The 288358-nt window shown below is 37.3% G+C and overlaps 1 protein-coding gene and 1 long non-coding RNA gene across 2 annotated transcripts; one reads left to right on the top strand and one right to left on the bottom strand.

The window, feature by feature from the left end:
- The first annotated feature begins 21484 nt into the window (after positions 1–21484).
- LOC110341203 lies at positions 21485–24298 on the top strand. The gene is made up of 2 exons (XR_002383085.1): positions 21485–21593; positions 22967–24298. It is a non-coding gene; the product is annotated as an uncharacterized LOC110341203 (long non-coding RNA).
- Positions 24299–62053: 37755 nt separating this feature from the next.
- Gabrb2 (gamma-aminobutyric acid type A receptor subunit beta2) lies at positions 62054–283106 on the bottom strand. The gene is made up of 10 exons (XM_005071932.4): positions 282857–283106; positions 281481–281706; positions 281269–281360; positions 280243–280310; positions 200312–200532; positions 160231–160313; positions 101871–102008; positions 99872–100024; positions 96029–96273; positions 62054–67907 (listed from the first exon to the last, which is right to left on the bottom strand). Exons 2-10 carry the CDS (start codon positions 281555–281557, stop codon positions 67560–67562), a joined length of 1425 nt encoding a protein of 474 aa, XP_005071989.1. The 5' UTR covers positions 281558–281706; positions 282857–283106; the 3' UTR covers positions 62054–67559.
- Positions 283107–288358: the final 5252 nt, after the last annotated feature.

The following is a 288358-nucleotide window of genomic DNA, read 5'->3' as shown; positions in this document are numbered from 1 at the left end:
TATACAGAATTATCTATCCAAACATAGGGAAGAAATTTACTGATATTGATCTTGAAGAGGAGGATAGACAAATCAATTTACTGTTGGGTGTACTAGCAATAATTGTATATATTCAAAGTTTCAAGCATTAGTTATCTTCTACTTAGCTAGAAAAATGTGATAGTGGATGCACTCATTGAAAGAGACTAATGTAAATGCTAGGGAGATGACTCCGTGAGTAATGTGTTTGCCCATGAGCATGACTACATGAGTTAGCATCTTTTTCTCATACATGTAAAAAGTCAGGCATGATAACACTTGTCTATAACTCAAGCAATGATACTGGGGAGTGGCACAAACAGGTGGGTTCCCAGGACTCCCTGATCAGCCAGTCTAGCAAAAAAAAAATTACAAACAAACAAAAAAACCAAAAACTAACAATGTCTAGGTTCAGAAAAAAAATCCTTTCTCAAGAAAAAAAAAAAGGACCTCATTGTTCATCACTCTTCCCTCACTCCTCCCCCTCTATAACTGTTTTCCAGGTATTCAGTTCAGTGTTTAGCTGTGGGTGTCTGCCTCTGCTTCCATCAGCCACTGAGTGAAGGCTCTAGGATGGCATATAAGGTGGTTGTCAATGTCATTATTGGAGAAGCGTATTTAAGGCAGCCTCTCCACTATTGCTTAGTTAGTCAGTTGGTATCATCCTTATAGATCTCTGGAAATCTCACTAGTGCCAGCTTTCTCCTCAAACCTATGATGACTCCCTCTATTATGGTATCTCTCATCCTGCTCTCTATTCTTCCCCCGACTCAAACTTCCAGCTCCCAAATGTCCTCTTCTCCCCTCTTCTTCTCCCTCTCTCTTTTCTCCCTGCTCCCGCTCCCCTTCCCCCATGCTCTCAACCTTCTCAGGAGATCCTGTCCCATTCTTCTTCTTCCGGGTACTATGCATATCTCACTTATGGTCCTCCCTGTTTCTCAGACTCTCTGTCAGTGGAATTGTAGACTGACAGAGAAATCCAATATGAGTGAGTACATACCATGTTTGTCTTTTTGTGGCTATGTTACCTCACTCAGGATTGTTTCTTCTAGTGTCAATTTGCAAATTTCAGGATTCCATTTTTATTCCTGTGGAGTAGTACTCCGTTGTGTAGATGTACCACATTTTCTTTATGCACTCTTCAGTTGAGGGGCATCTAGGTTGCTTCCAGGTTCTGGCTATTACAAATAATGCTGCTGTGAACATAGTGGAACAGAGTCCTTATTGTATGAACACACATCTTTTGGGTATATGGTTAAGAGTAGAATTGCTTGATCTTGTGGTAGAATGATTCCCATTTTCCTGAGGAATCTCCATACTGATTTTCAAAGTGGCTGTATGAGTTGGCAGTCCCACCAGCAGTGGAGGAGTGTTCCCCTTTCTCCACATCTTCTCCAACATAAACTCTCATTGGTGTTTTAAGGGGTCATGACCAGGTTGGTGAATCCCACAGAAACATCTGACCTGAACAAGGGGAGCTCATGGACCCCAGACTGATGGCTGAGAAGCCAACATGGGAGTTATCCAGACCCGCTAAATTTGGTTGTCAGTGAGGGGCCTTGGCAATTTATGGGGCCTCAGGTAATAGATCAGTATTTATCCCTGACATGCGAATGGACTTTGGGAGCTCATTCCACATGGAGGGATGCTTTCTCAGCCTGGACACATGGGGGAGGGAGGGTCTAGGCCCTGCCCTGGATGACATGACAGACTTTGGAGATCCCCATGGAGGGTATCACCCTCCCTGAGGAGCAGAGTGGGATTGGCTGAGGGGTTAGGGATTTGGTCAGTGGGGGGGAGGGGAGCTCAGCTTGACATGTCAAGCAAGCTTGTTTCTAATTTAAATAAAAAAAAAAAGAAAGTGGAAAAAAAGAAAAAAGCTAACAGGTGATAAAGGAATATACTTTATGTTGACCTTTGACCTTCACACACACACACACACACACACACACACACGCACACATGCACACACACACACCTGTATATATATATCCATATTTGTATACACATACATATGTTACATGTACACATAAAGACACACACAAAGATTAATACATGTGAAATCTGTAGATTCTGCTCTTTCTGTAGCTCCTCTAAACAGGTAGGCAGGTCTTTGTGCCACCTGTCTCTATCTCTGTTTCTCCCTTTCTTTATCCTCTTTCCCTTCCCTTTCCCTACTCTCCTCCCTTCCCCGACTCTCTTCCCTTCCCCCAATAAAATTTCCCACATTAAAAAAAAAGAAATCTACAGATTCACAAGAAACCAGACTCTCTCACTCCAGAAATAACTTGTAGAGCCAAAGCTCTCATTGCTGGTAGGTACTGAAGATTGCTAGGATACTAACCACTACTTAGAATGATGATCACCAAGGGGCAATAAACAATGATATTATTTTTGCCATATGTCTTGACCTTGGAGTGATTAAGTAACCCAACTATTTTATGAGTAATTACAGATAACAATCACAAAAGTAATGGTATAATTAGGATAGCTACCATTTTATAACCCCAAATAAAACGGTTGGCTTGAATAAAAAGTCCTCAAATAGTGAAAACTATTAAGTAAAAGATTAATGATATACTTACAATGAAAAAACTTTCAGTCCTCACTTTATCTACCTATAATTGCAGATAATTAATACTGCTAACATGGATATATATATACTGCATATCTTGCAATAGAGGAATATATGCCATGGTAGATTCCTAAACATTGAAATTCTTCCTTTATTAAGACTTGAGAGCTGTAATCTAGTTTACAGAACACACAGTTGTGAAATATAAATTCAAGAACAATATAAGGATACCACCTGGCAAATTCAGAATGCAGGAGCACACATTATCTGGAGTTATTTTAAGCAAAACATAGCATTAAAAAGACAGGAGATAAGGAATACAACTATTTTTTTTCTGAAAGACACAGTCTGAATGCCTCCATTTGAAAAGACTAAGTGGGGAGGGAAGCCATGTTTCTAGTTAAACACAAATTTGGATCTGGATTTGAAATTAGACAACATTAAGAAACGTGTGCTGACTTCATGTGACACAGCATTGTGGTTATACAAAGTCATTTTTGAGATATATATTCAAATATCTTACAGTTAAGTAATACTACATCTGAAATTTTCAACAAAATATTCCAGAAAGACTCAAATAGTTACATTAAACTAGGAAATAAAATATTGCTGGTTGTATAATGGGAGAATTGGTAGATGGGGACAGTTTTAACATCCTATTTGGGATACAATTAGTAATTTTTATAACAATACCTACAAAACAACCAGTCTAACATCTAGTGTAATTTACAAGCATGCCATACTAGAAAAGACAGACTTAAAGTCAGTCTTTAATACAGTATTAAGAAAGCCATTAATTCCTCATACACTGCTCCCCAAACAATACAAACATACATTAATCTAGATCTCTATGCTCCCCTTTGAATGACATTTGTCACTAGCATCTTTACCATGTAATGGTGGTTCAGGGGAAGAATAAATCAAATTTGCCCCATGGCAAGCAGTTTGAAACTTGACATTTGGTGATGAAAAATAGCCAGAGTCAGAATGTGTGTGCTAAAAGGCTTTTGATATTTTTCCCAAAACAAACTCAGTGTATGCAAGCAAATTGAAAGTGAATTATTCAATAAGCTAAAATGTACAAGTGAAAACCAGTGAGTGCATGCTTTCATATATGGAATAGTAGAACACATGTAATGTCCTTGAGGGGCAAACATCCTTTATCTTACAAAGTAGATGAGTCTACTTTGATCATATTGGTTTTTTTGTTTTTTTGAATAATGGAAGATTATTTCCCTGTGCCCCAAACTGTGTTTTGTGACAGACAGAATACATGAAGTCAGTTCAGGCTATGGACTTAGAAATCAAGCTTGATCAATTAAATACTAAATCTATAAAGCATGTATAATAATATATGCTCCATTGTTTCGTGGAGACTAGTAAATAATTACAGAGTACATTTACTACAATGCTTAACTCATCATCTTTCCATGACAGGGAACACATCTCTGCTTAAGATGTCTGTCAAAGTCAAAACATTCATTTGATTTTGCATACTTGAAACACATTCTTCCCTTCTCTGCCTACATGTTTTTATTTTACTTTAGGAGTCTTCTTACCATTTATTCTTTGTGCTCAGATGTGTTCTCCCATTATAGAAAAATACACAAGTTACAGGACTGACCAATCTTTCATTATTTTGGCTACAGCAAGGTTTCCCAGACTCTGCACTATTGAATTTGGGGCTGACTAATTCTTTGTGGTGGGAGACTGACCTGTGAATTATAGAATGATGAGTTTTATCCTGTCCTCTGCCCCACTAGATGCCAGTAGTACACACAAGTTGGGACATTTCCAAATGGGCAAAACTATACCTTGTTGACACATATTGGACAACAATGATAGGTGTAAGGACTTAAAATCTGACTCAGGTTGTTCCAATTACTGGAATTATGGGGTAGGAGATATGAAATTTCATTGACTTTGCCGAGGTAGACAGTTGTAAGGTTAGAATTACAATGGATTTCTTGTCACCAGTTGACAAGGCTATTCCTGAAACTGAAGGTTATTGTCAGTAGATAAAGAGAGAAAACTAGTAGTCATAGTGATCTTGTATGAAGGCCTGCAGTATTCCTGCAGTATTTAGTATCATCAACTAGTATCATAGGCTCCCTTCAACTTCCAACTGTCTTTGAACTGGATTTGAAAATTTTGCAAGATGTAAACTTGTATTGAACTTGAAAAACATTGGAATTGTTGGGCTGAAGCGGAAATTCCATCAGTAGTCTGTAAAACAATTTAGGATCAGGAATTCTTAACATTTTCATGACAAAGGTCCTTCTCAAATTTTAGAAAACTATAGATGCTTTCTCTGAAAACATGCAGATAATAACACTGCTTTTATAATTGATTTCAAGATAGTCAAGGACAGCTCCTTGGAACCCTAAAGATTCAGGTCCCACACATGGTACCTAAAATAAGACCACCTGAACTTACTTATATTAATCATCTTACTTTTCAATCACTGTCTTAAAAATTAGGTTGTGAGAACACAGCTATTGCAAAATGTGTTAGGCAGTCTGATACACTTTCAAATGTTTTAGATAATAGACAAGCATGCAAGAATAGTTTCTCATACTATATTTTAATATTTATTATATTCTGGGAAGTTGTAACAAAGCTACTCTCTGGGAAGTAATGGTATTTTGAGATTATGTTCCTAACATTGTATATGATTAATAAGCATAAGGAAATTCAATTCAAACTAATTGCTTTGCATCCTAAAACCCAGGTCTACATATACAACATGGAAATGAGCTTTAAATGTGACAGTTACCACTGACTAAGTCTGCAAATGGATTATAATCACCAATGTGAAGCTTTTTCAAGTCTCTATTTCAAGGCTTCTTGGTGTTAAACAGTTCATCAGGAAGGGAAAAACCTGCTTCTGCAACATAGCAGTGACCAAAGGATATTTTAAACCCTTATTTCTACTTTATGAATACATTCACAGAATAAAGAATGGGGAGAGAAATATTTATGAGTGTTTACATCTTCTTTTGGGTAAATATTTTGCTGTCCTTGTGACATTGAACAATTAATATTGCCTTCTTACTGCTGATTTCAATTAAAAAATTAAATAAAGTTTTTTTCAGGAAATTTAAATTTTGATCCCTGTATATCCTGCTTAAGTGGAATTTTGAGATTCCAGCATCATAGTTTTATAAGCCATTTTACACACCAGAAAGGAGCTGAGGGTTACTTTTTCATAAGTAGAATTATTGTCCTAATTTTCAAGATGTTTAATTAAAACTAGGTGATGGGGAAGTCCTGTGTATATGTCAATAAAGCACTGTTGGCCAATAGGGAAGCAAGATAGGTGGGACTAGGAGTCAAGGAGTATTCTGGGTAAGAGAAACACAGGGAGTCAGGTCTGGACCCATTTCTCCGGTAAGAGAAATACTTAGATTAACATTTATGGATTAAATACTTAAATCAGAGATAATCAGTAAGAAACCAAGCAAACGGCCAACAGCTTCATAATTAATATAGAGTGCTGTGAGTTATTTGGGGACTGCAACTGTGGCAGGGCCCATGTGACTGGCGGGGATACACCAAAGCAGCTGGCGGAGAAAAAGACTATACTCTACACTTAGGAGTTGTGTACGTCAGATAATCTTAGTCCCATTGAACAATCAAGGAATTTCTGAACTGGATATTATTGGAGGCAACATAATCTCTAACTTTGAAAAATATTACATGCAAGTAAAAATCGCATGAAAACTGACACATAAACCAAAGGAATCAAATAGAGACACCAGCAGTGAGTTCCATTCATATACCAATCAGCATTTTGACAAAGTTGCCATGAATAGCAGAGAAAAGACAGTATCTTCTGAAATATTGCTGACAAGATTTAAAATGTGAATTTAATAGGATTAAGCAATATCCTGCCCTTTCACTATACAGGAAAATCAACTCATAGTGAATCAACTCTTCAAAATGAAATTGTTGCTGTTCCTCCATTGCTTGGGGGTGAAGGCTCCTGTTTTAAAGATTCTGCATTATTCACTATAATCACTGTTGGGAATCAATCCAGGTGTTCATCAGTGAATAAATGGATGAGGAAAGTGTGGTACATTCACAATGGAATGCTATTTAGCCATAAAGAGCAAAACACTGCCATTTGCACTACCACAGATGGAACTAGAGGTAATTATGACTAGTAAAAATAATACATGCAAAAAGAAATACCATATTATACTTAATATTTGGAAACTACTAGGTCAGTTTTAGAGAATGTTGGTAAACAGGGTGAGAGAGAAAGGAGTAGATAGCGCTTATTGGAAAAACACCAAAACACAGAGTTGAATTTCTTCTCACTTTTCTTCACACAGCAGGGTAACTATTGATTAAAAATTTATGATGCAGTTCAAAATGAATATACAAATGTGACATTTCCAACATGGAAAAGAGATTAATGTTTGAGGTAACAGACTCACCCATTTCCCTGACTTGATTGTTACACAAACATACATACATTGAACTGCCATGGTATGCCCAATAAATATATAGATTATGCCTAAATAAAAACTCCATTAGAATAAAACTGGACATTACTTAAGAGTGACATCTTTCCAGTTTATGGGAATAATGAATTGAACATAAGAGTGGTTCTTTTCAGTGATCTCATCAACCCAGCCTTTCTAAATACCTCTGACAAGCTGTATGATTGAAGGTGGGGAACTGAATGGCTGGGGCGGGGAGGGCCAACTCTGACAACAGAGATCATCATGAAGTCTCTGAGTACAGCTTGCTTTCCTGATGTGAACAAGATCAACTTATACAAAAGACTTTTCATTCATAAGTGAAAAACAAAGATTTGCACTCTCTTGTCTGGAGGATATTTTCATTGCTCTAGTATCATGAGCATACCCAGAAAGAGAAACTCATTTCTCCTATAGTTTGCAAAATATCACTGCCCAGTGGAGTTCCTAAATCCCATACTGCAAGACTGCAAATGACTGCCTGGATAGTTTTAGTCAGTTAAGCTCCAATGATTATGTCTTTTCATAAACAGCTATTGCCCTTTTGTTATCAGTTAGGGACATCATAATTTCTATGGTTCCAATTTTCTATAGAAGAGAAACACCTTATGAATGTCATCATCCCTCTGCTTCAGATTTGGGGAACAATTTTATAATGCTTCTAGGGATACAGCGTTCACTGCGGGAGATACCTGGTGAAATGATATGAGTCAAGGTTTGCGTGTTGTTAAATCCTATCTCCTCCAATTCTACTTATTTATACTTGTCTGGATTTATTGTAATAAATTTCAATAATTGAAAAAAAACCACTCTACTTCTCTGATGTATGAGACAAATACCTTTGACTATTATGATTCTTCTTCAAGTTAGCACTTAAAGAACCCAGGTGCACTCTGTGTCTCAACCATTTTCAAAGAAAGCTTGATAATAAGTTTCCTACATAATACCCAACAAATACCCAACACAATCTCTTTGTAATGAGAAAACAGGTTTTGACTCACAGTTTTGGAGATTTCAGTCCACAGCTGATTGGCTCTACTGCTTTCTGTCTGTAGTAGCACACAAAGGTGTGAACTCATGGAAGACTCCAAGAGTCTGCCTCATAGCTAGAAAGCAAAATAGTGAGGAAAGAGACAGGGATCCCACAATCCCTTAAGGTGTATGCCTCCAATAACATAGAGAGTCCTCAAGTAAGCCCTGACTTTTAAAGTTGTCACCCCCTTCTAGCACAGAGACTCTGGAAAGCAAGACTAAATTAACACATGAACCCAAAATTTGAGGTCCAGGTAAAATCAAAACCACTGCAGATGCCGTTAAAGTCGGAGGAAGAAACAGAGCAGGTACCATGTAAAATGAAAACCCTTGCAGATGCCCGTAAACTAGGAGGAAAAATCAGAGCCGGTCCAGGGATTTGCTGAGTCAAGTTGAAGGCACAACACCACTCCTCTCTGAGACTTTCACTGGAGCTTGGTAATAGGCAGCAGAAAGGGAAAGCTGAGAAATTTACTATGAGTAAATTTTTTGAGTGAAGTTTCCAGAAGGAAGGGGGAAGGAGGAGGAGGAGGAAGAGGAGGTGGAAGAGGAGGAGGAGGAGGAGGAAGGCAATGATGATGACAAAGACAATGAGGACAAAATGGATTGAGTAACAAAGTAGCAAAGTAGTCAGGTTCTTCCACACTGCGTGACCTAAGAAATATGTCATCTCTGTCATGTTTTCTTCTTGTATAATGATTAAAGCACCTGTTCTTGCTGGATGTCTTGGGAAAACTTACCAGCTTGCTGATCATATAGCATTGATAACTATTATAACCAACAATATTTCAGTACATTTCCTCTCTAGTAAGAAAGGTTTTTATTAACCATCCCACCTCTGCTCAACGGGAAGTTGCTATGCTCAATTCAAAGCATGTAGTTAGAATGAATGATTCTTCTACCCCAGCCCTAACTGGTTTTAAAAAACTCAGGGTATCTCAACACAGTAAAATAACAAGGGACATTGGAAATTACATATGCTTAAATCAAATACAACGGAGAAGATCAGCAAAGAATACCATGTTAAGAATGAAGATGGCTGTGAGCCTAGCCTTTAACGGCTGAGCCATCTCTAGGCAAAATGAAATTTTTAAACAAATACAGTTGTTTGCATAATGTTTTCATGCAGTGATTTTTGTTAAAGGGGACCAGCTTTTTTTTTTTAAGGTAGTATCTCACTACACTGCTCTAGTGGGCCTGGAATTTGATATATAGAAAAAAATCAGACTGGCCTCAAACTCACAGAGATCTTTCTATCTCTGCCTCTTTCCCAGGTCCTAGAATTACCATGCCCAGCCAGGAGTTCAGCTTTTTTAAGCTTTTAAGGGAAAAAAAAGAATATATGACAAGTCCAGTTGTGACTATCTTTACCTCTAGTTTTGTGTGTCTTGTTCAGATTCCTCAATTACAACAGGCTTTCCCACAGCCTCTTGGATCCAGTAGTGGACAATTTTGATATCATGGCATGCATCCTAATCATGGCTTCAAGCCTTTAACTGAAGATAAGTCATTTCCCCTCTTAAAAATTATTCAGTTAAAAAATATAATGCAAGGCATTCATGCAACCATGAATGCAATTTCAAATTTTCAAATAGTTATATTAGCTAAAGTCACCCATCAAGTTTATAGGTTTACTTAAAATATGTAATACATGTATATGTATGTATACATATAATGTGGTGTGTGTCTAAAACAATAATAACTGTAGCAGAAGAGGAGAAGAGGTCAGGAATTTAAAAGAGAGTGAGGGTCACAAGGGAGGAGTTTGTGGGGGGCAGAAGTGAAATAAATACAGTGTTCATATGTGCAAACACACAAATTCTAAACTAAAAATGTTAAATAAAATGAAACAATGCAAATAGTGAATATGATCAGTGTGTATGATATACATATATGAAAATGTCATAATGCAAGTTCTTTGTTCAACTTACATGTGTTAATAAAATTGTTATGAAAAAAAGAATGAAGATGGCATGGATAGTTTTGTGGGAATTTTCTTTTTTTTTAATTTTAATTTTAAATAGCTTGTTTTACATGTCAATCCCAGTTCCCTCTCCCTCCCCTCCTCCCGCACCCCCCATCCCCCTCCAGCCTCTGACCCTATTGCCAATTCCTTCCACATAGGGGATATCTAGAGTCTGTCATTTCACTCAGGGTAGGGTCCAGGCACTCCTCTAAGAGTCCAGGCTAACAGAGCTTCCCTTTTTGTGCAATGGACACACGATGTCTGTTTGTATTCCAGGGATAAACACGGATCCACTGCTCAGGGCCCCATAGGTTGCCCAGGCCTCCTCACTGACACTCACATTCGGGGGGTCCAGATCAGTCCCATGCTGGCCTCCCCGCTGTCGGTCTGGGGTCCAAGCGCTCTCCCCCTGTTCAGATCAGCTGTCTCTGCTGGTTTTACCAGCCCATTCTTTGCCAATTTGCTCATCGCTCCTCTCTCTGTGTCACTGGGTTCCTTGGGTTCAGTTCAGTGTTTAATTGTGAGTGTTTACCTCTGCTTCCATCAGTCACTGGATGAGGGCTCCCGGATGGTTATAGACATCAAGTTCATTATCAGGAATGGGCATTCGAGATGGTCTCTCCACTATTGCTTAGCTTGCCAATTGATGTCATCCCTTTAGATCACTAGAGGTCACACTGGTGCCTGAGCTGTCTTCTAACCTATGATTCCCTCTTCCCCCTATACTGCCCCCCCACTCAACCTTCCTGTTCCCCCATGACCTACTCTCTCTTCCTCTTCTCCCCCTCTCTTCTTCCCAGCTTCCACTCCCCTACCCCTCACCTTGTTCCCCATCTGTTCAGAGGATCTTGCCTCATTCCTCTTCTCTTGGGTACTATGCATATCTTTTAGGTTCTTTCCTGTTTCCCAGACTCTCTATCAGTGGAAGTGCAGACTGGCACTATCCTGATCCATGTCTAAAATCCATAAATGAGTGAGTATATTTTCTTTTACCTGACAATAGGCATTGTGAAGTTATTGCTTAGAGAAAATGATAGTTTTCCCCAGATTTTCTTCTTTCTCTTTTTGCATGTAATTGTTTAAATTATAATACTGCATATTTATTTTTTTGGAATTTCACAAATCCACTCCAATGCCCCATCTCCAAATTCTGGAAGATGCTGGCTCGAGCATCCCCTTCTCAATTTCATGTATGTGTGCAGACACTTTGCATACTGCCAGTCTCTGAAGGTTCATATACACATCAGTCTTGCTGGGTCTGAGAGACCCATTTCCTTCCTGCTATTCAGTATTTTTGACTCTTACAATATTTCCACCTCTTCTTCTTCATAGCTCTCTGAGACCTGGAGGGTTGAGTTTGATGAAGGCACCCCAGTTTTAAATGGTTTTATTTATTAATTGTTTTATTTATTTGATCGTATCTCTTTTTTACTTACCATAGCTAAGAGTTTTCTACTTTGTGTATTTTGCCAAAAAACTGGCATTTTGTTTCAATAAACTCTGCATTGATCTTTGATTCCCATTTTTGTTTATTTCCACTGTGTTCTTTATTATTTCTTTGTTCTAATTTGGACTCTGGTTTGTTCTTAGTTTTGTATTTCCTTGAGGTATAATTACAGACTGACAAGATTGTATGAAGGAGCTGTTGCTCTGAGCAAGCATCATTTACAATTAACTTCCCTCTGGTACTACTTTTGATGTCTCTTCCACTGGTTTGAGTGTGCTGTGCTTATATAATCATTTGGTTCAAAGATGCTAAAAAAGTTTCCTTCTTGATTTCCTCTTTGATCCGATTGCCAAAAGCAAATCATTTACTATCCATATATTGATATAGTTTCCTTTTTAATTTTTTTGAAAATAGATTGTTCTCTCCTACAATCCGTCTGACCAAAGTTCTCCTGCCTTTTTGTTACCATTCATTTCTCATTGAATTGCATGTTGTTCAGAAAAGATACTTTAAACTTTTAAACTATTTCACTTTTTCAGAAAGGTTGTGGGACTTTTGCTTTATCACATGATATGCTCCTGAGAGTACCCCATGTGTTGAAGAGAAAAATAATCATCTGGTGACAGTTGGATGGGATTTTCTGTAACGTCTGCTAGGTCCACAGGGTCAAGGGTAAAAATTTAACACTTCTATGTGTGATTTCTGTGTGAATGTCCAAATAATGGGTCTCTTGCTGAAAGTGGGGTTAAAGTTCACAAGCATTACTACTGGAAGCTATTTCTCCCTTCAAGTCCATTATCATTTGCTTTACATATTTGAGTGTTCCACTGTTGTGTACATACATATTGAACATGTTTATTTCCTCTTACTTCACTAACTCTCAATCATTTGTAATTATATTCTCTGTGATTTTTACTGTTTTCAATAAAAATCCAATTAAATGATTCACATGAAGTTTGGATTGTTGTTAGAGAAAGCAGTACCTTGGCCATCTAAGCTGTCCCTGGGTTCACATCTACAAGAATCTATATCATCTCAGGGATACAATAGGGGCCAAGCTTCTCTGACACCCATACAGGTCAAGAGACTACTCTACTGAAGTGTGGGTTTCTGTTTGGGCTCAGTTATTCTAGAACTTCACCCATAGGCGTTGGCAAGGAGACAGCTTCCCTGTCATAATTTAAGGATTATTTTTGGAGAGTTTCTTCTGAGCACCAAAGCTGACTCTTAGTTTAAGAATTTCATCTCATTGTATCAGGAATCTGGAGAATCTCAGAAAAACAACAGGTACCCTCCCCCCTCTCATGATACAGATTAGGGAGGTTGAAACTCATCTGCTCTGCTAGCCCAGAGGTCGCCATCTGAGGCCAAGGTTGCTCTAGACTGGCTTAAGAGACCTGGCTTTCAAATGGACCTTCTGTTTTGAAAGTGTGCTGGGTCACAGCAGGATGATCTACAGGTTAGACTCTGAGACAAAGCCTGTTGTCAACATTTATATCACCCTTCTAAATAGATTGAATTGTCTTCCAGTCCTGTCCTCAGAAACTTAGTGAATTGTTGCTTTTGGGAGAGAAGACTGATCCAATTCAACTCCAGCAATCCAGGCTCAGTGGCAGAATCTTGGGTCACTGGAATTACTGAGTTTCCCAATGATCAGAATCTTACTTGGTGTCTATTCTAAGACAACTGATATTGCTCAAGAAGTCTAATAGTAAGATCTTGAAAGACATACACAATGAATTTGGATAATCTAACTGCAACTTAAAAAACTGGTCAAAAGGGCTAGTGGCAAATACCCCTAATGCCAGAACTTGGAACTCTGAGGCAGAAGGCTAGAAAATTTGAATCCAGCTTCAGTTATATAGTGAGTTCTAGGTCACTATGGAGTATATGACAAGAACATCTCAAAACAAAGATTTTTTAAAAGGAATATATGCTAAGTTCAAATAACCAAAAATTGAACAGTCTTGAATGTGCAGAAGCATATTGGTGAACTTACCCCTAAAAGTTCAATGGGATCAGGTGGTACTGTACATTATATCTTCAATTTTTCACCCACACCTTTCTCTTTTCCCTCTAGTGAACTCTGAATACTTGCCTGTTAGATGTGCTTGAACAGTTTTTTTTTTCTGCCACATTTATTTTTTTGATATTTCCCTAAGCATATCCTTAGGATTTTCTTTCTCCCTTAGTCATCTACTGTTCATGCCTATGGTATTAAATTAAATGACTTGAAAATTTCTAGGCCTTTAAGAGTTAATGCCTGTTGTTTTCATGGGCCCTATTTTATCTAGCAATTAGATTTATTATACAGTTTCCCTTTATCATTTATTATCTTATATTCCTTAAATTTGGAGAAGTAAGCTTGTCATTGTACCCTCCTAATATTATTTAAAAGGCTATGCACACAGTGCATATTCAATAGTTTTTGTCAGTAAGTGAATAACAAATGAATATTATCTTTTGTACAGTAGCCTAAGTAGGTAGTCTCTGTTTTGTTGTCTTGCTAAAAGTAAGGTATGCACCAGAACTAGTTTGGCTCATTTCAAACCAACCCTGAACTCTTTGGAGATCTGTGTAAAGGTGACAGATGCATTAGTTTAAAACAACAAGGATTATCTAAAATAGTTTGATGATTATCCCACTCAAATTGTAATTTCTGTCCTATCCTTTGCCTAGAATAGTATTTTTATCATTCCATATGATATATGTCTCATTTTCCAAAAGCTATTCCTTATCCTAGTTATGCAGAGTCTAAATAAATTGTGTTTATAAAAATATACTCTAATCTGCAGAGGAGTGCTGCTGTGTAGATGGAAAAGCCTACCTTCTTATCTCCAATCACTATGGGAAGGTTTGCATCTGAAAAACAACAGTTTTCAAATTGAATTATGCTTCATTTTGTATTTCTAACCAGTGATTAAAACAGCATTTGGGCCAGCAGGTTTCCACCAACAGAGCACTTACATACAAGATGCTGCCTTGCCTTTCTAGCTACAGAATCCTTCACAGATATGAAAGGTTAATCACCATTGCTTTAATGATTTGTTATGGATTTAAATGTTCCATTTGTTTCAATTGTATGATTTTATGCAAAAAAGGTTCTCATTAACCAACCAAAGAAAGTTCAGTTCCCCTACCAAATAATGCTTACAAAAGTCCTAAGACAAAGGAGGGAGCAAAAAACCAAAAACAAAACCAGAGAAAAATATACTTTGGAGAAAGCTCCAATAGGAAGTTCACCATGGTGAAGATCAACTTCCATACTGGGTGAAAAGAACTATGTTGTAACCAGTGGTTTATATCTTCAAAACAAGACCATCTATGCCATAGTGTCTATTGTAGAGCTTTGAGATACAGAAAAATGAAAGTCCCATTTTAATCTTAGTATATACAGTCACGAAAACTCATAGGCAGGACTATAATTGAAGTCCCTTAAGTGTTTATCATGTGTCTTTTCCCATTTATAATGCACACATGACTTAGAGTCATGAGTTTTGAGGACTGTGTATATGACTGGATGGGAGGCAATGCAAGTCTGTGAATGCTGCTGTGTACATTTGAAGGCCAGAAGACCAACTCCAGTGTCACTTGTTCCTTTCTACTTGTTGGTTGCAAATGCCCCATCTCTACATCCCATCTTGCTCTTGGAATTAGAGTTATAGAGACCCACTCCTGACTTGGCTTTACATGGGCCCCGGGAATCTGAACTCTGAGGAGCTGAACACCACACTGAGACAAGTTCGTTACCCCAGAGCAATCTCCACACCCCTCCTTTTCATTTTAATTGGAATACTCCATGAAAGAATAGACCGTTGAAAAGTGGAAAACTTGAAAGCTCACTTGTTTTCAATATTTGGAAGCAAGAGTTAAGGATTTGAGGCATCTTCCTTTTCCTTTGAACTTTACACTAAGAATTGCCACTGGCAGTGTGTATAAAACTTATTTAAATGGTCTGGGTTCTATCTTCCACATACTTGTACAAATTGTAGTGATTTATGGTATAAGGCCCATATAGAATCTACATGAAAATGTAGATTTTTAAGTTTCCCTTATCTTTTATATTCAAATGATATGCCAGATTTTGAAGGTTCCCCCATGAAAGGCCTCACCCTCCCTGGGGAGCAGAAAGGGAATGGAATAGGGGAATGGTGGGGGGCAAGGAGAAGGAACTGGGATTGACATGTAAAACAAGCTTGTTTCTAATTTAAATTTTAAAAAAGGAAAAAAATAAAAGATACTTCTCAGTAAAAACAATGTGATATAAAGGTTTAATTCTGGGGTTACATGCGTTTTCATACATCATTCACCAGAAACCATTGTGTCCTAAGTTAACTGTAGAGCTTAAAATAATTTGCTTATGGATTTTAAAAAATTGCAGATTAACTGAAAACAGTGCTTGAGCCTGGAAGACAAACACTTCCCTTAGTTATTTAATCAATACATAATTAGAAAGTATTTCATTTTCTATGTAACTTGAAGCTTGCTTTCTGCTTACCTGCTGGCTTTTGTCTGATAATGTAGAGAAACAAATACTAATTCTGTCAGTCCACACTGATGTCCCTTCTTGCCAAGAACAATAGGCACTACCCAGCCCATGAGCCACATACTTGGACAGAGGAATTCCTGATTTCAGCTTTATGTTTCACTTTCCGATAGGTCTCTCTTTGCTTCCTTACAGGTCTCAGCTCATTTTTTCATTTTCCCACATTTTAAGGAAAATCTTATTTTTCAGGGTTTTCAGGTAAACTATAGTATTAAAAACCTCAAGCTAGTACAAACATTCATCAAAAAATTATTATATAACTTAAAAAGTCTCATAAATTTCCAGAAAGGGGGACTTGTTCAAACCACACAGAGTATACATAGCAACTCATAAGGAATCCCATGTATATCCTGAGATGTCTGTTCTACCCCTATCTGAAGAAATCTAAAAATACCCTGTACCAGCCAGGCCCCAGGCCTCATTATTCTGTCTATTGGTGCCTGTGTCATCCTTCTCTTCTGTTTGACTCCTATGCTTTTTCATAGTTTATCTTGGTAGACTGGCTTGCTGTTCTTCGTCTTATAATTTCTTGGCCTTTCTCTCCCTAACTCAAGAAAAGTAAAAGGTGGCCAGAATTATGAAATATCAATTCCAGATCCCTAAGGAAAGAGTTGGAATTAGCCTACTTAAATTCATCATCTGCGCCGTACGTCTTTCTATGTGAGGGGATTATGTCACACAAATATAACACCAACACCTTCCTTCTTCTTTCCTCTTACTGCCAGGGTATAGAGCAAAGTTTTCTTAGAGTGCTTGCATTTTAATTTAGTTCTTCATTTCAAAAAGATCATTTCAAATCCATACTTTTTCCCTTAAAAGATTTTTTCCATTTTTATTACCTCAAGGAGAATGCAAAAAGGATAATTCTTGCCAAGCAATGCCAAGTCTATTCATATTTCAAAAGCAAATGAAGACACCATAGCTAAGCCCTTGGAGGCATTCTGTACAGGTAGGAAGACGATACCCAAGAAATGAATCAATTTCATACAACAATTCCACACAGCCTTATAGAACTGCTGAGAAGAGCCTGCTTTGCTCTTGCTTGTTGAAATACGTGGGTTGTTGCTGTGGACAAGGCCAAGGGCAAATTTCAGTCAATGGCAGGCAACCAGCACCCCTGCCCCAACACACACATGCATGCTCACATTGCAGATTCATTCCTAAAGTGGGACTTTGTTTTGAGAAGCAGCCAACCTGTCCTTAATACTCTATATATTTATGTTAGTAATGTCTGAGGCTCTGTTAGTGCTACACCCCATACTCTGACTGATACCATAGGGATGGGAAGTTGTGGACCATAGCTTAGCAGAAAAGAGCATTAACTAAGCAGTTCATTAAGATACAGGAGGTGAATGTAAGATGCATCAGGATGGTTTGTAAGAACATTTTCTAGGAGACTTTCTGAAGAGTGTCAGGTTGAATAGGAAAAGCAATGGAAATAAAAGCAACTGAAAAGAGGAAATATATTCATAAAACAAGTACTTCTCTGTCATGATTTGTACTATACATGGGATACAGTGGCAAATAATTCACTGAGTCTATGTGGTTTGGTATAATGAGACAGCCCAAGAAAAATGAACACACCCACTAAACTTTCCAGGAAAAAAAAGAATCAGGAAGAAAACCTTGTTAAGGGAACTTAGACATACTTAAGGAGGTAAAGGTTGAGTCAGGAAAGACTCAGAAGTCCAGTGTGGGTGGAGGAAGAGCTTTGGGGAACATAATACAAGAGGATGGAGGCAGTGGGTAGCATGTGGTCATGCAGAGCCCCACAGATCAGACTAAAGTTTTGGTTTAGACCTAAGTGCAATTGGGCTTCACTGAAGGAACACAGGAAAGTGTGATGCTTGACTTGCTTTCAAAGATCATACTGGCTAATGTAGAGGGCATATTGGTTTGGTGCCAGATAATTAGAAGTTTAGATCTTGGGACTGGAAGGGGTGAGGTGGAGGTAAACTGCATCGTGTAACACATATGCATGAGTCACACTCAGCAACAATGCTCAGGGTACTTGTTCTCTATTTGTTTCCCAAAAGGAGCCAACTGTAGTCAATTTTGTCGGTCTACCAAACCAAATCATTGAAACACGTGGTACATTAGAGAAAAGCAGACGTCTGGAAGCAATATTTTTAATGACACATCTCAGGAAATTACTAACATGTCATTCATCTAGATTTTATTGTGGGGGAAAGAATTTGTAAAGGGAACTTTACTTTTCCTATTCATGCCAAGACACTGTACTGTGATTATGATTCATTTCATAAGATAAACGTTTCCAGAAACCAGTATCACACTTGGCACTCAACATTATTCTGATTACACATTATCTTGAATACCTTCAGCACAATATTCCAGCCTTTACTTCTTTTTTATTTTCTAACTTGTTCTTGAGGAAGCAAGAGATGTTGCCAACAGAGAAATGTTCCTTAAAAATGAAATTTTAAGCATTATATTCTTTATGATTTATAATGTTAATGGGTTGAGCTCAGTGCAAGAATTTTCAAAAGAAGTTGAGTCTCACACTTACGAATACATTTAAACAGAACCCAAAATACTTGGGGGCATGAAGATCAAGCAGATGCATATGACAAATGTGACCTAAAAATAATACCTTCCAATTACTCTTCCATGATGTAGGGTCAGGACACTAGACTTAAACATCTGTCTCTATGATGGGTCTCAAGAAACTGCAAATTTTTTGTTCATACATGGTTATTTCCACTTGCAGAGTCTCACTTCATTATGATGCTCATTGTATTTATTCTGTTTAAACCAAAGTGGTTTTATAAACTGAGAATTAAATAAAGTAATCTTGGAGCTATTATAAGGTATGCTTTGCCAAAGAAGATTTCTGAGGGTATTAAGTTTCTGTTTGTTTAAAGATGCTTCTAGATGAGGTTTAATTTCTTTGTTTTCCAAAGGAGGAAAGTAAATACTTTAAGTTTTGAATTCAGGGAGTAGTAAGTGCATTCTCAGTCTTTTTCTATTTTTTAATAGCCATGTAGCACACCAAGTAGAAAATGAGTAGATTTTGATAACAGACAGCAGATTTTGATAACAGACAGTAGATTTTGATAATACTATGCTGACAACTGCTGTCGAGCCTCAGGTAATCTATGAGAGTTGCCAAACTCTCTGTGATGTCATCCCTTAACATGCAGATAGAGAACTCAATTTACATGTTAGTGATGATTTATGAACAATGATTGGCACACTGTAGTCATTTATAATAGGAGATGTTAGTATAATTAATTATCATTGCCTAATTCTAACATACCAATCCCTTCCATTTCCATTTCTTCTGTTGTTCTCTCTTAGCCTCACATTGCCCAGGCTGCTTATCCCTGCTTATGGCCTCATTCTGGCTCTGGCCAAGAGGAAGCCTTCAGGTTTTACATTAGAGTTAGGAACAGAAGTGAGAAAATCTGCTTTAGACTGGCTTCCTCCTGAAGCCAGGAAGTCACTGGCTTGTGACTTCGCTTTGTGATTACCACACAGAAAGTCTAAGAAAGATCTCCCATTGGATGTAGCTGCATGTTCTTTCTGTTCTGTGTGTTTAAGGACTTGATGTTAGGGGCTGATTCTTTGGGAGTTTGAGACTATAGAAAGATAGTGTCAGTAGTAAAAACAACTGTCAAATATCACTCCCTACAGCTTATTCTTTATCCTGCCCCTGCCCCAATATACACTCCCTTAGCATCAGAAATACATTAGCAACAACCAACATAGGGCCAGGCTGGGCTTGAACGAAGCGCATGAGAATCTGTTTATGATTCTTTGTTACAGAGTTTTCAACTTCTTGAGAATCTGTCTGTGACTTTTTGTTACAGAGTTTTCAACTTCTAAATGATCTTCGCATGTAGAATTTAAATCAGCTCTGTTTTTTCCCCTGATTTAAACACAGTTAATACCCAATTTCCTGCACTAGTGGAGAGAATAATTTACAGCTGATGCTAGAATTCATTGTATACTGGGTGTTAGTTTTCTCAAGTTTTTCATTTCTAATTATGTTTGGTTGAGGCAGCATTGCAGAAGGCAGTGTGGGATATCCCAGGCGTTAGGTCTGACTTATCATTTTGCCCACAAATGTCTATGGCATTTGACCTTGAAAAGACAATTCATTTCTCTAGGACCCTGAGCTTTCATTTTCCTCTCTCTGGGAATAGTCATAAATATTTAGAGAAATCTACCCTGTAGGACACAATTCATATTGATTTGAGTGTCCTCGGCATGAACCACAGGGCCTGGTCTCACTAGAGGTGTTTGCTTTATGTTTATTAAAATATTTACCTTGGACACAGACTACTCATACAATGCAAATTAAGAAAACTCATTGCTAGATTTCATTTTCTCTGCCGCCCTCACCATTCCCCCTTCACCTCCCCACCCCCAGCCAAACAAAAAACTTCTTTTAATTAATATTATTAGTGGATAACAACAGTTAAAACAACTTGTTACCTCAGGCCTAGGACTGTGAATGTCTCTTCCGTCCTGTTTTGCTTTCTACACACCTTTTCAGCTCCATTTGAAGTGGAAGTGGGGAAACAGACTTCAGTAGGGTTTAAATTATTCGGCTCACCTGGATAATGTCCATGGAAGAAAAACAACTCTCACCTGGGAACACACGTTTACCCCATCTTCCAACATGCAATAGTTCTGTGAAGCTGTGTTGTAGTAACAGAACAGAGAGAGTCAGGCACCAAGGCACCTTTCAAGCATGTTGGTGGAAACATCATGCTGGTGGGTGACAGCAGAAGAACCAACTTCTTTCTCAGGCATCAGAAGCCATCTGACAACATTCTTAGCTTTTGGGTTGGGAAAAATTAGGCAGTGTGTTTGTTTTTTCTCAAGAGACTTCCCCAATAGTCGCAAAGGTCTTAGGTCACACACAGAAGAACAATAGCTATTCAAGGGTCCAAGGCAGCCCAAGATTACTTGTACTTAGGCCTGGATCCTACAGTATTATCTCTCTACAACCCCAAACTTCCAATCACCCATTATATTGTGCTCAGCACAGCTGTTGTCTTTTTCCAAGTAACTTTAGGTCACAATACCCACTTTTGAGGGAATGTACTGACATTGTGCTCAGTTTTTCAAACTTTCCCTGATTGCTGGGTCTTGGTCACATTATCATTAATAAGACATGGAAGATAATACAAAAATAGTTGAGTGCTTACCCCTTTGTTCCCTGACCTGCCCCGGGCTCTTTAAACCAAAAAAATATCTTCAGCAGAGAGTACTTGAGATAAGGACTGTACGGTTTCCAGGCTCAGCCACCTGAGGTGGGTAAAGCTATTTAAAAATGATACTCACCTGAGATAAACAACTTTCACCTGACAGAAGGAAAGAAGGAAGGTACAAGCAGCCAGAAAGAAGTGATTCCAAACCTGGTAGGAGAAAGCCTATGGTGTAATGGGCTGACATACAACTCGAAGAATGCAGACGATATTCACCATATTCTGTGACCTTGAATCAGCACTTGAACCCCTCCAAACTTCGTTTTTCTCATTTAAGCATGAAAGGTAATAGCATGCCCTTGCCTGTCTGATCCTTGGTGGGAGTGAGATGTTACAGTGGAAACATTTAGCTTGATCCTGGGTGCTCAGGAAGTGCTCAATAAGTGTTAGCATGTCCTCAGATGGCAGGGTGGGACATGTTGCTATGTGTGTACTAGCAGCTTCTCTTAGACACATACACGGGCACTCACCTGCCCTGCTTTGTCTTGGACTCTTCTAAGAATCCATTAATTCTCTCTGCTTTCTTGATAATGTTGCAACTCATTACAAATATTGCCTTTCAGGTTTACTTCACTGCTATGTGGCAGTTGGTGACAATCAATTAAATTAGATGATAGTCATGTGTTGTAGTAACTACAGTCAATGCTAAGAAAATGAATGCTGCACATTGTAGCCTGAGCAGAAGTTCACACTCCTCCACTTCATTCCCACTTCCCATCTTCCATTAGTTGTCCTAATTCTCCACCTGATCCTTCTGCATGGCAGCCTCCTTTTGTCCTGTCCATTTCGCCTTAAGGGATTTGACTTTGACTTGATTCTGAGTCTAAGCATGTAACACAGAAACACTGATATTCAGTTTCTGGATGTCTGTAAAAGAGGAAAGGAGACACACAGCATATTGGAGGAATCAAGAAGAAGGACATGTACTCAAATGTCAAACCTCTAAGTTAAAGATAGCTGAAGAAACGCAGTGCCTGTGTTCAAGCAATGCATTTACTCCTGTAGCATTAACTACAATTTCTAAACATGTCTTGGGTCCTGCCATCGAAAGCAGCTCCATCCCTGTGTCTTCTGTTGTGTGGATCCTCTGAGAACTGCAATGTATCTGTTCTGTTGTTCCCGATTTCTGCTCCTTCTGTTCTCGCTTCCTCTGGTCATTGCCTCTTCCAGAAAACGCCATTCTAGCTGCCTCATTGAATTTATAAACTGGACATATTTCCATGCTGATAATCGTAACTAAGGCTGGGTTATAGTATTTGACCAACGTTTACTGAAAATGTAAGGATAGCATACAGGAGTGTAAATGCAATAATGTGAAGCTTCGAACTTTTTATCTAGGTGTCACATTTCACTACTCCTGGGGTCTAGGTCTACTCAAGTCATTTGTGGTTAAGGGATTCTTCTGCTCTGACCAGTCACAAATTTGCTGTTATATACTGTGTTAGTTATTAATTTCCTCTTACAGTGATAAAATATCATGATCAAAGCAACTCAATGGAGAAAAGGCTTATTGTTGGACCTTAGTTCAAGGTAAAGTCCATAATGACAAGAAGTCATGATGGCAGCTGGTCACATGGTGTCCACAGTAAGGAAGCTGAGACCATAAATGATTGTGCTAGGCTCACATTCTCTTTTCCATTTGGTCTGTCCTCTTACAGTAAATCGTTCATATGCTGTTTAGAGAAGACAAAGAAGAAATTGTTCAAATGTACAAAAGGAATTTCTTGCAATAGCTTTGTGGAAATGATGATTTTGAAGATGTTTAGTTTATGATATCAAAAAAGAGAATTCATAGCTGATGTAGGTAAAGGTAAAAGAGAAGAAAAAGGATAAAGGCATCTTCATAAAAGTGAATCCATTGAAGAGTAGAGTTACTGAAAATAACCAATGGGAACAGTGTGAAGGTGAAGAATAGAGTACCTACTTGGATAAGTCAACTAATTCCAGTACTCAAAACAGTAAAAAGATCACACACTCTAGGCCGAAATGCTGCCCTGCTGAGGCTTAACATTCTTCTGCTCCATAAGTTATTCTGATATCAGCAAAGTACTCCTCCATGGGTTATTCTGATGATCAACAAATTACTCAGAAAACCAAGGGAGAGGGAAGAGGCTTCTCCACTCTGATGCTAATGTGTTGGTACCATTCTACTAGGTTCCAGGAACTACCCCAAGTTCTTTTATTTATTATCTCCAGTTTTAATGTCGGAAGCATGGATATGTTTTTTAAAAAGTGTGAAGACTCTGATGCCTACATACTGTGATTGGTGGATCTGAGAACATGAGGGTGATGTAGGAGGAATTTCTTCATATACTGTCTGATGATAAACTAAGAATCCCATTTATGCAGCTGGTATTACTCAACACAGTTTCTCTCTCCTTTACAGAAGACACCATGGAAAGCATAGGAATGAGCCAAGTGTTATTTCTGATACATGGTGTATGACAGTTCAAAATCATTATTTGTCCCTTCTGGGCTTCCTTCCCTTCACCATAACGAGTTTGTTTATATAGAATTATATGGGATCAAGTTTCTCAATGTCAGTGAAAGCCATCTGACTATACTATAATGTATCGTATTTGGTCATAAGAATGTTCTTGTTCCTTTTATGCTGTATCTAATGTGTTCTCATCCATAAGGAATAATAGGAAATTCCCAAGAAATAGAAGTTGACTGAAACTAAATTTTAATATTGACCTTGATGGATTCTAGAATCACACTAGAGGCAAACTACTGGGCGTATCTGAGTCAGTTTCTATATTGCGATAAGGTCAGACAGTCTATATTAAAAGCAGGCAATACTGTCCCATGGGCCCTGAACCAAACTGAAAAAAAGCAGAAAGTGATCTCAACATCAGCATTCATCTCTCTCTGGCTCCTGACTTCTGATACAATGTGATCAGCTGCCTCATGCTCCTCTAGCCAAGCCTTCCCAGACATTGTGTACTTTACTCTCCATCTGTGAACCAAATAAACCGTACCTTTCTTAAGTTGTTTTGTTAGATGTTTGATCACAATCATGAGGTAGGTAGCTAATATGCTTACTTCCTAAAGAAGATCTACGTGAAGTCTCGACAACTTGTAAAACTTAGAGAGTACAGCCCAACATTTTATAAGGACAACTGCTGAGTTATTAGATGTTTACTTTACATTTCTCATTTTTCATAAAATTTGTCTCTTTTATAAATCTGGTTAATTCATTTTTCATCATTTGTGTCCATTCATCTACAATTCACATGGTGGTATTGTGGTACTTGAGATCTCCAAAGTCTGTATGAGCCAACAATCTGAGCAAGGTATCCAATCATAGGGACAGGTTCCAAAAAGCCAGCTGATGGACCTGGGATAGGTCTTGGTGCCACTGCCAATCCCACCCATCCTTCAGAGGGTCAAGTCTGGTCCCATGTAGGCTCAACAGCTGTCAGTTCAGAGTCTGTGAAATCTCGCTAGCATGGGCCAGCTGTCACTGTGGTTTTCACACATCATTTTCTTGATACCCTTGTTGATGTGATACTTCCTCCCTCTCTTCAATTGAACTCCAGGAGCTCAGCCCAGTGTTTGACTGTGGATTTCTGTATCTGCTGTCATCAGTTACTGGATATAGGTTCTATGTTGACAAGTCACTAATCTGATTAAAGGGGAAGGCTCATTCAGACACCCTCTCCATTATTGCTAGGATGCTTAGCAAGGGTCATCCTTGTGGATTCTTGAGAATTTCTCTAGCACCGGGTTTTTCCCTAAGCCCACAATGCCTCCCTCTATCAAGATATCTCTTTCATTTCTCTGCTGTTCCATCCCTCCTCCAAGTCAGTCTTCTTGATCCCTCATATTTCCATCCCTTATCTTCTCCTTTGTATGCTCCTCCAAGTTTATCCAGGAGGTCATCACTATTTTCCTTTCCTAGGGCCCTCCATGTGTGTCCCGCCTTTTACCTAGTTTCTTTAGGGTTGTGGATTTTAGCCTGGTTATCCTTTGCATGAGTGACTACATACTGTGTTTGTCTGTCTGGGTCTGGGTTACCTCACTCAGGATGGTTTTTTCTAGTTCCATCCATTTGTCTGCAAATTTCAAAATGTCATTTTTTTCTTTACAGCTGAGTAGTACTTCATTGTGTAGAATGTAACACATTCTCTCTCTCTTTTGTTTTGGAGTTCAATTCTTTTTTAAATACTCCTTTTTACTGTAAATACCAATCCCAGTTCCCCTCACTCCCCTCCTCTTGCTCCCCTCTCTTCCCCACCTCCACCCATCCACTTCTCAGAGAGAGTGAGGCCTCCTCTTTATCCACTATTTGGTTGGTGGACATTTAGTTTGTTTCCAGGTTATGCATATTGCAAATAATGCTGCTGTGAACATAGTTGAGCAAATGTCCTTGTGGTATGATTGTGCATTTTTGGGGTATATGCCCAAGAGTGGCATTTCTGGGTCTTGAGGTAGATTGATTCCCAATTTTCTGTGAAACTGCCATAATGGTTTCCAAAGTGGCTGTCCAAGTTTGCACTCCCATCAGCAATGGAGGAATGTTCCCTTACTCCACATTGTCTCTATCATAAGCTATCATCAGTGGTTTTGATTCCTAGTCATTCTGATAGGTGTTAGATGGTATCTTAGAGTCATTTTAAGTTGCATTTCCCTGATGGCTAAGGTTGTTGAGAAATTCCTTAAATGTCTTTTAACCACCTCATAAATTCTTTGTTGTCAAATGGTGGTGTGTTGAGGGGGCTATGAACTTCAATGTTCACTTGGCTGTAGGAAGTCTTTCTAGGACAGGAATGAGTGGACTTACCTTTTCTATACTGTGGTAGAATATTTTATAAATGAGAAGTAGAGGTGGAGAAGAGAGTGTGGATTACATTATATAGGCACAATATGTGTCAAGAGAAAGTCATAAGCATTTAGGTATAATGCTGTTCACTGAAATGGTCCTCCAACACGCCAGACATAGGAATAAAGAAGGGGCTTTTTCTAAAGTTATCCAGCAAAAGTGGAGGGAATTATGCCACTGAGAAGAGAGTTCATGTCATTAGAGGTCATGATAAGAAAGTTAAGATAGTAGATGTTATCTCTTACCATGCAGCTCCCTCCATGTCTTATGAAAATAGCAACTTCAAAAATTTCCATAACTTTAATCCTCACTAATTCTGAATATATACCTTTTAGGGTACCGGAACCTCATAGACAATGAACTCAAAGGCAGAAATGTATCTTTGCCATTTCTTCTGACACTTGTAGAGAAAGAACATACTGCCAAGCTTTGATTTAATCACCTCAGAGCATAAAACCCTAACACTTAAAATAGATAAGTAAATGATTTTTGAAGGAGCATAAAATCCTTTTGTTTCCGTTGGCAAGTCCATTATTTAAAATAGGACATTCACTACAGTGTTTAAAAGTTGAGTTCTGCTCCAGGACATGGGCCTCTTGCCAGGAACCAGCAAAGTGCAATAACTTAGAAAAGGCTAATAACTGTGAAATGTTATTACATTATTTAGACATTGCCCTGAGAGAGACTAATAGCAGTAACATTATGTGTGAACTGCCAGGCTCAGAAGCCAAGGAACTGAATATCGGTTCATCAACAACTCCACAGGGTAGCAGAGCTCCTTCCATTGCCCTGTGTGTAAATCTCATTACGATTTCTGGACTCTTCATGCTGCAAACCTGCCACATTCTTATCCAGCTCACAGCTTCTTTGACAGAATTTGTTGGTTCTATTTGTTCTTAAGAGGGTTGAGACTGATGGAATTGATCCTTGAAATGTTTAGAGGGAAAAAGATAAAATATGGGCAAATACTATAAAAAGAAAAGGCAAAGGTGAGAAATATCATAATTAGACACCTTTGGGGGACAGCAACCCTACCCCATGTTTCTCTGTTAGTTTCTGGAAGTGCCTCTCAGGCAAAGGAGAAAGAGGAGGTTCAAATGAAGTAGGGCTGAGAGTCTCTCCTGAGCAAGATTATAGGCGTTTGGTTTCTCATGGACTTTTACTAAGAAGGCATTTAAAATTGTGAGTTTGTGTGTGTGTTTGTGTGTGTTTGTGTGTGTGTGTGTGTGTGTGTGTGTGTGTGTGTGTGTGTGTGTATGAAAGGTCAATGATCTGTCTGGAAATTTTGTAGGAGTTGTGCTTTTGTTTATATATTTTCAAAGAGCCACAGAAAATAAAAGGGGGTTTGAGGGTTAAGGGCAATGGAAGAAGATGTCGGTTGAAGAGATCTTCTTTGAAATCTCAACATTTTAAAATATGCTTTCCCTGTTTTTGTTTTAAATGACAAAGCTCAAACATTTTTCTTTCATAAAACAGAAAGTCTGATGTTTTCTTTACTAACATGATCCAGTCAAGAAATCAGTTATCTTAATAAATTATTAAGCTGCCAGTTGCCATGAAAAGAAACTTTTCAAAATGAGTATCTTTTTCATGACAACTTTTGAAAACCAAATTCATATCCATGGCAACGATGTCCTGGGAGAGTTTGTATTCCACATAGTATGGTGACTTTGACTCTATTATAGCTCTGACTGCTTGATTTTCTCTGAGAGGTATGACCATGCTAACCAGAGCTACTGTATAAGGAGAAAAAGACAAAAAAGGAGAGTATGTGTATCAGAGAAGACACTAAAGGTGTAAGTTTTTTCTTATGACAAAAATAGAAGAATTATTGATGACTAGTGAATTTTTCATGTACCATTAGTTTTCAGGTGAGGTAATTTAGCCAAAAACAGCATCTCAGTAGTGAATTGGAGGAGAGATAACATTGGGGAATGTTGCTGGGTTTGTTTTTGGTTGGTTCTCAGTTCCACTTTCTAGGAATTAGCTCAAAATAATTTATAAGTTGTAAAAGCAATTCCTTAGTATCCAGTCAGTTTCATCTGTTTCCAAGGGGAAGCAGCATTTGTCTTCATGAGCAGTGGCTAATAGAGAGCATCAACCCTGCTGAAGCTGAGTCCCAAAAGTCCTGAGAACTACATTCGCCATTAGTGAGACCTAGAAACCTTCCACTATAGTGAAGGAGCAGAGAACATCATGAAAGTCTTATAAAATACAACATTTAGCTGCGGCTTGCTTAGAGTTTCAGAAGTTTAGTTAATAAAATTATGGGAGGGAGCATGGTGTCATGCAGGCTGACATGATGCTGGAGAAGTATCGGGGAGTTTTCCATCTGGATCTGCAGGCAGCAGGAAGAGAGAGACACTGGGCCTGGCTTGGGCTTTTGAAACCTGGAAGCCCACCCCCAGTGACACACTTATTCCAACAAGTCCACACCTCCTAATCCCTTCTCAAGTAGTGCCACTACCTGATTACTAAGCATTTAAATATATGAGTCTATGCAGGCCTTCATATTTAAATCACCACACTGGGTCATCTGTTTCAGGAGGCAGTAGGAGTGGGGTGCTGGAGAGTGGAAAGAGGAGGGGCACTGTGATCCTGTAGGTTTATCAGGGCTACCCTGCTACTAAGTGATTGTGTTGTTATTGTTACAGTTTTGTTTTTGGGGAGGGTGGTAAAAGAGAAAACATGATGTTGTAAAATAAAATGCAGAAAGATTCATTTTGATATTCTTTCATTTAAATCATAATTTTTTTGGTGTTTTCAAGACAGAGTTTCTCTGTGGCTTTGGAGGCAGTCATGGAACTAGCTCTTATAGACCAGACTGGTCTCAAACTCGTAGAGATCTACCTGCCTCCTGAGTGATGGGACTAAAGGAGTGCACCACCACTGTCCAGCCAAATTTCTTAATTTTAATCTCTATGATTATTATACTGTGGACATTAGGTGATGTGATGCATTTGATCTGGAATTTGGTCCCAAGTTCTGTTCACAGGATGTACTGTCCCTAGCAGTTCTGAGATTAAAATCAAATTAGGTTTATTCTGTAAGATAAAACTTCTGAAGTTTAGAAGAAAGAAAGAACATTCTAAATGCCAGAAAATATAAGCTAGAATTAAGATGATTATGCAAACAAGAGAAAATACTTAAATTAATAAAATTGGAATGGAAAAAGGCATATTATTATTATTGTCACATAAACAAAAATAATCATAAAGAGTACAATGACTGCATGTCACTAACTTCATGGTATTGATCAAGTAGAGATATTTCAATAAACACTAAAACAACAAACCAAATTCCAGAACTAACAGAAATTTGGAGTAAACCTATAAAAGGCAAAATGGTTGAACTACTAACCAAAATATTTCTGTAAGGAAAGCCAAAGACCAGTGGCTTCACTGGTGCGTTTTGCCAAACATTTGAAGAAAATACAGGGACTGGAGAGACAGTTCAGCTGTTAAAAACAATGGTTTCTCTACCAGGAGACTATAGGTTCAATTCCCAGCACTTCCAAGGGAGCTCACAACCTTCTGTAACACCAGTCTCTGAAGATGCTGCCCTCTTCTGGTCTTGGTGAGCACTGCAGGCAAGTGTTGCACAGATGTTCATGCATTAAATATTCAAATTATAAAATTTATAGACCAATAATTTTAAGAATATAGTTGAATTTTTCTCATGAAATTTCTGGCCAGTTACGATCAATGACATATATCCAGGAGACTTACTACTTATTAGGAACCTATAGTCTGTTTAAAATGCAATGTATAAAAGTAAATCAGTGCATTACACTATATTGATAGAATGTAGGAAAAAATTAAATAAAAATAACAATGTAACATAGGACCATCTCCATAAATACCAAAATTTTTTATAAAGCATTTAACAAAAGCCAGTAAGCATTAAAAACATGAAATGATGTTTTCATAATAAAAACATATCCAAGAACTTAGGAACAGACAGAAGCTTCTTCAGTTTACTAAAGGATATGTATACACAACCTACAGCTAAACAAGCAGCATATTCTACAGCAGATGACTAACATTTTCTCTTTGAGATAAAGAATGCATCCAGGACATATGTGCATACTAATTATATCAGACACATGAAAATAATAAAAATTATTTTTAAAAATAATGGAAATCTTTCGAAATGTGGTGTGTATGTATGTGTGTGTGTGAGAGAGAGAGAGAGAGAGAGAGAGAGAGAGAGAGAGAGAGAGAGAGAGAGAGAGAGAATCTAATTTAGCTGATTGGAAGTCTTAGGTGATTAGTCATAGAAAAAAATAATGGACACCTAGTTTATTGAAGCAAATGTATATCTATCCTTATTTGCAGGTGAATCATCATGCACAGTGTATACTAAAATGGATAAATATTACAGGCAGCAAGTAAGCATAGATGAATTTCAGGAAGCAAAACATTCAATAAAAATCTGTATATAGATCTATTTTATTGCTATGTACTTGTAATAAATAATTCAAAAAAGGAATTATGAGAATAATTACTTTTAAAATATCATCCAAAATAATGAAATTCTTAAAATTCTTTAATGAAAGAAGTACAAGATTAAAAGAGGGGAGGATAAGAGATACCATGATAGAGGGAGCCATTATAAGTTAGAGGAGAGATCTGGCACTAGTGAGGTCTTCACAGATCTACAAGAATGACATCACCTGGCATTAAGGCTACCCTAAATGCCTTCCCATGATAATTAGATTGATGACTACCTTATATGCCATCCTAGAACCCTCAACCAGTGGCTGACAGAAGCAGAGGCAGACATCCACAGCTAAAAACAGAATTGAACTCCTGGAACCTAGTTGCAGAGAAGAGTGATGAGCAAAGGAATCAAGATCAGGCTGGTGAAATCCACAGAGGCCGCTGACCTAACTAAACAAGGGGGAATGCATGGATCCCCAGACTTATTACTGAGAGGCCAGCATGGGACTGATCCAGACATCCTACCCCTGTGGGTGCCCAGAACCTGGGTGTCAGAGAAGATGGCTCAGCAATCTGTGGGACCTTGGAGCAGTATTTATTCCTGGCATACAAACAGACTCTGGGAGCCCATTCCACATGAAGGAAGGCTCTCTCAGCCTGGACACATAGGGGAGGACCTAGGCCCTGCCCGGGATGGTATAACAGACTCTGAAAATCCCTCAGGGAAACCCATACCCTCCCTGGGGAGCAGAGGGGGGTTGGGAGGATTGGGGAGTCAAGGGGGAGGAGAAGGAGAGGGAACTGAGAGTAACATATGTGAAAAGTTAAATTTAAAAAAAGAATTACAAGATTAGTGTGCTGATAATTCTAAAAGTTGCTGAAGTTAAAAATGATCAAATAGCCAGGTGGTGGTGGCACACGCCTTTAATCCCAGCACTCGGGAGGCAGAGGCAGGTGGATCTCTGTGAGTTCAAGACCAAGGCTGGTCTACTGAGTGAGGTCCAGGACAGGCTCCAAAATAATACAGAGAAACCCTGTCTCGAAAAAACAAAAAACAAAAAAAATAAATTGAATCATATTACTTATTTATCAGGAGAACACAGCATTACCAGTGTGGGAATTATCTTCCAAATGATCCACACATTTGGCACCATCTCTTTTGAAATTCTAGATGGCTATGGTGAAGAAGTTAATTTTGTTTCAAAAGTTGTACTAGGTGATATCGATGATTATGTACTAGGCGTTATTGGTAATACATAGATACGGGGAGATACATAGATACATTTTTTTTAATGTATGGCCTCTGGTAGATCAAACACTCTCTAGTGGATGGCTACACACCCAAGAGTATATCATCAACACTAACAAGACTTGATGGGTTAAAAAAAATGAAGAAACAAAGTTGGGTGGGTTTGAAATGAAAGTTAGATCTGGGAGGAATTGAGAAAAGGGGGTGGATTTGTCAAAAATAGAATGTATAAAATTTTCAAAGAATTAATAAAAATATACATTAAAAAGTCATAGTGGAATGCAAGGGCCACTGATTATTCTAAACAATCTTGAATACTGAAAACAAGATTGGATGATTAAAATTTCCTGATTCTAACACTTACTAAAACTTATATTTTCTGTAAGGAAAGGACAGTATTTTGTGCTACTTTGATAATGTGACATGAATCCATGGAATAGAACTGATTTCAGAAATAAACCTTATACTTACAGTCTACACACTTTGGTTTTATTGACAGGAATAGAACCTGGGACTTTGTATATCCTAGGCAAACATTCCATCAGTTGTGGCAGAATAGTGTTTTGATAGGAGTTTTAATTCAGTTTAATTGTTCTCTTTTTTGAGACAGGATTTTTGCTCCATGTTCTGAAACTCACTTATCAGACCAGACTGTCCTGGAACTCACAAAGATCGCCCCTGCCTCTGCCTTCCTGAGTGCTGTGATTAAAAGCATATACCACCATGCCTGGTCTCAATTAAAGACTAATATTGTCAACACATAAATGCAATATTTATGATAAAAACAACAAGGTAGGCATGGTGGTACAAGCTTTATATCCCAGCACTCAGAATATTGGCACAGGAGTTGCCATGAATGTGACATTAACCTATTGTACTTAATTAGTATTGGGCTAGCCAGGAATATATAGCAAAACTCTGTGGAAGAAAAGAAGAACAAACTGTACAGCTATGTGCAAATGAATGAAGATGGACCCCTAGATCATATCATATATAGGAACTAAATAAATACAGACTGGAGACATGAGTTAAAATGACAGAAGAACTAGGAAGAACTACTCATTTTTTTGTTATATATGATAAAAGAAACACGTGTAACAAAGAAGAAAAAATTGTTAAACTCCATAAATGTTATTATTCTCTTGGTGCTAGAATTTTCTTTGATAATATACTGACTTGATTGTAAGAGTGTGAGGTTTTATTTCTGTTTATTGGGGGGGGTTGAAACACCCAATAAGAAGAGGACTCTTGTGCCATCTGCTCCCAGATCAAGCAAGGGAGTCATCACCATTTCATCAGCCTCCACAGCCCCTATGAGAGGACATCGTAGGACAGCTTAAACTATGCTTTCAACTGTATAGTAATAAAAGCATGATTTATTCTATTCTAAAAAAAAACTAACAATTGTGTCTCTAACAGGGAACTTGTATTTATAAGATACAAAACATTTTTATACTTTAACAATGGTAAAACAATTAACCCAATTAGAAAGCAAGTGATAAACCTGAAACAATATTCTCAAAAAATTGAAACAAATGGCAAATAATTACCAAAGTAGATTTAAGGAAATGTAGATTAAAATTACAGTGAAATAGCACTTTTCATTTGTTAAACAGCTATGCTGCTAACAGCAGACAAGATAAATGTAGATGCATATACAGGGGGATTCAAAACTTTATTCAAATGAGATTTCTTAATAGTGTAGTAATACTGGAAATTTGTGTGCTCAGTGTTCAGAATATCAAACTAGAGCTTCTTAGGTATGTATGTAGTTTGAAAATCTATCACATGTTCAGATAAAATATGTAAAAGGGCAGGAAAATTGTGACACTCACCTCTAACCCTAGCACTTGGGAGGCAGAGGCAGGTGGGTCTCTGTAATTTTGAGGTCATCTTTGTCTACAAAGTGAGTTCCAGGACAGTCAGGTCTGTTACACCCTTTCTCAAATAATCAACACACACATGTATGCATGCACGTGTGCGCGCGCACACACATGTACAGACACACACACACACTATTTATACCATCAAAGGGTAAACAACCCAAACATCCATCCACTGTTGAATGAGTGATCAAAATATCCACACAACAAAATAGTATTCAGCAGTAATCACAAAATCCACATGATGAATTTATATGAAACTCCCAAAAGAAATAAGATCATAGCAAAAACAAATAGATTAAATAATCCGGAGGGGTGTTTGAACATTAGGGAACAGAAATGAAACATGTTTTTACATATGGAAAGAGGGGAATTGGTACAAATAAATGTGAATATGCAAAATCCTATTGTGTTTTTTTACTACAAATGGGTGAATTTTATGACAAATAAACTATCTCAATAACACTTTTTAAAAGATATTTAGTACTTTCAAGAAAGAGCATATTACGGCAACATCACTGACATAATTAAAATGCATTAGAATGCTAACATGATATCAATTACTTTAGGCGATTGACAAGCGTTATTTGTTACCAATTCATACTTAATGTGACTTGGCACTTGTCCCAGACTTCTCTAAGCTCTTGAGACAGTGTTATGAGTCCTAAGGGAGATGCCAGATCTGTCTTTTCATTCATGAAAAAGCTGAATGGCATCAGTAGACTTCCCAGAGTAGATTGCACAACATCTTTTACCAGATGGGCAGTGCACTATAGATCAAGTAGCCAGGGTAACAGGAAGCCCCTTCCAATCTGATTAAATATACTTCATAAGGACTGAGAGCAGCTATTTAGTGTGTGCTATTGTTTGAGTGTAAAATGTCCTTCCTAGGCTCATGTGTTTGGGAGGGTTAAAGAAACTTTAGGAGGTGAAGCCTTGCTGCAGGAAGTGAGACACTGAGGGTGGGGCTTGAATGTTACTGCCTGGAGCTACTTTCTGGTCACTGTTCCCTCCCTAAGCATGAACACAGGAAAACCAGTCCTCTTCCTGCTCCTGCTGCTGTCTTCCTCCCCATTGTAGACTGTATCCCTCTGGAATCTGAGACCCAAATAAATCCCTTCCCCCTTAAGTTGATTTCATCCAAGTATTTTCTTGTAACAACAAAACAATACGACAGTTCAGTGTTTCACAACTGGCTTTATTGGCATTTTCTAGAATGTCTTTGAATGAGACAGAACATGCTCTGCAACATTCTGGAAGATTCCATCCTAAGTTTGACCTGGAATGAAGTCGGGAGGACTCTTTTGGAAATCTAGACACAAACATTTCATTTAGCTCCTTAAAAGTTCACAGAAGAGATGTCAACACCCATAATACTTGATTTCTGAGAAATATGCATGCATAAGAAAAAATAACTTCAGAAATTAAGATCAAGAGAAACTTCAGGTTATAAGGAAATTTGATGTAATTTTAATAATTAATGTTCAATTTGATTTGGTAAAGAGCTTCCTTTTTATATTCTTCAAAAGTAAGTTATCATTCATATTCTTCAGTTGCATTTAAAACAATCAAATTTGTCAATCTTAAGCAGATTGAGTAAACTCTACAGCTAAAGAATTAGTGGCGTAACTTTGTTTTATAGGGCCCAGGGAATGAATGAACACAGTACAAATGAATCTTGGAGAACTTAAAATAAACGGGACATAATGGGTGAGATAAATGATGGAACCAGAAGGATTTTTCCACTCCCACATTTTTATTGGTGAAAGGTAATTCTTAAGTAACATTGCTGTTGGCACATACTATTACCTATTTATATTCATCTGGAAACAAAGAATAATTTATAGTCATGAAGCCAGCTTTCATCACACTAAGTATCTCTTCATTCATGGTATATCTAACTGGTTCTAATCTATACACCAAAATGTTAGCCTTGAGTCTATAACGTTTACACTGACATTTCCTTTCCTATAACGTTTACACTGATGTTTCCTTTCACAAATATAAAATGTCTACTCCTTTAGCAATTTAAGTCCATGGTAGATTAGTATTAGCTAAATATATTAACTCAATATCTCCATGTTCTACATCTGAACTGAATGCCCAGACAACTTTAATTCTCTGACTAACTTTTTACCTGTCCCCACTTTTCCACTGTGTCTATGAGTACAATAATTTTAGAACCTAAGTAAATTAGATTATTTGGTGTTTATCTTTCTGTGCCTGGCTTATTTCATTAGGTATAATACCCTCTGGATACATCAATGTTGGTACAAACAGTGGGGTTTCATTTTCTTGTGTGATGTTCTAATATACATTCATATTCATATATATACAACATTTACATATATACATATTCACACACATACACATTCATCCCATTTCCTTTGTCCAGTTAGCCATTGTATGTTCTTGTGTTGATTCAAGACAATGGTTACTATGCAAAGTACTACTGTGTACCCAAGAAAGTATATCTCTGTACAACATACTGATTTCATTGATAATTTTCTTTAAAAAGTTTATAGTTTTATTACTAATTTACTATTCTTTGATGATGTTGAAAGGAACTACACTGTTATTTTCCTTAAATGGCTCTAGAGACAAATAATACATGAGATCAACTGATATTTAATATCTAATGTCATTTAAGTATTATTATTCTATTTATAAGATCCATAATTCTACTTCCCATTTTACAAATGAGGAATATTAGAGTAATGCAGTGGAAATGGATGGGAACAAAAATGAATCTATAAAGGTGTTCACTGGTTGAGGGTTCCTTGTATTTCAAGAAAGCAGAGGTAAGAAACAAAATCACAATTCAGATTCCGACTTGTCTGACTTAAAAATTCATCTTCCCTTTCCATGCCATTGTGCTCTATATCTCCATTTTCCTTGAGACTGCTTGACTAGGTCTCTTTGCCTCAGGTGGCCACTTACAACTAAAGAAAGTTCAGTACAGAAAAAGGCAGAGATATGAGGAAAGAAGTAAACTGGATGATTTCCACACTTGGCAGTCAAGGAGATACTGCACAACCTGTGTCAGTGGAGAAGGTCCAACAGCAGAGTGAATCATCCTTTGCCTTTGGAATAATGTGGATTCAATTCATATTGCAGATTGCTTTCTAGCAAAGCTGTGACTCTAGCCCCATGTCTGGAAGGTCAGGGACCTCTCACTAGGATGTAGGCAATGACTCTGTCTTTTGTAACCCCTTGATCTCAAACGGTTGCTTGCAAACTTTTTTCCTCCATCATCTTCCTGATGGATTCTCAATGCTGCGGATGCCAGCTGCTCATACTATAAGCTGGTGGCATATTCCTGGCAGGCACTTCCTCATAGCCAGTCTTGTTTATGGCCTTTCCAGCTGATTGCATGCTCTAAAGCTCATTCAAGCTTCAGAATCAAAAGAACACAGATGCCTGTAGGTACAAATCTTCCTGGGTCAAGTCAAAATTTGTGGGTTAAATGCATATTTATGATATTCATCATTTCCTGTTAACAAAGTAACACTGGACAAAACACCAGTAGTGCTATGTATTAAGTTCTGAAGCTGCATAAACATAGGAAACCATTGCCTAGCTAAAGACTAATGCATTAGATGGCAGAATTAAAGAATGTAGGAAGATGTTGTTGATTATACTTTTTTCTGAATACTCAATCAGTGAAATCAGACTGCTAATGGGTTCAGTAAAATTAATTCAAGGACGGAGAAGGAATTTATCGACTCAGAAAACTGAAAAGGGAGAAGGTTTTGTAATAGTTGGATCAGGGTACTAAAAAACATCAAGAATCTCTCTATGACTTCTGATAAAGATCGATCTTTCTCCCTCCCTCTCCCCCCTCTCGCTTTCTCTCTCGCTCTCTCTTCCACAAATTTTATATCAATGTTCTCATAGAAAAACCCTAGTATCCTATGGATGACAGGTTAAACAGTACATGCCACTGAGGCTAGAAAGATTGGTAGGTTGTTTCACAAAGCACACTCTGGAGGTGTTGAGTCCAGAGGATCTTGATAGTCAGATCTGAACTTGCACAGGAAGACTCCAAAATTCAATTGTTTTCCCAGTGAGAAACACAGCAATTGAACTGGGTTTCTTAGCTCCATGAGAGAAGGAAATGCAATATGGTACTTCCTTGGAGAAATAGTTCTTTCCCAACATTTTTCCATTTTTATTTTATCCCAAGACTGGAGTCTTTCCATTTTTCATCATTTCCTACCTTGTGTTGGTAGCACAGACCTTTAACCCCAGCTCATTGGAGGCAAAGGCAAGCTGATCTCTGAGTTTGAAGCCACATTAGTCTACAGAGCAAGTTTCAAAGCAGCCAGGGGCACACAGACAGTGTCTCAAAAAAGAAGCAACCAACCAAACAACAAAACCATGTTTTTGTGTCTATGGTGGTTCCATCAGAAAGAGCTTGTTCAATTTGCTTTTTCTTAGACATACTGATTAGTGAAAGTGATTTTCTTCTCACTGGATCAATTGATTTGTCTTTTCCAGTACAAGAACATTTTAGTAACAAATAACTATTTTGAGGTTAGGAGCTCACAACTTTTTGCCTATTTTCATGTTACCTGAGATTTAATAAAAGAAACTTGATAACTGAACTGCTATTAGTCCAGTTCAGAATGGTACATCTAGTTAGTACATATTTCAGTAAAACTATAACAAACTATAAGCAATAATCATCAAATTTAAAAGTCTTAAAACTACATCATTACATTTTCTTAGACATTGTCCATGAACTCTCTTTTTTGTTAATAATTTTCAATGTTAGGCTTCACTAAATCTCTATGTAATATCTGGACATTTAAATTATTTACAATTTTACAAAGAAGAATATGTGTTAGGCATATTTTATTGGACACAAAACTGAAAATTAGAAAGTTTAAGTTGTTCAAGCAATGTCTTGGAACAAATGAGGAAAAGAGCCAGGATTTGTAACAGACATGTCTTTCTCTCTGCCCATATAGACCATCTTTCAGGACACCACATTAATGTTCCTTTTGCCATTTCTGCAATGATAGCTTTCACTTGAATAGGTCTTATCAAACAGTTAAGTGAAGGCCCTCTTAAATAGGTAGTGTTCTGTATTTTTTGGCAAGACTGGAGAATCACTTAAGTCTTTTTCCTGCAACCTGAATTTCTCACATCATGGTTTTGCTCTTTAGTTCTACCTAAATTAGTAGGTGGATTAACAGGCTGGTTCAAGAACATCACAGAGAAGTCTGTAAGAGGCTGAAATCAGGTGATTCCCTGAGTCACAGACAGTGATTGCACATAATGGACCAAGTGGTGAGTGACTGGCCTCCCAACTGGACAGCCAAGTCTCTAGACTCTAGTCCTGAGGAAAAACTCCAGATTCCTCCCCCACCCATTTCAGCCACATTAGTTTGTCAGCAGGCAAGACTCCTGCAGGCAGGCTGTTCCACTCCCCATCAGATCCTGTATTCTGTAAGTCCGACTTTATCCCAAACCCACCTACTGCCCAAGACCTCAGTAGCTCACTGAGACACAGCCATCAGCAGAATAGATTGAACCAAGAGGAGCATCACTCTGAGACACAAACAGCAACTACACCTATTGGTCCAAGAGAGGATCACTGAGACACAATAGCAATGTTCAAACCAAAAGGCAAAGACTGTTCCTGTACCAAATGAAGGAAGATGTGGGTACATGCCAATGCAAAAATACATTCAACAACCTAAAGAGCAATACAGCACCACCAGAGCCTACTGGTCCTACAACAGGAAGACTTGGACACCACAATACAGAAGCAGCAGAAGAAAATGACATTAAAATAACTTTATAAAGATGATAGAAATTCTTAAGGGGAAAATGAAAAATTCCCTTAAAAATTGAGGAAACAACAAACAATTGGAAGAAATCCACAAATCTCTTAAAGGAAGTAAAAAAAACCACATAAATGATGGAAACAATTCAAAACTTGAAAATTGAAATAGAGAAATAAAGAAAACTGAAATAAAGAAAACACAAACCAAGGGAATTCAGGAAATGGGAAATCTGGGTAAATGAACTGGAGCTACAGATGCAAGCATAACAAGCACAATGGAAGAGATGGAACAGAGGATCTCATGTGTTGAAGATACTATAGAGGAAATAGATTCATTTGGTCAAAGAAAATATTAAAGCCTACAAAGTCATAATACATATTGCCAGGAAATCTGGAACACCATGAAAAGATCAAACCTAAAAATAATAGGGATAGATGAAGGTGAAGAAACCCAGCTCAAACGTGCAGAAAACATATTCAACAAAATCATAGAAGAAAAATGTTCTCTTCCTAAAAAAGAAAATGCCTATGAAGATACAAGAAGTTTATAGAACACCAAATAGACAGTCCTCCTGCCATATAATAATCAAGACACAAAATATACAGAATAAGGAAAGAATATTAAGAATTGCAAAGCAAAAAAAAAGTCAAGTAACATATAAAGGCAGATCCATCAAAATAACACCTGACTTCTCAATGAATTATCTCAAAGCCAGAAGGTCCTGGACAAATGCTATGCAGCACTAACAGACCACAGATGCCAACCCAGACTACTATACCCAGTAAAGCTTTCAATCACCATAGATGGAAAAATAAGTTGTTTTTTAAAAATGGTTTTGTCATGGAACAACTGGTTATTAATATCCTTTCATATCAATGGACTCAACTCACCTATAAAAGGACACAGGTTAACAAAATGATATAAAACAGGATCCATCTTTCTGCTGCATGCAAGAAACATACCTCAAATTCAAAGACAGACATTACCTCAGATAAAGGGTTGAGAAAAGACTTTCCAATTAAATACACTTAAGAAACAAGCTGGTGTATCTATCCTAATATCTAACAAAATAGACATCAAACTAAAGGTAATCAAAAGAGATGAAGAAGGACATTTCATATTCATCACAGCTGCAGTCTCAATCCAGAACATTTATAGCCCAAATCCAAGGGCACCCACATTTATAAAAGAAACATTACTAAAACTTAAATCACACATCAAACCCCACACACTTACAGTACGAAACTCCAATACTCTACTCTTAACAATGGACTGCTCTGCCTGACAGAAAATTAACACAGAAAAAAAGTAACAAACAGGTGTTATGATTGATTCAAATGGGCTTAACAGACATCTATAGAACATTATACTCAAACATAAAAGAATTCACCTTCTTCTCAGCACTTCATGGAACCTTCTCTAAAGCTGACCACATAATTGGTCACAAAGCAAATTTCAACAGATACAAAAAAATTGGAATAAGCCCCTGTATCTTATTAGATCACTATAGCTTAAAGTTAGAATTCAACAACACAAATTCCAGAAAGCCTACAAACTCATGGAAACTGAATAATCTTCAGTTGAATCATCTCTGGATCTAAAAAGAAATAAAGAAGGAAATTAAAGTCTTCCTAGAATTCAATGGAAATGAATGTACAATAAACACCAAATTATGGGTCACCATTGAAGCAAAAATTGGTAACACTAAATGCCTACATAAGGAAGTTGGAGAAATCCCACCCTAGTGAATTAACAGAATACCTGAAAACTCTACCACAGAAGGAAGCAAATTCACCCAGGATGAAAAGACACCAGGAAATAATCAAACTGAGGGTTGAAGTCAATAAAATGGAAACAAAGAGAACAACACAAAGAATCAATGAAACAGTGGGTTCTTTAAGAAAATCAACAAGATAGACAAGCCCTTATCCAAACTCACCAATGGGTAGAGAGAAAATAACCAAATTAACAAAAGAAGAAATGAAAAGGGAGACATAACAACAGACATTACAGAAATCCAGAGAATCCTTATGTCATACTTCAAAACCTGTACTCCACAAAATTGGAAAATTTAAAAGAAATGAACAATTTTATGGATAGGTTTCACATATCAAAATTAAATCGAAACCAGATGAACAACTTAAATAGGCCTATAAACCCTAAGGAAATCAGTCATTAAAAGTCTCCCAACAAAAACAAAACAAAACAAAACAAACAAACAAAGCAAAACAAAACAAACGCTTAGGACCAGATTGTTGGTTAAGAATTCTACTAGGAACTAATACCAATACTCCTCAAATTGTTCCACATTAAAACCAGAAGTGACACTGCCAAACTCATTTTATGAGGCTACAGTTATCCTGATAGCCAAACCACACAAAGATACAAGGAAAGAGAACTACAGACCAGTCTCCCTCATGAACACTGATGCAAAAATACTCAATAAAATACTGGCAAACCAAATCCAAGAACACATCAAAAAATTATTCACCATGACCAAATAGGCTTCATTCCAGAGATGTAGGGTTGGTTCAAGATACAGAAATCTGTCAATGTAATCCACCATATAAACTAACTGAAAGAAAAACAAAAACATGTTCATCTCATTATATGCTGAAAAGCCTTTGACAAAAACCAGTACCCCTTCATGATAAAAATCTTGGAGTGATCAGAGGTACAAGTAAAATATCTAAACATAATAAAAGCAATTTACAACAAGCAGGCAGTCACTATAAAATTAATTCAAAATGATTAAAATTAATCAGAACAAGCCAAGGCTGCCCACTCTCTCCATATCTGTTTGATATAGTAATCAAAGTTTTATCTAGATCAATAAGAAAATAAAAGGAGATCAAGGCAATACAAATTGAAAAGAAAGAAGTCAAACTATTGCTATTGGAAGATGATATGATAATATATATGAGTGACCCCAAAACTCTATACAGGAACTTTTACAATTGATAAACACCTTCAGGAATGTAGCAGGAAACAAAATTAACTAAAAAAAATCAGTAGTCCTCCTATATATAAATAGAATCCAATTGAAGACTCAGACATTAGTCTCCACACCCACAAACATCTGTTTAATTTGTTTGTTTTGTTTTTACAAAGAAGCCAAAATGGTACATTTGAAAAAGGAAAGAATCTTCAACAAATGGTGCTGGCATAAGTGGATGCCAACAATTAGAAGAATGCAAATAGTTCCATATCTATATCCTGGCACAAGCTCAAGTCCAAGTGGATCAAGGACATCAAGATAAATCCAGTTACAGTAATGCTGATGGAAGAGAAAGTAGGAAGTATCCTTTAACTCATTGGCATAGGAGACCTATATAACAACAGTAACGTAGACACTAAGATACAATCAATAAATGGGACCTCCTGATAGTGAAAATTTTCTGTAAGACAATGGGTATGGTAAATAAGATAAAACAGCAGCCTACAGAATGGGAAAAGGTCTTCACCAACCCCACATCTGACAGAGGGTTGATGTCTAAAATATACAAAGGACTCAAGAAACTAGTCACCAAAACATATAATTCAATTTAAGTGGGGGACAGAGCTAAACAGAGAATTCTCACCAGAAGAATCTCAAATGCTGAAAGACATTTAAAGAATTTCTCAACATCCTTAGTTATCAGGGAAATGCAAATCAAAATGAGTCTAAGGTACTATCTTATACCTGCCAGAATGGATAATATCAAAAACACTGAGTATAAGCTTATGTTGGAGAGGATGTAGAGTCAGGGGAGCACTCTTCCACTGCTGGTGGGAATGTAAACTTGTACAGCTGCTTTGGAATTCAATATGGCAGTTTCTCAGAAATTTGGGAATCAATCCTTTGGGCATACACCCAAAGGATGCTCAATCATACCACAAGGACACTTGCTCAACAATGTTCACAACAACATTATTCTTAATAGCCAAAACCTGTAAACAACCTAGATACCTCTCAATTGAAGAATGGATATAGAAAATATGATTAATTTACATATTGGAGTATTACTTAGCTGTAAGAATCAATGACATCATAATTTGCAGGCAAATTGATGGAAGTAGAAAAAAAAACAAAACAAAACCATCCTGAGTGAGGTAACCCAGATATAGAAAAACAAACACAGTATGTACTGAAACATAAGTGGATAATAGATGTACAACAAAGAATAACAAGACTAAAACCCAAAGCTCCAGATAAGTTAGGTAACAAGGAGGACTCTAAGAGGGCCCTATGGTTCACCCTTGGAAGGATAATTAAATGAGGGTAGGGGCAGTAAAGGGGAAGTGGAGGTGGATAAGGACATGAGGAAATGGATGGTTGACGTTGTGCGAGGGACAGAGTGGGAGAGTAATGAAAGAGACATCATAATATAGAGAGCCACTATGGGGCTTGGGAGAAACCTGGTCCTAGGGAAATTCCCAATAATCCACAAGGATGACCCCAGCTAAGACTCCTAGAAACAATGAACAGGGTGCCAGAACTGGCCTTTTCCTGTAATCAGAACTATCATCACAGAGTCTCCATCCAGTAATTGATGGAACCAGATGCAGAGATCTACAACCAAACACCAGGCCAACCACCAGAAATCCAGTCAATGAGAGTGAGGAGGGAATACATGAGAAAGGGGTCAAGATCATAATGGAGAAATCTACAGAGATAGCTGAACCAAGGTGTGGAAACTCAAGAACTCTAGAATGACAGCTGTGGAGCCTCTGTGGGACTGAATTAGACCGTCTGCATGTGAGAGACAGTTGTGAAGCTTGGACTGTCTGAGGGGCCCCTAACAGTAGGACCAGATATCCCTGGTGCATAAGCTAGCTTGTTGGAGCCCATTCCCTATGGGGGATGTTATGCTTAGCCTTAACATAGTGGGGAGGGGCTTGATCCTGCCTCAATTTAATGTGCCAGACTTTGTTGACTCCTCATGGGAGCCCTTACTTGTTGGGAGGAGTGGATGGGGGTGAATTGGGGGGAGGGGAGAGGAGTAGGTGTGGAAGGGAGAACTGTGGTTGGAATGTAAAATGAAATTAAGAAAATGAAAAATTAAGAAGAGATTTAAATAAAAATTGAATCCAACCTACTTTTTTGCAAAAAAAAAAGAAAGAAAAAATGAGACAATAAAGAAATACCTCATAGGATGGCAACAACAGAGAACATCCTTTGTGTTTATTATTATTAAAAATCCCATTTAAGTTCTGATTCCTTGGACTATCATCTGGTAGGTGAGAACTAGGACAAGCCCAAGTGATATAAGTATAAAGGAACCACTAAGAGTTGTTATTTTGAAATAATTCTACCGAAGAATCAGAAATTACCTTGATTCTTGTTATTTGTATTCGCTCATAGGCAAACTAAAAATAGAAATACAGCTTTCACTTGCTAAATTATTTTGGAAACAAAAATAGATTGATAGTGGACTAGAATCCAGAGTCGAGAATAAATACACTTTTCAGGCTTATGGATCTTTTTCTTGATTGAATTTTAATAACAACTTTAGCCTATTTCCTTCACTTTCCCCAATATTCTGAAACCCAAGATGTGGATACCATATCCTTAGATGTAAGCCTGTAATATATACAAAGTAACTGGTAAGCACACTGTAAGTTACATTGTCTAGGAAAAATAGGCATGTCCTTCTTGATTATTTGTTAGTTGAAGGAGAAATGTAAGACTTAACCAGGAGCCAATAAAAACAATAAGGGTGATCATTTGGAAGTATTTATTCAATTGGAAACTGCTTGTCCTTCATTAAGACCAACTATGATAAACTTGGTGTCCCCAAAATATATCTCTTTTCAAGTTTGTCATTTCCAAAAGGCAACTTAGAAAAGAAAAAACGCAATAAACAAGACAGTATTTGACCCAGCAATCAAACAAATAAATTGGAAATTATTTGAAGAGGTACATAATTCTAACAGCATTGGGAAGAACTCAGTGAACATGTTATTCTCATTTAGAGATGACAAGCAGCACACTATCATACATGCGTGATATTCATCAAATGTATTCCTGTGACTGTGTAATGTCATTTATAATAAAATATTGTAAATGGAAGAAAATGTTAACTTTTCTACAGCTGATTTTCAAAGATTAAGGTGTAATCGAAAATAAGGTCTTTGCATGATGGAATGCTTATGGCAGTGGTTCTCAGCCTTTGGGTTGTGACCACTTTAGTATCACATATCAGATAGTTACATTGTTATTCTTAACAGTAGCAAAATTACAGTTATGACATAGCAAAAATGATTTTATGGTTGGGAGCCACCACAACATGAGGTAATAGCTTCCAAGCCACAAACTACGGTGAAAGCTGTTAGGTTAGTTGCTGCATTGAACAGCTGCAGCTTAACAAATTCTACATTGCAGATATTTTAGGGAAGGTTTTTGACTGGAATTCAAAGGAGTGTATATCACATTTTAGATCATGAGCTAACTCCCTATAGGTAAAGAGAAGCACTAAAGATATTCACATTTCAATTTATGGTCCTGAGAGTTTGTTGGCATATCATGCTGGTAATACAAATGCTGATGATACAGTAAATGCAACAATGCCATAAATTCCACACTTGCTATTAGTGATAAATCACTACAGTTTTTATGAAGACACAAGGCACACTACCCTTGTCTAGTTTTACTCTTTACTCCCTCTACTTAAAATTATTCCAGGCTTACCATAGTAGGTATGGCTGTAATTAAAGCATTTGAATGAAGAAATTAATAGGATTAACTGTTGTATATCAGCCTGAAATACACTGTGGGTTCTAGGCCAACTTAGGTTATGAGACCTTGTCTGTCTACATAAACAATAACAATTGCTGTTGATAATTCTGATCTGTCAAACTGGTGCTTAACATTTTCATAGTAATGAAATATATGCCACACAGTCATTTATGAAGGTCAAAACTGGATCTACCTAAACTAAACTATCTGAGTTCTTTACTACTTATGAAAAGTTTTTATAGCTTCATTCTTGTCTTATAGTATTCCTCCATCCTTTAACACTATTATTTCAATTCTCTTTATAACTTATTAGTCTACCATTTTTCTTTTATCAGAAATGGAGGACCTAAAACATATGGAGTGGTGGCATACCCAGTGTCATTCTATAGTCACTTTGTATACGAACAAATATAATTCTTTAATACTTTTGCAATCTGACCAGTTAATCTAGAACTTCTGTCTCGAGTGAATGGCAGCTAAGTTAAAAACAGAGTAAACAAAATAACATCTTTCTATTAACTGTACTCCTGAGTTACATCTTAAGATTTTTTTGACTGGTGATATGATTGATTTATTAATATTAAGGTGACATATACCCAGTAGTAATTGTACACTTCATTGAGAATTTTAACTTGTTGCTGGGATAGCTACCTGTGGTATTATACTCCCTTGTGATGCTTGGTAGCAGCCTTGAACCTTGGTTTTCCATGAGTCACACTCTATAGTGTATTGTGTTGCTTGGTTTTGGTGCTCAGTGGGTTTGGTGTACACTATAAACTACTTTGAATTAGATTTTTGTCACTTAACACTTTGAAAATCATGACTGATGTAGAGTTTATAAAAAGTTTTAGGATGAGTGGCTAAGATAACAAGTTCTAAGATGAATAATTTTGAGAATTACTTATCATAAAGAAGGGGCTAAGTAGGAGAATAAATAAAGATAGAAACAGAGTGTTAAACTCATAGGGCTATCATGAGAAATACAATAGCCTGGGTGTCTTTAAGAAAGAAATTTATTTTCTCAGTTCTAGAGATTGGGGTATCTATGGTGATTGTAGATCGATTTCATAATGTCAGGAGGCTCTCTTCTTGGCTCACAGAAGGTTTCTTGCTAACTCTGTCTCACATAGTCTTTTCTTGATATCTGGCTGAAGGAAGAAATCCTGCTCTTATTATTCTAAAATAACAAACCGATTTTGAAACATCTTAGAACAAATTGAGACCTAACTGTTCTCCAGAGATCCAGTACTCAAAAGATATAAGCTAGGGACTATTCACATGTGGGTTTCAACATGGTCTGCACTATGGTGAGTCATGGTTAATCCATAGATGATGTAAACAGTAAAAATATCTTTGTGTATTTATTTAGTTCTTACTTTATATGCTGGGTATTCAGTATCTATTTCTATCATATGATCTTCATATTTAAATTGATGAATCTACTGATAATAATTTCATCTCTCATATATTAGTGAGACAAAGAAAGCCCAGAGTTTATATAACCTGCTCGGAGGTTCACATTAGTTCTGGGATTTACAGCACTGAAGTACATGCTCCTAACCACAGTACTTTTTGTTTTGTTGAGAGAATTTTATATTCTCTACCCACATTTGCCATTGAAGTTGTGACAATTATATATAGATCTCACCTCATTCATTCCACTTGAATAGCTCCCCTCAAAAGACTTTTTGAATATATTTATAAAGGGACACTTGGGTTATTTTTATGCATTTTGCCTGAAACAAAATCACATTGCTCATTCATTCATTCCTATTTATTGAATTCTGGTTGTGTTTCTGCCTCATATAAGTCATAATACAAGGCGCTGAGGATTCTTTGTTACTTCAGCCAAAGTTCAAATGCCTTTTTTGAAGATATGTATTTCTATGAACACAAGTCATATATCAAGATATCTGCAAAGACAAGTTATCATATAACTTCAGGAAAAGTTCTTTCCATTCTAGTGTTTAGAAGAATGGGGTCATATGCCATTTAAGAGGATTCTCTAGAGGCCCTGCCTACAACTGGAGGAAGAGAACCTATATCCAACAACTGATGGAAGCAGATGCAGGGATCCATGTATAAGCACTGGGCTGAGCAACTGGAGCTTAGTTAAAGAGAGGGAGGAAGGATCTTATAAACAAGTGGACAAGATCATAACTGGAAAAACCACAGGGACAGCTGACCCAAGCTAGTGGGAGCTTATGGACTCTGCACTGATAGCTGGGGATCCTGCATATGACAGAACTAAGCCCTTTGAATGTGGGTGACAGTTATGTGTCGTGTCTTGATCTGTTGGAGGGGGGCCAGGACTTATACTGGTGACATTAAAGGGTTTTTAGATCCCTATGATTGGATACTTTGCTTAGCCTTCATTGGGAGGGTGTTGGTCCTGTCTTAAATTGGTATTCCAGGCTTTGTTGACTCTTCAAGGGAGGCCTTACTCCCTTGGAAGTGTGAGTGAGGGATAGCATGGGGTGAGGTGAGGATGGGTGGCAGAAGGGAAGGGAGGGGAGCTGGGGCTAGTATGTAAAAATGAAAAAAAAGGTAATAAAAATTTTGCTTTGCCAAAAAACAAAAATAAAAACAAAAAAAGGAGGGCTCTCTACCACTGGATAAGGAGATACTGGCTCACAGGTAAAACAGTTTTTTCTGGGGAGAAGTTCAGAGAAAAACTGAAAAGGATGGTTTTGAAAAAGAAGATAAAATCAAAGATTATTGAAATAGCTGTTTTATAATGTAATAACAATGTCCTTCAAATAACGCCCAACCCTTAATATATGTCCTTCACACATTGGCTCCTTGGGGCAGCTCATTATTTGGGGATGAATGGCAGAGCCAGAACCTGCTATCTTGAGGAGTTTAAGGGAGAATCCTTCCTTGTTTCTTCATGTAGTTGCCAGGGGTTTGTCAGTTTATAGTAGCATAGCTCCAACCTAGCTTTGTGTTAAAATAGCCAACTTCCCTGTGGATACATGGTTAAATATCCTCTTCTTCCTTAGATACTGACCTTGGATTTGGGTCTATCTTACACCTTACTCTAACATGGTTATACTTATAATATCTCTCCCCTTTATGCCCAAATTTCAGCCATGTAGTCTATTTCTCTTCATGAAATATTTTTCTGTCTGTCACTGATACTGATCCTTAAAGTCCTGACTCGTGCATTTTTGTCCATAATTATGCAGCAGATTTTGGGGGCTTCTTCAATTGTGTATTACCTGTGCTGCTTGGTATTTTGTAGTTAGTCAAAAATTTATTTTAATAAAGAGCAGTGATTGTTTTTGTATAATAGCAACTCTGCTAAATTCAAGTCACAGAAATCTCACTATCTGCTATAGGGTGCGAGAAATCAAGCCCTTCTTTTGGAAAGCATAATAAAGGTATGTGGAATTGGAATAGAGGGTTCCTATTTAGTATTCTAATAATGGTGCTATTAGGTATGATTTTTGAAGACATCTCTAATTGGAGTCATGCCTTATTCAGAAGTCATTAAAATTGTCATTTAGGCTTAAAAAAATTGAACTTCTCTTTTTGATTACATCTGTAATTATAATGCATTAGCAGAACAACTATAAATACAGAAGTCCCATTTGCTTCTGACACCAAAATTTAGTTGTAAAAGAAATAAAATCACCTTGCTGTTGTGACAGCCAAAGCCACGTTAATTGCCGTAAGATTTCCAGTCCTGTGTCACAAGGTGTTACAAGCATTATGTTTTATGCTTCTGCAGGTGATTGAAGGTCCTACATTACATCCTGGGCGAGGTTCCAATGTTTCTATTCTGTACCAAAGCATACCTGACAGATACTTGGAAACTTTTGCAGTTGGAAGAGGACATTGAGCAATCCATCAGTCATCTATTGGCTGTCCATTCTCTTATTTGTAGGTGGTGAAACAGATGTAGTCATGAGCTGACAGTAGAACCTGGGCTTCTGTTATTGGCAGAAATTTGTTCAATATTTTACCTTTGCTATCATGACTCCAAGCCTAAACCTGACCAGTCTTTTCATGTAGCTTTTTTTGGGGGGGGGCTACTATTTTTCAGAATGAATGTGGCAAAAACAAAATATAAGCCAGCTTTGGAATTTCATATTCCAGCAAGTCCAGGCTGCTGTCTGCACATGATCCAATGATGTCATATAGGCAACTCTATCCTTTCTCATCTCTCTTCTCTGCTTTCCTTTGTGTTTCTTCAACACCCAGATCATTTCTAAGTGTTAGAAGTATTGCTGTAGAAACTTTCACAATTATGACCAGTCTTCAAATATAAGTGAAATAAAGATATATCCCAAGAACCATGTACATAAACTCCTGCATTGTCTGCTATTCTTGGAGTTACTTGGTCATTGGTTTGTATTCTGGTAAAGCACTTAGTTATCTGAGTTAGATAACTGGTCGTGACTTGGTTGCATGTTCACTTTGGAGTTCATGGGGGTGAGTATTGGAGGGTGGGGTTTCATCAAGATGGGGTATAAGAACTAAGGTGCCTGGTTCAAGGTCTGGCATGGTCTAGCATGAAGGGCATATTATTATGATAATAAATAAAGAGAAAAACTTAACTTTTGATAAACAGTTTTCCAACAATGCATCTCTCAATTGTCCATAACTAGAGAGAATGGCTCGCATATTTAACTCTCTTATGTTTGGCAGTAGACTGTCTTCTTAAGAATATAGACAACATAGAAAATGGTAATTATGAATGTCAATCCAGAAACTGAATGTGATTAGTAATACTGATAACATCTCATTCCAAGTAACATTGGAATTTGTCATAAAGATTCCAAAAGACTGCCCTCCACTCATCCCCCACCTCCTCCCACACCCTTTTTTCCTTGAATCAACATGAAACTCATAAGTTCCTAGAACAAATCAAAGCCAAAAGCTAATTTTCCATAGTTTGGAGCTTTTTTATTCATAAACCAAATAGAACATCAGAGTCTGGTTTCTATTATCAGTACTTTTTTCTAACAGAATTTGTAGGAAAGTGAACAGAAAATCATGAGTTAAAAATAAGTATGATGCATGGAAATGTGAGGTGATGGGTTGATAAGTGTCAGGATAATAGATTCCATTTTGCAGAGGTATTAGGAACATCTTTACTCTCATAAAAGCATACCTATTTTTTTCTTCATTCAGCTTGTACCTTCCCAGGCATAGATTTTATTATTATTATCTAAAATGAGAACAGGTCAACATTTTTTGCCTCTATCTAGGGCAGCACTCTGGCTTAGCTGATGGTTTAAAGATAGAATAAAAATCACCATCCTGAGTCCTAGTGTGGAGGCACAGAAAGTTTTAAAAGACACTGATATTAGCAGGTAAGATTAGGATGCTGAGAAATTTTCAGCCATGATTGCATTCTTGGGTGCTCAAGACAATTTATAAATATACAAGCTTGCTAAAATTATTATTAAAGCCATTCATTCAATAAAATATTTTATAAAATGCTTTGCATTTGAAAAATAACACATTCTATACTGGGTAATATCAGTGGAGAGAGTAGACACTTATGAATGTCTTTCCATTTATGAATATAAATTTTAGCATAGGAAAAAAGAGTAAAATGAGTATAATACATAAGTTTAGTATATACTACCATGGATGGAAAAAACAATGTAGAGAAAGGGGTAGGATCAGAAGGATAATAGGTAGGGGCTGACTTGAGAGAGTTAAAGGAAGATGATGGTAGTGCATAATATGGCAGGGACAGGTCTCATTCAAAGACTTAAAGGAGCTTAGCGAATTAAGCGTGTTCTGGAGGGATAGTTCCAGACAGAGGGAAGAGAGAGGAAACTGGAAAGAAGAGTGTCCTATTCATTAAAGTTGGAGAATGATGTCAGCTTAGCTGGAGCCTAAAGAAGCAAGGACTTGGCACCAGGTAATTATGCAATAAGATCACAGTATATATAGTGTTCTGGATCATTTTTTAAAACTTCTCTTTTGTTCTGTTAGAAATTGGGAGTCACTGATGTATTTTGAGCAAAGCAAGTCCATGATTTGATTTGTCTTGTAAAGGGCTCAGTTCTGATGCTACAAACGCAGTGTAGGGTTTGATGACATGTCTTATTGCTGTGGCAGACTATCTGAGAAACTAGCATAAAGAAGGGAGGTTTTATTTTAATCCAGGGTATAAGAGCAGATATGGTTCACTATATTGGGGAAGGCATGGCAGTAGGAACATGAGGCAGCTGGTCTCATTATATCCAGAGCTATGAATCAGAAAGAGAGGGATGAGTGTTGGTCTTCAGCTTGCTTTCGCCTTTTTCCATTTTTATTCAGCTTTGTAGTGCAGCTTTACAGACATGCTCACCGGTATGTCTCCTAGTTCCTTCAAAAGCCAGTCAAGTGCAGAAAGAAGGTTTATCTTTACTACAGAGATGAAAGTATGAAGAGCAGAAAGAAATCGAGTTAGAATCTGTTGAAATAATTTGGGTACGATACTGGGTTGACTCAGCCAAGTGGCTATACAGAAGTGGGCAATGGTAATATATTAGATATATTTTAAAATGGCAGATACTAATTTTCTAGTAGTTTAGATGTTAAGTAAAGAAGAAGAATAAATACGACTATATATCAATAGCTTATTCGGTGAACCCTATGAACTACATAATACTTGAGTGGAAAGGTATATCCAGGGGTGAAATAGTGGCATAAATGTTATGTGGGTAACCAACCACTTTCTGATTGGATTTAATATCCATTACAAAGGAGGAAATACATGCCTGGTGCTGCAATTCTGTTCAATAAGCAAGATTTGGGGCCTTACAGATTCCAGCAGTGAACCTACTAAATGCAGATAGCATCAAACTGCAATCTAAATTTATGTCTCTATACTCAGAGACTAGTGAAGCTTTCACAATTCATCTGAGAAGTTTCATTGTGTTGTAGGTGCTGGTTAATGCAGTAACTCACAATCAGTGCAGAGATAAAAATCTGTGGAGTTCTTAGCCACAAATGCTATATCTATATCACTGTCCATCCGCAAATGCTCAGGGATCATGGAGGATTATTAGAGGCAGAGTTCCAGGAAGACTGAAATGCAATAATGTCTTTTAGCCATCAGAGACCCATTGTTCTCATGAACACATAGTAGTTGTGGCTGCCTGCATGATGTCTGTACAAGATTAATCTAGTCAATATTCTTGCATGGCACAGAGGTGGGGCTCAGGGGCCCCTATGCCTAATGAAGGAGATATTGGCAGGTGATATCTTTTTGAGGAGGGTGAGTCAGCTTTCGATAATGGTGTTGACTCCATACACATGAATATATATGTAGCCAAATTGGATTCCAGGGATTATAACAACAAAAACAAAACTGTGAGAATTTGAAGTGGGTGGGTAGGTGGGAGTAAATCTAGGAGGAAATGGGGAAAGAGTGGAAGAGGTGAATATGATTTAAACACATTGTATGTTTATGTGTATGAAATTGTCCAGGAACTGGTAGGTAAAGTTATTATACTAAAAGACGACTATTATAGAGTTCCTGACAACAGTAAATGAAATGTCCATAAATTAGGGAGAAAAGTTAGTTTGGATATTTTATGTTTGTGATGTGCATTTAAGTATAACACGAAAAGTTGTTTCGATTCTAGAAGAGTGTTACACATCTAAGACATAATTTAATGTACTCTAATATGAAGAGTTCAGAGTAGACTAACAACAAACAAAGGACTCTGAAAATAGACAATTATTGCAGACATAGGAAAAGTCTGTGATGAGAAATTTGCTCCCATGATCAAACTGCCCTCTAATAAATACCCAGGTCACTCTGAGTTCTGTAGAACACCTGGAATTTCCACAGTTATTTATGAAAGGGTTATGATAACATTTGCTCTGTGATAGAGAGGATTTCAGGAATAAATCAATGTTTGGAATCAGGAAAGCTTTACCAAAAGACAGGATCACCAGCTTTTTAACCAGAAAAAAAATACACAGGGAAATTACTGTTCCTCACAGAACAGTAGTGAATGTGAGTGTGGACTATCCTTATATTGATGTTCCTGAAGCCAGGTCTTTCCTTACCAGGGATTGAGATCAAATTTGAAAACAAGTGCTGCCCTGCTTGTGTAAAAACTCACTTTGCTCTCCTGGAAGTCTTTGGCATCTATAAGTCTCATTGTCCAGGTGACCATATTTGTTCAGGAAGAACAAATGATACAAAGAACTTGAGATCTGAATTCGAACAGTCTCTGGAAAACTGACTAAAACTCAATCAGTAGGGTGCCTGAGTTCAAAGGCAGAAAGGAAGAAGCAGCTCTCAAACTGAGCAATAAACCAACTATAAAACACCATGATGTATCTAGTCAGAGGAAAAGGGGTCCATTGTGAGATTGATTATCCTAGAAATACCAGGCAAGATGCACATACAAAGTCTGTTTAACATGGCTGCCTAAACATGACCTGAACAAGGATGGTCACAGTAGGCACTCAAATGGGAATGAAGTAAGCTCAGGAGGCCTCGACCCTAGACAAAGAACAAGGAACTAAAGAATGTTTAAAGTACAAGAAATAGCCTTCCCTGGAGGAAGATAAAAGTGTAATTGTAGCACATTGAGCAATCTTCCCAGGCCACTGATTTCTGTGGTTCAATGGCTTTCTAGCTGGGTAGGACTGTGGATGACTTTCCCTCTCAGCAACTTGCATAGCACCTGAGGGAGAAAAGTTAGCTAGGTTGCAACCAACAGTTATCTACTTGAACCTATGGCCCACTCAATAGGAGGCAGTTCATACCTGTTCCTGCAAACCAACTCCCCATGGCTGGTTGGAATGCGTCAGAGATTCTGGTACTCCCTTTTTCCTAAATAAATATGTCTATATCCACAGAAAATTAAATCTATCTTATGCTACATTATAAAACATATGTTTGATATGGATGGGGACTATTACAGAGATTCATAACTTCGAGAAATGCAGAGAATAGGTGACTATGGAGTGTCCAGTACTAACTGACACATCTACAATGCAACCTTAGCAATAAGGATTGGAGAAATTTAAGAAGAGGGGGGGAAATGATTATAAGAGCTAAAGGTCCAGGACACCTGCCACTTGATACCATTTTTAGTGACAAAGGGGAAACTGCCCACAAAATCTTAATAATATGGTTGACTAAACAAGACCTGAATTATAACAATGCCAGGTGACATACCATTTTGGATGGGGTTAAGTTTACAAGGTTCCCATCCCTACATGGAAAGCTATGGCAGTCAATGACTGCTGAGAGAGGGAGAATCAGTTTTTTTCCATAGATGAGCTCTTGGATAGGTTATCTAATGCCAAATTCTCATCCCAAAATGAATTTACATATAAGCAATGCCAAACAGACTCTGTATGGTACACACGCATACACACACAGACACACACAGACACACACAGAAAGAGAGAGAGAGAGAGAGAGAGATGCACACAATGCATATATGCACATACACAAAAAATTAAAACCATCAAAATTTTAAAAGGGAGTAAGGGGAAGGCACTAGAGGAATTGGGGAGAAAAGGACAGGAGAATGTGATGTAAATATAGTATTCATGTATAAAATTGTCAAAAATTCTAAAAGTTTGGAATACATTTTTAAAAGAGTATTATTCCCTTGCCAGGCGGTAGTGGCTCACATCTTTAGTTTCAACACTCGGGAGGCAGAGGCAGAGACAGCAGATCTCTGTGAGTTCAAGGTCAACTTGGTCTACAAAGCTACACAGAGAAACCCTATTTGAAAAGCTAAAGAAAAAAAGAAAAGAAAAAAAAAGAGAAAGAAAGAAAGAATATTATTCTCATATTATGGTGGTTCTATCAATTGACTGAAGACCCGAAGACTGACCATCTTCTGATCAGGAAGGAACTCTACTAGTAAATGGTCTTTTAATTTGAAACCAAACATAGGATGTTCCTCTGAACCTCAGCCTACTGGTGCACACTAAAGGGTTTGAACATGTCTTTCTATCATCATGTGAGGAAATTCCAAGAACCCATTATCTCCTAGTATTGATACATACCCTACTGCTTGTGTTCATTTGACAAGCTGGATACAGCTGGGAAGGGAAACTGAAATCTCCAGGACCCAGGCTCTCCTTAAAGTGTGAGAAGGCCCCACAGGCGTTTGCTTTTCCTTGCCCATTCTAAACCCTGGGTGCCAAGAGGCCATCCTGGGTGCTCCGGACTGCTCCTAGGAGAGGAGCCAAAGACAGATGCCAGCCTCCTACTGTCTGCCAGCACTGGGGGCAAAAAAGCTCACTTCACACAGGCAAAATCCCATCATTTAATTTTAGCAGAAACTTGGTAAACATTTTAAAAGTTTTTACTTATTAATCATTTTGTACTTAATATGCATCAATAGTTTCATTTTATATATTTTGTAAGATTCTCAAAATGTTCAAATGAATTCCTGGCAAGTGGGATGGGAAATCAAAATGAATAAATAATGACTTGGCAAACCACTTCTGAAAGGTTGGCAGCTTTGAGCAGAGTTCTGGTTCCTTTGTGGTTGTTCTTAACCTTTCCCCCTGCCTTCCCTCGCCTTTCCTCCTCCCTTTACCCTTTCCATTTCCTTCCCTCCCCCCAATGCCTTTCCTCTCCTTACTCTTTCCCTATCTTGCCCCTCCTATTTTCTTCTTATTCTTCTCTTCCCTTTCCCTTCCCATAACCAAAACTGGAAAGCTTTTTTTAGCTCACAGTTCATGGTCCATCATGACTGGAAGTCAAGGCAGCAGGGGAGAGAAGCAGGTGATCACGTCACACAGGCTGTTAGAAAGGACAGGTGATGGCTTACATTCTGGTGCTTGCCCACTCACTTTCCCCATTTATACAGTCCAGGGAATGGTCCAGTTCACAATTAAGATGGGTCTTTTCACATCAATTAGTATAATGAAGACAACTCCCTACAGGTGTGTACTGAGGCCAGTTCCCCCAGGGGGCTCTCTGTCCTATTAGGTAGACAACACTAACCATCACTGCCTCCCTTTCCATTTTCTTCCCTTATGATTCACTCTTGAGCTGATGTACTTGGAGCTAGGCATTTCCCTACAATGGATCCCAGGAGGAGCATTTGTAAATTTTCACGTGAAAAAAAATTCATATGACCTCCTGGGAAACTTCAGTTTCCTCATGTCCAAGTAGCCACATATCAACAGAGGTCTACCTTTTCTGTCCAGCCTTTTAACTTGGAGATAGAAAGGAAGAAAGGAAGGAAAGAAGGAAGGAAGGAAGGAAGGAAGGAAAGAAAGAAGGAAGGAAGTAAAGAAGGAAGCCAACAAAATATTTCACATTGTGATATATTACTTTTATGACTCAAAATTATTTTCAACGGAGATGGAGAGAAGAGAACCTTATTCAGAGTGAGAAAGCTGGGCTTTCAAATTCCTTGGATGATACATTTATGGTACTCACTTGACTTATTTCAATGTCCCTCTCCTCCTAAATAGATTGGAGATAGCAATCAGAATATCTAGAATTTAGAACTTAGAAGTTGCAAGCTTTTCAAAATACAAAATAACCCCAAAACCAAAAACAAACAATAAAAAGAACCTTAAATGCCCTTTCCCTAAATGAGATTAATAACTACCTTATATGCCATGCTAGAGCCTTCATTCAGTGGTTCATGGAAGCAGAGACAGGCACCCACAGCTAAACACTGAACTGAACACCTGGAACCCAGTAGCAGAGTGGGAGGAGTAATGGGCAAGGGAGTCAAGATGGGTCTATTGAAGCCCACAGATGCAGCTGACCTTATTTAGGGGGAGATCATGGACTCCAGACTGATGGCGTCATGGATGTCAGTGAGGAGACCTTGGCAATCTATGGGGCTTCTGGTAGTGGATTGGTATTCATCCCTGGTGTACCAGTGGACTTTGGGAGCCCATTCCACATAGAGGGATGTACTCTGTGCCTGGACACATGAGGGAGGGCCTGGGCCCTGCCCTGGATGATATGGCAGACTTTAGGGATCCCCCATGGAGTGCCTCATCCTCTCCAGGGAGTGGAGAGAAGATGGGATGGGGGGCTGGTGGGAAGGGAGAAGGAGGGGAAGGAGAGGGAGCATGGATTGACATATGAAGCTGGCTTGTCTCTAGTTTAAATAAAAAAAATAAAAAAGAAAAGAAAACCAGAGCCAGAGTAAAAGCGCTTGGTGAGTAATTCTGACAACCTGAGTTCATTCCAAAGAAACTACTCAAAGCTGAGAGGAGAGGATCAACACCACAAATTCATCCTCTGAATTCCACACATGTGTGACTTTAGATATAAATGAAAATTGGGAATGAAAACTTTTGTCATGTTTTTCCTTAAAAGTTTGGCCTTCTTTCTGACTTTCCTCTTCTAGAACTTGTAGGCACCCCACCCCAAACTACACTGAAGCTACAATGAGTCACTTAGCAGCAAAGCGAAGGAGCCGAGTCTAAAAGGTTGGGATTCAGACAGCTGAGGATGCAGTGCAATCTGTGGCCCTGCTATGTTCTACGCAGCAGAAGATGACAAATACCAGCTCCCATCACACCCTATGGCATGGTAAAAATTACAGAAGCTGCTGTAGGATGAAATTTCCAAATTTGCACCTTTCTTTTTTCCATTTATATATTTCCTTTATTCTTCCTCCTCACTCTCTAGTCTTATCCTATGGCATGAAGGATGCGACTGGACCCTTTAGCTCACTACTACGAATTGATTTTCAATATGTCTTATCAACTGTAGTTTTATTTCAGTTAGCACCAAATTTCTTCATCATATTTAAATTTTTTTCCATTTGCTTTTTCTATTACAGACATGTTGGAGTGTGTGTGTGTGTGTGTGTGTGTGTGTGTGTGTGTGTGTATGTTTCTGGGGATTTAAACTCACAACTGTTCCCAACCTGTTTGCCCATCTCCTCAGACCACAGATAAACTTTTGATTAGGCAAATTCTTCAGTTTTTTTAATTTGGGAGTGGTGGAGGGCAGTGGGGTTTTGTCAGTAACTTCTATTATCCATTTAATTTTTGTCCTTATATCATCACTGGTATCTTTAAACCTTAAATGGATGCAATGTACTCTGCACTGCTGCCCCTCCATTTCTCAACCTCTAGCTCACCAGGGATTTTGTCTATTTCACAGTTAGGCCTATATCACTGGTGGATAGATCTGGGAATTGGTGCTCAGTGTCAAGGGATTCAGATCCAGGCAACAGGACACAGAAATATCAGCCTTCAATAAGACTGCACCAATCTTTTTAAATAGTGAAAACTTGGCAACTTTTTTTGCCTGAAAACACACACACACACACACACACACACACACACACACACACACACACACACACACACACACGTTCTTGAACAATTTTCTTAAGTTTGAGAAATTCCTCCACAAAAGGGAAGAAGAGTGATCCTGTCACAGTTGCAATGTCATAGAAGCTTCTTTACTCACTCTCTTGGAGGCCTGGATAGTCTATTCTTCAACTCTGTTTGAGCATTACAGTGATAGAAACTTGAACACATGAAAAACAGACTGAATCTTTCTAACCAGACAATTATTGTCTTCAAAGGTGAAAACATCAGTTTTTCGGTGTAGGTAGAGGTGACAATTGGGTTTCTTTCAGTCTAAGAAAAAGCTAGTAACACTGGGCATACCATCCTTCAAAGTAGTTTGACAGAACTCTCAGATGAAGCATGTCTCCCAAGAAATTCACTTCCTCTTATAGGACAACAGCTCAAACTACTTGCTTACAATGTACCTAAGTTTTCTGTAAGTCTTATGGTCTACAACAAACAATGGTATGGATTATACTAATCCTCTATTCAAATTTTGTTTCATGTAGCTATTTGAATTTTCACAGCAGGCAACAACATCAAACTTTCTAAGTGTCTCTTTCTGGGAATATCAAATTCTCATAACAAATCCATCCTCTTTCTTTACATGTCACTTTGGGCTCTGGACTGACCACAGACTAACTAGGTTCCAACTGGGAACACAGCAATGAATTTTACTTCTTAAATGAAGTAAATGCCAACTTTCAATGTTGAGATGGCTCATTCTGATTCCTTACATGGTCACAGGCTTCTCTTGCTTGCAGCATGCCCATGGCAGGGCTCTGAACCTGGCCGTCTAATTGTCACTATGTCATTTCTTTGTGTTGTGCCATTTCTCCAGGTCATACCCAGTGAGTAAAATTTAAGTTTTTGCTTGACAGGTAAGCTATAGCCCTTCTTCCAAAACTTTGGAAATCTTTGTCATTTTACTCAAAAAGATAACCTTCATTTGCCTCAACACTTCTGAAACAGAATAGAGTAACTCTGACCTAGCCTTAACAGCTTTCATGTTTTCCATTAAAATTTCTGATGTCACACACACACACACACACACACACACACACACACACACACACACACACACAAACACACGCAATGGAGGCGGGAAATCTAGCACAATTGTGTTTCATTGCTTAAATTTTAATTTGTAATATAGGCAATAAGGAGCATAGGTCTCATAAATCCTACAAAGTGTCCTTTTCCATAGCATTTACTCTATGACTCCTTTAAATCTATGACTACATTGGAAAATTTTGTACTGGAAGGATACCTCCCTCAGGCTAACATCTTCTACCAAAATGATGTTTGGAATTTTAAAACAACTAAGGGTGAAGGATACTTATATTGTCCCTGAAGTGTCCACTGGACCTAAGAATTTCAGCTGTGTGTAATTCTCAGGACCTTACATGTTAACGTTTGCTTTCGCCATGCCAGACAAACTGTGGATAGGCTGGATACAAAGGTTTCTTGAAAAGTGACCAAATGGGTGAAGGCAAGTAAGCTTGGTCACCCCCTTTTGATGATTTTTTTAGTTAGGGTTTCTATTGCTGCCATGAAACACTATGATCATAAAGCAAGTTAGGGAGGAAAGAGTTTATTTGGCTTACATTTAAAATCATAGTCCATCATTGGAGGAAGTCAGAACAGGAACTTGAGCAGGACTGGAACCTGGAAGCAGGAGCTGATGCAGAGGGCATGAAGGGAAGCTGCTTACTGGCTTGCTCCTCATGGCTTGCTCAGATTACTTTCTTATACAACCCAGGACACCCAGCCCAGGGATGGCACTACTTGCCATGGGCTGGGCCCTCCCTTACTGATCCGTAATTTAGAAAATTACTTACAGATGTATCTCATGGAGGCATGTCCTAATCTGAGACTCAGGTGACTCTAGCTTGTGTCAAGTTGACACACAAAACTGGACAGTACAGTGATGTATAGAAATCATTTGTAAGAATTTGGGAGTGAGTCCAAGCTGTCCTTCAAAACACACAGACAAGATATTCATTTTCATTGAAAATGAGTTTCTTATTCTATATTAGGATTGTAGTAAGGATTCAGGGGTTTTATCCAAATAGTTATTTGTCTTCAGTTACTTGTTGAAGGGTAAATAAATGAAAGTGTTATGTGTATCATGTTTTTAAGAAGAAAGCCCGCCCAGTTCTTAGTTATCTCTACCATACAGTACTGAAAGCTAAGCTAAGGGAACAGAGTAATTTCTGAGACATTTTAGAGGTGGAGAAAGCACCCGTGAAATAGCTGCTGAGTGTTCAGGGTTCTATTAAGTATAAACAGTAACACATATTGTTCACAGACAACTTACTGCACCTGGTACTTTTAAGAGCTCTGTCATTTCATTTTTGTAACTAGTTTAAGACTAAGGTAAATTTGTTACTCAAGTTTACAACTAAGAATGTGCATAGCTATTGCTTAATAGGCATCACATAAGAACTCAAGCTGATGTCTGCAAGACAATGGGTTCCAAACTTCTTAAGTGCTTCTCACAAAATTATTACAGTATAAGCCACAGACGCAGACTTTCATGCACAATAAAACCACACATAGATCTTTTGACTTTTATTTATATCTCTTAGCTCAAGAATTACACACTAGCCAACATTATTATATATTTACATGCGGAAACTGGCTGCAATAAGTTGAAATTCATGAAAATAATTCTTATGTGCTATTCATTGATAATCTTCTTTTGAATTTTTACTACTGCATGTATCCCAGAGATTTTAGAAGTCCTGTTTTTAAAAAGACGTGAAAACGGATGCAATGTATCCTGCTAGTGCTTTGCATTTTCTAGCTGTTGGGGAGTGAGCATGATGTGTGTGTTCAAAGTTCAGAAAGGCTACAAGGTCATTGTAAGGCTGATAATCACTACATTGTGAAGAAACTAGAACAATACTTCTTAGAAAAGGACAGTTCAGAACTATGTAGGAACAATTCCATAACAGAACTATTTAAACACCCATGCAAAGAAAAATTGTAAGTGGCACGGAATTTAAATTATAGACAACTTTGTTTGAGTGAACTGTGTTTAAAATAAATGTGGTTGGACTCTTAGTCATAGAACCAAAATATAAACAGAGAAAGAATACAAGCTGGTGGAAACATTGACTTGATTCAAACGGTGTGATGACAGAGGTGTGCCATCAGATGTGAGGTGGAGTGACAGGGAATGGCATTTTGCTTTCAAACTCAAAGTAAACTTTTGTTTTTCACCATTTTGGATGTTTATCACAAAAAGTACTTCTTAAATCAAATTAGAAATTAATGTCAAAATCTTGCACACATCCAGAGAAATTTTCTCATTGTATTTCCAAAAGGTACAGATTTTTTTCCAACTTAAAAATAACAAACACACAAACAAACAATAATTTGCTTAGGGCAGCATCTGAATTTACCCTCTATTGACTCCTTACTGTGTTTTAAAACCAACTTCCTACTGCATTTGGAAAAAATATTTATACTTTGGTGTAAAGCAGTGTCTTATTTCCCATTTCCTATTTTTCTTTCCTTTTGAAAAATAATTCTGGAGTCTTTGGTTGAAAGGAATAATACTATCTAAAGACATGATGCTACTGTATATTAAAAAAAGAAAAACCTCTTCTAGCATGCATTGTATGTAACAAATTTCTGGAGCTGGTATGAATAAATGGTGTTGTTATCTGCAGTACTGCTACAGACCTCTAGTTTGGGGGAAAAACTATAATATTCAAACTTTGGCTTCTTATACTCTGGCTTAGAAAAACCATTAATTAACCGTAACCACTTCTCCTTTTTTCCAGTTGCCATATCTAAAGCATTTCTTGGTTGTTAATATGACAACAAAACAATGCTACATTTCCCACTGAGAGTGAGAAAATAGGAGCAAAAAGAAGGCAGTGGAAGACAGTGAGTATGTGTGTGTGTGTGTGTTTATGTGTGTGTGTTTATGTGTGTATGTGTGTGTACTCATACCTTCATGTGAGAGACAGCAATGGAAATCCTTCTGTATGGGATTCCCAAATCATTTATGCAAAAGGGTGTTTAAATTACTCTGTTGGGGCCACTCCAGTAAACATACTTAGTAAAAAATAAATAGATAAAATTAAGACAAAAACCCTAAACAATTATCTGCATCTATTGACTATTAATTTACAGCATCTTTAATTATGTACATATTGTAACACTTCGATGTAAGCCATGAACAGAATTAGTACATTGCCTTACCATAAAATACAAATTAGAAGTTAAAAATATTTAAGAAATCTTTTTAAATATTTACACAAGCTCAGTGAAAGTTATGGTTGCTTACACAACAGACTCTGTACACTTAGCAAATGGCATGATTGCTACAGTTTTAATTTTCCCTAACCAACATGGTGAGGGTTAGTCTTCTTTTTTCTTTTTTTCCCAAGAGGATTTTTTTCCATTTTCTTATTTTTTTGTCTTAAATCACTGATGAAAAATGTTATCTGTGTCCTTAGAAAGACAGCAAATGGACATTTGACAAGCAATGCAGAAACTAGTTAATATCTGCTATTCTGAGGTACAGTACAATTGTAGAGTCAACCTGTGCAATGTTCTTAGGAACTGTAGGCATTGATTGCTGGGAGAGATGTTCAGTACCCTGTATTACTTATTTCAGGATGGTGACTGTTGGTTGCCAAATTAAAAAAAAAACATACTAATATACAGGCTCAATGAAGGAAACAGCTCATTAGCTTATTCCTTTTGTTTCTGACATATGAATGCATATATATGCATTTGTGTTTAAACGGATCTCTATATACACATATACACATGTAGATATGCTATAAGACCTGTTTATGTTGATGTTTTCAGTTTTTGAACATGAAATTAGCCAGAAGACTTAAACATAGTGACCTACAGGAAATGGAAGTGGTCATAGTTGCCAGTTTTAAGCAGGTCCTGCTTAAAATAACCTTGACTCATTTCTTCACTAGATTTTTCCACTGCAATTTGTGATTTCTTGTGCTTTTGTAAGCCGACAGATCATTTCTGTTTGTGGTGCTAATGCTAGAATGTAGAGTCTTTCGTTTTGAGAAAAAATCATTATTATTATTATCGTTGTTATTATTTTACTTAGCACTGCTCTTGTTGAAATGAAGAGACAGCAGGACTAGGTGGCACTGCTTGAGTCCTATCCTCTGTTGGTAAATTGCAGTAGAAATAATTGTAACATTCTATGCAAACACATGGGTATGTTGCATGAGATTTCAGTTCAGAGTGCATTTCATACCTACAAGCAGTCATGTACAATATATATATATATATACAGATTGAGATCAGAGATTTATTTAGAGTCTGCATTTGAGAGTCAGAATTTGCCTAATAATTTCTCAGAGATGAGAAAACACCTTAATTGCTGGCTATCTGGTTACTGTATAATCAAAGGAAGAAAACTATACATATGTATAAACTGATTGGACTACCATTTTAAGATTGCCAAAACACACATTTGTGGTCCTTTAGTTTAATTACTGGGTAACAAACTAATTGGTTTTCCCAGATTCTCAGACCTAGCACCCTTTCTTGCATTCTAATTCAACTAAGTATGTAGCTTGAAAATAAATTCTACATGGATCTCTATTCCTGGACAGGATGAGTCAGAGTTTTCTTCGTATGTGGTTATTGAATGCCAACATATGGTTTCACTCTAGGACACTGGTTCCAAGGTTCCATTTTCTCTCTGCATTAGTTATGTGCAGAAATGTGTTTCCTGGTCATATGCATACCAGTCCCACACTGTGAGGCTGCTTTCCCCTGTTTCTATCTAAATAGTTTGCTTGACTTTCCTGGACATCTAAGATACTTTTATAATCTCAAATGACAATATCAAGGATTTTTTATGGCTTTTATGGAAATTGCAAATGGGAGCCTAGACACAGGCTCAGAATTATTGTTAGAAAAATCGTTTCAGAATGGCATGTCACAGGTGTGCCCCTGAGTTTATCATTATGTTTCTTTCATGTTATTTTATATTCGAACTTCACCCCTTGGTGACAAGGGATAGGCACTTTTATTACTGTGATTCCCAGAAATGATTGTGTAGGAGAAAGCATGGAGAAACTTGAAGAATCTTTACTCTGAGATCATGCAGAGATTCTTCTTCAGATCTGTGGTCCTGTAACTCAGGAGGGTTCCAGTACTTAATCAAAACACAGGAAACTTCACAACACCAATGGAAACCAAACCAAACTGAACCAAATCAAACCAGACTAAACCAAAACATTCTACCACCCCAACTTTGTGAAAATTTAGAAAACGAATGATAAAATGTTTTTCCTTTTTTTTGCTTCTAATAGTTGGAATGGAAGAATAACACTTAATACCCCAAGTTTCTGAATCATGGGCAGAAAACTGAATCTTTATCTGCAGAAGACTAGCCTTAATTTTTATGCACTTACTGGGGACCACACTATGAAGTCAGAATTTCTTTGATGTTTTTAAAAATAGAAATAGCAGCCATCCTCTGAGGGAAAGGTCAATCAGAGCCAAATTTATAGAAAACTTAGAAATTCAGTATTTTCTGAGGGCAAGAACCAAATATGAGACCCCCTATTGACAAAAAAAATTATATATGCCTATTCTCTTTTCTGTCCAGTATATGAATGTGTTTTCCCAATATGGAAAGATGTGGGATGGCATAATTGCAAAGGTAGATTGCAATATATACAATGTAAGCACCCTTTAAATTACCAAATCCAAATTAGACACAGATTTCATTTGTGCAAACACATGCCTTAGAAAACACAAAGGTGGACTTCGTAGCACATAAGAAAACCCAGCTTGTGCAGTCTGCAATGCCTCGTGGTCTCTGTCTCCTAAGTACAAAAAAGAGAATTTTGAAAGCAAGAAAAGATGAAGATGAGGATTAGTCATTTAGAGCAAAGAACCAACTCTCTTTTTGAAATACTGTATTCGATTCAGAAATAAACTGAAAGGGAGATGATGTAGGGGCAGCTGACACTGACAAAAAAAACCGACCAGCTTCTCTGTGCTCTGTGTTTCACTATTGAAATGATTCTCAACCTGACCTAACAGGACACTTTTTCTCTTCACTTTTCTATCTGATGGCTACCTTTTTATGAGATAAATTATTTAAAAATATCTTCCTTACATATGCTAAGTTTATGCCTATGAGGTTGGCCAACCAATCCCCCTCATTCTACTCTTTGCTGCTCAACACTATGTGCAGAACAGGTGCCATGTGACACTGACAAGGGTTGCACTTGCTTGGTTTGCTTTCTCTTAACTACAGCCATTACTGGATTTTTTAAAACCCTGCTCCATGCTGTTAACTCATATTTTAACCACCTAGGAAATAGCTTTTTGGCAAAGCATACATGTTGGGTGTGCACAGTCTGCTCCCAAGTTTTCCTCTGTCCCAGTGTTAAATTGAAAGACATCACAGCTGGTTCTTTGCAAGCAATCAAACAGAGCAGATACACCGGTTACCTGAGTCTCTGCTTTGAAGCTTTGCTCTACCTCCCTACATTGATTGTGCTCAAAGCACATATGAGTCTATTAGACCCTTGAGAATCACCTCTCCATGACACCCTTATCATCTGGCACAGACCTCACTGACTGTATTGAAATAGCATGCTTCCATTATTGCAAAGAGTGTTTCATAAGCACAGTGCTGTCCCAACAGTGTGCCAGTCTTAGGAACAATGGTGGAGAGCAAAATAACCATGTCTCAGAGAACTGACTACCAATGCTACTGAGCTTTCTAACATCTTCTAGAATCTAGATAATAACCCTTTGGGTAGGCTGAGAATACTACACTGATAAAGTGGCATAATTCATTCTCAATCTTTCCAGCATGTGTATAAATCACTTTCATTGTAACTGGAAAACCACAAGGACCTTAGTGTATTCATTACTTAGTAGAAGCAACCCAAATGGTATGAAATGGACCACAGGATAGGCCAGCAACTAAGGTATTTTTAAGATCACTTTTGTCCTGGATTGATGTGTTTTCCAAGTCCTACGTCAGGCTGTACAACTGTTTGAGGAGTAATCTAGTCCTTGCTTCCCACGGGAGGCTGTAATTTAGTTCACGTAATAAAGCCAATAGACAATGTTGAAGAAAGAAAACACCACTGGAAAGAAAATGCGGGACCACCGATCAATGGCATTCACATCAGTCAAGTCAGGGATGGTGATCTTCAGTTGAGAGGCACGTCTCCTCAGGCGACTCTTCTTTTGGGCCACATGTCGCTCCAGAGCATTACGACCAAAACTATGCCTAGGCAACCCGGCTTTCCGATACTGGATGCTGGAGGCATCATATGCAAGCATTGTGCTCCTGGGGTCTCCAAGTCCCATTACTGCTTCTGATGTAGCCATCTCATTTTTTATCTCAAGAGTGCTGAGTAAGATGTTCTCATGGGGGTCCATCTGCAAGGAGAAAGAATCCGAAAAGGTATATTTGAAACCATAAGCCTTTGCTGATGCTTGCGCTACAAGGAACTATTGTAGGTATTTAAAGAAATATCTATCACAGTGACAAAGAGAGATAGTTTTGCTATTGCAATAATTGACTTTCAACTGCAGCTCTGCATCTATGAGCTGTTTGAGTTTCAGATTTCCCATTTATTAGATGGTATAGATTCAACCCCACAGGATTCCTGTAATGTAATTTTATAACAGATTAGCTAGCACCAATTTCATAATTTCTACTTACCTCATGCAGAGAAATAGAAGGCAAGTGGCATCCCTTTACATAATTTATAAAACTGATATAAACAGATGCAGAATCAACTTTATAATATAGGGTATAATGGTAGGGAATTAGCTGTACAATTATACTCATATATTTATGTAATATATATTTACTGAGTATATTTAATTTTAGCATCAAAGTACACCAAATGTCATTAGCCTTTTTCTTCCTTTCTGGTAGTGTTGGGGAATTACACCTGAAACCTACATAGTATAGGTAAGTGTTCTACTATTGAGTTATATACACATCACCATTTTTTAAATTATGAAATAAGAAAAAGGTAAATTCAATTTTCTGTGCATCAAGAAGTAGAACACTTTTATATGTTCTACAAGAATCCAACATGTACAATTTCTTTGAGGCATTTACTACACAAATTGGGCTTTCTACTTAATTTCATTGACCATCGCTGTAATACAAAGCAGACTTGATGGGTCACTAAGTACAGTTGTTGCATTGGCCCACTTAGAAAAAAGTATTTTTAAAAGAAAATTGTTTTGGGGTGAACAAGATTTTTGTAACCTAAACATTTTCCCTGGGTTCAGTTCCAAGCACACACATGGAGGCCTATAGGCATTTGTAATCTAGTCCCAGGGCATCCAATGTGTTCTCCTGGCTTCCATGGGCATTGCATACATGTATTACATCTATATAACATTCAGGCAGAAGACTTGTACACATAAAATAAAACAAAATTCATTAAAAATATGAAGCTATTATATTATAGTGTTAACTAAATTGCAATGCTAGATATAAAGTTTAATAAAAGAAATAAATAAATAAAATAAGGAAAGTGTGGCTAATGAAAGGCACTGATGACATACAGAGACCAAAGATGTAACCAATTAGTTACATGATGTATTGGTGGGAACATGGATGTTACTCAAAGCAAAATATTACAAATACTACATATTAGTAATTGGTTTTTTTGTATGTAATTTGAAGGTCCTATGCTGTAATTTCAAAGCAAAGATCTTTTGAGAGATAGGTGCTATAAAATATAAAATATACAGGAGTATAAGAATTGGCCAATTTAATCTCTACTCCCTTAGCAGATATTCTTAGTACGTACAAATAAAAGTATAATAAAAGAGTACTGGCACGGCAGACTTTGGGATCATTTGGTTCTCTTTGTCTAAAGAAGGGCCGTTGAAGTGCTTTTGCTGTGTTCCATTCTCTTTAGCAACTGTTTCACTAAATGCTTACAAGCTTCCTTCTACAAAGGCAGTCTTTCCCCTGTTTACAGGTAAGGGTGTTCACCAAACTTCCCAACCCTAAAACACATGGTCAATAAGCAGAACTACAACTCAAAGCTTGCTCTGCTAAGAAATCAAAGTTGCACAGGGGAGGATCGGCCTTTCTCCACTCCCTGTTGCTCCAACACAGTATCTACTTTCTGTTATTTTTTTTCTACTGTCCATTAACCCATATAGCAAATAACCTTTAGCATGTAAATTTTCTTCAATGATTTTCAGAGCATTCCTCATCCCAACACCAGGATGTTTGCTTTATTATAGTGTGTTACTGTAATAAGAGAGATTACAAAACAACCCTAGATTTGACTGTTAACTTTGTAAAACAATAGGAACAAACATAATAAAAGCACTTGTAGCAAATAACCCAATTAAAAATGGGATACATATCTAAATAGAGAATTCTCAATAGAGGAGTCTAAAATGGCTGAAAGACACTTAAGAGAGTGTTGAAATCTTTAGCCATCAGAGAAATGCAAATCAAAACAACTCTGAGATGCTATCTTATTCCTGTCAGAATAGCTAAAATCAAACACATCAACGATAGTTTATGCTAGAGAGGATGTGGAGAAAGGGGAATACTCCTTCACTGTTGGTGGGAGTGCCAACTCATATAGCCACTTTGGAAATCAGTATGGAGGTTCCTAAGGAAAATGGGAATCAGTTTACCACAAGATCCAGCAATTCCACTCGTAGGTATATATCCAAATGATGCACATTCATGCAACAAGGATATCTGTTCAACTAATGTTCATAGCAGCATTATTTGTAATAGCCAGAACTAGGAAGCAACCTAGATGCCCCTCATCTGAAGAATGGATAGAGAAAATGTGGTACATTTACACAATGGAGTACTACTCAGAGGAAAGAAACAATGGAATCTTGCAGGCAAATGGATGGCACTAGAAGAAACCATTCTAAATGAGGTAACCCAGTAACCAAAAGACAAACATGGTATGTACTCACTCATTTATGGATTTTAGACATGAATCAGGGGATTGCTAGCCTATAATCCTACCGTCAGAGAGTCTGGGAAACATGGAGGACCCTAAGAGAGATATGCATGGTACCCTGGAGAAGGGGAATGGGATAGGATCTCCTGAGTTAATTGGGAATGTGGGGGAGGGGAGAGGAGAGGGAACTGGAATTGACATGTGAAGCAAGCTTTAAATAAAAAATATTCTTCAAAAAAAGCATTGGTAGCTATGAAAAGTAAACTTTTCTAAGTTTTAAAAAATTATCTTTGGACAATTTGTTTTACTTCAATGAGTTTCTGTCTTACTATGTATGGAATTCAAGAGTTGAAGTAAATGATCACTAGAAACTTATTATTTATTTATTTTTCACTTAAAAATTCAAGAGATATTTTCTGTGTGATTAGCAGAGTGAGTATTATTGACTGATACAGTAATGAGAAAGGCAACAGTGGTGTAGAGTCCTTAAGGCAAGGGCCATCTCCCAAAGCATCACAGGATGCAAGTCAAACTGTATTTTTCCATTTGTTATTTTTGACATTTGAAAGTTACACATCCCTTTATCTGTATGGAGAACTGGGATAAGATTTGGGGAAATTGAAATGAAATATGTACAAAGGTACACTCTAAATCACTATGTAAGCTTATTGTTTTGTATGACAATTGTAGTGAAATACATACAAGTTCAGTAACATGGAAAATAACAAGAATAAATAACTGTGCTGAAAGGGAAGGTTGGTGTGTTGACTTGTACATAGTACCTATATGACACACAGGAAGCACTCCAAAATAAAAAACTGCTATCATAAAAGTAAAATTACCATTTACTACATGATTAAATCTGATATTTTAGAACAGACTCAGATGATGATCTTTCTCCAGGTAAAGCCTGGAGATCTTATGGGAAATCTTGCCAGACTGAAGCAAGAGTTAGTGGTGGAGATGGGTGACACATATGGAATACCTATTCTGATGAATCATGAACTTCTACTCTTTGATAGTGGTCCCTCATTAGAATACTTTTTTTTTCAGGACTGGGTTTCTCTGTGTGGTCCTGCCTCTGCTGAAACTCACTCTGTAGACCAGGGTCCCCGAAAACTCAGGGATCTGCCTGTCTCTTCCTCCTGATTGCTGGGATTAAAGGTACACACCTGCATCAAGAATATTTAATCTTAAAATATGATTGTTCTTCTAGACTCAATTACCTGGGCAATAATAGGAATTAATAAATTTATCTAAAACAACATTTTTCCAGAAAATTCTTACCCATGGCCATGAAAATATGAAGTATGGAAGAATAAGAAATAGCCATCTTCATTTAAAATGTAACTCTCAAATAACAGACAAGAAGGAGACTCAGGCCAGTTGTAGTGAACTGCTTAGAGTAAAACCGAGAGGCATTGCTCTGATTTTCCCAGCCACTCCTTTGAAGAACCATTTTTCTTCTTCATTTGTTCCTGCTTTCTACAAAGGTTTTTATATGTATCAATTATATTCACTTCCCTCTAAAAATTCATTAAAATCCTCACTGAAAAGCACTCCTCAGTGCCCATGTGTTACATTTTTTGGGATCATGAGATGGAGAATGCCCTTCGGGTCTGCATGGGGGCTCAGTCAGCACCTAGAACCCATTCTCTATTCTGTCGTAAGGCAGGATGTTGTACATTGTACTGTTTCTGACTTTATTGGGACAATCCAAGCTGGTCCAGGTGCCACTTTTGAGACTAAGTCTCAACCTTCTCTGATTCCAGTTTTATTATGTGTCAACTAGGGAAAAAGAGCAACACCAGCCTTCTGGGATTGTTTGAGAGGATTGAACCTCTCTTTGTTAATAGCAAGCATCCTCCAAACCATAGCTAAGTTCGTTACTGAAAACCCAATACAGCTGAGTCCTCTACAGTCCCTTATTCTCTGCATGCCCTCATTGTAAATGAAACATCTATAGCATGTTGACCCCCAAACCCCTGCTCAGACTGAGGAAGAGTGAGCAGAGGCAGAGGATGCCTGCAGTGAAACAGCCTTTGCCAGTCATGATATGGCTGTTGCTCAAAAGAAATCATAGCACCTGTGACTGCATGCACAAGAGCTCTACAAGATCATACCAGCCAAAACCCAGCATGGATAAGAGAGGGGAGGAGCTCATCAAGTTCCATCTCTAGTTGAGGAACTATTGAATATTGATAGCTGCTGACAAGAAAGAGTTTTCTTCAGGAATGTGGCCCATGAAAGGCTATCTGAGCTCCAGTACATGATCCCATATCCATACAGATTCAGACAACACTAATTGGAATTAGCAGGTTTTAAAAATAGACCATATTAAATAGAAAAAAAAACAAGGAACTGAGTGGAGGAGGGAATGGGAGTAGATTTGATCACAATTCACCTATATACGTGCACAAAATTTTGAAACAGTAAAAATCTTGATAGATACTCAGAGAATGGATAGGTTTGATATGCTGCTGCTACTTAAAATTGCCACAGAAGCTAAAACTTCAAAGTAAGGTTCAAAATTCTGGTTTCTTTAAAGTTCTGAGAGCAATACTTAGCACCTAGTAAATGTTGCATATTTAATTATAAAACATGATTTTATTAAATATAATAATTCTATACTGAGTTACATTTGGAACTATTCATTTCTTGGGTGACTGACAGATGTTACTACATAATCATATATGCCCATTCATTTTAATCTACCTAGAATTACCTGGAAGAAAAGTCTCATGAAAGATTTTTTTGGAACAAATTTGCCTATGAACATGTCTGTGGGGTATTGTCTTGATCATTATAGGAAGACCCAGCACCATCCTAATAGTGTTAAGAGAGGAGAAAGTAACTGGGCATGGCTATGCATGCCTTTAATCCCAGCACTCAAGACCAAGAGGTAGGCAGATGTCTGTGAGTTTGAGGCCAGCCTGGTCTACAGAGAAAGTTCCATGATAGCTAGAGCTACACAGAGAAACCCTGTCTTAAAGAACTAAAAACAAAAACGACAGAGGGGGAAGGAGGGAGGGAAAGAAGGAGGGAAGAAGAGAAGGAAGCAAGTTGAGAACAAGCAAGCAAACAAGAAAGCAAGGAGCCATGCATGCCTATAACTCTCTGCTCTTGACTGTGGATATGACATAATGCTGCTTGAGTTCCTGCCTTGACTTCTCTCAAATTATAAACTGTAATTTTGAATTGTAAGCTGAGATAATGCCTTTCTTCCAGAACTTTCCTTGCCTCAGGATATTTCATCACAACAACAGGAATGAAATCACATTTACAGAACCAGTATCATCCTCCTAATGACAAGTAAAATAGGATCTAGGGCCAAGGCCAAAGAAAGACATTGTCAGTGGTACAATGACAGAGAGTAGGGTCAGATGACCTGGTTATTTCTTTCTTCCTGATATATCAGCTTCACTGAAATGCTTATTACTGTAAATTATACTTATTTTGTTCACATTTGTCATTCTACCAGGCAATACTTCTTGAGGGCACAAACAAAGAGGTTTTTGCTTTATATCTTTTAGCATCCTGCATTGCTCTTGGCAAAAAGCAGATGCTCAATTAAGAGCAGCTGAATGAAATTAATGTTGTGATAACTATGGAACCTAATTCACTTCTTTGTGAGCCATCAGTAAGTTGAATTCAATTATTTCACATCATCCTGTGGATCAGAACATCACAGGAGAACCTCTGAAATTTCCTTTTGATCTAAGATATCTTTCTCTAGGTGCACCAGTCTCTTTCTAAAACAAAAAATCTATACTCCCGTGGTGCTCAGTTTCACTTCCAGGACAGATTCTTCAATCTCACAGAGAGAGGAGCACTTGGCAACTACAACTTGAAGTTAGGATTAAGCACTGTATATACAGACCCCTTAGAGTTATCCCAGAAGTCACACCGAGCTGGCTCTAAGCCCACAGTTGGAAAATAGTGAAGAGGTAGCTGAGCAGGAATTAGTTGTAGCTCTGTTCCACTTTTCCCTGCTGAAGTATTAACACCAGTCTATGTCAGAATGGCAGTCATCTGGAGGCTTGCACAAGTCTCCATAGGAAGGATTGGATAAGAGTGCTTGCAATTAAATGTGTTACTACTAAACGTAAGAGCTGGGGTTGACTCATGCTAACCATAACACCTTCAAGTGAAAAGAGAAGGCATCTGTGTTCTGGCTGCCTATCATGTCCAGTTTACTTATTCTAATTTCTGTCTGGGAATGCACCAGTTTGTGTGTCCCTGGAACAAGTGTTCTTGAGTACACGGTATCCTGATATTGTGGTAGGCCCACTAATGGACATATGACCTTTTAGAGCCAGTGGGCAGGTTTTGAGTCTTCAGATGGATAGAACAAGATAAATACACGAAACCAATGCCAGTGGATTTACACCTACAGATGGCTCTGAATCTGTAGATTCTGTTGAGATATTTGAAGTATAAGAGGGATTCTTTGCTTTCAAAGCAGATAGCACAGACAAGGAAGGAGTTTATGATCAGATATCACCATTTCTTTGTATGGTAACATACCAAATGCTAGGATGACCTTCTGAGAATCTTGGCATCAGGTATGTCATCATTCTTCATCTTTCCCTTTCTTCCTCTATCTGCTGTTTTTCCTTTACTTCCTACCTACTTCCTTCTCTCCCTCTCTGCCTCTCTCATCTTTTCTTCCATTCTATATCACTGTTTCCTTAAGTAAGCATGAGTTGGGTTTTATGTTAACCGAGACTCATGGATACTAAAGATATGATTCATCTCATGTAATGGTCTCAGAAAATCCATAGTACAGAGCAGGAAAGGAATTAGAGACATGTTTATGTCATAAGAGTTCCTCATAATTCAAACTGAAAATGATGTAATCCAGTAGAGGAATATAATCTTTGCATGCAAAACAGTGTGGAGTTCTAGTATTTGGACTGGAGTCAAAAGAGCACAGGACCTGCAGGATTTGAAGGCCTGTATGTTAAACTGGCCGTGCTGTGTTCGTTTTGTATATCTTGTTCTTTCTCACTCAAAGGATGCAAACCATGTAAGTAGCCAACACACTGGGTCATGGCTGGACATAACAGATGAGACTAACAGGCTTTTGCATATATTTTAAATGGCAAAGGAATAAACTTTAGGCACATTGACTCTGTGTTTATTTTAATTGTCTATTGTTTGTATAGGGGCAAAATTAACAATAAATATTCTCTTAAAAAAAGAAAAATCACTTTTCCATGTGGATTTTAAATTCAATAATGATTGTCTTTTGTTTTGTGGAGAAGTCGGTTGTTATAAAATGGCGTTTTCTATGAAGATTTCTGGAAAAGGTTGCTAAGGTACTTTAGAATAGGCATTGCTATTCCCATATGATATGGTAGGGAACATAAGACCAGGGAAAATCAAGAGAGTTACTTAAAGTTTATCATTCATAAGTCATTGAAGAATATAGTATAGCTGGGCTGAGGATTTAAATGCACTATGTCAATGCTGCTTTCATCCTGTCCTAAATCTACCACAGATGCCTGACTCAGGCTTTACAGAAGGTGAGAGGCTGTGCATTTGTTCCCAAGTTCAAGTGGGCCTCACAAACCCCTGAAGGCCTTGTAAAAACAGATCTTTGGCTTATACTCTTAGGATGCCTGAATCAGCAAATTTGGAATGCATTTGAATAATCTGCATTTCTAATAAGTTCCCAGGTGACACCGGGCTTCTGATCTAGGGTCTATACTTAGAACACTGGACAACAGCTGAAGGACACAAAGGGACTTCAAATAAAGAAGCAGCAGGGCTCAGAGAAAATGTTGGCAAGGAAAGGTTCTAGCCAGAGCTGTGGAGAAGCTTTTACAGAAAACATGTGCAGCTTCCATTTATGCAAAGTTTCTAAGAAATAGGCACCATGTCACAAGTTTTGTGTGATTATCACTTAGCTCTGAAACTTGACAGAAACTCTGTGAAAAGGAGATCATCAAAATCCCTATCTTAAATATGAGAAGCTAAGAAGAATGGCTAGAGATATGCTTAGGTGTGTGCTTAGTGTGTGAGATTAACTGGTGTGTAATCTCATCCAAGAGCTTCTCCTAGTTACTCAACCAAAAGTCCTGTGTTTTGTCACAGAATGCCTTCTCTGCATTATATACTTAGGTGACAATTTTTGGAAATGTCTAAGATACTGCCACTGTCATGTGGATTTGGCTAATTTTAAAATAAATCTCATATGATTTGGGCCTAGGCCTTCCCCCATATAACTAGGCCTGGAGAATATCCCTCTGTGGGGAATGGGCTCACAAATTCCATTTCTGCACTATGAAAAATACCGGTTCCATTGTCAAAGGTCCCATAGACTGCCCAGGCCTCCTAACTGATACCACATTCAGAACGCTTGGTTCGGTCCAATGCTGGTTCTCCAGTTTTACAACTGGGGTCCATGTGCTCTCACTTGGTAAGGTCAGCTGTTTCTGTGGATTTCTCCAGCATGGGGGAGTGTCCTCAAATGATATGATAGACTTTGATGGTTCCCCATGGAGGGCCTCACCTTTCCTGGAGAGTAGAAGGGTGTGGGATGGAGGGGACAGTGTGGGGCATGGGAGGGTGGGAGAGAGAGGAAACTGGGATTGATATGTAAACTAAGATTGTTTCTAAATTTAAAAAAAACTCTTCTTTTTCCACTCTAAACTTTCCTGATTGACTCTGTTCACCAGAGCAGTGAAAAGACAGGAAACACTACTCATCTAATCACCCTTATACTGATGACATGAATAAGATATACTTTTCTTTTAACTAATGATAAGAGCCCTGTGACAATTTCCATTGCCCTGGAAAACATACTAAATCATTGGTATGAACTCATTCTCACTTGGTATTTCTACTTATTCTAATAGCCACAGACATTTGTTGATAGCAGTTTTAAGAAGATGGAATGAAGCAAGAACAAAAAGAAAAGGAGGAAGAGAGAGATGGATGAGTAAACCTGCATACTTGCAGATGAGGTGCCATTGCACGAATCCTTGTGGCTGGATTTACATTGTACTCTTATTCCTGGCTCAGGTTCTTATTCACCTGGCCTTTTATAAAGGCATTCTTGGTTTGGAGAGGTTTAATGAAATCACCATTTATCAGTCAAATCTGTGGTTTCCAATTCAGTACCACTCCCTACACATTAAGATGCACCTGGAGTTGCATTTATCTATCAAGAACCAAGTGCTGCATTTTGAAAGGCAGACAATACTCCTGCAATGATCCTCTGAGAATGAAGACAGCTTGCATATCATTGATTTGGCAGTCCTCCTGGCTACAGAGCCTCCTCTACTGACAGGTCTTACCTTACATATCGACCCAGGGAACACTGGCACTGACACCAGCAAATTAACCCAGGACACTTGGAATACAGTCTTGTTTTGCCTTCTTATTGTCACTATGCCAACACTTTTCAGAGAAAGGAAACTGGTCTGTCTAAAGAACTCTATTTTGCTGTTTTGAAAAAATAATACATTAAACTGAAGAGTGTGTGTTAGTTTTAAAAAAATAATTGGTTAGCCCAATTTTGGCTTCATATTCACTGCTTCTTTGCCTTTATCCTTTCCATGGTTGACATATGATCTGCAGGGACATCCTGTGTCTCAGGTCATATACAGAAAGACAAACCACATTTTTCCCTGACTGAAAAGGAGAAATAGGACTATTTTAAAATTTAGTTCACCACTGACATTGTCCATCAAGTAAGAAATTGGAAATAAAATAAAAACAAGTTCTAACTGTGCGGTTTCCCATTACTGTGACTACTATGAGTAGGAGATCTTGTTTTATCTTTCATGAAATGGCACTGTGGCCTGTGAGATCTGAAATGCTAAGGCAATGAGCTGTTAAGCACCTTGGATATCTGAATCACTCACTCTTTGGGACCTCCTCTCAAAAAACCAAACATGCTGTACGTATTCTGTGAAGTGAATGAATGCTCAACCAAACACAATAGGTGAAGGAGACTCTAGGAGTGCAAGCAAAGGCCAACACTGTTGACTCCTCAAGCCAGTGAATGAAAGTGAGGGGAAAAACAGCAATCAAAGTTGGGTTTAGAGTTAGGGACTGTTATGAAGGACAACGCTTCAGAATATCCAGGAGCTTTTGTTTCACTGTTTTTATATACATCCACTCTTCATTCTTTCTTCTTCCCTCCTTTGCATTCTTTCCTCTTTCTCAGCCTACCTTTTCCTTTATTTCTTTTTTTTAAAGTTAATTGACACAATTACTGTGAAAACTGCACATGAGTTTTTACAAACCACAGGTGGGCTAGGGTTTAATATTTCTTTCCCTGAGCTTTCCAAACCAGTGTGTCTTCAAGACAGAAAAAAAATGAGAATGTTTATGTGTTGGCAGTTATGGATCCCTAATACTGTCTAAACATTGCCAAAATAATGTGCTTAAACAAAATAACCAAAGAAAAAACCCGCAGTGTGCTAAATTGAATCTCTAGAAGGTTCATTTAAGCCAGGCTGTGGAGAGCTTTGACATGGACACAGCCAGGAGCTGAGAGATAAATACTACATTTGTGAACTCAACAGCACTCTGTGTCACATATGACCATGAACAATTTTAACAGAAACCAAGATGAATATAAGATCTGATCTTCTTTCTTTTTATTAAGTTGGCCAGCACTACCATCATTCTAGAGCCACCCTTTGTATGAGAAATTAATTCATTATTACTTCAGGCATAATCACAGGCTAAAACCTTTTCTCATCTTTATAAGTAATCAGTAGAGAATGTACTGTACCAATTACTTTTGGTATAGAGTAAAAAAGTTGTATGAAGTAGATTTCAGCATCTTGGAAACATGGTGACAATTGTTATAATTTTGAAAGGGCAGACTAAGTTTCTTCTCTTCAAAGTTTTTGATGGCAGGCCTCATAATACTTTCAATTAGTGCAGATTCAGTACTGTGAACTCTGTGATAGGTATGGCTGTCAGTTGAATTGACATGCTTAGCCTTTAGATGGTTCTCCTAGAGTCCCTACCCTTTGCAAAGTTACAAGCATAGACAAAAACCCTGGCCTGTGCAATGACAGCAGATTCCAATTCTTTCTCTCCTTCTCCTTTTCCTCCTCACATCTTTCTGCTCCTCATCCCACTTCTTCTTCTCTTCCTTTTTCTAAATCTGTCTTGCTTTCTCCTCCTTCCCCTCCTTCTCTCCTCCCTCCTCCTCCATCCCCTTTATGTTCCTCCTTGATGATTTTCTTCAACACCATGATTCACTTCTTGACCTCAGCACTCTCCTACTGGGGCTTCCTGAAATTACAGACAGGTGTCATTATGCCCAATCCCTTATTGCATTTTAGCCAGAAAAATCTAGGTGGATTGGGGAAGACTTTGCTCGTTCTGTGCACTGGGTTCAAAACTGTTTGGTAAGCTTCCAAAATCTGCACATCCTTCAAGAAAGGATATGTGGAAAGTCTGATGTTATGGATCCACTATGCTGACTACCTCAGCAGGTACCAATATATATTCAAAAATAAAGCTAAGATGAATCTGGCACTGTTACACTGAATCTTGAATCACTCATTCATATCTGAGTTATGGGAGTTATCAAATAAACCAGAAGCAGGCATAATGAAGAATACAGAACAGTCTGTCATAGAGTAAACTAGACTAAAAGATAGCCGACCTTAATTACATCTAAATATAAAGTTTTCAGCATGACTGGTGGTCAAAATTACAGTAACGTTTTCAGTGCATGGGGAGCAGCATAACAGTCCCTTTAGGTTTAATTTATATAAACTTCATTCATTTAGTTTAAAATTAGCAGCTAACATTTTTATCCAATGTGTGGAATGATACTAGGAATTAGAGAAAAAGCAAAGTCTTATCTTAAACTTCATGTGGGGGAACATACTCTTAATGCCAACATGCATTCAGAAGACTAAGAGGTTGTAGGATCTCATGTAAGTTCTGGCCAGCCTGAACTTTATATGGAGAAACCAAAACCAAAACCAAAACAAACAAACAAAAAACTGAAACAAGCAAACAAGCAATCCTAGCTTTCTTTCCCTCATTGTGTAGGGCATTGCAGGAGCAAATTGTGTAGCCCCGCTACACTAGAAATTCTTAAGTAGGTTTTCCTTTTTTTACCGGCTTTACCAATCCTTTAATTATCACAGAAATTCATAGACATCTTCTGAAGCATGATGTCATGCTTTACATAGAGAATGACATATTTGTTACAGATAAATGGTTTGTGTTTTATAGACTAGTTGGATTGAGATAGAGGATAGATGTTAAAGTTGGAAGAGTAGAAGTTCAAAATACTATATTACATTTTATTAAAGCATAATCAACAAGGCACACTCTGAATACATTTTCGAAGGTTGGCCAAATACTTTCTTGATACCTCTTGTTGGTTTTGTAAAATGTATATTGAATTTGAAATTAAGGTGTCACCTTTGTTGTACAGTGGGGAAAAGCAATAGGGATCCTTTGAACATTTCTGAAGAAAGAAAATTGAAACTATACACACTATCATTTCTTGTCTTCACAAGAGGCTTCAATCATCACAGATCCCCAAGGAGTAGGGAATGGTGTCTACTTTCACAATGAGCTTTCCCAGGTTCAAAACCTTTTTCTCTGGGTATAGTTATGTTGCTCCTGACTCACCCTATATTTCTAGACTCAAGAGCTCTTCCTGCTGCCCAACCTGCAAAATAGCTAGGACTACAGACTTCAAGTATTACATCATCTAAAGACCTGATTTGGGCAAGTTTCAAGGAATTGGATCTGAGAATTTATATATCTATTCAAAATAACTCATTGAAGAATGAGACAAAAGCTTCTCCCAGTTCAGTTTTCATTTGTTCAACTGACAGATGCCCCCAGCTACAATCAGTAAATTGATATAATCTTTTCATTAACTGGTTCCTCTACCACAAAGCATCATAGGTAGCAAATTCCTAATGAGTTTTACCTGTCCTGTATAGCTTGTAATTCACAACTTCACAATTTAAGAAGAAATATGTTTTTGTTTCCTTTCCAAGGCTAGAAACATTCTAGCCTATCGGTTTTGGTTTACAGAAGCAAGGGTGGCAAAAATAACAGGCTACACTGGAAAAGGAGGTGTTTTTCTTCAGGAGACACACACATCATGTCAGGTATGGCAATAGGGTATATGAATAAGAGGTATAAACAGCATTTCCAGCCATACTCCCATACCTCCCATAATCTTGAATCTACAATGATGAGTATTATGTTCATTAGGTCAAAGTTTAAGTTTATTTGAAGATCATAATTAACTTCAAGGCTGTGTTTAAATCAAACCAGGTCATAGAGGAAGGAAAACTTGTGATTGTTTTCTTGCACTTGAGTTTTGAAACTTGCCATAATAGATATTGTCTCATAAGTAAATGAGGATGAGTTTAGACATAGAATTCTACCCACTGACTCAATTCTATGTCACAAAGAAATTGTAATTCACTGATAACTTTTGTCCAAAAGCAAAGCGTTCAATGTTTGGTTCATGTCACCTTCAGTCAAAGCACCAATATTTTACTTTATCTTGTATTTTTAAATTTTATTATTTATTTATTATTATTTGTGTGTGTGTGTGTGTGTGTTAGTATATGTGTAGAATAAGTGTAGAGTCAGAAGAGAACTTATAGGTGTTGACTCCTAAGCTCACAGCAAATGTAATTAATGAACAAGATTGGCAAAAAATTGAGCTGTACCAACATTCCAGCCTGCAGGAGGGAAGGTCTCAGGAAGCTTCACTTCTAGCTGAGAACCTATTATCAAGAACTACATGGCTTCTGAGAGAGAAGGAGTTGTCATTTTTTCTTCAGCAGTGTAGCCACTGCTAAGATTCCTATGTTCCAGTAAATAACCCCAGACGAATGCTCATACAAGCATCTCTAATTAGATTGTTAAAAAGAAGAAGAGGTCCCAGAGGGATGAGAGTGGGAAGAGGGAGTAGTGTGGGTGAATATAATCAAAATATATTATGCACATGCATTTAATTATTGAAGAATAAATAAAAATATTCAATTTAAAAAGAACAACAAAGTGCCTAAGTGCGTGTTCATTGAGGCTGAGAAGGGCTACTATGTTTAGGAGTGTGAATACTTGATGCTCAGGTTAAAAATCAGGCTTGTAAAGACTAGTTCTTATTCCATTTATATATGGAAAATAAATATCTCTTCCTGCAAATGAAATGCATCAATAAAGACAGACTCATTATGATGATAATGATAATATGCAATTCACATTCTCTGTGTGTTCTTTGTATAGTCACATCTAAAATTTGAATAGAGACAAGGACATTTATGTAGTTAACTAAATTTGCAGATATAAACTGCGAAGGCAGCTTTGAATTCTTGCTCATCTACCAATTTGCTGTATGATCTTGGCTTAGTAATGTAAGCTCCACTGAATCTCAACTCCTTGCCTGTTAAAATACAGGAATGAAAAGAAGGTGACAGAACACATAAGCTCCAAAAGAAAAAGTAAGATTGCAGAGGGAGACCAGAAACTATCACATGGGAGTAGAGTATTCGAAAGGAAGTGGGGAAAGAGGACCAACAAGACTGAAGCATCTATGCAAACATCGCAATGAAACACATTGTTTCGTATGCCAACTTCAGGAGAACTAATATAATATAAAATGGAGTGTTATATTTTGGCCATTTTAGGATTGATTAATAGTATTTATTATCCTCCAAGGTTTCACATGTTAAAGGCTTAGAATAGAGCCTGTGGTGCTTTTGGGAGACAATGTAATGGTTAGGACATAGGGATACTAAGAGGTTATAGGTCATTGTAGGCATGCTCATGAAGGAGATTTTGATGTTCTAGTGCCTTTTTAAAACCTATTCTTAATTTTGAAAATCCTAACTATGCCAAGTTACATTTATCATGATGTGGATATGTTCCTACTGGCAATAGGAGCAATGAGATGTAGAGTGAACCTCTAAAACTGTAAGACAAATAAACCTTTGTCCTTATAAGTTGATTTGTTTCAGACTATATTTTACAGCAATTGAAAACTAATTCAGTAGATCCAGCCATATGTCTGGCATATGATTAGACAGTAACTCCATTGGTCAAATGACAAAAGGTCACCATTTCTAAGATTCTAGTAACTTGCCAAATCTACAACACATAGAATAAGTACAAATGCAAACTATTTAGGCAGACAACACTATTTTTTGATGTCTTTTCTCCAGTGTTTTAGTTTTCAAATGATTCTACAATTCCCCTGTGATAGAGTAGCAGTGACTTCCTGTCACAAGTGTGAGCCTGATGGCTTTAAGCCAGACTCATTACTCCTCCCCTTCTCTCTGCCAGTGATTGGTGTTGCAATGGAAAAGACAAAATATCCTAAGAGAAGGAGGACTGCTTCCTAGTAGGCTCCTGCATTCGAAGGAAATGCCCTCTGGGCAAGAAAGAGGAAGCATGAAATATTTTGGCTAATATGAAAGTATTGTATCAGAACAAGGGGTTCTGTTTTGTTTTGCTTTTGTTTTTGGTTTTTATTTTTATTTTTTTGAGACAGGATTTCTCTGTGTAGCTTTGGAACCTATCCTAGAATTAGCTCTTGTAGACCAGGCTGGCCTCAAACTTACAGAGATCTGCTTGCCTCTGTCTCCCAAGTGCTGGGATTAAAGGCATGTACCACCACTGCCCAGCTGAACAAGGCTACTAAAAAAGATTTGGAGTTGCCTTGGCTTGGTTCTTCCCTCTTTCTAGTTTTATTGTCATTAAACAGTGGCAGAAAATCAGAAGAATCTCATTATAAGAATTAGCTATCTCTTCAGATAAAATTTCACCCAAGGCTGAGAGAGAGAGAGAGAGAGAGAGAGAGAGAGAGAGAGAGAGAGAGAGAGAGAGAGAATGGCAAGTTCTTCCTTTGTAGCCCAGGCTACCCTAGAATTCTAGTTTAGTCTCAGATTTTCACCTATCCTTCTGCCTCAGCTTCCTGAGTGCTGGGATTGTACCCTACAGGGCTAATGTAATAATCTTTTGAGGAAAGTTTAATGATATAACATTTTAAATCAGCTCTTTTTGACTTTATTTAAGTCACCCAAGTTCTTCAATGTGTTTTTAAATCATTTAGCCTGCTGTTCTCTACAGCATCAGAACAAACTTGAAACATTAGGTGTGTATCTGTTAATCTCACAAACAAGAAAACTGAAGATCAGGGAAATTCTTTAGTAAAAGTCACTGAGTTCTTCCAGAGTCTCAGCTACGCAGAGGTTGAGTACCCTGACTTTATGAATCCAAATTAGATTCTGTGACTGCTTATGACAATTATAGAAGCGAGAGGAAAGTTATTTTAAAACAGCTTCACATGCAATCTGTGATTAAAATGTGCAACTCAGAGAGAGAGAGAGAGAGAGAGAGAGAGAGAGGGAGGGAGGGAGGGAGGGAGGGAGGGAGGGGAGAGAGAGAGAGAGAGAGAGAGAGAGAGAGAGAGAGAGAGAGAGAGAGAGAGAGAGAGAGAGAGAAAGAGAGAAATCTAGGCATGCATTCCAGCTTTATATAGTCCTAGCCCAGTAACTTACTGGCTTGTATGGGATCGTGAATATATCACTGAAATTTCTGGATTTCAGCTTCTGCATGTTACATGAGATGATTTATGCAGGTGATGTCTATTCTTAAGTTCAAGATAGACAATGCTAATGGACCAGCTGCTCTTGGATTCAATCGCAGCATCCTCAGTGTAGCTATCAAGGCAGCATGAGTCATCCGGAGTTGGTACTCAAGGAGTACTTCTTTGCGTTCCCACAGCTAGATCTTTGCTATTTCATAGGAACCATAGAACAGTTGCCGTGGTATCACAGGGAAGGGTGCAGAGATCACAGAATCTGAAACCTTGACTTACACCCTACAGACTAAGAGTTTGCACCCTAACAGGGTCCTTAGGTTACTTGAATGCATGTTAAAGGTTGACAGGAACTGTGATAATCATCAATCCTGACCATGTCACTTGACATTCTAAACGGTGATGATATCTGATTAAAAAAAAACCGAGACTCTGCAAATGTACATGCATACAATGTTCCTCACTCAAGCATCTGGGTTAACCACAAGTAAGGCTCCACATAAACCTCCCAGGAAAAAACTGGGGCTGCAGACGGAGCTATAATCTCCACAGCAGTCAATGATTTCTTACTCAGCTGTGGTCTGATGGTTTCTGTGCATTTTGCCAATTACACGCTGAATTACCCTAGTGAGCACTTATCAAATGCACCCCCTACTCTGCCTCCCCAACTCTCTCCTTAGGAGAACTGCTGTTAATCTGACATAGCCTTATCAAACATCCCTGTGCCCCATTCTAGCAGCCAATTTCCCTTAGCTCAGAGGTTTGATGATGATGGCAGAGAGTAAATGTTGCTAAACTCTGGACCATAGAGGCTACACTTTGAGCAAGGAAATGAAAGAAAAAAATTTAGAAGATATGCCAGAACACAGTGCTTAGTTGATGACTTGACACTTTATAAAGGAGAACATTTTTGTGGTCATGTGACTTCATTGGAGATTTTACTAAAATTTATCTTCTCTGGCAATCAGAAATTCTGACCTAATACTAAGCCAGAAATAGAGCTAAGGGTTATTTAGGATGTTGGTGATTTAAATATTGTGGCCTTAAGATGACCCTCTATGTAACTGTGTTTTGGGATAGTGGGTAATTGGAGACATTTCAAGCAGATGACTTCATTGATTTCTGATTTTATACAACCTTAGTAAGTATGTGCTTTTAAGAGATATCAATATTTGAGACTTGAATAATACGCTCATTGCTACAGAGTGGACAAAGGTGGGGACAAAATGATTTTCAGTCTACCTAAATAATGTCCTGTGTATTCATATCTCTCAGAGCCATTTTTGTTGGGATAAAGGGATTGAAGTGCCCTACAGATCAAATTATTACACACTTTCAACATTGGGATAGAAGACAGTGCTGTAATGGGGCATGCCATACCAGAGCACTTGCCTTAGTTATCTAATTGTTGTGTGACCTTGGACTAGTCACTTCTGTTTATGGATTAGTCTCTTTGTTAATAATGAAAAGATCTTTCAAATGTCCCCTTAGAGTGAAATGCTATTCTTACAGTGGATGAATGAGTGACTTTTTCCCACTTACATTTTTTTCAGAATGAAAATTTGTATTTTACTCTGTGATATTTTTCATTTTTCCTGAGCACACCTTTAAATGCAACAACCTCCTCCTGTGAAACTGAGTAATGTGCATTATCTGCATATTGAATGAACTAGTGAACAGTTAATTATGACTGCTGATACTATTATAATCATCTAATAGTGTCCAGGGCAAGTTCCAGCAGACCCAGTGTTATGACAGCATGGAATTTAGAAGTGAAAGTTAAAAACCAGAAAACATTCTTAACTCTGTCCTTCTGCTCTAACTGTTCAAAGTCATAGTTGCCATTTGCAACTGACAGCTGCTCTTTCAATAATTTTCTGCCTACCTTCTGTCCTAATTCTTAAGACCACCATTTCATGACAGAGCTGAAAGTCCCACTGTGCAAAAGGATATTTTGGAGATCACTGTCCTTCCACCCCAAACACACACTGCTAAAAATGAGTCTTGAGACTTGAATAGGCTGTCTCCAATCAAAGGTGAAGCTGGATTCATGAAGCTAGAACTCTCTGTACCCTTAAGCCATCAATAAAGAGACTGCTATTCTCTAGAAGCAATCCTTTGGTAAATATTTAGTGAACTATCATCACATTCATGATGTTCTTTCCAAATCTGTATTCTTGTGGGAGATTCTATGCTACCCTGCCAAAGGCAATTAGAAACAGAACGAAGTGTAGCTGAGAGACTGTCACAGGAACAAAACTCATGTGTTTGGTTTCAGTTAGGCCAGCATTCTCAAATAATCCCTGAGCCTTAAACATCGTCATTGAGTGCAGAACTGTGACTACAAGGGATTATGAAGGTGTAAGGTATGGGGGTGAGAGAAGGGAGTTAGATAATGTGTAGCAAACATTAGAGGAGGAAGCTCTAATACCCCACACCACAGGGATGTGATAATTCATTATCACCTTGTATATTGCTGGAAGATATAGAAGATAAACGGAAGGTTCCTAGAATTAAATACTGAACAAATGATTAAAACATTAATTATCCTAGTTTAAACAGAGCATACTGCATACATGTATTGGATTATCATATTGCTCTTCATGGATGTTTCCAATAACAATAATAGTCCTTGCTCCCAGCCTGAGGAAATGTGTAATACTCCATGAAGTAGTGTTTTTGTATGTGGACTCAATAGTACAGTGTATTCTCAAGGAGGCAGCTGAGCCTGGCTGCCTACCCCTCTCCTGACTCAGGTATTCAGCAAAACTCCTCTTTGAGGAACCTCTTTAAGGTATCCTTTGAATCTGGGGAGGAAGCCTGCTGGAGCTCATCCATCTTCCAGAAATATCTATACTCAGAGCTGGTAGAAGTGAGGAAAATAGACAGCTTGTTTATTGTCCAGGGAGATTTCAAAAATCATGTCAGTGTCCATTTTTGTTATGTCTCCCTAGGTACCCTTTGCCAAAATTAAATAAGCATCAAGCTATCTCACAAAGATCATTGTAGCAGAGGTCCTATCAATCCTGAATTTACATAGGAACATGAAACTTGCTGGAGGTGTTGCATTTTTTTCTTGTTGTGAAATAATTCAATATTAATAGGAAGGTGGTTAATAAAATTTGATGCCAGCTCTTGATTCCCAGAGCTGCTCATGGAACACACACTTTCTCTTCTTTCTTTTATTTAATAAACATTTCATACGCCTTTTAAGGTTTTCTCAGGAAGAAATTGTTTCCTGACCATAGAAATTTTACCTCATTTTTTATAATCTGAGACTCTCTCCATGTAAAATAATTATTGTGAAATTACTCATGCATTGATAAATGCAGGCATAAGAAAGAATGAGAAATTAAATATTCATATTATGTGTTCCTCACCCAAAGTTCAGGAGTTTTAAGAGGCTGATCATTTGTTTTAAAGTTGAACACTTTCAGACAATATTAATTTACTTTCTTTAGGATATCTGATTGTCCACTTTACGAAGTTATTTTTCATTTATAGCCAATAATAGATACTGAAGTTTTATGAGCAGTCTTTTTAGTGTCTACAGGGGGAGAAAGTTTTCACTCTTTCAACTTTTATGCATATTATCCTTGTAGTTCAAGATAACACACATCTTAAAGTTAGCCTGGGTCTTCTCTGGATATAGCTATCTAATGATTTTTCCTTTCCATTGCTATTCATTATTGAAGTAAATCTATAGGTCTATAGTTTATAGAGTTTTAATAATGTTTTGCCCTTATTTATTTGTGGTGAACTTCTAGATCAGTTGTAAGTTTTCCTTCCTGCTTTGTCCTGCAAGAATTTTAGTACAGCTGAAGGTAACCACATTCTAATGTTTGAAAGGATTTCTTGTGGAAACTGTCTGGGCTAGATGTTCTTTTTAAGGTAGGGGTTGCCTTTTTATAGTGATCCTTTTAGTTTTAGTTGATGCAAATGTAATATTTCCACACTAATTTTCTAGCCTCCAGAAAGATCATTTTGCCTTCAGATCTGTGCCCTCCCCCCCACTCCGTGTGTGTGTGTGTGAATTTGTATATGTATATGTGTTATGCTTGTATGAGGTAATCAGAGCAAAACTTGTAGCAATAATTTCTCTACTTATACCATGTGGTGCTTGAAATTAAACTCAGGTCATCAGCCTTTGTTATAGTGCCTCAGTCTGCCCAGTTACTCCCTTAATCCCCATTACCATTTCTGATCTTTTGCTTTTTCTCCATTTTACTCTTCATATAAATTTTATCATAAACATGATCTTGAGATGTATTTGCTTATGTGCATCTTAGGTAGATTTCTCTGAACTCTGCTTGCATTAACCCTGTCCTTGTTTACATATATTTTCTGTGAAGTGCTTCAGTTGGAGGGAGTGTTGCTTTCATTTGTTTTCTTGCTTCACCTTTCAATTTCTGTTTTATTGTATATGACTTTTTAGACAGAAGATAAAATAGATCTAGTATTATTTTAGTCTTTCCTCTCTCTAATGCTTAATTGGGCAGAATAAAATGTGTTCTTTCTGTTTTCTTCCTCTCATTTTAGAGGTGAAATATACACATGGTACACTTCTCTATGGTGCCAATATCTGAGCAAACCACACACAGAACAATATAGGGAGTGATATGTAAATAGACGTCATTTCATTCTGGACCAAAAGTGTTCTATTTTTATATCAGGAATTAACAGTGTACAAAAAATGTCAGCAATATGATGCTCATTTTATAGTTGTTTGTAGTAGACACTCCTGAGGATTTGACATTCAGTATAAAATATTGCCTCCATTATTTTGATTTATACTTGAAAATGTGGAAAACTAGTGATAAATCTGATGGTAGAAGATGATTATCTCTATAAAAGAATAGCCCAAGCTTGAAGCAAAGGCAATATTAATGATGGTTATACCCGTGTGTGGAGATACAGTTGTTTGCCTTTGCTAAATCTCTGCCACCATCCCAATATTACTGGGCAATTTTAATTGATAACTGGGTGCTCTTATCCTGGTATTGTATACGTCCTTAGAATATTAACTCAGTCATCTTAGCAGGTAAACAAGGCAGAAATTAGTAACTTCAGTTTTCTGCCAAAAACTTAAAACATTAGACTATCCAATGCCATACAGCTCAAGAAGACAATAACACAATGTAGACCCTTTTCAGTCTTATTCTAGAAAGTCAGACATCTTTCTGCTTCCCATGATTGCAAGGAACATCTTGATTATTTAGCATATTCCAGCTCTAATTAAAAAACTATGTAAAATGATCAGTGTTAATTCATATTTCAAATTCTGACTACAAACATAAAACAAAGAGTGTAAGAAGAGAATGAAGACATATCTGGGAAAATAGACCAAGTCAGAAAACATTAAACTTCATACTTCATTGTATACTGTTGCTCATTCTCTTTAACCAGATATGTGAAAACAGATCTTGAAAAGCAAGGGTCCTGATCATTGAGCCATAGAATATTGACTCTTTCAAGCTATCACTCAAGCAACTTGGCACATAAGAAGCAAAATTTCTTCATAATATTCTCATGGTGAGAGGATGTTCTGAATTTTCTTGGTGTTTTATCCAATCATCAGACTAACTGTAATAATTCAATTAGGTTTTTAAAGAAAAACAAGCAACATTCTTCAAAAATTGTTGTCATTAGTCTAAATACCAACTTCTATTCAAACTGATTGCCATTCCTCAGAGAATGGCACAAAGACCAAAGAATGAAGTGTCAATACTAGTGAAGCCAAAGTATTTAAAAATACAATGTTCAAAACCCCCAGGCGTCAAGTCCTCACAGGAAATGTTAAAAAGCCGTCAGAATCACTTCATCTCCATCAGGAAATGAACATTAAAACACAAAATCAAGTCGTGCCAATGAACTAATGGTGGATGATTAAATGGAAGGCTAAGGTTTATTGTATTCTTTCTCTTCCTCTTATTTTGAAGGTGATATGATGGACAGTTTGTCAACTGAGGTCAGAGACATGGGGATTCAGAACCCCAGATCTCAGTAAAAATAGATTGAAACTTGATTACCAGTTTTGGACAGAATACTTTCAATTAGTGTCTTTGTCTCTCATGAAAATAGTGTCAGGCCTGCCAAAATAATGCTTATTTATAAAAATAGATAACAATAAAGCAAGGATTTGATGCAAATATAACAATCTTGGTTACAAACAATCTAGGGCAGAACATAAAGCTTCTGAATTCCAATATTCTAAACAACTGAAGAAAAGTTTAACTTCTTACTCACTCAACTGTTCAAAACACCCAGCACTAAAAACAAGGAAAGCCAAGCTATCTTGTAATACTGCAATCTCTCCAAATAAACAATGGGCATATGCAAATCATCCTACTTGCTTTGTTCTCTAGCATTGCAAAAATTTTCTCAAATCTGATGTCCACACAGTTTATTATATTGAAGACTCAAGTAGGTCTTCAGGGGAGATTTCTGTTAGACTCAAATGTGAGGGCACATGCCTATGGATTATCTTTATGAATTCCAAACATTATTTTAATGGGAACAGCTAAACAAATTTGTTCCAAACAGAAATATAAGCACATGGATTTAAAACTGGCTATCTAACCGTATACAGAGAGAAATCGTAATTGGTAATCCGTCTAGTTGGGGAGAGGTTTCCATTATGGTCCCACAAGGATCGATACTGGGTCCAATTTTGTTTAATATCTTTATAAAAAATCTAGAAGACAAAGCAGAGAGTGTGCTAATTAAGTTGACTGATGGCACTAGCAATTACGGTGAGCTTGGTATACATAAATGCTATTGGCTTCAGGAAGCATAAAGAAAAAGACCAATGTTAATGGAGGATGGGAGAATGCTGATTAGTTGGTTTTCAAAAGAATTTTCCGAGTTAATTCTAAGCACTGGGTGTGCATTAAAAAGGTCTTAGCTGCTCTGCATTACAAAAGATTCACCAAAGTCATAAGGACGACACAGAGTCACAACACCCTAATGTAGAATAAAGAACATCAAATGGGGATTTTTTTGGAAGAGTTTTTTTTTTTTTTTTAGAAAACTGGTGGCTGTAGGTTTAACAATACAAAAAAAGCAGATTGGAGGGATTTCAAGTGTGAAGTAACCAAGGCTGAAATTGCAAGAATGACTAGATTCTCGAATATACAAATACATAGCAACCAGCAGAAAAAGAACTCAGGAAACCACTCAAAGCATAAAGCAGGGAAAGGTGTGTGGGTGTGTGTGTGTGTGTGTGTGTGTGTGTGTGTGGGTGTGTAACTTTAGCCATGGAAGCAAATCAGCCAAAAGCAAATTCTATCAGAAAACACACACACCCACACCTGAAAGCACATAGATAGGCTTTGCTCGCACCAAAATAGATTTTGCATATTTTTCTCATTTTGAGGGGTGGAGTGTATCATACATTTTGAATTACTGTAGAAGACTCCTGAGGAAAACATCAGTAAGTGTCATGCTGGTTTGAAGCTGATTTTGAATTCTCAGTAGTTTGCAGTATAGATTGTTATATAAAGAGAGGTGAAAGAGACATTGGTTTGAAGTCGATTTTAAATCTTAGTTTAAAGTATAGATTGTTAAGTAAGGAGATGGGAGACACTGGTTTGAAGTTGATTTTAAATTCTTAGTAGTTTACAATATAGATTGTTACATGGGGAGAATTAGAAGAGACACTGTTATGGATTGTCATGCACAGGTTGCCGATTGCACAGATGGACTAATATGGAATGAGAGTTGTACTTTTGTTTTCGTCAGTGCTGTGGAGCACACACTAATTACAGAGCAGGTACTAGGGCCTTGATTAACTTTCCTGTGTAAATGAAGCTATTGTGTGTTTTCCTTATTAGCTTTGGTTTCTGAGTTACTTAAGTGAAAGGATGGGAAGTACTTTAAAAGCTGAAATATGTTTTCAAAAAAATAACAGCAGATGATAAATAGAAGTAAAGAAAATCCAGAAGCAACCCCATCTTTTCCTTTTGACCTTCCCTGTCTCATCCCACCCTGACCTTGGGACTGTGCAGTTTAAAACTCACCACAGCTTAACAGACCCAGTCTTTCCATTTCTAGGAAGTCATCAAAGCAGGGGGAAAAATCTAATCCCTCTTCTAGCAGCTGATTCTTTTCTTTGCTAGAGGAGATAACAATACTTAGCTGATTATGTATCCAATCTTGGGGGAAAATAACCTTAGAATTACGCTTGAAAGAAGGGATATTTCTGATAAGAAATAGTGGCATTATGCATGATACCAGCACAAAAGAAAGGATTGCATAATCAGAACTCAATATGGATCTCCTCTGACCTTTCATGCTGCGTTGAAAGGAAAGTCAGTATCTTAAATGCTACATGGGCATCTTTTTGTCTTAATCTAATCAAAATGATGCGCTACCCCATGAAATGACTGACAGAATTTGACACAATTGGTTGCTTTGAAAAGGTGATCTCCTTGCTGTAATCGTAATTTCTGACATACATATATTCCTTTTTAGGTAATAATCTACTTTGGTTCGAATCAGTACTACTTGGTATGTAGATGGCCTATTTAATATGAAAGCAGTAGTGCTTAATATATCATTTTTATTGACACATACTATTTAATGAGTGGCTACTAGGTAATGAAGGTTCTCTTACACTCTTTTCACATTATCATAATAATGTTCAAATAATCTATTCATAATGACTTTATGACAAAAGAATTGGCCCTATTATACTGATGAAGAATTGAAGGCCAGACAGGTTGGCTCCTTCTATTTTCACATATGGCCAAATAGTAAACCTGATTGTTTCAAAATTTGATGTGGAATTATTGTGCTTGATTGTTTTACTGGGGATCTGATCAAATAAAAACGGTCAAATCATGTGGTCAAGAAGAAAGGAAACCAACTCAAATATATTATTTGGGGGCAGGGGAAAAGGCCACTGTTTCTCAGGTCTGAAGTAGGAAGGTTAGGTGCTCTGGGCCAGATGATTCTGTAGCATGTGAAACTATTCTGGGTATTATGGGATGTTTACTGGCACCCTTGGGTGCCTCACATGAAATACCAGTAGCAACAACCATTTTCTAGCTTGTCAAAAAATCCAAATGTCTCTAGACATTGTCAAACTTCTCTGTGGGACAGATTCCCCTGTTTTGAGAACCACTGTAGTAGGAGCTGCCTTGGCATACCTCTCTGTTCTCTCTTTTTTTGTCAAGAATACACTGTGCCCACCTTCAGTCAGGATGATGGACTTTTCATTATTAAGAAGTGCCTATTCCATGAGCTTTTCTCTGCTTCCATCCGGAAACAATTGAATTTAAAACTTTGTAAGGCTCCTTTAGGTTTCACTTCTTTAAAATCTCCACTGATTCAATCTTAAATTTATCATTTAAATGCAAATTAGTATAAAAAGAACAAGTAGATGAAGGTATAAAGGGATCAAATGTTATCTTATTAAGTCAGTCTTGCATTAGGCAATTGTTTAAAATCATTTCAATCCCTAGTCCTAGGAGACAGTTTTATTTAGTATTATTTCTGTTATCTTTACTTGGGATACAATATTTGGTAAATCATGAAAAGGATTTAACAGCATTCTTATTTGTCAAATTGAGAAAGCCATACCAATAGGCTGGCTTTTTGCTGTCTACCAGCCTAAAGGTTCCAGCTATGGAATACCTGATCACTGGCAATAAATTGAAAGTTCCTAGACTCCATGCTTATTGGCTTTCAGAGATTACATATAAAGTCTATCATTATAGATATCATCTTCTGAGGGAGAAGAGTCTTTAATTAAAAAATAGTCTGCAAACAATTATCAGACTTATGGTTAATTTGGGAACATGACTCAGGATCTTCCGTGGAGTAGGCTACAAGTAAATTCCAGTGGTGGAGCTCACTTGTGTTCTATCCTTGGAATTAAATTGAAGTCAAAGGCATTAAGATGTCAGTGACCCAGTTAATTATTGTTAAGTTTAATAAGTACAGGTGGTTTAAATAAATTCTTCTTCTCCAAGATATCAGCATAAACTATGTAATCAGTCCTGTATTACATAATATTTCATAAACACTAGGACAGATGTAAAGCAAAAACATTATTTAATCTCAAAAAGTTCAAACATGCAACTGTTTAGAGCAGAAAGTAATACAATAGCAAATCAGATGAAGTTACATTTGGATCAGAGATGCTCTCCTCCATTAAGACTACTACTAAAACTCTGAAAGAGAGGATTCCTAAACTAGAATATAAAATGTATGATGCCCAGACATAAGAGAAACCAGGATTTAGTCTTTCAAAAATTCTCTTGAGGAGATTTCACTGAGATGAAAATCTGTCTTCAAGATGAAACAGTGTGTAAAGTTGTGCAGGAAGTCATTTATCCTCCTTGAATTAAGGAAAATGGGTGCTGGGGGGAGTTGCTCATGCAGGGAAGTGTTCTGGGGTAAGTGGTACCTGGGCAAGACATTAAGTAACCTGTGTCACTTGAGAAAATTACTCCTCTTTTCCCTACTTCTTCTTATCATTTTGATTACTTGGAGGAGAAAAACATCTCAAGTTGTTGTTGGTAGGTAATTAACTCATTTCTGAAGTTGTTTATATCTATTTTAAGTCAAAGAGAATGTGGATCTCAGGTCCAGAGCCTTCATTAAGTAGTATAAGCAACAGTTTAATAATGTAGTTTTATGTTATATTTAAGGTCATGTACCAGCAAATACTATTGAGTAAGATGAAATTAAGTTTTCTTTTTAGATAAATTTAAATGAATAAGTAAATTTAGAGAAATGTAAATTAATTATTACATAAAATTCTCATATGAAGAAAACAGCCTGTGTGGTTATCAGGTAATGAAGTTTGAACATCCCCATTGTTAACAGAAAGGGCATCCAAGCATGGGTGATGCATTTTGGGAGTCAATTTTTGTTTCTCAACTATTATCTCTGTAATTTTGGGAGAATATTACCATTCCCTTCTCCAGGCCCTGTTTCTCTATGTCTTAGGAAGTCTATCAAGCTCTACAGCATTACTCTATGAGCATAAGCAATGAGAACTGTTTTCCCTGTAAATGTACCTTATTGACATCCAGGCGCATCTTTTCATTGTTGGCATTAGCAGCCTTCTCAGCTGCTTTCTTTTGACGCTGGGGTCCTCTCCCAAAGAAGATGTAGTTGACCAATGCATATTCCAGCAGGGCCATGAAGACAAAGACAAAGCACCCCATTAGGTACATGTCGATGGCTTTTACATAGGGAATTTTAGGGAGCGTTTCCCTGAGGTGGGTGTTAATTGTGGTCATTGTTAGGACAGTTGTGATACCTGGAGAAAGAAAGAAAAGAGGAAATGTTAGAGAAATAACATTCGTGTTTCCTTACTGTTCTCACAAAAGCTAGTGTTATTTATTTATATGTACTGATATATTTGATGGAGATTTATCATAGAACAACCTAGTGGCCCTACCTGGAAATATGCATACGTTAACTTACAGTGAACATGAGTTGTTATGGGAAATTTCCTTTAATTGTATTTTCTATTTGAAGTTATATATGAAGTTGGGCTTAGAAATAAGAATTAAATATTATGATAGACATGTATGTTTTGTCAAAACTAGTATAGAGATGACCCTGGTTCACATTCCTGATGCGTCAGGAGCAAGAATGTGGATTATAGGGTTGCTTTCTGAAGAATGAGTGGGTGTTTCTCAGGCAACAGGAGACTGGAGATGAAAGGTTAACCAAGACTACATAATATCATGAGTGGAAAAAATCATGTAAAGGTTGGTTTTGAGAGAGTTCACACACTTTAACATGATTTCAAGATCTTTATAGATCTATTAGAGAAGAACAGAGGTCAAATGAGGGCCTGCCAAATGAGAGAGAACACTGAATGCTGGCCAGATGCAGACTGGGAAGCACAAATATGGACACATGGAATTTAGGAAAATCACTCTGATGGCAGTGTGAGGAATGGAGGAACACAGTATGAGGCAGGGACAAAGAATACCAGCTAAAAGGTTTCCATGAAGATCCTTATAAACAAATAAAAATGAAAGTAAATTATACAGATGAAACACAAATCAGTGCAAACATTTGGAAACTGAAGACAGAGGGTTAAAGAAACAGGAGCCAGAGTGCTCATGTTTTTGAGTTGGACAGCTGAATACATAACATACAGATGTGAGACACAGATAAGTTATAGAGGTCCTTATTGGAAATGTCACTCTGGGTCAGACTCTAATCTCTTGTCCAGCTAGCAGGCATCTCCAACAGTGGAGAGCAGTTAGTCTCAAAGCTGTCACTGGAAGGTAAAATCACTGGGAGTTCAGAGTCCTCTGTATAATACACTTCAGCTTTGTAGCAAAATAGTGATGAGAAAACAAAGCACAGAGGCCACTGTCACAAAAGTGAGAAGTTGTACTGACACCATCTGAACTCGGATGCCATGGACCTTCACCTTCCAAGCTACCCTAAATCACCTCTCAAAACTTTAATTTCATTTTTCAAAGGCTTCTCTGGTGCAGTTTCCTCATTTAATTCTATCTCCTTAATGATTTTCATTTTGTTATTAGTAGAACCTCATGAGTAGCTACACAAAATTAGTCTGGACCCCAGTTCCACTTTAGATAAGGTGTTTTCTTACAGATTTCACATATTCCTCATTATTTGTTTTGGAATACTTTCAATTTTCTTTTACTCCTTGTCATTTCTCCTACAGGATATACTATATTACACATTTACCAAACCTGGCATTGCTGACTTTAATATTAATCACTTGAAAATAATTGTGTACCTGATAATAAGTGATTCAAATACAAAGGTATTTTAGGCACTTCTCTTAAGGCATCAATAAGTTACATCTTTGTATAATAGATACTAGAATTTTACTTTATGAAAGCAGGGTTTATTGCTTCCAGTTCTTTATTACTGTTTTATGAACATGAATCTTTGCCTAAAAGAGCACAGAAATATTACTACATACAGACCTTTCTCCAGGGGCTCTTTCAGTGCTTACGGGAGACTACCACAAAACTACTACATAGAAACTGTATCTGTTGTTAGCCTATACAGGTGGGTTATTACTCTAAGAACACAAGTGACAGAGACTTAATATATTGCTGGAAGTCACTGCTCCTCCCTTCCACCCTCACCCTTGATCCATCTCAATCTAACTTAATAGCACTCAATACTCCCCCCATAGAACTGAAATTATGTTCTATCATTTATCTATTCAGTGTCTCTACTTCATGAGGAATAAAATCAAAGCTTTAAGTCCCTTAGTCTCCCATCACCTACTGTCTTTTCCTATGGCATCTCTCCAGTCCTCTGCAGGATCCCACTCATATTCCTGTTTGTTCAAATCCCTGAGCTTCAGGGGCTTGAACTATAACCACTCAGATATTTTTTCTGGATCTTTATTTTGTTGAAGTCTTTTCTCCTGTAACAACTCTTGAGTGAGGTCACCCTTGATCATGATAACACTCCCAAGGCATAGCTACAAAATGTTGCTGACTCCTCTCTATGGATTCACTGGATGTTATCATGTTTTGTAGCTCTTCACTTTCTTATTTTCTATTTTTTTAAATGGGCATGTAAAGTTCATTATGACATTTTCAAACATCATTTGTATTGCTCAATTTCCGTCTTTGTCTCCAGCCCTGTGTCCCACTGCTGCCTTTCCACTCTAGTACCCAACTTCCTGCTTTCATGTGTGCTCTGTCGCCCTCTTTCCTTTCCTCAACACCACACCTCTTTTTGTGCCCTGATGATTACATTTCCCGCTTCATTGACACTCGTGCACATATTTATACATATAAACATTAAAAGTTATGGTTTTCATAAGTTAAAAAGGTGACATTTTTTTTCTTTCTGATAGCATCACTTAATGTAATTTTCATATTAAGCAAATTTTCCTCAAATTTTATTTTTTATAATTAAATAAAATTCCCTGTGTATATGGTTCACATTTTCATTATACATTCTTTTCTTAGTAGACATCGAGGCTGCTTCCATGTCCTTGCTGTTAGGACTCTTATCTATCTTTTCCTGCTAGAATGTAACTTTCAGAAAAGGAGAATTGCATTTTCAGTAGCTCATTGTGTCAGCACATGTTAGATGCTAAGCAAATGTTTTTGGATGCAAAATGAATGGTTTTTAAGCGAGTGAAATGACTGAATCAGAGTCTTACGATGAAGTCAAACAATCCCTTATTTTAAAGGGAATGGTCAGAAATGTAAACAGTAAAATCTGTGCAAGAGGTCATACAATTTACTTTACATGAATCTCATAAAAATGTTTATGAAATGCAAGTTATTAAAAGTTATTCAAATTTGGTGTTATAACAGACATATGATGGACAATACTACAGTGGATGTCCCAGTATTTTGACTCTTTTGTCTTCTGTCTTCTACATGGGCCTTGAAGTGCGAATACGCCCTCAGAAAAATTTTTGCTTATACATTTGTTAGATAGCACATATCCATCCTGAGGTGGGGAATAAAGGAAGCATTTCACAGGAGAATAAGCATGGAGACAGATTGTGCAATTATGCAAGTATTATTATGTGAAATATGTGTTGATGAGACTATCAAACTAATGAAACCAATTTCATTACCAACAGCTCTACCATTAACTAATTTTGACAGGGAAAAATTTTAATTTGTGTTTAATTGATTTAACGCTGAATCAGATGATCACCAAAGTCTCACAGCTGAACTCTTGTAATGTGAACAGTCCAGTCTTATTGTGTGACCCAAAATTCTGGGTGAAGAAAGTTCATGTTACACACACACACATACACACACACACACACAGGAGGGTAAAGGAAGGATGGGGGAGAGGGAGATAGAGAAAATGCAGAGAAAGGGGAGAGGGAGAAAGGAAACGGGAGAGAGAGGACTCACAGTTTGCCAATGGCCTACCTAATGCAACTCGTGCAGCAGAAGCATCATAGTTAATCCAGAAGGAGACCCACGAGAGGATGGTAATCAGAATGGACGGCATGTATGTCTGCAGGATGAAGTAGCCAATGTTTCTCTTCAGCTTAAAGCTGAGGGACAATCTGGGGTAAGAACCTAGAGAGGCAATTTGAGAGCATCATCATTATCCATCAATATTTTTAGGGGAAGGCCCATAAAAAGTTTGTATTTCTTCCCTAAATGTAGTTTTAGCTGCTGGTGAGGAGCATAGGTTTCCTGTAAATCCAGTTTGAGATCCCAGGTATTTTAATGAACAGGGGGGACTCAAGTGTGGAATATATCCTGTTCTTACCAGCAACTAAAGAATCCTTGTTCTTCCTGCTCAGCCTCATATACTACATCAAAGACATTTATCCTCTGCAACTGTGAAGACAATGCAATTTGGAGCAGTTACTCTGTTCCCTCTTTCAATTCTTTCTTAATACATTTACCCTATAATTCTTTTAAATATAAGAATAAAGCGGTAGGCTCTAATGGCAGTAAAAACAACTTCAGCATCCACAGGATGCATCTTCCATTTGTGATCAGCACCCAGGTATCTGCAAGAGTTTTCACAATGCACATCCTTTTTGCTCCTTAACAAATTAATTGCTTGTGTTATAGTCTAAAGTAGTGGTTCCAAAACTGTGAGTTGTGATCCCGTCAGGGGTCAAAAGACCCTTTCATAGGGGTCATCTAGACCACTGGAAAACACAGACTTATATTGACATGAATATTCAGAAAAATAGCAAAATTACAGCTATGAACTAGCAATAAAAATCATGCTATGACTGGAGGCCACCACATGAAAGGAGCTTATGAAAGGTGGAGAACCACTAGTCTAAGATAAATATATCACTCAAGAAAATGTAGAACATTACTACTTTTAAATAAGATTTATGGGAGGCAAAGAATCAGTGTTATCCTAAGGACATAGCTCTTAGTATACACTAGGCAACCAAAAAACCCAACCAACAAAACACCCCACCCCAATATCAAACAAGACCTGAGTGCTTTGATTGTGAAACTCTGAGGAGTTAACATTACAGAGAAGGCATACAGGAGTGTAAAGTCTTGGAGTGTAAAAGGTTCACATTGTAAAATGCAGGAGAGATGAAAAATTCCTTTCCACCCAGTTACAGGGATTTAGAAACCTCAGACTTATAGGAAGTGTCTTGGCTGTTTTTTTCCACCCCTCTTAAGCTAGAGCCAACTTCGCATTTTCACTAAGTCACAACACAACTTTTTCTGGAAATGGTTTACAGCTCTACAAGTTTCTGAATCCTTAGCAGAAAGTCGATTCTCCAAATCTACAGAGATAGGGTAAGTTATTTATGTGCCTGTTGGAATAATTTCAACAAGAAAAACAGCAAGAGGAATATTCCGGTAAGCTTATTACTTTCACTGAAGTAGTTTCTAGAAAACGAATGCCTTCCTGCATCTTTTGTAAGTGAGCTCATGCAGCCACCCACAATATTACAGGTGTATGAAATGAGGGAAACATGTCATCTCAAATTTGGAAGGCCTTAGTGCAAAGAGAAGGTGGAGCTAATAAAAATCCCATGCTCTAAAGAAAATGTGGACTTTAGAGGATGCCATGCTATAGTGATAGATCCCTGCCATATGAACTGTGTCCTTGGCAAACTATGATTGGAAAAATAAAGTGCTAAAATAAAATACCAATACTCCTCAGTCTGATCCAGCTCTTCCTTCTTCCCCCTTTCCATACTCCCTTTTTGTCTCTGGCAAATGAGAAGTGAGGAGAAGACATGTGCTCTGCTTGAGATTTCCTTCCAGAAAATACCTGTGTGTTTCTGAATTGTACCATGGGAACTCTTGGAAAATAGGAGTTGTAGCATGGCAATATTGTTGTTTCCTAGGACACAGACCCAAGAAAAGGAATCCTGAAAAAAAAAACATGCTGAAGTTGCTTTTGCTTAAACACTTCCCCTCTGCTACACACCTGTGGAGAAAACCACCTTCTTGGTGATAAGTTTATAATCTACGATGGAGAACTGAGGAAGCTCAATCTTCGTCACCCCTGTGACTGCGTTATCATCGCCACGCCAGTAAAACTCAATGTCATCAGTGGTGTATCCATCTGTAAGAGGAAACACACATGAGTGCACAAAACCGAAAAAAAACACAGCTGTTTCTGAACACTTGTGTAACAGATGGCCTCTGTGTTTATCAGAAACTCAATAATAGTAAGATGTATGAACTAGCCATCTAATCACTTTCAAGTCTACTGAAACACTTCAACCTCACACAACCTCATCTGAAGGGAGGTATCACTGACATCACAGATGTCAAATGCTGAGGGAAATGAACAGCACCATCCTCTCAGAAGTAGGAAGTGGTGCACATGGAGTTCAGATGTGATCTATGTGACTGTGAATCTTCTCTATCTATGAAATATGACACATTATCACATCACCCTAAATCATGAGTAAGGGATGATAAAAGAAGAAAAAAATAACAGTTTAGTGCTGAATGCCATCAAATACCCCCCCAACATAGAACATTTGAATTGTAACATATTTGGTTTCCTGTCAGAAAAGACTTCATCATGAAGAAATGAGTGGTTTTTCAATATTCATGTACCACATCTCCCCAAAACATCTCTGTTTTTATTCTCTGAAGATTTTTTAAACCCTCGAAAATTCTACTGGTGCTAGTAGTTTCTTTTAGATCCGTATGGATTATGTTCCTTAAAAATGCACAGTACATTCATTTAATAAATTGGTGCTAGCATTCATTTAAAAATAATTTGTTTGACCCACAGGGTGTTCATCATTGGATATTCTCAAGTGAAGTGGTTCTGTAAAATGAGGACATAGTGTTTCAATGCTAATTCAAATCCCTGAATCTTGTCAAAGGAGCACAGAAACCAAGAGTGCAATGAATAGCACATATTATACTGTAAACAGTGTTTTCAGAGACATATGCAACAGAAACCAGTGTATATTAACAATCAATAGATTCATCTAACATTGCACCAAACATATCCCTCAAGCAAAAGCATGCACCATGTCTTTACATATGGCATGTGAAGAGATAACACATTCTGTCTTTTAAAATATTTTGTCTGGATAGCAGAATGTTACAAGTCTGGGAACTGGTCCCTAAATTGCAAAATCAGCAAAACAAATCAGAAACTGTTTAGGTTCCTTGCCTTTGATCTGTTATTAAATATTGTGCCACAGATAACCAGAAAACAAGTCTTTTAACACTTAACATAGATCGTGATCAGTAACCCACCTCTCTCTTTCGTGAAAATAAAGGAATTAAATCTCTAAATATCAAAAGTAAATAAGGTATAAGCTATGATTTAAAACATTCTGTGTGTGTGTGTATGTTTGTATGTACATGTTTCTGTGTGAATATGTTCAAACATACACATGTGGTGCAGATGTGAAGGTTGGAGGACCAGCACAAATGTTGGTCCTTTGATGGGGGATGTCCTTCTGTATATGTTTCTCTTATTGGTTGATGAAGAAAACGCTGATTGGCCAGGCAGGAAGATAGGTGGCGTTACCAGACCAGAAGAAGGCAGGGGATAGAGGCCTCTGAGAGCCACTTTGCTTCTGAAGGAGTAAAATGCTGGATTAAGGGTAAGCCACAGCCTCGTGGTAATACATAGATTAATAAAAATGGGTTTGTAATTAAGAGAGATCTATCCAGTAAGAAACCCAAGCCCTTGGCCAAGCAGTTTATACTTCATAGAAACCTCTGTGTGCTTATTTTGGACTATATGACTGTGGAACCTGGCAGGACAGAAAACTCCATCTTCAGTCCTTGCCTTCCATTTTGTTTGAGATGGGCTCTCTTGTTTGCTCTGGCATATGGCAGACTAGCTGTCCAATGGCCATCCTGGGATTCTTCTGTGTCTGATTTCTCACTTCCATTGTAGTGCTGATAGTATAGACATCACTACTACCTCTACCTTTACATGGGTTCTGAGAATTGGAACTGACATTTCCAGGCTTGCACAGTAAGTTTTAACCACGGAGCCATCTCCCTATGCCAGAAAAAATTATTGTGATAGCAATAGTGTATTTTCAATTTTTTGAATAGATTACAATTCAGTTCAGATGATGGTAATTTTAAGGACATCTGAAGTTCCATCCATTCATAATTCCATATCCATTTCTATTCAATGTACAAAGACAGGCTTTAAAATACAGGACTTAGTAAGCATCAGTGTGGTTGGGTCCACAGTGTAGGATTAGATGAAGTTTTAAAAATGTTTGTTTACTTTAAAACACTGTAAACTATATTTCAACCTAATTGTGGAGTTTTAATTTCTTGCATTTTATTAGTTCAAGTTACAGAGATCTTTTTAAATGGAGTGTCTGTGTTCACATAAAACTTAGATTGAAAGTAAATTTCAAGATTTTATGTACATTCTAGTGGTAAATTAATGGCACATATTCTCAGCAGAGAATCCATACCATATTAAAGTTCTCATCCAAATCCTAACAAGTGGGGGTGTCTCTCTCAAAAGACAAGGATATTTTTAAACTATGGCACTATTCCTAATGATAGGACTTCATGGTCCAGACTGGTATCTCAAATGCAATCTAATTTATTGTCTGGTTTTTATACAGCTATGTCAGTTATGAGATAGTTCAGTCTTTGATAAAACAATTTACAATAAGAGAAAGGGCAATAGTTCCTAGAAGCAATCAAACTGGATACTTAGAAATGTATCCTAAAGGTGAACTTGTCATACATAAGCATGAAAGGGAACATTTGTGAAACAAGAAGATAAATCAGTTCTCAGGGGAAGAGTTTAAGAAATAGTAATTACCACTTATGGATCTAGTCAAGGGCTGTTAGGTAGATTCTAGACACCATCTCTTTCACTGAGAGCCAAATTCTCAAAGACAATGAATCTGGGCTTATCATCTCATGAGCATGAAAATCTCAATATGCTTGACAGAGGGACTTGTTTTTGCTCTGAAGTAAGCATCTTGGATAACTGTATTTTGGGTGGAATGTGAAAACTTAGAGAACCACTTGTCTAGCACACATAGATGATGATAATAACAACTACAACATAAAAATGTATTAAATGTGGCTTTTTATTTCCCTAGGAATTCAGAGCAAAAATAATTTCTTATATCAATATTTACAATTATTTTTAGGGAAGGAGTATTTAATAACAATGTTTTAAGTTGTGACTGCCCATATTGTGAATGAATTATCTTTATCCTAACATGATGATAAAAAAAACTAAGACTATCAAAGATTATATGATGTGCTTAAAGTCACATTTCTGGTATGTGACTGAGTAAGCAGCAGTTGCTATTTTGCCCAAAGATTACAGTCTCCCACTGTAACCCCTGCTAGGGCACATAAAACAAGCAATATTTCAAAAAGAGGTAAAGTGCCCGTTTTGTAATCAAAACAAAGGGTAAACAACTTCAAAGCCAAGTTCCCATATAAAGGAGGAAGGTGAGCTAATCAAGATCATTTCTGCCCTTCTAGCTTCTTCTCCTCCCTCCCTTCCTCAGTGCTGATCATCTTCTCATTCATCAGTGTAAATATTACACATCCATAGAAACAGGAATTATAAAATAGAAGGCATTTCAGCAGGATGGCATAGGATATACTGGTTATTTGTTCACCTAGTGGAAACATTATTAAGACCAATGTCTCCATGTTTGGAAGGCTGTGGTAAGCAATACTTACTGGGAAAAAGGCACTCATAAGATGATGATTTAATGCATATGTTAATTTGACTGGACAGTTATTTGTAACTATGATTTATTCATTATGGAGACACACACACACACACACGTGTCCTGGCTAAACAGCTATCTACATACTTAATAAATACTTTCCAAAGGGAGTTTAAAAATTTCATAAGAACCTTTGAGGGCTACCCAGAGGTTGTTCATCGTATATTTTCCCCTCTGTCTTACAAAATTACTTTACCTTGATTTATTCTTCATTATCTCCTATACAAATTAGGATAATGATAGAAATAATAGCTAATTTATAAACATGAATTACAAGGAAAAATACATAATTTTCTAGTATTTTATTATTTAAACTTTTAAATTCCCTTCAAATTTCACACAACATATTTTGATCACATTTAACTTAATTCCTCCCCTTAGCTCCTCCCATAACCACTCCTGGAACTTTCTATTCTGTTGTTTTATTTTAAATTTGATAACTCATCAACTCTATCTGTGTTATCTATATATTTCTGGGTGTGAGCTTGGCCACTGGAGGGAAGGGAGTGAGATCCTCCTCCCATAATTCATATAGATTCATATAACTGTACAGGAGGGATGTCGTTAATTTTTTGATAAGTTTCAAATACTGGTGATTAAAAACAAATAGCATTTATCTGAATGTCATCTTGTTGTGCGTTCTTGAGCAGACACAAGTGACTGTATGATTAGAAACTAGTGATTTGACCACATTTGTACAACTGTCCTAAAGACTTGGAAACTGAGAGTGAAGAATTTAAGATCACTTTGATGCCCAAGAGTTTGGTATATAACATAATGATGCAGCACATATTCATATTTGTTGGCTACTGCTTGTCTTCAAAAGCCAAATAGTATTATTTTGGCTAGCTCAGGCTAAAGTATTCAAAACAAATGCATTCTCAAACACCCTCTCTTTCTCAAGCTGAAAGAACAGTAATGTCTAACTGAGATAGAGCAGGCAAGTTAAAAACACAGTTCAATACACTGTATAGGATTGGCTTAAAACATACCTAGTTTTCTCTTTACTTTGAATTTTCCCTAGAGGAATGTTTAACATTCTCAGAGAGTGATTAAAAACTAAGTGAAAGTACATGCAAATGTGCATGACCTGACTTTCATAGCATTCATAATGAAAATAATTAGATTTCCTTTAGAATACATCAGAAGGTAGCCATGTACTGAAGTACTCCATTAATGTCTCACAAATCAAATTTACCTTTTATATTTTAATTGTAGAATTCCTAAACCTGAGCCATTACATTATTTTTTGTTCTATCATCAAAACCATAGCCTACATACTAAATTAAGATGGGCTATGAATGTACAAAGCAAAAACTGATTCCAGTTCACCTGGAAGAATAAAAATTACATGAACTCACATCATGACATCACTTCTTATCAGGAATCACAGTTCCTGTATATGTATAGAAAGCATTAGTTGGAGACAATTTTGTTTCCAAACATCAGTAAATAAATGTATTTATTGCCAGTGGTCTAAGGAGTAGGATTGCCACTTTTAAACACAGATGCATAATAATTGAATGTATCCTTGAAAGTGTGATATTATTTTATTATACAACATGGTATTTTAAGAAGGATTTTTTTCTTAAGTCGATATCCAATTATATGATTTTACTTTGCAAATAATATGTACCTATACCAAGATATTAAACCGCCGGACGTTGGTGGCGCACACCTTTAATCCCAGCACTTGGGAGGCAGAGGCAGGCAGATCTCTGTGCGTTTGAGAACAGCCTGGTTTACCGAGCGAGTTCCAGGTCAGGCTCCAAAACAGTACAGAGAAACCCTGTCTCGAAAAAACAAACAAACAAAAAAAAAGACTTTAAACCATGGAGACACTGATAAGGGATTAATTGCTGATACCACAATTCATTTTTGATAGAGGAACATTAAAGTGGTTCGGTCTTCCCTTAATTTATCTAAGCTTCGTTTCTCAATAGGATTGGTAAATGTTTTTCAGTTGTTATCTACATTTATATTTCACTGTCTATCATCATAATCGGTGCTTAGCAGTTGCTTTAATCTACTAAGAATATCCTGTGCCAACCAGTTGGCAATGTATGAGAATCATAGTCAATGCTATTGGGAAGATCACAGTAGATATGAATTAGATATAAATTCATTTGCTGGAGAATCATATTCTGAACTCAAATTCCCTGCCTTTCAGGTATATCAAGTAGCACTTTGAAAACTTTTCAATTCAAACCCTTCATTTCTAAAATTTTAGCATGTAACTCCCTCACAGTATTCATTTTTATGAAGTCACTATGAGTCTCTGAGGAACTGTTAGCAAATCTTTATTTCTGTTCTAAGAAACATTACTCTTATAATGAACTGTATGTGGAAAAGAGTCCCATAATCAATGCATTCAAGAATAACAGCACATTTGGGCCACTGGTTATAGTCACAAAACATTTGACACAGTAAAGGAAAGGAAGCCATGAAATACATAATCCATTTAATTTTATTTATCCCTATCATAGCTTAGACTAGTCTCACTAGAAAAAAAGAAGTATTTAAAAACACCCATCCAAATGCCATCATTCCATTAAATGGCGGAGGGGAATAGTTCACACATTGAAGGAAAACCATACATGGTCCTCTTAGTAATGCCCACCAAGCCGCCAGAGAAGCTTATGAGACTTATGAACACTTAGAGTAAACCGTTAGTACATTAAACATCCTTCTATCCAAATAGGTTTCCGAGACAGATTTTCAACAAATATTTTCAATAAAAGAGATGGAACTGCCTTTTGTGGAGCAAAGCAGACAGACATTTCCGGGAAATAGTATGGGGAAACAGTTGCAAGAAAGCAAGCACCATCCTGACATCTAAATCAAATGACCATAAGTATAGCCTACAATTAGAATGGACTCCATTATACACACAGGTCTGAAAGTCGTGTAAAGGTATAAAACTGTGTAGCATCAATGCCACAGCCATGAGGATTTTTAAGACACAGTGGTGGCTTTTTAAAGTTACCGATAAATATTGCTGAGATGCTGAGTGATGTCTCTGACTCTGGGTATCATGTTTTTCACTCTACACTTTAGATGAACTGCTAGATATACATGTTCTGTTGTAAAACAATTTCTAGACCTCAAGCAGTTCAAATAATTGGACCACAGGAAGTCAGGCTTGATTGTGTAGTGCATGCTATAAGGTCATGGCCCAGCATTCATTCCTGCATCAAAGATTGTGTGTGTGTGTGTGTGTGTGTGTGTGTGTGTGTGTGTGTGTGTGTGTGTGTGTGTGTGTGTATGTGAGAGAGAGAGGGGAGAGAGAGAGACAGAGACAGAAGACAGGGACAGAGAGACACACACAGAGACACACACACACACACACAGAGAGAGGAAAGACAGATTACCACTCAATAAATTCAATTCTTATGAATTATGATACCATAAAATCTATCACATTCAAATAAAATGTCGAATGGTAGACTTTAAAATCCACTTCCTCTGGCAAACCAGTATTTTTTCCATATGGTTACAGAGTAGTTTTGAGATAATTTATGAAAATTTAACTAGCATGCATTTTTTGAAAGTTTGTGTGTGTTTGGAGAGATGAAGTCATTAATGAAGTGGCACAGATCAAAAATATTAAAAATTAATAAACAAAAGTAGCCTTAGCCATCCAAAATAACAGTGGTGTGTGCAGAATACAAACAGCAAGATATAGCCTTAAGTTTTTTTAATGGTCATGACATGACAGTAGGCTGGGATTAGTTCTAGATATTAGGATTCTTCCTGTGAGAGAGGAGAATATTTGTCCAAATGCATGAGCTCTCAGGCTCAAAATAATACAGAAGATTCAGAAAAGTTTTGGCTTAAAAAATAGGACAGTGCTTTTCAAACTTCGTGCATCTAGAAATCTCCCAGAAATCTTGTTAAAATTCAGACTTGATTTAGATATGAAACCCGAGATTCTGCAGTTCTATCAGAGCCCTTGGGAAGCTGATGCTGTTTGTCCAAATATCATCCATAATATAACAAGCGATTAAAGGATTTTGCAGAGTGAAATTTCTCTCCTCTGCTGTAGAGTCAGGTAAGGAATGACTTGGATCTAGCATGACAGACTAAGGAAGAAGATCTCTTGAAAACAAACAGTTTTATGGGATCCAAAATTAAAATGACTTTTCCTGTTTTATGAGAGATACTAGAAAACTTTTATTATATACTGTCTGGGGATCTTGTTTCCTTTAACTATCTACGCTTATCAACAAGTAATACTGCAGAGGTGTTGGGTCCCAAAATTCTAGTACAAGTTTGTATTCAGGTCAATTTTATTCTTAGGTTTAGCCTCATAAAGTTCAATAACACCCCAATTCTCACTAGTGGAAAACATCTTTTTCTATATTCAACAGCAAACCAATCAGCAACCTTTCAAGTATTTCCCCTTCCTCTAATTTATGACACACAAATCATTACATTTGCTTTGTTTAAAACTGGCTGAGCCAGGCACAGTAACACAGTTCTGTAATCTCAGCATTTTAGAGGTCAACACTGGAGGATTTTGTGTTGCAGGCTAGCCTGGGCTATGTAATAACCTTGCATTTCAAAGATAAAATGAACAAAAGATAAGAAAATAAAATTTAAAAGGATAGTAAAGAAAAATATTGAATAAAGACAAGTTGATGGTGCTTTTGTTGTTTTTCAAGACAGGGTTTGTCTACATAGCCCTGGCTGACTTGGAAATTTTTCTGTAGATCAGGCTGACCTTGAGTCCACAGAGATCTGTCTGCTCTGCCACCTGAGTGCTGGGATTAAAGGCGTGTACCACCACTGTCAAGCTAAGTTGATGGTGCTTTGACAAAACAATATGAAAGGCAAAAATAAAGAAAATATTTGGGCTATCTTTCCAGGTAGACCAAAATTGAATGAAAACCTGTAGGGCAATTATTGAAAACTGATATTCTATGGATTCTGCCTCCTGCCTCATTTTATATTAGCATTTTTGTCTCTGGCAAATTTCTCATCATTGACCTGTACTCTTTGTGAATTATGAGGAACCCTTTGACCTTCAGGTCCTGTTTCAAGAGACCTTAGCTATTTGAAATATTTTCCTCTTCACATCTAGTGTTCTAGAGTCAGCACTCTTGAAGGGCCTGTTGCAATGTCCCTCTCTTCCGAGAATGTTCATTCATTTTCCTTTACTTGAGCTCCTTGTCTCTTCTCATTCCAGCAGCTTCCTTTTAGAGCACTCTAGTTGAGTGTCTGCCACTATACTTCCCACAGCCAAGTCTCTATTACAGGATTTATAGATGTGCTGGTTTTAGTGACAAGATTATTAAGAGGCATATCTGGCTCTGTAGTTTCCTTTCTCTTTTGTGCAGGTCTTAACTCAAGCCTGCACTTGCCTTACTCGGTTGAAGTCAATTGTCTTTGCGGTCCTAATCCCTCAACCTGTGACTCATCAAATCTCCTCTGTGAGCACAGTGAAAACCAGAAGTCATTTGCTGAGTGGCAGAGTCATAAAATTACAAGTCTGAGCATCATGAGTGGCTTGAGATGTGTAAATCCCATTCCTCAAGTTCAAAGTCATTAAAAGAATGCCAGTGCTGCTAGTACTAGTCCAAAGATGTAGTTTATCAAGTTGTAGATGATGTGCTTAGTAAAACTTCCAGATGCTCTGGGTTTTTTTAAAAATAGGTGTTGTTATTCCTAGAGTAAGCCAAAGTATCCTTTGAAGGGCTTCAGAACTCTAATAATGATTTCCTCTGGGTTGATAGATTTGGAAACCAATCTGCCACACAAGTCTCTAGAGGGATCCAATACCTGCAGCTCAAATACAATAATGTTTCCTTGTGAAAGGTGGAAATAGTCACACAGAAGAGCATGCTAACTCAAGAGTGATAATGGAAGATGGTTAAATAACAAGGCCAATTGAATGGCCAGGGAGATTCGCACAGCTGTGCAATAAAATGCCATCAACTGTGACACCAACCCATCTGCTTCCTAATAAGAGGTGACAAAGGAAGTTAAGGTTCAGCTGACTGATTTGGAGACTGATATGGATCTTTCCATTTTAGCCCACTCTTTTTCATATCCTTACTGGGGTACATGTTGAGCTGAGATTCACTTGTACAAATGGAGGCAGGCAGGAAACTCATACTGAAGGATGATTCATCTAGGCAATCAGTTCATCTGTGCTACATTAGGACAGAGCTTGACTAATAATGGTATCTGTACAAGTACTATATGAATCCCTATTTGTAGTTGCATATCATTTTAAGTGTATTCAATATATTTAATATGAGTTATCTAGCACAGACTGTATCTCCTTTCCTCAACTGTGACATCTTACTTTAACTTCCTGCATTCACAAAGCCTAATGGAAGATGACATATATCAGATATGTAGTACACATTTGTTGAGACAGACTGGATTTATGCTCCATAAGAGGGTTTATGTACACAGTGGGAGAGAGGACTTGGAACTGATGGCCTACATGCCACTCACATTGACAGATGTGTGCAGTTGTATATGGCATTGCTGTTTTGTCTGAGGGACTTGGGAAGAATTAACTGAAATGAGCTAGAAAAGGGGCTTTATGAAAGAATTACTAGCTTATGTGATTAAAACATTTCCTCCATGAAGCCCAGTGCTTCCTAAGAATTGCCTTACCCCATCTTTAATAAACTCTCTGACACAGAAGCTTTTTCCTTATTTTATAGATAAAGAACCTACAGTTTAAAGAGGTTAAGTTATTTGCCCTAGTGTCAGAAATGGGAATCAAACTCAAAACTCTTTAGTATTAGTAAAGAATCCCTTGGTCAATATAATTACCATCCCACATTATAATACAAAGTAATAAATCTGAATTATTATGTAACATTATGGAGACACTCTATTGAGATCCAACTTTACATTTTAGAGCACAGTTTGGCTTATATTTCCTAGAATACTGGGTCTTCTGAGAACATTCATACTAAACTATTCTCATTGTATCCACTCCTTTTTGCAACGTGAATTCTTAACTCCTGTCATTAAGAGACAGACTATTTCTGTAAACCACAAATCTGAGCTGTCTTATGTTTCAGTGAACACTATTGCTGACACAGGCCCAGTTTGTGCCTCAGGAAAGTTTGTAGTTATGATTAACTACAAAATTTTGAGTTTCCTGCTGTCACCATAGAAACAGGTCTTATACAGCTTGTTGGATAATGTGGGACATGAGGCACACTTTCCTGAGTCAGAAAGCAAGTTCTCAGGACAATAGCATGCATGGGCACAGTTAAAATGAGTCAAGGTTGGCTTAACTCAAACCTTCCTAGCTAGTTTATAGTCTTTTAAGCAATAACTTATTGCTTTTGTTTTAATCCACTGAGTTTTAGGCTAGGTTTTAAGTAGTAGAGATTAAGAAAGAGCAATTAATCTTACTTAAAACTGAAAACAATCTCGCTTCCCTTCTTGGAGATGTATGAAATTATACTTTATTATACTTTCCATTCCAGGATAGCATTCACAGTCAGATCTAAGCATTGTTTCAGGGAATCTCCAACTGCTTTTATGAATCTTAGAGTCTGAACCAATCAGAACACCATCATAACACCAACCAGAACACCTACCTAGATTATTGTCCCAATTTTGCGATACAGAAACCATAGAACTGTGAAAGCAGAATATATGCCCTTCAGAGCTCATTGTTTACACCTGAGAAACACATTATTGTCCTTAAACAGAAATCTTCAAGTTTTGGTTTCTGAACTCCTAATATTCTGTAAAAGCACTGAAGACTCTAAAAATATATCTTTGTTGGTTAAAGCTATTGATATTTATCATGTTCTAAATTAAAATACATGGAGTGATGAGCAAATTGGCAAAGAATGGGCTGGCAAAACCAGCAGAGACAGCTGATCTGAACAGGGGAGTGCTCTTGGACCCCAGACCGACAGTGGGGAGGCCAGCATGGGACTGGTCTGGACCCCCCCAAATGTGAGTGTCAGTGAGAAGGCCTGGGCAACCTATGGGGCCCTGAGCTGTGGATCAGTGTCTATCCCTGGTATACAAACTGTCTTCATGTGCCTATAGCACAAAGAGAGATGCTCTCTCAGCCTGGACTCTTAGGGGAGTGCCTTGACCCTACCAAGAGTAAAATGACAGACTCTAGATATCCCCTATGTGGAAGGATTTGGCAATAGGGTGGGAGGGAGGGGGGGAAGGGGAGTGCAGGAGGAGGGGAGGGAGAGGGAACTGGGATTGACATGTAAAACAAGCTATTTAAAATTAAAATAAAAAATGATAATAAAAAAACATTTGTTGTTATTAGTCATTAACCATTTGAAACCTACTGTGGTGGACATATCACTTGATAATATAAAGGACATTTCTATGAAGACAAAGTACATTTCTCAAAACAAAAACTGCATATAATAGGGCGTCAGCTGAGCACCTCTCCAGTGCTGAATTAGATGAATCCCCAAGTATACTTCTGCGTTGCCACTGCCATCAAACCTTTAGGAAATGTGTTCTCATGGTGTGAGAGAAAGGGTAATAAGGGAAATAAATTCTTGGTACTCTTGTGTATGGAACTATGTATCTGAGGGTATTCTAGAAAGTTCTCTAGGTTTGTTCTCATGGAAATCTGGGCATTTCAGACCACATGTTGGGAATCAATGTCTCTTGGAATTAGCAACACGAAATTCTGTGATTTAGGTAAAAAGAATTCTATTTTTAGAAGACATATTTAGTTTATTTAATGTGTACGAGGGTTTGCTTGCATGTATTTACGTGCACCTCAGAGTTCAGAAGATGGTGTTATATCTCCTGGAACTGAAGCTGTGGTTGATTGTGAACCACAGTGTGGGTGCTAGGAGCTCAAACCAGGGTTCACTACAAGAGTAACAAGTGCGCTTAACCACTGAACTATCTTTCCAGTCCCAGTTCATTTTATTTTAAATCATTAAAATAACTCATAATTAATAATTTTGTCTTATGACAAAAAATAAAAATAATTATCCTTTGAAAAGCTATAAATTTAGAGATTATTTTTAGTTCTTAGCTAACTAATAAATACTATGTATTTAAAATTATTCTTCTTTTATGCAATACTTCCTGACTACAATTTCCCCTCCCTCCACTCATCCATTTACCCCCACCTCCCTTCTCTACCAGATCCACTCTCCCTTTTTCTTCCCCAGAAAAGAACAGGTCTCCCAGGGACATCAATCAAATATGGCACATCAATATACAGTAAGACGGGGGATAAAGCCTCACATCATCATTTGTTGTTTCCTTTGATGGAGAGGGGCATGTATATCTGAGAGTGGAAATGAATGTATTTGTGTGCAACTAATGCTACATCCATTAATATCTGATTCTCCACCTCATGGGAGCTGTGTGTATGAGTGTGGGTTACAGAAAGTTTGAACTTTGTCTTAGGATGATTTCACCCTTTTTCACCAGTTAGATTCTTTGCTTTTCCATGATGATAGACTCAAACGTGAGGTAGAAAGGGAGTCGCTGACCAACAATCAGAGGACTGTGGGTCCCAGTTCAACATATTCAAGACATTGAGGTTTGCTGTATACAATCCTGTGAATCTGAAATCAGACTTTTATCTTGTTGAATCTTCAGAGGAGACCACAGGGACAGACAGCCACTTCATCACAACCTAATGAGAGACTGTCAACTCAAGTCACCAAAGACCTTCTTTAATCCTCAGAGTCACACATTGGGAATAAGAAATATCTGCTGGCCAGGCAGTGGTGGTGCACATCTTTAATCCCAGCACTTGAGAGGCAGAGGCAAATGGATCTCTGTGAGTTCGAGGCCAGCCTGGTCTACAGATGCCCTTTAAAGCATTTAGGCTTAAGAGAAATATGTCAGTCAGAAATAAATTCACAATACATTCATGAAATAAACACTAATATTCAAACTGGGTATAAAATAATGTACTTTAACACAATACATTTACAATAAAACCACAGTAAACCTGATAGGCAATGATGAAAAATCAAAAACTTTTCTCTTGGATCCCAAGGGACTGATGCTCACACCAGCTGTTTCCATTCTGCACAATATTTGAAAAACCATTTTCAGATCGATTGGACAAGAGAAAGAAATAAATACATCAAATTGGAAAGAATTTAAGTGTATTTGTTTGTAGACACATGCATATGCACCTGTGCTTGCACACACACACACACACACCCAAACACACACATATATACACATGCACACACACCGAGAAAGCACTTAAAAGTCATAAATTCATAAAGGATGCAGGACACAAAATCTGAGTTTTAAAACATAACTAGTATTTCTTCAGATGAATAATAAACTACCTGAAAATGAAGTGCAAAAAACAACCGTAGTCATGAAAGATACATAACTTGGAAACAAGTCTCATCAAGGAGATAGAAAATTTGAGAACTGAAAAATATAGATGAATCAAGCAAATGCTGGCACATGAAATAGAATGCGGCCATTATGACACCAAAGTGTTTTGTCCTATACAAATGCAATGATGAATACGCATTAAGATGGGTTAGGCTTAATGAGTTATAGACTTATGTGAGTGCAATACAAGGCCAGTTTTGGACACACAGATCTGCATATGTAAATTTGGTACAGGCAAAAGTGCTCAAACTACAGGTAATCATTTGAATATATTCTACACACTAATGATATTGAATATTGCCAAACTATGTGAGATAGTACAAAGAAATTGATTCGATTTGGGGCAAATTTTAATTAAAACTTAAGTTGAGTGGTCAGTTTATGGACTCAAATCCTCAGTTGTGATGTGTAAGGATGTAAGGTAAAAACTAGTAGACCAAGAAGAATAAGAAAAATATATATGTTAGGAGAAAAAATTAGTGAGCATGCCACCAATTTTTTAAAAAGATTTACCTCAAACAGCTAACTAAAGAGAACTGGAGTGTCTCTTTGAGGTCATTAACAGCCATGGAAATCTCAGCTTGAGTCAAGGGGCAAGGCATACTGGAGGAAACTGAGAATAAAATACAGACTAGACATCTAAAGAAAGTTTGCTACAAAAGGGAAAGCTAGCCTTACAGCTAGATATGTTTGTTAAGTAAAGGAAGATGTTTGTTTTTAATTAAGAAGAAATAGGATCTTCTGTTAGTGGAGCAATAAGAACTAGTATAGAAAAGATGGTGAATGGCTGGAGCCATTCCCCTGAGTGGGCAGGAGAAAGGAATACAGGAATAATGACAACAGCAGGGAGAAGTGGCATGTGGGTGAGAATACTGGTGGCTGGGTAGGTGCAGGGTGGGAGGATTCTAAGTCCTCTCATAATGATTCGGATTTCTTAGTAAGGTGGAAAGCAAAAAGGTCATTAGCTAGGAGAACACTGAAGGAAGTGTCGAGAAGGTAAGGAGAAAGGAAAAAGTTTAAAGTAAAGAAAGAATAAATGGATCAAGCATGATAACACGATTGCCCAGCAAAACCAATGACAAAGCTGAAAACTGTGACCAGAAACAGAATAGATCAGTCACCATGCTTTGTTTCACCTACTTTAACTGGGCCTTTTCTCTGATGCAAAACATTTAGACCAGAATATAGAATTGCATGGAAACAGCTTGGTCTCTTGGGAAATCTGTAGGTGGCAACTTTTTATTTTGATGTTTTAATGATGAAAATCTAGGACACGATTATGTGAATGTCTCTTTTTTTAACCCTGGAAGAGAAAAATAAAATTTAAACTGCATCCTAACTCATCTAAATAAATCTAAAAATACTTAATCCAATAGTTACAGATGTGTTGTTATGCTACATATAGTATACACACACACACACTCAGGAAATATTTGATGTTTTATCTATGTTGTTTTATAAACCTTCATTACCATGTGTCATATCTTTCTGACTTTTGCTTAACATTGATAAATTTCTACACATATCAAATTTGTGTCTTTGTTTTTAGCAACCTGTGATATGTTTGAATTGAATTGTTTCCTGAAAGCAGACTTGAATGTCTATTCAGTTCATCCATGTATACATAGGGCCACAACCCCAAAAGAATGATCTCTTTCCCTCAGTTTGTAATGTTGACAAGGGCATAGACAAATCTTACTAGAATATGATTGATGATGATAATGATGATGATGATGATGATGTTAACAACAAGATTTTGAACTTTTAACATACTGCACATTAAAACAGTATGGGAAACAGTGTGCGATGCTTTAAATGATCTCTTAATAAAGCAACTCTTGCATAAGCTTTCCTTATCCTCATTTGGGTTTAAGCAATGCCAAAGCTATTAACAGGGGTTTTATTGTGAAAAGAGTCACTGATAAAAGATTCAGAGTCAGTTTGTAAGAACTCATGCAATTTTTCATCTTTAAAAAAATGAACAGAAAAACAAGACATCTCCTCCAGCAATCTACTGAAAAGCCTCAGAAGTGATCTGATCTGCCTTATTGTCTGTGATTGTTAGCTATTGTTCTCAATAAAAGCAAACATGACTATTTAGAAAAATGGCAGATTCCCATCTGGGGAAGTGTGAACTAAACCTAATATTGTAAAATGAAAAGAAAGCAAAGACTACTAGATTTGTCAAAAAGACTCAGGCCATTGGCAAAAAATTAAAGAATGGTTTCTACAGCAGTAAACATAGAATATGCACTGCATAGAAACAATCTTTAAATATACCCCTCAATTTATACTCTTCCATGGTCAACACTGAAGGATACTGAGAATCCAACTCATTATTTTGAAAATTAATACAAGGTAGCATATGAAGTACCAAAGATTATAAAATAATCTGATATGAGGGAATCATTTCTCAAAGAAATATCCCAGCTAATGAGTGAAAAAATAATTTTATGATCAAGCTGTGATGATGTACTAAATCTAGCCTGTTGCCACAAGACAGCCCAGTGCCATATGTGCCCTGATAAAAAAAATCATTTCTCACTAGGTAGTGCATCTGACAGAAGTAAAACCACACAGTTACTAGGAATACTTTTAAGATTTATTCCTGCAAAGAAGCCTAAGGAGGGAAAGTCCCCCAGTAAAACACTTAGGAAGACAGATAAAATTAAGAGATACAGATACCTTAAGTATACCATACTAAGATAATCAGCCTTCCTTCATTGCATGGAAGTTTAAAAGAACACATGAGAATAGTTTTCAAAATAATCATTAGAAGAAAAATGAGAAAGGAAACAAAATTATACATCAAAATTACTTGAAAGAATTACAATTGGATGACCTTTATTTGGATCTGAACTTGAAGAGTGCAACTGCTTTGAAAATAAGCTCATCTAATATGAGCATGAGATAAAATTTGATTACTTGAGAAGTGATTTCAAAATTTGAAATGTAATGATCATTCACATCCATAATCTAAAGGAGTTTTGAATCTAATGATATAGTTGACATTACTGCAAAACTTTTCTGATCTGGCCCATGATATACAAGACTGGGATGAATTTCTGAGGAGGGAACTTAATGAGTTTATCATGTTGTGCTTTCTATTTTGGTGCATGGCTGAGATTTTCCATTTTAAAAGTGAGGGAAAGAAAGACAAAGTTGGAGTTTCTCCTACTCATGGACAGGGGGACAAGCAGCGAACACCACTGTGATTTCATTGCCAGGCTCTGGCTTGTTTTGTAATTTGTTTGTATCTTCTACTTTCTGAGGCTTATGAAGCAATTGGGGTAAAATAATCCTTCATTCTTTATCTGGGAGCCATCAGCTTTATTTACGAATCCAGGCTTAACTTGTGCCAAATATAAGCTGGAGGGAATGTTAGGAAAAGCTATGCTCTTAAAGATAGAGACATGCTGCTTTTTAAATAATTCCAAAGGTTTGCACTGTTCCCATCATAATGTAATTTTAATCAAAGACAATTCTAACGGAAATAGTTTTTAAATATTCAGGGTTTTGTTAAAAAATTTAACAAGCTGGAGGGCAGGGATAGAAGTACTGGTGTTTCAGCACTGAGGATTGAACCCAGGGCTAGGCAGGGACACTAGTCAAGTACTCTTACACTGAGGACTTTACAGCACCAATATATACTGACTTTGGAAATTCATTTTTCTCTGCCGCATATATTACTCAGTATTATTAAGTGATTAAAGACTACACAGTTTTTCTTTAAGTTATAATGAATAAAACATCAGTCTTTAATCATTTCTTAGAATATCATTTATTCAGTTATAATGATTTATTTTACATTCTACACTATTGCAGTTTTCATCGGTGTATACTGATTGGAAAATATCTCAAACTTCATTCTTTACACTTACGTGTTCTTATATTTGTGCATGATAATCCATATTTCTATGCTAAATGCTTATTTGATAGTAGTTAATAGAGTTTTCACTCATGGATTATAAGTTAAACTTATCTAGTCTTTTGATAATGAAATAGGGAAACTTTATAGTGCTTGTGTTTTACCTCCTTTTTTTGTATTACATCAAACAGTCTGTGACACTATCCAGTATCTATTAAGTTTTACCAAATACAAACTAAATGAATAAAATGTTTTCTATGCTAAATTTCAAAATGGTGACATTTTAACATGTGCAATGACAACTTAATTAGGAATTATTGGATTTTGTAAAATCTTAAAATATGTCTTCTACTCTATCCATTAATTTTATTTTGTTCATTTTTATTGAAAACACATTCTTCTCTCATATGAAACATGCTGAGCATAATTTCCCCTCCTTCCACTCCATCTAGCTCCCATCAATTTCCCCTTCTCTCTACATTCACTCCTATTTCTTGTTCACAAAAGAGCAGGCCTTTAAGAGAAAACAACCAGCTAAAATAAAACACCAAACTAATAGCCATAACATTCCCAGAGAACCTGTTGCAGTTCCATGCAGACCCTCTTCTTACTGCGTTAGTCTCTGTGAGCCCACGTGAGCCCAGCTTTGTTGTTTGGGTGGGCCATGTTATCCTGGTGTTCTTCTGGTGTCCTCTGTGCCCTCTGACTTCCTGGCCTACAGTCTTTCTGGCCCCTCTTCTGTGGGGCTCTCTGATCTGCCTGAGGACCTAATGAAGACTTCCAATTTAGACTCTTTCCTTATATAGTGTCTGAGTGTGGGTCTCTGCACTCACTCCCATCTGCTGCTGGAGGATGCCTCTCTGATGACAATTGGGCTAGGCTACTGATTTATTAATATAGCAGGATATCACTAGGATTCATTTCATAGGGTTTTTTCTTTGTTTTGTTTTTGGCTAGCTGTATTTGGTTCTACCTTAGGACTCTGGACTATCTAGTCTCTGAATCCTGCCATGCAAACACTATGAGGCATGTGCTCCTTTTCCTGACATAGGCCTCAAGTTAAACCAGACATTGGTTGGCCACTCCCACAAGTTCTGCACCACCATTTGCCCAGCACGACTTACAAACAGGACAGGTGGTAGGGTGAGGGTTGTATGGCAGGGTTGGTGTCCAGATTTCTCTTTCCATAGCCTCAAAAGTAACTTTCCATGCTAAAGAGATTAGAATGTGGAGATGAAAAGGACTCCATGCAGCCAACAACACAATTATTCTACCTTCAATGAGCCAGCCATGTCGATATTGTCCCAAGTAATGGGACCCAACTTTCAGTTCTCAGGGGTATCTAGGTTGTTTTCGGTTTCTGCATATTTTGAATAAAGCTACAACAAACATAGTTGAGCAAGTTTTCTTGTGATGGGATGCAGCATCCTATGGAAATGTGCCTAAGAATTTTATTGCTGGGTATTAAGGTAGATTAATTATCAATTTTCTAAAATACAGCCATATCGATTTCCATAGTGCCTGTACAATTTAGCACTTTGATCTGCAATGGAAGAATGTTCCCCTTGTTTCACATCCTTCAACAGTACAAGCTGTAACTTGTCTTACTGATCTTAGTCATTTTGACAGTCCAATATGGAATCCCAAAGTAGTTTTGATTTGCATTTCCCTGATGGTTAAGGATACTGAACATTTCCTTAAGTTTTTCTCCGTCATTTGAGATTACTCTATTGAGATTTCTCTGCTTAGATCCGTAGCCCATTTTAAAATTGGATTATTTGCTTGCGTTTTTATATGTAGTTTCTTGAGTTCTTTATATAGTTTTGATGTTATCTATCAGATACAGAGTTGGTAAAAATCTTCTCCTATTCTTTAGGCTGCCACTTTGTCCTATTGATGCCCTCCTTTTCCTTACAGAAAATTTCAGTTTAGGAATTCCCATTTGTTAATTGTTGATTCAGTGCCTATGAGATAGGTATTTTGTTCAGAAAATTGTCTCCTGTCCCAATAGACTCAGGGCTATTCTATACATTCATTTCATATTTTCTTATACTTCTTTACCTTAGATAAGAAAGGAAAAATTGTTTATGATATTATTTTTTACTTAACTATTTACATTATATATCACTAGCCAGCATTTATTATGACATTTATCTGTGAATGTAAAAATAATCAGAATTTTGTTTTGTTTCTTACTGGTTTAAATGACCCAATTAGAGGTAAAGATATAGTTCTTCTACAAAAACTGTAATTGTAATTATTCTATTACATATCTCACAGTAAATTTCTTTAAATTTCATTTGAGTTTGAATGGGAACCATATTTTATATTCTTTAAAAGGACTCTTCAAATAATACAACTTGCATAGAACTTTTTCTGCTTCATTTTAATTTTTAAAATTATGTATGTTTATTTATTCAGTGTGTGGGTGTATGTGTGTGTGTGTGTGTGTGTGTGTGTGTGTTTATGTGTTTGTGCCCATGTGGAGGTCAGAAGACAGTTTGCTGGAATCATTTCTCTCCTTTCACTAAGTAGATTCTAAAGATCAAGCTCAAGAAAGTAGGCTTGATGAAGAACCCTCCTTCCTGAACCACCTCACCAATTTAACTGAATGGGATAAAAATTAACATGGATACAATATGATTCACTGTGTGTGTGTGTGTGTGTGTGTGTGTGTGTGTACATAACTGAAGTCAGTATCTTGAAGAGATATCTCCTTGTTACGTTCATTTTAGCGTTTCCCACAATATTGAAAACATAAACACTATTTAAACATTTATTGTTTGAAAATAAATGAAGAAGATACAGTACACTCAGCAACGAGACATTATTTGACCATATAAAGGGTAATACCCTGTCTCATAAAATAGCATTGACCAAGCTATTGGACATTGCACTTAGTGGCATGAACAAGGCAAAGAATGGCAAAGGGAGTGATTCCATTCCATGAAGTTGCTAGAATAAACTGAGAACCAGAGGATGGAATGGCATGGTGAGGAAATAGAGGAGTAGAAACTGAAGAGCTGTTGTTTAATGGGTATGAAGCACAGTGGTTCCTCAAAAAACCAGAAAAAGAATTATCATATTCTCATTGGTTCCACTAATTCTTAGATACTCCAAGTAACTAGAATATGCATGTTTGAAATATGGATATGACAAATCCTTATACACTGCTGATGGGAAGGTTGTCTAGTCTAGTCACTATAGAAAATAATGACAATTTCTTCAAAACCTGAAAATAGATCTACCATATGACCTACCTGTATCACAGCTGTGTATTTGCTCAAAGCACTGAGTCCAAATCGCTCAGAGATATTTGTGTATCAATGTTTATTGCATAACTAATCACAATACCTAAGTTATGGAGCCAATTTAGGTGTCCCTCCCTCAAGAGAGGGATGGGTGAGGAAAATAAGTTATGCATACACAGTGGAGTATTTTCAGCCACCAAGAAGAAATACATTATGACAGTTGCAGGAAAATAAATGCAAGTGGAGACACTCATTTACAATAAGCATGCACATTCTTTCTAATGTCGCCATTCCCTAAATCATAAAAGTGAAAGTACATTTTAAAAAGCAAAGTTTTTTTTTTTGGTTTTACGAGACAGGGTTTCTCTGCAAAGTTGCCAAATCTAATCAACCAGTATCTTGCAGAATCATGTTCTCTTGGGTGTTTATTCTCCTTCAAAATGAGCTTTATTCCCTGTGCTTTAGAGCTGCCTCTCTTTTTCTCTTCCTTTCTCCCTTCCTCTCTCTCTCTCTCTTTCCTTCTCTCTCTTCATTCCCCCCTTTTTGCTTAATTATATTGACATTAAAATCTATTACATCGCTTCTTCCATTTCCTCCCTCCAACCCTCCCCATACACCTACTTCTCTAATTGTCATTTCCTATACTCATATGTGCACATATACACACATATTCCTAAATATGTAACTGTTTTAGAGCCTTATTCAAGAAATTCAAGAAAGAGTCCCATGAATCGCTTTTGTAGTAATGGGGATGCTGGTGATTTCTGATACAGGCATTATGTTTTTCTTTTTGTTTTGAATCTTCTTATGTTATGCCATCTGGGCTACTTTTTATGGATAATGTTATGGCTTCACCGGGCCATTCACCTGCGATGAACAGGTCCTTTAAGTGTTGTTTACTTTAAGTGTTCAGTAAGAATGTATAGTAAGTTCTCAACTCCTTAACTGAGAAATCTGCGGATCAGGGAATTTGACACTTTTATGTGAGGGAGCGTTTCCTTCTGCCAAGTTCCCCAGAGATCTGATGTTATAAAAAGCAACCTAGATTCCTAAGAATACAATAAACCATTTCGAAAGGAAATGACAGTCATAGAAAGGGAACCTCTTTAAAACCGCATCTCAGATGAAAAGTATGACTGACTGGCAGTGAACTCCAAGAAAATCATGCTGATGAAGCAATGGCCGAAGAATTGCTATTATCCCTCTGCCATCCAAGGGCTTCTGCTCTCCTGCTTTTAGCTCTGAAATAGGAAAGTGATTGTTCTCCACATTTGGATACTTGAATCTCGTTCAAGTAAATGTGCACAAAGAACTACAAATTTAGAACCAGTCATTTGACATCATCTGAAGAAATCCAGTGGAGATCTAATTTAACATTTATTTTTCCTATCCTAATACTAGTCATCTGGCACCTTGAGAGGAGGAATAAAAGTCACCATTGTCCTATTTAATATGGGGGAGATGCTTAATTAACTCTTCACTCAAAGTGTACATTCAAGAATGCATAAATGGTGCACTGTTTTTAACAGGGATTTCTGGGCTTAGTAACAGCGATGAATCAGTCTTAATACAACCTGTTGATAACAATTTAAAAGATGATGCTTAAAAATTTAATGTTTTGGAAAATTAGATATTTCTTTAAGCCATATTACAATAAGAGAAAAAGAACTATTTGAGAGACAATAAAAACTTTTTTTGGGGTGGAGGGGCTGATGGTTCATTTCTTATTTTTTTCATCATATTTTTTATTTAACTTTTACAAATGTTACTCTCACTTTCCTCTCCCTCCCCTCCTCCCCCACTCCCCAATCCTCCCAACCACTCAGCCCCACTCCATCCCCCCTCTTCTCCCCAGGAAGAGCAAGGGCTTCCATGAAGGATTTTCAGGGAAGGGCCCAGGTTCTTCCCCATGTGTCCAGGCTGAGAGAGCCTCCCTCTAAGTGGTATGGGTTCCCAGAGTCCCTCTATATGCCAGGAATAAATAGTGCTCTATTCTCTAAGGTCTCACAGATTGCCAAGGCCTTCTTTCTGTCACCCAGGTTCAGTGGGAGGGATGTCTAGATCAGTCCCATGCTGGCCCCCTCAGTCACCAGTCTGGGGTCCGTGTGTTCCCCCTTGTTTAGGTCAGCTGCCTCTTTGGGTTTCACCAGCCTGGTCTTGATTCCTTTGGCCATCACTCCTCTTTGCAACTGGGTTCCAGGAGTTCAATTTGGTTCACAGATGTGGGTGTCCTCCAAAATGGCCAAGAGACACTTGGGAAAGTGCTCAACATCTTTAGTCATTAGGGAAATGCAAATCAAAACAACCCTGAGATACCATCTCACTCCCATCAGAATAGCTAAAATCAAAACACTAATGACAGTTTAGGCTGGAGAGGATGTGGAGAAAGAGGTACACTCCTCTAATGCTAGTAGGAATGCCAACTTGTATAGCCACTTTGGAGATCTGTATGGAGATTCCTCAGGAAAATGGAAATCAGCCTACCACAAGATCTAGCAATTCCACTTGTAGGCATACATCCAAAAGATATACCCTGATAGAATAAGGACATCTGCTCAACTATGTTCATAGCAGCATTATTTGTAATATCTAGAACCTGGAAAGAACCTAGATGCCTCTCAACTGAAGAGTAGATAGAGAAAATGTGGTACATTTACACAATGGAAGACTTCTCAGCAGAAAAAAATGGAATCTTCAAATTTGCAGGCAAATGGATGGCACTAGAAGAAACAATCCTGAGTGAGGTAACCCAGTCACAAAAAGACAAGCATGGTATTTACTCACTCATATACAGATTTTAGACATGGAGCAGGGCATTGCCAGCCTACAATCCCACCTCCAGAGAGTCTGGGTGCAGGGAGGACCCTAAGAGAGATATGCATGCTCACCCAGAGAAGAGTTATGGGATGAGATCTCCTAATTGGATTGGCGGGGGAGAAGGGGAGGGAAGGAGATGGGAGAAAGAGAGGGAGAAAAGAGAAGGGGAGAGGAGGACATGGGATAGCAGGAAGGTTAAGCCAGGGTAAGAATAGAGGAGAAAAGGATGGAAGATACCATAAACAAGGGAGCCACTATAAGTTGGAGGAGAGATCTGATACTAGTGAGATCTTCACATATCTACAAGAATGACAATACAACCTTTTTAAAATTTATTAATCTTTCAAGGCCCTGATTAGAAATCTCTGGATATCTCTAGTTCATTAAATTCCAAATTCCCATCTTTTGCAGTTACTTAAATAAAATTTTGCCTTCATAAAAGTTTCATTTATACATATAAATGGACATTTCTGTATAAGATCAAGACAAAAACAAATCATCAAAACAATCAGTTTTTTCAAACACATATTTCCCTTGTGAAGATAATCAATAAAACACTAACCATGAGGCTTGGTATATGCTAAGAGATTAATCAAAGTTATATGTTCTTATGGAAAACTCAAAAAAGTGCTGAAATAACTAATTTGTATACTTCGAGTTTGTTAAATATTGCAAGTCAACATTGTGTTTCTCTCTGAATGCATTGAATATGAATTACTGTTCAGTATACAAATTAGAAATTTTGCTATTTTGATGACTTTTTTAAGTGTTTGTGAATTTCATACATGCTCATAATGAGTTTTAATTTAGACCATCCTCCATTCCTTTCTATCCAACTCTTCTGCTGTATATTCCCATCACTTTTTCTTTCCAACTACATGTCTCTTTAAAAGCTCATAGTCCAGTCTGTGCGGCCTGTATGTCCATGGATATAAGACCATTGGAGAATAGGCAGCCTCTCAGGGGATGTATGTCTGAAGAAAACTGACTCTAGCTACTCCACAGTTATCAACTACCAATAACCTGTCTCCCATATATGCCTAGATTTTGTCTGGATTGATCTTTTGAAAACCTTGTGCGTGAAGTCACAGCCACTGTGTGTTCATGTATATAGCAGCCTTGTTATGTCTGAAATTTCTGTTTTGTCACATTTAATGCAAAATTTGTTCTCATTTCATAATACACATTTATCATAGGTTTTCTCTCAGCAACAAAATTATTTATAGTGTTTATTATCAAAATACCCAAGGAAATGTCATTTCAAGTGTCAGAAAAAGCTACCACATGCTTCAAAGTTCAGGGAAGATTAAATGTGGCTCCAAAACATTAACACCAGAAAATAGACAACAGCATTTCATGGGATTAAATGTTCCCTTTAGAGACAGGAGTTATTAAAGGAAACATTTCTTACAAGTATTTATTTTATATGTGTGACTTATCACCTAAGTACATATGCTTTCACCCGGGTATGGGTGAAATTAGAGGGTAACTATGGGAAGCTCTTTCCTTCCACAAGTAGGTTCAGGAGATCAAACCCAGCACAACAGTCCTTTATCCACTAAGCCATCTCACTCACACTTAGGGATGCATTTTATAGAAAATTTTAAAGATTATTTTGGAAAGGGATCTCCAGAATCAACATAGGCAACTTTACTCTGTATAGTACCCCTCAGGCAGACACCCCAAATCTAGTGTCTGACACAGGCAGTTAAACCTAAGCTTCTTCCATGTTTGTGATTTTGTTAATGTCATGATGTAATTTCACATAATCAAATTTGTGTTCTCTCGTGTTCTCTCTCTCTCTCTCTCTCTCTCTCTCTCTCTCTCTCTCTCTCTCTGTCTGTCTCTCTCCACCTCTCCTCTTGTCTATCTTCTTTTATTTATCTTCCAGAATATTTTTTGTTTTTTGTTTTTTGTTTTTACGAGACAGGGTTTCTCTTTATTGTTTTGGAGGCTGTCAGTCCAGCCCGGCCTCGAACTCAGAGATCCGCCTGCCTCTGCCTCCCGAGTGCTGGGATTAAAGGCGTGTGCCACCAACGCCCTGTGAGAATATTTTTATTTCATTTAAAAACTTTTATTTTATGTGTTTGGGTGTGTTATCTGCATGTGTGTCTGTGCACTATTTATATGCCTGGTCCCCGTGGAGGCTAGAAGAGGGCACCATATAGGCCTGGGCTCTAGTTACAGATGTTGTGAGCTACCATGTAGGGGCTGGCAATCAATCTTGGGTCCTCTGCAAGAGCAACCAGTACTTTTAGCTCCTGAGACATCTCTTCAGTCCCACTAAAAATATTTTTGAGACAAAGTATAAGCAAAACAAAATCAGGAAACATAAAAGCACCAGAGGTCTCTCAATCAAACTCAGAAAATACCTACAAGCTATCAATAGGTTTTTTAATTTTACAGCTGAAAACTACTCGGTGTGACAGTAAACACCTAATTCGGGTCTGCATTTGAAGTTATAACATGTAATAGAAAGTAGGATCTTACAGAAATGGATTGAGCAAGGCTTTAGAGAGTATTATGGAAAAATGTGGAAAAGATAAAAGCCTAAAGGAAGGCAGGAATGCTGGTCTCTCAGCCTGGACTCTTAGGGGAGTGCCTGGACCCTACCCAGAGTAAAATGACAGACTCTGATATCCTCTATGTGGAAGGATTTGGCAATAGGGTGGGAGGGTGGGGGGGAAGGGGAGTGCGGGAGGAGGGGAGGGAGAGGGAACTGGGATTGACATGTAAAACAAGCTATTTAAAATTTAAAAAATGATAAAAATTATTTTAAGGGATTTAAATAAAAGATTAAAGAAAAATGAAAAAAAAGAATGACCTTGAAAAAAAAAGTAGACAAAACTAGCTATACAGGCTGAGCATGACCCAAAGACATGACATCATCAACACTTACAGGAGTAGAGGATTTCCAGTTACTCTTAGAATAAAATCTTGACTTCACTACAACATTTCCTGAAGTTGAGAAGGTTTTCTGTGGTAGTGCTACCTTACTGTCCAGTTAGATCAGTTACTCTTAGAATAAAATCTTGACTTCACTACGACGTTTCCTGAAGTTGAGAAGGTTTTCTGTGGTAATGCTACCTTACTGTCCAGTTAGATTGCTGGCTTATTTATAAAGCTGAGCCAGTATTTGAGGACATGATATTTCTTAGCACCGAGAAGCCTAGTGGCCAGACAGGAGACGGTACACCTTAGTCAAGAGAAGAGTTTGTGGTGTTACCTAACAGCAGACGCTGGGCAACTTTCCAAAGCACGGTGCGTAGAAAGCTGTTAATTTAGGTGGAACATACTTTGGTTGTAGACCTTAACCTGGAGCTCAGGTGGACACTCCCTCCTGCTCACTCTCCTTACCTGCACTGCACCTTGCCACGCATGCTGCTGAGAACTGTCCTCAGCTTCCTAACTCAGCTACAGCCCATGCTACACTACTGACTAGCCAGGTAAGATCAGCCTACTAGTATGATAGCGTCAAGCATGTTACCAGAATAGCTGTATAGTTACTTTTCTGTCAGCAGAAATGAAACAATGTAAGAATTAGACTTTATGTTGGTTTGCAGTTGCAGAGGGATAAAACCCCATCATTGCCGTCCAGATACATGGTGATAAGTGGCAGGCATGGTAAATGGAGCAGGAAGGTGAGAGGGGAGGTCACATTTTACAGCAAACATGAATCAGACAGAACAACTTGGAAGCAGTGGGAGGCTGTATATCCTCAAAGCATGGTGATGGGATTCCTCCTGCAAGACTGGACCATTTAACCTCCTCCACAACAGTGCCACCAACTGAAAACAAAGTATTCAATCACCAGCAGACACTTCCCATTCAAAACACCAAAGTAGCCAATGCTTTTTGGTCATATCTGAATCTTGTTCTTTGGAAGGAGTTCTTTTTTTATAATTATTATTTTTTAAGTTAGAAACAAGCTTGTTTCACATGTCAATCACAGCTCCCTCTCCCTCCCCTCCTCCCCAGCCCTCCCCATCAGGTCTCCCAGTCCCCCACCCAATCTCCACTCTGATCCCCAAGGAGGGTGAGGCCCTTCATGGTGGATCTCCAGAGTCTGTCATTTCATCCAGGGCAGGGCCTAGGACTTCCCCAAGAGTCCTGGCTGAGACAGCCTCCCATACTGTGGCATGGGCACTCAAAGTCTATTTGTATGCCAGGGATAAGTACTACCCAAGGTCCCATAGATTACCTAGGTCTCCTCACTGACATCCACATTCAGGGGGTCTGGGTCAGTCCCATGCTTTCCACAGAGCCATCAATCTGGGGACCAAGAGCTCCCGCTTGTTCATGTCAACTGTTTCTGTGGGTTAAACCAGCCCAGTCTTAACTCCTTTGCCCATAAGTTCTCTTTCTGACACTGGATTCCAGGAGTTCAGTTCAATTCTTATCTGCATCTTTAAATATGGACAAAAGCCCATGACAGCAGGGTTCCTAGACTCTAGGTGGAAGACACCGCCGTTGAGAAAAAAAATAAACTGGTTTAATTTCTGTCTCCATGAATCTGATCAAGATTGTGGATTTTCAACCCGTGTGAGATAATTGTTTTACATTTAAAACAATGCCAGATAGTATAATGTATGGTTCATCAAAGCAAAGTAAAATGTTATGGCTGGCCTCATTATCATAAGATCTGGAATTTATTTGATTACACATGTTAATGTTTATGGATGTCACAGAATGTGGTGGCAGGTCCGCATTTGTCAACTTCTATCACTGAGGCATCCATTCTCTATATCCCGTTGTTAGAAAAACTTGATTTAGAAATTCTGGTAAGTTCCTAGTTTCTCTTGTTTGCTGGTGAACACATCAGCATGCCAAATCTACACTGTAAAGTAGATTTCCTACAGGAACACTGACAGCTCCTGCCGTGAGACCATTGAATGGTTATCAATTAAGGAGTACTTTAAATAGTACTTTAAATAGCAGTTCTATTTTTGACTCTGTGGATAAGAATATGCATTAGCAGTGCATATATCCTGTAAATTTCTCATACTCATGAATGACAACCATGTCATCATTATAAAGAAAAAATTTGAAGGAGAGGCTTAGAGTTTTCTATAAATTTGTAAGAGATGAATGATATCTCAGAGACTGAGATATGCAGACGGGCACATACAGAGTCAGAGAAAGAGAATGGTACCCATTGAAGTGAATTAAATCAATCAAGGAGCCTGTTGTTTGATGAGAGGTGATATCTTTAGTGTAAACGTTTTTTTTTTTGTTGTTGTTGTTCCTGGAAATGGATTCGATAAACTATATAGATAATTTTCATTACAATTATACTACATTTGGTATAGCTACAACTGAAATATGTTAGTACTGATTCAAAATCTTTAATGATGGGCTGGAGAGATGATTCAGCAGTTAACAGCACTTGCTGCTCTTTCAGAGGAGCTGAGTTTGGTTCCCAGGTCCCATGTCTATTAGCTCCTGTTACCCTTTTCTGGTCTCTGCGGGTACCCATATGCCCATGACATTTGCACAATAAGATGCATACATACAAACAAATGCAGGTGCAGAGATTGTTACTGTGAACTTGTCAAGGTAATTAGTGATGACAGCAAAAGTTCTCTCTGTGGTCAGATTTTTACCTTTGTAATAATTAAAGCTGTTTCTGTTGTCAGCAGCTTCCTCCCCTTTTAAAGACCAGACTGTGAACAGAATTTTCAGGCAATTTTGCTGATCTTCTCAGTAAAGGCTAAATTACAATGTGATAAAAAGTTTGTTCATGACTAAACATTTTAAGAGAAATTCCTTAGAGGAAAAAACAAAGACAAGGCTTAGCTTGTGCCTCATGGCATTGGAAGCTGTCCTTTTCAAAATCTCATTTCCTTTTCTTCTTTAAAAAGGAAAACTAAACATTAATAAGGATTTCACACAGGTAAAATGTAATGGCTTATTCTAAATGAGAAGGCAAGCATCATTTCATATCCATGGCCTTTCTCCCCTATCAGTCCCCAAGCACAGCCTGCTCATAGTGTTTATAAAACCTAAATTATATCTAGTTTGGAGTACTTGGGACATTTCAAAAAGTATAAATATGATCTCAAATGATTTATTTGATTTGGGATGGTTTACCTAGATGGAGGAACTTGCAAAGATGTATCATTTCCTGAGACCACACTCTGTAATCTGTCATTTCACCCACAGAAACTACATTCTATAATTTCTTTTGGTTATCATTCATTCAAAATACCTGTCTTCTAGTTTTCTTCCATCTGTCAATGTGGTTTTTGTCAAGATGGGGCATTTAGTATCAACAAGGCAGAGAATTACAACTTCTGCTATCTATATGTATTAATTCACCATTCAGCACACTTCCAGCATCTTCCGACCATGGACTGGCAATGAAGCTAAAGTTAGTGAAGAGAAATAAACTCTGTTACTTACTACAAAATGAAACTAGAAGAGCATCTAAGTATGATCACTAGTAAGCCCTTGGGACCCTGGGTGTTAAAAGAGCCACTGTTTAGCACTGAATCCTAAGGTACAAGTGTTGGCAAAGCCAGTCCCTGCTTTGTTGCAGATTCCACAGAATACAAAAAGCAATGTTTCTTGTCTTCCAAAAAAATCAGTGTTGAAATGTATTGGGATCTAAAAGTTCTGGGGTTATTGTCCTAATATTCCCTCACCTCTTTCTCTGCTTAATTCTGGCAGCTGGTCAGGATAGGACATTAATGGAATGTGAAGCCGCTCTTGTCTCCAACCGAGGATCAAGCTTCGGTCATAGTAACATCAGATTTATTTACAATGTTTATTTCTAAGTCATGATCTTGAAAAGACATTCTCTTGGAGGAACAGTTAAGAAAAATCTAGAAGATGAAGGTCAAAGAAAAAAAAAGATGTCTGAAAGCATATGTATTTAAATCCTAAAAGTAACCTTTTATTTTGAGATTTATTTGCACCAATGTATACCTATTATCCTTCTATCCTATCCATATATCATCTAACTATAATTATTAATTTATCATCTGCCTATCTATCTTCTGTCATCTATCAATCATCTATCACCTATCACCTATCTATCATCTAACTTAGGCCACTTATAAAAAATGTGCCTAAGACAATACACACACACACACACACACACACACACACACACACAGAGAGAGAGAGAGAGAGAGGGGGGGGTTGGAGAGAGAATCCTATGTATTAAGACTCCAGGCAAAGCAGATGAAAGACCGAAATCAATTCTTTCCTTCCTGTTTATTCCCATCTCAACACTTCCTGCAGGCCAGGGCCATGCTGCCTTAACCTTCCTTTGTTCTAGTTGCTTTTCTTCCTCTGTGACCAAACTTTTCATTAGATAATTAGATATGTACAAATTTTACTTATTTTATCACAATAATGCACATTTGTTAAACCATGCCCCTTCCAGTCCATGCCACCCATTTGAGCACCCTCTTTTATATCCTTTCATATTTTATCTCTAGCTCTGTCTTATTTACCATCCTCTTGTATACAATTACCTTCTTGACATTTTATCCATACTGGGATGTCTAAAAGCATCTGAAACTCAACAGGTTCAAAATGGAAAAACCTTCATTTCTATGACAGCCCAGTTTTCATGCAGGCTTCCACCTCTGTACATGAAACTGATTTTACTGGCTCACTCTGGTTTATGTCTTCTTTGAAGACAGCCAACTAACACAAACTAATGCCATTTCCTTCCAGATAAACCCCATGAGTCAACCATTTTACATAAACTCTGTTTTTTTCTAGGTTATCAGCAAAATGCTTTAAATTGGATCCCTTGGTGAGAGTTGGGGCAGGGAGAATTAGTGTTATTTTCCTTTCTTCTTAGAAATGTTCTGTCTAATCACATGGCCAAGTTCATTTAGGTCTTTATTCAAATGTATCTTCTTTGGGATACCCTTCTATAATGACCATGCATAAATGTGTAAGTTAGCATCTTTTTCTTTGTTGCTCCTTTCCCCCCCCCCCACCGTACCTTGTGAATCTTCATCTGTGTATCATTACCGTTCACATTACATATTTGTTGACTTATTATTATTATTGTCTGTGTTCTTATACGCGATATCATTAGCTGAATGTTAACCATCTCTTTTTCATTGCTTTGTTCCACCTTTGAGAATAATCATGCAACATGGATGAAGTAAAGTTTGCTGGAGAATTGAATGGATAAATAATTCTGGTAGGAAAAAATATTCTTTCTTTGTTAAACTGTTTCTTAAAACAACTGGAAGAGTTGTAAAAAAATGGAAAGGTTGTTTAGACACCCAGTGTTTGCTTTCTAAGCACTTCACTATTCAGGAAGCCAATTGAATGCCTCAGTGGACAGCCTTGTCATTTGTTAATTCTCAGATAGTAACGTAAGCTCAAAACTACAGCAAGGGTTCCGCAGCTATGCATAAGAGGAATGACTCCAACACACCAATCAGAAGACATCCAATATGAGTCCTTATCCGAAAGATCATGCATGTTATCAGGGGACAAACTTGAGATTAGATATGTTTCTTAAAATATAATTTCATATTAAGGTCAGGTATCCATTTTTTTGCAAAGCCAGAGAGAGTCTTGAAAACAATGATTTCATATCCTTTCTTGGGAAGCAAGAGATGCAGTTGAAGAAGGTGCCATCTTCAGAGGTGCCTTCAAGGTGCCAGGTTGAGATAATGGTCTCTGTATTCGCTGCTTTTCTTATTGATATGCCCTCTCTGACCTCCAGAATGTTTTTGAAATTATGATTCTGCCTTCATACAAATGACAATTTCCATCATTCCATCACTGGTTGGTCATGGGGGAACAGGAAGTTGAGGGGGTGGGGGGAGAATAGGGGGAAGAGGGAATCATAGGATCGAAGACAGATCAGGCACCAGAGTGACCTCGAGTGATCTAAAGGTATAACATCAATTGGCAAGCTAAGCAATAGTGGAGGGACCACCTCGAATGCCCATTCCTGATAATGAACTTGATGTCTATAACCATCCGGGAGCCTTCATCCTGTGACTGATGGAAGCAGAGGCAAACACCCACAGTTAAACACTGAACTGAACCCAAGGAACCCAGTGACAGAGAGGAGTGATGAGCAAATTGGCAAAGAATGGGCTGGCAAAACCAGCAGAGACAGCTGATCTGAACAGGGGAGTGCTCTTGGACCCCAGACCGACAGTGGGGAGGCCAGCATGGGACTGATCTGGACCCCCCAAATGTGAGTGTCAGTGAGAAGGCCTGGGCAACCTATGGGGCCCTGAGCTGTGGATCAGTGTCTATCCCTGGTATACAAACTGTCTTCATGTGCCTATAGCACAAAGAGAGATGCTCTCTCAGCCTGGACTCTTAGGGGAGTGCCTTGACCCTACCAAGAGTAAAATGACAGACTCTAGATATCCCCTATGTGGAAGGATTTGGCAATAGGGTGGGAGGGAGGGGGGGAAGGGGAGTGCGGGAAGAGGGGAGGGAGAGGGAACTGGGATTGACATGTAAAACAAGCTATTTAAAATTAAAATAAAAAATGATAAAAAATGAAAAGGAAAAAAATGAAAAAAATTCAGGAAAAAAGAATATTCTAACAAGCATAAGTGAGTAAGATTTTGAATCAAACAGACTTGGTTTTCAGCATCAGTCTTATTATTCATAATCACATAAATAGAACAGTTTTGACCAAAAACTTTTGTTTTTCCCCTACATCAATACATGGGCCCACAATAAAGGATGCTCTGTCAGCCTGGACTTTTGTGGGAGGGCCTAGGCCCTGACCTGGATGAAATGACAGACTCCGGAGATCCACCATGGAGGGTCTCATCCTCCCTGGGGATTGGAGTGGAGACTGGGTGGGGGACTGAGGGACCTGGTGGGGAAGGCAGAAGAGGAGGGGAGGGAGAGGGAGCTGGAATTGACATGTGAAACAAGCTTGTTTCTGACTTAATTTTTTTAAAAAAAGGAAAAATAAAAATAAATAAAAAACAAACAAAAACAAAAACAATGGGGAACGCAAAATCATGATGAGGTTTAAATAATATAATGTATCTAAATAGCCTTGCTAGCTCTGGTGTCAACAGAAGTTAATGACAAAAACAAGATTCCTTATTATCAGTATTAGGTTGACTTACATTAGAAAGTACTTGAAAAAGTAGACCTAACATTTTCTATCATGTACAAATATAAAAATTCATGCTAATCTTCTGTTGCTGGTTTTATTTATGCTATAATCAGGATGAAAAAGTTCCCCTTGACTAAAGCCATGTGTGCTGGTAATTTCCTTTTCTGTAACTATTTCCTCCATCAAATACACATAAATTAATCACATATTCTGAAACATTATATAAAAATGAAAATAAAACCTGGGTGATGGTGGCTCATGCCTTTAATCCCATCACTCTGGAGGCAGAGGCAGGCAGATCTCTGTGAGTTCTAGGCCAGCCTGGTCTACAAAGCTACAAAGAGAAACTCTGCCTTGAAGAAAACATTTTAAAAATGAAAATTACAGGGTGTGCATTGATTGGATATTTATCTATTTTATAATGTGGAGCTAGAACCCAGGCTCTCGGGAATGCTTTGTAAACACTGGGATAGCACCATATTCTCATCCATGATATTTAAAAAAACAGTCAACTCTAAAATTCTAATGTCACTTTTTGAGTATTACAAAGGCATTTGTTATAAATACACAGCTAAAAATTAAATAAAACGAAGGGAATAAAAAGCAGTTTCTTTTATGTATAAAGGATAAGTTGATGGACTGAGCATCTATTGGCCTCCATAATGCTAATAACAAACTTGACTTTAGAGGAACTCAATATACTAGAATCAGTTATGTATCAATAAATCCCTAGGATGTATATGAATCAAACTTGTAAGGTGTTATCTAATATCTGCCTAAAAATGCCCAATAGAGGGATATGTGAGAGACAAAATCCCAAAAAAATGACAAGAAATAATCTTCCCTACATCTAGTTCATAGTTTACACCTAAATATATAGTTTACCTGAATAAAAGAATGTATTCAGGAATATTTTGGGGGAAAGCACTGTAGGAATTCTTGAGGTTTTGGTTTCATTTGCTATTATTATAGCATTTTTGGATAACTTAATTTATATACATATATGCTATAGGCAGAGTTATACCTCCAATCTCCAGTGTGACTAATATCAAGCACAATGTACCATATATACCTTCAATACTCATAAAACAGAATCAACAGCTTCATGTTCTTTTTTCTTCAATATATTCTAAGTACTATTATAACCTTGGCAAGTTCCACCGCAGGTGCAAAGCAACAGGTATATTCATAGAAGTGTTGAGATAAATTTGAATGAAATAAACAGTAATTCATTTCCAAATGTTTAAAAGGTGTTCTTAATATTTATATCAGGAAAACCTTTGTTTATAGACATGAAAAAATGAGGAGGGAAGGAACTGAAGAAGGAAGTGAGGACTAGAAAGCAGGTGTGCATCTGAGAAAAGCCAAGATGGGTTATTGGAATATGTTGCCCAAGCAATGAGATTCAAATTAAGAGAAATACTATTTTTGCTGCTTCTTTATTTGAAATGAAGTATTTTTATAAAAAATCATAGTTAGGCATGATAGCATATGACTTTAATCCTAGCACTCAGAAGACAGAGGCAGGTGGGTCTCTAAGTTTGAGGTGAGCCTATTTTACAGTGTGAGTTCAGGACAGTCAAGCCACACAGAGAATCCTTCCTTGTCTTGAAAAGAATAAAGATATCCACCCACGCACACAAACAAACCAACAAAATTAAAGAAACAACAAATATTTAAGCCATGATTGGCTGGCTTAATAATTTGGTAAATGATTTATAAGAATTGTGTGGGGTAGTACTTTATAGAATAAATTCTTTTAACAAAAGGAAGGAAAAACTAACTGCCTATCATTAACTTGTCTCCTAGATGTAATATCCTTTGCTCATTGTTAGGAGTTAGTTATGTATCCCTGTAATAAGCTTTCCATATGTATTGAGTATGTACCGTGGGAGGAATATAATGTATTCTGCAGGGGTGAGAATTAAGCCCATAGTGCTGAGAAGAAAGCATCCTCAGGACTAAATGCAACTGAAATCATTATATCTGATAAGAGCTTCTCCTTCTATTTAGCTGCTTGAAATCTTTTTAAAAATAAAATTAAATGGGGATGCTAATGCCTGCTGAAAGTACATGAATCAGTGGAATCAGTGTTCTACACAAAGTTCTTAAGAGCAGGGGCTACTGTACTTTAGAAAATAATTTAGAAAATGTTCCAGTGCAAGTGCTCAATACATTTTTGAATTATTGTTTCAGCTAAGTTGTTTATGGTGTGGGAGGCTAGAGAACTCATCCCATACTTTTCTCCATGCAAAAAGCTTTTTGTTAAATTGATGAACTGGTTATTTGAAGATAAAAGTTATCTTCCTACAGAGACTAAGATTATGGTTGCAAATCAATTCACATAATCCCTTCTAATAATTTATCTGTGCATCTTTAGGTTGGAAGCCAAGTCAGAATTTTTCATTTTATTAATAAGTATTTTCTTTTTACATTGCTTCCTATTTTAGAGGACAAAATGAGAAGCCTGGGAACTGTAACTCTAAATATTTAAGATAATGGTATTATTAGCTTTATGCTATTAATAACAATTTACTTATTCCCTGAGAATTTTATACAATGCATTTTGAATGTATTCATCCTCTCAGTTTTCCTCAGAACCACCTTCTACGCTCTCCCTCCCTACCCACCCACCTTCAGTTTTAATCATCTCTTCTAAAACCATCCAGTCCAATTATGATGCCCAATTCCTTGGGGAATAGGATCTGGCCTCTAGTTTGGTTTATCAACTGGAGGTCACACAATGAAAGAAAACTGCCTTGTCTCTCAGAAGACAATTCTCCAGCTAGTAATAAGATTGTATGAGCAACTCTTCCCATCCATGTTGCTATTTTGTCTGGCTTAAGATTACCATGCTGTCACAATCACCATAAATTTATACGTGCAACTAACCCTTTGTGTCCTTGAATTTTAATCTCATCTCTGGTTCTTAATACTTTTTTAATTTCCTGTTCCTTAAAGATCCCTGGGCTCTGGATTGAGGGGCATGATATCGATTATTATTCTGCTAAATACACATAATATTAACATGACTGCTAATAACTTATTATTACACCCATTGGTCAGTGTATCACTCAACTCTCTTCAGAGAAGCTTATTGCTTTAGGTGACAATTAAAACACAGACTCTGAACTGATTAACACCCAGACAATAAGAAACAAAGGAGCACTCAACCCTAGCTTTATGTATTTTCAAATAATATTTAAGCTTTTCAGAAACTGGATAATCAGAACCAAGATGACATAACAGTGTGGTCCGAGTAGGTCTAATTAATATGCCTAATGGCTTCTGATTGATACTATGTTCAAACAAATGTTGAACTATGCATGAGAGCAAGACATATCCAGTCTTAAGTATGATGAAAAGTGACCTAATTGGGGAAACAAGCCATTCGTTTCCTACCAGACTTTATCTCTGAAATATCTATCTCCAAATACTCCTGTAAACATAGTGTATCTCACAGAAGGAGGTAACAAAAGAGCTAGATTTTTTAAGCTTCTAGGATGACACATCTTTTGGCTGAGTATTTGTGTTTTGAGGTAGCAGCTGTCATAGTGTGTGTTTATTAGGATAGGTAGATGAGAAACAGTTGTAAGAATTTCTGAGATTACTTCACAACTATTTCCCTAAGTGAATCTCATTTGGCTAAAAAAAGTGTACTTGATATACATAGATTATAATTACTCTGGCTTGAAAGATCTACTTGTTTACAGTTTTAAAAGGTGTCTTTAAGAAAGAGGTTGGAATAGTGTAGAGACCACCTCGAATGCCTATTCCTGATAGTGAACTTGATGTCCATAACTATCCTGGAGCCTTCATCCAGTGACTGATGGAAGCAGAGGCAAACACCCACAGTTAAATACTTAACAGAACCCAAGGAACCAAGCGACAGAGAGGAGCGAAGAGCAAATTGGCAAAGAATGGGCTGGCAAAACCAGAAGAGACAGCTGATTCGAACAGGGGGAGAGCTCTTGGACCACAGACCGACAGCTGGGAGGCCAGCATGCGAATGATCCAGACCCCCTGAATGTGAGAGTCAATGAGGAGGCCTGGGCTACCTATGGGGTCCTGAGCAGTGGATCAGTGTTTATCCCTCGAATACTAGCAGACATCGTGTGTCCGTAACACAAAGAGGATTGCTCTCTCTGCCTGGACTCTTAGGGAAGTGCCTGGACCCTACCCTGAATGAAATGATAGACTCTAGATATCCCCTATGCGGAAGGAATTGGCAATAGGGTGGGAGGATGGGGGGGGATGGTGGTGGGGGTGCAGGAGTAGGGGAGGGAGAGGGAACTGGGATTGACATGTAAAACAAGCTATTTAAAATTTTAAAAAATGTTAAAAAAATAAAATTTAAAAAAAGAATAAAAAAGAAAGAGGTTGGAGAGATGGTTCAGTGTTTCAGTGCAATTCCTGCTCTTGTAAAGGACCGTGGCCTGGTTCCCAGCACCCACATGGTGGCTCACAATAGCCTATAACCTCTGTTTTAGGGGAACCGGCCTTCATGGGAGGAGGCATGAATGTGGCAAATGCACATGCATGCAGACAAAACACTGATACACACAAAATGAAAATACAAACAACTTTAATAAAAATACTCAGCCTACACTGGTCTATTTGGATAACATATATCAAAATTCTGCAACTAAAATGAAAGCCATTAAAATGGAATCAGGTATAGGTTAATTGAAGCTGTAAAGCTTTATGGGATTTTTATTGAGTTAAAAGAATATATTTAAGTGAGTTAGAGGTGACGTGGTCAGAAAGACTAGTTTGACGCTATCCAGAGAAGTGGTTTTCTGAAGTAATCCAACTAGATGGGATATTCACATTTTCACTACTCTTCACAAGACCACACACACCCTCTTGGTTTCTAGTTTAAATCATCATAGATATGACACTGGTTGTCATCACACTGAAACACATGAAACACTCTTCAGTCTTCCTTAAAACATATTTCTATCCCTGTCCACTAACACACACAAGTGCTAGGGAAAGAGTTTGTATTCCAGAGAAACAGGGACTTGAGGAGTCAGCACACAGTGGAAAGGAGTTCTTTAAAAAGCAAGCCTAGTATAATTAGTTGTTCAAACAACACAAGACATATTTGAGTACTCTGAATAAAAGTCAAAACAAAACAAAATGGTGGTCAACAGAGACTTTGGTAGCCCTTTCCTGATAAGGAACTCATATGCCTGTAAAAAGAACCTCCTCAATATTTCACTCCCGAGTCATAATAATTTACTTTCCTAAGGGAGAAGCACATTTCTACCAGCAAACATTTCAAATATCTAAGGAAAATGTCTAAAAGAATCAAAACAAAAACAGTATTTACAAGATACTATCTACTAAGGTATTTTAAATAATGTGATCTGAAAATTTGTTTCACTGGTTCTCTTATTCCAAGTGTTCAAGAATTCTGAATGAGGAATTCTTAGTTTGCTCATAGCATAGACATGCCACCACAGAGTCTTACAATAGCGTTCACTGCTAATCACCTCCAACCACCCTCACTCACTAATTTAACTGAAACTGCTCAGTTCTAGCTTCACTCCTTTGGTTGAAATATACGTTGGGGTTGAATGCACTTGGACTTTTACATGCAGCTTCTAGAATGGGTGGCACTTGAAATTTGTCAGTGAATTGTGTCACAACCTGAAGGAGATATTTACATTCTGCCTAGAAAGCAAATGAGATAAAATATGAAGGGAAATCTTAATTGAGGAAACCGAGGAGATGCAGAAAGAGGAGGGAGCATACTAAGCTATATACGAATATGAATAGATTCATATTCGTATATAGCTTAGTCTTTACTATTTTATAAGTTTTTAGAATTTATCTTACAATTCCTTTAACAAGTGACTTTTCCACATAAACTTAAATGCTTTCCTGGGAGCTTTTTTTGTCTCTCTGGGGTCTATTTTATTATAGTTGAATTATGTCTTATAGCTTTTCATTTTAAGCACATATTACTGCTCCAGGGAATATGCGTGGTCCAAGGGGATCATTGATTAATAAGCATATCTTCTCAACTAGAATATCTTACTGTTAGAATCCAGTTGATTTTATTCCACAGTTCTACAATAATAAAATTTTCTTTCATAAAACTTTAATTTTTCAGTCACTTAATTTACCATTAGAACACCAGAGCATCAGAAAACAACTTCATAATTTTGTGAAAACCAGGTCAACACAATAACTCACAAAATATATGGAATTTATTAAGTCCTTTTCTCTTTTTTCCCTTAACACATTAAAATCTCTATTTATAAGTCAATTGTACCAACTTCATACCCAACTGTGTTGACAGATAAAAAACAAATAAGACCACAAGAGTTGAGACTTGAGTTTCTTTGCAACTGCCAAGTGAAGTTAGATTCCTATACTGTTTCTTTAATGATGCTGACACATTTAAATTTCTTTTCCAGACATGCAATGTTCTTGTGAAAAAACAATGTGGAAAATTAGAAAGTGAAGTACAGGATCTAGGTATAGTTCAATGGTAGACAGTTACCTAGTGTGCATATGATGTTAGCTTTGAGTTCCTTGCACTATGAAGAGGTTTTGAGGGTTGAGTCTAATCAAGTTTAAGTAATGCCATTCTGACAGCATGAATTCTGACAGCTTCATGGCAAATACAAACATTTCTTGGAATAGAATGATAGATGGGACAGTGCAGTGTATATGAAAAGGCTGTGCCAAGGTACATTGTGACAAAAGGTGAACTGTTTTCAAGATTTTACAAGATGATAAAGAAATGGGATTTACTGACTGTTGAGGTGGATGGGAAGAGTTACCGAAAAGACATAGACTATGATGGGCACTACAGTATTCAGATGTTTATTTGACTTCACAAGTCCTATAACAAAGCTTCTGCAAAAGAAACAATTTAGAAAGACTGAAGTATATTCAAAATGCCGAAGTTAAAGCAATGCTCAGTCTTCCACATGCATGTACTTATTTTTCATTTAAACCTTTGCAGTAGAAAAAGCATGAGATTTGGGTATCACGTATCATCAATTAAAAAATTGCATTTGTGTGACCTGGGGAAAGTGGTCATCTTTCTTTTTTCCTTCCTTCCTTCCTCCTTCCTTCCTTCCTTCCTTCTTTCCTCTCTATCCATCCATCTATCAATTCTTCTCTTATACATTATATCCTGACTACAGTTTCCTCTCCCTCCATCTCCCTCCCCCATTACCATCTCTCCATATTTAGTTCTCTTCAGTTTTACTTCAGAAAAAGAGAGGCCATTTAGACTTTCTGGAATTCAGTTTCTAAACTTTTGAGATGGGTATCAGGCTGGCTGCCCCTAAGATGATACTAAATGTATTGATCTCTGTGTGTAATCCTCAGCTATTACACCATTCAATAAGGGAAATTCATCAACAACAAAAGCACCATGACTCCAGCAGCATTATCAAATTCTTTCTTTCACTGAAAGGTTCAGAGGCATTTTCACTAGGAAAAATTCTTCATAGAACAAATTGAATCAGTATTGATACTTGGAAATGTTTTTTTTCCTACTTACTGGTGGGTTTCTGCTAAGTAAGGTTGAAGGTTCTAGATCATAAGATGGTAGATAGCAAAAATGTTCTTAGGTTTTAGCATTCATTGTCTCAAACAAAATACTCAAAACGAAAAGGCAAAATTTGAGTCTAAAGACTAAAAGATCATTTGTTCTGTGTCATGGTCTGTATTAACTAACATATACCTAATATTGAATGGGGTTTAAAAGGCTCCTTATATAGTGGTATTTAATTAAAGCATAAGACATTAAATACATGGATATGAAAATGCATCCATAAGTTCTGTCCCTCAGTGATATTTTTTTATAAAAACCAAAGAAATGGTAAGAGGGCAGTTTAGGATTTTAGAATATCTATGTGCAAAGCATTCTTAACTGTATTCTATTACTGTGTTGATATTTTAGTTGGATACTTTCTGATTCTGTGAGTCTCCATATGATATTTTTTTTTGGCAGGAACTGTTTCATTCTTTTTTTTAACATTTTTTTAATTTTAAATAGCTTGTTTTACATGTCAATCCCAGTTCCCTCTCCCTCCCCTCCTCCCGCACCCCCCCCACCATCCCCCCCATCCTCCCACCCTATTGCCAATTCCTTCCACATAGGGGATATCTAGAGTCTATCATTTCATTCAGGGTAGGGGCCAGGCGATATTTTAACTTACTCTCTCTGTTGTTGTCATTAGGAAGCAGAAAGTAGAATTACCACTGTAGCAATGATCCAAATATCTGCTTTTTGTGTGGTCTTGAACAACTTGTTTAAAATATCTGTGCTTCAGTCTGCTGTTTATTACACCAGGGTGCAAAATTACGCATAGGAAATGTATGAGGTTCCTGAGATCATTAATCAGGATTACAAAATTATCATGAAAACTCTCAATGTTTACACATAATATCTTTTGAATTGTGGTTGTTGGGGTGTAAAACAGCAGTCAGTGGTGGGACTTGTAACTTAAATCTGGAATCAAATTATCAGGATCCAAGTTACCTTCCATGCTACTATCTGTGCTACCCTAAGTAAATCATTGTCCTTATCCAATAACTCAAGGAAGATAACAGACTACAGGTCATATGTTTACAATGGGAATTAAGTGAGATAAGTCAAACATTTAAAAATTTAGAGCTATGCCCCCTTTCCCTACTGTTGATATTACAGGATAGCTTACACCTGTTAATGTTAGTTTACAATTATTTTAGGCTTGGGATTTGAAGGAGGTGTTCAGACTTGGGCATCCCTTTCAGATAAGTTTAGGATTTAGATGGGATAGATATGTCTAGGATATAGGTAGATTATAACAATGCCTATCACCTTCTATGTATATATGTTACATGTGTTTGAGTTTTGTATCAAGTTCAAATCTTTTATTTAGACTAAATGGGGAATTGTAGGTGTGAGCCCAAAATATTGTTCACGCCCAAAAGGGGAGTGGACAAGGGTATGTAAAACAGGTGAGATATTTAAGGAAAGTAAAAGTTCCCACAGCTTCTATTCCTGTTTCTTGTAAGTATACTTAATATAATATATTAGACTTCTTTTTCAGATAGCAGTATTTCCATCTTCAGTTACCTATTGTACATCTGAATTTATGTGTGGCTCTGCATGTGTCTCTGTGTGTGAATGATATGGAATATAGTTTGTGCACATACATATTCAAATACAAGTGGCTCTCAGGATTTCATTCCCAATTCAAGTAGATTCTTTCCTGCTGTTCTGTCTTCATGCCCAAATCACTCACTAACATGATCACAAAAAGACCTTCTTAATTTTGTGGTTGGATGCAGTAGACTTAGTCATCATTTCCACACATGCAACATACAAGGCTTGCATTTTACCTAGGTTGTTCTCCTAAATACATCTCAGCCTGTGGTTTCTCTCAACACTGAAATAATGACATAATGTCTTTCATAAGACCACCTAGACTAAGGAACCCTGATAGTGATTTAATACCACAGAAATATAAATTCAATGATATTCAGTTGTCTCTACTTTATAAACTAATTCAGAACTAAAGCATGAAACTAGGTTGATACTCAGACATTCTACTCTTCTGTGAAATTTAGACTGCAAAGAAGGTGGAGGAAATTAACTTGATAGAAAATATTGAGTTATACAAGAAGCATGAATTTGTATCTATGAAACATATATACAATTAAATACAAGAAAGTAAAAAATATGAAATATGACTAGATAATTAAATAACATAAAAAACACAACTGGTCTATGTTAGAATTCATCATAGTTCATATACTTAGGCAGCTGTGTCAAAATGAAAGCCCTTTTAATGATGTGACAAACAAATGTTCTCCAGACACAAAGAATGGTCAGTTTTAGGAGAAGATGTGGGATCGTGGGTTGGTGGGAAACACAGAGAAATGGGAGAGGGAACTGGGATTGGTATGTAAATTAAGATTGTTTCTAATTTAAATAAAACTTTATTTGAAAAGACAGTTATTAAATATACCATGCCATGTCCATGTGATATAATCTTGTTTTTCAAGAGACTTTGAAATAAATCTCTATTTATGAGGAGAGATGATACAGAAATTTTGTCAAAATCAAACCTCTAAAAAATAAAATCTATATTTAGATGATAGCAATTGACTAAAGCAGAAAACTGTTCTGAAATTAACAGGGGAACTTCACACAGGAGCACAAATATAACAAAGATTCCTTTGCTCTACTGACCATATAGCCTTCAGAGTTATCAAGGTAATATGAAAGTTATCTACCATCTGTGTGTCAAATTTCATTTTATTTTTTGCACATCCAGTCATCTAGATTTCATAGTTTATATGAACATGTGTATTCAACTCATTGGTGAAAACAGAGAGTACTGGGTGCCTGCACCACAAATAACCCATCTATCACCTAAAGTTAAATAACTGATCATTATTTCTTCATTTAGAAATGTTGTGAAGCCCATATAACATATTTCTGTAAGCCTATCTTTTATGTATACCTGTTTCTTTCACAAAACGAATTGCACATTTTGAAACAAAAGGTTGAACTTTAAAATCAAATGCAATATGATATGACTGATAAACATTTTAAACAGTATTCCAAGAGGGATTTAGAATTCTCATGCTTTAAAATCTGAATCAGAAATAGAAATAATTAAATTGGAGAACATAGTAATATTCAAATGCTAAGTGCTGGCTTGCTTTAAATACTGGCTTGTGAATGTGTCTTATGATGTCGGTAAACAAAGTCAACCACAGAGTTTGAAGACCCCAGTCTTGACACGTTGGTTAAGCAGAATACAGATAATCAAGTCATTATATAACAGTCACAAGTTAACTAAGTGAAAGCATCTATGTATTCAATGCTCCTCATAGTGATTTTATTAAATGCATAAGACATCTATGAAAACTTTATAAACAGGTAATATATTACTATAAATTATAAAAACAATGTAAGTGAACTGTCTTCCCCATCATTCCTAATTGTGTAAATATTTAGAAAGATTCAGTAGAAAAGATATTCAAAGAAACATACACCAAAACTGTCTATAATAGGGCATTTGATGTGTTCTAATATATTTGAATCCCAATTTAAAGATAAATTCATTACTTTTATATGATCCACATTTTTCAAAATGAGAGGGATAATTTGGTTATGATGCAGGTTATTTATTGTGTAAACACATTTTATGAGCACAAAATTGTCTTATGATATACAGTATCCTTGATTAATTTTGCCCCTAGAAGATAGATAAGGGAAGATGTATTGGTTATTGTGAATTTAATTATTAGCATTCTGTTGAAAATTCCACATAAAGCAGATGTTTTAGGTTTTTGGAGAACACTTTCAAAGCCTATAAAATAGCACAGAATTTACTGTATTACCCTCACCTTCTGTGCTAGAGTATGGCATCATCACACTTTGATCTTCTATGACAAGTTGATGATTAATTGCTATACTCCAAAATATAATGACCTCACTTCATCATTAATCATTGGAAAAACATGCAAATAAAATTACATACAAAACTCATATAATATATGTGGAAAATAAGAATAATTTAAAGCTTTATTGTAATGATTAATGTATTGCTTTTTTTTCAGAAGCACAGGACTTGAAGGAGAAAATAATGAATAGTATAGAAGCTCCAAGTCCCAACCTGTCATTAACCAGACCAATGATCTGGAAAGTATCGATTCCTTATCTGTAAATTTAGATAGCTGAACTAGAGGATGTGTTTCTCTCAATTCAGTGCATTTATAGCAATAAACAATGAGGGCCTTTCCAGAAATTGAAACATCCAAGTTGGATTTTAAGCTAACAAGAATTATCATTTTAATGGGTTGCAATCATCCAGATGGTCCAAATTAGTAGGTGCAGCAAAACTGATCTTAGGTTATTCAGCATGTCAAAACTGCTCATAATTAAACTTCCAAAATATACTCACAGAGCCTGTCTCCTGCTGTACTATTAAAAGTGTGATAAATAAATCCTTGAGACTTCGACAAATAGCACTTTGGCATTGAAGCACAAGAAATTTCAATAATTAATAATATGTGGGTTATAAACATGGACTTTGCATTTCTCATTGCATTTGTAGATACAAAAAAAGCAGACAGAATATGCACATATATCATTGTGTGTTGGCTAGAGAAGAAAAGGCAAGAGGGAAGAGGTAGAAAATGAAAAGAAGGAAGAAAAAGAAGAGCTTAGGAAAAGGAGAAACAGATAAAAGAGAAGACAGGGTTAAAGAATCAGCTAGGGGTGTTTATTTAAAATAATAGTGAAAAAAATCTAATTTTATCAATGCTTTCACCAATATAGACCTCTATGATAGCTCAAAGACTTCGTGAATAAACTTTTCTAATAACATGATCCATGGGTTTCTCTCAAGGAAAGAAGAGTCAGCCAACCATACAAGCACTAACTTCATTTTTCAGTGAATATTTAACATGGACTTTGGAGCAGGGAAGTTTAGACTTAAGCACACTGCTCACAATTGAGAACAGGGAACCTGGGAGCTTCCCTAAATTCTCCTTGAAATTGGAGTTTCCTCAACAGCAGTATAACAGTAACTCCCTCTTCATAAGATTACTTGGCAGTGAAAACAGGCAATATATGTAAAGCAAACTATCTAGTTGTTTTCCTTTCAAGAAAACATGAAATAAATTTGCATATGATCAAATTCATAGTCTTCTTTAAAATAGTAGATAATCCAAAGAACTTGTTCTGGGCTTTACATAGTTCAATGTAGATATGGGAGCACAGGTCTACTCTGCGGCCTTTAACTACATTCTGAGGGATTTTGTCTGTCTTCTTATGGAAAAAAATAATCAGTCAAATTAAGACTGACGGGGGGTCTCTCTATCAAGTACTAGACCAGTTACCAGTCTTCTAAAGTGGTAAGCACTTGAGTCAGAGTAAGGAACACAGCGTGCCTAAGACTAAGAAGTGACTATAACTAAATGCTAGAGTGTGTGGGTTGGACCCTCAAATAGGAAAAATATATTCATAGAGAAACTGGTGAAACACAAAGATTAACTTAGCTGATGGGACTTTTACCATTGTTATTTACTTATGTTGTGTGGGTGTAGGACATGTTGACCTAAGGAAAGCTGTTTGGAGCATGTCTAAATTTGAAAATTAATATTTCTAAGAAGCAATCAGGACTTCCACACCCCTCTCCACACCTTCCTCTCAGTCTTGCTAATTAGGCTTCTCTCTTACCATCAAGGCTTCAGTCCTGTCTCAAATATCCCTTGGTTCTCGTAGCTACACATTATAAAAGTGATTCAAAATGTTATACGTATTCCCAGCCACATGTATCTCTCTAAGTTTCAAGTAAGAGTCAATAATAGAAAATGTATGATTCAGGAACTGTCAGTAGTGTTGGAGAGAACTTAACGCAGCTAAGTTCTAAGAATGCATATCTCATTAGCCTAACAAATTAACTGACAGTGACAGTGGTATGGCAATTAGGTTACATAAATGTATAACCATAAAGACACATCATTAGGTTATATTTTTAAACTTCCATATGCCACCCGAACTCAGGCATAAAGAAACATGCAATGCCATCTTCATGACAGATTTTCTTAATTTCACTACTTTCCCCTTCTCTCCTGACATTTCATTGAAATTTTAATACTCTATACTTTGGCATTTGACAGGTTTCCTTCAACTAACTTTGTCAAGCAGTAGCATCTGTTTTAAAATGGCAAACTATGTCCAACCATCCCATCTTCCCTTTTGTTAGATTCATGGGCCATTTTAACAAGTACCAGTTTTTGTTTTGTTTTTTTAAGTCTGTGATATCAAAAGGGTGTTTATAAACTAACCTCTGCTAAACTGCTTCCATTTGCCTTCTTTCTTTCCTTTGTACTTTTTTTTTTTCTGACAGTAGGTTTCTTTGTGCAGTCTTGGCAGTTCTGGGACTCATTTTACAGACCAGGCTGGCCTTGAACTCTGCTAAGATTAAAGGCATGATCCACCACAGCCTAACCATTTGTTTTCGTTAATGACTGATATGGTCTCCTGAAGGTGTGAGGTTAGATAAGAGTAGGTTGAATGTGAATTATCTTCACAGGGTGGTTTCAAGTTTTTTTTTTGTTTTCAATTCAGATGCAAATTCTGCATTCTCATAAGGATAGAAAATCTAACATTATTACCAGCAATGAAATAGAAGGTTATCATTAGGGAGCATGCTAAAGAGCAAATGGGGTTGCTGAGTTAGGAGATGGCTGTATGCTCTTTCCTTGCATAGGAAAATTCTAAATAGAAATGTCTTTTCTGCAGTTGGAAAACTAACAGGTTTTGATTCACAGAAGTTGGTGAGAGATATCAGCAACATGAGGTGGGACATTCTTCACTTTGGAGTATAAAAGGTAAGAAACAAAGGTGATCAAACTTTTAAATCGAGGCAATGCACTTGTGGTAGTTCATCAGTTGTCTCTCAGACTGGAATGGGTCAGATTCTGTCTTACAGTAGAAGCATCTTGTAACACTAACTCCTAGGACTGAATATCTCTTGTCTAGGGACCACATTATAACTACTGCAGAATGTTGAGGAGCAGAATGGTATCTGTGAGCTGTAAAACTGAAATGTGGGGTACCATGCTTATAAAATATTAATCTTGGAACACTTAACCCTATAAGGGCTGTCTCCCTCCTTTCAGAGTTCAGCCCCCCCCACCACTGAGAAGAAAAGGCAGAAAAAGTGTAAGTTATAAGGGATAAAGGGTACCAATATAACAGGCCTTCTAAATCACCATGAGCAAAGTTCATATGAACTCACAGAGAGTGAAGCAGCAAACGCAGAACTGCACGGGTGGGACTGCACAGGTTCTCTGCATATGAATTGTCGTTTTCAGTTTAGAGTGTTTATAGAATTCCTGAGTGGGTGAACAAGTGGGTCTCTTATTCCTGTTTCTTCTCTTGGGCTCTTTTCCTTCCGGTGGTTTGTCTTCTCCAACTTGCATGTGATAGCTTTTGTTTTATCTTGTGATATTTTAGTATTATCTCTTAGAAGTCTGTTCTCTAATTAAAGGCAGAAAGGGAGTGGACCCACATTGGAGGGAGGTGGAAAGGAAATGGAAGAAGTAGGGGGAGGGAAAAAACCTTAATTAAGAGAAAAGAATCGATTTTCAATGAAAGGAAAAATAAATAATGAACAAATGAGAGGGATTAAAAAAAGATTTTCAGAATAGTCTAGAAATAAAACTAGGTGGTGGAGCACTTGCCTCGCAGGTGCAGGTTGATGACTTTGATCTATTACTGAAAAAAGATATTCAAAGTGAGTGTGGAAACTCTTCTAAGCATGGAGCCTTCTGTGCTAGACCAGGTCTCTCACAAGCTGAGTCTGACAGGGCTTATCTGGCAGAGATAGGCTCGAAGCTTATTTCTCTTATTCACATATGAAAACAAAGTTTCTCTATGATATTAACCAAAAAACTGTATAATAGCATGCTGAGTTCCTTATCTCATTTTCATTAAGAGGTGATATCCAAATGAATAATAGTAGTGAGAAAATTGTGAACTAGAAGAAAATTAGCTGAATACCTAGTCTATGTTCTCCATTCTATAAAGAAGTTAATACATGTGTAACTACAGTTAATAGTTCTGACTTAGATCTTTTATATTCATAAGCTATGGTCATTAGTAAAAGTATAGTCTAATTATATAATACTCACTTTAATGCTATGTGTATGATAGATTCACCAAAGATGATAATGTCTTCATAAAACTCAAAGGAAAATAAACCATAAGAATATATTGTTTAATGAAAGCAAAATTGAATCAATTCATTATATACATAAAAAAATCTAACTTACTAGAAATAATGCAATGTAATCCCCCCAAATCCATGATACAAAAATAAAATTAAAGGACACCTTAGAAAGGGTTTACAAACAAAATGCCCATAAAAACAACATTTTCAGAAATCAAATTGGGGCTTGGCAAAAAATTTAATTTTTATGGTTGTATATTTGTAGATTAAATCAGTAGACCAAAGTTTCATGTATTTAAAAGAAAGTCTAGGAAAAGATGAAGAGAGAAAATACAAACTATATATTGAAAGAAAAATCCAAAAGGCACAGTTTGGTGGGAAAAAATACAAACAAGAAAATGGCCAGAGCCAAAGGGGCTCTTTTGTACTATTAAATGAAATGAAAAACACTCAGCTATTTTTTAATAAAAAGAGAACACAGGTCACCAATACAAAAGAGTCAAAAAGGACAATGGACATGGGTAGTATAAGAAAGAGAATATCACGAAGATCCTATGGGTATGGGAAGTATGATAAGAAATACAATGTGAAACTTTATGCAAATTTGATTCTTAAGGAAAAGAAAAATTTATTAAAGTATACATCTTCCTCAAAACTTTCCAAGAAAAAGGTGAAGCTAAACTTTTAAAACCCATAGCTATGAAATTCTAGGCTTACTAAAAACTTCCTGAACAGCAAACATTGGGCTCAGAAATTTTACATGAAAATTTTAGCATCCACTTGAGACAGGAAGTAGAAACAGGCTCTCTTTATGCTCTTTCTTTCCTACTCACTTTCTCTGGGGTAGACAGGACTTTTCCTGTCTTCTTCTTCTCTTCTTTTTCTCCTTCACCCCACATCCATCTCTGTGTCTCTTTACCTCTTTGCTGTTTCCTTCCTTCCCCCTTTCCAGGACAACTTCTCACTAAAGCTCTGTCTGCCTGGCATGTTTGTCCCTGCCTCATTCAGCCTTGCCTGACATGGAATCCAGCAAGGACCCCCATGCGATTTATCCTAACAATAGTTATAGTACAAAGAGAAGTGAGTTAATTATAGTAAAGGCATAAATAAGGAAGCTAATAAGAAAAGCACATACATATAAACTGTAGCAGCCAACCAACTAGGCTAACAGCTTAGATACTGCTGGATTGAGTACTACTCATTAAGTACTCCATTTTCCAGTTCACTTTGCTCTAAACTTTGAGCACAATGTGAGATCTATCCATCAGATGTGCTTGTTGAAACTTGAATTCAGGGCTGGACAGAGTGGACAGAAAAATACACCTTACAGATTCTAGGGTATTAGCATTGACAACAAAGAGGGTAGTTCTGGTCCAGTGGCTGAGTAGTAGCCTCTGATTTCATGAGATGGTCACATTATCCCAAGAGCAGCTGCTACTTTGGCAACAGAAACCTGGGTTGCAATTCTGGGAGTCAAATCAGAAATCTCAACCTAGTTTCTATTTCTTCTGTCCTCTCAAGAATTCTGTAAGTCAAATTAATCTCCCCTGCTTAGAGTCTAGTTACACAGAGTTCTATTTGCGGCAGCCAAATCTTAAGCAATACTTTCACTTTCTGGTCTATGTAGGTACACACACACACACACACACACACACACACACACTATATATATATATATATATATATATATCAATTTCATATCCTCATATGTTTGATATTTAGCATCCTCAGGAGATTAGGTGAGGTTAAGTCTGTGTATAACAGCAACATGGTACCATGGTCAATGCTCTATTTCACATATAGTGATTCTTTACGCTTATCATGAAAATCATCATGGGGTAATTAAATAATATCGGCTGGATTAACAGTCACAGTGATTGACAAAGGGTTATGGAGTACACTTGCAAACCATCATGAAGAAAGAGATTTGACTTTCAAAAACCAAAACACCAACCAACATTACTTAAGGCCCAGGAAAATTGAGAAACCTTCGAGAAGTATTGCTTGTGAGTCAAATTTAGGATGTGTCAGAGTTCAGTAGTCTGTGATTTTTCGAATGAAAACAAAACACATAGTCTGCTGCTAGGAAAGTCTGTGGGTGTGCTTACAGCTCTCTATTAGGAGGCTCATAACATGCTTTCTCAAGTGCTCTCCAGTTTTCAACATAAACACTAAGCAATCCACAGCAGTGGCAGTGTCCCCTAATCCAGATGGAGTATCAACTGAAGGCCAACAAAGAAGAGACGTTACCCATGGAATGATAGCCTTATTGACAGCATTACTCAGACTAAAGAGAAGCTAAACAAATGGGCTTGCTGTCCTCCCCCCCTCCCCATGAAGCTTGAGCACCAAAAGCCTACACTGCATTTTCAGAATAAGTAGACAGATTCAGAGCAGGAATCAACTTAGTAGCAGAAGCTTTAAAAAAGGGCGGGGTGTGGGGGGGATAGGTATCAGATTCTGAATGGTAAAGATGCTCAATGCAGATTTCTGAGCAGAGCATCACTAAACACCCACTGTCCTGGCTCTCGGGGACTCATTTTGTCCTTATGAAAATACTTCTTTTTGGAATCTGTAGCCTTGCCACCTTTGTACTTCTTAACCAGAGCAACTGTTTACCAAACATGGCCAGAGGAGTGTGTTTGTTACTCTAGCATCCTTTAGCCAAGAGACATCTTTCATACAGCTTTAGTTTGAAATCACTGGGTTCATGATGCTCGAGTTTTATATAGCATTTATATCTATTTTCTTACAATGTTACAGACTAAAAATCTAATGCGGGATCAAGTATATCACTAGAAGATCTATCTCCAGTCTCCAAAATTCTGGATGCCAAAATTTCTCTCATTCACACAAAAGGCTTGACTGAGGCCAGAAGTAAATCACACACCTGTGGTGTGCCCTATATGTGGGCATGCAGTTACCCTGACATACTAGAAGTTCCTGTAAACTTTTTACTCGGTGAACTACATCAGAAAGAGCCAAATGATTTGTTAAGGGCACTGAATTGAACAAGTAAGATTTCCACTTGTGAGAGTGGGAAGCACTCGTTGGGTTTTCCAACAAAGCTAATAAAATAGTGTTTTCCTTCACAAATATAAGAATAGTCATTTGAATTCTAATGTGCTTCAGGTTTCTTTCCATTTTGTGATTTTTACATAAAATACAGGCACCTAAAGATCTTAAAATAATAAATATTACAGAACCCTAGAAGATATTAACATAACGAATGTAGGGTTTTATTATTCTTGTCTATGTACTGGTGAATATAACAAGAGATAGTATTTAGGAGTGGAAAATATTTGACAGACACGCTACCTAGTCACACAGATATCTTGCCTTGCTCCATATCTGTTTCAACATTATAGTGGGTATAAGAAATTGAATTTCCTTTTATAACTATAGTCTTCCTTCTCTCAGCCTATGGTATATATTGGGAAAGCATTGCCCACATAACCTAAATGCTACTATCCATACAAAAATATTCTGATCAAGTAATAATGAAAATCATTATTCCTGGAATGATGTGTACACTCCACAAAACAGTATCAAAAATACTTTAAAATTTATATTTTCTATGGTGGGAATGTTAAACGTATATGAATCCATCTTGTGTTTCAGTGTCTTTCAACAGAATTCTTTGGAATGAGGGAAATCTTATCTGTCTGCTCTGTCCTATACAGCAGCTCCAAGTTACTCAGCGATTAGGCATACAAACATAAAGAGTATAACAAAGGAATTGAATGTCTAATTTTATTTTATTTTTCTCAATACAAACTTAACTACAAGGTGTTGGAGATATAGATCAGGCATTAAGAGCACTGGCTGCTCTTCCAGAGAACTCAACTTCAATTCCCAGCACCCACATGGCCGCTCACAACTGCCTGTATTTCCAAGATTTGACACCCTCACACAGACATACATGCATGGCAAAAATCAAATGCACACAAAATAAAAATAAATAATTTTGAAAAAATATTAACTTTATATATCATATTGGACAGCATTATGATTATACTCTATTCATAAATATATGTACACATATATGTGTATAATATTAAATTACTGTGTTTATTAATAGACTTTGTCATATATAAGTCATGTTTCTTTAAAACAGAAATAACTTATCTTCTGCAATAGATGACTGGTCAAATTAAAGGGCATTCCAAGGGGAAATAGGTGAGTGTAGCGACTGAGCAATCAAAACTAGAGATTTTAGAAAAAAATTGAAATTAAATGCCTAACTTCCAATGGAAAAAGTTCACTAGTAATAATTACTTTTTAGTGACTATTAATATGGAAGTCAAAAGTCAATGAATTTTGGTTCATTTCTGTGGTAGGTGGATATAGGAGTTCTAATATTCATTCCGTGGGAATTGCAGGCAGAGAAAATAGGGAATATATAAAGAGCTGATTAATCACAGGTAAAAATAATTAGCATTTATTTAAACTGGGGAGAAAGACATTATTGAGTCAAAGGGTTCATAGCTCAGATTACGAAACACCCTTCACATCCTAGGTGGTGCTTTTAAATGATAGGAGAACTGAACAGCAGAATTATAGTCCAGACATCAAAGAAAGAGATAACAGCTGCCCAAGATGCTCAAAATTCTAAATATGCCTGTAGGACTTGTTTATGGGCACTGGGGGCTGATAACTATCAGCCTAGATCACAGTCCAACAAAACATCAAACACAGCAAAAGCGGGAAGGTACAACCTTGCCTTCTGCAAGCCTAGATAGAATTTAGAAACTATCACATCTGAACAGCAGTGACAGCTGAATATTATCCAGTGACTCAATGATCATTGTAATTCTCTGGGCTTCTTCTTTGGTAAATAATAATAATTAGGCTTCAATGGCATTTCGATGGTATATTTTCAATTGAAAGTAATTCAAGGATTGTTTAATATTCTGGGTAGCCTTATTACTTAACACATCACCACTCGCTGTCCAGTACAGATATAGTCACAAACACACTCTTTTCTACTGAGCTTTATGTGGAGAAAGAGATTCAAAAGAGCTTAGATTCAAAAGGCACAGACACAACGACAAAATGTATTCCAATAAGGAAATTTTGAGGAAACAATGATAGATAGCTAAATAACAGTACACAAGCAGAGAAACACACACACACACACACACTCACACACACACACACACGCACACACACACTTAGCACAGATATGATTTTTTTCTTTTCCCAAGTAGCACTTCTCATTGAGGTGTATGCAGATGGACTCTGCAGAGTTACATAAACCAGTGCTGCCTTATCATCCTTTAATTAAACTCTTTCGGCTTTTGCTGGTGCCAAGTAACCCTCATCCCATAGCTACTTAGAAACTTTCTAATCTCATTACTTCCCTAATAAGATAATTTCTTCATGTCCAGTAAATGGTCTTGCAGCATACAGTCACCCATTTGATTTTTACTAGCTATAATTACTAAAGAGGTTTTCTTTAACTTTTCTGGCATCTTTAGCAGTGGTCTATCTTTTTTGTTCTCTAGATCATATACAGGAAACTTCCTTAAGAGGTAATAATGCATTTATTATTTGAATGCTACATCCTTCTCTCCCAGAATCAATTTTCTTTCCTCAAGGTAAAAGAGTCTACACAGATCCAACTCCAGTTTCATCTACTGGGCCTTGCTGTCTGTTTCATGTATTATTTACATTTATGTTTCTTTCAGGTGTTCTGATTGCTAGATCTATGTCTTAAAGTGTTGTGTCTTTACTTGAGTTCAATACTGTAGGAGCAATTTGATAATGTCAACAATGATATCATTAGGACAAGAGCATTGCCTAGAAATTCACTAGTCCAAGCATGGCACAGAACTTTTACCTTGCTTGCCTCGGTATCTCTAAACATAATAGTATTGTATGGCTAATAAACGAGAGTTTGAATAACAGCTGCTGATACTTGGTTACTTCAATGAAGAAGCTGTATTAATTATTCTATCTGTATTCCAAAACAGGCCCCGTCACTGTATCAGTTTAGACCAGAAACCTATCTGTTCACTACCTCCTCTGTTCAAGAATTTCTGACTTATTTTAAGGTGATGCTGATCTTATAGTAGTTATTACCTAGGTAGTCCATACTGACCACCTAGACTTCTCAAGATAGATTTCAAGGCTTGTCCTAAATACTCTTTCTTTAACTTACAGTATTGAGTAATTTATCCCACCAATGTTGTTTAATTTATAAGATCATTGTATTTTATTCTTTCCACTGTATCTCTAATATTATGGTGCCTAGTAATTAATGTCTAATGAATGTTTAATGACAAAGTAATTATTAAATAAATGAACAGTGAATTCCTTACTCAAAGCTTCCCAGACATAGGTTATGCCATTCTTTTTGAACGTGAGCCAATATACTTATTGTTAGCATGCTGATAGATAATAATGATTTAACAATATTATTGGACCATTGTAATTTTAAGACTACTAAGAGAAAAGAGAGGAGGAAAGAATGAGTAGGAATAAGAGAAGGAAACATGAATGGAGAGAGGAAAAGAGAGGAAAGGAAAGAGTCTGATAACTCCCTTGACTACTAAAGGAAACAATTGGCCAAGGGAATTATCACCTAGATACCAGGCATCATCCAGAAACTTCCTGTTTAAGGAATAGAACTTAAAAACATTTAGCAAAATACTGAAAATGCCAACATATCACATGTATTTTCAACACAGCATCGTTTTCATTTCTGCAATAACAATTAACTATCTAGATAAATCTGTTAAGTACCAATTACCTTTAGGTTGAGGCATTGAGAAAAGAGATGACTTAATCTGGTCCATCCAATTTCAGTGGCTTTATTAAGACATGCTAATGATCTATGATCACATCAGTCAAGTTATTCTGCCTCTTAGGAACTAAATGATACTGAATAAATATTTTTGGGTCTGTTTCCCTGGTTATAAAGCATAAATATTACCAAGTACTTCATTTCACATAGCAACTAGAAATAGAACTGAAGAATATAAATTGAAATAATATTCAGTGTTAATTTTAAAAATAGGAATTTTCAAGTAGTAATATAACCCTTGAATGTTGCCTGTATTGCTGTAGCTGGCATTCCTTATTTAAAATAAAAGGAACCAGGTTTTTTTTCTTTTGTGAGAGAACTACAAAAGATCAGTGAGAGTCTTCCATCTGTGCGTAACTATGATTCTTTATGAGCCCAGTAAAATTTTACCTCCAAAAATATCAACATAATAAAAATAAGTGTTACCCAGAAGCAAACTTTTTTTCTCACTGAGTTTCTGAAACTGCATACAAATTTGGTCTTTGAGAAATATTGTACCATAAGTTAAGCACATATAACATGCAATGCTATTCCAAAGAGATTTACATAAAATTAATCATTGAAATCCTATAGGCCAATTATATGAACTATTTTTTAATGCAAAGAACAAATTTGGAAATAATGACGTTAGAGTGTAAGCATGCAATTAGTTTCTTTACAAGGGTATGTAAATTTAATTAAGCCTAGAAGCAGTCTTTTATAAATGAGTAAAAATATGCACAAAGTTTCATCTATGTCTGCTCAGAGCAGTGATTTGGAGTCATGCTGCTTGTCATAGCCAACATTTTCTCAAAGGCAGAAAACATCCTCTCAGTCAGCCACTTGCTGTACAGAACAGTGGGTTAAAATTGTCTGCTTCCAACTATGGACTGGGCTAAACTACAAAACTGTTCCAAAGTGTTGTTGAAGAAAAATGGATTAAAACTTCCTTTCCCTTAACGTAGCTATATGTCTGGATTGCAGAAGATTAAAGAATCAACATTGTAGCCCACCCTGCAGGACAGATGACTAACTCATCATTAAGAAATTCATAGTGCAGAACAACAAACACATTGCTAAACAAGTCAACATCATAAATAAAATAAACAAATGTGTACACAGTGGCACATACATATGCAGGAACACATGAGCACATACAAAGAAACCATCTTGCTCACTCTATGTTCTTTGATCTTTCACAAGGAGATAAAAGCTTCCAACACTGCAAATACTGCTTCAAAGCAAAAACAAACAAGCTAAATCCATGGTTGACCCTACAATCAGTCTTCATGGCCACATCTTATATTCACTTAATAACTGTAAGGGATAACATTAATGAGTTTTAAGGACAATCAGGGTATTTTGTGATGTGCTGGCACCTTCACATATTTTCTCAAGCTTGTTTTAACTCTTTGCACCAATTTCAGATTTTAAATTCCTGAATAGCCTGTGATGTCCTTCATGGGTATTAGTGTCTTTTTTTTAATTGACAAATTACTTTTTTTTCTAAATATGCTCCACAGGATTTAGAGATAGATGTAAGAAGGTGGCAGCATCATGGAGGGGAGAGGCTGTCTTTATCTGCCTGGAGCAAATTTCAAATACTCCTCTCACAACTTGCAATACCGTTGATTTAGACACGATCCTGCATAGCAGGTCATTGTCTAAGGTGATTCTCAAACCAGGAGTCTAGCCCATCTGGATTCTCAGATACTTACAGCTTTCAATCTCCAAGGTACAGTTTTGTTCATCCAGTGGATACCGCCTTAGGTCCATCATGCAGGCAGCCGTAGTTGTGATTCTAGAAGAAAAATGGCAATATGTGTTGTTAGTGTTTAAAGCCAAGAGCAGAAGAGACAAAAATGAAAACTAGCGCTCTCAGAGATTGATTCCTAGCCTAAGTTTTCCTGAAAGGGAGTGATGAATCTTTTGAAGACTATTTTCCTTTATAAATCTCCTGCTGGCTTCTGAAGAGACTGGACAATGTAAGTATCCAACGGGCTGCTAACTACTTGAAACTAAATCATCTACTTGTGTTTCTAAGGCAATTCTCACAAGTCTCCAGAATGCATTGAGGGTGAGATAGTTCTAGCTGTATCTAAGGTGACTGGCGATTGTAACAAAAAAATTCCACTGAGTCTCAAATTTGTTTTATTCCATTCTTCCTTAAGACTCTAAATTATAGTCTTCTTCCAGTCTTAGTTTGGATCTATCATGTTTCAAGCTTTTCTACAAATCACATTGTACTTTGTAAGCATCATCATTAATATACAACACAAGCCCTTCTATCTATGCCTGATTATTCTGTCATAAGCAATTTGATATTCTCTTGGTCACTTAGAGCGTCTTCTTTGATCTTATACCAGGCAGGAATTGATATGCTCCTTCGGCATTTAATTTCTTGGTCATTGTTTCACACTGATGTTTGTACTGACAACCTACAAGGAGTCACAAACCTTAAAATTGTAAATGATTTACAATGTTTCAACACAATATCATTAAAGATTATAAAGCTCTAGACTCAGGTATGAAATCCAGTTTTGTGCACAGAAGCTGAGTGTTCAACACATAGTAGGCTCTTTAAATATGAGTGTCTGCTGAAGGAAACTACAAACAGAAATTAATACTGGAGTTGACCAACCCATATTTACCCTATTATGAGGATCTCTGAGCTCTGCTAAAAATGGAAAAAATGAGATTGAACATTGTCCTGGAAGAAAGAGTGAAGGCTAAACTTTCTAAACTGAAATCATATTGTGAGGAGTTAAACCATGTAGCCTCATTCTGGGAATACACTCAAGTGAATCTGAGAATTAACCCACAGCACATACCAGGAATATGCTACGTTTCTTCATTTTAGTTCAATTGTTGTTTATGGCAAAAATGATCCCCAGAAACGGTTTCTTGTTGATTTCTTCCTTTATCTAGTGAGTCCTATTGGTCATTCTTCCTTAAGTCTCTACCATCCTATCTATCTCCTCTGAGTCTGTCCTCAATGCTTCATTTATAGTTCAATGCAGGAGCTGGACCTCATTACTTTCCTATCTGTCTCCCTGGTTCCATTGTCCACACAAAACATAAAGCCTCTGTTTAGAAATTTTAGTGGGTCTTCCATGGGAATCCTAAGCTCTGACTTTTCTTACTGTGTCCTCCACACTCTGTTACTCTTCCTTTCCCATCATCGTCTCCTACTATGTCTTCTTGCAATGTCTGTCAGTATTCATCTCTGTTCTCTCTGCCTACATCATGCTTTGCCCCGTGCCCCACCCTGGTCTTCACAGAGTCACTCTTTTCTCATCTGTCACTCAAACCCAAGGTCCTGGGATAAGACCCTACCGAGCAGCTTACCCAGGGTGATTGCCTTAACTCCTGCTCCATCTTAGCTTTCTGTTCACTACCTGCAAGCAATTGCCACAATCTGGAATTAGCTTGCTAATTGTTTCCTCAGAACAGTGTTTTTCTTTCAATAAGCTCCTTATAGGCATAAACTCTGCTCGATTCACTGCAAAGACACTCAATAAATATTGGCTGAATGAGAAAATACATTAATTTATAATGAGGCCAACAGTTGGATTTGCTCATTATAGGTCTTTGCATTTGAAAGATTATTTTATTACACTACTTATTTTTAACTTAAAATGGTAGGGTGTATTAGGTTAGAGATGTTCCTTTTATGGTTTTTACAATAAATGGAATTTAATTAATTTAAATTACAGGACATAAATTATACTAAAGTTATTTTATCAATTCGACTGTCTCATCTTTCAATGAGATTTATGCTATATTTAAATTCTATGAATTATATTAAAACTAATATTCACATTTAAATTTTAGTTTATTCTGGCCTCTTGATACTTGGATGGATTTTTTTTCTTGACTCACTATTTCTTGTTATAATCTTTGTGTGAACTGATGAACTAATACACTGTGAATTTCCACTAATCTACAGATTATGAAAGGAAATGAAATTGAGGAAAGGATGGGCATATCATATCCCAATGTTGTTATGTAAAACAGTTGAATAGATATCACTCCCCCGAAACTAGGGGGAATTAATTACTTCACCTGAAATATCTAATTCAAAACACACAAATGTTACAGAGGCATAACTGCAACTTTAAAAAATGAGAGAAGTACGTTCAGAAAGCCAACTGTGTAATTGAAGTGAAGTTTATAATTGACGCTGTAGGTTGTGTTTCACACCTCTGATGATACATATTCATGGCAAATGACACCCATGACCTATGTTATATATGCCAGGAAAAACAAATCCACTATGGCTATGACAGGAGGAATGAGTTTTCTCATGTGTAAGAAGTTCAAGATCAAAAGTAGAAAGTCTGAGACAAGACTGGGATACACATGTTGTCTAAACAACAACAACAAGTAAAAGACGTTTTCTCACACTATTCATATTGTTTATTCCTTTTTATTATCTACTTGTTTCATTTTACTATTTTTAAATATTATAACTCTATTTTTAAATATTATAACTAAGAAAGCTAATAGATACTACAAATAGTTTATATTCATTGTATGCAAATATTTTTGTGTCTTCTATTTGAGTAAAGTCAAAAGTCGTGTACCATTTTAAATTCTGATCATGTCATCAAGGACTGGTGTCCTCAGACAAGCTAGTGGCATCCTCTGACAAGTGGAAAAACTTGCCAGCAAAGTTGATCATAGGATAACAAAAGGAAGTTATATGCAATCTGCCAATGAACAGATGTCAAGACAACTCATTTCACTGAAAAACAAAATTTTTTCCTCAAAATGAATAAATGTAGAACACCACATGTGTCCACTGACAGACAACAAGGCAGAAATAATGTACCTGAATATAATAGTCACACTACAAAGATATAGAACATTGCTACTCTACATGCTTATCATGAACCTGGATATGTCCCAAGTGTTCAAGGAGTTTAGGAACCACATGTTTGTCTTATTTACATTTCAAACACATATGCCTGACACATGCCACTAATACAAGGTAAAATAATAATAAATGACCAAACAAAATAGAGAAAGATATTCCAATGTAGGCACTGATTGACAAATTAAGAATTTTAAAGTGATGCTTATTATGGGCCAAATATAACTCATCAAAGAATTTTTTAAAATTCTGAAAATTAAAATCATTTTTAGTGAAGAAACTACTGTGCAATGAATCCCATTCACAAAACACAAGAGGCAAGCATCCATTTCTTATTTATGATAGGTTTGAGATTCTCCAAAAAGTGCAAAAGACAAAATCTCAGTCCTAATAAATATCCTTAGCATCATCAACAAGCCTTAAATCACTCAACACTATTACTAGGTGTCTTTGAAGAGAGGCTTGCAACCTGTCATAAAAAATGTCTCATTGAAAGACTACAAGATCAGGAAGATCAAGGAATTTTTCTATGAGTTTTGAGTTTCCTAGCAATATCAGAAACTACATCCACAAATTCTCACCAACATCACTATCCAAACGTGAGCTGAACCAAGACTCCTCTAATAGAAATGCCAAATTGGACCTGGAAAAACTCAACCCTAGAAAAGGGCCTATGGGCAATAAAGGAATGCTGAGAGCAAGAGAATTAGTCTTGCCCCAAGGAAGAACACACATTAGTTGGTTATCTAATATCAAAAAGTCACCTCTGAAAATATACCAATAATATTGTGCAGACTAGTTAAATTTTAAGATTTAACAATATGAAAACAGCCTTAGTTTTCGATCAAAGAAATCAGTCCACCTCCAGAATATACCTTACTTACTTTCAATTAGACCATTGGTGGTCTAATTGAAAATGTCATCTATAATACTGAGCTCTTTTCAAGAATAAACGTTTTGCTTAGAAATGCCTATATTTTATTTGGACTAAGAGATCATTGGTAAACTTCACTAGTCATCAGCAACCACTTTCCTATAATTCCTTGTGCTATGAAATATTAACATGGAGCAACAAAACCAAATATATAGCATATATAAGGATTCACTAAGTCATTTATAAATCAAGAAATACAAATGTTAACCCAATCTAATTAAACCTTTGTATCAAAGTGCTAATTGATATTTTTATAGTTCTAGAATGTATGTTTTCATTCAAAGAATGGATATAAAGATGGCTACTAAGCAGAAATAGATGCCCTCTTTCCTTATGAAAGATGAAAAACTTGGAATCACAAATAATGTGACACATCATAAATCTTGCATTGGAATCTTTAGGATATTTGGGAGTTGAAAATATGGTCCCATATGTGCAGTCTGTGAGAGTCTGGTTGGAATTACAAACAGAGATTGTGAGCACATGAATGAAGTGACTTCTGAAAATGACTCTGATTTCTTTAATAGATTATGTTATACTCATTCCTCAAGGAAAATTGTTTTTATTCACATCATTGTATGATTAAAAACAGTGTCTTACCCTGAACTACATTTGGTTCTAATGAACACTGTGGGTTTATTTGCTCAACAAATACATTTACTCAAAACCTACAACCAATTATGCCTGCAAAGGAAAAAAACAAAAACAAGAAGACCTTCTAGCATTAGTAGGCAAAGTAAGCAGAAGAAAATAAAGGATTTTCAAATAGGGAAATGGAGAGATGGCTTAGAATTTAAGAATGTATGGTGCTCTTGCAGAGGACCTGAGTTCAGTTCCTAATAGGCCTATCTAGCAGCTGACACCTTTTTGTAGCTATAGTTCAAGGGGTTCTAATGCCCTCTTCTGACCTCTGTAGGCACTGTACTCCTGAGCAACCCCCCTTGCACAGAATTCAGTTTAAAGTAAAATCTTTAACAAGATCAATTGCCTGAAACATTTATCAATGTGAATTTTGAGGCTTTCACACTAAGAAAATCACAACATGGAGAAACCTTAGATGTAAACATTAGGATATTAACTCAAATTATAAAATGTTCCAAAGAACTCATATGATACCCTTTCCAAAAAGATCTTGAAAACGGCTTTGTTACTGTACTACCATATTTGACATCACTCTGTGACTTATGGCCAATTTCATTGAAAAACAAAATTAATCTTTTACATAACTCATATGCAATAGGCTTTCACACTTTGTTAAGCAGAAAGAATACAGATAAAGGATGTGGAAGATTTCTTAAGTGGAATTCCAATGCCAAACACCACACATAATTAATTAATCAGTTGCTAATAAGTTATAGATAATATTAGTACTATGCAAACATTGAATCTAATTTAAATCTAATAATTCTCATCTTGCAGACAGAAGACAGTGGAGTATTTTTCATAAATTTTATTTAAATTAGAAACAATCTTATTTTACTTATCATTCCCAGTTCCCTCTCCCTTCCATCTCTCCATGTGCCCCACCAACCCACCCATCCCATTCCCCATCCAATCACCAGGGAGGGTGAGGCTTTCCATATGGGATCATCAAAATTTGTCAAGTCATTTGGGCAGGGTCTAGGCCCTCCCCGTGTATCTAGGCTAAGAGAGTATCCCACCATGGGGAATGGGCTCCTGGAGTCTATTCATGCACTAGGGATACATCCTGGTTCCACTGCCAGAGGCCCCATAGACTGCCCAGTCATTGTAGCTGATATCCACGTTTAGGGGGCCTGGTTTAGTCCTATGTTGGTTCCCCCAGCTGTCAGATTAAGGTTCATGAGTTCTCAGTTGCTCAGGTCAGTTGTTTCTGTGGGTTTTCCTAGCGTGGTCTTGAACCATTTGTTCACTACTCCTCCCTCTTTACAACTGGATTCCAGGAGTTAGTTTCAGTGGAGCATTTTTTAAAATCACACTGTAAATGGCAGAGTAGGGATTTTGATGTCAAACATTTGACTCTATAGTCCATGTATTTGAGAATGGTGATGTAACTAACTAGACAGATGACCTTGACAGGTGGTGTTGATTCCTCAGAGTCTATTGCATACATCCAGGATAAGCTTACAAGTTCTATACTCCTGTATTCATACATTCATGGTGTGACCTTGGAGTTGTGTAATTTTGTTTTACCCACACATGCAAATGCTGTATTTCACAGATGTTTATTCTGTTTTACTCAATTATGTAGATCAGCCCACACCAGACAAGTAAATACAAGCCTCTCCTTAAGGAATCCTAGTTAATACTCTCGCCCCACTGATTGGAGGTCCTCCTCAGCCCCTCCCCACTTTTTTTGTCTTTCTAGCCTCTCGAGCAGCCTTGCACTTACATTAAAATCTCCAAGACTCTTGCATAATTGTTTTTAAAAGCTCTTTAGAAGTCCTTATATAGAGTCACATGCACTACTACGCTCAACTTTGTAATCACCCGAAAAAACTAAGATTGCTGGCAATCATGTTCCCATTTGATAAATCATGCATTTCAGATTAGAGCTATTTGTATTCTTCTGCAGATGTTTGGCCTTCTGTGACTCTTTCATTTTCTAGAATCTTATGCTCTGAAAAGATACTGTGACCATTAAAGGGCTACCCAGGTCTCTGACACAAATGCAGACACTATTATGAAAGACGTTTCCCGAAATAGCCTGCTTCTGCAATGCAACCAGAAGCCTGTACGAAGATTTCAATTTGTCAGAGTGTAAACTCCAGTTCATCACCAATATAAACGTCTCAGTGTAGGTTGTTATTTACCTTCTGTTTGCTGTCTCTGTTTTCCCCATCTTTCCTTTACTACGTTCTTGATGGTTTCACCTACAAAATGCTTATCTTAGAAGCATCTTTTAGCGTTCTAAATTTTAATCATGAGAATTAAGAGGAATAAGGAAAAGTAATCATCCCATATTTTGGATCATTGATTAACTAAAATCTGACTTTATGCCACAATTAGGGATCTAATGGAACTTTCATTTCTCTCAAAACTGGTAAGACATACAATAAGAATGGGAACTCTAGAGTATTTTAAAATTGAACTTTATTTAAATTAAAGATAGTGATTCAGTGTACTGGGTGCTTTTGACATTGTATCCATTAAAATAATCAACTAATCAATTTTTTCATTTGTAACACATAAGAAACTGACCTACTCAGAACAGTTAATGAGTGTCATACCCATATTTCATTCATTCATTCATTCACTCATTCATTCATTTAGAAACAGTGTCTTCCTATATAATCCTAGTTAGTCAAGAAATTGCTAATTAGACCAGGCTGTCAACAAAATCACAGAAGCCTGTTTCTACCTCCGGAGTGCTAGAATTAAAGACTAAATGCTTTGGGGGCACTACAGCCAGCTCATTTAATTTTTTAATAGCTCACAGATGTTTGAGGGTTTGACTGCGACAGACCAAACTACAACTTCAGCTAAGTCTCTTCACTTCTTTCTGGTCCCTACCAAGTATATCTTAAAATGCAAATGACACATGTGGGAGCCTTACTTGGTTTCGATGGTTGCACCCTCTAAACCTAATCCCCAAATTTTGTGTTCTTGAAAACCAGGCTCTTTGGACTTCCCAACCTATTTTAAGCTTGGTTGTCCAATATAGGGGATGGAAAACAAGACATGAAACTGAGACAAGAAGGAAGTTAAAATCCAGGGAAGTTGGACTCATTTTATGCTGGACCAGTGGCCCATCCAGTCCTCCATCCTCCTTTGCAAAGTGAATCTTAGGGATTTGATGGCAACCTGCTGATCCTATGTTGTTAAGGAGGGGTGTTTTTAGTCTCTTTGTAAATAGCCCTTTTATTGCCTCCTCAAATTATCCCGTCTTCACTGCACCATCTGTTTCCTGTTGGGTTCTTGACTGATAGAATACATTATAGGAATGTATTTAAAATCAGAGGCACTAACAGTTATGCTGTCAAAAATTAGAACAGTTCTTTTCTGGAGCTCTCTGCCTTGAGAATTTGAAGGTAAGATAATGAATATTCCTTTCATTCCTTAAATGAGACAACTCCTCCCCGCCATTCTGTTGTCTGATCATCATAGACCATGTAAGATGCCTTCTCCCTCGGCCCAGCTAACATGGTCCTCCTTGCTGCCCAGTGTTAATTTCCTTCATTTATTTTCTTAATAATATCTACCACAAAGGAAAACTTCAATTGTATTCTATGTAAGATGACAGCAATCTCAGCAATCTAGCTTTCCCAGGAAAACTACATGATTTTCTTTAGTAGGAATAAAGTGGCCCTTAACCATCCTCTCACATCCCTATACTATGCCAGACAAGCATGACAGAACAGAGGAAAACAAACTTGGCTAATTTTTCCCCTTCCCTCACTTTCCCTACCTCTCTATAGACACCTTGCTGAATTCATAAGGTTGAAGATTTTAAGTGACATCATTGTTAACATATAATCATACATAGTTTCCATGCACTGCATCTGTGATGAGCTATCATATTCAACATAATATTAATTCATTTCTGATTCTGACAAAATATGCACATACCACCATCTCAGGACTTGATAACAAAATGTTTCATCTACATGGTACCTTTTACTATTTCAAAGTGACATATTTTACATAGAATAGGTATAAAGATGTGTTGGGGGTGCTGCTTAATACTGGTAGTAACCAAACCTGTGTATTTTAAATACAATTTAAGCCATCATTATTATTGCTTATGTAATCAGAACAAAACTTCAGATGCTGCATAGAAACAGATACTTCTCTGTATGCTGTGGGTTGGACTACAGACTAGTATAACATTTCTGAAGGATTGTTTCACAACATCAAGCAAAACCTACTGAATATTCTAACCTTTGCTCCTGAAATTCCACTAGTGAATTAGTATGAAAACACCTGATACACAGGGATGTTGAACAAGATTTGAGATTTGGCAAAATAGAATGGATTTTGCACTTAAATAAGGCTGTTGAGATGAATTTTGATCTAGACACAGGATATGGTAAAAACACTGAAGAATTGAAAATACAAGAAAGTTCTCTTGATAAGAGAATAGAAAACATTTAGAAAAGCAGTGCATACATCTTAAAAAGTTACATCAGTGTATACTGAAGTTAAAAGTATCTGAAAAGGTGAGTGTTGATTAGTTGATAGAATAGTTGATTAATATGTACAAATCTGTGAGTGCTGTCCTCCACCATTGCATAAAACATGACTTGGTGGTGCACACCTATTATTTTCACAATGGAAAAGTGGAAGCCAGAAGATGAGAAGTAAAACCCATTTATTGATACATAGTGAGCTCCAGACCTCTCTGAGATACATGAAAACTTGTTTCAAGACATTAAATAAAAGAAATAGTGAAGATGTACTTGATTGTTATTTTCTTATGTTCCACAGTTTTCTCATCTCTAGACTGAATAGGCATCATTTTTTTTCTTTTTGATAAACATTATAAGGACAGTTTTATCTGCTTGTTTGGGGGGCTCAGACAGCACTGTTCCAGAATCTAAACTGAAATTTTTCTGTATGACTAGCCTTTGTTCTTTAAGTGGGAATGTTTGCTTATGCATGGAATGCTTGCCATATTCCATGAGTTGAACATGGTGTTTATCAGTCTGTGGTGCATGGAGGCACTTCAGTAGACTGCATATTATTAAAATGTTTATGGAAAACCATCACATATTTATGCATTCCTAAAGCAGAAAAGAGGTGTAAGTGGCAGCTATGCCAATGCCCTTTTGATGACTGAGTCCTCCCTGAGATCTCTGTATTTATTGTTCTAATGAATCTCTTGTGACTTGGAACTTAAGCTCTTTGAAAGGAAACCATTTTGTCTTTGGAAAGCTATGATTAGCAGAAAAAATTTCCATATATAACATGAGGTTGAATTTTTTTAATTGTAAATTATTCAGGTACTTTGCAGTTTTGGTCTAGGAAGTGTTCTTACTTTTCTTTTTCATAAAGATTCTTGACAGTTTATGAAATTTGTTCTCAGGGGAGCTATCAATCATTTGCATGCTTATTTCATATTCTGTCACTATGTGTAAAATGTCTTTATCTGTTGCAAAATTAGTGAAAATTTTATCATGTTTCCTTAATGATTTCAAATTTTGTCTTACTTCTTAAGCCCATAATGATTTCATATTGATTCACTATTAATTCTTAGAACACAGACTATGTTTTTCATGGAAAAATGTGCTGCTATTATCTTCTTGATAAACTGTCATTTCTTTCCAAGGTAAGAAGTAGTAAAGGCATAGATAAATTAAGATTATCGTCACTATTAATACAGATATAATATAAACTTTGTATATAAATAATGTTAGGATAGAGTGGAAAGTGTAGTTTCACTTCTTGAAATGTTTGCTCAGAGTAAGCAAAGTCCTACGTTTTTACCCCAGAACTGTACACACAGGGTATTGTGGCACCCTCCTACTACATAGATAAGTGAAGCAAGATGATTACCATGTGTTTCAAACCAATCTGGGATACATACTACTGAGTCATAGGCCAACGTGGGCCACAGAATGAGATTGGAGGAACCAGAAGATGAAGTAGTTTGCTGTGAGACTGTTTTTCACTGTGAGAAACTATAGCAATAAAGTCTCAAAACATGTGTTGAACATGGATAACAATAGACATACCAAAATAAACCAGGAAAGCCCATTAGACTTCAAGGCAGCAAAAACTTCAATCAACCATGAAATATGGGGACGGGGAGTAAACTCTTCTCCAGAGAAGATCACACTCATTGGTTATCCATTAACAAATGATCAGCCATGAAAACATACAAAAACATACATATAGGAAACATTATATATATATATTGAGCAGATATATATATATACATATGTATGTGTGTATATATATGTATATATATATGTGACAATAAATGAAAAAAAGGCTATGAAATTGAAAGAGAACAAGGAGGGGCATATTGTAGCTTTTAAAGGGAAGATTAAAATTATGTAATTATAAGTACCGCACGCTAACCGATTGAGCCACTGGAGTACTATTCAGCAGAAAAAAAATAATGGAATCATGAGATTCGCAGGCAAATGGATGACACTAGAAGAAACCATCCTGAGTGAGGTAACCCAGTCACAAAAAGAGAAACATGGCATGTACTCTCTCATATATGGATTTTAGATATAGATCTGGGGAGTGCCAGCCTACAATCCTATGGCCAGAGAGTCTGGGAAACAGAAACTTTATTTAGTGGCTGATCGAAGAAGAGGCAGACTCCCTTGGTTAAGTACTGAGCTGAACTCAAGAAAGCCAGTAACAGAGAGGGAGGACTGATGATCAAAGGGATTAAGACTGGGCTGGTTTAACCCCCAGAAACAGCTGACCAGACAAAGGTTAACTCTTGAATCCCAGGCATCAGCCTGGGAAGCCAGCATGGGACTGATCAAGACCCCCTGAATCTGGGTGTCAGTGAAGAGGCCTAGGGAATCTATTGAGCCTTGGGCAGCAGATCAGTACCCATCCCAAGTATACACACGGACTTTGGACTCCAATAGAACAATGTGAGGTGCACTCTCACCCAGAACTCTTGGGAAAGGGTCTAGGCCCTGCCCTATATGAAATGACACACTATGGACACCCCCATGGAGGGCCTCACCCTCCCTGGAGAAATGAGAGGATAACGGGGGGGGAGGGGAGGGCACGGGAGGAAGGGAGGGAATGGGAGAGGGACCTGGAACTGACTTGTGAAGCAACCTTGATTCTTATCTAAATTTAAACTGGAAAATAAAATTTAAAAAAAGATAAAAAAAATACAAAGAGGAAAATGATCACACATACTGCAAAAAAAATTATGTAATTATATTATAAATCTGAGAAAATAACCCACCACACTGAGATTGCCAATTAATAAATGGGACCTCTTGAAACTGAGAAGCTTCTGTAAGGCAAAAGACACAGTCAATAAGACAAAAAGGCAGCCCACAGAATGGGAAAAGATATTAATAAACCCCACATCTGACAGAGGGCTGATCTCCAAAATTGACAAAGAAATCAAGAAGCAAGTATCCAAAACACCAAAGGATCCAATTAAAAAGTGGGGTACAGAACTAAATAGAGAATTCTCTATAGAGGAGTCTAAAATGGCTGAGAGACACTTAAGAAAGTGCTCAACATATTTAGGCATTAGGGAAATGCCAATGAAAGTAACTCTGAGATATCATCTTACTTCTCTCAGAATGGCTAAAATCAAAAACACCAATGACAGTTTATGCTGGAGAGGATGTGGAGAAAGGGGAACATTCCTCCATTTCTGGTGGGAGTGCAAACTTGTACAGCCACTTTAGAAATCAGTATGGAGATTCCTCAGAAAAATGGGAATAAACCTACCACAAGACCCAGCAATTCTACTCTTAGGCATATACCCAAAAGATGACCATTCATACAACAAAGACATCTGTTCCACTATGTTCAAAGCAGAATTATTTGTAATTACCATATCATGGAAGCAACCTAGGTGTCCCTCAACTGAAGAGTGGATAGAGAAAATGTAGTATATTTACACAATGGAGTACTATTCAGCAGGAAAAAAAAACAATGAAATCTTGAAATTTGCAGGTAAATGGGTGGCACTAGAAGACACCATCATCAGTGAGGAAACCAAGTCACAAAAAGACAAACATGGTATGTACTCTCTCATATATGGATTTTAGAAATGGATCAGCGGAGTTCCAGCCTGCAATCCCATTTTCAGTGAGTCTGGGAAACAGGAAGGTTTATAAGAGAGATATGCATGATACTTGAGAGAAGGGAAATGATGCAAGCTCTCCTGAGCAGATTGGGAGCATGGGAGGAGGGGAGAGGGAGCAGGGTGGGGGAAAGAGAGAGAGGAGGGGAGGGGAGAGGAAGACATTGGTAAGTAGGAAAGTTTAGTCTGGGGAAGAATAGAGGAGAGCAGGATGAAAGATACCATAATAGAGGGAGTCATTATAGGTTTGGGGAGAGAGCTGACACTAGTGAGATTTCCAGAGATCTAAAATGATGACACCAACTGATAAACTGCCTTAATAGTCCCTCCCTGATAATGAGATTGAGGACTAGTTTATGTACTATCCTAGAACCTTCATCGAGTGACTGATGGAAGCAGTGGCAGATAACCACAGCTAAACACTGATCTGAAATCCTGGAACCCAGTGGCAGAGAGGGAGAAGTGATGAAAAAAGGGGTCAAGACCATGCAGCTGACCTGACAAGGGGGAGCCCTTGAACACCAGACTGATGGTGAGAGACCAGCAGGGGACTGATCTAGATCACCTGAATGCAGTGCCAGCGAAGGGGCCTCAGCAATCTCTGGGTCCTTGGGCGTATGAATGAACTTTCCGAGCTCATTCCACATGGAGGGATGTTCTCTCAGCCTGGACAAACATGGGGGATGGCCTAGGCCCTGCCCCAGATGAAATGACAGATTTTGGAGATCCTCCATGGAGGGCTTCACCCTCTGTAGGGAATGGTATGGGGATTGGTTGTGGGCCTGGGTGGGGGGGCTGGTGGAGGGGGAAGGGAGGAGGGTTGGAAGAGGGAGCTGGGATTGATATGTGAAGCAAGTATCTAATTTAAATGAAAAATATAATGAAAAAAAGGGCAAAAGTAATGTTGATTCAGCCAACATCAAACTAAATGGACAGAAACTCAACGCAATTGCCCTAAAATTGGGAACAAGACAAGGCTGTATACTCTCTCCATACCTTTTCAACATTGTACTTGAAGTTCTAGACATTGCCATACGACAACAAAAGGGGATCAAGGGGATACAAATTGGGAAGGAAGAGGTCAAACTTTCACTGTTTGCAGATGATATGATAGTTTACATAAATGACCCAAAGAATTCTACCAGGGAATTCTTACAGCTGATTAACACCTTCTGCAAAGTGGCAGGCTACAAGATCAACTCAAGAAATGCAGTAGCTCTACTATGTACAGATGATAAAAGGGCTGAGAAAGAAACATCACCCTTTACAATTGTCACAAGCAACATAAAATACCTTGGGTTAACGCTAACCAAACAAGTGAAAGACCTGTATCTCAAGAACTTTGAATATTTACAGAAAGAAATTAAAGAAGCCCTCAGAAAATGGAAGATCTCCCATGCTCTTGGATAGGTAAGATCAATGTAGTAAAAATGGCAATCCTGCCAAAAGCAATCTACAGATTCAATGCAATCCCCATTAAAATCCCAGCCCAACTCTTCACAGACCTTGATAGAACAATAATCAATTTTGCAGGGAAAAACAAAAGACCCAGGATAGCCAAAAGAACCCTGTTCAACAAGGCAACGTCCAGAGGCATCACCATCCCTGACTTCAAGCTCTATTATAGAGCTATAATCCTGAAAACAGCTTGGCATTGGCGCAAAATAGACAGGTAGACCAATGGAATCGAATTGAAAACCCTGGTATTAACCCATACACGTATGAACATCTGACCTTTGACAAAGAAGCTAAAAATATACAATGGAATAAAGAAAGCATCTTCAACAAATGGTGCTGGCATAACTGGAGGCTGGCATGTAGAAGAATGCGGATCGATCCCTGTTTATCGCCATGCACAAAACTTAAGTCCAAATGGATCAAAGACCTCAACATAAATCCTGCCACACTGAACTTCTTAGAAGAAAAAGTGGGTGGTACCCTTAAAAGAATTGGTACAGATGACAGCTTCCGGGACATAACACCAGTAGCACAGACAGTAAGATCAACAATTAATAAATGGGACCTTCTGAAACTGAGAAGCTTCTGTAAGGCAAAGGACACAGTCAGCAAGACAAAATGGTAGCCCACAGAATGGGAAAAAATATTCACTAACCGCACATCTGACAGAGGGTTGATCTCCAAAATTTACAAAGAACTCAAGAAGCAAGTCTCCAAAACACCAAAAGATCCAATTAAAAAGTGGGAGACTGAACTAAATAGAGAATTTTCAATAGAGGAGTCTAAAATGGCTGAGAGGCACTTGAGAAAGTGCTTAACATCCTTAGCCATCTGGGAAATGAAAATCAAAACAACTCTGAGATACCATCTCACTCCTGTTAGAATAGCTAAAATTAAAAACACCAAGGACAATTTATGCTGGAGAGGATGTGGTGAAAGGGGAACATTCCTCCATTGCTGGTGGTAGTGCAAACTTGTTCAGCCACTTTGGAAATCAGTATGGAGATTCCTCAGAAAAATGGGAATAAACTACCACAAGACCCAGCAACTCCACTCTTAGGCATATATCCAAAAGATGACCATTCATACAACAAGGATGTCTGTTCCACTATGTTCATAGGTGCATTATTTGTAATAGCCAGAATTTGGAAGCAACCTAGATGTCCCTCAACTGAAGAGTGGATAGAGAAAATATGGTACATTTACACAATGGAGTACTATTCAGCAGAAAAAAACAATGGAATCCTGAGATTTGCAGGCAAATGGATGACACTAGAAGAAACCATGCTGAGTGAGGTAACGCAGTCACAAAAAGAGAAACATGGCATGTACTCTCTCATATATGGATTTTAGACTTAGATCTGGGGAGTGACAGCCTACAATCCCATGGCCAGAGTCTGGGAAACAGAACCTTCATTCAGTGGCTGATGGAAGAAGAGGCAGACTCCCATGGCTAAGCACTGAGCTGAACTCAAGAAAGCCAGTAACAGAGAAGGAGGACTGATGACCAAAGGGATTAAGACTGGGCTGGTTTAACCCCTAGAAACAGCTGACCTGTTAAGAGTTAACTCTTGAATCCCAGGCTGATGCCTGGGAATCCAGCATGGAACTGATCAAGACACCCTGACTGGGGGTGTCAGTGAGGAGGCCTAGGTAATCTATTGAGCCTTGGTCAGTAGATCAGTATTCATTCCGATTATACACATGGACTTAGGGCTCCCATCTAACAACATGAGATGCACTCTCACCCTGAACTCTTGGGGGAGGGTCTGGGCCCTGCCCTGGATTAAATGACAGACTGTGGACACCCCCATGGAGGGCCTCATCCTCCCTGGGGAAATGAGGGGATATTGGGGGGAGTTGGTGGAGGGTACGGGAGGAGGGGAGGGAAACGGAGAGGAACCTGGAACTGACTTGTGAAGCAACCTTGTTTCTAATCTAAATTTAAACTTAAAAATAAATAATAAAAAATCATGTTGATTAACATATATTTGTACTGACATTACAACATACAGTAAAATCACTAAGATATTTTAAATATTATGAAAAAGACATAACGAGGAAAATTCCACATTTTATTCCCAGAAGAAGGGAGAATTAAAAGCAGATGATATCAAGACAGAAAAATATTCAATAATAAGTTCAAATGTCCATTCTATTTCACCCCATTGTGAGATGGGAAGACAGTTGAAAGAAAAGGGAGAACTACAATGTTAAAGAACAATTGTCCTGATTAATCTTTCCTCATTCTCCATCCTGTCTCTATGTTGGCTATAATTCTGACTCTCTTTTTCTTTCTTTCAAAAGAGAAGAAAAGACAGACAATTTCATCATTGTGTGAAGCATCACTGGACATTGCATCCTGACACACTGTGGATTCCTGCTGTGGTAGGAGAAGTTCTGTGGAGCTAGCTGGAAACAGGTAAGACTGATGAATGATACCAACCTCCATTCATGTGGAGGACTCTGTGGAGCAATGATTAGTTGCACATATGATCCACTGTGGACCAACCATAAGGTTTGCTCATAAATTTTACCATGAAGGGCACTGAGGATTTAGGTTAAAGAGAAAGATGACTCTGCTGATAGCAGAGCTTGAGTGATGAGATGGCTCTCCAGGGTGGATGAGCAGGCTTCGTTTCCTGAAGATGATGTGTAAAGAACAGGCTCATTTGTCAAAATGATGGGATGGGAAGCAACTCACGGTGGCACAAGGATGATCTATGTCTCCTGGTTCATGTAGATAGGCTCTCTACAAGTTAATTTCTAGCAACTGAAGCAACTCTGTAAATTTTTGGAAGCTGCAGCATATATTGGCTAATTTGATCTTTGCTGAATTTTAGCTGAGGAAAGTGGGCAGTACTACTGAAGCTGATCAGTGTAACTGCATATCTAAAGGTTTAATAAAGTCCCTAAATATAAAGCATTTTCACACAAGCTTAATGGCATCAAGGGCCAAGGAAAGATGTTTCAGACAACAATAGATAGGGACATTCTGAAAGATTTGGATTCAGTCTTTCATGTGTATTTCAATGTTCTTGTTGGAAGTTCTGATTAGTTATGATAGTTATGGTACAACACTACAATGCTGCTAATGAATAATTGTTTCTGGATTAATTATTTGTAAGTGATTAAGATGTATTATATCACTGCAGCACAACTGCTTTCACATCTGTTTTCACTGTAGCCTCCTTGCCTTTCCCCAGGTTTCACTCAAAAGGAGATCAGATTGCCTTTACCTGAGAGAAATAAAGGTAGACTAATAATTACCTAGTGTTTAACATCCCTGAGAGGAACACCAGGCAACAGGAAATGTTGCTGTTCTGATGCTGATAGAAGAAAACAGAGAGGTAAATTATACTAAGAGCACAGGATTTGGAAAGTAGTTCTATGGAGGCCACAGACCACAATGTTCCAGGTATATTTTTTTCTACCTGGAAATAATTAAACATAGGAGCTTTAAAACTGAAGTATTATGTTATGGATATAACCAACAGCCTTTCATCTGGCCTTAAAACCTATATGGTATAGGAGGAAAGAAACGCATACCTCTCCAAGAATCCTTAGTGCTGAAGCCATAAACCCTATTACTATTATTTTGATAAAAGAACCTAGCATCAGGTCACCTTCTTTTTTTATTTATTTTTTGAGACACGGTTTCTCTGTGTAGCACTGGCTGTCCTAAAACTCACTTAGTAGACAAGGCTGGCCTCAAACTCACAAACATCCACCTGCCTATACCTCTCCAGTGCTGGAATTAAAGGTATATGCCACCTCCTTCCAAGCCTTCTAGCTGCCTTCTAAATACTATCTATCCATAGATTGGTGCAGCTTTCACAGAAGTGTACTTATGCAGTGGGTAGTTATTATATACAGAGGCTCAGAACTCACCAAATTTCATGGAATAAGTATCTGTGCAGTACTCAGCCCTAAATGTGTCTGTTTCACACATCCTCCATCAAGGCTCAGGCAACAATGTGAAAAATTTGATGAAAAGACTGTAAGAGCCAGAGATTGGAAAAATGGTGGCAAATTAAGGTCTTTTGAACATGAACAAGCCACTGCACTCATGCATTCACAGCAGCTGTGGTTTCCAGCATAAAATCTGCATAAGATCAAGCCAGCCTCAACACTGGAAAATGAAAAGAGAAAGCAGCACTGTAGAGTTAGTTAAGGGGTATATGTTTGTTGACAAATATTGGGAGAGGGAAAATTAATTTTCTTCAGTGATGTAGTCCATTGTAGGTTGCCATGCTACAGGTTATGATGCATTACACTCGTGCACAAGGGCAGCATTATTTAGACACAGTGGATTCTAAAATTTTAAAAAAGGTATGAACTTGGGAAGATGTTGGGGAATCTGGGAGGAGTTGTGGGATAACAGGGGGATAGATATGATCTGAACGTGCTGCGTTTATATATGAAATAACTAAGAATACATTTAAAATAGAAGAACATATTATAATATTTAAAGGTGGTATTTTGGCCAGATAAAAATAATTTTTATAAATTGGATTGGTTCCAAGCGCTGATGCTAAGTAGTCCTTTATATAATCTGAAATTTTATAAATGAAGAAAACAAGCCTCTGAAAGTGTAAGTGGCTAACTCTAATTGGCAGTCAATTGGAGGTGACTGAAGACCAATCTAAATCTCTTAAGCGGTGAAGGGTTTATTCTGGACAGTGTACAACATTATGAAGCAAGAGCCAGGATATCTGTGAGCTTTCAGAACAAACTTAATTTTACTAATTACTTTCCTCGAATTTTAATTTCACTTTATTATAATCTTAAAGTAAGCAGCGGAATAAATGAAATGTTTAAAAAATTGTAGTAACAGTTTCCAAAACATGTGGTAGTGAATTCAGAGACTTGTGACCACCCAAGATGGGGAGAAACAGCTGATTTAGACTACTCACTATAAACCTCACTGTTGCACTGTGGAAGAGGGGTGAGGGAGCACATAAGAGGTGGAAAATAGAGCAAGGAGCTGAAAAATGCAATTCTCTAGGTTCAATAAAATCTTTGTAATCATCAGCTCACAATAAATGTAATTACTTACACTGGGACCACACAAAATTAGCCCATCAACGTCAGATAAGGAAGGAGAGGCTCATGGGGTCCTACATTTACCCCTAACTTCCAGCTATTCATAAATTCTTGGAGAAGGCGAATCAATCTTTTTGCTTATGTATATACTTCTAAGCTCTCTGGACTCCAACAGACAGTTCTAAACCCACACTCCCTCAGGAGGCACTAGTGAAATGCAGTGAAGCACAACATAAATGAACAGAAATGAACATGAGAGAGGCATTTTGGGGGATTAGGGAAGGTGGTCAAGGGTAGTAGAGAGTAGGGGGCCAGTGAAAGTGGTTACTATGCATTGTGCTTACATATTTAAAATTGTAGGAGAATGGCTTTTAAAAAATTAAAAAGAAATCAAACTAGAATATATTGGCATAGTAATTCCTATAGTTCACAGAACACATAGGTAACCTAGGATAAGACTAAGGTGATTCATGTTACATTTTCACATTTTAGTCAAATGAATAGGTCTATGACTTATTGGCACATTTCACAATTGTGTAAAATAGAAATGTCTTTAGGAAATGTCAAACTTTGAGAATGTATGCCTCTCATACTGGAGAACTATACTCCACTGGCCAACTTGGAGTCTCAATAATTGTTACTACCTTTAAATTGACTGCCTCAGATACTTTATCAAAATAACAGAAAATTAACACAAACACATCCATTAAAAATGAGAATATAATACTCAAGGTATTACTAATACTTTTATTAATTTGTTTGCAATTTGTAATAATTCGTTGATAGATATCATCCATCACCATAGCAAACAATGGAATTTCTACTAATAATTTTTCTCATTATTATATTTCTGACTTTTTCAATTAAGCATTCCTCTCACTTTATTAAAGTTATTTCCAAGGCTATTTATTAACTGCCTACCCCTGAAATACGAATTGAAATGAATATCATATTTAAAAACACATTTATTAAATAATTATTTGTATTTGTATATGTTTAAATATAAACACCATAGGTTCCATATATGTATATGTATACATGTATATATATGAAAAATGAGTATATTGTTGTAATACAATTGTTACCAGACTGCCTCACACAACTTCCACTTCTCTGCTCTAACCTGTGTCTCTTCTCTCTCTATCTGTCTGTCTGTCTCTCTCACTATCTGTAACTCAGCCAGTTACATTCATTTTCCCTTGCTACTTAGCTTTCATTTGGCATGCAAATGTTTTCCTCTATGTAAGTCACCTTCCCCGGTTCTTCTCAACTACTTCATTTGAACATCTCTACTTCTTCCCTTAAGTGGGTTTACCCCCAGTATTTCCTCCAACATGCAGACACACATATGCATGCATGCACCCCATGCTAACTACATAGCAGATATTTTTGCCTCCTTCTTTATCAGAAGGGTAGTAAGTATCTGAAGTAGTTGTACACATGGACTACTGAGATATTGTACTGATGATGTGAACAGAGGCCCGAGAGGGAGAACTAGAAAGCAGTTACACTAAGTCATTCTTTGAAATACGTTTTTCAATCATTTTTATTATGTGTATGTGTGTTTTGCTGGTGTGTACCTATGTAGCTTAGTGACTAAAGAGTTCAAAAGAGGCTGACAATCCCCTGAGACTGGAGTTACATACACTTATTTGTGAACTACCCTATGGGTTCTGGGAATCAAACTCAGGTTCTCCACAAAAGTAACAAGATCTTGACTACTGATCTGGAACCTGTATTGATTAGTTTTCATGGTCAACTACATGCAATCTAGAATCAATTGTGATGGGAGGGTTAACGAGGGATTATTTGGAGTAGGTTGACCTGTCGACATGTTGGGAAGTAAGGTTATCTGAAAACTGTGGGTGTCACCATAAAACAAGAAGGGGATTCTGAATTTATGTAAAAATGGCAAAGTGACCCCAGCACTACTAAGCAAGCATTACTTCATTGCCTCTCACCTTCACTGTGGGTATGGCTTGACTTGCTACTTCGGTTTCCTGTTTCCTTCACTTTTCCACACTGGTGGACTGTAACTTAGGTTTATGAGCCAAACCTTATATCAGAGTGTTTTTTCACAGAGATGGGAAAGGAAACTAAGATACCGGGTAATCAGGTCAATAAACTCAGAACCAGACAGAGTGCCTTCCACATGGCTTCTCAGGGTTAACCAACAGCCATATCTGTTGAACAGTTAGGTCAGAAGTTCTCATTTACTAAAAAATACGGTGATTCCACAATCCCATCCCTAGCAACCTTAGAATATTCGTATCCACTGTTAGTGACTAATACCTGACATTTAGTCTAAGATAGCTTTCTTTCTTCTTAAAACAAGGGAGCTGAGGGAATTTAGCTCAGTCAAATCAGCTTGTGTCAAGTATGTCAGAACCTAGATAAGTGCCGTATGAAAATGTATATATTTTAGAGAACTTACTAAACTCAGAAATTATAATTAAAAATGGAAAACCTGCACAGAAGATACAAATGACTATAATATAGCAGTAAAATGCCAAAACCCACATAAGTATCCCAAGGAGAAAGGTTGGCAAAATATATCATGACCCACAAACAATGTAAACCATACACTCTTAAAAATGACACTGTAGTAAAAACAGGAGCTTACTTATCACATAATAATATTAACTAGAGAAAAGATTACAGGGTGGCAAAAATGAGCAATATTTTTCACAAAAGACATACATATAATAATCTGACAGGAAATCGTGTCAAACATTCATGACAGACTTCTGAAGGTATAATTATTGGTATATTTTCTACCAGTATACACTTTTATGACTTCCTGTAATGTTCATATATATTCCAGCAACTAGAACACAATAAAGTACTATCATAAAGAGGGAGAAAGAAGCAAGATAGAGAGAAGGAAAAAAGGAATACAGTAGAGATGGGATGGAAGATGGGAAGAGAAAATAGATAATGAAAATTATATTTAAATTAAAATATAATTATCACATACTCTCTTCCTCCTTCTTCCTCTAAACCTTCCCATATTTTCTCTTTAACCCCTCCTATTGACCCCATCTCTCTTGCTAATTGATGGCTTTTTTTTCGAGACAATGTTTCTCTGTATTGTTTTGGACTCCGTCCTGGAACTTGCTCGGTAGACCAGCCTGGTCTCGAACTCACAGAGATCTGCCTGACTCTGCCTCCTGAGTGCTGGGCATAAAGGCATGCGTCACCAACGCCCGGCCTAATTGATGGCTTTTATATTTGATTATTATATATATAATATAGAAACAGAAATGGGTAATAAACAGTTTTTTAAAGTTCAACAATATTAGTCATCAGAAAATGCAAATTTACACTATTTTGAGGTTTTATTTTACCCAAGTCAGAATAGCCAAGATCAAAGAAACTGATGTCTGAAGACTCTGGGCTGAGTGTGGGGAAATGGGGATATTCATTTACTCTTGATAGGAAAGCAAACTGTAAAACCACTATGAAAATCAATATAGGTGTTGAGGCTGGAGACATTATTATCACATGATTCATCTATATCATTCTCGGGCATATAAACAAAAGACTTTATATCTTACACTAGAAATACTTGACAGCCTATATTCATGACTTCTGTACTCACTATAGCATGAAAATGGAAACATCTCATGCAGCCATTATCTGAAAAGTGAATAATGAAAATGTGGTATGTTTACATAAAAGAGTGTTGCAAATAAACAAATAATTTTTCATATGCCCAGTGCCTCACAGTATTAAAAACACATTTTACAGTGCTAGCAACAAATAAGTTACCAATCTTATTTTCCAGTGTGTTCTGAAGGTACAGAAAATACGGTATGGCAACCTTCTGAACTGAGGCAATGAATGAGCAACAACATTTCTTATATACAGAATTTAATTTAAAGTCATAATATCTCCTGTCACTTAAAATTATATATAAGAGAAATTCATTCAAACAATGTATCATCAAATATGAAAACTACTATGTGTTCATTATAGTAAGTCATGTTTACAGAAAGATATAAAGGATAAAGGATAGAAAGTATAAAGGAGGCACTGTAAAGTAGTTCTATGCATCAAATAGACATGGATCTAGCATTCAGTTATGCCATTATCATCTAAGTGACTTTGAAACATTACTTAATTTTCTATGGTCCATTTTTCCCATCACAAAAATATTCACTCTCAGCAAAGAGCACAAAACAATGTCTAGCAAATAAAGAACATTGAGTAACTACAAATGACTTAAAGAGAAAATAATAAAAACATAAAATATCATGAGCGAAAAAAGTCCACGTTGTGAGTACATTTGGAGAGCATATTTACAGTGATTCTTTTAAGTTGAATCTACATAAAACCACTATTCCACTGGTCAGTGACCACATGATACTACCTAGGTTCCATGGACAATAGTTACTCAGTGATCATGACCTGGGTCATAAGGCAAAGAATGTTCAACGTCTGACACTCATTCTGCCATCCTGTACTTTAGTAATCCCTGTTCATTTCATTCCTCTTTTCTGATGTTGGTATCACCCTCAAGCCCCATGATTCACTTTGCCATCTGTCTGCACACATGGTGCTGTCAAGAAAAGTGAAAGAGTCTTGTGTCCCCAATTCTTTTTTGATTCGTTCGATTCTCGCCAGTGAGAAAAAAACGATGAATCACAAGCTTATAAAGCATGTAGATATGACTCCTGTAAGGAATATGTTTACTTTAGGACATGGATTGAAGCAAATGCTGTATGTAGACAACTCCTCATATCATTCCCCTTCATACCACACTGTCTACCGTTAACATCATTTGTGGTATGGCATCACATCCCACCACCAAGTATTTGCAGTCAGCAACTACAGTAATGGTGGATTGTGAATTTGGCTGTGCATATTTTAACCGCTGTTCTATCCATGCCTACAGAAAACGAATTGCTGCAAGGATGAAATAGCTTTCTGTAATTAAACAAGGTTGTCACTGAATGATGGTACACTGGTTTTTCAGAATTTTCAAACATTACAAAGGATGAAGTTTAGCCAAGCAGCTCATTTATTCTGGGAGAATCGCCAGAAAGGAAAAGCACATCAGAACACTAGCATCTTCTTTGTTTGGGATGTCTATGACTCTCTCAATAACCATGCAAACTAAAACCAGCTTCAGGACACAAACTTTATTCAGCTTCTTTGGTTATTCCAGAACTTGAATGCAAACGTCTTTTAATTCATATGATTTGGAACATGGCCTCTTGAAGCAAAGTCTGTTTTTCTTCTGGCTAGAATTTAGTAGGCATTCATGCCTTTGTTGACTGTTTTCTTTTATTCTTTCACTCACTTCCTCCCCATCCTAGATACCTCATAGTGGATCCATTTGCTGTCCGAAGGCAACTGTACATATTTTCAACAAGGGCCAGGCATGTGTTCATCTCATCTTTTCATGAGGGGTAGAGATTGGCTACTTAGACACTCTAGAACTTATGAAGGATCCAAAAATCAATCTTTAGTGTATGATATCAGTAGGGCACTGAAACATTCAACTTGTCTACAACTGTCAACCAAAGAGAAGAACTAGATTGAAACTTGTTATCACATTAATAACCTCTTTTACATTAGTTTATATAATTGCCCAAAGGGAAAACAAAACTAGAAGCCCAGAAAATTGCATTCAAATAATTACGATTTGAGAAAATACTGTTTGGAATAAATGTTTTAATTTTCCATACATGGCAGTTTCTCTTCATGGACAGAAGCAGAAAGGAGAATATCCACTGAGCTGTTAGACACACAAACACACACACACACACACACACACACACACACACACACACACTGTAGTATGGGCCAGAGACTATAGATCGCACAGACATCCTCTATCAATGTTCAGTTAATTAATTATATGACATCACAGCTAAGCAATCATAATATTTAGTAACATTTTCATTGTTATGCATAGTATGCAGCAACACACACCACACATAAACTCAGTCCTAATGAATTTTTCTGAGGCATTTTTTTAAAGATTTTATTAGAAAGTGCTCTTTCCTTGACTTACTTTATTGTGGAGGCTAGTACAGGTTACCTAATTTATACCTGTCTGTCTCTCTACCTTGATATCTTCATCTATCATCTAAAGTATTCTATTGATCAAAAATACTATGTGACATAAAAGAGCACACTATCAATGAAAATTTCCACTGACAATCGATTCCTATTCACATGTAAATTGTAATTAGGAAAGTTGAACTCATAGCAACAACAGATTCAGTTCTTTGCTTTAAATGTTATCTATAATATTCTGTATAATATTTAGGCAATACATTATTTTTCAAGAACATAAAACACAGTGACATGAAAGACAGTCATTAGAAATGTGTAGATCAAGTGGCATTACTTTCATTTTTCCTCATGCACACAGGGCTTTTCTGCCCTTAGGATTATGTGCAACTATTGTTTCGAACCAGAGCTGATCCTCAGAACTCTTCCCTTTTCTCAATAACAACTTCTCCAAGCAACTGCCCTCTTCTAAAGCTCTATGCCACTTCTCTTTCCAGTCATGCATCATCAGATTCCTCTGGTCCTTTGTCTCCACACAATTCATCAGAACTTGAAAATCTTGTATTTATTATTAAATATATTTATTACTGATGGCCATAAGATTTTCTTCAGTATGAGGACTGCCTGGAAATAGGTACTGTCCCTGGCTTACCCACTCCTGCACCACCGACCCCCACCTAGAGCCACTGGAACTACTAACTTAGGAGCTGATTGAATAAACGGAGGAATGCATGAATGAAGTGTTCACTGATTGACTTAAAGTTTAACTTGGTTTTCTTTTTCTCCAGCTTCCCTTTTGAGCACTCCATAGACAATCTTAAGGAGTAGCCTATCGAATTCAATAGGTACATTGAACTTCTACTCAAGAAAATCCACAATGTGCCTTTACAGGCTTTTCCGTGTTCTAGTCTATGCACCAAGTTATTTCTCTCCATTAAATCCATTGAAAGTAAAAAGGATTCCGGCTTTCGAGTCAAGCAGCCTTTGAAGCTATTTCTAGTTTTGACAAGTATAGTACTACTTTGAACAACTCCCTGAATTTGTCACTATCCCACTCTCTAAAAATGAAATGACTTATTGCTTCCAAACATGCTCCTATTAATTAGACTGTATTGTTTCCAATTATGTGACTGTTATGTGGCTTTCTGCCATCATTGTCTTTGAAGCCAGGGTCTGACTCTTACTATAATCCTTCTCTTAATCTTAGTTGTGCATTTTTCAGCTATTACCTTCCTTATTTTTTTAAGTCACAGTCATTGAAGCATTATTTTTCTTCATGTGTGCCCAGTGCTGGCATGGGATGCATGGACAGTAAACATTTGATCATGCATTTTCCTCTTGTCACAATTCATTCCCCAATAACCATCTTGAATCACAAAATAATAGGTCATGGTAAAACATATGCAGCATGCTATTAATAACAATTATCTTCAAACCAACTTACTCTGCACCAAACAATCTGCTAAATGCTTTATAACTATTCATTTAATTGCCTCAATAATCCTTCAAAGTAGGTATGATTAAATAAATGTTCTGGTAAGGAAACTGACAATAGGTGGCGCACAGTATATCTGTGGGTCAGTGTGGCCTTGAGACAAGACAGAGTTCAAACCTGTGCTCTTCATATCACAATGAAACTGCTCCAATAGGTCTATGTAAAGACCCAGATGCCTCTTGACATTTTAACATCTGAAGAATCTATGTTTTTTGTCTTGTTAGGTTTCCTTTAACTGTCAGCCTATTACAGCCTATATTGCTAAAATATAAAGTCCTAGCTATTTTCTCCATTATGGCTAGTGGGAACAATCCAACATGGGATAGGCTCTTCCTCTAATGATTTATAACCATTTAGCACTGTGCTTCCTTTTATGCTCTCCATAAGAATACAGATAATAAGCTCCTTCTTAGAAGCAAAACAGCTCGAGCATTTCACGTTATGGGGAATGAAATTTGAGTCATTAGTCTATCACACTGGTTTAAGTTGCACACAGAAGGCATGCTTTATTTGTGGCCTCCAAAATAAAGAGGTACAGAATAGCTAGAGATCTCCCCTTAGCCACTTAGCAAAGTGACTGAGTTAAGTATTTTCTTCAAGTCTACATAAATTTTCAAGTGGGTGATAATCTACACAGATTGGATAAATTTAAATTTTCCTTTTTCCCCTTTCAAAGAGAAATAAGGCTAAAACAAACACCACAACTCAGTTCATAAAATCCACAGTTACCCCATGTTCTTTTGGATCTTGCCCAATAGAGTGGTCCATAGCGGAATCTGCCTAGTTTAAAAGTTAGAGGCAATCATAGACTCTGAACTCCTCCCTCTGCCTTTACTAGGGACAAGCTCAAACAGAAAATAATGCTCGTACATTTTTTAAATAAATATTTGCAAGTAATTTGGGTAAATTCTTCCTGATGTACAAATTAAGAATAGGAACTCTTGAATGTAGCAGCCACAATTTTCAATGTCTACTGGAAGGTAATTTGCTTAAAATGGGATAAAATACCATAAACATCTAACATTTTTTAATGTGAATCAGATTCTATTGACCCAGATGGTTCATACAGGGTGAAACGAAGAACATGCAAGTTCTGCCACTGAATTTGTGTAAAAGAATGCTATTTTCCCACTGTAACAAATAAATTTACAATGTTATCAATATATATTTTCACAAACTTATTAGCATGTTGGTAATAGATTCCAATGATTTTCCCCTTTACAGTTTCAATGATTCTATCACATTCATCCTTGGACTATAGTATGAGATCTCTGCCTTTTGCGGACAGCTATTTGGAGTTCCCCAGTCTCTGATCATTTCTCTTTCCTGAACATTTCCTTCGCACTTGTGCTTTGTATCAGATACAGCATTTGGCCCTGTAAAAAGCCATATTCAGATTTTTTGCACTGAAGTCATTGGACATCATGGTGTCCAGGGACACATGTAGGTGGGAATAAAGGAGACTTACTAACAACTTGGATATGAAGAGCCAGAAATACTTAGAAGAAAAGCAAGGTAGCTAGACTTGCCTTTCTAGTTAAAATGTTTTTCTATTTAAAACTTCAGCAAAATTTTGCAACAAAATGTGCCCACACACCATCTCTACTTCTCAGTTTTCAGAGTCCTATAATTCTGACTCTACTGGTGTTGATTTGGGTTTAAATTATTTAGTAATGTCAGTGTGGCAATGATAATTCTGATTCATCCAATAATACCATTGCAACAACAAAACACAGAATAATCCTTGAACTGGAAGTTAGATGATTGGGATAATACTGTGCTTCCTCACTGACAACTGCCTCTATAGTGGTAGGCAAGTTGTTCTTTTTTTATTTGCCTTTTGAAGGAAGGTGTCTTAGTTAGGGGATTACTGCTATGAGGAGACACCATGACCAAGGCAACTTTTGAAATTAAGTGTTTAACTGTGGGGTTGCTTTAACTTTTTAGGTCAGTCTATTATAATCATGGTGGGGAACTTGGCAGCAGGCAGCTATGTGGAGAAGGAAAAGAGAGAGAGACAGAGACAGAGACAGAGAGACATAGATAGAGACAGAGACAGAGAGACAGAGACTGAGCCTGACATGAGATTTTGAAACATATAATCCCACAACAAGTAACATACTTCCTCCAATAAGGCCATACCTCCTGAACAGTTACCAAACAGTCCCATCATCTTGAAACCATGTATACAAATGTATGAACATATGAGGACCATTCTTATTCAAACCACCATAGAAGTGAACTTATTCATGCTATAAATTACTTCTAAAAACATCTACTTTTATTTAAGTAATTTTGTCTCATATGAAAAATAAATTTTCTTTAAAAATTAAATGAAGTTCTTTAAATAGCTGCACCTAAAATCCCAGACCCAGGAATACCACTCTTGGGCATATAACCAGGGAGGCTCAATCATACAACAAGGACACTTGCTCAACTATGTTCATACAGCTTTATTCATTAGCAAGAAACTGGAAACAATCTAGATGCCCCTCAATCTAAGAATGGATAAGGAAAATGTGGTACATTTACACAATGGAGGATTACTCAGGGGAAAACAAAACAAAACAAAACAAAAAACAATGACATCATGAAATTTGCAGACAAATGGATGGAACTAGAAAAAAATCATCCTGAGTGAGAGTACCCAGACAGAGAAAGACAAAAATCATATATAACTCACTCATAAATGGATTAATAGATGTAAAGCAAAGGATAGCCAGGCTACCTTCAATCCACATCCCAAAAAAGCTAGGTAACAAGAAGGACCTTAAGGGGGACACACATAGATCTCCCTAGGAAGGAGAAATACATAAGATCTACTGGATAAAGTGGGGTTGGGGTAGTAGAGAGGAGAAGATGGAGGATGAAAACACGAGGAAATGGGAAGGTAAAGCTGGGGGAGGGACAGAGAGGCAGAGCAATGGAAGAGACATCTTGACAGAGGGAGGTATTATGGGGTTATGAAGACATACTACATAAATTCCCAGGAATCTTTATGGATGGTCCCAATAAGACATCTAGCAATAATGGAGAGTGTGCCTGAACCAGCCTTCTCCTGTAATCAGATTGGTGACTACCCTAATTGTCATCATAGAACCTTCATCCAATAACTGATGGGAGCAGACACAGAGATCCACAGCCAATTACTGGGCCTCAGCTCCTCGAGTCCAGTCTAAGAGAGAGAGAGGAGTGATTACATGAGTGGGTCAAGATCATGATGTGGAAACCCATGGAAACAGCTGACTCTAGTTAGTGGGAGCTTCTAGACTCTTGACTGACAGCTGAGGATCCTGCATGTTTCTGAATTATGCCTTGTGAACGTGGGTTACAGGTGTGTGGCTTGGCCTGATGATGGGATCCCTGGCAGTGGGACCAGGATTTATCCCTGGTGCATGAGCTGGGTTTTTGGAGTCCATTTCCTATGGTGAGATGCTTTGCTCATCCTTGATGCAGGAGAGAATGTTAGGTCTTGCCTCCTCTTGAAAGGCCAGACTTAATTGAAGCACCATGGAGAGTGCTTACCCTCTCTGAGGAGTGGATGGAGGGTAGGAAGGAGGTAAGGGAGGAATGGGAACAGGGGAGCGGAGAACTGTGGTTGGTATGTAAAATTAATTTAAATTTTTTAAATAGAAGAAATGCCTTATGGTCTGCAATTTTCCACATAAATAACAGATAGGACTTTTACCCTGCTTTGAAGGCTGAGATTGTATGGTGAGTTCTCCCATTTCAGCCAAGAAGACTGATATTCTTAATAAAATCTCTTTAGTTCAGCCTGACAAAATACAATTACTCAATATCTATATGAAAATTAATTAAACCAATTAGGAAATCCAAGCTAAAATTGATATATTAATGTTTAATAGACCACATTTCTATGTGTGATGACTATCTTGTACTAAAATGTGCATAGTAGAGAGAGCAGATGGATTACTAAAACCATGCAGGCCTATGCCCATTACAGGCCAGCATCATCATTTGCCCTTTTCCCAATGACAGAGCCTACATATCAGGGTGTGGCTGAATTGCTGTTTCTGTTATCTGCTATATATTTCTTTAAGAATGTGAAACTTTAATTAGGAGTGATAAATTTCTGAGCTAATGTTACATACAGGAGACAAAGACATGTGAGGTCAAGCCAACTCCCACATCTACACACACAAAACCATAGACCATGTGAGCACAGGAGCCATTTTTAGAAGGGTCAGCTACTAATAAAAGCAGATTTTAAAGAACATCCCTATATTTTATGGAAACAGACTCATTTTTCTCCTTCCATCGAAGCTACAAACCATGTCTTGCAATGCATAAGAAATGCATCTATAGTAAAGCCTATAATGGTTGAAAAATGAATGTCACGGGTACCTTATTCACATACAATCATATTTATCATTGTGAATTGTTAAGACACAGATCCTCAAGTCATATGCATAATATTAATATATTTTAGAATACTATGTATGTATATTCTAAAATGAATGTAGGTAAAAATATAGAGTGAGGGGTAATTTTATTTTCTTAACTGTATGTAGTAGTTTGAATATAATTGGTTCCCATAAGCTCATTGTCAGTAGCACTATTAGGAGGTATACCCTTGTTGGAGGAAGTGTGTCACCATAGAGAGATGGGAAATATTCTTCTGTATATATGTTCCTCTTATTGGTGTTAATGAATAAAATACTGATTGACGATTGGACAGACAGGAAGTGGTGTAGCAGGACAGAATCAGGATTTAAGCAGAGACAAACAGGAAATCGTTCTCTTCTCTGAGGAGGTGCTGAGCAGTCATCATGTAGCAGGCAAATGAGTTGCAGGTTCACATTCCCCAATAAGATAAGACCACGTGGAAATACATGGATTACTAGAAATGGGTTAATAATTAAGACAGAGCTAGCCAATAAGAAACCCAAGCCAACAGCCAACAACTTTATAATTAATATAGTTTCTGTGTGTTCATTTGGGGTTCAAGGGCCGTGGGACCTGTCAGGCCAGAAAACTCATGTGAAGGAGGGTTTTTGGGTCTCATATATTTTGCTCAAGCCACACACAGTATCTCAGTTCATTTCCTGAGATATATTAATTCTCAGCTCCTCCTTCTTCATCACCATTGTCTGTCTGCATGCCATCATGTCCAGCCATGATGATAATGCACCAAACCTCTGAACTATCAGCCACCCAGTTAAAAGTTTTCCTTTATTAAGAGTTGCCATGGTCATGGTATCCCTTCACAGTGATTGAAACCCTAAGACACTATATTTTCTAAATATTCAAAGAGAGAAATAAAATTTCATAGTTTAAAAATACTTTCTTTCTGTCATGGTTAAAGAGTTTTTAATATAACAGCATGCTTATAGATAAAGCTAGTGAATTGTCATGAAATAATTTCAATGTTGATGCCAAGTTTTAATGAGCATGTAAGTTGTTAGAAAGAGATGTCACCTGTTGATAACTTGTGTTGATAGCTCTTTTGTAAATCAGAATAAAATGCTGCTGTTTTTGCTTTCCTAATTCATCAGAAGAGTTTTTGTTTTTGTATTTTTAAGAGAACTGATGTCCTTAGCAGAGCTCAAATATATTGAATGTTTCCACATGAAAAATGAGATGAGATTTACAAGGATAGATGCCACACATAAGCAAAATAAGAGTACTGTGGGCTTTGAGGAGTTATAAAAACATTTAGAAAACATTTATTTAAATGATTGAATGGATCATCAATTTTCAGACCAAAATGTGGACTGGTTTCTAGTTTGAATTTTCATTAGCCTTTTGAAATGTAATAAACATGCTATTTTAAGAAAGTAAGAATATGTTATACACATGTAGCATTCTTTGTGGTCTTAACCACATGAGGTAAGATCAGATTACTACCTGTTCAAACTTTAAGAAGACCAATGAACAGAAATTTCATGTCCTTTTTCCATGAAGGTGTCTGAAATGATCTGCCTGAGTGAATGATATTTTGGAATAGAACAGAGTTGTGATGGAGATAACTGGACCCATCAAAAATTTTTATCAACATTGATAACTCTTTGAATATTCATTACAATTTCTCTTATCATTTCTCTTTTCTTTATAGATATGCTTGGCCTAATATTTTCCCATTATCTTCATTTCTCTTGCTATTCTTATCATTCAGAGTTCTAGCATCTTACTGCATGGAATAATGTAAATAATGAGTCAAATTCTAAAGTTCCTGTCAATCCAATGTATCCACATCTCCATTAAGTAACAATGCACACTTAGCATCCAACTATTTCTGTTACTCAAAATACATAATTTCATATTCTAGTATGATGTTCAATTACACATTATTTTACATTCATTGGTCATTAACTGAGAGATGATTAGACTATAACAAAATTTGCATCCTCTAACTCCTCCTCAGAGAGTTTAATGATTGATCAAAAGAAGCAAGTGACAAATTGAAAAAAAATATCAAAACCCAAGTTGTATTATCATTGCCCCTTGTGAAGAAAATTTGTTGTCTTTCCTGACTCTGTCTATTTATATGTCTGCACAACATCACAACTCATTTCTGAGTTTTAAAAGATTGTTAAACTGGAGAACAATCCAAAGAGACAACTATTATCTGATGAGAAGTTGAAACCAGGCAGGCAGTGATCGATTCTGGGTGAAACTATTAGAACTCATCCTCACATGGGTCCCATATTTCCTCAACTTCATCTCCATATTCTGAAAATTCCAGATCAAAAGTGCCTTAGCTTACTGTTGAGTAGGAAACACGCTATACTCAATACTTTCTCACCAAATATAACCTATTACTATGGAGGAATTTAGAGCTTTGTCTTTGTTCACTTAGAAGCAATGTGTATGTTCTTACAGATGAGAAAGTTTACAAAGAAGTCAGCAAGGTGTTCACTGAAGTGTTTTCACCATGATTCTCCGGATTATGGCATACCTTTGTCTTGAATTTTACTCACTGAGTCACACAGCCTCTGAGAGGAGATGTCCTGTCTTCAGAACCAGTTGGTAAAAACTATTCATATAAAGATATGAATCCTAGAGTTCTGAGATGTCACAACTATCATTCCTTGCCTATAGACCTCTTAAGTTTCTATGTATCTCTGTGTGTGTTTTTTTTCTGTGTCGTATGTTTATATGTGTGTGCACACCTGTGTGCATTCATGAAGATGTCAAAGGAGGTCCTGAAGCATCATGCTCTATCAGTCTACACTTTATTCAGTGTATAAAAGGGTCCCTACTCAACATAGAATTAGGCTGGCAGATAACAAGTTGCAGCAATGCTCCCAACTTTGCCCACCACAGCACTTGTGTGGTAGACCTCAAGTGGTCACATCTGACTTTTTTCTCATCCATTTTTTCTAAGCTCTCTCAGGACTTCTCTAAGTACTATTTATCACCACACAACCAGTATACAAGGTTGGGACAGAAGAGTTATATTTCTACATTGAGACAACTAAAATATCAGGGTAAAGTAGCTATTTAAATTTCTATAGGTTTCTTTGTTTTTGCATATAATATGGAAAAATAACACGACTAAAGTGATATTAAATAAGAAAATGCATGCATAGTCTGTTATACTACATGATAAATCTTTCCATGAGTCCTAGCTATGTTCATTAATATTCAATAGTAAGCAATGTGTCAACATTTCATCTACTTCGAATTGCCTCTAAATAAAATTCTTACTAGACTTTCAGCAATGGAAAATAACAGGACTGGTGAAGGATGAGTAGAAGGAGGGGTTAAGCATTTGCAATTTAATACTTTTAGTGGTCATTTTAAGTGAAGTCCTCTTATCTATTGCAAATAAGACTCCTGGAGACAAGGAAGGCATATCAGGTATATACAGATTTCCAGCAGAATCTGATCTATTTCTCTGTAAAAATTGCCAGGACACATAAAATGTATTTTAAAATTCCTATTAAATTCATCTGCTGATAAACAATGCAACTGAGACAACAATCACAATTAATGAGCTGGCTTTGCACTGAAGTGCTAGTTTTAAGAATGTCACAGGTGCTCAAGAAATTGTTTATTGTGTCAAGAGCCTTTGTTAGAAGTGGAAATGGAAAAATAATGGTATTCTACTCTCAGGAGAACAGCATGCCCTGCTAGCATCCAGCTCAGAGATATAAGAGGTCCCCAAACCATTTGCCTCTAGGTGCACACTTCTGCCAATCAATGGCCAGCCAACACAGACACACAGCAAGTTCCAGGAACCGCTGCCTCTGGCTTGTGTATTTGCCTCCTTGATAGCACTGGACACAGATACATAAAGAAAGTGTTTTCCAAACAGTCCACCTCTGAAGTATACATCATAATCCTGCCTGTTCATGGTCCTAATAGGTAAGCAGTTCCTCTACACTTACCTCTCATTTATTCTACCATTGTCCCATTGCACCAGACCTAAACAGGTAAGACAGCTATAGTCTCCTGCCTCTGGGGAATACTTTACCCACTCAGCAAGTTTACTGAATTCAGGCAATGACAAGACTAATAAAGCCCATAGAAGTGGGAGCTGCTTCCCTTCCTTGAGTGTGCTCCGCTGCCCTGAACACCACAGAAGCAAGAGGACATGATCCATCCATGTCTGTCATATGATCCATCTATGTCTGTCACACATGTACAACAATCTTCAAACATTTTGACTTGTGAATTTAGAGGTCATGTGATTCCTAGCATTGATCCACTTTCCCATAATACCTTATGATAACAGGTTCTTACACATACGGGACACATGAAACTGCTACCCATGGTACACCCAAATGATTCCTGCACTGATTCTGATGCATAAAGTCAGTCTGTGATCCTATTCTCAACAAAGGCAAGATCACTTTCACACACTCCACCCATGGTCAATGCCAAATTCCTCCAAAACTGAACTTTAAGCAATACTAAGCCCAGTAAAGACCAATGAAGCAAAGGCAATGCTCAGTCAACTCAGCTCACTCCAAATTGGCAAATCCCAACGTACAAACACCAGGGACTAAAAAAATCCAAGGCACAATATCTCCTCCAAAAATTAGCAATTAAGTAGTGGTAGCTGCCAATGATGGTGACATAGACAAAATTCTTGACAAAGATTTCAAGAACAATTATAATAAATATGTTCCAAAATTTCAAAGTGGACGCAAACAGGCTCATGAGTGAATTAAAAGAGGATACAAATAATCTCTGCAGTCAATTCCAAGAAAACACAATCAGTTGAATGAAATGAGAAAATCAGTTCAGTATTGAAAATAGAATTCATCAGGTACCTAGAAATAGCAAATAAAACTCAAACTGAAATGATATCAGAAATGAGATATTCACTAAGTCAATAAAAACCTCAGTGGAAAGCTTTAACAGTGAGTGGATCCTATAGAGTGCAAACCATCAGAGCTAGAAGATAAAGAGAGAAATTAGATCATTCAGTTGAAGTCAATGAATTTTTAAGGAAAATGTATGAATTGTATGAATGGCATACAAATGATAAGTAGGACACTATGAAAAGACAAAATTTATTAATTATAGATGTAAAAGAAGGATAAACGCCTTATACAAAAAGCATACAGAATATTTTCAATAAAATCATAGAAGAAAATTTCCCAATCTCTGGAAAAAGATCCCCATTTGGGTACAAGAGGCATAGAGAACATGAGATGGGTAGAACTAGAAGAGAAACATCCCATGTCATATTATTGTCAGAAAACTATATAGAACAAATAAAAGATACTGAAAGCTTCAGAACAGAAGGCTTAATTCATTTATAAAAAGCTCAATTAGAATAACAGTTGACTTATCCAAGGAAACACAAAAAGCCAGAAACACTTGGAGGAACAAATATACTTTAAGTCCTGGAAAACTTGAAGATTATTATACCCAGTAAAACTGTCTGTCCTAATGCCAACTAACAAAAGAGAATGTTAAACATTCTTGGATACAGAAGCAATAGAAAATAACAAATCTGTGCACATGTAAATGTATGGCTTGTGTGTGTGTATGTGTGTGTGTGTGTGTGTGTGTGTTGTTGTTGTGGTGGGTGGTTGTCCCACAGCATGGATAGGAAGTCACAGGACAACTTTGGGTATCAGTTGTGACCTTCCATCTTATTTGAGACAGGGTTTTTGTTGTTTACTACTTCATACACCAGGCTTTTTGACCTGAGCATTTTCAGGCATTCTCCTGTATCTATATCTCATTTCACAATGCAAGTATTGGATTGCATACAGATAATACTATACCCAAGTCTGGGTTCTGGGAATTTTAATGTAGGATTCCATTCTTATTTGGTAAATATATTACTTTCTAATTCATTCATCACTTTCTTTTTATTTATATGCAGTCAACACAAATTCTTCTAATTTCTTATTTGTTAACACTTCTTGTTTTTCTGAGACAGAGTCTCACTATGTATCTCTGGAAGTCGTAGAACTGGGTTTTATAGACCATGCTGGCCTTGGACACAGCACCTGCCTCTACTTTCTAAGTACTGGGTTGAAAGGCATGTTCTGACTGTTACGAATGTTTTGCTTGTTTTATTTTATTAAACAATGTTTTATTTAATGTATTTTATATACTAACCAGTTTCCCATCCCTACTCTCTTCCATCCTCTCCCCCTTTCCCATCTTCTCCACTCCCCATCCATTCTTCCTCCATCTCTATTTAGAAAGGGACAGGCCTCCCCATTGGCTTGCACAAAGCATGGCACATCAAATAGAGACACGACCAAGCCCTTCCCCTTTCTGTTACTTCTTGATAGCACCTAGTATGTGTCCAAACCTTCTACCAAGTACATTACAAAATCCATTTTACTAGCAAGCAGTGCTCTGTGAATGCTTCTCCTAATTTTTTCTCATAATATTTTCAGCTTCACCAATGAAGTGTTTCAGAAATTGATTAATTGCAGCTTCAATAAGTTTTACTGCATAGATCACCAGTAGTGAAGTATTTCCATGACTGGACAGTGTCCAGGTTAATACAATCAACTACCAGGTAAATGTGCATTTCTTCTCCAGTTTACCCATGCTCTAACTAAGAATCTGAGATGTAGAAATTGTGTTAGAAGTAAAAATAGAGCAAACATGCAGAAAATCCAGACACATTGCATATTACTAATCCGACTTTAGCTTTTCTTCTTCCAGATAACTTTTCCTGTTGGATATAAAGCAACAGTAAAAACACTGCAGAAAAAGTGGCTGCTACCCCAACTGTTCAATTATATTGCCAGGACATGGCATATGGTCTCTCTCTCTCTCTCTCTACCTTTCAAGCACATAGATTGTTTAATCTGTGCCCATCATCTGATTATGAAACTCACCTCAATGATGGTACATGGTGCCAGAGTAGATCATTCCTTCACATGTCCTGAAAAATACACTCTTTACACTTTTGTGAATTTGAGTTTTCCCGGGTGCTTTCCTGTCAAATAACTAGGTTTCACTGCAACTGAACACTGTTTTTTTAATACATTTATTATTCTCTTTAATCAATATTTTCAAGTTTTCTAGAAACAGAGCAGCAGTCTTGGAACATACAAGTATATCCTCTCCAGCAACTGCCTGAGTGTCTCAGTCATACCCCTAAGCCATTTTAAGTCCCTATTACTTGTAATACATGGCTTGGTGCCACTCATCTCAATTCCCTTTGATGCAGTGATCACACAGGGTCAATATATCATAAAGTACACTCCTGTAAGATTGGATGTATTTTATGTTCATGTCTTCCATCTGTAACTTGGATACCTTTCTGATTTTAACTAATTTATTTATCACATACTATGACTACCACTTTTCCAGTCTTAGGTGTGACAACAAAACTAATAAGATTTTATTTTTCCTACTTTGCAATTTTATTAACAAAAGATGTATTCTACTTTTAGATGTTAGCAACCTCAGCATACTACTGTTTTTCTTTTCATATAAATTGAACGAAATTTATGTGTTTGCTAAATATGGTATCTCTACAGCTTCTTTCTGGTCTATCTAAATTGTCAGTCCCCTACTCCTGTGCTTCAGGGATGTTATCAAGAAAAATAAAGGGTTACTTGAACATAGGTACCGCAATTATATGACAGTTGACTTGACATCCAAGATGGCTACAAAGGTACTAATGGTTATCTATAGCATGGATTTGTAGGGGAAACAGTAACTTGTTTCTTTTAGGTAGGACTGGATTACTCAGTGAGTAAGATTTCATCATGCTAGTGAATACTACATAATATAAACCCTATTTCTCATTTCTGATCATTTCCATTCAGTGTGTTCAGATCACAACTGTTGATGGTTAATAAAAACCAAGTAAAGTGAGAAGCAGATAGGGTGTTGTTGGCGATTGTATGGTGTGTGGAAAGCACTCAGCTCAGTGTGCAACCCCTGAGAAGGGTTCAGTTGATAGACATTACTGTTGCCACTATCATCACTATTATCATAGGATAGCCACATGTTTATGCAAAATAACAGATCGGAGGCAATTGACAAGACTAACATTTAGAATAAATTCCCTCTGTCATGCAAAAGTGTTTACATTGTAATATTTTCAGGATAAAAATATTTTATGCAAAATAATAGATCAGAGGCAATTGAAAATGCTTATATTTAGAGTGGTTTCCTTCAAGCAGGAAAATAAATGTTTACATGGAAATAATTTCAGAATAAAATTGTATTTTCATTTTTTTCTAGAACAACATCTATTGGTTTAATTGAAGTTAAACTAGCTTTCGTTACAAATTATTACCATCCAAATAGTCTGGTGCTGAAATGCTTTCCTAGAGGTACATTTAAGAGAACAAATTAAGCATTAATAAACATGAGAAGGTATTTATTTTAAGTCAATTGCTCCTCAGAGGATGAAAGGGCATAGTACTCCTGTCACCCAAGGACCATGACCCAGTTCATTAGCTCAGGAGCACATGCCATGTACAAACCATCATTCAACATGCAGAGCCTTCTGTTTTCCTATTTTAAAGAAACCCAGTGCTTCAACTATTTTGACACTGTTTATTCCTATTCTTTAAAGAAAGCGGCTTTAGCATCAGCATCTGATACTAAGAGATAATTCAGAAGAAAAGGAAAAAAGTAACAACTTAGTCTTAGCTAGAGCTAAGTCCTTTGTACACACACTTTCCTAAGCTCTTAGATATATCCCTGATAGAAGATTTGACTCTTTTTCAGCAGGACTGCAGAAGGAAGAAAGAAAACAGTACAACATTTCCTCTGACAACAGGCAACTGGGCTTTCTTTTTTCAGGAAAAGTTAGATTTAAGATCCACATTACAGACCTGAGGCCATACAGGACTGTGCCATCTGGATGCAGGCGGATCATACGGTTTTTGACAGTCACTCCATGGACAAAGGACTTCTTATCATTGAGGAAGTAGGTATCAGGCACCCAGAGCTGGTCTGCCACTCGATTGTCCAATGTCAAGTTCAAAGGTATTACATTGTAGGACAGCCTTTTATCTCTCCAGGCTTGCTGAAAATACATGGTCAGGGTATAGTCCTGTGGATGGGAAAAGAAATATAGTTACTTTGTATCAGAACAGACTGATGTAATGTATTAATTGATTTAACTCATACTTCGAAAGCACCTACTATGTGACATACATCTAACATAGCTGTAGGCACTATGAATACAGGGTAAATAAAGTTATGTCTACACAAAATTTGTTGTATATTACAAGAATACAGATATCAACAAGCAATTACATAACTTATTTTTTTCTTTTACAAAGTAGAGTACATAAGGTTCTTTTAGACAAGATATAAATACAAACTTAAAAGAATAAATAGGTACTTGATTTCCTCTGTCCTGAAACAATTAACTTGCATATCAAATCTAAGATTTCATGCATTGACTCATTCAACAAATGATTAATTCATGCCTGGTATGTAGCTGGCGGTGATGAGGGTAGATCAAAGGCTGATCTCAGAGTTTATGAACAAAGCTAGATAAATTAACAGAGTAACACATAATGTTATAAGTCCACCAAGTTAATAAAATATTTAAAAATTTGTCTGGGATGGTGTGGAGAAAAACCTCTGTAAGGAACTGAAATGGTTCAGAGACCAGATAAGCCCAAAGCACTGGTTCTTAGAAGAACATTCTAAGCACAGGAGAGTGTAAAAATGTCCTTAGAGTGGAGAGGAATCATCATGTTTAGTGAACAGAGTAAAGACATTCACGTAAGAGAGCAGTGGCACTAGAAAGAGTCTTAGGAAGAGTGGGACTAGAACAATGTTATAAGGTTTACCTTTCAGGAGAGGATGCATACTTATATAACACCCAGCTATAAAATGACAACAAATTCTGGTGAGGATGCAGAGAAAGAGGAACCCTACTACTTTTGGAAGAAATGTGAACTACTGCGGATACTGCCGCAATCAGTATAGACATTGTTCAAAATCTAAAAATATACTTACCATATGACTCATTACAACCTGTAATCACCCAGAAAGACTCCCTGTCCTACCATGGAGACACCTGCACATTGATATTTATTGGCTCTAGCCAAAGAAATTGAATTAGAATAAATGAATGAATGAAAAAAAGCGTATATGAACAATGAGATTTTATAGCCTTGAAGGAAAAAGACACATGAGCAGGAAAAATAATGGAACTGTAAATTGTTAACAGAAAGAAGCCAGACTTTGAGACAAATTCTTCATGTTTTCTTTTACACATGGAGCTTAGATGCACACACATACACACACACACACATAAATGCGCACACACACACACACTTGTGTGCATCAGAGTAAAGAAACTGGAAATGAGACCACAGGGAAGAAGGAGACCAGCCAAAGGATGTAAGAAGATGGGAGTTGGAAGTGGAGGAAGAGAAACTAGCTGTTATCAGGTATACATTTGCTTCCTTTTGCTTGAGTTGATTAAGTATAAATGGAGCTTTTAATATATGCTCAATCTATTCCTAACTATAATGGGTTTAAATAATGCAAATGCAATTTGTAAACCACAAAGCCCAATATATTATGAATAAAACATTTACATATATATTGTGACATGCTTGATCCTTTAGAAGCCTATGGACACAAAGGAATTGCTCTCTCCCCTTCATTTGAATGACTAACCGGAGGAACAAATGCTCATTTGAAAAAAGATAATTATAAATCTATTTTAAAATTAATTCACAATGACCTACTTGAGGGCTTTAAAAAATGAGAATCATGTCTTAATCATTCCAGCAGGCTGAGAGGCAAGATCAGCACCAGGGCACAAATCATGAATGAGTGAATGTGCTGTAAATTGTGCCTCTGGGATTTCTGCCCAGAGCTGGATAATTCTGTATATAAAGAATGTTATTCAGTCTTCACAATGTCCTGATTTTTTCCAAGCTTGGTTGGGATTTATGTATCCCAGCTCAGTGCTTCACATGATATTATATGCCACAAACACTTAGGAGAAAAGTATAAACATATTCACAAAAAGTTTGACTGTGTCTCTGGATTTGCACATCTGCTCACTTTGTCCTCATCGAGAAGTCACTTCATCAAATGGGATCTAAATTTAGTGTCAGAATTCTATTATAAAAATACAGATATACTAATATTCTGAAGGCATTTCAGACTCTTAGATGAAATTCACTTCAGCAAATCACTCTGAGAATTATTATGGACTGCTCTGCAAATTTCTAGTTCAGTAAATAGTTACTATGAAGGTCCTTAGGAGAATTCACCGGCTTAATAGAAAGAGCATTAGAGACCCAGGGAGTACAGTTCTGCAAAGCAAGAGCAGTACAATGAAGTTTTCATAAGTCTGTACTACACATAACTGAAACCAGGACATAAAAATATTAAATAGATAATTTATATTGTGAATGAGGAAATACTCTTAGTGATTAATAATTCTTGAGAGGAAATGAAAATGTTGATTCCTAGAAGTCAAAGCTACTTACTTCAATAATAAGCTTTCTTTATATGAAACACAATTTGAAAGAGCGTGATTTTATCAGTCAGCAGATATATATTTGGGTTCACGAAATTTTGTTCTATTTTGGTCCAAGTAAATGGCAATGTTGTGATGTTACATTACATGCTAACTTCTATTATTTGTCAGCAAGGCATTTCCTGCTAAGAAATACTCCCATACATAACCTGAACATTGTATAGAGTATCACCTTCCATTTCACTTATCTCAAAACTACACACCATGGCACTGTCAAGAAAGGAAGTGTTTGTACGCATGAGGAAAGAATGTTCCAATGCTCTATATTCCCCTTATCCACTTGTTTACCTCAGATAAATCCATTCAACTTCCATATTGATCTTGTATCCTTTAGAATTTAAACAAGAGGAGCCGTCTCAAAGCTGGTATTTTCAAACTGGAAAATCTCAACCTGATCACAATCACCATGAAACATATATTTAGAATCTCAAAGCTAAAATCAATTCCTTTTCAATCTCGTGAAAACTTTAGTAAGTAGCTTGTTTGTCCCACTAAATGCAAGCAAAAAAATAAATTTAGAAAAAAATTATGAAAGCAGTTATCTGATGATCATGTGAAGTCAAACAAATAGACAAACAAGAAAAGGGATAAAAAGTGAAGTAAGACCATTACAAGGGTAGTACTATTGATTTAATTTTGTGTCTCCCTTTTTATTTTATTGAATTAACACATCTGCATGGGCACACAGGTCCACACACAAGGTTGGATGCACATAATCCTAAATGACTGGAGATGAGTGCTATATTCATGAGTTCAAAGGTGAATATTACTCAGCTCTCATTTCCCCTGAAATTAATCTATAGATACGACTCAATACTAACATTAATCATGTCTTTCCCATATAGGGACTTCTTTTTGTTAATATTAACAAGATGCTAAAATTCATATGCAAAACAAAGGAATGAGAAGAGTCAAAATATCTGGGCATGATGATCTGAGCCTTTAGTCACAGAAATCTGGAGGCAGTAGCAGCAGATCTCTGTGAATTTGACGCCAGCTTGGGACAGATTGAGTTCCAGGATGGCCAGGACTATTACACAGAGAAACCTTGTCTCAGAAAACAGAAAGCAAATAAGACAAACACCAAACAAAGAATAGGAAAAATGATTTGAAAAGGAAAGAAAACTGTTGAAGGACACAGAATGGTTCTTAAGACTTAGAAAGAAAGTAGACTCAATATGTGGTGACAGTTACAGAAACATAGACCAGTAGAATTTAACAACCTAAAAATAACCACACACACCTCTGTGTTTGCTTGATTCTCAACAAAAGAACTGAGGCAATCAATTGGAGAATACATAATCTTTTTAGCAATTTCCGAATATCTACATAAATGCTCTGAACTCATCCTTCAAGAACCATAAGCCCAAATAAACACATTCTCTTATGAGTTACAGAAGTGTGGGTAGATATACCTTCATATGCATAAATTTGATAATATTGTCATACTTATAATCAGCTTTGAAAATTTTCTTTCCCTTTGTTTTAATTTTATAATTTAAAGTGAAAATTACACAGTAACACTATTGTAAATTTTTTATAACTTTTTCTAAGGTGAATATTTTGCACGACCATAGAGCTATCAAATTAGGAAATTAGCACTCAAATATTACTATTTATCATTAATAAACGACTAGATTCCACTTATTCACTGAAGTCATTTTTTTTTCTTAAACCAGGATTCATCCAAGTTACGGTATTGACTTTTTCAGTCCTTTGATCTGGGATAGTTTCCTAGTCTCGTTAATTTTCTGGTCATGCTTTTGAAGACTTCTGGTCAGTTTGTTGTTGTTGTTGTTAAATATGATTCAGTCTGGATTTTCTGGCATGTGTGCCTAGTGGACTGGGGCTACACAGTTTTAGACAGCTTGTCACCTAAGCTATGGATTATCTGTTACAGACAGGATAGTATGTGTCATCCAGCACATTCTTACTGATCTAAATTTTGAATAGTTATTGAAAATGGTATCAACCAGGCGTCTCCACTGTGCTGTTACTATTTCCGTTTGTAATTTTAAAAAATCAAGATTAAGTATTTCAGAAACATGGAAACAATAAACCAATCATCTTATTATTAGGCTTATATTGATAATATTCTAATACAGTGGTTCTCATCTTGTAGGCTGTGACCTCTTTGGGGGTCAAATGACCCTATCTCAGGGGTTGCCTAGGACCTTCAGAAAACACAGATATTTACATTGCATTCATAACAGTGGCAAAATTTCAGTTATTAAGTAGCAAAAATAAATAAATCCATGCTTGGGGTTTGCCAGAACATGAGGAACCGTATTAAAGGGACGTAGCATTAGGAAGGTGAAGAACCACTATTTTAATATTTTCTAAGACTCCATTTCTCTTCATTCACCAGAACCTTAATCAGTATTCAAAGCAGTAGGCACTAACCTAAGCCTGATTGCCACATGCATGAGAAGATTCCCCATAGGGTTCCTTTAACTTCTCCCTACTGACTTCACAGACCGTGCCTATCTTCTGGCCACTTTTAGACACAGATCTTCACTCTGGTGTGTGCTGAAATTTCTTCCTGGTCAAGCCTGTATGTTTCACTCCTGTGTCTGTAGTCACTACTTACCACAAAGTTTCTGCTTTCCCTCTTACTGCCATTTCATCTGTGGCTTTCCATTTCTCCTTCTCCTTCTCCTTCTCCTTCTTCTCCTCCTTCTCCTTCTGTTCCTCCTCCTCCTTCCTCCTCCTCCTCCTCCTCCTCCTCCTCCTTCTCTCTCTCTCTCTCTCTCTCTCTCTCTCTCTCTCTCAGGAACTCAGAATTTCTACTCTATGGATCTTTTCCTTTGTTTTTCCCATGCCACCAATACTCATTTGGAAAAAATATCACCAATATATTTTCATATTCCCATTTAACTTCTCTGTATCCAGGGAGAAGCCATTGGGGAAATGAGTGTGTTTAATTTGGGTTTGGTGTCTCCTTTGAGCACGCAATAGCATCTGCTAACTTCTCTAATAGACAGACTTTAAAGTAAATCCTCATCAATGATAAAATTTACTTTATCTGCTGTGGCAACATTTTGTAAGCTTTTAAAATGACTGTTACTACACTGGAATCTTGAGCTTCAGTAACTAATCTTGCTTGCATGTTCTACTAGATAATAGTTACATCTCAATTTCTTCTCTAAAGAATTTATGATTTGAAAAGGGGAATTTCTTTTAATTACCACTTGCAGAAACAATTGTGTCTAGTAATCATTGTTTATTACTTTTAACTAATGGCATGCCAAGATATAGGTTCTGAACTGAGAGTCTAAACTTCTGCCTCTTCTAAGACTTTTCTAGTCCTGGGAAGGCAATAAAAGCCCACGATCAAGAAATTTAATGATTCATTTAAATGTAATACATGTTTCTCGTGTATAAAATGCAACACTTGTTCAACATGCACACTGTAGCTTTTACTCCAGCTCTGGCAACAGTTTATTATTTGAGGGCAAGCTTAGAAGACACTTTCATGTTCCCTTCTTGTATTTTTCCTGAATTCCATAACTGGAAATGCAAAATAGTTTTCACTGCTAAAATCCTCATGTTTTTGCCAATGATATTACATGTGATGTGTAAATGCTTCCTAAATATTACGACCATCTAGTCACTGGCCAATAATTTTATGTTAATGTGGCTTCTTTGGGGCTGAGAATGGTGGAAGGACAAAACAGGACCAAGAACCTTGCATTACAGAGCCATTTGTAGCTGACAGATGGAATGAGTACAAATATAATATGTACTCATTCATAAGTGGATATTAAGATAAAGTAATGACCACCAGCTTAGAGGCCACAACCCCAGAGGACCTAGATAATAAAGAGGACCCTAAGAGGGACATACATGGATCCCTCTAGGAAGGGGAAAAATACATGATCCCCTGAGTAAATTGAGAGTGTGGGAAGTGGGGAAAGAGAGGGGAGGAGGGGACGGTAGTGGGGAAAATGTATAGCTCAATAAAATTTTAAAAAACAGTGATATCTCTTTTCTGTGGAATTGCAAACTGCTATTTTTGGTCTCTGTTTTAATTAGGGTTATGCTGCCTAGTTTTATGTAACCTTGGCACAAGCTAGCATTATCTGAAAGAATTGAGAAATGCCTCCATATGGTCCACTTCTAAGGCAATTTCTTAAAGGGATTCTATGGTTCCATGCCTGCCACCAACCGCAATCACACTGCCCTACAGGTACCAACGCTGAGGAGCACTTGGGATATCCCTTCTCTGGCATCTTGAGCTGGTCCCCTAACTTAACTAACTTGGTGTGATTGAACCTTTCAGAGCCTCCAAAGCCTGACCTCCATTTGATCTTGTCTCACTCAGTTTCCTCTTAGTGTCTGTTAGGAAGTGTGCAGGCAGCTAATGGCATGCTGTGATGTCCTTGATAGAAAGTCTAGCTTATTCATGTGGGCAGAGACAATGTTTGCACATTTTTTAGGTGAATGAGAGTACAGCTGCCTGATATATGGCATTCATCTTGTAAGCACTGAGGAAGATTCACAGAAGTGTCTAAAATACAGTTCCCTTTTCTCAATGTGGCCTTCTTAGTGATATATTTTAATACATGTTGTTTTGTTTTTAATTATACACACACACACACACACACACACACACATATATATATATATGTAGGGGGTGGATGTGTGTGTGAGAGTGTGTGCACATGAGTGCAGGTGCCTGTGCCATTCAGAAATGTTGGATCCCTCTTGGAGCCGGAGTCACAGGCAATTGTGAGCTGTCTGAAGAGGGTGTTATTGCAGGGAGAAGGAACGGGTGCAACTCAGGACCTTTGGAAGAACAGTGCATGCTCCTATCCAGAGAACAATCTCTCCTACCCTAGAAACATTTTTAGAAAAAGAAGTTAAATACTAGGTTTCCATCCCAAATATTATAACAAATCTGACATGTCTCCAGTCTTAACTGTTTATGGAAAATTACTATTAAATGTGAATTATTGCAATGTCATTGTCACTGTCTCACTGTTATATCCTTGCCCTCAACAGGATAGTAAGAAAATACACACAGAGCACTGTCTTTCTTGGTTCATACAGACCAAAAGCCTTTCACCATGCTTAGAATGAAATTCTAACTTACTTTCACAGCCTTGCATGTACTTGGAACTTCCTAATTTTTGGACTCGCCTCTTACTGTCCCTTTTCCCCCCTCACTTGAAACCATTAAGCACATTAATGTTGACTTTTCCTTTCACACAAATACTTCAAGCTCTTTCATTGACTAGCCACATTTCTGTGTCTTGTTAGAACTCAACTCAAAGCTCAAATCTGCTCAGCGAGCCCTTCTGGAAAGCCCAACCCCAATGGACACTAGCTCTCACAGCACATGACTCTCATGTTCATTTATTGGGGTAATTTTGCACTTGTCATCTTGCCAATTGGAAAGTATGTTCTATAAAAATGGGCTTCCCAGATTTTTGTAACAATGTATCTCTTAATAATCTACTTTGAAGTATCTGAGACATTAGCAATACAATATTTTTAAAAAACTCACAACTATCTACTGAAAGATACAAAAAGAGAATATATATATTATTCCAAAATACATATAAATTTGTATTGCCAAGAATCTTCATAGATGAAAAATTAAGTTAAACAACATATGGTACAAATTATGTAGTTACATATATACATATATAGTATAAAATTACATTGCCCAATTATTAACATTAATAGATGTGGTTCAAGTGTTATTAATATAATGTTTGTGTAATATTGTTAAATAATAGTGAAACAATGTAACACAATGATGTAAGTATGTACATTATATTGAGACAAAACTAATGAGCTTATAAATATTAATGGTAGTATCTTGGTCTAACTGGTTTGCAATTCTATATTTAATTTACATTTCTATCAGAAATTATGCAAAGATTTTTTCTTTTTACTTTTTGTTTGTTTGTTTTCATGAGAGAGTTTCTTTCTGTAGCCTTGACTATCTTAGAACTTGCTCTATAGACAAGGCCGGCATTGAACTCATAGACATCTTCCTTTCTCTGCCTCCTGAACCCTGGGATGAAAGGGATGCATTATTTCAATGCCAGGTTTAATCATTCTTGATAAAGTGATTCAGGTAACTTTTATTTATGACTTCTTTCATGATCACAGTAAAGCAAAATCAAATTTACAATCAAATGTTTTGGCTGAACTAAAGATGAACCTAAATTTATGCATATGAGGCAAGCACTTTATGACTTAGCTACAGTTCCTATATCAATTTTTGACTCCTTAAATTATTATTATTCCAAAATCCTCAAAGTACTCAGTTTTCTCATTCACATGTATTTGAGAGTTAGTTTGCATTTTTTCTACCGTTCTCAATTTTCATACCCCTCAGAAATACTGATACTCCTTCTATTTTTTATAGCTTTTCAAATTCTACTACCAGAAGTCCTATAGAGATAAGAACCTATGAAGGACATATTCTATTTAAATTAAAAGGATCTCTAAGAAGCATGTATATTGTCCCTCCAAGTTGTTTCTGCATTTGTGTCTTTATACAATGCTCTGTCTTCCATAGCTGGGCCCACAAATTGTCATCTAATTAAAGGTCACAGTAATATTTTCACCTTATCAGCCTTCTAAAGTAGAATGCAATGGAGAAACGTTCATCTCCCCTTAATGGAAGCTGTCACAGCAGATGTTCAATTGCAGCATTTTGGAAGAAGCACATGGCAACAGCCCTGAATAACAGTGGGACACACATTTGGGGCAGGGGACTTGCAACCAAAGTCACTCATCAAGAACAGTCAAGTTCAGAAGGGACTGATTACTATCTTGTCATGAAATCAAAATGCATATAGTTATGGCAATGAGGGTTACCATTATTTTGCTTAATTCATTATGCATTTTATTATAGTTTATCCTCTTGTTGACAGTCTAGTTTTTCGGGACCAGTATACTGGAAATCTATTCCATCTTGCCACAAGTTCTGAGACTCTCAAGTCACTCTTATTGAGTTAAGATATTAGCTTAACAGCTGCAGGATGTCTTGGTCTCAGTCTAAATAACAATATACTTGGGCCCAGGCTAGCGTTTACACTCGTCTTGAAGGCTAGGTGATAAGTGCTGCTCTAGAGTACCTGAAGGCCAAGTGTTTGTGCAGCTACAGGATTAAGATATGCAATTGCTATTTGGCCTTTATATATGATAATAGAAGTCTTCTGCAATTGTCTCCACTTTTGGTTGGTTATTTAAGATTGATGCATGAATAAACTACCCTGTATTAACTGATACTGCTATCCTGATATGATCGTATGTCTCTGTCTTTTCTATAACGCTAATAGCCAGCCTTCCCTCATCCACACTCCCTCACTCAGGAATGGACCCAGGGTTGTTCGTCTGGTCCTTATCCCATCCCTGAAGACACCAGTCCGTGATATATGGCACCACAACGTGGGGCTAATTCAGATAGGCCTCGACACTAGTTAAATGATAAATTTTGAGAAATGACAAATATAACTGGCCATCTCTGTCCCTATTCTAATACTTGGCAGGCACAATAATGGACAAGATTCCCTTTAATAATAAGCATTGAAATTATATTTCCTGTGTATAATTTATTCCTTATGAATGTGCACTTACTCTAAGTTTCCATTCCATTGCTGTATAGTATTCTAAATCATAAGCAGCCTGTACCCAAGCATAATATGACCTGACACTGCCTATAAGTTCATACTTTTACATACATTTTTTTCACTAATCATAGCAACTGTGAAGTGAAACTTTGGATTCACCATTTATTAGCTGCTGTGACATTTGGGTATTCAACCAAATTCTGAGACATAGTAATCTATTAAAAATGGGAAGTAATGTTTCTAACAGTCAGTTCGCATATGAAAAATGATTTAGCAGAATGACTGGCTCATATTTAGTGTTCTATGACTGTTGCTTATTATATTAGCCTTTTTATTGCCATCTCTAAGTTTTCCATGTGATACATTTGAGAAAGACTAGTAAAAGGATTTTCAAAGTCATGCCAGGTGCATGCATTTCATTGACCATATACTCTATCTTCTTGCAATTCCATCAATCTAAAATACCCGTGGCATTTTTAATTTGATTTTAATAATTTTCCCATATTGATTACATTATCCTCCATCATTGTACAAAATTTAAAATAGTATAAAATAAAAAATAATGACATATGCATACAAAGTTCTATATAGAAACTACAAGCTAAAAACCATCAAACATACATAAAATAAGTTATATATATTTTATTACCAGATCTGAAACCACACAACTTAATGAATTTACACACAGTTAGAATTGGCATTGATATTGAAGGTGTGAAGTGTCTCGTTAAATACCTCACTTTTACAGCTGATGTTGGAGACCAAGAATGAGCATTCGTTTCTGAACCTTCTTTATAATTTTAAAACTGCAATTTTGTATATGTGATGGAGTATCAGAAAACACACAGAGACCAAATTTACACAAAAAAGTGACTCTCTCAATTTACCTTGATTGTGCAGAATGAGGAAAACAATCTGGTTTGCACAGAGAGTACCGTTAAGAAGCATATAGCAACTCCAGCAATGTAGAGCTCTGCCTATAGTAATTACATTTCTCAGAAGTAATTCAGCTAGAAAAATTCCCCTTAAAAACTATCACATACTTAACTTACATTCATATTACTCAAGGAGGAACTGAGGTCTTTTCAGAATAAAATATTGAAATTTGATGATTCAAAAAGACAGTGTATACATGGCAGATAGCAAAAGGTCATTAAGTGTACTTGATCACTATGAAGAATTTCAGTGAGTGAGTAATTGACTCACTCATATAGCATAACTTTTAAATATCAAAGTTTATTTTATAAGTGAGTTTCTCATGGCTCTTTAATTTGTGTTCAGAATAACAATCAAGGTCACAATAACCCAACACTTAAGGAATTTGTCAAGCTCAATAAAATGTCTGTCTATGACAAATAAACATGTTTTTCAAGCTATTTAGTCTGTTATCTTTGAACACAAAGATTCTTTTTTTTAAGTGCTAACCTCATTTTGTTTACTAACTTCCCATTTGGCTAAATTTCTACAATGCAGAAAAGACAGGATAAAATGGTTGCAACATGGAGGAATGCCCCAGGTAAGAGGACCAGGGGAGCCTGTGTGTTGCTGGTAGGTTTCTTACAGAAAAAACTTTCTAGTTGACAAATATGCCTAGCATGCCCTGAAAAATGACCCCCCACCCCCAATCATGTGTTTTACAGTGACAGGCCTCACTGGGGCCACTCATTTGTACGTATTCACACAGGTCAATGCTGCAGCCCATGGAACACAAAGATTCTAATAAGAAATTAAGCAGAGTAGTTCAAACTCAGAAACCTGCCTGCTGTATAACTATTCCTTTAAACTGAAACATCTTCTCCGCCACATTCCTGGTAAATCTCAGAAACTCAGGAAAACTTGAAAGGCTAAAGAAGTTCAGAGTGTTACAAGGACCTTCTCCAAGCTTAGATTAATCAGTAAACAATTCCAGGGGAAGAGAACAACAGAATGTTGCAGATACCTGTCTAGTGATTGGGCAGGGAACTCCAAGGATGCTGTTGTTACAAGTTTGCACCCATGAGTGGGCTTCTTGGTAATGCAGCTACTTTTCAGTTACTCATACCCTTATCAGTAACTACAGTAAATTCATAAGCCAGTCTTGGGTGGAATAATTTCCAGGGTCTGCTGGTGCCCTATCTATAATAAGCAGATGTCTGCTTGTGTTTCCCCATAAGAAGACACATCACTCTGTCTTACTTTGTGTAAATATATTCTGTAGAATTCATGCAACTGAAAAACTGCATAATAAAATATATCTCAAGATGAGTTATTATCACTAAGGGATGGGTGAATTAATGCAATGATAACCATTTCTGTAGCCAACTTATAAAATGTCAGAGACAAAGGCATTATGTCCTGATTCAAGATGAGAAAAATTAAGAGGGTGAAATTCATAAAGATAAAACAGATTTAACTTAATTCTTAAAGACCACATGAGCAATAATAGCTAAAGATGCTGCTTGTTTGAGGCATAAGGTTCCAGATTGGGAGTGAATATTTTATTAAAGTAGAAACACATTTGACTCAGTCTGAACATACTTTGCAACATTTAAGTTTTGCTTCATAATTTAGTGAGTTCCTATGGTGGAAATAATACTATCTGTGCCTCCCTTCCTGTCCTTTCCTATGTTCTGTTAAAATGTACATAGAAGAATAGAACAGAATATCACCAACTGTAAGACCCTAGAGAAAATCTGTACATGAGAGATTTGTCAAGTGATACCTTAGCATCTGTTGATATTTAAAGACATATAGGCAAGAATAATTTATTATGTATCTATTACAAATCAGAATTATGCAAAGGCTGCACATATCTTTATTTAAACCAGAGTTTCTGTTTTCACAAGACTTCAGTTCAAAGAGAGATATAGACTATAATTAAATGAAAATGTCAACTTTGAGATCTGCAAGCACATGAAAATTTATACAACAAATGTTATGATAAAATAAAAGTATGGAAAAAGAGAGATGTTAGAGAAAGTAGAAGAGGAAGCTGGGCTGGTGGCACAAGCTGAGAGTCCCAGTGCTTAAGCAACCAAAGGACAAAATTACTATTAGTTTAGTCCAGCCTGGGATACTTAGTGAGTTCCAAGCCAACGTTGGCTACTTAACTACATAGTGAGGCGCTGTCCAAATAAAAAACACCCTAACAAAACATGAGAAAATAGATGAGAAAGATTATTTGGAAAAAACATAGAGAAACATATTTTAAAACTTAATTAAAAATGAAGACATATTTCATGCATATATACATAGATTACAGATAGATAGATAGATAGATAGATAGATAGATAGATAGATAGATAGATAGATAGATACAGACAGACAGACAGGTGGTACTGTTTAAGTGGAATTAATCACAGATTTACTTAACAAGCACCCCAATTCTAATCAAGGGAACTTCTTCTCCAGTATAAGTCATTGCCACTGACTTTTGTAGTACACCAGAAGTGAAATGTTGGACATTATTTCTGAGATACGACATTGCTAGTCGCAATGACCTATACTGGAAGAGATGCCTGCCACATACTACAAACATAGGACTTTGAAGAATCAAGCTAATATTGACCTGGTAGCCTCCTCCCTGAGGACTAGTCCTGATTATACTAAAAGGTGTATGCAAGTTGCCAATGGAGAGAAGTATTCACTAGATCTAACCAGATGTTAGTCTTTCAAAGCACAATAATGACCAGCTTGAATGATATCCCCATGATGCACTTGCAGCCCTTATGTCTCAGGAAACAACCAACAGCACATTGGGATGAAGGCCCACTCAATAAGATGGAATTCATGCTTGTAACTAAACTCAACTAAATACCTGTGGCTGGAGAGGTCATAGACTCAAAAAGAGAAACTACAGCTGCCATTTACCTAAATCAATATTGTTTCTAACTCTAAGCTACCATGATTAGAGCAGCTTTTACCCTTTACCAAAGGAATTCTTTTTCCAGCAGATGGGGGCTACTACAGAAATCCACACAGGTCAAAATACAGAAAATAAGTGACCATGAGGTGCCCAGCTGCAGTTGGTACATCTACAAGACAGTTCCTACATCTGAGGTTCAGGGAAAATAATGGGGATGGGGTGAGCAGAAAGATTGTAAAAATAAGAAGAGAAGGACACCTGAGGCTAGACAGTATTTTCTAGACACGACAGTCATACTCATGATATCGCAACAATATGTTGTCTAAGCCAGACCTACATGATAACCACACCAGTCACCATGCCAAAATGGATGGAGGATGTTTCGCAAGACCTCACCCTAGATGAAAACCTATGAATATTTCATACAGACTAAGGGAGGACAATTAGTTTTCTCCATGCAGGGTGAGATCATGAAAAGGGTTTCCAATCCCAAGTGGTAATCCCTAAACTCATGTGCATAGGAGCAACACTAAATGAATTAATTAGGGGTGTGTGGTGAGTGTGTTTGTGTGTGTGTGTGTGAGAGAGAGAGAGAGAGAGAGAGAGAGAGAGAGAGAGAGAGAGAGAATTATAGAAGATGTTATTAATTTGACAGGGAATGGGAGTGTAAGTAAAATAGAGGAGTTGGGGGGGAAAGGAGGGTAAAAATTATATAAATTTAGTGGCTTAGGTATAAAAGAAAGAAAATAAAAAACTAATATTTTTAATTCTAAGTCAAGTTTCAAGTGTTTTTTCTAAGTTTTTTTTTTTTTTGCTTTGGGACTATTGGATAATTCCCAAGTCTCAGTAAAACTCAGAGAATTACCTATAAATGAAAAGACAATAAAAATACCTATTTCATAAGATGGTTTTGAATATTGAATGATATCATTTCTGTATAGAAGCAATGCAGTGTCTCATATATAATAAACTCTAAATTAAAATTTACAAAGAAAGACTGGAAGATTTTCACTACAATAGGATTAAAAAATGTCAACTGGAAATGAGCAGTTACACAAGAAAAAATAAAAGGAAAACTACATCCAAGTTAGAAAAAAGAAAAAATAATATCCCTGTCATGCTATCTATGTATAAAAGACTAGCTGACAAAAACTGTGAGAACTAATAATTTAGAAAAGTTATGAAGTACAAAATGAACATCCACTCAGTGCTGTTTCTGTAAATTAAGAATAGAAACTATGGAATGGAAAATTATTTGTCAGTCATATATTTGATAAGATATTAACATGGAAAATATAATAATGCACTCAACAACAAAAAACATGATAACAGGACATAATAAAGAACACTACTTGAGTATAATTTACCAAAATAATATACAGGATTTCAGAAGAAGATGCTGAGATGTATGACACTATAAATAAAAATGTCAATGAAGTGTCACTTCAATCATTTGGTAGCTACTATAAACAACTCACTAAGCACAAAACCAAAATTTAAAATACAGGAAAAATAAGGTATAGAAAAAAGAGAAATTGTAAAACATGTATAGATATTGGATTGAACTCTTGTATTATTGGTGAGAATGTGAAATGGCATAGATGCTATGGGAAATGTAGCTGTTCTAATGAATAAATAAATACAGCACCATGTAATCCAAGACTGTCTTTTATGGAAATAGCTGAAAGCAGGAATCTGATAATCTAATCCAGTGTTATAATGCTTTCATATCATCGCATAAACCCAGAAATTGTCCCCAGCACTGTGAAATTGTAGTAGTTGATCAAAGGATATCCAAAGGATATTTGTTTAGTCAAGTTCTCAACATGATAGCAGCAGCCAAATGAGAGATTCGACTAAAATTTCACCAAGGTTAAAACGATAAAGGGAATAAGATATATGAACACACACACACACTCACACACTAACACACACTAGTATATACCCAGAAATCATGGGATGTTATTCAGTATTAAGAAGTAAGAGGAAGAAATCCTAATACATGGCTCACTACAAAGAACCCTTGAGAAATCATGCTTAGTGAATTAATCCAATGTCAAAGTTGAATACTTCATGATTTTATGTAAATGAGTCATTTAATGGATCAAGAAGTCAGAAAGTCGAAGAGATAAGACGAGGATGGAGAGAGGAATTCTTTCACAGGCTCGGGGCTTTCCTGTTATCAGATGGTAAGTTCTGTTAGTGCTGCAAAGTTGATGTAATAAGGTGACTGGCTGATACCCTCTTTAAAAGAGCATATTGAAGCACATTTATCATTTATGGTACTGCTTTTTGCTAAGCAAAGAATTATGTCACAAATCAACCATTACTTGCTTTATAAGTTTGGATTTCTGTATTTGATGCAAATGGTCTTTCTACATCATGCAGGCAAACCTCGAACTCATGATCAACTTTCTCAGCTTTCTGAGTACTTGAACAATCATGCCAGGCTATCTTGTAGCTTTTAACAGGAAATGTTATAATGAAACTATAAGAGGACCTGAGATCAATTTTCCTCCCATTTGCATAGGTGACTGGTGTAAAGAAAGCAAATAGATACCCCCCAAATACTACTATCATCGTTTGTATTCCCACAAGTGCAGAGAGACGAGTCTGATAAAGGCAATTAGGAAAACATTGAGTTGGATATCGTCTCCAGAAAGGGAAGAGATGCAAAGAAATGGCATTTATAGCTTTGTTGTATGTCATGTTTAAAATAATTGGAAAACTCACCTTAAACACGTTTGTAGACATCACACCATTCCTTTTTTTAAAAGGAAACTCAGTGTCCAATGATTTACATTGCCACTTGAACCAGATGTGACACATGCGGTGCCCTTCCTCAAAAGCAATCTTTGAAATCTAAAGCATCAACACTTAAGATTCCATTTTAAGCTCACCACCCACTGGCCAGAGGTATATATTTTTATTAAGCATATCAAACTAAATAATTTACAATATGCTTCTTGTGGTGTTTTCTAGTGCTTCATTAATCTGCTAGCTACAATATAACTTCACACAAGGCATCACAGAGACAAGTGGCTAGCCCGCCTGGGATTTTACCAGCATGTGCTATGGCTGATGACAATGAATTCTTATATGTTTTATTTTTTAATAATGATCTCACCTTATTTACACCTACAGTGACTAGCAGAGCTCATCCAATCCTAATTGCCTAGTTTATATTTCCCTTTGATTTTTTAGCAGTGATTTCATATGAAAAGCAAAACAGTGTAGGAAATCTGACAGACAAGAAGGGCCAAGTAGACCCTTTTCAATATTCCAGACGCTTATTTTAGTTCAACTCAGCATGGGCCAGGCTCTTTCTCTCTGAAGCAGCAGCTTCTGAAGCTATCTGACAGTTCTAAAGGGAAAGGACATTTTTCAAATAAGGACATATCTCTGCTTTCATACTTTTGACAAGCTTGTTGACGCCGAGAACTTGGCCAATTTGCACACTGAGGCTGTAGCAAAGAGAATATGCTTAGTCAGTGCTTCCAAGGGAATACTTGATGAGCCAAGATGAAACGCAAATGCGTATGATTAGGTTTGGAAAGAAAAGGCATTTTTGGTTGCTGTTCTTGTTGTTTTTTGTTTCATTTTGTCTTATTACAACCAAAGTGACATTGAACACACAGTTTCAGTACTCTCTTTGTCCGAATCAGATGTTCTTCATAATCACTGATATACAACAGGCTAAGATTCCTGGGGATCCCAGTAGCATCCTATCACTTAAGAGTCTGACCACCCTCCACATAAACCTTAGTTCAAGTTCAGCATCCATAAAACCCTTAGATCACATGCTCTGGTCACCTCACTATAGAGCCTTTATCATTTGCAGACATGGATGTCATCAATGTTCTAAGGGTTTTTTTATACTATTTTTATTTAAATTAAAGACAATCTTATTTTACATACCAATTCCAGTTCTCTCTCTCTTCCCTCCTACCATGCCCCATACCAATCCCCATCCCATCCCCCAACCACTCCCCAGGGAGGGTGAGGTCTACCATGGGGAGTCATCAATGTCTGCCACATCATTTGAGGCAGGGCCTACGTTTTCCCCATGTATCTATGCTGTGAGAGTATCCCTCCATAGGGAATGGGCTCCCAAAGTGCATTCATGCACTAGTGATAAATACTGGTTTCATTGTCAGAGGCTCCATAGACTGCCCTGGCCTCCCAACTGACATTCAAGTTCAGGGGACCTGGATCGGTCCTATGTTGGTTCCACAGCTGTCAGACTGGGGTCTGTAAACTTCCACTCACTTAGGTCAGCTGTTTCGTGGGTTTCCCCAGAATGGTCTTGACCCCTTTGCTCATCACTCCTCCTTCTCGACAACTGGATTCCAGTTCAGCTCAGTGTTTAGCTGTGAATCTCTGCTTCTGTTTCCATCAGCTATTGGGTAAAGGCTCATGTTTTTCTTTCTGGGTCTGGGTTACCTCACTCAGGATGATTTAACTTTTGTCATGAAATCATTAGAGAAATGAGAGTCTAATGAAAGATATGATGAGGAAAATTTAAATGGTTCAAAATACCAAGTCACCTTGAAAACACCGCTATTATTTAGGGAAACTTTTTAATGTGTGACCACATGAAGGAAACGGCTTCTCTTAGTCTTGGAGAGGGTAATTGCTATAAAAAAATTGAAAACTTTAATAGATCTGCTCAGTGGTGAGAAAATTCCATTGTGACAGCTCATCAAACTCTGGGAGTTGATTGCAGAGGCTCCTGTTATCCTAGTATAGTAAAATTTAAGAAGTTCACTGGTTATTATTATTACATTCATAGATCATGGTAGGACTAAGTTTTTGATAACTCTGCTTCCTAACTTTCAATGTGGTCTCTACTAAGAGGAGCCTGCAGTATCCTGTCCGAACTAGAAAAACCCTGCCTTCAGGGAATGATTATCCTCAGGAAATAAGTACACATGCTTTTGGAACAAAGCAAGTGATCTGTGTCAGTGGAAAAGGGAATAAAACAAGCAAATGATTCTACAAAGAAAACAGTTTCCTCATTCTAAACCAAAATCAACGACACCTATGAATGTGTCTGTACTAAAGCATATTTTCTAACTCTTATTTTCTCTGAAGACCTGAGGCAGTTTATTACAAAATATGCTTACCAGGTATGGTGTTGAACCAAATATCACAAAAAGGACAAATGTGATCACGTTAAGGACATTTGTGACCTTCCTAAAGTTAGCTATTTTAGAACTAAGATACACATCAAACTTTAAAATTTGATCTTATGTGTGATATCTTCCTATTTTATCACATTTTTGTATTCAAATATCTGTTTTATTATTGCCTGAAGCAAAACTGTATACAAGGCACTCTTTTTAAAAAATTATTTATTTTACAACCTGACCACCATTTCCCCTCCTTCCTCTCCTTCCAGCCCCCCACTCTCCACCCTCATCCCCACAACCCTACTCCCTATCCCTCCATCCACTCCTCCCCCATATCTATTCAGAAAAGGGCAGGGATCCCATGGATTTAGTCAAAACATGGCATATCTAGTTGCAGTAGGGACTCGTCATTTCTCCTTGTATTAAGACTGGGCTAGGCAACCAGGATAAGGAATAGGGTTCCAAAAACCAGCAAAAGTGTTACAGACAACCCCTCATCCTATTGATACAAGTCCAAAAATACACAAAGTTACGCAACTGTCACATATGTAGAGGGTGTGGGTCTGTCCCACACAGGCTACCTGGCTGTTGGTTCAGTCTCTGTGAGCGCCTTTATGTCCAAGTGAGTTGATTTTCTGGGTTTTCTTGTGATTACATTGACGCCTTTGGATTCTATAGTCTGCAAGATATTCTTACATATATAGAATAATAAAATGTACCTTTTGTGTTGATTATTTTGGGAGAAGGGTAGTACCACTTAAAAGGAAATTCATTAAAAATAAATCCATTATCAAACTACAGGGACATCAATTTGGTTTTATAAAACAACAGTAAATTTATAATTCCTTCTTTCCTAATGTATGAGATTAAAAAAATCACATAAGCATTCAGTAGCATGACTATATATCTATTTAAAAACAAGTGAATTTAAGAAAAAAACTGGGGTTACATATTGTGTTTCAAGTTTTATGTCAAATGTATTATACAATCGTGACTTCTTTTTTGTTTCTAAATTAACATTTTTTCCTCTTCCTTTTTTTTAATTTAAGTTAGAAACAAGCTTGTTTCATGTGTCAAGCCCAGATCCCTCTCCCTCTCCTCCCCCCATACACTCCTCACCAGGTCCCCCAGTACCGCAGCCAATCTCCACTCCATCCCCAGGGAGCATGAGACCCTCCATGGTGGATCTCCAGAGTCTGCCATTTCATCCAGGGAAGGGCCTACACCCACCCACAAGAGTCCAGGCAGAGAGAGCATCCCTCATTGTGGGATGGGCACTCAAAGTCTATTTGTATGCCAGGGATAAATACTACCCAAGGCCTGAAAGATTGCCTAGGCCTACTCACTGTCACCCACATTCAGGGGGTCTGGGTCAGTCCCGTGCTGTCTACCCAGGTTTCAATCTGGGATCCAAGAGCTCCCCCTTGTTCAGGTCAACTGTTTCTGTGGGTTTAGCCAGCCCAGTCTTACCTCCTTTACTCATCAGTTCTCCCTTTCTGTCACTGCATTCCAGGAGTTCAGATCAGTGGTTAGCTGTGGGTGTCTGCCTCTTTTTCCATCAGTCACTGGATGAAGGTTCTGTTTCCCAGACTCCTTGGCAGTGGGATTGTATACTAGCACTCCCCAGATTCATGTCTAAAATCCATATATGAGTGAGTACATACCATGTTTCTATTTTTGTGACTTGGTTACCTCACTCAGGATATTCACTAACCCCACATCTGACAGAGGGATGATCTCCAAAATTTACAAAGAACTCAAGAAGCAAGTCTCTGAACACCAAAGGATCCAATCAAAAAGTGGGGTACAGAATTAAACAGAGAATTCCCAGTAGAGGAGTCTAAAATGGCTGAGAAGCACTTAAGAAAGTGCTCAACATCCCTAGCCATCAGGGAAATGCAAATAAAAACTACTCTGAGATATGATCTTACTCCTGTCAGAATGGCTAAAATCAAAAACTCCAATGACATTTATGCTGGAGAGGATGTGGAGAAAGGGGAACACTCCTTCACTGCTGGTGGGGGTGCCGACTCATACTGCCACTTTGGAAATCAGTATGGAGATTCCTCAGGAAAATAGGAATCAGTCTACCACGAGACCCAGCAATTCCACTCTTAGGCATATATCCAAAAGATGCACATTCACACAACAAGGACATCTGTTCCACTATGTTCATAGCAGCATTATTTGTAATAGCCAGAACCTGGAAGCAACCTAGATGCCCCTCAACTGAAGAATGGATAGTGAAAATGAGGTACATTTACACAATGGAGTATTATTCAGAAGAAAAAAAATGGAATCTTGAAATTTGCATGCAAATGGATGGCACTAGAAGAAACAACCTTGACTTTAAGTGCAAGCATTTGTGTGTCAAACACTTCATGAAAACATGTATGAAATGTAACTTGGAAATTTTAATTATACATTAAGTGTGGCCATGCAAATGAAGAAGCTTACAGACAACAAATGCAGGAAGCTGGGTCTGTTAACACAGATTTATAATCCCATCTACTGAAGAGTCAAGACAGAAAGACCATAAGTTCAATGCTTGGCTCTGTAGCATCACAAAATCCTGTCTCAAACTTTTAAAAATGGAGTAGGATGCATTTCTGAAATTTTCATGGCACTAAGTGATGGGTAGGAGAGCACTTACACTAGGACTGGCTTCTATTGCCAAGGAACATTCAGTCAATCAATGCCACCAGTGCCATGGTACAATATGAGAACTCAGTGTAGGACCATTGTTGCCATATTCTCTTTGATAATCTACCTTTAATAGATATATTATTAATGAAATATGGCCACTATGAATGTACTAGGACCAGATGATAAATGAAAATGAAGCTGTTTCTTACACAACAATACATTTCTGACTTTCCCAAGTAAAACTACAAATGATGCTTTAAATTAGTTATATATACATATATACATACATATATACATCATCTACTTCTACTTCTAACCATACCACAACTTTCCCTTAGAGAAGCAGTGCTCTGCTTCATATTTTCTACAAATAAGAACATTATTTATCATCAGGAAACCAGACACGCTGTTAAAATACAGTTATTCCATCTAAAGCTGGTATTTCTCATGATTATCTTTAATTCATTCAAGAACAATAAAAATAAGTCTTATCAGAAATTTAGGCACAACCTGATCTGATGGATTCTGAGAACATGGATGTCTGTGATCAATCTGTCCTTAATAAGCCACTGAAATTTACAGTGGTAACAAGGACTGAGCCAAAATAAATATCAGCCATATCCAGGCTTCAGAGCAAATGCTCACGTAGGTAATGGTTCCAAACTTTTGAATCTTCACAGGAAAGACAATTCTTACAGAAGGGAGGTCCCTGGTCCAATCTTTCAAATTTACAGAACAGGAATTTAAACTTGTAGTTCTACCCCAAACCGTGTGTGTACTTGAAGGCTGGGTGGACAACCCTCCCACTCAGGGAATTTAATTTCCAAGTCTCAAAATCCTTCATTGTCAAGTTCTTCGTGACCAGTAGGCTCATGAACAGTAAAACTTCCACATTCAGCATCAAAATACCTTACAGGGATTCAGGTTAAAAATTGGAAATGAAAACACATCACTGGAGATAATGTGTGCAATTGTGCTTTGGATTCAGGATCTTAGGAGATGAAATGATGTGTTTTAACAATGGAGGCCTGTCAAGATGATGCTAAGTCTATGACGGTGTCCTTTCTGTGTTGTTGTTGTTGTTGTTGTCTGTTTCACATAGGGACACTGCAAATGTCTCAGCAGGTAAAGTGACTTGACTCCATATGACTGAGGACAAGAGTGAAATGTTGGGACCCACATGGTGAAAAGAGAGAATCTATCCCTTCAAGTTGTCCTCAAATCTCTACATCTTAAGCACAGAAGACATGCACACCTGCCTTTCGACACACATAAATACATGTTCACACACACATGCACACAGGCACACATGCATACACACCTTCACAAATATAAATATTCAAATAATAATAAATGTATAAGTGTAAAAACTTATTTTTCTTTCTTTTTTTTTTTGGTTTCTCGAAACAGGGTTTCTCTGTGACTTTGGTGCCATCCTAGAACTAGCTCTTGTTGATCAGGCTGGTCTCAAACTCACAGAGATCTGCCTGTCTCTGTGTCCCCTGTGCTGGGATTAAAGGTGTGCGCCACCACCACCTGGCTATTTTTATTTCTTAAGATTATCTCATGATAGAAAGGAATGTTTGAACTTTTCAGTATTTTTGTTTAGAATCTCCCTTCTCTACCCAATGAGATCTTTTGTGCCATTATAAAGTCTACTGAAGATACAGTAATGCTTCCTCTCCTAGATTGTGTTAAATCTACAAATACTAGTCATAGAGAGCCAATATTCCATAGAAATGGACATGATTTGACTCTAAAAAGATGCTTTAGGTATCTGTATGTGCAGAATACCCAAGGACACACACACACACACACACACACACACACACACATACACACAAGACTCACTGATGAAGTCTGTTCTAACTTGCTTTCCAATGCTGTGATAAACTTTTACCAAAAACAACTTGGGGAGGTTAGTGTTTTGAATGAGAATGAGTCCCACAAGCTCATATATATGAATACTTGGTTTCCACTTGATGTAACACTGCGGGACAAATTAGAAAATTGGACTTGTTGGAGAAAGCATATCACTGTGGGTGAATTTTGAGGTTTCAAAGACTTGTGACATTTCAAGTATGCTCTTTCTCTGCCTCTTGCTTGTGGATTAAGATGTGAGTCTCAGCTCTTCTTGCCACCATGCTTTCGTTCTGCCATCATGGCCTCTAACCTTCTGAAAGTGTAAGCTCAATTAAATGCTTTGTTTCATAAATTGCCTTTGTCATGCTGTTTTGTCATAAAAATTGAAAACTAACTTAGGCAAGAGGAAAGGGCTTATTAAATATTACAGGTTACAGTCCAGCGTCAAAGGAAGACATGAGGGAGGTCAAGGCAGGACCCTGCAGGTGAATAAAAAGCTAGAGTAGAAACCATGGAAGAAAGCAGTTTGCTAGCTAGCTGCCTGACTCATGTTTAACTGACTTTTTTATACAGTCCAGTCACACCTGTTTAGAAATGGCAACACCTACAGTCTGGATCTTCCCAAATCAACTGCAGTTAAAAAATACCTCAAGACTGAACAAGGCATCCCACCATAGGGAAAGTCTTGATGCAGTGGGGAAGAGCTTGGTCCTGCCTCAACTTGAAATACCATGCTTTGTTGATTCCCATGGCAGGCCTCACACCATCTGAATGGGGATAGAGGATTGGGAAGAATAGGGGAGGAAGAGGGAGAGAACTGGAGAAGGGGAGAAAAAGGAAACTGTGGTTGGATATAAAATATGTACAAAAATTATGAATAAAAATGCATAATGGATATAGCCGCAGGCCAATCTGATGGAGGCAATTCTTCATTTGAGGGTCTGTCTTCCCCAGTGACTATTGATTAGTATCAAGATGACAGCTAAAGATAATAATGGCAATGCTCTAATAAAAAACATATTTCCATGCATTTATTAATCTGGACACTGTGTGTAACATACCATGTTCTATTAACATGTTTCTCAATAAAAGTGTATCACATGCAAGGTGTGTGAGTAAAATTTGATGTTTCCCTAGAGATGCACAATGGTTTATTATATGTTCAAATTAAACAAATTTAAGAAGTTTCTATAGTGGTGGAATTAGAATTTTCAAAGAATACTTTAGAAAGGATGAACATTGCAACAACATTGATCTTGTTTTGCCATTTGACATAATGCTTCTGATCTAGGAAGCAGGATTCTACTGATTCTTATTAACTTTGCTTGTGAAGTCTACCGAGTAAAGGTTCTTGTATTTTTTATTGTTGCATTTCATTTATTTATCTATTATTTTATTTTGTTGTAATGCCAAAGCTGAATAGAGGACCTGGTATGAGATCAATCTCCAAACAGTAGTCCTGAATGAATAATGGAAATGACTCAATTATTTAAGAAAATTAAAGATACTAAGTTAGTAAGATCAGAGCAAAACAATGAACAAAATATTCTGCAAGGGCAAATGGATGGCACTAGAAGAAACCATCCTGAGTGAGGTAACCCAATCACAAAAGGACAAACATGGTATGTACTCACTCATAGATGGAATTTAGACATAGATCAGGGGACTACCAGTCAGGGGAGTCCCATGGCCAGAGAGTCTGGGAAATAGAACCTTCAACCAATGACTGATGGGAGCAGAGTCAGACAATCACAGCTAAACACTGTGCTGAACTCCAGGAACCCAGTGACAGAGAGGGAGGACTGATGAGCAAAGGGAGTTAATACGGGGCTGGTTTAACCCCCAGAAACAGCTGACCTGACAAGGGTTAGCTCTTGAATCCCAGACTGATGGCTGGGAATCCAGCATGGGACTAATCAAGATCACCTGAATGTGGGTGTCATTGAGGAGGCCTAGGCAATCTATGGGGCCTTGGGCAGTAGATCAGTATGTATTCCTGGCATACAAATGGACTTTGGGTGCCAATCCCGCAATGAGAGATGTACTCTTACCCTGGACTCTTGGGGGAGGGTCTAGGCCCTGCCCTGTATGAAATGACAGACTATGGACACCCCTATGAAGGACCTCACCCTCCCTGGGGAATGGAGCAGGTCTTGGCGTGTTGATGGGGGAGCGTGGCAGGAGAAGAGAGAAAGGGAGAGGGACCTGGGATTGACATGGTAAGCAACCTTGTTTCTAATTTAAATTAAAAAAATATTCTGTAAAACCTGTAGGTGTGGTTATGTAGGATCAGTGTTAGAAAAACCAGGATAAAAATAAACAAAAATGCCTTCACAGTGAGTAACCCTCAAATGAATGGGGCAATCCAGGTCTCAGAATTCAGAATTCTGGTTAGAATAAAAGCACATACACAGGAAATCTTTGGGAAAATTTTAGTGCAGCATGTAATAAAAAATAAATAAACTTAAACAGAAAGACAGAAATCATTACTACTGTAACACACAGCATAAAACAGTCCAGAAATACTTACAGACTTGCCTAGGGAGGAAAATATCAAGTGATGGAACTGTCATAGAAGTATTTTTTGCAACCCGACTCTTTAATGGAAGAATTCTTTCTCCCAAATCCCTGACAGATGGTAACCCAAATTCTGCTTGGGTACTTCCAGTAATGAAATCTCTACCTGGCAAAGCCAACATTGCACTATTGGGTGGATAAAACTGGAAGAGAGCTGTTTCCCTGTGATTTTCACCCTCTGGTGTACACGATGTTGATTCTCCCTTTGAAAAGTAGTTGATGTATAATATGAGACAGTTTGCATAAATTAAGGAACAAAGATAAAATGAATGAAGACAGCAATAAATGAGACTTTATTTCTTGTGTATTTCTACATATAGCTGTAAAGGACCACCCCTCCATGGAGAAAGGACACCTACCTGAGAGACACAAAGAAGACTTTAAAATCCTAGATGAGATCAGCTTAGAAAATATGCACAAAAGAGTCAATGTTGGTCAACAAATTCCTTCCTTCTTGCTATTTTGTCCTAAAGGCAACTAACAATGAAAATTTCTTTTTATCCAGTTCATTTTATAGGTATATTGGACTGTATATAATACCAAATGTCTTAAAATTCTAGCAAATTTCACAAAAAATTGAGGTAATTCATTGTATATTATGAAATGATGTGTTCGCATCCCAAAGCCCAAACTCTATTCCAGCCACCATTTATGTTACCTGAGCAAGAGCTCATCACACCACATCTTTCCTTGTTTCTGTCAAATATTCACTGCACTTTTACCAAAATACTTTGTCCAAATACATTTTCTCACCTTTCATTTTCTTTTGTAAATTTCTTTCAGTATTGGTCTAGAGCAGTGATTCTCAACCTACCAAATGCTGCAGTCTTTTACTACAATTCCTCATTTTGTGGTAACACCCAGACCCCCCAAAATAAAAATATTTTCATTGCTACTTCATACCTGCTATTTTGCTACTACTATGAATCATAATGTAAATACTTAATAGGCATAATATTTGATATGTGACCTCGGTTTAAAGGTTGTTTGATCCCCCAAGGGGTCATGACAAACAAGTTAAGAATCACTGGTCTAGAGTGTTCAAGATAGGTTTAAGACATCTTAATGATGTTTATGTGATAACTTTAGTTGTCACTTTGACACAACCTACCTGGGAAGAGACTTTCAATGAGAAACTCTCTATATCATGTTGACCAGTGGGGCTATCTGTGGGGAGTTAACTTAGTTAAGTTAATCAATGTAGGAAGACCCATCATAGTGCAGGTGGCAACATTCCCTAGGCTGAATGTCCTAGACAGTGTTAAGAACAAAGAAAGCACAAATGAGCATGTTTTCATTCTTTCTCCACCTGCTCTTGAATGTGGATGTGATGTGACTAGCTGTCTCAAGCTCCTCTGGTATAACTTCCATGCAGCAGTGAATGATAGTTTGGGGATGAAAGTTCAACTATCCCTGGTGCATGATTAGGCTTTTTGGAGCCCATTACCTTTATAGTACTATAGGGTGGGATGACTTATTCAGCCTTGGTGCGGGGGGGGAGGGGGCTTGATCTTGCCTCAACCTGATAAGCCAGGCTTCATTGACTCTCCAGGCAGGCCTTACCCTTTCTGGACAGTGGGTGTGGGGTAAGGCAGGGCAGGTTTGGGGAGCAGAATGAGGGGAGAGAGGGGTAAGTGTGGTTGGTATCTACAATGAAGAAAAAATGTTAAATAAAACAAAAAGCTAAACTAAACCCTTGCTCACCTAAGTTGATTTTTGTCAGGGTATTTTATTATAGTCTGAGATTAAACTATTATGCCATGCCCAAATTCATGTTTTCTGACTATTAAACTTCATTAATTCTTTGACTTTCAAGGATCCCTGATGCCTAGAATTTTTGCTAAGCAATTTCTCATGTCTTTGTTACTCTTTCCTTATCATCTTCCTTTAAGAAAACCATATATATTCTTTAGGTCCTAAAACATATGCTACTTGATATAGGAATCCCTATTCTATACCTTCAGTATTCTCTTTTGTCTGTATTCAAATCTAAGTTAGATATCTTCTAACACACTGTGATGACGACCATATATTTTCACTGGAACAGTGTTTATTATGTCACAATGTCTTATTTGTGTTCTGCTCCAGTAGATTATAAATTGTAATAAGTCAAGACCATGCTTTTACATATTCAGCCTGTATTTTCACTGTTAGGAAATGGCTCATAGTAAGAAGTTAATAACATTGTCTGGGAAAAGAAAGAGTCCAATTCCCTGGCCTTTGCTTGGTTGAACATCAATTTCTAAGAGATCACAGAATTGTTTGAGCATATTTCACTTCTACTAGATCTACTAAGAATTTAACTAACTAAATACATCCCTCAGTTTTCTAATATTACGTCCCTTGCAAAGCCACTTGTGGTCCCAATCCAAGAGTTTTATTTTATGAATAATATATCCTTTTACTTTGGCATGTTTCCCCCCCAAAGAGTGAGAAATTATCAATGTCCCAGTTATAGTTACCAATAAAAAATGCTAGGACCATTAATGACTGACATCTATGTACATTCAACAACATAACAGTTGTTGCAGCAATTTTAAATATAATACCAAAACGATACAACTGATCTGTAAAGATAGGAAGTCAAAGATACCTTGAGGGAATGAAGCTGCTGCATAGGAAAAATATTAAATATCTCTGGATTTAGTATCATAGCTAATGGCAGTTGTTTTCAGAGCAAAATTTTCCTCACCTGAAGACATAAGTTTCTGAAAATTAAGCTATCACAATAGAGAATGCTGCTATAAATGAAAAGTAGTATGGGCATGTGATAAAAAAATAATCACCAGTGAATATCAATACCAGAAGAAACATGCAACAGAAAAGCCTTAAACTAAACCATTAGTTCATTTTGAGCCTAGTTGGAATAATAAGCAACAATACCCCTTATTACCACCCAGCATGGAGCCCTGCTGTATACACAAGACATTGTTCTGTTTGATGTATTAAGTATAATAAAATAATAAATTGAAAGGTAAATAAGCTATCTATTTCATTGTTGTTGCAAAATAAGGAAGGTAAGAGTGCAGGTCTTAGGAAATAGTCATTATAGCAAAATTCAAGCTCAGAACTATCTTCAGTCATGCTTACCACAACTACATGATGAAGATCAGAATGAAGGTCAGCAAAGAAGGATCTCCAGTTTGGAGAATGCACCATTCTTGCAAAAGAGGTTCCAAACATCCTTGCCATGTGGTCCACAACCACCTGTAACACCAGTTTCAAAGAATCTGATGTAGCTGGCCTCTACGGGCACCTGTGCACAAACCCACACATAGGCACATGCCCATACTTTGAAAAAAACAAACACAAAAATAGTTCTATTGTTCAGAATAAAATGAACAATACAAATTAACCATTATTAATCCAAAATTCTTTGGGCCAGAAGGGTTTGGAGTTTCAGCACAAAATCCATCTATATTTGTATCCATCTCACACAGAAAGTATGATCTTCCTGCCTCATTCATTCTACTGAGCTCTTGGGATTCAGCATCCTCAACTCGGCATATAATATTTTAGTGCACCTTTGTTTAAACTGTAACTTGTCATGTACAATCAACAGTGAAATTTTCTACTCATGGCACCATTTGGGTTCTCAATATTCTGGATTTTGAAATCCATCAGGCTCAGACATTCTAATTATAGATATCTGATACTCACTATGCACAGTTTGGGTCTAAAAGGAAGCCAGTGCCCATTTTTGTGGATGCTCACCTTGCATCCATATATGGATGTAGCAACACAAAGAATCTCTTAAGGAAATGACAACCCCACCTAAGTATGTACAGAGGCAAGATAGACACCGATTATTTCATCCTCCAGATTTAGAGATCTTCATACTACTCAATGTAGGTCAATAAGACTCTATTTGACAATTTCTGATTTACGAATTTGGAATACATATTTCCCTTTGTTGACTGGAACATTTTATCTTTTAAAGGGGGGTAACACTTGAAAAACGACTGCCTAGGAATAATGGTAGAGGGCAAATATAGTCAAGAGATGAAGGCTCTTATTGCAGACAATATCATTCAACCAACTAGATTAGCCATATCAGACAGCAAAGCAATGCCTGGTCATTTTGGTTACTGAGACAATACATTACTGTTCTGTAGAAGCCCGCCAGTACTCTGTTTCTGTTCCTATCCATTTTCATGGCAAATAACTAGTATTTGGATCACTTTAAGTCTGTCCCAGACAGATTCATAATAAACTTTGAATAATAAATAATGCATATGACTATTAGATAAGAATGAAACAAGAGTCCCTATCTGGAAACAGGCATCATAGGGAAAAGCTATCATTCCTGTCATCAGAGTCTCAGAATTTGGTGTGTTCCTTCTATCTCTCACAATTGAACAGTCTACAGAACCAAACATATCCCCCAGTGACTCCATATCCCTGCAAAATGACACCTGAAAGCACTTTGTCAATAGTGATGGATTGCATGTAAATCCCCTACGTATATCACTGAAAGAGTTTGATAGTATCTATGATGCACTCTAGCCTGTTCATGAGGCTACAACACAATGTCTTTGCCAAGGCATACAGCAAGTTAGTTTGAAGGACAGCATATTGATTGAAGAGCACCCATTTGTGACATGGGAAATCAGCTGTGTAATGCATGAATTTATACATTACGTGGTGGCTTTCATTATGCAACCCTAAAATAGACATATCCTCCCAGTCAGTCCTATCTTTCCAAGTTTCCTCCTGCTTATGTGGGAATCATAAATATTCATTTCAGAAAACCATCAGCTTGACACTGGCACTCTACTATCTTCCAAAGTGCTAGAAGGGTCACTGTGGCAAATTACCTCATATAAATAATTTTGAATATCATTGAACTGAGTGAACACACAAGTGTCACTGTTTGTTTGAATTCTGAATCAAGAGAATTCTTTGTCAAATATTTCAAGAGGAAATCAGGAATGAGCTCTTTTTAAGTTCAGCAAAAAGATTGTGTTGTCCCTAAAAAAATCCAAGTCAGTTTCTGGTCTTTTGATCCATATTGTCTTCTCATGCTGTACAAATGCCAAGGAACTAGCTTGTCTTCTAGGACTACCTGACTTAGTAGTCCTGTATATTATGAACATGTTTCTCCTACAATTTTCTTGATAAACTCTTTTAATTATTTGTTCCTTGCCTTCCTATTAGGAGACAAGGATGGAAGAAATGGCTCAGTAGTTAAGAGCACTGGCTACTTTTCCAGAGGACCTAGCTTCAATTTCTAGTACTCATATGATGGCTCACAATAGGATCTAAAATCCTCTTTAGTCACCAAGCACCAGACATGCACCATGTTGCATAGAATTATATGCAACTAAAACATCTATTAGGGGACAATCAAATTTAGAAAATTAATTGAATGCATTGAGTAAGTACACACATGTACACACACACACGCACGCACGCACACACACAAGTACACACGCACAAGCACACACACATGCACTGCATCCCTAGACAAAATATAACAATGTATTTTCCCAACATGATAAAATGGGGCAAACTAGACTAGAATATATATGGAAGAGTAACAGCTTTTTTCCACTGCTGTTTTTGCCCCTTGTTAAAATGCCATGTATGTTAAATAATGAATATTATTTTATTGAAAATCATTCAAATCAAAGGATATGAACAAACACATTTTTACTATATGGAGTTAAGTAGAAAGGTTTGGGGAAAGGTTTTTGCATGTGAGGAAAGATCACAGTATCTCTTGACTACCAGATAACACAGAAAGGACATGTTTGGATTAAAACATGGGCTTGAAGCTTCTCAATTTCAGTTACATAAATTTGGGGTCACTGTGTTTGTTTTCAAATTTATTATTTGTAAAAGAGTAGCATTGATGCCCAATTTGCAAAGTAGCTCTGAAGTTACATCAAAATAACATATAAAAGGCCTCTTGAGGGCTAACAGACATGATAAATGTTGGTTAAACACATGGAAATTATATTTAAAAGAGAGCCCCCCCAATTTCTGCCTTCCAATACTCTCATGTTCTCACATTTTTAATTCTCATCATTTGAAAGAAGAGTTATCCGTGTTACCGAAAACTTACTGAGTGTAAACGCTCTGTGAAACAGATTAAAAGTACTGATAGAACAGGAAGAGCACTGAGCATTCCTACACAACTAAATAGACATGAGCATTTCCCATATGTTTTTTTATGAATTTAAATACTTGAACAACTGAAAGATTAAATTCAACCTTATCCCTCTGCAATATCTTTTTCTATTAATAATACCACTGCATTCAGTGATGTAATTAATGATTGGGAGGGATTGTGGAGGGCTCTAGTAAAAGGACAGAAAATATGTCTTGATACACTGATTTACATTTTTGCTTTTAGTTCTTTCTTTTCTTTCACCTTATTCTGTAAAACTTTAGACATTAAGTCTCCAGTAGCATCAAGAGACCTTGTAAGTCACATCTTTATGATGTGAACATATATGTTGTGCCCTAGAAGTAGGTTTTAGATGCAGTGAATTTTGTCCTCTAACCTCTCTTCAGAAATGATGTATTGCTTTCTCTCACTTTTGTCTTAACCCTTTTTCTATCTACAAATATATTACTCTAGTTGTGAATGTTTGGGAGGAAATCATTGTATGAGTGTGTGCTATGCCTAAAGGGATGCTCATGAAATCTTTGTGATTTGAAAAGATTATCACCTGTAACTATTTTATGATTACTGGCTTTGATCATAGCATATTTTAAGGAAACCTCTCAATTGGAAAATGGCTGGGTTTTGCACATTACAGTTATCATTTTATTATTCCCAAATGAAAAAATTAATTTGCTTTCTAAATTATCCTCTGATTCACTCAATATTATAACACCTATACAAGTTTTGTTTAAAGTAAAACACATTTATCTGCTTTCAATTATTAACTTTATAGAATTCAGTTTAGAACAAAATATTTACAAATTCCATAAAATAATTCATGTATATACAAGAAAAAAGCAGGTTCCATTACAGCTTGGAAAAGAGCACTTAGTAATCCATGAATCATAAATGTGTTTATGGCTGTGTTGTAAAGGTTATTATTTTGTTTCATTATGCTAAGTGGCTATACTTTGATTTTATGTCAAGAGATAAACATATTATTAAAGACCATAGATGTCTTCTAAATAAATTCAGGATGCTCTGACATTCAAGGTGATCATCATTTGATGCCTGAGCCATGCTCTAATGAAACAATCACTTTTATCCAAATAAACAGATGATTAGTGTTAAGGATGAATGGCTGCTGAGTGACAAATCTATAAGTAATAGACTTTCTAATCACAGTTTCTTCCCTGCAGAGAGGATCAGCTAAGTTTTGGCATAGACTATCCATCATGGAGTAAAGTAAAAGCACTGAATGGCCGTCAGAATTTATATATAAAACTTTTAAAACATTTTACCATCAAAACAAATATAAACGAAGAAAACAAGAATAGGAAACATTTCCTAGGCATGTATTCATACCAGGAAACTTATAATTTAAATTATACAAGTTAATTTAATTTTCATTAATAGTATTATTGGCTGTATATTGCTATAACTTTCTTTCTTGGATGTGAAAAATAGAGCAAGTAACTTAGTCAAAGTTGCAGCCATAGGAAACCAGAGCCTGTGAATTTAAATTCCAACGATGGGAGTAATGATCTAAAGTACCAACCAGTCAGAACCTTAAATTGCTGACTATTGTGAGGAAATACATTGGGCTATGTGCTTGAACAATATTTCAGCTGCATATCCCTTTTTTTGCATTTATACCAACTTAAGCAAAGAGTATCCAGTGAAAAAGATATCCATTAAGACTAAAACCTGCCATTTCCAAATGCTTAATTACATTAGGCTTACTGCAAGTTAATACTTACATTAAGGTTAACAAGTTTGGGGAAAGGTCACTTTGCTATCATCGGTTGATGATTATAAGAATACACTGTCAGGGTTGGAGAGATGGCTCAGTGGTTAAGAACACTGGCTGTTCTTCCTGAGGACCTGGGATTAAACCCAAGGACACATATAGGAGCTAATAACTGTGTATAACTGAAGCTCCAGGAAGTTCAATATACTATTCTGCCCTCCATGAGAACCATATATACATGAGTTAAACAGACACACATACAGGCAAAGTATGCATATCTACAAGAAATACACTCTACATCTTTCTATGAAGTTGTATTATTCCTAGAGATTTAAATTCTAAGTCAAATCAAATTTAGCACTAGACCAAACAAATGAGTTCCCAGTTATAGTTCATGGGTTAGGAAACAGAGAAAATGTTACTGAGGTGTCAGGAAATCCAGTTTTAGTTTTACAGGCATGAATGGCGATCACTAAACTTACAAATGACAAAGCATGACCCAAAACATTATTTCTAATACTATTTTATGGAGCTGTGCTATCCCAGTTTCAAATGTATTCAATTAACTAACCACTAAAGTCATTTACCTATGCTAACTGTGTTGGAGTCTTTTTTTAAAATCACTTTTACACATAAAATTCTCTCTTTCTGTGATGGGTTCCATGCCTACTAGCAGTTTTTAAAATTATAAACCATATTCCCAATATTTTGGAAAGTCTACTAAGTGAAGCTTCCCAAATAAAATTAAATCTTCAAGGACAATGTCTGGAATTTGGGGTGTGGTTCACTGGTAAATCATTGTCTGTCATACATGGGGCGAAGGTTCAACCACTTGCACTGGAAAAAAATATCTTTGGAAACATTTTAGTTTAACATCAAACATAGTTCATCAATGTGAAAGTGGTCAGGACATTGAAGTGCTTCCCAGGCCCTTCTTAGAAATTACAACTCTAACTTGGAGAATCCATGTGAGGTCAAAAGACATGTCATCCATTAAGCATTTAACTGGCTGGCAGAGATAAATGCTTGATAAGCATCCAGCTCTACTACCGTCTGCCCAGTTCCCAACCTCATAGTGCTAAAACGTTTATCAATTTTACAGAAGAGGAATGTGAGCAGAACCCCCCCTGAGTTCATTTTCTTTAATACATTCTCAAGCCCAATATAAACTCTCATCCCACCTATGGAGAACGTTTCCTTCTGGCCCTAGAAATCTGTCCTATTTTGAAAGGGCTATTAACAGAATCACAGGTCATAATTCCATTTCCACATAAAATGTAAATGCTTCAATGAGGATAGCATTATAAAACGGAAATAATCATTTCAAAAGTTACCCAGGGCAGCAAAACTGCTCAAAATAAAATTTTGCTGACTTTGTAATTCATGGGGAAAAGGGTAAAGAAAACTATAACGATATTAATAACAATGACACCATTTCATTGTGTGTAATATGAGATGCCAACAACTTGTCTATAATTAGAAACTTGGCTGGGCAGTGGTGGTGCACGCCTTTAATCCCAGCACTCGGGAGGCAGAGGCAGGCGGATCACTGTGAGTTCGAGGCTGGGCTGGACCGACAGCCTCCAAAACAATACAGAGAAACCCTGTCTCGTAAAACCAAAAAAAAAAAAAAAAAAAAAAAAAGAAAGAAAAGAAACTTGATGTTTCATGTAATTAAATGAGACTGGATGAATACCTGAGGATATAAAGCCCTTTTCTATGAGATAATATCAATGTCTCATGACTTGCTACTAGATAGTTCTGGTTTTCTGTTTAAGGAGATACTTTATCTATAGTTAAGGTTCTTAATGAAGATTTTCTATTAATTTTTCCTTTAAGACTTTTTTCAAGTTTTTCTTTTCCCTTCATTAATAAAATTGATTTATATTATAGATAACGGTTTGCTTAAAGTTCTATTTACCAATTCTACAAAAGATTATATGAAAAATGTTTTAATTTGTTAAATCCAAGTTTTACTAAACAGACATTGCTTTAAGAATTAGCCAGTCTGCACTTCCACAGATAGAGAGTCTGGGAAACAGGAAAGAACCTAAAAGATATGCATATATGCATAGTACCCAAGAGAAGAGGATGGAGACAAGATCCTCTGAATGGATGGGGAACAGGGCGGGGGGGGGTAGTGGGACCTGGGAAGAATAGAGGGGGTAAAGAGGAAGGGAGTTGGTCATGGGGGAACAGGAAGTTGAGGGGGTGGGGGTAGAATAGGGGGAAGAGGGAATCATAGGATCGAAGACAGATCAGGCACCAGAGTGACCTCGAGTGATCTAAAGGTATAACATCAATTGGCAAGCTAAGCAATAGTGGAAGGACCACCTCGAATGCCCATTCCTGATAATGAACTTGATGTCTATAACTATCCGGGAGCCTTCATCCTGGGACTGATGGAAGCAGAGGCAAACACACAACTAAGCACTGAACTGAACCCAAGGAACCCAGTGACAGAGAGAGAGGAATGATGAGCAAATTGGCAAAGAATGGGCTGGCAAAACCAGCAGAGACAGCTGATCTGAACAGGGGAGTGCTCTTGGACCCTAGACCGACAGTGGGGAGACCAGAATGGGACTGATCTGGACCCCCCAAATGTGAGTGTCAGTGAGAAGGCCTGGACAACCTATGGGGCTCTGAGCTATGGATCAGTGTCTATCCCTGGTATACAATCTGTCTTCATGTGCCTATAGCACAAAGAGAGATGCTCTCTCAGCCTGGACTCTTAGGGGAGTGCCTTGACCCTACCAAGAGTAAAATGATAGACTCTAGACATCCCCTATGTGGAAGGATTTGGCAATAGGGTGGGAGGGAGGGTGGAAGGGGAGTGCGGGAGGAGGGGAGGGAGAGGGAACTGGGATTGACATGTAAAACAAGCTATTTAAAATTAAAAAAAAAACACCAAAAAAAAAGAATAAAATGACGAGTGAAAAAAAAAAAACACATGCACATACAAAAAAAAAAAAAAAAAAAGAATTAGCACTTTTCCCATTGATCTTAAATGCTACCTTTTGTATAAAATACCAATTTTCTACGTAATTTTAAATGAGTTATCAGGTAACCCTTTACAAACATATGGGCATGGAACGAAAACTGCATTGTAATTTCACATCAGTTTGGAATAATGGCGGTCTTTTCAGTATCATTTTAATTGGTTATTTTTTGGATACAGAAAACTTCATTTATGCATACTTCTGTGGTATTACATAACCTCAACAGAAAAAATAGCATCTATTTCCTTTAAAACACTAATATTGAAGGTTATTGGTTTATGAAACTCGATTTGATGCATCAGTCCTCCTCTGAAGACCCTAAATATTCTCTTATACTTTCAGTAGAGGATACACAGAAAGAGAGCCTACACTTGTGCCTATGGGAGCTATGCACTCCCTGTGCTTACTGACAGAAGGAACACATAAGTAACACATTACACAAACTAATAAATTGTTGCATGCTCCTCTAGCAGTCTATATTTGATGCCACAAAATTTTCTAATGCCACTAGATTATATTATAGATAAAGCAAGATTATGACTGTCAATTCAACTTTTCCAACAGCACTTTAGTTTCTTTGATTATTTCATTTGCATATATAACATCAGAGACATGCTTGGTGGGGCATATATGCATTATCTATATATACACCTGAGTATGTATATGTATATAAGATGAATGAAGGCTTCTGCGATATTGCTGAGGAATGAAGAATCAGTTGAGTTTTCTATAAGGAACAAATGTAAATGTGGATGTTTTTCTAGTGGACCTAAATTTTGCTCTGTATGACCTACTTGATAATTCTCTAGGCAATACACAATGTCGAGACTTTGAATTCTGTTTGCTATCTTCATCTTTTTTTAAAGAGCTATTTAAAGAAATCAAAAGCCAGCAGGGAAACATGCCGTGGGCATTTATCACAAAGCCTCCTCCAAAAGCCTCTGGATTGGACAGAGCTCCTGCACCTAGGAACTCTCATAAGATGAGGCTATGTGCACAGGGTCAATCCCATTAAACATCCAAGCACAGAGGGAGGTGGAGGCTCCTGATGTTCCACCCCTAACACAGAAGCTACTGGCAACCAATGTCTGCTCAGGGAGGGAAGGTCACTTCTCTTTGGGCTACAGCCATGGGTAGGTTTTCCTTTCTCCAGTGGCTGCCCCCACACCCATGTCCATATGGGCAATAGTAATTGGACTCAGTGGGTTACGAAAATGAAAGGAGAGACTTGAAGTTGGAAGAAAGATGTGAATGAGAACTGTGGAGTTGGTGGGAGGAAGTAAAGGATTAATATTAGCAAGGCAAGATAGGGATGAATAAAGTTTTTAAATAATAAAAAAGTGTGTATGTGGGAAGTGAAATAAATTAAATCCTACCTAAAATTTCTTTTATTGATTTTAGTTTTCTAGTATGTTTAAAATTGGAAAAGGTTTGTATGAAAATTGTTAACTTTTCTTAAAACCTACATCATAAGCTTATGAGAAGCAATTTTATGTCTATATGAGTTCAAATTCTAAGAGTTTGTATAAAGACAGAATGAAGAACCAATCTATTTATGGTGATTTAAATGAAAATGGACCCCACAGGCACACATCAGCCAATGTTTGGTTCCCAGTTGGTGGGCTTTGTCAGAGAAGTTGTATCACCAGTGGGGAGCTTTGATGTTTCAAAAACCCAGACCAGGGAGAGCATCACTCTTTCTCTGCCTCTTCCAGGAGGACTAGGATTCAGTCTCACAGTTACTGCTCTAGTGCCTTGTCTGCCTGCTATAACCATGCTTCCCACGAGGATGATCATGGACTAACCCTCTGAAACTACAAGCAAGAACCCAATTACATGCTTTCTGTTGTAAGTTGCCTTGGTCATGGTGTCTTGTAATAGTACTAAAACAATCACTAAGGCACTGGATAGCCTACTAACAAAAATGTACACAAGGAAATAAAAACAATAACACAGTAAAACAACTGGAGAAAATGAATATTAAACTGCAATTTGAAAAGAGCTTCGTGTTTCACTCGCTTAAAAGGATTTGTTATGATTTATTTGTCTTCAGAAAAATTTGAAGATGATTTTTCTCTAAGATGATGAATATCCTCTTTAGCAAGGGACCCTTAAGAAATTATATTTGAACATTTCTTTTTTTTTTTTTTTTTTTTTTGGTTTTTCCAGACAGGGTTTCTCTGTGGCTTTGGAGGCTGCCCTGGAACTAGCTCTTGTAGACCATGCTGGCCTCAAACTCACAGAGATCCACCTGCCATTGCCTCCCGAGTGCTGGGATTAAAGGCGTGTGCCACCAACGCCCGGCTACATGTCAACATTTCAAAATAATGGATTCTGTACTCCAAAGGCTAAACAGTTTTCAAGACTCTGATTAAAATTGCAGTCACAAATGGAGATGTCCTTGAAAATATCTGTATAGTTTTAAACCATACTATAGGCTAAATCAAAGTCAACTTTAAAAAGAAGAATGCTAGTATAAAGAGAATATACATGATGTCAGGGGTTTCCAATGCATAAGGAAAAGATTTTTGTAGTGCCAATTCTTTGTGTCTTATATAATCAGCTGGAAAATGTAGGAACCTAAAGCAGATAACGTGGCATACTTCCTTAATACAGTGTTGCTACTTCCTCATGACATTGTCTATAGTCAAGTGTGTTTTGTATTTCCATCCCTTACTAGACATTGTGGAAGTCATGACCATTGCTTCAACCAAAGAGGAAACTCAAATTATGGATCCAAACAGACCACAGACCTGTTTGGAGATAAAAGATTCATTTGTTAGAAAGGGAATGCAAACATGAAATTCAACCCGAAGAAACATAAGGATGATCATTGAGTCTAATCATTATTATTTGTGTGACTGAACTTTGAGAAGGTTACATAATGTCTCTGACTACTTTTTTCCTATCCATAGTTTCCACAACTCTCTCTCTCTGAAGGACCATTAAGAAGATTAAATTAATGTGTCTGTTCAGTTATGAGTCAAACAGTTATAGGTTACATAGTAGCATCTCATTACCCACTAATTGTTTAACTTATTTTGTTTATAATAATATTTCTCTCAAAATCCAAAGGTATCTATTGATTTCCTTTAGAAACTACCCATAGTAGCTACAGATAACATGAAAGAATGGGAAATTAATCAAACATATGAATTGATAATCATTGCTGCCAAAAGCTATCATGTAGCCTTCCAGAAAACAAATATGAATAATTTACGACCATTTTGTACATGTGCTTTGGTTTTTTTAAAGTTCAACTGATGTTTTTATAATCTAGAGTAGATTGCATTAAGTTGAAGATGTTATCACTGCTCTTACTAGATCATGCGTTTTTAATATTCTTTTCATTTTATCTTCTAATATTGATAACTTCAGCAAATATCCTTACATAGTATATCTTCATTCATTCAGAAAAATGTTTCCCTAGTGAACAGTTTTGTCATATCTATAGTTTTTATTATTTGATTAAACTACTGCATGACAATGGTTGTACTCCCCTTGAGACTTGCTTCCCTAGCTTGCTTTCAAAATACAAAATGTGAAAATACCCAACATTCAAGGTAAGACATTTCTTGTATTATCAGTTTTGAGTCTTATATATTAAACACTTGGAAATGCTTGATGGCATTAGTCACCACAGATAGTAAATTTAATCAATATTGGCATAGTGCTCCACCTACAAAAGATAGCAATGTGAGCAAAAATGGGGACAATAGAAGTATCTACACACTCTGGAGGAGTGGTAAAACAATATGACTACTTTAATGAGTTCCTTGGCAGCTTATATAATAAGGTGCATCCTTTATCCAGCAATATCAATTCAAGACATATATCCAAGTGAAATGAATGTGAACAAAAACTTAAATGAATATTTAAGGGTCTTAAGATGAATATCTTTTTAACTAACAGTTATGGAATAAAGTTTGAATATTCTGTATGACTAAGTGCATACTCTGTAGTTAGTGTGGTATAAAGTATTTTTTAGAAGTAGGCCTATTTATACTTCATTGAAACCATGTGGAACCATATATACTATATATATTATTATTAAATAATTTACACACAATATTTATTAAGAACTTAGGGTGCTCCAAGAAGTAATTTAGGCACCTGAGACATAGGAAATTAGATGTAAGGTTTCATGCTGACACAAATTCTCTGTCCAGATGGGGAAATAAATGGTAAATAAATGAAGACAAATTAACAGGTGTTGTAATATTGCCCCAAATTTCTAATAAGGCTTGGGAGGTAGGGGCTGTGATTAGAGACCAATTACTCTGACCTACGGCATACAGTGTCTGACTACCTTACTACCTTATGACATTAAATCAGTAGTAAATCTCTGTCCTTCCACACAAAGCCCTCCTCTCAAATCCTCAGTTTAACAACTCAGGGGAAATTACAAAAGACTGTTGGAAGTCATTTCAAATTATATATGCAGGAAGGAATATGAAGTGCTGCGATTTCTGAAGAGACATCAGGCAGATACCATTGTTGTCATGAAGGAGATACAATTAAGCAGCCTGCAGCTGGCTAGACAAAAGTCAATGTACCGTGCATTTTGCCCTGACACCATTTCATAAAGCGTAGGCTGAAGTGCTCTCTCTGTGTATTATTAATTAGGTGTACATGTCACATAGATGGCCATCTTCATCTATGCCTTCAGAACAACAAAGCATGATGTTAATGTTAGAAAAATATGCCATGACAATCCATACCTCCAATGCTGTATAAGTAAAGTGGAGTTAATTTGCCAGAACAACTTAGTTTCCTCTAAGCTATCCTCTCTTTGAAAATGCTCTGCTTCTCCATTTGAAACTAGAAATACTTAATTTCATTATAGAAATCTATATAAGAAATGAGGAACACCAGATCTTCCTTTTTTTCCTAACTCTGAATTACCTTCAGAGTAATAAAATATATATATAATTTACTCTGATTAATGTGCTTGAGAAACCAATATTGAAATACCATCTTCAAAGCATGCTTTATCTATGAGACCCAGGGTTCTAGCTCAGAGGCACAATGCATGCTTACAATAAACAAGCCCCATGTTGTAAGCCTAACAATCAATCAATAGGTAAATAAATAAATAAATATACTCATATGTTTAGTATAAATATGCACTAGTAACTTGAGTAAGCACTGATTTTAATCATCTAAGAAGCCTACATCATAAAATCACTTGACAATTATAATTCTACAATGACTTTGTTCTGTGTACATTATACTCCAATTTCAATTGGTATATACATCCATGAATATCACCTTCAACTTTAATACCTGACGCATTAGTTACATGCCTTTTCACACCCCAAAAGTGCTGGCACAGCTTCTTTTACATGACATAAACCAGATCACTCATCACAGTCTCAGAAATTCCTACCTCAGTGAGTGAATTGCTCTCCTTTCAGAAGCAGCTATATACTTAACACACATTCATCCCAGCGACTGTATTCCCAGTACCAAATTGCATCATTTATTTACACACACATTTATTAAATGCATTCCCTTATGACTCTGCCTTCTAAGTATTTCTCAAACCTCACATCACATCAGTTCCTTCTAGGCGTTATACTCAGGATACATAATATTACAGGCCTCCTCTCCCTTTAACTGGGTTATTTCTTTTTGAACAGACCTTATTTCTAATTAAGGACACATTCTGAAATAGTGAGAATCAAGACTTCAGCTCATGCATTTTGAATGACACTATTCAACCCACATGCATTGCTGGTATTGACAATATAAGGTAATTCTACTTTAAATTTTTAAAAATGTTTTATTATGAACTGAATAGGGATGACACTAGTAGCCATGCCAAAGTGGATAAGTGAAAATCCTCAAGGTCTCAACCCAACACAAAGGACTTCAGGCAATCAAGGAATGCTGAGGGTGAGAGAAATGGTCTTCCCCACTGAGGAACAAACCAATTAGTTATCTAATCCCAAAAGTTGACATTGAAATATACATATGAGCAACATTATACAGACAGACTGGATTATACTTAGGAGTGTGTGTGTGTGTGTGTATGTGTGTGTGTGTGTGTGTGCGTGCGTGTGTGTCTGTGTAACAGCAATGAAAAATAGAGGCCATGTGTTTGAAAGGAGTAAAAAGGGATATATGGGAATGTTTGAAGGGAGGAATGTGAGAGGTTAAATTATGTAATTATATTAAAATCGCAAAACTAACTAGATATCTTTGAGTACACATTGATTTCAATCAATTCAGTATCTTGCATCTCTGGTCTCCTACACCCAACTATCTTTAAAATACAAAATTGACCATCAGTAGGAACTGCACAGAGATCACATACCACAGAAGATACCACAACACTGAATATGGCCTATAATGTGGCAAAGATTGGTTTGTGCATTCCGTTGTTGCTTACTCCAAACCAAATTCATTTCAGAGTTAGGAATTTTGGTGCTACATTTCATCTGAGGTGAGGAAACAGATGTTTTCTGTGGAGCTGTATTCGTTTCCTGCCAGAAATCTCAGCTAAGTGCAATTTCATCCCAGGATTTCACGATTACAGCTCCAGGGAGTTCAGTGATGTGTTCAACAGCTGACACTTTTGCCTCACGGGTTACAAATATGCTTGCTGGTTTTGACCAGTGGGCTGGCACAATTTGCTCTGCCCTGCCAAAGCACATCCCATCCTCCCCTCCTCCCTTTTACAGTCCAGATTACATGAAGCTTTTGAAGTGCCAACCACTTTTTGAAAACGTTTCCCCGTCTCCGAGTTGTACTCTAATGCATGCACCTGTCTTCTTCACAGAATACTGTGTCAGATTCTTATTTGTCTGTTGGCTTGATCATTGTCATTGACCTACACTAGCATAAGCATCAGAAGAAAAAGCATCTGGTCTTACTTGCTCATGTTTTTGTCTCCTAAGAGTGTTTTTTCTAGAGCAAATGGTTAATGGGCATCTGTTGAACAAATTAAAACAAGAATAAGCTTTGTGTACTTGCTAACCACAAAAATGCACACACTTACATGTACACACAGTTATGGGAAATGTACTGATTACTAAACATTCACAATAAGGCATAGTCATGGAAGACTCACCACCTTTCACATTCTCTGAGCTTACTTAGACATCTCAGCCATGTTAACATATAACTCTGAATTCCAGTCATCCTAATACTTGTTATTTAGTCAAATGTCTTCTGTTTGCGATGTGCATTAACTTAGAGGATGGCATTAGTCTTCTAATCTCAGGATTTCTATCAGAATTGTTCATTACTTTTAAATGAAAATGCATGCTATCCCAATACCTTATCAGTGCAAGTGCTCATTAACGAGTAGTCATAGTATCGTTTATCAGTATTTGTCAATGGAAGCAGACATATTCATGCAGGGCAGTTAATTTAAGCTGCTACCGCGTTCATCTGATACTTGTCACAGAGAAGTGGGAAAGGGACTGCATTGTGAGAAATGAGCTCAGCCTCTAAAGTCATTTTTATATAAATAACATCCTGATGATTTCCATGTGAAAATCTTCTTGTTTCTCTGAAACACTTTGACTAAATGTAAGTGGAAAAGAAAAGCAAAACACTTTTAAAATTCAAAAGTAAAACAAGCTCTTTTTTTCAGCAAAATGTGTCTATTACTGAAAAAATATATTGTTTTCTTTCCCCCAGAGACAAATGGCAAAACAGATTTTTTTTTTGATTTGGAGAAATGAATGTGGATTATTGTATATAAGGATATATTTGTGAAAGTCAAGTTTACTGAATATTTTCGATTTTATTTTTTCCTAAGTACTTTTGTTAGTTGAAAGGAGGGAAAAACAAAATAAAACAAAAAAAATTGAAGGGACCAGCCCTATGTTTTAGCAGCCATGACAGGCTAACATGTGCTCATCGGACCTTGTCACTCCTGTTCTGGTCCCTAGGAGGTTAGATGCCCTCCTTGTGGTGAGGAATTAATGAGAAGTTAGCTGGTTGGGCTGTGCTTTATGGCTCTGGGTGTGCTTTATGGACAAGTGCACAAAAGTGACATGCAGAGCATAGCAACTGCCCTGGGAGGGCCTATGGCCATAACAACCAGTTGACCAATCAACACAGGGTAGGTTGTCCAAGCCTGGAGGTGTACCAATCCTGGGACTGTTGCATACTCCTAGACACTCCACTTAATCTGCCCTATACGATCCCTGCCTAAGGGTTTCTCGAGTCTTTTTGCCATCCATCTGCTGTGGTGGATGGATGAAAGGCCCAAGCTAATGAAGTTAGCTTATTAAACAACTACAATAAGAGTCTTTGCTTTTGCATCAAAATGGGCATCTTGGTGATTTGGGGGTTCAGAATTTGGGCACAACATAATGTTTACATTCTGATATGCTTCATGTATTCCATTAATTCCCCCATAGATTTAAGATTTTTTAAACATCACAGGTTTTTAATTGCTATGCAAATGTATTAACTAAGCTACTTAGAGTTAAAGGTTACGAGTCAATGTAGAAATACTGATAAAGAGTACTATGTTAAGAACAAAAGTATTTCAAGAATTCTTATGTCTGAAACTTTTTAAGATTGTTTCCTATATGATAAGAATGGACTAAGTATGGAAGCACACATCTTTAATCCCAGAATTCCTGAAGCAGAAGCTGACAAATCTGTTCAAGAACAGTGTATACTGGTCTAGAAAGAGAATTTGGTGCATGTAGGACTACATATTATTTGAGACCATATTGATGGTGGTGCTGGGGGGCAAGGGGAATCGATGCAATCTCCATTGAAATCCCAACAGACCTTGAAAAACAGTACTCAATTTCATATGGGGGAAAAACAGGAGAGCTAAAACAATCATATGCAATAAAAAGAACTTTCAGAAACATCACCATCCCTGCTTTCAAGCTCTATTACAGAGGTGTATTAATAATAATAAAAAACTGCATGCCACATGATATTGGCACAAAACCGGACAGGTGGATCAATAGAATTCAATTAAAGACCCAGATGTAAATCCTCACATCTATGGAGACCAATTTTTGATAAGGAAGCTAAACTATACAATGGGACAAAGAAAACAAGTTCAACAAATGGTGCTTGCATATCTAGATGTTGGCATGTAGAAGAATGCAACTAGATATCTATCATCCTGCACAAAACTCAAGTTCAAGTGTATCAAAGACCTCACCATAAATCCAGAAAAAGTGAACCAGATAAAAGAGAAAGTGGGAAATAGTCTTGAGCACATTGGCATAGAGGACAACTTCCTGAATCAAACACCAATAGCACAAATACTAAAATCAACAATTAATATATAGGACTGCATGAAACTGAAAAGGCTTCCATAAGACAAAGGACACCATCAACAGGACAAAATAACAGCCTACAGATGGGGCAAGATCTCATCAACACCACTTCTGACAGAGGAATTACCTCAAAAATATATAAAGAACTCAAGAAACTAGACATTAAATAACCAACTAATATAATTTTAATATGGGGTACAGTCTGAAACAAAGAATTCTCAACAGAAAAATCTCAAATCACAGAGAAATACTTAAAGAGATGTTCAACATCCTTAGCCATCAGGGAAATGAAAATCAAAATGGCTCTAAGATTCTATCTTACACCTGTCAGAATGGCTAAGATCAAAAACACAAGCCACAGATTATGCTACAGAGGATATGGAGCAAGTAGAACACTCCTCAGTTACTGGGGGGACTAAAAACTTGTACAGCCACTTTAGAGATCCATGTGGCAGCTTCTTAGAAAATTGGCAATCAATCTACCACAAGACCCAACTATACCATTCTTGACCATATACCCAAAGGATGCTCAATCATACCACAAAAACTCTTGCCTAACTATGTTCATAGCAGCTGTATTTGTAATAGCCAGAACCTGGAAACAACCTAGATGCCCCTCAACCAAAGAATGGATAAATAAAATGTGGTACATACACACAGTGTGTATTACTTAGATGTTAAAAACAACAACATCAGTAAATTTGCAGATAAATGTGATAGAACTAGAAAAAAAATCATCCTGAGTGAGATAACCTGTACTCAGGAAGACAAACATGCCATGTTCTCAAAATAAGTGAATATTATCTGTAAAATAAAGGATAACTAAGTTACATCCCACACACCAAGGGAGATTAGGTAACAAGGAGGGTGCCTGGATCTTCCTGGAAAGGTGAAATAGAATAGATTTCATGAGTGGACTGAGAGTAGGTGGGAAAGAGAACATGAACAATCAGGTAAAGAGTGTGTGGAGACTAATAGAAAAGACAGGGGGGCAAGTATAAATTCGGTGCAAGGGAATCTTCCAGGAATCTACAAGGATGCAGATCCACAGACAAACATTAGGCAGAGCTCAGGGAACCCTGCAGAAGAGTGGGATAAAAATTTCAGGAGCCAGAGAAGTCAATGACACCACAAGAAAGCCCACAGAATCAACTATCTTGGGCTTATAGGAGCTCACAGAGATTGAACTGACAACCAGGGAACCTGTATAGGACTGACTTAGGCACTCTGCATATATAGTACATTTGTGTAGGATGGTGCTCTTGTTGGACTCCTAACAGTGGGAGCAGGGGCTGTCTCTGACTTGCTTACTGGCTTTCAGGACCCTAGTCTTCATACTGGATGGCCTTGTCCAGCCTTAATACGTGGGGAGGTGCTTATTCTTACTGCAATTTGATATGCCATACTTTATTGATACTAATCTGAGACCTGTCCTTTCCTACACAGAAATGGAGGAGGATTGATTTTGGAGGTGGGTACACAGAAGAGGGACTAGGAGAACAGGAAGGTACAACCAGGATGTAAAATTGATTAATGAATTAATTTTTAAAAACTGAAGCAGAAAAGAAAGTAAGAAACAAAGAAAAATACTAAGAATGTAATTACCAAATAGTCACACAAGATACTAAATAGGTAATAAAACATACTTGTTTTGATCTGTAGACTGAGCAACATACATTAAAAAAGACTGGTGGGTGTGGTGGTACACACCTTTAATCCTGGCATTCTGGAGGCAAAGGCAGAAGGATTTGTATGTATTCTATGTCAGCTTAATCTACAGAGTGATTCCAGGGCTTTGTAGAGAGTCCCTTTCTTAAGACACAAAAACAAACTAAAACAGATAATAGAGAATATATGTAGAACCAAAGCTCACCCAGCACGCAGTGGTACAAAGGAGGATGATGAAAGGTTACTTTTTACTTGGCCATCTGAAGTCAGCCAACTTTCACAGTAGTTTTTCTTGGTGCTTCCTGGGGCTTTGTCAGGATCAGCAGCTGGAGAAATGACTAGGACTTTGAAAGTTGACTTTCAAGCCGATAAACCTTGATTGGACATTTATTAGTAAAGTCAGCATGAGTATTCTGTCAGCACCCATGGAAAGGAGTCCATTTCATTTTGACTAAAGATCAGAGAGTTCAGAAATGTCTTTATGTCCTTTACTCTGTAACTTTGCTGCTACAGGATGTTTTGGCCTTGGTAGTGAATGTCTCTTTTCTAAATTACAATAGACATGGGCCCAGGTGTGTTTACTCTCAGTCCTGAAGACCTGACGGCAGGTGTGGCTACCGGATACCTGGAGGATTATGAGAAGTAAGTCTCTTTGCCCCTCATACATGATAATAGAAGTCTTCTGCCATTTTGTCCCCACTGTTGGTTGAATTCATAAGATTGTGAAAGAGTAAACAAAGGTCTCATTCAGTATGGATTGAATGGCCCTCCCCATTCTGTGTCTCTGTCTCTAATCTTAACCTCTTTAGCTATACTTTCTCTCATCCACACTCCCCCTCTCAGGAGCAGACCTTGGACTGCTCAGCTGGCTCTGAATACAGCCCCACAAATACAGCTTCCCACATATGGCACAGCACCATGGAGCAATACACATAGTAGCAACAGTATTATTACTTCTGCTATGACATAATAAAGATCTCTCTCTCTCTCTCTCTCTCTCTCTCCCTGCCTCCCTCTCTCTCTCTCCTCTCTCTCTCTGTTTCTCTTTTCCTCCATCCTTCTTTCCCTCCCTCTCTCATCTGTGTGTGTGTGTGTGTGTCCATGCACACATGTATTCTAATAGACATGTCTACCTGCACATGTGGCAGCCGGAAGAAGACATTGGGTGGGCTGCTGTGTCACTTTTTGCATTATGTACTTGAGATGGGGCCTGTCAATGACCTTGTCACTAACTGTTTAAACTAGGCTGACCTGTGAGCTCCTGGGATCCTATTCCTTTCACCTCCCAATGCAGGGGTTATAAGCACATATGTGACCAGACTCAACTTTTCTATCTGCATGCTTGGGCCACAGTTATTCTTGTAGAATAATCCTCTTGCATAATGCAAAGATTTGTCACTTGGATTGGTTTAATAAAATGCTGATTGGCCAGTAGCCAGGCAGGAAGTAGAGATGGAGTGACCAAACTAAGGATGAAGGGAAGGAGAAGGGTAGAGTGAGGAGACACCAGCCAGCTGCTGAACAAGCAGGATATGTAAAGCATGATGTAACAAGCCATGTGCCACATGGCAAAATATAGATAAAACTATGGATTAATTATAAGTGTGTTAGCCAGTGCATATCGACTGAGCATTTACAAGTAATGTTAAGTTTCCAAGTCAATTATTTGGGAAGCAGCTACTGGATTTTGCGGAACAGGTGGGCTGGAGATAAATGTTCAATTACAGATTGTGATGCACTGAGCCATATGTCCAGCTAACAACTTCTACATTGTTAAGGAAGTTTAACTACTTTAACCAAGTACGATAACTATCAAAATGTTACCTTCTGTTCAAAGCACCCCTCAAACTATCCTAAAGACTTTATTTGATTCTTTCATTTACTTGTCACAACCAACTCAGAAATTAGATTTTAGTATCATACTTGCTCACCAGATGGAGGTAAATACATGAATGAACCTTGCTCTTAGGTAAGTATGGTAGATTTGAATGAGAACGGCCTCCAAAGGCTCACATTTAAATGCTTGGTCCCCAGTTGCTAGAATGTCTAGGAAAGATTAGGGAGTATGGCCTTGTGGGGAAAAGTACTTACTTGCTTTGGGGTTTCAAAAGTCCTTGCCAGACCCAGTCTTTCTCATTTATCCCTTCTGACTTGTGTAAAAGCAGCTCTTAGCTGTTGCTCTGGTGCAATGCCTGCCTGCCTCCTGCCATGCTCCCTGCCATGATGGTCATGAACTCATCCTCTAGAACTGTAAGCAAGTCAGTGACTAAATGCATTCCTTTATAAGTTGCCTTGGTCATAATACCTTTACAGCAATACACCAGTAACTAAGACAGTGGTTACCTTAATTTTAGACTCCTTGTAAATAGGACACACCCCATTGCTTTTGAGGAAACACTATTCCTCACACTGGTAACATGTGATCATATCTACCCCTGTATGAAGAAAAAAGCAGTGAACCTAATTAAGGAAATGAGACTCCCCAGAGATGAATAATTAATAGAGTACCAAAAAACCTTCAATCTGTCAGTGTACAACTCCAATAAAATGTGTTACCTTTTTTTTTCTGAACAGCTTGGGTATAACCCTAATTGCATGATTGTAGTAGGTGCAAATTAATGAAAAGAGTCATTGTTTATCTTCAGAAAGTTTTGAATATAATCTTTCTATTCATCAGACTTCATTCTTCCTATGTTCAACACAGGTCATTCAGGATTAACAATTAGAAACTGTAAGTTTATTTTGTTCCCAAGTTGCTATGTCCAACACGTATGGGAACAGGGAAATAACAAGGTAGAGTGGTTGATATGATAACCTAGGGGACAGCGAGGAGGATGGAAACAAAGTTCTTCCCAAAGAATGAGAAAATATCCATTGGTTTGTGTGTATTAATTCTCAGACCTTTCTGCGCACTTCTGCTTTTAGAAGTAACTTACACTTGCATCAAGAGAACTAATAAACACCTCATTTCATCATGTCTCTTAGGTGTACCCATTTATCCTGCTTTTATCCTGTGAATAAATTCTGATGTCTTAGGCAGGTTCTATGGCATATGGACACAAATGACCAGGGCAGACACTGACACAGTAAAAGATATTGTAAGAAAGTATCATTAGGTATTCAGGACCCATTTTTTCTCAAGATTGGAGTGACCAAGCTGAAATTGAAGCAAGATAAATAACAACAACTATGTATTTTAAATTATATTTTGTCTGAAGAAATAAAATTCCCAATCCTATCTCTTCTTCCTTTTTGGTGGTTGTACTGGTAGCCATCATGAAATATCTTAGATGCAATACTTGAAGAAATATTACTGTCACTTTTGCTATCATAGAAGGCTTTCTTTGATAGGATGCACTTGAGTTGTACTGAGAACAAATTTGAAACTATCTCTAAAAATAATTTCATGCAGCAAAGAAATGTTGAGCTCAACATAGGAGAGTAAAATTCACCTTGACTTGTATGTAGGCGGGTATCTATATTTTTATCAAAGAATCTCGCTGTAATCTTTTGAGATTATGCAGGAATGTACACCTGTGCAGATGACTCCCATTATGATCTAGTAGAAAGCTGAGGGAGGATTAACAAGGCATCTTTTAAGTGTTGCAGTAAATAGACGGGAATGGTGCCAATTAAAGTGTCCACAGTCCTTATCATACTGTGATGCTCAGATACTGGCAAACTGACAAACTGCCACACTCTAAAGGACCTATATCTAACAAACTCTCTATCCAAATCAAGAAACACACACACACACACACACACACACACACACAAAACAATCAAAAAGGATGTTTAATAGGAACAGCTCCCAGATGCCAAAAATAAAACTGAAAATTTCTAGTTCTTTCACAAGAGACTATTGATGTGTTTTTTGAGGAAAATAATTTGGTTAGATTTCCCTCACAATTATTTTTGAAAGGTTATACAAAATTAAAAGTATGAACTGGAAGGACTGTTTGAGGAGACAAAATCAGTAATTTCGTGTAATTTCTAGGTATAGGGAAAAATCCAGTCTCAGAATGAATTATCAAGGGATACTCAGTCTTATCACATCTTTGCAAGGAGGGTTCACCTACAAAATTTGGCCAATGTGGACAATTTCCAGCTCTTGCTGCCATAACTAATGTGAGTGTTTTCACGACTGAGCTCAATAGTTTATTGGAACCCTTTCCCTATGGTGGGATGCCATGCTCAGCCTTAATGCATGGCAGTGGAGCTTGGCCCTGCCCCCAGCCTATTCTGCCAGACTTTGTTGACTCCTCATGGGTGTTCTTACCCTTGAGGAGGAGTGGACTGGGGGTGGGATGGCGGGAGGCAAAGGGAGGTGAGGAGGGGTGGGAGGGAAAACAGTGGATGGAATAAAATGAAATTTAAAAATTACATAAAAAGCCTACAGCACTCCTCCCTCTCTGCAACTGGATTCCAGAGTTCAGCTCAGTGCTTAGCTGTGGGTGTCTGCTTCTGATCCCATCAGAAACAGCTGTGCTGAACAAGGGGGAGCTCATGGACCCCAGACTGATAGCTGGGAAACCAGCATAGGCCTGTTCCAGACCCCCTGAATGTGGATCTCATTTTGGAGATCTGGTTAATCTATGGGACCTCTGGTAGTGGATCAGTATTTATCCCTAGTATACAAATCGACTTTGGGAGCTGATTCCATATAGAGGGATACTCTCTCAGTCTAGACACATGGGGGAGGGTCTAGGTCCTGCTCCAAATGATATGACAGACTTTGAAGATTCCCCCATAGAAGGCCTACCCTCCCTGGGGAGCAGAAAGGGGATGGGACAGGGGGTCGTTGGGGGGCAGGGGAGGAGGGGAGGGAGAGAGAACTGGTATTGACATGTAAGACAAGTTTGTTTCTGATTTAAATAAAAAACAGGGGGGAAGCCGACAACAAATGTCAATATTTCTATTGGAAACCTAAAATGTTGGAAACATTGCTTCTTTTCTAAACCATAGTTTCAGTTTTCAAAACCAAAATAAAAGGACTGAGCCCAAACAAGTTAAATGATAGATTAAAATCTCCTGTTTTCCTAGTATAGTAGAAAGCTCATTTCACTGTTTAAACTAGAAGTCTAAAACTATGTCACTATCCATGAATGTGTCATAAGCATATCAGAAGAGGCAATGTGGTCTGACCACATAACGATGTCTGTTACTGAGAGCTTCTGTGCACAGCGTATTGTCCATGTGTTAGTTATTTCACAAGTTCCTCTCACTGTATCTGCCCATTTAGCAGATTCATGCAGAGTAATGAAAAGGACAATAAAGCCTGTGGTTGCATTGTGAAGACACCATAAAGCACATACATCATTTGCTAATGCAGGAGAAAATCTATCACCAGTGGCCATCTGTGAATGAAATCAGAAACCCATCATCATACCTACAGCACAAGCTACAGGAGTGCCTGTAACACTTTACTACACTTCACTGCAATATTAGATTTTACTTCAAATTGGAACTCATTAACTCAAAACAAACTCCCACGGAAAGCAATGGTGGCAGTTTCTTAAACATCAACACCATAGAAATGTCCATTGAGTTTTATAAGGTTAACAAATGATGGAAAGAAGCTTCAGGGCAGAGTTCATGAAGTGGTAATGAAGATGCTGCAGAGAGCATCTCAATGGCTGTAGAGAAATGACACGCTTGGATGGCTCCACTGTGGAAAGTGCTGTGTGCTGGCACGAGCTAGCAAAGAGACAAATAGCCATATCTGAGGTACCCTTCTGGATATCATGAGCCACAGCTGAAGGGATTATAGTGTAGAAAGAGAATAGAAATCAATCCATGCGCACTTACAGACTTGGAACTCACCAAGCACCTGTTTGTTACATTCTCTCTTTTAGCTTGTGATTCAAATTGGCTTTGCTTAGCAACACCATGCCATGCATCACCCTTGTCTGAGCAAGTAGGTGCTTTCTAAAAACAGACATATAAATTTATAGAGAAGATTTTATGGTGTTCGGCTCTAGGTACAGCCTTTTGAGCATCCTTCTCTTGTTAAGAGGGCCATGCTATCTGCTGCAGAAAGTCAGTGATTTGTTAAGACTAAGTCTAAACTATCCTGCAATAAAGGAAGCAAGGGCAGTATAAAACAGAAAATGCATTTAATTTTTAGTGGGATCTAAACAGTAATAGCATAAATGTATAGTTTTTGCAGTGCTCATTCTCAGTGTTGGTTTTCCTTCCAATGCCAATACTATATTAAAATGGCACATACAAGGAACCATATATGTTTATCTTTAGAATAATTTATTGTGAAATGAAACAGAGAGACATTTAAGGTAAGTGGGAAACAATGGTCTCACCTTAAAGAGGAAATAACCACATCTTACAACTACAACTAGCCAGGTGAATGTTCCATGAATGCAAAGTATTTTTGCACCTGCCTCTAAAGGTTATTTGAGAAACATGGTTGTATGAGTTGGGTGACAAAGGATTTGTCTTATGTCAGCTATAACCTTCAATATTTATCTAAGCAATTAGATTAAGCAACAATATGGGTAGACCATACTTGTTTCCATGAAAGGAATGGGAAAGAAGCACAGCTAAGCTCCTCATCACAGCTTGCCACATTAGACCTCAAGGATCAATAAACCTTACTACAAAGTCAATAGTTGCTGCAATATATTCCTTTAGGAAATAGGTATAACAAATCATATTTACTGATTTTTAGGCTTGTCTGAGGGGGTCTTCTTTGTTAACTGTGACTAAGAATATCTAAGATTTATGATGCCTGATTAAATGTGTCAGTTTTTGAACCTAGACAAATCTCATATGGATTAAGGAGATAGACGACCATTGGTTTTACAGGGTTCTCCAAGTTACCAAAGGCAGTAAAATGAAATGATGCTTAGGAAGTTCCAGTTTTCCCTTTAGGAATAACTATCAGGGTTAGCAGCTCTCTAAAATAATGAGTTAAAACTGACTCCAACTACCTAATCAATGCTCTCAAAAACACTTCATCAATCACTTTCTCAATACTTAATAAACAAAATTGGTTATGCTTCTTATAACCTACTTTCTCAATCAATAGGTACAGCACTAGGCCTAAACTTGGAAACCAGATTTGTACTTTAAATTTAACTAATTTGTAACTATTGCTAAAATGTCTTCCCTTGGGAAGTTGTAAACAAATCTATTTCCAAAGGTCCAAACAACAATCTGAGGTATGATGTCACCAAAATTTATTCCAGGGATGAATATGATTATTAGGCTTACTTAAGGAACACAGGTGAGGTGTTACAGGAGTGTGGGTGCTCCTTACCTAAAAAGCCTCTCTGGAAAATCTTAACCTAGCAAGAATAATGACTGTCCCATAGCCATATTGATGACATTCCCTCTGGTACTATTTTTCCATCTATATATTTTACCTCTTCCCCAGAAACTGAAGGTTATATGTATACAAGTTGTTGGAAGACGTGGTTAGATACTCTGTTAAGAGTCTTGTGACCCTTGCTACACACTCTTCCATGAAGAAATATCAACAGTCAATCAGCTCAGCTATAACAACCACAGACCACAGACTCCTGAAGGATGGCTTGGAGAACAGTCTTGTACTACAGCAGCCATATGATTTATGTAATAACAAGACACTTAACATCTATAAAATTAACTTCTTTTTTTTATTTATTTATTTTTATTAATATTTTTTTATTTTCCATTTTAAATTTAGATAAGAAACAAGGTTGCTTCACAAGTCAGTACGAGGTCCCTCTCCCTTTTCCTCCCCTCCTCCCGTGCCCTCCCCCCCATCCCCCCCCCCGTTATCCCCTCATTCCCCCAGGGAGGGTGAGGCCCTCCATGGGGGTGTCCATAGTCTGTCATTTCATATAGGGCAGGGCCTAGACCCTTCCCCAAGAGTTCAGGGTGAGAGTGCACCTCACATTGTTCTATGGGAGTCCAGAGACCGTGTGTATACTTGGGATGGGTACTGATCTGCTGTCCAAGGCTCAATAGATTACCTAGGCCTCCTCACTGACACCCAGATTCAGGGGGTCTTGATCGGTCCCATGCTGGATTCCCAGGCCAACATAAATCCAGCCACACTGAACCTCTTAGAAGAGAAAGTGGGTGGTACCCTTGAAAGAATTGGTACAGGAGACAACTTCCTGAACATAACACCAGTAGCACAGACAGTGAGATCAACAATTAATAAATGGGACCTACTGAAACTGAGAAGCTTCTGTAAGGCAAAGGACACAGTCAGCAAGACAAAAAGGCAGCCCACAGAATGGGAAAAAATATTCACTAATCCCACATCTGACAGAGGGTTGATCTCCAAAATTTACAAAGAACTCAAGAAGCAAGTCTCCAAAACAGCAAAATTAACTTCTTAAGATCCACGGGAGCTGGGTGGTGGTGGCGCACGCCTTTAATCCCAGCACTTGGGAGGCAGAGGCAGGCAGATCGCTGTGAGTTCGAGACCTGGCTGGACTGACAGCCTCCAAAACAATACAGAGAAACCCTGTCTCGTAAAACCAAAAAAAAAAAAAAAAAAGAGAGAGAGAAGGACCAGGAAATGTTGGAAAACATGGGTTCACTTCTCAAAGATGGTAGATGAGAAAGATGTGTGAAGTTGCTTTCAAAATGATCAGCTGTGGTTAAAAAAAAGAGCATTGATATTCTTGTTGTGTGTGCATATAGTCAAGCAGAAAACAGCAACGTTGAAATTCAGTAATGCTCAAAAAGTGGGTCTGACACGAGGAGAAAGATCACCTTTATTTTATTATTGAGGTTATATTCTGAGAAACTTGGCAATGTCAGAGTCCTAACTGCCTCAGCAAGAGTAAATCACACTTCTGTGTTAGAAAAAGCATGTCTTCTGAAATTCTGGATTCCACTTTACTATTTTTTATGCTCTGAAAGTGACCTTGGCAACAATTTCCATATGAATCAGAGAGGAAAGTAGTCCCTTCCCAGCTCCACCATACACCCAGTAATCAGTTCTTTTATTTTTCCTTTAATATCTAAGTGATAATCCATAATGCTGTGTCAGGGTACCTACATGGTTCTGGGTAAAGTCCTCTGCTTTTCTCAGAAAAAGCTGGGGGCGAGGGTGCATCATTTTCTGTACATGTACCGTGGAACTCTGTCTTTTGAAGATGAAGCTTTTGTTAGCCTGATGTGTATTTAAAAGCCCCTCAGGTGTTATCACACATTTAAGGTTAGACACATGATTGGGAACAAATGTTACCTTACAAAAAGCCAAGAGGAGAGTCAGTGTCCTCTTTTGCATTCCAGCTATTCAATGAATTCCTTTCAGACTTACGAACTGATATTAACATATGGAAATATTAGCACCTAACAAATCTCCTGCAGACTCCTGCAGATGGAACACCTTGGGAGGATTAGCCAGCTGAAGCTTTGTGGCATCAACAAAGCACTGCTACCAAACAGTCACAAAATATTCAGGAGGAACTAGCTGATTTTCTATTGGACAGCATAACACCTTTTATTATCTCCCTTTCCATCCTAAATAACAAAAGCAATTGTCTTCCTAACTCTGCCTATGAATGACTGATAATTTAAATTAAAAAAATCTAGCATTTTTATTCTCTTTTAAAAATTTTTTGAAATGGTATACCATATTAATCTAATCATTTTATACACCTGTAGAAACAAAACCAGGGCTCAGAGAAAGAAAAATGAAAGACTGACCCAAGGTCACACACTAGACAGAAGTTAAAATAAATTTAGAATGTAGGTTTGCTGTCTCTAACTGCAGTTCCTCTCTATGGAATGGCTCCTTCGAACATTAATGTCCACATACTTCTCAGGGTATGACTGCCTTCATTTGCTGCCCGTACATAAAAGCTGAGGTCAGGCTTCTTTTGATATTCCTATGGAATCATGCAAATTTAATCTGTATCATATTTTGGGGTTTGTGTTTTGTTTTGTTTGAGGCAGGGCTTCAGAATGTACCCTTGACTGCCCTGGAACTCACTACATCTACAGGCTCGTCTTGAACTCCCAGAGATTCATCTGCCACTGCTTTCCAATGCAGGAAGAATTGAAGGCAAATGCCACCAAGCCTGGCTGTGTGTTATAGTTTAGTGGCTTCTATTTGTAGATATAATATACAGAAGATTTAATACGTCTAGTATGTATATTAAATTATTCACTTTGGGAAATCATCTTTTGTAATTCATACTATCTTCTTTTCATACAACTGGTGAGAAAACTGATCATCTAATATGTTGATTAATTAGAACAGTGTTGCATAGATAGTACATGGCTGAGACAATATTCTATAGCCAAACTACATAAGGGCAGTGCATTGTTAAGAATGTTTATAAAAACATCAAAGAAAAAGCATCCATTTGACAAAATTTTACCTGCTTTTATTAGCTTTGAGAAACAAAATGCACTTCTAATAGTTGCAGAAGTAACGACAAAATTTATTTAATTCTAGTCCTGCAGTAAAATATAGATTGTGCTACATTCCATTCTTTAAAAAAATTGACCAATTTCAAAAATATTCAATATTTTAGAAGAAACTTCAAAGAAGTAGGACATGGTGGTTGGTGCGTGACTTTAATTCCAGAACTCAGGAGGCAGAGGCAGGTAGATATCTGAATTTCAGGCCAGCCTGGTCTACATAGTGAGTTCCAAGATAGACAGAGCTACACAGTAAGACCCTGTCTCAAAACAAAACAACAACAACAAAACACCAAAAAACAAAGAAACTTCAAAGGTGTGTTGCTAAAACACTTTCATGGGATGAAATAGTTCATTTTTCTTACATCTGACATACTAAGGCATATTTATTTATTTACTGTTGAGTCCTTTTTTTTTTTTTTTTTTTTTTGGTTTTTCGAGACAGGGTTTCTCTGTGGCTTTGGAGGCTGTCCTGGAACTAGCTCTTGTAGACCAGGCTGGTCTCAAACTCACAGAGATCCACCTGCCTCTGCCTCCCAAGTGCTGGGATTAAAGGCATGCACCACCAACTCCTGGCTGTTGAGTCCTTTTAAACCACATTTTATGTACAATTGGGTGCTTCTGTTTAGCTCTGAGTTTTAGTTTCTTTTTTAATCTTAGTGATAATTTTGGTGCGCAAGCTTCAGAAAGGAATGCTGCTGACTAAAACACCCAGTTGGGTCTGCTACCCAATCGTAAGAAGCATCCTTGATGCTTCAAGTCTCCTGATATACCACTGTCATCCTTCCTGACATGCAGATTCTTACATCAGTAAAAGAATGCTGAGTTAATGCAGCACAAAGGCTTCTAAAGCAAATTCCCAAAGTGAACTGAAACATCCTAGAATAAAAATTGCTGGTTGGATGCAGTGATAATAACTTCCAAATAAAATTATAATTTGATTGTGCCATAACTTCCTGAGCACAAGCATCACTAATGAAAGAGATTACAGGTTATTCTAACATTATTTTAATTCATTTCTTATGTAACCACCATGAGTCAGGTTCTCTTTGAGATCAACCTGCATATGGTTAGAAGAGTCAAGGGAACAAAGCAGTACTGACTTCTGAAGCATGGCTGAAAGGCGTTAGTGATATCTGTTTAGTGAGATCAAATTTATTGGACAATAAGTTAAAATTTTGTTGATTTCAATTACTCTAACAATCAAAATATTAACTATCTCAAAAGTATCCGTACCTTATTAGGTCATACAACTTCATGATTAAGTACAAAGCAGATTGGAATACAAAGCATAGATTGCTCTGGCTGTATTCCAGAGGAGATAGATGATGGAGAGTTCTTTAAAAATTCCTCTAAAATCAGGAACAAGCCAGGCGTTGGTGGCGCACGCCTTTACTCCCAGCACTCGGGAGGCAGAGGCAGGTAGATCTCTGTGAGTTCGAGGCCAGCCTGGTTTACAAAGTGAGTTCCAGGACAACCTCCAAAGCCACAGAGAAACCCTGTCTCAAAAAACCAAAAAAAAAAAAAAATCAGGAACAAAACAAGGCTGTCCACTCTCCCCATACCTGTTCAACATGGGACTTGAAGGTCTAGCTATTGCCATACGACAACAAAGGGGGATCAAATTGGGAAGGAAGAGGTCAAACTTTCACTGTTTGCAGATGATATGATAGTTTACATCAATGACCCAAAGAACTCTACCAGGGAACTCTTACAGCTGATTAACACCTTCAGCAAAGTGGCAGGCTACAAGATCATCTCAAGAAAATCAGTAGCCCTACTATATACAGATGATAAAAGGGCTGAAAAAGAAATCAGAGAAACATCACCCTTTACAATTGCCACAAACAACATAAAATACCTTGGGGTAACGCTAACCAAACAAGTGAAAGACCTGTATCACAAGAACTTTGAATCTTTAAAGAAAGAAATTAAAGAAGCCCTCAGAAAATGGAAAGATCTCCCATGCTCTTGGATAGGTAGGATCAATGTAGTAAAAATGGCATTCCTGCCAAAAGCAATCTACAGATTCAATGCAATCCCCATTAAAATCCCAGCACAATTCTTCACAGACCTTGAAAGAACAATAATCAATTTTGTATGGAAAAACAAAAGACCCAGGATAGCCAAAACAACCCTGTTCAACAAGGCAACGTCTGGAGGCATCACCATCCCTGACCTCAAGCTCTATTATAGAGCTATAGTCTTGAAAACAGCTTGGTATTGGCACAAAAACAGACAGGTAGACCAATAGAATCTAATTGAAAACCCGGATATTAACCCACACACGTACGAACATCTGATCTTTGACAAAGAAGCTAAAAATATACAATGGAATAAAGAAAGCATCTTCAACAAATGGTGCTGGCATAACTGGAGGCTGGCATGTAGAAGAATGCGGATCGATCCATGTTTATCGCCATGCACAAAACTTAAGTCCAAATGGATCAAAGACCTCAACATAAATCCAGCCACACTGAACCTCTTAGAAGAGAAACTGGGTGTACTCTTGAACGAATTGGTACAGGAGACAGCTTCCTGAACATAACACCACTAGCACAGACAGTGAGATCAACAATTAATAAATAGGACCTCCTGAAACTGAGAAGCTTCTGTAAGGCAAAGGACACAGTCAGCAAGACAAAAAGGCAGCCCACAGAATGGGAAAAATATTCACTAATCCGACATCTGACAGAGGGTTGATCTCCAAAATTTACAAAGAACTCAAGAAGCAAGTCTCCAAAACATCAAAGGACCCAATTAAAAAGTGGGCTGCAGTACTAAATAGAGAGTTTTCAATAGAGGAGTCTAAAATGGCTGAGAGGCACTTGAGAAAGTGCTCAACATCCGTAGCCATCCGGGAAATGCAAATCAAAACAACTCTGAGATACCATCTCACTCCTGTCAAAATGGCTAAAATCTAAAACACCAACGACAATTTATGCTGGAGAGGATGTGGTGAAAGCGGGACACTCCTCCATTGCTGGTGGGAGTGCCAACTGGTTCAGCCACTTTGGAAATCAGTATGGAGATTCCTCAGAAAAATGGGAATAAACCTACCACAAGACCCAGAAACTCCACTCTTAGGCATATATCCAAAAGATGTCTGTTCCACTATGTTCATAGCTGCATTATTTGTAATAGCCAGAACTTGGAAGCAACCTAGATGTCCCTCAACCAAAGAGTGGATAGAGAAAATGTGGTACATTTACACAATGGAGTACTATTCAGCAGAAAAAAACAATGGAATCCTGAGATTTGCAGGCAAATGGATGACACTAGAAGAAGCCATCCTGAGTGAGGTAACCCAGTCACAAAAAGAGAAAAATGGCATGTACTCTCTCATATATGGATTTTAGACATTGATCTGGGGAGTGCCAGCCTACAATCCCATGGCCAGAGAGTCTGGGAAACAGAAACTTCATTTAGTGGCTGATTGAAGAAGAAGCAGGCTCCCTCGGTTAAGTACTGAGCTGAACTCAAGAAAGCCAGTAACAGAGAGGGAGGACTGATGACCAAAGGGACTAAGACTGGGCTGGTTTAACCCCCAGAAACAGGTGACCTGACAAAGGTTAACTCTTGAATCCCAGGCTGATGCCTGGGAATCCAGCATGGGACTGATCAAGACCCCCTGACTGGGGGTGTCAGTGAGGAGGCCTAGGTAATCTATTGAGCCTTGGGCAGTAGATCAGTATTCATCCCGAGTATACACATGGACTTTGGACTCCCATCCAAAATGTGAGGTGCACTCTCACCCTGAACTCTTGGGGAAGGGTCTAGGCCCTGCCCTATATGAAATGACAGACTATGGACACCCCCATGGAGGGCCTCACCCTCCCTGGGGAAATGAGGGGATAATGGGGGGAGGGTTGGGAGGAGGGCACGGGAGGAGGGGAGGGAAAGGGAGAGGGCCCTGGAACTGACTTGTGAAGCAACCTTGTTTCTTATCTAAATTTAAACTGAAAAATAAATTTAAAAAATTCGATTTACAATGATAGCTATGGTAGCTAACCTATAGGCTAATAGTGTTCATTTTTAAACTTTGTGTACTGAAATTGCAGATAAAATTACAAACAAAATCAAAGAACAGAGCTGAACATGAATTCTGGATTTTACAAAAATATTAGGTTTAAACGTTTATGATGCAATAATGAATAAATATAAAATTGCAGGTGTAACAAACTTGGGAAATGTAATAATGAGCATATTTAGCCAATCACATAAACAAAGTCAGGCTTTAACAGAAATACTTGAAAATTTCTATTAATAGTGCAAAATACATATACTCCAAAATACATATATTGTTTCTTTTTCCTCTGTTTAAAAAAATGTACTTGTGGATGTGTGTGTAGTAGATGTGTGTACATACACGCATTCAAAAGTTTTACCAAATTGTGAGCCTTGGGAACTTGAACAATGACCTGCATGCCAAGATATGATTGTGAGTGCAATAGTGGCATGAATGATACAAAGTCAACCAACCACTTTCTGAATGGGGTTAAGACCCAATCCACAGAGGAAATACAAGCATATTATTGTAAACATGACTGTCAACTCCTGCTTCTGGAGCTCACTGGTACAAGGGTAAACCTATTATCATCATCAATTATTATTATTATTACTACTACTATTATGTTAAATGAGCAGAGTATCACACTGTCTTCTAAATTCATTTCTCTATACTTTTAGATTATTGTGGCTCTTAGACATAATCAAAGAAGCTTCTTTGGTCATTGGGCAGTGGTTAGTGTAGAAATTCACAACTGGTCAAAGTGCAGAGAATAGTAAGAATGGAGTGCTCAGTCACACAAAAGACATCTGTAGCACCTCATTTCAAAGCTCAGAGACCATTGTAGAAGTGGAAGGGAGATTTTAAGAATTGAAGACTGGGAAGGACTGGATCAAAACGGGACCAATGTGATGCTGAATTCAACAGCAACTGTGATTGCCTGCAGTAAACCTGCGCAGGATCAAGGTATTCAGCATTCTGGCATGGAGAGTGCAGGAGATCATGAGCCCCCACTGTTGACAGAGGAGCTATTAACAGCTGAAGATTTCACCTAGAAGAATTACTTTTCTTTAAAGATGTAGTTGCAGTAGGTTGGCTACACTCCAGTAGATAGTCCCAAACCTCACAATATAATCACAACACAAATTTTACTTGAAAGGCTATTTGTTTAGAAGACTCAAAGTTGGAGTATGTAGGAAGTTGGGGTATATATAAGAGGAGTTATTTGGAGAAGAGGGAAAAGTAAGATCAAAATGTAGTTTGTGAAATTCACAGAGAATTAGTAAAATTTATATTAAAAAGAAACTAATCATTTCATATATTTAAAAGAAAACACACACACAAAACAAAAGAAAGCCAAACATAAATGCCTTTCTATGGTTTCTAAGATCTTGATCTTTTCTCAAAGGCATGTTTGACTAAACTAAAATAAAGTTACTCCTCCATCAAAGAGTCTAAATCTCCTGAAATGCATTCTGTGTTTTCTCCAGTAATATATTTTGTGCTATGTTCTAGAAATCATTAGCTAAATAGACCAACATGGCCATCAAAACAGAGCAATAAATCAAACTGGCAAGCCATGGTAATAAAGATGGCCAATAGACTACTGTGATAGGAGAGTTTTATAGTCCTCATTTTAAGGCACCAGCTCTCAGTACACAAGCCAGTTCCGATTTAATGTTGAATCTTCAAGCCATTACTATGGAGGAACTAGACAAGAAATTATTTTTATGGAGTGTCAGATGCACTCTTTCATTTTTCTGATTGGAACTACTTTAGCATACGATATCTCCTCCTTATAATTTGTAAATAAACCAATGGTACTCCAAATCATTGCTAATATCTGTAGAGATAGCATATAATGAGAATCATGGTAACTATATCCATAGTTCTTATTTTCATCAAGTTTGCAACATGAGGGATAGAAATGGAGCAACTCCTGAAAAGACAATTAATTCAAAGCGGTATTTTAATACATAAAGTTAAAGGTAATGCAAGGGGCATTATGACAATGTTTTCAGTGGCAAGGTATGCTGGTTGTTTGGAACATATTTGAAAACTAAGCAGTCATACTTGTATATTTTTAGGTTGATTAATAATATACTTCCTGGAAAGCAGTTCACAATTTTATATGTATGTGTGGTTCGAAGGGACCAATTATATTTGTGGCACCAAGAGCATCTCACCATAGACTGAACTAGAAGTGGTAGCTTGAATGGTAAGGCTAAATAGTGATTTCCTGAGATGTTTGTTTGACATTTGTTCATTTGGCTGAGAATGAAAAATTGAATGTAAAATTTCCCATTCAGACTATTCATAAACTAAAGTACTAACTGGAGTATAAATTTAAGAACTACATAGTGCTTGTGGAAATAAATTTGTCAAGAAATAAGCTATATTTACATAAAGAAAACTACAGAATTTTATTGAATCACATAGAAGAATATGGGTAAGATGGAAGAAGTAGGCAGGAAAGTCATGTTTTTCAATGGTGGGGGAAACCATGAGAAACAAATTTTCTAATCTGCTCCATAGAAATTATCAAGACAATTTAGCATTTCAAAAAAGTGATATTTAGTGCCATATGTGTATATATATGTATATATCTAAAATGAGTGAGTATAAGAAAGCTTTAAAATAAACATACACATAGTGAGAGTAATTCATTATCTTAAACAAAATTACTGCAAGCACAAAGTACACATAAATGAATCAATTACAGAGTAAAAATTACAGATCTAAAAGCAGGAAAAATAATTTTACAAGTATATCTAATATAAAGATATATAAGTACTTTATATTGTTAATTTCATAGTAGCAAAGCAAAAATTCCACAAAATTATAAGGTTCATACTTGGAGACCTGATTTTATAAATATAGTACATGTATATATTAAAATTCTAGGCGATCATTAGAATGACTATAGACAGCATCAAAAGATATTAGCAAAATCCTGACTGTCATAAATATATCTGAAAGCATAAGAATATTATCCTATTTTGTTTCACATAAATGTATTTACTATTAATACTATAAATATAGCTCTATGAAGTCTGAATTTTTTATATTAATTTTGCTAATTGTAATCATATTCACTTGTCATTTTTTCTGGCCAGAAATTACTTTAATGGTGAGAAGAAAATAATCCAGATTTTTAAAAGGCCTAAAATATGGACAAAATTATGGACAAAATTTTGTAGCAGAAAAATGAACTTGATTTACAAATAAATTTAACAAGCAACTGAAAGCTATCTTAAAGATTTCAATTCCTCCATTAGCAAATAAAAAAATACTATTGTCTAGAATCCAAGAAAACCTTTCCATAATTTAAATTTCATCAGTTACAAATATAGAATAAATTTGGGGCGTCTGTTGTTTTCCTTTTGGTATAAATACTATTTCATAAGTGTAGAATTAGTCTGTTAAAATTTGATAGCATAGCCGGGTAGTAATGGTGCATACCTTTACTCCCAGCACTCAAGAGGCAGAGGCAGGCAGATATCTGTGAATTCGAGACCATCCTGGTCTACAAGAGCTAGTTTCAGGATGGCCTCTAAAGCCACAGTGAAACCCTGTCTCAACCCCCGCTCCCCAAAAAATTTTTGATAGTATAGTTTGAGTCAAGGACTTCTGCTTTCTAAATACAATATAACAGCAATTATGTAAAATATATGTGTATGCAAAGAGTATCATATAGGTGACCTATCTCTTCTAATTTTGTTCCTATCAATCCATGTGGAATTTAGATAAAGTTTATTAAAGATAAAGATATCATATGTGTTTTTTTAAGCAACATATTTTCTATAACTTAGAAATGAGTTTACTCAAACTGAAGTCTTTTGAATTGGGCTGAAACGCATGTAGGTATTATTTTATAGAAATGGAAATGCTGATCAGCAGAGTATTCTGAGACAGGTGTCATCCCATAAAAATGGCTAGTGTGATGTAAAGGGCTAATTATTCTTTGCTCCAATAGTCTCTCCTAAAATTTAATCAAAATCTAATTTTCCTCTTAATTCCCAGGATTAGCATATACTTTCTTCTGAGCACATTTTTGATTTGAGCAAGAACTGAATTCATTTCTCAGGTAAGAAAGCTAATGCATAACAGCTAAGAAAACTGTAAATTATAATCTCCGATTTACTCACAAATCCTATTGGGACTGAAAGTGATAATTACTAGCAGAATTCATATATAAATGACTGAAACTATATGGTTTCACAGTATAACAAGCTTTTCTTTTTAAAAAATATTCTCTTCATTTCATTTTCATGGATTACCCAAAAGGTCACCTATTAAGCTGGGGTGTAGACTCATACCCATCAACTTTGCAGATTCTGGCAAGGGTACATCTACTCAGTTCTTAGCAAATTATTTTTCTATTTACTTTAGCTTCAACTCTGCTCCCAGCATGTTCTGGAGCTGAAGTCATAAAAAAGAGCTGTATTGTCCTGGTTGTAATTAGGCCCCAGGTTCATCTTCTAATTCCTCAGTTCATAGCCATAAAATGTAATTGTATAATTTATTTCATAGTTTTTGAAAATAAATTATTTTAAAATTGCACCATATCATAGATGTTTCTCAAAATAGCAAGTTGTAAAATTAGTCATAATAATTTCTCAGTCACAGGTCAAAATTACAAATCTTTCTCGTGTGAACCTTTCATTTTCTTTCAAATGAAAATGCTTTTTGTATAAAGATTCACAGCGTCAAAGAACAGAGAAAATCTCCATATGTTATAATACATTTGCTTACCTAAATTCAAAGGGGCAAAATCTGGCAATGGATTCATTGGTAGAGGGTGTGGCTCACACATGCAAGTAATGTAAGGCAGAGGGGAAAAACAGAAATAGACAAACCAAAAGCCAGTTCTGGGTTATACACAGATCCTTTTTTTTTTTTTTTTTTTTTTTTTTTTTTGGTTTTTCGAGACAGGGTTTCTCTGTGGCTTTGGAGGCTGTGCTGGAACTCGCTTGGTAGTCCAGGCTGGTCTCGAACTCACAGAGATCCGCCTGCTTCTGCCTCCCGAGTGCTGGGATTAAAGGCGTGCGCCACCAACGCCCGGCTACACAGATCCTTACATGTCTTTATTGCATATGTCATACATTTCACATTAAGTGAGACTCAGCTACAGTGTAAAACACCAGCTTTCTTTTTCCTAGGTAGGCAAAGACGTGCTACAGACTCCTGGGTAAAAGTCTGCTGTGTTCATTATTCCCTCAAGCTATCCCATTCTCTTCTCTCTGTCTCATCTTTAAAAGGCAACCACATAAAAACAGCAAGCAAATGATAACTGAAGAACGAATACAGAAATAGTGATCAGAATGTAAGCCCTACTTATCCACAGCTGTTCACTCATACTTGAAACTCTTTGTCATGCTGGAAGTTTTGCTTATGGTGCTTCTTTAAAATGACCCATAGCTCATTTCATTCATGATTAATGCAGAAAAGAGTTCTTTCTGGAGACACATTTCAGTGATAGGTCATGTCTAGCTAGCAAGCATGAGACTGGAGCTTCTAACATCTACTCTCTGAGCAAATGAACAAAAGAGGAGAAGATAATTTTAAAAGCCCAACTCTTGAAAACTCAGCATGCTCACAAAATAAGTATCAATGTCTAAAGATTATCTTTGTAATTAACTGAATGGCTAGGTGCTCAATTGTACAGTTCATTGTCAATCTAATTTACTAGTCTCAAGAAACAGGAATAGGCAGCTCTGTTTCAAATAAACAAACCCTGTGTTGTAAGAAGAGAGAAAAACACTCAAAAATATTTTTTTCAGTTTCAGACATTAGAAGCTACAAGGTAAGAAATATTCATAGAAAACAACAAATACTTAATTTTCTCTGTTGAAGTCCCTACTATCTAATGTTCCTGTTAACAAAAGAACATACAAGAAAAAGTGGATTGATTTTTGCATGATTACTAACATGATTCCTATTTTCATGGAATGTGACTCCCAAGTACTGGGATTAAAGTTGTGAGCCACCACTCCCTGGCTTTGTTTCTCTTATAGACCTAATCAATCTTCTGTAGCCCAGGGTAACCTTAAAAATCACAGAGACTCTCCTGTCTCTGCCTTCTGAGTGATGAGAATAAAGGTGTGTGCCACTACTGCCTGGCCTCTATGGCTAACTAGTGGCTAGCTCTGCACTCTGATCTTCAGGAAAGCTTTATCTGTTAAAGCAGAAACAAAATTTATCTAAAATAAAATAAATGGTTTTTCTATATATGATTAGGCACTGAGTGAAATCCCAGAAACAATTAGCCATGATCAGGGACATGTAAAATGATGGGTGTAAAGATATTCAAAATTATAAGGTATAATTTTGATTACTATATTATGAACTTACATTTAATATATTTTAGGCACATTAACATTCATATATCTGTATCTTCATGCACATGTATGTATATATATAACACATGTTTTTATATAAATTTCATTGTTCATCTACATATGGAATTCCATGAGCACCTTATGAAATTGTAACACTTTCATAAAATATATATTAGCGATGATTTTCACAGAAAATGCAAGAACATGTGACTGGCATTGTGGAATGGAGTTTTTCATTTTATTTATTATAAAATATTAAAAGTTCTAATAATTATCAATAGTGAATTCTCCCTATCAAAATGAAGTGATAGGTCAAAATAAAATCTATTAATTAACAGATTTAAAGTGATATAATTTTTTGTATATCAGTATGTAAATTGTACATGTTAATATATAATAAGACAATGATTTTATAATCATGTCAGATAAATTATGTAAAATTTGTTTACAAATATATTTACAATAGATATGAATCATCATGAGTATTTATATATTCATAATTATGAGAAACATTTACAAGCCACATTTATGCATCTGAAATACTTACAGAGGAGACTGAAATAACAGAATTTATATAAAAATAGAAATAGTTCAATCGAAATTTTAAAAGAAAATAATGGAAAACTGAATTTCATTTATCTGCTTATTTAATATTTGTTTAATTAAAGTGGCATTGCTGTGGTTTGGATTTGAAATGTCTACAAAGGCTTACATGTATTTCTCCAGTGTATGGTGGTAATGGAAATGTAGCCTTGAAGAGGTGGGGTCTAGATGGAGGAAGGTTGGTCATTAACTGTGTGACCTGCTCAGCTGCCATGATGTGGATTGTTCTCTTTTTTTCTTGTTGTTTATCCATGGTCTGCTGGGTCACTACAGGCTCCAGGCATCAAGGCCCCATGACTATGGACTGTGTCTTCTAACACCGTGGGCCAAGATGAAATTCTGATAGTTCATTCAGGGAGGGATCTATCATAGCAGTGCAATGATAAGTAACATAACTGCCATGTAAAAACCTGCAGAAAATATTTTAAAATGGTTTTTATAAATAGTTTTAAACAAATTTGGTGCTGAATATTACTGATTTTTAAGGTGCCCAACCATCCAGGCCTTACATTTCAAAAATATTTGTTTTTAATTACATGCACATATGTGATGTGTGTGTCTATGAGTAGGTATGTACATATGAGTGAAAGTTCCTAAGGAGACCATTGGCATTAGAACCTTGGGCTTGGAGTTACAGGCTACTGAGAGCTACCTGATATGTGTACTGGGGATTGAAATCAAGTCCTCTGGCAAGAGCAGTACGCTTTATTGTTGAAAAAGCTTTCATCATAGTTAGGGACTAGTCAATTTTTCCCATTTCTTTTGATGGTAAAAATATCAAATTCACTCTAATTTCATTCTAAACTAGTGTTACTAAAAGAATGATATGCCAACAAGAAGGTGGTGGTATACACCTTCAATCCTAGCATTCTGGTGGCAGAGGCAGGCAGATCTTCATGAGTTTGAGGTCAGCTTGGTCTACAGAGCAAGTTCCAGGACAGCTTAGGGAACAGTTTCTCTTGTTACACAGAAAAACACCATCTTGAAAAACAAAAAGCAAATACAAGCAAACAAAAAAAGAATAACATCCTCCAACAATAACTATATCTGTGATGCCTGAGAACTCTCAGACATGTGGAGTTCTGCCTCACACTGATTTCCTAACTCAGGTTCTGGCACAGACTCAGAAGACATGAATGCTAACAGAAAAGCTGGGGGGTCACATGAATTAATCCTCAGCATTTTGTTGTGCATTACATATTCACAACCCTGTCTTAGCATCTGAAATGGTCTTGTCTCTATCTTCCTCTCACTTTCAATTTCAGGAATAAAAATAAATTCTATATTTCAAAGAAAGACTTAACTCTATTGTAAAATCTACCTCAATAAACTACCATAAAACCTTACGAATAAGCCAGTCCTGTAGTCAGCTCTTGATAAATATTTTCCAAAAGACTGTCAATAACAATCAAAAACAAGTTGAGGCCTCAGTGGTTGCACATCTTTAGATAGTCAGGCTTGTTCTGAGCATCAGAGGTACTTACAAAGGCTGGCCTCCCAATCTCTGGTCTTCCCCTCTGACTTACTCGCGTATCCCTTTTCTAAGATATACATTAATCTCCCTTTAAAACTTCATTAATTTAATTGTTGCTGTTGTGTTAGGAAGAAATTTATATCATCTTCAATTGCCTGAGAATTACTTTTTTAGCGAAGACCTCTTGGCAGGAAAATGGACACTAGGGTGCCAACTTACAGAACAAGAAAATAAGAATTGGCAATAAAAAATGCCTATAGCAAGTTAACAAAATTGCCAGCAAAAGCCAGCAAGGCAAAACACCTCTCCAGACTTCTCCACATAGACTGTGACAATCCATTTATCTCCTTGAGTAATATACAATATGATAGGGTAATATGATTTAATATGTATTTGACAAATAAGATGCATGCCTGGAAACATATAAATTTTGGTTTTATATCTTTTAAATCTCATTAACAATGTTTTCTTCTTTAATGACCAGCTTCAATGCATTTATATATTGTTCAAAAACATAGTAATTTTAGGAAAACTCAGAACGCCATAGCTACGAGGATATGAGTCAAGCTCATACAGATATTTTAGAACAATTCTCTGTTCTGCATATTCTGTATAACATTATTAACTAAGCATAAAATTACATTATGCTCTCCTTTATTTTTTAATCAATTGTTATAACTATATGCATCTCTTAAATAGATGCAACAGATTCCTCTTCTAATAGCAGTCAATGAATAACTGGTACATGGTCATATGTTCATATATTTGCACATCTACAAAATTATAGAAAGCATACATCCAAAAATTAGTTTGCCTTGGTGATAATGATGATATATATTCTAATTACTATAATTGTAAAAAAAAGTTTGTTTTATTAAAGTGCACTGTATAGTACTATAAGATAATCAAAAGCACTGTGCAAAATATGAGTAAGAACAAGTATTAAAATGTAATAAATCCTTCCATGGGGGATCATCAAAGTCTGTAAAATCATTTGGGGAGGGCCTAGGTCCTTCTTCATGTATCTGGGATGAAATCGTATCCCTTCATAGTGAATAGGCTCCCAAAGTTCATTTGTGCACTAGGGATAAATACGAGTGGGTGAGGAGTGGTTTGGATGGTTGGTAGCGGGCATGGGAGGATGGGAGGGAGAAGGGAATGGGGAAATTGATATGCAAAATGATTGTTTCTAAATAAAAAGAAGAAAAAATTAATAAGCCCACATGAAAACAATTTGGAAGAACTAATGAGGATGAAGGTTTTGTTTTGTTTTTGTTTTGTTTTTTGTTTTTGGTATTTCTAAATCGTTTACCCACAATAGACTAACAGGCTTCTGAACATAAATAAGAATGGCATTAAACAAAGAAAAACATGATTCAGTAAGAGTGTTTTTCCTTACTTGCTCGAAGACAAAAGTTAAAACCACTGATTCTACAAGACATTTTTTTTGGTTTTCATAATTTAATGGGTTCCACATGCATCTAATAAATAGAAACAAGAGGTGCTGTTGACCACCTTAGGGTACACATGATGGTTCTCTACAAGAGTGCTACCTGACCCCAAATACCAAGAGTGCCAAGGTTCAGATACTTTGAATGAATAAAAAACAAGAATGTAACCTTCCAAAAACTAAACCTCCTTCCTCCAAAGTATTTTTGTGTAGGAATACTGTAACTGTGTAATGTTTTAGGAGGAAAATAAAACATATATGATGCCTTTCTAAATCATGACATTGAAGAAATGTCCCTCCATCTGCTTTTGTTACAATGTAAGCCCATAGTCAGATCCTTACTTCACCTCTCAATCAAGCAAAGCCTTGCTAAATACCCAGCAAAAGAAGCAGTACAGAATGCCCTCTGATAGAGAGCTGAAAGGATAGATTTTTAAAATTGGAATTATTGAATGTAATGGATGTTTAAAAACACATGAAAAGGTCTAAAAAGATTCCATGCTCATGATAGAACCACATATAGGTCATGTGGGAAAGGGAAAAGCCCAAAAGGGTAGGAAATGGGGGTCTTGATAAGGAGCAAAGAAAATGGGAGAGGATGGTCTTTTCACACAGTGCCTATCCACACATTAAATCATTAAAACAGAGCAAATCTTTTGAAAATTAAGTCAGCAATATTGATGACAATTATTTATCATAAATTTGTAATGCTGATGGTCACCTGACTGACATTGCTGAAGTGCTAAAATAAGGTTAGACCTGTCAATGATTGACAATCATTTACAATGAAGGAAGTTAACCCCATGCAATCAGCTTCCTACACTGCTTAAGATCTTATAATAAAACTTTCTTTAGTCACTTGGCCATATTCAGTATACATTGAATAAGGTACCTGACTAAAAGAATCACTTGTGCTAGAGTGAGGTGTTTTAAAGATAGGATAAAGAATGACAGTTATATCTCATAAATGACTCATTATTTAATCCATCCAATGTTTACACACACACACACACACACACACACACACACACACAAATAAAAAACAGTAAAGTGTCCTGGTAGAATGAAAATGACAAAGAATTAGACTTTTGCATGTTAAAAGGACAGTCTAAATGAGATGCTAATATTGAAAGATGTGAAGGTGATTATTTGCCACCTTGTGACCTTGAAAATATCATTCTTCATCTCTGCACTTTGGGTTTCTGTTTTCATAAATAATTTGATTGTAATAATCTGTTTTTCTAAGAGGTTTAGTAATGAGATAATGAGAAATATCACAATGACTGAATAAGAACTCAATAAACAGTGGATATAATTATTTTATCATATTACGGAGATGGTGATGACTTTAGTGATTACTAAACACTGCACAGATAGTGGAGGAGGAAGACAGTGGGAAGAAGAGGAAGAAATGGAGAGAAAAAGGATGCAAACAAGTGAATAGCAGGAAGAGAAACAGGAAAGGAACGAGAAAAGGTTGAGGAGAAAGTTGGGACAGAATTGATAAGGAAAAAGAGAATAGATACAAATGGGCAAAGTGAGTAGGAAGAGAGAAAATTGGAAAGGAGCTAGAGAGGAAATGTGAGAAGAGGAGGAAGAGGAGGATGAGGAAGGGGATAATTAGCCAGTGTTGAGTAGAAGAGCATCTTTCACATAGTTTGTTCAGAGACAATCCAAACTGTAACCACTGAGTGTCCATTCATGCTTCATCCCTCTTCCTGTTAGCCTAATGACCCTATTACCTTCCCACAACAGCCATCCTTCCTCCACTCTCACTAGAAAATGTCTCCTGTGGTACAAAGAACATGCAAGTCTTCAGTCAAGAAACTTTCAGATTCCCACTCTATCTACTCTATCATTTTTTGAATCTCTCACCACTGCTTCGTGAAGGGTATTTCTTCTCTAAAGAAATACTTTTTTTTTCACTTTTCCTCTCCTCAAAAGTGCAATTTGCCTCCAGTCACTAAAAAGTTCCCGTTGTGCTTTTTTCATATGTTCCTGTCACCATGACTGAGCAACAAGTCTCACAACTTCTCCAAAATGATCCTGCTAACACTTGACCCAATTGACTACTTGTTTCTCATTCAAACTCTCATATGCATCAACTTCTAGGGTATTCACTGAAAGTTTTTTTTGATAAAAATATTTTTTATTTAAATTAGAAACAAGCTTGCTTCATATGTGGATCCCAGCTCCCTCTCCCTCCCCTCCTTCCCCCAGCCCCTAACCCAATCCCCACTCCATTCATGGGAGATCTCCAGTCTGTCATTTCATTCAGGGAAGGGCCTAGACCCTCCCCCAAGAGTCCAGGTTGAGAGAGCATCCCTCCATGTGGAATGGGCACCCAAAATCCATTTGTGTGTCAGGGATAAATATTGATCTACTATCTAAGGCCTCATTGATTTCCTAGGCCTCCTCACTGACGTGCATATTCAGGGAATCTGGACCATTCCCATGCTGGCCTCCCAGTCAAGGTTCTGCCCCTTGTTTAGGTCAGCTGTTTCTGTGGGTTAAACCAGCCCAGTCTTGACCCTTTCTTACATCAGTACCTTCTTAGCTGCATCTTACCTGATGATCAAACTCTTTTCTGAGTTTCTTTGCTTCAGTCTGCCACTGAAACTGCAGTGCTCACAGATGCCTTCTTTTCCCCCTTTTCTTCTTCATTCAGTTGTAAGTCTTATTTCCTGCCACAGCATTCCAATTCATCCTCATTATTCTAGGCTTCCAGTTTTCAATCACCTACCAGTTACTCCTACTTGAACACTGTATGCATTTAGGAAACTCAGCATTACTCAAACTGAACACACCATCAGCTAAGAGCTTATCCTTCTAGACTCCACTGCCTTTCTTATGTTCTCTGTAGTAATAAATGACACAGACTTCATGTAATCCCTACGGAACCATAAATGAATGGTTTTTTTACTTCCTCCATTATGATCTTATCTTAATTCACCAATGATTCCTTTGTAGTTAACTTTCATATTTTCTTTAGACCTTAGATTTCCTCCACTTCTATTCACCTCCTATACTTCTCAATCATCTTCTAGATGTTTGAATCAGACTATGTTACTCTGTTAAGATTTTTCCATCAGTCCTTACTCCTTTTGAAAACAATAACAAGCTCTTGAGTAAGACAGGCAGATAGACACACAGACAGACACACACACACATACACACACATGCGCATTGTGTACTCTGCATAATCTGACTACATCACCAAGTCTTCACCATAGTCCCCAGGATAACACCAGTTTTTAAAAGTTACCAGCTAAATCCCTGATACCATTTCTTTTCTCTTGCCATATTCTCTTCTATTAGTTACTTTCTAGTTTTACTTTCTTCTTGGAACACCTATCCATAGATCTCTCACTCCATTTTGACCTCTCTGTAGCTCATCATTATTGTATATTTCTACATAATGTCCTGTCCTCCTTCAAAGTACTCACAAGTTGACATTGGGATTCACTCTACACTGTCATTTTAAATGGTGCATGTCTTCAAAGCAAGCATTATGCACTATGCTCTTTTTCTCCACATATGCATTATACGTTGTAGGCAGTAATAACAAAATTCTTCATTCAATGTTGGAAACTTAAAATACTGGCAGAAACAACATTATTTGTTTTGATATTATTCATCAACATGATAGAAGTGAACAGGTGAACTATGTAGCAAATAAGCGAACTTGACATACCAAATACTAAATGAGCATTGAAATTAAGAAGTGACAAAAGACTGATAGAAGAGAGGGAACACTAGGCACCCACTTGGCTGTTCAACAAAGGTCTGAAAGACTTAGACTGAGCACATGTAAGAACCTGAGGCAAATTTGAAGAGTAATCCACACTCAAATATAAAGTTACATGAGGTCAGGGGCAGGGTAATCTTCTTTGTCCATCAGGCTTTACACATATCTTGCTTATAGTAACTGCTAAGTAACTAGTTCTTGAATGGAATTTTAAGCTGTGCAGCTGGCCATACAAGAAACATCTGTATATTTTTATAGCATTACTTCTCTTCATTTGCCATTCCATAAAAAGGTAATTTTGTGAATGTGTTTACTAGAACTCTTTCCTGAAAAGTGAAATATTGCTTCAGTTGGTTGGCAAATGTGCCATTTCAAAATGAAGAATCTGCCTCAAATGAAGAAAAAGCTATTTTGGTCTATAATTCTCAGAGCCAAATTTGAATCGTAAAATGCACTTTTCATCAAAGAATCTTAACAAAAAGATTCCTGCCAATTTAACCAAGACATCTAAAAATGTTTCATTCCAAAGCCAAGCATCCTGCTTAGCAGCATTCTGACTGAGATAATATTTTCCAAAGATCTTCTACTGGATGATGGTCACCTAAGTCAAGAGCCTGCCACACTGTCACCACCCTTTTAGAACTAAAAATTACACACGGTTTAGAAATTTGGGTATTCCTTAATGTTTTCTATGTTTTAAAGTTTTCCTGAAACTTTTCTGAATGTAACAGTTTCCCTAACAAACAAGTGTAACTAGAGACATGTGTAACTTAGAGATGGAAGTCAATTAAACATGTCCTTTTTATTTCAACCATGGAGAAACTGCAATCTAATGAGGTTAATGACCATTGCACAGAAACATAGGGCAGTAGCAGGAGTGAATAATGGGAACCTTGATTGCTTGCCTGGTTTTCACTCATCATTAAGTTAAGTGCATCCAATGCCATTTTCCTACTTCTGGTACTTATCTGGGATGGTAGAAAAGAACTATTGTTCTCCTTTGACACATAAGGATAAACTAAGTGGGACTAAGAAATGGAGCTGGCATCTAACACTTTTGAGCCACATCAGGATCTTTCTACCATTGTCATCTGTAAAGCAAAACAAAACAAACAAACAAACAAAAAACAGAACAAAAAACACATCAAGACAGACCTTTATTCCTTCTGTTTTCCTTCTGTTCAAATGAGTGAATGGTCTAGGGAATCTCATTCTTCAAATGCAGATGTACCATAATAAAAGTTACAGCTACTAGATACTAGTTCACAAGCCAAACTGAAGAAGAAATCTGTGTATTAATCAAATTTGTGGTTTCACTTAAATAAATAATCACCCATTCTTTAGATACTAAATATAACTAAAACAGCCCAACACTTGGAGGACTTTATACAATACACAATGAACGTCTTATATTGAGCTACCAACAGGAGTCTAACTCATCTGTTGCTTCCAAGGGAATAGTCATATTTAGAAACAAGGTAATAGCAACATATGCTATAAAAATATCCTTTTGAGGATTAGTTTTAGGTCAATAAGACTGGAAGCTAGAGTAAATATAAGTTTTTCAACAGTTCCAAGTGTGGCTGGACAAATCCATGAGTGTCAGCATTAAGCTAAGAAAGGAATCTGGCTTGGAAATTTTCACACTTGCTTCAAATCATTAATGCTACAATGTTGTCCCATTTACAAGCTGACATTTATTTTTGCACTTTCGACATCCCATGACTTCTCTTGCAACAGTAAATAGCTCAAAGTGATGACACCCTGCCTCAGCTGGATCTATATTTTGACTAGCAGGTCTTGGCATTGTGTCCACCTCTGATACCACTCCAAAATGGTACATGCAGGGGGAAAATGTCAATGAAATGCATGAAGAAAATGCAAGTTACCATTCTACCCCATGTAAGGATGTAATACACCCAAGTCCTTACCTAACCTATTGTAGTAACTTGGAGTCGGTCATTTAGTGAACATTGCTTTATCTTTTAGATGTTTTTTCTTATTTTTGTGTAAATTGTAATTTTTTGATGTTTTAAAGTAGAAGTTGGTAAAATAATATTTTATTACAGAAGAGGAGCATAAATCAAATAGAAAATAGATGAAATAGGAGTCTAATGCAACCACAATTAGAAAGCACAAAACTTTACTTGATTTTTATATAACTTTCAAGTTAATAGCTTAACAATTCAATTTAGAGTCAAGTACCTGGGAAGCACCCAGATTAGGACATTTTCTATTTTTATGTTCATATTCAAAACATGTAAACTGATGGAAGACTTCTCAAATCCAGCAAAAATAAATATTTACATATCTGAGAAATGTCTTTCTTCTGTGTGTATGTGCCATACAATGAAAACAATGATTACAATGTGATTTCTGTTATTAAACCACTGCGGAATAATTGATTATCACCCTTGAGTTTCTATAAATTGATCAGAATCTTACGATGCCTTGAGATCATTACTACCCAGCTTCTGTGATTGCTATATGGGTTGCCTCTTTGATTTCTGGGAATATGGGAACTTCTGTCAAGTTGAGATGAGAGCCAGACGTAATTCTAATACTTTAAACTTCTTGAGTTAATTAGTATGTCCTAAATTTCATGTCCCAATGCCTGGCTTAGAAGTGTTTGTATAAAATATTACACATTTCAACTCCTTCTTTAATTATTCGTCCACTTTTAAGACAGGAGGATGTCATATAACGATATGAAAAGCGCCCTGTACTATCAGATCTGGAAGGAATACTGGAATATTACATTGAGGTCTCGTCTGTCTAGACAGACTTTCCTAAAGGGAAAAAATGAAACAGAGAGAGAGAGAGAGAGAGAGAGAGAGAGAGAGAGAGAGAGAGAGAGAGAGAGAGAGAGAGAGAGAGAGAGAGAGAGAGAGAGAGAGAGAGAGAGAGAGAGAGAGAGAGAGAATCTCACTGGAGAAATGCCCCTGAGTTAAGTGGGGGAATCTGGGACACTTGTCCTTGTCATGCATGTCCGCAGTGCTCCAACATGGGCAGCAGGGGGCGCTCCTGCATGAAGCAAGCCCCCCCCAAAAAAGTGATTCCCTGTTGAAGAACACAGGTTCTTCCTACATCCCTCTTTCTTAGTGCTTGTACAAAGAGGTACTGAGTGTGGCTGTCAATAAACTGTATGAGCTTGGTACATATGATGAATGACACTGCAGGTTCTATAAGAGAGTACACTTGCTATTAAGCTTGCCTTTTGGAAACATAGTGACCAGCTTTTCTTTTATCTCACTGGGATAGTAGAAGGGGTTAAAGGAGATGGAGAGCAGTGGAGGTGGGAATGCTGAATGGAGTTAAGTGTAAAGAGGCTTTTCTCCAAAGCAACAAGTGGGCATTAATATTCCAGGATCAATTATTTAGTCTCTTTGTAATAGTTTAGTTTGTAAGATAGACTCCGTGTCACATTCAAATCCTCCTTTTCCCATGACTGATCCCCAAATCCAGAACTGTCACTTAACAAACTGATGTGTCCAAGAATTTGCAAGAACCGTAGATTCTGCAGGGGGGCCTCTAGCATATTGCTGCCTTTTACAAATGAAAGTGAGATGTCTTTTATTCAGTCTGTATTGAGACACAGTGTTGAATCCAAATTGGGAAAAAGTGCAATAAACCAGAAGGAGTTGTTCTGTAACTAAATTTACCATGAATTCCAGGGCAAAATATCATGTCCCTGTCCCAATACTATACCACACCCCCAATGCTTGCAATATCCCATTCCCAAATTAAGGATTGCAGAGGCATAGCTATGAACATTAATACTCACCATATTGACTTCAGAAACCATATCAATGCTGGCAATATCAATGTTCATTCCTACAGCCACAGGAGGACCTGCAAATCAAGATGATCAGCCACGTGACTTCTCAGAACTTAGTCATTCACAACAAGAGTTGTCACTGGGAACCCTACTGAAAACTTCTCTAAAGTTAATCCTCATGTTCATCACTTCCCTACTTCTTGGCAAGAAGAGTGGGGAACTACTCCTCTAGGAATATGTACACATGTACTGATGGGACAGTGATTCCAGCTGTGTCTACAAATGTCAATGTCTTAGCCTGTGAATTCATACAACTGACAGCAGCAGAGAGAGCAATGTTTTAGCCCTGGGAATTTGTGTGTATTGCATTGAAACCTCCTCCTTCTCATTTTTACCCACACACTTCTGTGTGTAGGTTTTAACTCTTTAGTTCCATTAAGAGTTTAATGTGAAATTCAGTTTTCACACTAGCTTATTTAGGGCTACAGAAAGAGATGTCTGTTCCCTCTGCTATCTTTATTCTCCATCCCCCAGACCCCATTCACTCCTAAGCCATTCCCCTTAATAGGACTGGATGGTATCCAGACATGAGCCACTTTAAACCATGGCCAGAACTCTTCCAAAGTAGGTGGGCACAGGGAGTTGAGGCCACCTCTCAGCCAGCTGCCTGCACACCCTGTCCTCAAAAATACATTACAAGACAGCCCTGGGCACACCGTTAAGTAAACTTAAGAGGCTTGTATCTCAGGAAAGCTCAGACTGGAAACAAAGATTTATCATGGTGAAGGAGATGGAAAGCAGTTCCCAAGTCTGATTACACGCCAAGGGGGTCATTTTGAAAGACCTCTCCAGTGCTGGACAGTAACAAACTGACTTAAGTTTGGATCATTTCTCAGCATGGTAAAATAGGGAAATATTCCATACACCACATGCACCCACAACTAAGGAGAAGGAAGAGAGCGCACACAAAGCCCAAAAGACAGCTTTCGGCTAGAGCCGGGCTGTTTCTTATTTGCAAGGCAATCCCATTACCTCCAAAATCTGGTCTCAGGCGAATGTCATAGCCTTTCAACAGTCTGTCCACCGTCTCTTTAACCAGCGACATATTACTAGGGTCATTGACACTAAAGAAAAAAGTGACAAATAGACAGGAATGAATAAAGAAGCCAGAACGGCATCTTCAAGATGCCACAGAGAGGTATGCAGACAGAGCCCTGACAAGTGAGGAAAGAAAACACACTTACCTCTGAGCACAGACAGCGGCGATTATTAAGGGAAACGACCAAATCCCAAAGTAGCCCCTTTTCCGGACTCTCCACATCCCTTTAGTTTTTGATGGGATTGAGGGATTCACTGAAGAGAGGAGATCCAACTTAGTCTGCCCAGTGCAGTAATTCTAATGTGGAGCGCATGCGCACGGCGTACCAAAACATCAAAGGGGCAGCGGCGGCTGCCGGGGACAGAGATTTCCTTGTTTAAGAAAAATTAAAGGGGAAAAGGGAAGAAAAACGTATGTATGTGCAATATGTACATGTTTAAATAATATTAAACTGTCATCCCAGAAGTGCATGCACAGTTGAATCTTTGTTGTCTTATTTTCTTTAAGACAAAAGCAACGAGAGCGTCTGGTAAGTTTCTTTTGTTGCAAGAGGTAGTTTTGCACCTCACGGGTTTGTGTGTGTGTGTGTGTGTGTGTGTGTGTGTGTGTGTGTGTGTGTGTGTCCTTTATGAAAAATAAAGATTAGGAGATACGGCGTGTGAGGGTCAGGTTACAGGGGGAGATGGGTGCCTGAAATCCTACTCTTGGTCTAAGCAGGTTGAAGGGGACGAGGAGTTGAACTTTATTTCTGTAAGAATAGCAGTCCCTGCCTGGGACAAGTGGAGGCGGTGGGGGTGGGGTGGGAGCACTAAGAGTGGGGAGGGGAGCAGTGGGAACAGGAGTCCGAGGAGGAGAAAAGAAACCAATGGGAGGAGTGCTGAGCAAACGTTGGATTTTCAGCGAGGGGGGTGGGGAGTGGATTGAGAATATGAAAGATTCAGAAAGGGGGTGAGAAGAAACGAGAAGGATACAGGAATTCAAAGATGCTACTCTTTCCTGGGAACCAAGGGGCACGCTTTTGCTTCACTACTCACGAGCGATTTCTTTCTTTTCCTTCTGCTCACCCTTTGCCCCCTATTCCCCAAGAAGAAAACTCGGGGTCCTGGTTTCTGGCGTTGTGACGTCCCTGACCCGCTAGCCTGGTTATTTATAGCAGGAGGGGGAGGGGGCGAGGGGAGCAGTCAGGCAAAGGCTTCTCTGGGTTTGGGTCTGACTCTGCACCGGGAAATTCTAAGTGGGCAGGGTGAGGTTTGACTAAGAAACAAGGGAGGTGGGTGCGTGAGGGACAGAGGGTGACTGATGCTCCAGCGCAGGTGCGGGGCCAAGAGGCACCAAGCACCGAGGGCGGGTGGCAGGGTGGGATGCACTCCTCCAGTCCCCCACGCCTCGCGGATGCACACACACACACACACACACACACACACACACACACACACACACACACACACACACACACACACACACACACGCACATACACGCACGCACGATGATCAAGGTCCCAGCCACCCGCCACTCCTTACCTCACCCTCCCGAGCTCGCCGCCCACTACTGTGGCCCAATGGAGCTACACCCCTGCCGCTCCGCTCTGGCCAGCTGAAACTGCTCCAAACCCAGTGTTTCACAGAAGGCAGGCACAATGAAGGGGCCCTCTAGATCGCCTGAGACACCAAGTCACCTATCTCCACGCCACCACTTCCCCATCGCCTTCTTAGCCCCCTTTCCCTACTGCCCCAGGCACATCACTACCGACACCAGACTGAGACTCAGTTCATAGAAAAAATCATTTCCTTTGCCCAGGGCGCGCGGGGGGGTGGTGGCGGAACATCGGGACTGGGGTGTCCCGGAGTCGTGTTCTTTGGCTTATTTTGGAGAGGTGCTGGGGGTGGGGGTGGGGGAAGAAACAGGGAAGGTGCTCCAACTACCCAAAGCACTCCTTGGTGAATAAGTGGAAAGGCGGAGCTCAACCCTGGGTCCTGGACCCCAATACTAAGCTGTATCTACTATTGAGCTTTATTATCATTTACCGAGAGCACCTACTATGCGCAGAAAGCCATGCTTAATGCAATATTAGTTCGAAGTTGACACTTAAATGTTCCCGTTTTAAGGGTTTAGAAATTGGCACATAGAATCTGAGGAACATGTCCAAGGTCATTCAGGTGAAAAGTGAAAAGCAAATTGCGCTTTTAAAACAGTGTTTCTAACCCTTAGACTAGACTGTCTTAACTCTAAGCCCACTGCTAGCTCCTTCCTGCCACGCGGGGGACCTCCAAGCACCCGTGGCGCTTGGGAGACAGAAAGCACACAGATCACATAGGGCTGGTGGTCCAGCAGGTCTCTGCTGAGAGCAGGAACCCAGTGCCCACAGGGTCCAAAGCTGATATGGTGTTGCAGGTTCCGAGGTGAAGCCAAGTCCAGCTTCCCCCCTGACCCATATAACTTCCTTCCCTTCCCCCGCCCCACCGCCCCGGGACAATGAGAGTCATCCTGGGGCAGCTTAGAGAGGTGACTCCAAGGGAACCATGGACGAGGGATGTTGCCAGCAGGAGTCTGATAGCTTCCCTAGGATGGAGCACAAACCAGAGGGAAAGAGCTGTTTGCTCTCATGATCCGAGGAAGTTTCTAGGTTACAGACAGGTAAAGAATAGCGCCATAATCACAGTGCAGATGTACTGCGTGGCGACCTGCTAGTCTGGAGACTTACAGGAACTTATACAAAGAACACACACACACACACACACACACACACACACACACACACACACACACACACACACACCACCACCACCACCACCACCACCACCACCACCACCACCAGCAGCGGTGGGGCAGGAGAAAGATTGCAGAGTTTTCTTCCTTATATTTGCTCTTACAGAAAACTATTATTCAAGCTAAATATAATGAAGATAGAAAAATATGTTTCTGTAACTAAAAAACTAAAATAATCTCAAAGTAGTTAGCAGACAATGTAACCTAATGATGAAATCCTAGAAAGCTCCCTTCCTTCTTAAAAAAAAAAAAACTCAAAACCCAGCCTTCCTTCTATTAGTTATCCCTTTTGCCTGTCCATCACCTTCAGGAAGATTATCTTTGATTTGGGTTGAAAGAAATCAGTTCAAAAAACAGAATAAGTCCCAAGCTACCCTCACATCTACCTGAAATAATAGCAGTGGCCCACTGAGTGATTAGACAAGGACATATTGAAGATCTATTATTGATGGACCTTTTCAGACACCTAGAAACAACTTTGCAAGACACCAATGTCTCTAAACTATGGTCTCCTTCATTAACCTAATCTAGATAAATATTAACACTGATTTTTTCTAGATTAACACTAGATTAATGTTGAATGATGAAAACATTTGAGTAGCTGTTTGTCATGTGACTAGTACATATTAGCAATCTTTAATGTGTGGGAAATAAAGCAAACAATATTGAATGTCATTCATCTTTAAAGATGTAAAGAACACAAATTGGATGCAATTATTGTAAATTTTCCTGAAGAGAATAAAGGAGCAGCCATTTGAAGAAACTCAAAAGAGGGTTGTAAAAATTATAAAAGATAAGAAAATAAAATGTCAAAAGATTACAGGAAACTATTGTTGTCCTCTATGTGGTAGCTGTGATTTATATCTCTTATCTCTGATTACAAGGAATAATAATAAAAATACATTATTCTCCTCATAAGGTATGAGACAGGCATGCCTAAAATAAATCTCACTGTAGTCCCAACACTCTGGAAGATTTGCTGGTATAGCCACCTAGGAAAATACAAAACTGGAAAAAAAATCACATACAATCTGAAATTTGATGGAGATATGGAAAATATGATCCAAGATCTAAAATGTAAAGTCATTGGGCAAAATGTCAGCACTCATAAGAGAACAATGTTTCATAGTCATCTTTGAGTATCTACCATATAAACAAAAAGCGACAACAGGCATCAATTTTCTATCACTGTTCTTTTATATAATACTCACTCATTATCATAGACAAATGCTGTTTGACAAATGTTGACAATGATGATTTGAAAACAGATGTGGTTCTCATCCTCCTGGCATTTATATTGTAATAGGGCAAATGGCTATCATAGAGCTAATTGAAGATTGAGCATGTGACAAGGGAAATAGTTTACATTATTTTGGGAGATTACTCAATCTGAGGGTGTAGGTAAAGCTTGTAACTGGGTAAGTGATTCATTGCATGAAATTTGAAATGTAAGCTATCTTTGGGCTGCAATGAGACTGAAAGTCTTGGTTAACTCCCATAGCACCTGGACATGCTATGTAGTCTGTGCTATGGGAAATAAGGCACTGGTAGTATCCACCAGCTGTGAACCCCTGTGTGCTATAGTGCCAATTTATCACGCAAGAGGTGCTCACTTGTACAATAGTTGTACAACTGTTACAGAGTAACCAAAAGCCTTTAAATTGGATTTGAGGCCCACTCCACAGCAAGGAATGCATGCCTGGTGTTCTAAACTTAGTTAAAAACCCTATTTGTTGGGGTACAATTGACTTTGAGGTACCTCATTACTTTTGTTTGCCAGGATTGATATAGCAGTGTAAATGTTTATGTTTGGACCCATAGACAAATGCACCACTCTCGCTCTAAATTAAAGGAACTGTTTTTTTGCAGTGAATGTTGGTGAACTCAGAGCCAGGGGTGCACAAGGTTGTTAGACTAAGTGATGGATGAGTGCTCAGATTTATTTCTTTAATTTTTATGTAACTTACATTTTTCATTTATTTTACCTGGCAAGCAGTTTCTCCTCCCTGCTCTCCTCCTGTTCGCTCCCCTTTCCCATCTACACTCTCCCTACCCACCCCTCTCATTATCCATTCAGAAAGGGGCAGGCCTCCATGGGTTTGCACAAAGCCTGGCACATCAAGTTGAGGCAGGTCCGAACTCCTCCCCTTATGTCAAGCCAAAGTGAGGTAACTCAGTTACTAAAAGCTCAGTGCTCAGTTTTTACCACAACTTTTAACATGTAAAGAAGAGGCAAGTAAAGCACTGTAAGATCCAGAAGGTGTGGAGACAGCAAATGATATCATCGGGTTATGACACAGCCAACACAATAACGATCTCACAACAGTTTCAGCTGCACTGAGCTAGAACAAGACTGGACATGCCAAGAGGCAACCTTGAATCTACTAGGGACTTGTGGGACACTACCCTATTCTGCTAAACTACAGACAAGTGATAGAATCTGGAGCAGATAAAGTCATCTTCAGTGTGTACCAAAAAGTGAGCCTACCAGTGGATAATGCCAAACCTGTAGCCACACAGATGGTACTGGTTAAAACCAGTAGGTCACCAAATGAAACAGAAAGACATATGATATGAGGGGAGAGGACCTGTAAAGGAGAGGAGAATGACAAAAGGAAGAAAGATAAAAATGGGGAGTGAGAGTAAATAGAATGTAGTACATAGGAGGGAAATAGTTGAAGGGCAAATATAGGTAATAATAAGAAAGATAAGCTATCCTGGCATAGAGTTGATGAAGGAAAAATACTAATAGAGGGTGAGAGCAAGAGTATCCACTGAAGGGACAATGGGAAAATTTGGAAAATGGGTATGTTTGGAAGCAAAAGTGTGGCTGATGAATCTTAATCACACTGGAGAATGACAGGTAAGGCTGTAAGGGATCTGTCAGAAGCAAGGAGAGAATACAGATGAGAGATGATGTTGCTCTGAATGAAAATAGTGGTGAGAAAAACAAGCACATGCCACCACCATCTTGTAGACAAACTGGCTAACATTCTGACAGGTTGGATCTGGAGAATGGAAGTTGAAAAAGGTGGGGTGACTCCTACATGTCTGGTTTGAGCCACAGTGGTAGTGATAGGCAAGAAATCCTGGTTATTATTCATTTAGTTTGACCATGTTCAGTATGTGCTATAAATAGAGATAACCCCAGATATTTGGTTCTCTGCAACCCTCGTGTTTAGAATTGAGTGGTTGAGGGCTAGGCTGAGGGCAGAGTACCACCTACCTCATGACACTGTATTCTTTATTCTCTTGCTTTATTTTTAATTTTAGAATGCGTTATCATGTAACCATAACCATATCTTACTGATTTCACTGTCATGTTCCTGAACCAGAATAAGGGATTTTAAAATGTAACGACTCCCACCCCTTTGTTGGTGTTCTATTCTGGAAGCAACCAATCCCCCTCCAAGACACCAAAGACAACATGACTGCAAAATCATTGACACATGAACCTAATCCATGAAGAAAGACCAGAGCAGGAAAACTGGATGTTCAAGAAGTCAGTCTTTCTGACCTGTTACTGGGAAAGCATCCTGATGATTTAGGAGGAAAGTCTCATGGTAGTGTGTTACTTGTTTTGCTGAACCATTGAAACGTTCGAACTCATGTTATTAAAATGAATAATGACTCTCAACATTAAATACTGATCAGTCTTTTTTAAAGTGTCCAGAATATTAACCATATTCAAGAGTAACAAGACAGTCTCCAATGATATGTAGACTTATAGTGTGAAATATGTATTCATACACATTTATATAAACACACATATTATATTAGTTCAGGGTATGCCACAGCAGCACAAACTTGCACCTATTAATAAAGTGTTGACAGGTATATCACTGCATGAACAACTGACATGTGAAAACAAGAACTGATAAAAAGAAAAAAAAACAGAGCTCACTAACAAAAAAGTCAGAAGACACTGTGGAATTACGAAGACTTGAGTTCAAATCCCCAGAGCCCATGTAGAACCGGGTACAGTAGAGTGTGTCTGCAATCCCAATGCTTCTCCCGGGAATTTGGGGTGGAGATAAGAGAAGCCAATCAGCTAGATAGCCTGGCATATGCAGCAATAATACAACAAAGAGGCCTCCTCTCAAACTGGGAGACAGGTTAACACCAAAGCCTCAGATGCTCTCCGACTTCCACGGGTGTGCCCTTGCACATACACATGCCTGCATTAGATGAAATTAAATGCATACATGTACACAAACACTATACACACACTGAAAATTCATTCCATTTATCCCACA

This window comes from Mesocricetus auratus, unplaced genomic scaffold (assembly GCF_017639785.1).
Source record: "Mesocricetus auratus isolate SY011 unplaced genomic scaffold, BCM_Maur_2.0 Super-Scaffold_100007, whole genome shotgun sequence".
Lineage (NCBI taxonomy): Eukaryota > Metazoa > Chordata > Mammalia > Rodentia > Cricetidae > Mesocricetus > Mesocricetus auratus.
The sequence above is the reverse complement of the archived record's forward strand: the minus strand, read 5'-3'. Positions and strand labels throughout refer to the sequence as shown.

Coding starts and splice junctions, on each gene's coding strand:
- Gabrb2 (XM_005071932.4), bottom strand. CDS start 281,557: ATGTGGAGAGTCCGGAAAAGGGGCTACTTTGGGATTTGGTCGTTTCCC. Junction 281,361..281,480: donor GCCGCTGTCTGTGCTCAGAG/GTAAGTGTGTTT, acceptor TTTTTTCTTTAG/TGTCAATGACCCTAGTAATA. Junction 102,009..160,230: donor TACCTTGGAGATTGAAAGCT/GTAAGTATCTGA, acceptor TTCCTCTTACAG/ATGGATACACCACTGATGAC.